Below are 288,358 nucleotides of genomic sequence, written 5' to 3' on the forward strand. Positions count from 1 at the left end.
TTATAAACAGGTAAACTACATGCTTTTTAACGTTTCTATTGTCTGTACTTTTTAGTTAGTTCATTGTTATTTGAATCCAGGCCGTGCGGCGAACCGGTTTTGTGTGAAACACCCTGTACGGTGTTTTGCCGACGTTGAATAACTATAATACAGGGTGTCGATAAGGTCCCACTATCATTTCAAAAAAGTCCTAACTTGCAAACTATTAGATATACAGCATTGTGGGTTTTTTTCTGTTATGCCATTCATCACTCGGAGAGGCGCTACAGCTGGATACATACACCGGAAGCCACCGCATGGTGCATGGGGGAGAGTATCTTGTACCACTGCTAGTCGCTTCCTTCCCTTTTCCACTAGCAAATAAAGCTATGGGAAAGCGACTGTCTAAATGCCTCCGTACGAGCCCCAGTTGTCTTATTTTGTCTTCGCTGTTCTTAAGGTGAAATTATTTTGGCGGCACGAGAATCGTTCTGCAGTCAACTTCAATGGCAGGTCTCTAAATTTTGTCAATAGTGTTCCACAAAATAAACGTCGCCTTCCCTCCAGGGATTCCCATTTGAGTTCAGAAGCACCTCCGCGAGTTGATTGAAGCTACCAATAACAAAAATTGCAGCTCGCCTCTGAATTGTTTCAATGTCTTCGTTCAATCTGATCTGATAGGGGTCCCAAACACTCGAGCAGTACTCAATAATGGGTCGTCGCACTAATGTTCCATACGCGGTCTCACTTATAGATGAGCTACACGTTCCTAAAATTCTCCTAATAAAACTAAGTTGACTATTAGCCTTCCCTGTTACCGTCTATAAGTGCTCTTTCTACTTCATATCGCCTTACAACGTTGCATCTAGATATTTATTTCGATATTTATGTGTCAAGTAGCGCACTACCAATGCTGTAGTCGAACATTACAGGATTGTTCTTCCTATTCATTTGCATTAACTTACATTTCTCTACATTTATAGCAAGCTACCCATTCATCACACCAACCAAAAATTTTGTCTGAGTCATGTTGTATCCTCCTGCAGTCACTCAACTACGACATCAAGGCCATTTTTAGTCCTTCCTATGTAGGGCTCAGCACTGCAGCATCAACATTGCAGCACTGCAGCGTGGGGACATGACCCACCCACCTTTCAGGAAATGTGTCATTCACAACATCTCGCACGTTCAAACTCCAGTGTAGGGCATGCACTATCATGCTGGAAAAAGGTGTACGGTTGCAGGATTTCAGTCTGTGGCAGTGGAAACTATTCGAGCACGTCCAGATAAATAATTGCCTTTATGGTTCAAATGGCTCTAAGCACTATGGGGCTTAACATCTGAGGTCATCAGTCCCCTAGACTTAGAACTACTTAAACCCTACTAACATAAGGACATCACACACACACACACACACACACACACACACACACACACACACACACACATGCCCGAGACAGAATTCGAACCTGTGACCGTAGCAGTAGCACGGTTCCGAAGTGAAGCGCCCAGAACCGCTCATCCACAGCGGCCGGCAGCCATTATGGTTTTCTCTGTCAAGAAAAATGGGTCTTTCACCCCATTGTGCATTATACCACATCAAATGTTAACCTTCCATTCTGTCATCTATACATCTACAGTACCATTGCCACAGATTTGGATTCTGTATACCACGTGACACACCGGCCGGGGTGGCCGAGCGGTTCTAGGCGCTACAGTCTGGAACCGCGTGGCCGCTACGGTCGCAGGTTCGAATCCTGCCTCGGGCGTGGACGTGTGTGACGTCCTTAGGTTAGTTAGGTTTAAGTAGTTCTAAGTTCTAGGGGACTGATGACCTCAGATGTTAAGTCCCATAGTGCTCAGAGCCATTTGAACCATTTTGAACCACGTGACACATTGCACCTTTACCTGGTCTGTTGTCATTCTGATGCTCTCCAAGTCAAATCTGCTAGAAAGTACGATGGAAAAATGTTTCAAGAGCTCCTAAACGTTTTGCAACAAACCACGACTGTGTGTTTAATACAAAGTGAGCCAGAAATTACGAACCCTGAATTCAAAACATTCAAATCTTTGTCAAGTACTTATAATATACACAGTCACAGAACAACGTATGCAAATGCAATATACGCTGATCAGCCAAAATGTTATGACCACCTACCTAATAGGCGGTACGTCCACCTTTGGCACTGATAATAGCGGTGACGCGTCGTGGCATGGAAGCAATGGGGCCTTGGTAGGTAGTTGCAGGGAATTTGCACCACATCTGGACATACAAGTCACCTAATTCCCGTAAATTCCGGATAGGGGGGAGATGAGCTCAGATGCTACGTTCTATCACATTCCAGAATGTGTTCGATCGGTTTCAGAACTGGCGAGCATGGGGGGGGGGGGGGGGGGGGCAACGAATCAATTGGAACTCGCCATTCTGTTCTTCGAACAACTTCATCACACTCCTAGCCTCGTACATGGGGCGTTATCTTCCTGAAAAATGCCACCGCCATCGGGAAACATGATCCTCATCAAGTGGTGCAGGTGGTCTGCAACCACTGTACGATGCCCCTTGGCCGTCATGATGCCCTGTACGAGCTCTACTGGACCCATGGATGCCCACATGAATGTTCCCCAGACCGTAATGGAGCCGCCGCCAGCTTCTCTCCGTACCACAGTAGAGGTATCAAGGAGCTGTTCGCCGGCCGGAGTGGCCGTGCGATTATAGGCGCTACAGTCTGGAACCGGGCGACCGCTACGGTCGCAGGTTCGAGTTCTGCCTCGGGCATGGATGTGTGTGACGTCATTAGGTTAGTTAGGTTTAAGTAGTTCTACATTCTGGGGGACTGATGACCTCAGAAGTTAAGTCGCATAGTGCTCAGAGACATGTGAACCATTTAGTCAAGGAGCTGTTCCCCTGTTTAACGGACCACTTCCTTGCTACTCATTTCCATTAACTTAACGGAGTCCGTTAACAAGTACAAACAGTGTTCGTACTTAGCTTTTACGACTATGGTTTCGTTATTGTCTTCATAGTATATATAGGGTGTTACAAAAAGGTATGGCCAAACTTTCAGGAAACATTCCTCGCACACAAAGGAAGAAAATATGTAATGTGGACATGTGTCCGGAAACTCTTACTTTCCATGTTAGAGCTCATTTTATTACTTCTCTTCAAATCACATTAATCATGGAATGGAAACACACAGCAACAGAACGTACCAGCGTGACTTCAAACACTTTGTTACGGGAAATGTTCAAAATGTCCTCCGTTAGCGAGGATACATGCATCCACCCTCCGTCGCATGGAATCCCTGATGCGCTGATGCAGCCCTGGAGAATGGCGTATTGTATCACAGCCGTCCACAATACGAGCACGAAGAGTATCTACGTTTGGTACCGGGGTTGCGTCGACAAGAGCTTTCAAATGCCCCCATAAATGAAAGTCAAGAGGGTTGAAGTCAGGAGAGCGTAGAGGCCATGGACTTTGTCCGCCTCTACCAATCCATCGGTCACCGAATCTGTTGTTGAGAAGCGTTCGAACACTTCGACTGAAATGTGCAAGAGCTCCATCGTGCATGAACCACATCTTGTGTCGTACTTGTAAAGGCACATGTTCTAGCAGCATAGGCAGAGTATCCCGTATGAAATTATGATAACGTGCTCCATTGAGCGTAGGTGGAAGAACATGGGGCCCAATCGAGACATCACCAACAATGCCTGCCCAAACGTTCACAGAAAATCTGTGTTGATAACGTGATTGCACAATTGCGTGCGGATTCTCGTCAGCCCACACATGTTGATTGTGAAAATTTACAATTTGATCACGTTGGAATGAAGCCTCATCCGTAAAGAGAACATTTGCACTGAAATGAGGATTGACACATTGTTGGATGAACCATTCGCAGAAGTGTACCCGTGGGGGCCAATCAGCTGCTGCTAGTGCCTGCACACGCTGTACATGGTACGGAAACAACTGGTTGTCCCGTAGCACTCTCCATACAGTGACGTGGTCAACGTTACCTTGTACAGCAGCAACTTCTCTGACGCTGACATTAGGGTTATCGTCAACTGCACGAAGAATTGCCTCGTCCATTGCAGGTGTCCTCGTCGTTCTAGGTCTTCCCCAGTCGCGAGTCATAGGCTGGAATGTTCCGTGCTCCCTAAGACGCCGATCAATTGCTTCGAACGTCATCCTGTCGGGACACCTTCGTTCTGGAAATCTGTCTCGATGCAAACGTACCGCGACACGGCTATTGCCCCGTGCTAATCCATACATCAAATGGGCATCTGCCAACTCCGCATTTGTAAACATTGCATTGACTGCAAAACCACGTTCGTGATGAACACTAACCTGTTGATGCTACGTTCTGATGTGCTTGATTCTAGTACTGTAGAGCAATGAGTCGCATGTCAACACAAACACCGAAGTCAATATTACCTTCCTTCAATTGGGCCAACTGGCGGTGAATCGAGGAAGTACAGTACATACTGATGAAACTAAAATGAGCTCTAACATGGAAATTAAGCGTTTCCGGACACATGTCCACATAACATCTTTATTTATGTGTGAGGAATGTTTCCTGAAAGTCTGGCCGTACCTTTTTGTAACACCCTGTATATTGGCTTCGTTGAGTCTAGGAGTGATTCCGCTGAGAGGTTCCCGTGGTTTTCTTTATGTTAGGATGAGACTAACTGGTATTTATGATAACATGTGGTATTTTGTCTTTTAGAGAAAAAGAATATATATATATTACTTTTATTACGGAGGAATGCACAGAAAAGGCTAGCTAATGTTTTCTGCATGCTGCAAGGTTACGCTAAATGGTGTAAACTATTATATGTGGTTCAATGGTCATAAGTTGTAGGCGCAATTGCCACATAAACAAGGTTGAAGTGTATGAAGATAAATATACGGAATCTGACAGCCTTCAAATCGGACATTGGACTATCGGTTGCTTCCAAACTATTTACTGTATCGGGTATTATTATACTAGTTTAGGTTTCTGTTATACCTGGAAGAAGACAGATTCGCGCCCTCCCATCGGCATGATGAAGAAGGTCTCGGGATTCACTAGACCATCCCACTGCATCAACGTCCAGCCCCGATGGTCACGTACCCATTTCAGTCATAGTTGCCGCACTCTCGTACTCTGACCACCTTTAAAGTCAGATGTTTGTTCCGCCACAGTTCGGCGCCTGCCCTGTTTTGCCAGTGTGTCCAGCCTGCGACGTCCGACATCTGTAAATAAGGGTTGCCGCCCAACCCCATGACGTCTGGACGTGTTTTCGCCTTGGTTTCGCCACGTGTTGAAGGCACTCACCACAGCACTCCTCGAACACCCGACAAGTCGTGCCGAGCCTCCGGGTCACCACAATCTGCCCTCGGTTAACTTCAGATAGACTGCGCGCCTTCCCTACTCTACACATGGACAGCTGATACCACATGCACCTTGTGTGTGCCTGCCTGACAGTCATTCCTCGCCAGGTGACGCTGCTATCGCCTGGACGGGTTCATATCGATAGTAGGTCGATGGTCATAATGCCCTGACTGATCAGTGTGTATTTCCTCATAAGAGATATTGCAAATGTCGTCTATATGCTGCAACAGACGCCTTAAACCGTTTCTTCGTGTTAACTGCTACTTTTTGGGTGTCGCTACACTTTTGCAGCATATGTTGTGCTTCAGTTGCTCAATTGTGTGAGGGATGGTGGTATAGACCTTATCGAGATAAATCTGGCGATCTAGGCGGCCAAAGGTCATGTGAAATGATGTGTCCCCCCAAAGAACTCAAGCAACATTGTCATTGGGCTATTGCGCCATCTTGCTGCAGCCAGAAGGGTCGTTTATCAGCTTATAACGTCACGAATTGCATGGCGATGTCCTACTAACGTTCAGCTATTACTGCTTCTGAGAAAAAACAAATATGCCTACGATTCTTCTCCGAGAAATTGCACACCAACTCCAACCTTTTATGAATGTAATGGGGTCTCATGGAAAGCATGAACTCCGTTAGCTGTTTACATAGCCACTTACATGAAACCATGCTTCATCAGAGAAGAAAACCTAGTCCAGCACCCAAACAGTGGCGTGAATAAAATACAAAATCCATTCACCTTAATGTAGCCTTTCTCAGGTTGTTGAAGCTTATGCACGACGCGAATGTGATACGGACCGAGTTTTAGCTTCTTTGTCGGTTTCCGAACACTCTCATAAGATATTCCAGTTTGGTGACACAGCCGGCCGGATTGGCCGTGCGGTTCTAGGCGCTGCAGTCTGGAACCGCGAGATCGCTACTGTCGCAGGTTCGAATGCTGCCTCGGGCATGGATGTGTGTGATGTCCTTAGGTTAGTTAGGTTTAACTAGTTCTAAGTTCTAGGGGACTGATGACCTCAGAAGTTGAGTCCCAAAGTGCTCAGAGCCATTTGAACCATTTTGGTGACACAGTTTTTATGTCGTCTTTCTCGGTGAGCGTAGCAAGGATGCGTGGATATTTTCCAATGAGGCATCATTTAACACCGAATGTCGGCCGGAAAGTTCACATTACCAGTTATTCTGAAAACTGACTGCGTGAAATCGCTTGTTTTAGGACAAGTTACCCTAAAGTCTTCCTCACCTTTTAAGAAAAATTGCAATTTGAAATAATTTTCAGGAACGAAAAATGCGTGTTTGTTCACCCACAGCTACCTCTACACTGACATCAAAAGAGCGGGAAACTGCTTGTATATCCCTGCTGTGCGTCTTCCCTAAGGTCATCCGTTGCCAACACAAATATTCCCTGCGGTAAGAACTAAATTTCCCACCACACTATTTTTTTTTAAATTTAAGATCGCATAAGTTCTGGCGTACCCTGTAGTTTTCGTCAATTTTTTTAAAGTAATAGCGGGACTTTATCGGGACCCTGTAACGTTCTCGCGGATGTACTGCTGGACAGTCGTGTCTTCTTGACACAATACTTCACTATCTAGTACTCCCTGGCGCATTTTTCTTATTAACTTACTCTATTCTTTGCTCATGACTGGTGAGTAAGCCACGCGGGATTAGCCGGAGCGCTTCAGTCTGGAACCGCGTGACCGCTGCGGTCGCAGGTTCGAATCCTGCCTCGGGCATGGATGTGTGTGATGTCCTTAGGTTAGTTAGGTTTAAGTAGTTCTAAGTTCTAGGGGACTGATGACCTCAGATGTTAAGTCCCATAGTGCTCAGAGCCATTTGAACCATTAGCCGAGCGGTCTTAGGCGCTGCAGTCATGGACTGTGCGGCTGGTCCCGGCGGAGGTTTGAGTCCTCCCTCGGGCATGGGTGTGTGTGTTTGTCCTTAGGATAATTTACGTTAAGTAGTGTGTAAGCTTAGGGACTCATGGCCTTAGTAGTTAAGTCCCATAAGATTTCATACACATTTGAACATTTTTGAACTGGTGGGAAGTCTATTGTAAGAATGTGTTCTTTTCAATCAAACACTCCAATTGGCCGGGAGTGGGTCACAGGAGCTTCGCAACTGGGAATTCATGAGAGGAGATTTTCTTTCGGCATTCACCTGATAACCAAGAGTAATGTCCCAAGATCCTTGGTCAGGACCAGGTGGTTTGCAACTATCGTAATTAATTCCTGGAACAACATTGTCCGTTTTCGCAAGAAAGTAAAACATTGCGTCGAGGGTGGGAAAGGTGGAACTAAGTGCCATGGAGCAAGCACCCCCTACCTTCCTCTCTGTCTTTAACGAGCCTGCACCACCGAATTCATTTGCTACTACAGGTGTGATCGTCTGCACTAACGGTAATCAACCGGGTCCTTACCGCCCACTAGTAGTCCAGGCATTCTGTGACGGCTTGATGTTAAATTAACGTAAAAATTATTATCTGAAAATAAAAAAATATTACCGTGTAGGAAATTAAATTTCAAACCGAGTTTCTTTCTCATGAAACTCGATCCAAGACGGCGAAAAAGCCACAAAAAAAACCGCAAAGTTGCAAATAATGTTGTTTCTTAAATAAGTAAAAAACTACAGCTCCGATCGAAAAATGTTAAATAAAAAAGTGGTAAGCTTAAAAATATCTATCGATTGCTTTTTCATAAATGTCAATTGCTCTCTTACTTTTCTAGACATTTCGAAAAACTGTTGAAAATCGAGTTCTCCATAACTCGTTACCATTCACGTTCCTGTACTTGCTGTTCAGTGTAAGCATAGACATTAACACTTAAACGTTTTGCTTAGTTAATAATATTAAATTTATGCTTATTACTGGTTTCTTTAACACTTACTTCATTATTTCAGTACATAATTACTTTTTGGTACAAAATTAAATAAATGCAACATATCAAAGATCGAAGCCATTTTCTTTTAAATTTCTGAAGAAATATCAGCAATTTCTTTCTTTGAATTTATTCTCATAAAATAAAAATTGAGATAGCTTGTTAAAAAAAAACACGCCCAAGTGGGGCAAAGTTATTTTTTGATCCTTACAATTAACATAATCGTAAAAATTAGCTGTAGCATGGCACCACAACTCTTTGCGAAGAAACTCGACCTAAAACCGTTAACGTAGGGCCATCCACTGAGAAGATCTAGTCAATTATTGAGAGCACATTTTTTTAAAGAATCTATATAGAATATCTCGAAGAATAATTACTATTTTTTTATTTTGCAAACAATTACTCTTTCGATTTACTGCGGGTTATACTTACGGTAAATAGCAAGTACGGAAACGTGAATGAAAACGAGTTATAGAGAATCCAATCCTTAATGGTTTGTCGATGTATCTCGAAACGTAAGAAAATGAACGATACTCATAAAGTAGCAATCGATAGATCTTTTTTAAGTCCTGCAAAGCTCTTATTTAACATTTTCCGGTCAGAGCTATAGTTTTTTACATCTCTGCGGATTTTATGGGTATGTTCGTCATCTTGGATCGAGTTTCATGAAAGAGAAACTCTACGTACAAATTAATTTTCCCTGACATCATTTATTTTTTGTTTTTCAGGTAACAATTTTTGCAATCGCTTCTCCACAACTGTTGGACCATAGTGGGCGTTACAGTTTTCATGGTGGGGGGTGGGCCGTAGGAGTTTCAAAAACATTTTCATTACATTTTCGTAAACCTTTGACATCATCTATTTGGTAAGTAATAATTATCATATGCTTTAACTTGCTGTAACTCTGCTTTATGAATTTTAAGAACTAAAGTTACTTCCATGCTCTACGAATCACTGTTTCTGTGGAATCGGTGGGTGGTTAGGAAATTTTACTGCTGACAGACGTGGACAGGTGAGTGGTAGGTAAAAAAGATTGGGAAGACCTGGTCTACACGATCACAGGGGAGGACAACAGGCGTGATGATACATTAAGGACAAAAGGGGATAACACAACTCTAGCGAAATAATAGCCGGCTGCAGACTATTTTAAACAGGTATAATTTGAAAATTGCGTCACTAATGAACTCACCGAAGAGTTTGCGAGAAATCCCGGGTGCAACGTAGTGATTATAGGACAACAGTGCTCTATCAGTCAATAAAAACTGTACATTTAAATTATTACAGAACATTTACAAAAGGAAACACTAAAACACGTAATAGAGAGCAGGCGAGGCAGATATTACATTTTACGCACTATAAGATGCGCTTTTACTTCGAAAAACTGCCTCCAAAATTCAGGTGCGTCTTATACTTGAAATTAATAAAAAATGTTCACTGTTTGATTTAAAATTCCAGTCCTAAAAATGGCCATGTATTCGATGCCTTGGGGAACGTATCTCTATCTGGCAACATTGGATTCAACTGGCAGCAGTAGTGCACCGATGCGACGAACATGAGCCGCGGGGATTCACACACTTGCTGAGAGTCTCCCTCCCGCTCCGCCATCACAAACGCATTGCAGTCTATGGTGCCAGTAAACTTGAATTGATTTGTGTTATCGGTGACAGTACACTATTTTTGTTAGTGGCTAGTTTCGTAATGGAAAAAAATAAAACATATTCATACTATGAATCGAAAGTAGTAGCACATGCAGAAGAACAGGAAACACATCAGCTGAGTGGCATTTCGGTCCTCCACTAACGGAAAAAACCATTCACGATTGGCGGCCTAGTAAAGAAGAACTGCAAAAAACGAGGAAGACTAAATGCACAAATAGATGACTGAATGCAAAATGGCCAAAACTGGAAGATGACATATTGAAACGGATTCACGGACACCGTCAAAATGGCACTGGACTTAATACAAAAATGACTCAAGCCAGCGCTACAGTGGAACTTTTGACAGACTTTAAGGGTTTAGTTGGTTGGTGCTACAGGTTCATGAAGCGTCACGCAAAACAAAATTTCCTCAGAAAATTCCACGAGAGTATGAAGAGAAATACGAGTGTCACTCCAAAAGAAATTCACACTGTTTTTTTTTAATTCATCTTTTGTTTTAAATGTTTGAAAGTTTTACAGTGTGTAGATACATCCTTTACGAACAATATTTTCATTTCTCCACCTAATTTCCATCCCTCTCAACTACCTTACACCATCTTGGAACCAGCGCCTGTATACCCGCATGGTAAAAGTCTGGACCAACCCGTTGGAGCCACTGTTTGGCAGCATGCACAAGGGAGACATCATCTTCAAACCTTGTTCAACGAAGAGAGTCTTTCAGTTTCCCAATGAGATAGTTCAAATGGCTCTGAGCACTATGGGACTTAACTTCTGAGGTCATCAGTCCCCTAGAACTTAGAACTACTTAAACCTAACTAATCTAAGGACATGACACACATCCATGCCCGAGGCAGGATTCGAACCTGCGACCGTAGCGGTCGCGCAGTTCCAGACTGTAGCGCCTAGAACCGCTCGGCCACTCCGGCGGCTCCCAAAGAGATAGTAGTCACATGGAGCCAGGTCAGGACTATAAGGCGGGTGTTTCAGTGTTGTCCATCCTAGTTTTGTGATCGCTTCCATGGTTTTTGGACTGACATGTGGCCGTGCATTGTCGTGTAACAGCAAAACATCCTGCTTTTGCCGATGTGGTCGAACACGACTCAGTCGAGCTTGAAGTTTCTTCAGTGTCGTCACATATGCATCAGAATTTATGGTGGTTCCACTTGGCATGATGTCCACGAGCAAGAGTCCTTCGGAATCGAAAAATAAGTAGCCATAACTGTTCCAGCAGAAGGTGTGGTTTTGAATTTTTTTTTTTCTTCTTGGGTGAATTTGCATGATGCCTCTTCGTCTCTGGTGAAAAATGATGGAGCCATGCTCATAACCTGTCACAATTCTTCCAAGAAATTCATCTCCACCATTCTCATACAGTTCCAAAAGCTCGCTGCATATCGTTTTTCTTGTTTCTTTTTGAGCCACTGTCAACATCGTGGGAACCCACCTGGCACAAACATTTTTTAACGCCAATACTTTCAGTATTCTGCAAACACTTCCTTCCCCTATCCCAACGTAGCGTGACAATTCGTTCACTGTGATGCGTCTGTCAGCAGTCACCAATTCGTTAACTCTCTGCACATTATCTGGAGTGTGTGCACTACGAGGCCTGCCGCTGCGAGGACAGTCCTCAATATTGCCGTGCCCGCTTTCTTCACGTAACCTGCTTGCCCACCGACTAACTGTACTGCGATCGACAGCAACATCTCCATACACCTTTTTCAACCTCTTGTGGATGTTTTCCACTGTCTCGTTTTCACAGCACAGGAATTCTATGACAACACGTTGCTTCTGACGAACGTCAAGTGTAGCAGCCATCGTGAAGACATGCTGTGACGGTGCCACTCACGGGAACAGGTTGAACTAAGTTTGAAAACAAGCGAGAAGGATGTATCTACACACTGTAAGACTTTCACACATGCAGAATGAAAACTGCATTTTTACAAAAACATTGTGCATTTCTTTTGGAGTGACCCTCGTATTATCTTTCCATCGCTATATTATCAAACGGCTAAAGAAAACCAGTGTGAAACTAAGCCATATAGCTAATGTGGACGAAACTCCTCTACATTTGATGGGCCGAGTAAGGGAACTGTTATCATGAAAGCTGTTGAAACTGTAACTATAAAAATAAGTGGACATGCAGAAATGCACTACACTGTTGTCCTTTCATGTTGTGCTGACGGTACTAAACTTAATCCAATGTTCACTTTCAAGCGCAAAACAGTGCCAAAACATTCTAAACCACCGCCAGGTGTTGTTGATCACGCACATGTTTAGGGTTGGATGGACAAGACTGGTATGAAATTATGGATTAACAGAGTGTGGGAGAGAAGCAAAGGTTTCTTTTTTGAAAAAAGAGTTCTCTTCTTGTGCTAGATCAGTTCAGAAGTCATTTGAAAAATTCTGTGAAAGAGAAACTGAGACACGGAAATACGAAGCTTGCTGTTATTCTGGAAGGCCTTACTTCACAACTGCAGTCTCTTGATGTCTCGATAAGTAAACCATTTCAAGTGTATATAAGAGAGGAATGGAACAAACGGATGATGGATGAAACCCAACACGAATTCACACCGAAGGGAGCTTCGAAACGACCTACAATCAAGCAAGTAGGTCAGTGGATAAACCAGTCGTGGTCTATAACGAGAGATGATATTATTGTTAAATCTTTCAAGAAGTGGGCATAAGTAAAGCTCTCGATGGCGGTGAAGACCATCTTATATATGAAGAGAACAACGCTGACGATGAAGAGGAAGAAGAAGAAGAAGGAAGTTCACAGACGATTTGCAGAGATTTTAAAGATCAGTTATTTTTAGTCTGGCTTTACAACCTAATAATAAAAATGGTAAGAATGTTACACTACTGGCCATTAAAATTGCTACACCACGAAGACGAGGGGCTACAGACGCGACGCGAAATTTAAACGACAGGAAGAAGACGCTGTGATATGCAAATGATTACCTTTTCAGAGCATTCACACAAGGTTGGCGCCGGTGGCGACACCTACAACGTGCTGACAGGAAAGTTTCCAACCGATTTCTCATATACAAACAGCAGTTGACTGGCGTTTCCTGGTGAAACGTTGTTGTGATGCCTCGTGTAAGGAGGAGAAATGCGTACCATCACGTTTCCGACTTTGATAAAGGTCGGATTGTAGCCTATCGCGATTGCGGTTTATCGTATCGCGACATCGCTGCTCGCGTTGGTCGAGATCCAATGACTGTTAGCAGAATATGGAATCGGTGGGTTCAGGAGGGTAATAAGGAACGCCGTACTGGATCCCAACGGCCTCGTATCACTAGCAGTCAAGATGAGGTACCTTATCCGCATGATTGTAACGGATCGTGCAGCCACGTCTCGATCCCTGAGTCAACAGATGGGGGCGTTTGTAAGACAACAACCATCTGCACGAACGACGTTTGCAGCAGCATCGACTGCCAGCTCGGAGACCATGGCTGCGGTTACCCCTGACGCTGCATCACAGACAGGAGCGCCTGCGATGGTGTACTCAATGACGAACCGGTGCACGAATGGCAAAACGTCATTTTTTCGGATGAATCCAGATTCTGTTTACAGCATCATGATGGTCGCATCCGTGTTTGGCGACATCGCGGTGAACGCACATTGGAAGCGTGTATTCGTCTTCGCCATACTGGCGTATCACTGGCGTGATGGTATGGGGTGCCATTGGTTACACGTCTCGGTCTTCTTTTGTTCCCATTGACGGCACTTGGAACAGTGGACGTTACTTTTCAGATGTGTTACTACCCGAGGCGCTACCCTTCATTCGATCCCTGCGAAACCCTACATTTCAGCAGGATAATGCACGACCGCATGTTACAGGTCATGTACAAGCCATTCTGGATACAGAAAATATTCGACTACTGCCCTGACCAGCAGGTTCTCCAGATCTCTCACTAACTGAAAAAGTCTGGTCAATGGTAGCCGAGCAACTGGCTCGTCACGATACGCCAGTCACTATTCTTGATGAACTGTGGTATCGTGTTGAAGCTGAATGGGCAGCTGTACCTGTACATGCCATCCAAGCTCCGTTTGACTCAATGTCCCGGCGTATCAAGGCCGTTATTACGGTCAGAGGTGGTTGTTCTAGGTACTGATTTCTCAGGATCTATGCACCCAAATTGCGTGAAAATGTAATCATATGTCAGTTCTAGTATAATATATTTGTCCAATGAATACCTGTTTATCATCTGCATTTCTTCCTGGTGTAGCAATTGTAATGGCCAGTAGTGTAGTACCACTTATTCTGCATGTTTTCTTGAAGCGAGTGAAAGGACCTGTAGATAGCACCTGCCACAATTACTATTTACCATGTGCCATCTTTAACAAATAAAAAATTAAATAATAATATTAATAATACTAATAATTTTGTAATAATAATAATATGATTGTAATAATAATTATTGTTTCGTTGTTTGGTTAAGTAAGTAATTGAGATATTAAAATTTACGCCGTGAATTTATCGAGCTTCGCACGTCCGAAGATGTACGTAACGTAGCCAGGGCTCATTATACTTTTTTTTTTTTTTTTGACAAAGTCTAATATCTGACCAATGGGAAGACTAAAACTACTAAAACAGAGAAAAGCATACAATTAAATAAAACATATATTCATTACAACATATACATTACTATATGAATGACACTTACGTAAAGTTATATGTAAATAATTGCAGATAATTCACAAATGAGAGCGACTTATTAATTCTGCGCCTCTTTTCTGCAAATAAATAACAATATGGCTAACTGTGGAGCCGCACAAAATATTACGCCCTTCTAGGACAACGAATGACATACGAGTGTGTAGATGCCTACTGGCTGCGACAAGAGAGCGGAGTTAATTCCTTTATTTTGCATTCTCTTGTCTTAAAAAATCGATACATATAATCTAAGTTAACTAAATTAAATATTGTCTGTGCACGAGTGCAAATGGTTCCTTAAACATCACACACGCAGACGTATTTACATGGTGAGTTTGTGCATCACAGGAAACAGCTGAAAATGGGATTGCCTTGGATCGCTGCAGGGGGTGCGGAAGTGCCAAGCCTCTTGGTACGTATCTGAAGGACAGAAAACAGGCATGCTCAAGGAGCTGAGCTGCTACGTATCACTCGCGCAAACACGTCTGTGTTATAAGAAATGCTCCAGTCGCCAAAAGTAGTAACTCCTTTATTGCAAACACATTGTTTACTTTCACATTCGGTAATATCTGTGTTCCGGCGTAACATCAAGCGAACGAAGAGAATATAAGCCCCGCTCCGCCTAGCCGCTGCCGCACTAAAGGACGAGCCGTCATCCAAACGCTTTAGCCGTGACTTATAAACTGTATTATTTGCTTGCATGGAAATTGTATATATTGAAGGACAATGATTATTACATGTCGCCATTTGCTTGCAACCCGTCTTTGTAAAAACGCAAAGTTAAGTGTTGTCAATTTAACTTACTGCAATAAACTCCATTAATAGCATTTGCTTGAATTGTTGTCTAGCTATCCGATATAACCAGCTTACTAGGCAGGATACGACACTCTGAGAGCATGAGTCAATCGTTTTTATGAATTTTTTTGCAAAATGGTATTTATGAATAAAACAAAACAGTCGTGTGGTTTTCTCGAACCCCTGTATTACTTTTGCGCACGTCGACTACAAATAATATTCGTAACAAAATAAACACGAAAAACAAACATAAAAATAATAAAGACAAAACAAATCGATGTCACTTTAATATTCGACCATCTATGAACAAAGAAAGCTACGGTACCGTAACAAAATACACTCTTATTATCCAATTCTGTGTCGTTTCACTGTCTTAAATATTTACATGGTCAATTTGGAATGAACATTAAGCCGTTCTTCCTCCACCTTTATGATTAACGATGATACTGTAAGACGAATGAGAGTCTCTTTGCAAATTTTTGCCTTAGCCGTATTTTTCTGCCCTGTGATCCCATAAATTTTCGGAAATATTGTAGAAGTTTTCAACAACGACCTTATAAACTTGTAACTGGCGCACTTTGATTCATGTACTTGTTGGATATTAACACAGATCTGACGCCCAGAATGTCGACATTTTTCTAAAATTATCAAGTACTATTCTTAATCATAGTGTCGACAACAAATAAAAAGATACATTAAGACATCTTCGTTACATTACACTGCGCTCTTCGTGCTTTACAAGGATCAGAAGATTTTTCTTTTTCATTTTTCGTATGGTACAACATGCTATAGCAGACATTAAATTTTCTTTCGTCCATAAATGCACATTCTCACTCCTTGGGCCCTTATAAAACTAACTTTTTTTGAAGTCCAGTCGTTCCTAATGGTTCACGTTCGTCATACAGAGCTTCTTTCTTGCTAATTGCCAGTTACAGCTTTGCTTAGCCAGCAGTCTTCAAAACAGTCTCCAAGCTGATTTCGTTGACACTCTCCTGCAAAAGCTCAGTTGCTATCTTGTGCATATTCTGGTATGGATTTTTCTGGTTAGTATTTTCCACACAGTCATCTCATCCATAATTTTGCAATAAAACCTTATTCCTTATTTTAACAGACACATAATTTTCAACATCCTTTTGTAACTTACTGTAGTAAATTATAATTTAATGGCTAGCAATTTGCAGACAGAATAGTAATGGTCAGAGAGCTACAATATCAATCATAACGAGATAAACAGCAACTATATAAACAATCTTAAGCCAATACCAAGATCACCAATAAAAACTAAAAATGTATAGCAAAAGGTACAGTATTTTGTTCTCAAGAAACAAGATAAAAATATTGTACAGAATATATAACAGTAGCAATTACGAAAATTTAAAAGTGCATCACTATATGTATATATATATGTGTGTGGTTGTGTGTGTGTGTGTGTGTGTGTGTGTGTGTGTGTGTGTGTGTATTTTCTTTTATACACTTTAACATATAAATAAATAATTGAAAGTGTTCTCAAGCTTTATGTACACCCCAAGCAGACAAACAACTAGATAAAAAATTATGTAAGTAGTGCTGACAATAAAGGCAGAGCTGCTGCTCTGTTATAAATACAAACCACATACCATCAAACTCACAGGAATACAGCAAAATATAGTTTATGATCAGCAAAAGAATTGAAACAGAATAGAAAAATGTCATCAGTTTCTTCAATGATCATTTTCTCACAGTAGGCCAAAACTAAGAGCAAAGAAATAATAAATGCAATAATACACAGAAAATGTTTATTAGGCCCTACATAAGAACTGTGATAATGTTGCCAGTGACAGAAGAAGAAATAATACAGATAACAGAAAACCTAAAACTAACAAAAACGTGTGTAATTGATAGAATACCATATATAGAAATTTAATACTGTATGCAGGGATTCAAGAGAACTGTTACACGACTGATCAACACATCTTTCCTGAAAGTAATTCTTTCAAATTGCTTTAGAAAGCATTGGTAAAATATATACATAAAAAGGGACACAAATACAATGGCTCTGAGCACTATGGGACTTAACATCTGTGGTCATCAGTCCCCAACACAAATACAAACTAGAAAATTATAGACCCATGGCTCTTCCACAAATTACATTAAAAATATTTAAATAAGCTTATGCACAGAGCCTCATTACATTACTGATGAAATATGGATTAATCAGCAAGAACCAGTCGGGCTCGAGAAAGATAAATGCACCATAGATGCAGTCATAGATCCCATTGAGAATGTCATAACTAATTTACGCTCTCGAAATAAATGCATTGTAGTGTTTATGGATCTAACAGAGGCATTTGACTGCATAGAACTCAAAGCTTTAGCAGAAATATTAGGAGTATATGGCATAAAAGGGAACACAAGACATCGGTTCCTTTCATACCTGACAAACAGGAGCCAATATACAAAAATTACAAAAATTACAGGAGAGAAAATGAGAGCTGAAGCGAGGATTCTACACTTCTCTGTCCCACAGAGATCCATTCTTGGCCCATTGCTTTTCATTTTATACACAAATCACATCCCAAACATTATTAATTATGCCAACAGGCAGATGACGCAACTCTACTGTTCAAGGATAAAGACACAGAAAACCCAGAAATCAGAGCCAATTTAGAAGTAAATAGTACTACCGAAACAATTACTGGACTATATTTGCACGATGTTAGTGACACAGGGCGTAAATTCCAACCTAAAAAGCCAATGCAATGAAGCTATCAGTATTTGCATAGATGAGTGCATAACAGAAAACTGAAAACACAGAAAATTCCTTGGAACAATAATCGATGAAAATGTGTCGTATTAATTAGTTAGAAAGTTTTGTTTGTTTGGAAGAGTGTTTAGCGTCTTGTTGACAACGAAACCATTAGAGACGGAGCACAAGCTCAGATTACGGAAGGATGGAGAAGGAAAACGGCCGTGTCCTTTCGAACATTCTCGAGAAACTGGAAATTTATATTCACACAAGGAAACATTCGCACGAAATTCTAAAGAAACACTCAGATTTTAAATATAAATACTGTCTAGAAAACTTTATTGACATAACAGAACGCGAAAAGATATAGTCAAATAGTAAACAAAACTTACACTGACTAGAGATAAAATTTAAAGCAAAATAAGAACAACGATAAGTAACGTCATCTCTGGTAAGCTGTATATACTTTGTAAACATGTAGTATTATAGCAAAAAAACCTGTCAGAATTGAACTGTTAAAATATCTGACAAAAACGTATTTTTACGTTTTATAACTACGAGAACTATTTTACTTACCGAGACATCACAGAAAGACTTTACTATATATGCGATATTGTCGTCACTTCCAACTAGACGTAAGTACCAGAGCAAAAGTCAACGCAAAATGGTCATAATTTATTTAGAGATAATCTTCTTAATGTTATCGCGCAGATCGTTTAATAATGGCAATAAGCCGAAACAGGTGGGTCGTGTCGAATATTAAAAAAAACATATTACCTTATTGTAGCTGGTTTGGAGCATTCATTTCGATAACGACTTATACTGACATACTAATACTATGCTGCGGGCCCAAGAGAACGTAAAACGTACAATGGTTTGCCATGTAAAATAATAGTTATTTACTCATTTTGACAGTTTTATAAATCCCTAAGGCATTCTTATTAGATCGCTGCTTTTATTCAGTTGCAGAATTCCTAGGCCATGTGAAGTACAGCAGACTTGAAGTAAGTATGAGCAAAAACTACTGTAGCTCATAAAGCAATATCTAATAGAATTAATTGATTGCACCACTACAATATATTTTGATTTAAACGTGCCATCTTAGGCTTACGCAGTGAACTTACTGGTAAAAAGAATGACTTCTTCCCATAATGTGTGTGTGGTTGCACGCCTTTTGTATCATGTATTTTAGTGAACAAAACCGTGTCATTATCCTATAGTGAGAACCAGTACTGTTTTTATTGTGACTCCTTTATCAGGTTATGGGCCGAGTAATCACTCAGTGACCACTTTTATGTGACTTAAATAAAATGGGATACCGGGTATAGTACTGATTTCAAAAAAGTGTATGAGAAAGAAGTTTTTGGATTATTTGCAACATATGCAAGTGAAAACGTAATCTTACAATGACGGAAAGTGACATTACAAGAATTACAAAGCTCAGATGCATCGATAACTGACCAGCCTGGAAATTTCTATTTCATATAACTTTAAGTACCGTGAGAGCTTGTGATATTTTCACAGACCAAACAATTAAACCAATGTGTAATGATGACATGAACACTGCAAATATATAAAAGTATTTGGATCACTTTTATAAAGAGTGTACAAATAAATACCTAATTTCATTGCACTCTAGTATTTTCTTCAATTACTTTAGTAAATCTTTACTTTCCTGTAACGACTTAAAAAGATTATGCTACACTTATGTATTCAAAATATGGATATATGTGCACCTTTTCAACAGCTATCCCCAAGGTCATCGACTTATAATAAAAAATATTGGAGGGACCCATACTGGAGGGTCTTGCTCTGGGAAATTTTCTAAATTTTAGATGAACGACAGTGAGTTTTAAAGTTTCTTTAAGCATTTTAGAGTCATATGATCAACATTAGAACCCCGAAAAGTGGATTCTCGATAATTCGAGACTCCGGGAAACTCGACAAGCCTGACACATTTTTTGGTTTTGAAAAAAGAAACAAAACATAAACATGCACGGTATTTTCGTAAAAAGCTAATTTAACTTACAGTAATAATCATTCTTATAGACTATTACAGAGCAGTGAATATATAGCTCTGAAAAGACTGAAATTATATTTAAATAAATCCTAAACTATCATTAAAAGAATAAAACATAAAATATTGCTGTCACACAGTAATAGCTATTTTAAGCTTACTTTGAATAAGGCTCAGAGTTCATTAAATAAAAACAGTATCTCAAAGTTAATGCTTTAATACAGTTAATAAACTTAATACGGTATGCCTAATACCTTCAGTCAAAAAGTATGTAAATAGTGGGTTTTAACTGGGTCTTACACCCTAAAGATATTTAAGTATTTGAAAATAACTAATATTTCGAAACTGGGAATTTAACATTATGTATGTATTTAATTCTCTATTTTATAAAGATTTTTAATATTGCTCTAAATGCCAATTTAGGGCTAGAGTGTCTTTAGAAAGGTGCAAATGTCAACCGTTTGAATATGAAGCCGTTGATGACTGGTCGGATATCAAATTCATCCAAAACATCTCGGTGAGCATGAAGAACAGCCAAGTTGTTCAACCGCTTCTGTCCCACTGTTGATCGGAGACATGACTTCCGATGTCTAAGGGCGCTAAATAACCGTTCTGCTGTTGCTGGCGTGATTGGAACTACTTGGAGTTCGCATAACATTTCTCCAACTGCAGGCTCTTCTGTAAAGTACTTTCTTACACCACACATGTTTTTTAAGACCAGTTGTTTGTTATTAGCGATATCGGCTAACATACTCAATTGTAAGCGCAGTCTCTCAATGTCTAGGATATTTTTGAAATACTCAGTTTTTTTACCTCTGTTTGATAAAAGTAAGCACTCTTCTTCACCTACAGTGACCTGTGCGAGTCCAGTTGAAACAAATCGCTCAGTAATGCAAGATAGCACCTTTTCACAAGCTTCAGTCGTGTCGTGTGACTAGGTCCTCCCGTCCGGTAGACCGTTCGCAGGGTGCAAGTCTTTCGATTTGACGCCACTTCGGCGACTTGCGCGTCGATGGGGTTAAATGATGATGATTAAGACAACACAACACCCAATCCCTCAGCGGAGAAAATCTCCGACCCAGCCGGGAATCGAACCAGGGCGCTTAGGACTGACATTCCGTCACGCTGACCACTAAGCTAACGGGGGTAGACACAAACTTCAGTGTAAATAGCTTTGTAGTATTCCTTTGGGGTTTTGAAAGAGTGCGGTGAGCTGGCTTCGTTGCTTTCATATGTCTTTGGTATATTTCGATTCCGAGGAAGCGAAGTATCATCAACTTGTGAAGGTTTTTCTTTTAAACATAACTCCCAAAAGTGTTCAAAACTATCATGCCTTCCATTCAATATACAAATCAAGCCCTCATTTTTTTTTCAGATCGGCAACACTTAAATGAGGGCATTTAATTTTTTCATTGGCATCCTCTACTGGGTTCATTGCTTGGCAATAAATACGTAAAAAGAAATATGTCTTGAATTGTAATATTGATTCAAGGTAGCCTGAAATTTGTAACCTGCCTCTGTTTTGTCCTCTGCAGAAAATGTTTCAAAAAACTCTAGAAGTTCTTCAAAGTTTTTCAATATTCTCAAGATAGTAGAAGCTCGCATAGTTCATCGAGTTGGGCAAAGGGGTCGTAGACCAACTTGGTCATTGGCGCTCTCAAAGCGTATACTTCTGAAAAGTCCCATCCTTTTGCTGGATTCCCTTATGGCGTTTATTAAGTCCTTGGCTAAAGCCATAATATCCCTCATAGACGTATGATGGCGGAGACTGTCTACAACTGCCAAGTCTAAACTGTGAGCAGTGCAGTACACATAATGTGCTTTTTGTTGTATATCCAAAAATAATTTTTTTGGTGCTTTGAACTTACCTTTCATATTCAAGGCACCATCATAGCACTGCCATCTTAAGTTATCCACTGGCAAATCAAGACGAGCAAAAACGTCTTTTAAAATACTAAACAGAGTTTGTGATTCAGTGTTTGGGGTCTCGTATAAGCCAATAAAGTCTTCGTTGATAATCAAGGAATCATCGACAGTCCGAATACAAAATGACACTTGTTCGTGAATCGAAGAATCACTTGTTTCGTCAACCATAATAGAAAAATGTTCATTCTTCTTGATTGAAGCCAATACCTTTCTCAACCCAGACTTTCCTAGTAGATCAATGGTTTTGAATATCATGGGACGTCCACTTATACCCCGAACGCCCTAACAAATCTTTAAACTCAGTTATGTCATTCTTTTGGAGTTCCAACAACTGAAAAAAAATTGAGTAGTCCTTGTCGGCATAGAAATTGCACAGTAGTAAAATTGTCTCAAGAGCTAAACGGCCTTTCTTCGTATCACCATCTATCTAACTATTCATTCAATTGGGAGTCCACACTTAGGTTAGTGATAGAATTTAGTTTCAGAACAACTTATTTATGCGTAAACGTATTTTTGTGAAGACGAAATTTTTCCAAAGCCTTTTTCCAGTTATAAAACCCTACGGAAGTAACAGTATCCTCTTTTCTTGAATAAAATTGTAATAGATTTTTGACATCTGCCTCTTTGCAAGTTTTGCAAAAGACTTTTTCGGTAGATGCTTCATATTCTAGCCATGTATATTTGATCAACCAAGACTTCTGAAATGATCTTCCTTAGCAGCTTATCGAGGCTTCGGCTGTGAACGGTTCTCGTCCGAAGACATCGAAGCAATTGACGACACAATAATAGCTGGAGGTTGACTTGCAGTATTGTATTTGGTAAAAAATTTATCCATTGCAAACTTAATTCACAATACAGTGAGAGACTAAAGTTAACGAATAAAATATGGTCATATAAAATAGTCCACTATACACTAAAGTCGGAACACTAAACACGTCTGCAGCATGCACCGAACGAAACTATCAGCACTGAATGACTGCGACAGCGGTGCGGGCTTTATATAGCCACGGCGTCGTAATGTCTCAAAGCATCAAGGCGACGCGAAGCGGAGGGTTCCAGGCGCTTCTGCTCCAGTCCTTTTGATGTTGCCGCGGCAACAGTGCTGGCCCGGCGGCGCCAGACTTTACCCGAAGGTTCGTGCACCGGGACAAATTCTAAGAGTGCCCGCAGCATTGTAACACTATCATGATTCACACCACTCGTTTTCAGTTAACCTGCTTACTGCCGTAATAATTATTTCTTTTAACTCATTACTGAATATATTTTAAAAGGTAACTATCGTCAAAGAAGGAAAATAAAAAATTCCAACATAATTTTGTGATTTTACAAAGCAAAATATAGCTAACAGTTTTCTTAAATTACTGGGGGGCGGTCGCCCTCCCCCCAAAAAAAACGAATTTTTGAGGGGGCTCGGTACCTGGTGGGCGTCACCCCACCTAATCTCCAAAGAGGGCAGATTATCCTGAGGCCAGTGTATCCAAATCTTCCACAAATGTCAATAATTGTGCCACGGTAGTCCATCAGTTTTCCCAGCGAACTTGTGGACCAACATTTTATCTTAAATTTTTCCTGAAAATCTTCCCACAATTTAAATTCCTCTGAATGAGCTGTTCCCCATTTCACTGCATCAGCTAATAAATGTCCTAGTGCAAAATCAATTTTTTTAGTATTATTCCATTTCTGAGGCATAGATCGAGAAAATACTCTTAAGAAATACGTTTGATCTACTTCTCCTCCCGGCTTAAAACTTTAGAAACTGCTTAGCACAACTAACACCATAACCTATTTGTAATTCTTCTAATAATTTTGGCGATAATCCTATGTTAGAGGTAGCTATTTTGCTTCTAAGTTCCTGTTTAGTGTGCAAAAATGGTTCAAATGTCTCTGAGCACTATGGGACTTAACATCTGAGGTCATCCGTCCCCTAGAACTTAAGAGCTACTTAAACCTAACTAACCCAAGGACATCACACACATCCATGCCCGAGGCAGGATTCGAACCTCCTACCGTAGCGGCCGCGCGGTTCCAGACTGAAGCGCCTAGAACCGCTCGGTCACACTGGCCGGCCTGTTTAGTGTCTTCTAAGTCTTACCATAATTTCTGTGATCGTATCGTCCACAGAATTAGAGATAGAGCTGTTGATATCTACTTTTTCGCGTACTTTTTACTCTACCATTTCTTCTAGATGCTTCCCCAAATCGTCTGAAGTATCTGCATTGCTAGAACATTTAATAACTTTTTTATTTAGTTCTAATATTTCTAACCTATCTAGAGTCTCTGAAGTTTGATTGCATATAGTTTCGTTACTCTCGAAGATGTTTTCTCTAACTGTATCATCTTATCGTTTATATTCTTAAACTGTATTTTCACTTCTTGTCTAACTATATCACAATGCTCGACTACTTTCGTTTCTAACTCCTTAGGTAAATTAGCTAAGGTTTCCTCTAAACTGGAAATTTTGTCTATTTTTGTGGCTAAATCGTCCAAATTTTTTATTATTTCGAGATTTCATCTAACTGCTCCATTTTATTAGACATCCCATCTAGTTTATTTGTTTTTCTTATTTAGCTTCTTTAACGCTTTAAGTTTATCTACAATTTCCTCTAAGACCGTACTAGTTGTGTTAGGCATATAATCAAAATTACCGTACAAGATAAAGCTGGTATCACACTAGAAACCTTCGTTGTTTATAAACGTCTTTAGACCATCACCCAAGGTTGTTCAACGTTATCCACAATCAATTATTTCACACAATTCACACTCAATTATTCCACACAATTATATGACACACAAATTCTGGAGACGTTACACTGAACAGTTCACCTAATTCGTCGCACTAGCTGCTGTAGCGCCCTGCCGATGTCGTCTTGTGTGTAGCTCAGTCTAGACAGCCGCTGTACACCCGCTGCCGTAGTTAACTGCACTGTCGCCGAGTGCGAAGCCATGAAGTGTTGGCATCGGAAGCCGTCACAGCACTCGTCGTCGTCGAAACCGCTCGCCGGAAATCTTGTCTGTAGTCGGCTTATTTTATCGTGATTTACGTGCCGAGAGGAAGAAATCGCCTCCTACGAAACCAAAGTGGAAAAAATTGAGCAATTAACTCAGAACCTGGTGGTCGTCACTCACGAGAACGTGCTCCAACACGCGAATAATATTCGTTGTTCACCTGGTTGCTATGGCCAACTGGCACTCCCTTTGTTAAAGATCGGGACAGTATAATTTGCCTGGGTTTAATTAACGTCACAATCCCTTCAATTTGTATAAGGTTGTCGTTTGTATCGGTACAAATGGCTCTGAGCACTACGGGACTCAACTGCTGTGGTCATCAATCCCCTAGAACTTCGAACTACTTAAACCTAACTAACCTAAGAACATCACACACATCCATGCCCGAGGCAGAATTCGAACCTGCGACCGTAGCAGTCCCGCGGTTCCGGACTGCAGCGCCTAGAACCGCACGACCACCGCGGCCAGCTGTATCGGTACAGCGTATATGCTTACGATAAAGTTCTTGATGGCTTGTTTACTTCCGTCTTACTAGGCAACGACGTACATCTTCCCGTTTTTCGTAAAATTTTAGTTTTAGTTTTTTGTTATAGCTCTCTTATTTTATTTTCTCTCGTCCTTGTTGTTGAAAATGGAATTAATCATTTCAGCTTCTGCTTTGGTACCTCGTCCTTAGGACGCCACATGACGTTTTTTTCTTGTTGCGGGTCGATTTTAAGTCATCGATACATTGCGTGATGCCAAGTCTTTACTCGTTCCTTGTAATAACGGTTACCTCTTTTTCCGAATTTCTCGGTCACCGTCTTATTTTCTTTTGATGTTGTGATCCTGCTGTATTATGCCACGTATTTGACCGCTGACTTCTTTTCCGGTTGCAGAGGGCGAGGGCTATAAGAGAATTTCTTCATTTAAACAACTCAATCTGTCGTAGCTTTCTATGATATGCCCCCATTTTTCTTTCTTATATTTGCACAAAAATTCCAATACACGTGGGCGCAGTAGATGCTCTTTACGCTACTACTAATTAAGTCACGTTCTTCACACGCACGTCTTTCATTAGTGTACTAAGAGGAAAGTGAGACTTGTTGCTATGATTTAAAGCAACATGTACCACTACAGAGTTGGCCGATTTCAACAGCGACTTACTGATATTATAATCGTAGGATACAACGTTTTTTTCGATTTGTAAAGTGCACAGTTTTACGTTCCTGGACATTTAAATCAAGTTGCCAATCTTTGCACTACTTTGAAATCTTATCGAGATCTGACTGCATATTTATGCAGCTTCTGTCAGATAGTACTGGTACTTCATTAGAGATACACAGCATCATCTGCAAACAGTCTGAGGTTATTATTAATACTGTCTGCAAGGTCTTTAATATACAACATGAGCAGCAAGGGTCCCAACAGAGGTCCCTAGAGCACATCTGAAGTTACTTCTATACATCTACATCTACATCTACATCTACATTGATACTCCGCAAGCCACCCAACGGTGTGTGGCGGAGGGCACTTTACGTGCCACTGTCATTACCTCCCTTTCCTGTTCCAGTCGCGTATGGTTCGCGGGAAGAACGACTGTCTGAAAGCCTCCGTGCGCGCTCTAATCTCTCTAATTTTACATTCGTGATCTCCTCGGGAAGTATAAGTAGGGGGAAGCAATATATTCGATACCTCATCCAGAAACGCACCCTCTCGAAACCTGGCGAGCAAGCTACACCGCGATGCAGAGCGCCTCTCTTGCAGAGTCTGCCACTTGAGTTTATTAAACATCTCCGTAACGCTATCACGGTTACCAAATAACCCAGTGACGAAACGCGCCGCTCTTCTTTGGATCTTCTCTATCTCCTCCGTCAACCCGACCTGGTACGGATCCCACACTGATGAGCAATACTCAAGTATAGGTCGAACGAGTGTTTTGTAAGCCACCTCCTTTGTTGATGGACTACATTTTCTAAGCACTCTCCCAATGAATCTCAACCTGGTACCCGCCTTACCAACAATTAGTTTTATATGATCATTCCACTTCAAATCGTTCCGTACGCATACTCCCAGATATTTTACAGAAGTAACTGCTACCAGTGTTTGTTCCGCTATCATATAATCATACAATAAAGGATCCTTCTTTCTATGTATTCGCAATACATTACATTTGTCTATGTTAAGGGTCAGTTGCCACTCCCTGCACCAAGTGCCTATCCGCTGCAGATCTTCCTGTATTTCGCTACAATTTTCTAATGCAGCAACTTCTCTGTATACTACAGCATCATCCGCGAAAAGCCGCATGGAACTTCCGACACTATCTACTAAGTCATTTATATATATTGTGAAAAGCAATGGTCCCATAACACTCCCCTGTGGCACGCCAGAGGTTACTTTAACGTCTGTAGACGTCTCTCCATTGATAACAACATGCTGTGTTCTGTTTGCTAAAAACTCTTCAATCCAGCCACACAGCTGGTCTGATATTCCGTAGGCTCTTACTTTGTTTATCAGGCGACAGTGCGGAACTGTATCGAACGCCTTCCGGAAGTCAAGAAAAATAGCATCTACCTGGGAGCCTGTATCTAATATTTTCTGGGTCTCATGAACAAATAAGGCGAGTTGGGTCTCACACGATCGCTGTTTCCGGAATCCATGTTGATTCCTACATAGTAGATTCTGGGTTTCCAGAAATGACATGATACGCGAGCAAAAAACATGTTCTAAAATTCTACAAGAGATCGACGTAAGAGATATAGGTCTATAGTTTTGCGCATCTGCTCGACGACCCTTCTTGAAGACTGGGACTATCTGTGCTCTTTTCCAATCATTTGGAACCCTCCGTTCCTCTAGAGACTTGCGGTACACGGCTGTTAGAAGGGGGGCTAGTTCTTTCGCGTACTCTGTGTAGAATCGAATTGGTATCCCGTCAGGTCCAGTGGACTTTCCTCTATTGAGTGATTCCAGTTGCTTTTCTATTCCTTGGACACTTATTTCGATGTCAGCCATTTTTTCGTTTGTGCGAGGATTTAGAGAAGGAACTGCAGTGCGGTCTTCCTCTGTGAAACAGCTTTGGAAAAAGGTGTTTAGTATTTCAGCTTTACGCGAGTCATCCTCTGTTTCAATGCCATCATCATCCCGTAGTGTCTGGATATGCTGTTTCGAGCCACTTACTGATTTAACGTAAGACCAGAACTTCCTAGGATTTTCTGTCAAGTCGGTACATAGAATTTTACTTTCGAATTCAATGAACGCTTCACGCATAGCCCTCCTTACACTAACTTTGACATCGTTTAGCTTCTGTTTGTCTGAGAGGTTTTGGCTGCGTTTAAACTTGGAGTGGAGCTCTCTTTGCTTTCGCAGTAGTTTCCTAACTTTGTTGTTGTACCACGGTGGGTTTTTCCCGTCCCTCACAGTTTTACTCGGCACGTACCTGTCTAAAACGCATTTTACGATTGCCTTGAACTTTTTCCATAAACACTCAACATTGTCAGTGTCGGAACAGAAATTTTCGTTTTGATCTGTTAGGTAGTCTGAAATCTGCCTTCTATTACTCTTGCTAAACAGATAAACCTTCCTCCCTTTTTTTATATTCCTATTAACTTCCATATTCAGGGATGCTGCAACGGCCTTATGATCACTGATTCCCTGCTCTGTACATACAGATTCGAAAAGTTCGGGTCTGTTTGTTATCAGTAGGTCCAATATGTTATCTCCACGAGTCGGTTCTCTGTTTAATTGCTCGAGGTAATTTTCGGATAGTGCACTCAGTATAATGTCACTCGATGCTCTGTCCCTACCACCCGTCCTAAACATCTGAGTGTCCCAGTCTATATCTGGTAAATTGAAATCTCCACCTAAGACTATAACATGCTGAGAAAATTTATGTGAAATGTATTCCAAATTTTCTCTCAGTTGTTCTGCCACTAATGCTGCTGAGTCGGGAGGTCGGTAAAAGGAGCCAATTATTAACCTAGTTCGGTTGTTTAGTGTAACCTCCACCCATAATAATTCACAGGAACTATCCACTTCTACTTCACTACAGGATAAACTACTACTAACAGCGATGAACACTCCACCACCGGTTGCATGCAATCTATCCTTTCTAAACACCGTCTGTACCTTTGTAAAAATTTCGGCAGAATTTATCTCTGGCTTAAGCCAGCTTTCTGTACCTATAACGATTTCAGCTTCGGTGCTTTCTATCAGCGCTTGAAGTTCCGGTACTTTACCAACGCAGCTTCGACAGTTGACAATTAGAATACCGATTGCTGCTTGTTCCCCGCATGTCCTGACTTTGCCCCGCACCCGTTGAGGCTGTTGCCCTTTCTGTACTTGCCCAAGGCCATCTAACCTAAAAAACCGCCCAGCCCACGCCACACAACCCCTGCTACCCGTGTAGCCGCTTGTTGCGTGTAGTGGACTCCTGACCTATCCAGCGGAACCCGAAACCCCACCACCCTATGGCGCAAGTCGAGGAATCTGCAGCCCACACGGTCGCAGAACCGTCTCAGCCTCTGATTCAGACCCTCCACTCGGCTCTGTACCAAAGGTCCGCAGTCAGTCCTGTCGACGATGCTGCAGATGGTGAGCTCTGCTTTCATCCCGGTAGCGAGACTAGCAGCCTTCACCAAATCAGATAGCCGCCGGAAGCCAGAGAGGATTTCCTCCGATCCATAGCGACACACATCATTGGTGCCGACATGAGCGACCACCTGCAGATGGGTGCACCCTGTACCCTTCATGGCATCCGGAAGGACCCTTTCCACATCTGGAATGACTCCCCCCGGTATGCACACGGAGTGCACATTGGTTTTCTTCCCCTCTCTTGCTGCCATTTCCCTAAGGGGCCCCATTACATCATGATGACTCTCCATCCAAGATAACAAGCTGCGTCCTCCCTACCTAAAAGTCACAAATTTCACCTCATACCCCGTATCATTGTAGATGTGATACTGAGTCAAACTCTTTCCGAAAGTCAAGAAATAATGCATCTACCTGACTGCCTTGATCCAAAGTCCTCAGTATGTCGTGTGAAAAAAGTGTGAGCTGGGTTTCACATGATGGATGTTTTCGGAAACCATGCTGGTTGGCATTCAGTTCATTCTGTTCAAGATATCTCATTATGTTTGAGCCCAAAATATGTTCTAAGAATCTACAAGTAACTAATGTCAAGGATACTGAATGGTAGTTTTGTGGATCACTTCTGCTACCCTTCTTGAAGATGGGTGTCACCTGTGCTTACATTCAAGAACTGGACACGGTGTTTTGTTCAAGGTATGTACGGTAGATTGTAGTTAGAAGGGGCTAAGTCAGCCGCAAATTCAATATAGCATCTGATAGGGATTCCATCAGGCCCTGGAGCTTTGTTCGATTTTAACAATTTCAGATGTTTCTCAAAACCACTGACACTAATACTTGTTTCATTCGACTTTTCAGTTGTACTAGGATTAAATTGAAGGAATTCTCCTAGGTTGTCCTTTGTCAAAGAACATTTCAGCTTCTGCTTTGGTACCTCTGCCTCATTCGCTAGGGACTGGATACTAACTTTGTTGACACTAAAAATCTTTACACGTTACCAGAACTTCTTTGAGTTCTGTGAAATGACAGTGTTACCAATGGGCTATAAGCATTTTCTGAATGTGTGTGAATCAATACATCCTGCTTAACAAACTCTATCAAATTTGACCTCGATATTGTTGATGGAAGATGACATAAGAGATGAGGTGGTGGGTCATTCCTGGCTGATAAACGACAGAAGAGCAACCACTTTTAACACTAGAAGGACTGCACCCATCATTTTAACAGGTATTCTACTTCTGTAGACTTATTTCTCCTAAATGGTTTCTTCTACTGGTTCCATGTTCTATGCTTTTCATAAATATTTTTTAGGTAGGCGCCTGCAAAGAATTTACCCATTAGGACCATTCTGAAAAGTGTCCCAAACATGTTCTACTACAAGGACCAAAGTCTGTCATTTTGACAGGTACCAAAATGTGACTAATAGCTTTCAGACATATCCAAAGCTATTGTTGTTTACCACCCTAATTTGATTATTGTCTTCTGCAGACCCATTGTCGATAAGCTTTGTTGCTCAAATGGCGCAGTTTGTGGTGTCCACATTTCAGTTGTTTCGTAATTGTGGTTCAAAGATGCGGTTTCTCTGATGAAGAAATTTTAAAATATTTGATGTCAGTGTCAGATGGTGAAGTCAAAGGAGAAGATCCTCATGATGTTTGTGAAGCTGATGAATTACAAGAAGATGACGCTGTAAGCGCTATTGATGGTGAGGAATATATCCCTCCCATCAATGAAATCAGACAGCAATGTGGCAACTACTGGACAAGAGCAAGCCAAGAAATTGCAAACCAATCTTGCTTTACCTATAGCAGATACGTTTGTATAGGCATTCTATTATTATTTTATATTTTATCGCAACTGATATTTCAGCAAGCATTATAAATGTTTTCTATTTTGCTGTATTACAATTTGAAATTCATTGTTTTTGTTACTGAATTTTTGTATTATATACTGTATGTTAAAGTACATCAAACAACAGTGTGTGTGCTAACCTCCAGCTAACAGCTCTAAAGGCGTTCATTGCAGAGTGAAAGGAAAAATTCAGATGGAAGGAAATCCTTCCATTGGGAGTAGTGAGGCAGCTAATGATGGAACAACATGGATTGTTACACCTACGAAAGCTGTTACTGGTAGACGTGCGCAGCAGAACATCTTGAAGGTAGCACCAGGACCTACAGGCTATGTGAAGAAGTTTGTCAGGAAAGGTATATAGTCTAGTGCATGGAGACTGCTAACTTATGACAGCATGCTTCAAAATATAAAGAAGTGTACAAAAAATAGAGCACACTAAGTACTGTGTGATGATGATTGGACCATTAGCGTCGATGCAATAGAAGCCGCAATATCACTTATGTATTGACGAGGCTTATACGTAGCAAAAACGTTTCCGTTGAAGCTGTTATGGTTGAATACATGGGGACCAACATTTTTCAGAACGCAATGAGCAGAAATAAGTTCACCAAAATTTTGCAGTTTATGCGATTTGACGAAGAGCGCCCATTCACATAGACTGTGTGGAATCCTTTCACTGCCAATTCCTTGTTGTGTTAGATTCTACGAGTCTGTGGATGAGCAACTATTTCCATTCACTAGATACTCTTTCATACAATACATCAGCAATAAACCAGACAAATTTGGAATAAAGTTTTGGCTTGCAGTTGATAAGAATTCTAAGTATCTGGTGAATGGGTTTCCTTACCTAGGCAAAAATGAGCAGTGATCCACAGGTGTTCCACTTGCAGAGCATGTTGTAACATGTCTCATGCAGCCCTTTGTTTCCGCAGGAAGAAACATAAACTGCGACGATTTTTTCACAACGAAATGCCTTGCAGAAAATTTGAAATGTAAGAGTAAAAGCATTGTAGGCACAGTGAAGAAATCTAGAAGGGAAATACCTCACTCAGCAAAATCTGCTGTAGCACCTTTGCACACAATTATTTGTGGATGGTGACAGCCTCGACGTGGCCCACTCCCCTAGTAGTGTTTGGATGTGATGATGAGAATGAATGGAGGAGCAGTTGAACGGAATGGACAGTGTCTTGAAAGGAGGATATAAGATGAACATCGACAAAAGCAAAATGAGGATAATGGAATGTATTTGAATTAAGTCGGGTGATGCTGAGGGAATTATATTAGGAAATGAGACACTTAAAGCAGTAAAGGAGTTTTGCTATTTGGGGAGCAAAATAACTGATGATGGTCAAAGTAGAGAATATATAAAATGTAGACTGGCAATGGCAAGGAAAGCATTTCTGAAGAAGAGAAATTTGTTAACATCGAGTATAGATTTAAGTGTCAGGAAGTCATTTCTGAAAGTATTTGTATGGAGTGTAGCCATGTATAGAAGTGAAACATGGACCATAAATAGTTTGGACAAGAAGAGAATAGAAGCTTTCAAAACGTGGTGCTACAGAAGAATGCTGAAGATTAGATGGGTAGATCACATATCTAATGAGGAATTATTGAATAGGATTGGGGAGAAGAAAAGTTTGTGGCACAACTTGACCAGAAGAAGGGATCGGTTGGTAGGACATGTTCTGAGGCATCAAGGGATCAGCAATTTAGTATTGGAGGGCAGCGTGGAGGGTAAAAATTGTAGAGGGAGACCAACAGATGAATACACTAAGCAGATTCAGAAGGATGTAGGCTGCAGTAAGTACTGGGAGATGAAGCAACTTGCACAGGATAGGGTAGCATGGAGAGCTGCATCAAACCAGTCTCAGGACTGAAGACCACAACAACAACAACAACGAGGAGAAGATGAACGAAACACGAAGCAATGTCACTCCCAAGGGATGGCCGGATGTACTCATACCTCCCGGCCCTGCCAGAAGCAGTACTCATAGGCTAGCAGAATGCAGTCCATCAAAAAACCAAAAATTAGGCATGTTCTAAGAATATGCCAAGCCAACATTGAAGGCTATAGCACAGCCAAAGTTGATATCCTCCCCAAAATTATGAAAGAAAATGAAGTAGACGTACTGGAACTTCAAGAAACACATACCGAAGAGAGTTCAACTTACTAACTTAAAGTGCAAGGATTTACCACAGTTGCCTCCAAAGGCCTTGAAAAGCACGGAAAAGAGCTATTGCTTAATACTACAGAGCTTCCCATGCCCACTGACTTTGCCATAGGGATGAAAGTAAATGACTCACGATAGTCAACGTGTACAATCCTCCAACCAAAAACTGGGCACCTTCTGTTCTTTCTGATGTAAGCCACACAGCAGTGTACATTGGGGATTTCAATTTTCACCATTTCAGAGGAAGTACCATTCCTGTGATGACCAAGGTCTCCCGCTAGCAGATTGGGCTCGTGTCAACAATATCCATCTCATATACGATGCTAAGGACAAGGTCCCATTTACGTCGAATGTGTGGAAAACTTCAACTTCACCAGATCTCTTGTTTTTTGATGACCAGTAACGATGGGATCCCAGTGCAAGCAAAGTGAACTGTTTTGACACACCTGCCAAAAAGCCCATACTCACCAGTCATTGTGGAGACTGACCTGCAGGTACCAGCCATAGACAGCCCACCAATCCCCCACTGGAACCTTAGTAAGGCACCATGGGACAAATTCCAATTTCACGTGGAAGAAACTGTGACCAGAATTCCTCCAATTCCGATAAACTATGAACGGTTTACTAAACTGCTTCTGTGAGCAGCCCAAGAAACTATCCCACATGGAGCTAGAAGAGAATACATACCAGGCTTTACCAAACAATGTGAATATCTTCTTCAGGAATACAACAACACTGCAGACAACATACTGCAGACTCACTCACCAAGCGTCTTGATGAAGAAAGAAGGAAACGTTGGCATTAATTAGTTGAGCAGCTTGACTTCACCCATTTCAGCCATAAAAGTTGGGGCCTTCTCAGAAAATTATGGGATGCTGTACATCACTGTGCCTAACAGATTGCTGTTAACCATAACAAAATAAGCTCAGTTATACTTGAAAACTCCAAGATCCACATCCCTACACAACAGAAGGACTTTAAAAAAACTCATGGCTGAAGCACTGAAGAACTGCACAGAACAGTCAGACATTGTGAGCACTGTCTCTGAAGAAGAGTTGATAACTGCAATAAATGACATCAAATCAAGGAAAGCAGCCAGACCTGATGGAATCCTACTGGGGTTTCTAAAGAATCTATGTCCAAGAGTACGCACATGACTGCAAATTTTTCTCTGCCATACTTGAGACTGGAAACATCCCAAACAAATGGAAGGAGCCAAAGATAATAGCTATCTTGAAGCCTGGAAAGGATGAGAGAGTTCCCAAGAGCTACAGGCCTATCTCTCTGCTGTGTGTGATGCACAAACTTCTCGAGAAAATTCACCTAAGGAGAGTGACCCACCTAATAGATGCAGTAATACCAGTGGAACAAGCTGGTTTCAGGTCAAAGAGGAGCTGCTGTGATCTAGTCCTGGCACTAACCATGCATATTGAATGTTGTTTTCAGAACAAGAAAAAGACCGGTGCTGTATTTATAAATCTCTCAGCTGCATATGACATAGTATGGCTTAAAGGATTACTGTATAAGCTTACTACAGTAGTCAAATGTAAGAAGTCATTAAAGCTCTTTTATAATATGCTATCCTCAAGGGAGTACAAAGGACATCTTCACGGAAAGACAAACAAAGCCCGAATCCTCAATAATGGGCTGTCACAAGGCTCTGTGCTAGTTCCTTTACTGTTTAATTTGTGCATCTCTGATATGCCGGAACTCAAATCACGGAAGTTTGCATATGCCGATGATCTGGCTATTTCATTGCAAGATGAGTCATTCGAACAATTGGAGTCAGGCCTAAATTCTGACTTGGTGCAGTTTCATAACTACTACAGGACCTGGCATCTGAACCTTAATTCGTCAAAAACAGTAAGCACAGTGATGCACCTGAATAACAAACAAGCAGACAGGAAGCTGCACTTGAATATAGCAGTTCAGAATATGTCTATGATAGAGCACCAAAATACTTGGGCGTTAAACTGGACCACAGCCTTACATTCAAAGAACACCTGCAGGATGTCAGCCAAAAACTCAGAGGCAGAGTCAATATCTTTCAGAAACTCGCAGGCTCTACCTGGGGAAGTAATGCTGCAACACTTCACATTTCCTCCTTGGCTCTAGTCTATAGCATTGCAGAATACTGTGTGCCTTATGGGCCAACAGTTCGCACATCAATGAAGTAGATGTTCTCCTAAATGACACCTTGCAAACAATAACTGGAACAGTGAGACCTACCGCAACACCATGGCTCTCTGTGCTGGCATACATTGAACCTCCCTCACTCCACAGACAACACCCACTCCAAAGAGAAATTGCTGCTGACACCACACACCCAATACACGCTGATCTGCATCGCCCAATATGATTTAAGTCACGAAATCCCTTCTGGACCCACTCATTGAACAGTCAGGGATGGCAGAATGGAAACACCTATGGCAACAAGCAAATGTTAACAGTGTACACTCATTAAGAACCCGGCTGATCATCTTCCTGGCCTCAACATCCATTGAAGAACCTGGATGGCGCTAAATAGAATGAGAACTGGTGTTGGATGGTGCAACGAGCTGATGACCAAGTGGGGCTACGTGGATGATCCTCACTGTGACTGTGGCAAAATACAGACAATGCAGCATGTAATCAAGTGTGAAATTCATGGTTTTCCGGACGGTTCACTAGAGGATCTGCATAGACTCACAGACTGGGCCATTTCTTGGTTTTGTTCAAATGGCTCTGAGCACTGTGGGACTTACCATCTATGGTCATCAGTCTCTTGGTTTTGTAATTTAAATGTTTCTGTGTACTTGTTAATTTTTTTTTCACAGATTACAATATGTATACACTATAGGTTTATAAGTACTGTAATACAGATAACTAAATTTATAATGAATAATATTTTGTTGCATTTGCATGTTAATTAAGTTTCCCATGCTGAATGTGTATAGTATTGTAAGGCATCTGGCATATCGAACACAAAATAAAAATAATATCTAACATGGCTATTCTTTATAAGTCAGGTGGCATGACTCTAACATGATATGAGGGGGAAAAAGAAGAACATGTGCTTATTTTGAGTTCAATGCATGACACAGTAACTATCAATGAACGCATCCTAAAAAGCTACCGGAGTCAGTGGCATACTATAATAACACCAAGTATGGTGTTGACGTAATTGATCAAACGGCTCAGCTTTACACTGTGAAGTATGGATGCCGCAGATGGCCCATGCACATTTTTTTCAATGTCTTGGAATTAGCAGCTATAAATGCTTGGGTACTCTTTAAGGAAGTAACAGAAGAAAAAGTAAGTAGACATCAATTTATATACAAATTGGCAGAAGAGTTGGCTTCAGCATATAAGGCCACAAGGGTACAAAATACATACCTGTGTGAGGTGTCATGAAGCAGCAGGTGGTTTTGAGTGAGTAAAAGCAGGGTTATAAATGTTTTCTGTAGAACATATTGTGCTTTTCAGATATTTGTATTAAAACACATGGTTTTCTTTTCTGTGGAAAGTTATCCATTCCACATTTTGTTACATAACGTTTTATAAATTATGGAGTGCAAACAACAGTCGTCCTTTCTTTTTTTTTTGCAGGTTTTATTTGGCAAATCCAGATTTTGGCTAGTGCCTAGCGATTTTCAATGTACTATTTTCTAGTCTCAGTGCATGTCAGTTCCCTGTTGTTTGGGCATAAGTCACAGGTCTTTGAATACTAGTAGTGTTCAAAGAACTGTGACTGACACCTAAACAACAGGGAACTGACATGCATTGAGACTAGAAAATAGTACATTGATAATGGCTAGGCGCTAAACGAAATCTGGATTTGCCAAATAACACCAAAAAAAAAGAAAAAAAGAAAGATGACTGATTGCTGCGCTCTATAATTTATAAATCAGATCACAGTCACTGAGTGCACCCACGTTCCTAAAGGCAAGTAACCTGACATAATGTTTTGATTACTTTTAGGTATAAAATGGAAATGTAATTCTACAGAAAAAAATGAAACTCTATCCTTGTCTGAAATAAATTGATGTATGTTAAAATGTGTTTACTTTTTCAAAAACAGCAAATGAAACTGTATCCGTCAAAATGATGGGTTGGTCCTTCTAGATTGATCAAAATCCCCAGTCCACCTAGTGCTAACCCATAACCTTGGACTTGAGGTATATCCTACCCCAGCCTCGCACACATACTCCACTAAAATTGCTTTATCCATCACCCAATAGAGCAGTGCATCCCATTACCTTTCTATAAGTTCATTGTTAACTGTTGTGAGTGATATCTATATTCTTGCAAGAGAGAAATGACAAATTATATTGCTATGATTATGGTCTAGGGTAGAATGTAAAACATATTCTGGGTCGGATCCCTATTTTAGAATTGTGTTTTTTTTCTTTTAAATGACTGTGGTTGATGCTGATTGGTGATCCAAAATTGGGTGACTGGGTATAGGATACTATAGGTGCAAAAGGAATTGAATTTAGTGACAATGCTCGTAACTGAGATCCAGGTTTGGTATGTGATTTTGCTTGTAATATAGAAAGTGAAGGTGATAACAGTGATGGTGCAGATGAGGGTCCACCAAAGAAAATGCTTTTTCTGTGAATGTAGAACATAATGCAGCAATTGAAAATAATGAATGTACACTGTATTACTATGGAAATAAGGATCATAAATGGTGTAAAAGTGAGTCAGAGACAAACATCTGAACAAGGAGACACAATATTATTATAGTACACATTTGCAAGGGACAGCTGGTACAGGGTAAAGGCTTTCTTCATATAGCACAAAGAAAGGTGCTTGGAAGTAATTTTCACAAATGAAATACTAGCACAGATAGTGGTGCATACCAACAGTAAGTTGTAACAAGTGAAAGGCAGAATAAAGCAGCCAAACCAGACTGAACATTGAGAACTAAACCTTGAAGAATTGAAAGCATATATATATGACTTTTATTCTTTTCACCTATGTTTAAATTCAGCGATCATAGTTTAGAGACAATATTTGGAACAGGTGACACAGGTTGGGAGATATTAAAGTGTACATTGTCCTAAAACTGTATAAGTGTAATTTTAGCTTGCCTTTGTTTTGATGATGCCAGTATTAGGGCTACAAGGAAACCATTTCCATGTCCCTAAAAGGAATAAATCTGTAATTTTGGTTTCCTCTATGCATCATGCAGCTCAAATATCAGAATACACAAAAAGTATTTTTTTTCATTTTTATAGTAGTACCAAGGGCAGAGTGTACAGCATATTCCACTAACTGCAGTACTCACAGATGGCCTCTTGCAGTTTTCTACTTCCTATTGATTTCTCTCATGAATTCATCAATAATTTATTTAGCCATTACTTCACATAAGAAGAAAGCTTGACCGGACTTCATTAAGTTGCTAGCAAAGCAGTTAACGGAATCACATCTTACTAGAAGGATGTTCAGTAACCATGTTCCATGGCAGATTTGAGTAAGTATATATGGTATGCTGAATAAAAGTCTTTCAGTGATACATCAGGAAGATTATGTAAAATATGTAAGATGTTCCAAGTGTCCTCATAGCAATGACAAGAAAAAAATCAGAATTGTCCTACACATACATGGAGACCATAGATATTATGTTTGTTAAAACTGCCTGAATTTGGTCTAAAAAATCTGGAACATTTTGTAACAATGGTGTTGTTATTTTGGTCAAATATTATTCTGTTTGTTCCTATTTTGCATCCAACAACCCCCCCCCCCCCACACACACACACATACACACACGACTGCCTTGATAACTTCAGTTCAGACACACAACATGGTCTGAGACTCTTGCAGGAATACGGGACTCGTTGCAAGCAAATAGGTAAATGGACAGTGGGTGTGCCTAGCATGTGACAAGGTGAGAATGTGGGTTGGAAGGGAATTGTGTCTGGATGGTGAAGGAGTTAAGGCAACTGCTCCCATTAAATTGGAGATCTGGATTAGAGTCCTGCTCTGGCACAAATTTTCAACTTCCACATCAAATAATTTTGATGTCTGACTGTGACTGGTGTCAGTCTTTCCCCTTGACATAGGATAATTGTATTGAATAATTTGTCAAATTTACAATATGCTAGAAAAGATTTCGACAGAGAGACACATTCAGTTTACAGAAGATAATAAAAGGTTATGTGAGACCACTCAAGAAGAACCTGAAGTCATTGAGGGTGGAATTCCTATTCAAAAAGGAATCCTGAATCAAGCAGGAGAGGGGGAAATTAAATCACTTGAAGAAAAATTAAATTCTGAAATCAACTGTACTAAATAGAATGTCAATATAGGTGGCATAGAATCCATGGTTGAAATAGGAAGAAGCCTATGAGACCAGGTGAAAATCAGTGAAGCATATTAGATATGCAAACATTAATATAAACTCTGCATGTGTGACACAGTGTTATGAACCTCTGTCTCTATCAAGATGTAATGTACTGTGACAACTCCGAAAATTGGGAACAGACTACGCAAAAAGAAATGCATCCATTCAATCTTAATTAAACTTGGATGCTAACTGAAGCTCCAAAAACTCAGGATACACTGAGAGTTATTGAGTATTCAAAGTGAAGAGGAAAACAGATGTAACTATAACATTTAAAGCCTGATTTGTTGTTAGAGGATTTTGAGAGAGGCTTTGCATGAAACTTTCAGTCCACCAGTAAGATCTGACTCCGTGAGAATAATCTCATCTGTCACACAATTCAAAACCATGGACATGAGAGAGTTTGATGTTAAAATTGCATTTTTAATACAGTAATGTCATTGGAAATGCAGTAATGTCATTGGCTACCCCCATGAACCATGGACCTTGCCGTTGGTGGGGAGGCTTGCGTGCCTCAGCGATACAGATGGCCATACCATAGGTGCAACCACAACGGAGGGGTATCTGTTGAGAGGCCAGACAAACGTGTGGTTCCTGAAGAGGGGCAGCAGCCTTTTCAGTAGTTGCAAGGGCAACAGTCTGGATGATTGACTTATCTGGCCCTGTAACACTAACCAAAATGGCCTTGCTGCTGTGGTACTGCGAACGGCTGAAAGCAAGGGGAAACTACAGCCGTAATTTTTCCTGAGGGCATGCGGCTTTACTGGATGGTTAATGATGATGGCGTCCTCTTGGGTAAAATATTCCGGAGATAAAATAGTCCCCCATTCGGATCTCTGGGTGGGGACTACTCAAGAGGATGCCGTTATCAGGAGAAAGAAAACTGGCATTCTACGGATCGGAGTGTGTAATGTCAGATCCCTTAATCGGGAAGGTAGGTTAGAAACTTTAAAAAGGGAAATGGATATGTTGAAGTTAGATATAGTGGGAATTAGTGAAGTTCGGTGGCAGGAGGAGCAAGACTTTTGGTCGGGTGAATACAAGGTTATAAATACAAAATCAAATAGGGGTAATGCAGGAGTAGGTTTAATAATGAATAAAAAAAATAGGAGTGCGGGTAAGCTACTGCAAACAGCATAGTGAACGCATTATTGTGGCCAAGATAGACATAAAGCCCATGCCTACTACAGTAGTACAAGTTTATATGCCCACTAGCTCTGCAGATGATGAAGAAATTGATGAAATGTATGATGAGATAAAAGAAATTATTCAGGTAGTGAAGGGAGACGAAAATTTACTAGTCATGGGTGACTGGAATTCGAGAGTAGGAAAAGGGAGAGAAGGAAACATAGTGGGTGAATATGGATTGGGGGAGAAAAATGAAACAGGAAGCCGTCTTGTAGAATTTTGCACAGAGCATAACTTAATCATAGCTAACACTTGGTTCAAGAATTATAAAAAAAGGTTGTATACATGGAAGAATCCTGGAGATACTAGAAGGTATCAGATAGATTATATAATGCTAAGATAGAGATTTAGGAACCAGGTTTTAAATTGTCAGACATTTCCAGGGGCAGATGTGGACTCTGACCACAATCTATTGGTTATGAACTGCAGATTAAAACTGAAGAAACTGCAAAAAGGTGGGAATCTAAGGAGATGGGACCTGGATAAACTGACTAAACCAGAGATTGTACAGAGTTTCAGGGAGAGGGTAAGGGAACAATTGACAAGAATGCGGTAAAGAAATACAGTAGAAGAAGAATGGGTAGCTCTGAGGGATGAAGTAGTGAAGGCAGCAGAGGATCAAGTAGGTAAAAAGACGAAGGCTAGTAGAAATCCTTGGGTAACAGAAGAAATATTGAATTTAATTGATGAAAGGAGAAAATATAAAAACAAAGTAAATGAAGCAGGCAAAAGGGAATACAAACGTCTCAAAAATGAGATCGACAGGAAGTGCAAAATGGCTAAGCAGGGATGGCTAGAGGACAAATGTAAGGATGTAGAGGCTTATCTCACTAGGGGTAAGATAGATACTGCCAACAGTAAAATCAAAGAGACCTTTGGAGAAAAGAGAGCTACTTGTATGAATATCAAGAGCTCAGATGGAAACCCAGTTCTAAGCAAAGAAGGGAAAGCAGAAAGGTGGAAGGAGTATATAGAGGGTCTATACAAGGGTGATGTACTTGAGGACAATATTATGGAAATGGAAGAGGATGTAGATGAAGATGAAAAATGGAGATACAATACTGCGTGAAGAGTTTGACAGAGCATTGAAAGACCTGAGTTGAAACAAGGCCCCAGGAGTAGACAACATTCCATTGGAACTACTGACGGCCTTGGGAGAGCCAGTCCTGACAAAACTCTACCATCTGGTGAGCAAGATGTATGAGACAGGCGAAATACCCTCAGACTTCAAGAAGAATATAATAATTCCAATCCCAAGGAAAGCAGGTGTTGACAGATGTGAAAATTACCGAACTATTAGTTTAATAAGTCACAGCTGCAAAATACTAATGTGAATTCTTTACAGACGAATGGAAAAACTGGTAGAAGCCGGCCTCGGCGAAGATCAGTTTGGATTCTGCAGAAATGTTGGAACATGTGAGGCAATACTGACCCTACGACTTAGCTTAGAAAATAGATTAAGGAAAGACAAACCTACATTTCTAGCATTTGTGGACTTAGAGAAAGCTTTTGCCAATGTTGACTGGAATACTCTCTTTCAAATTCTAAAGGTGGCAGGGGTAAAATACAGGGAGCGAGAGGCTATTTACAATTTGTACAGAAACCAGATGGCAGTTATAAGAGTCGAGGGGCATGAAAGGGAAGCAGCGGTTGGGTAGGGGGTGAGACAGGGTTATAGCCTGTCCCCGATGTTATTCAATCTGTATATTGAGCAAGCAGTAAAGGGAAAAAAAGAAAAATTTGGAGTAGGTATTAAAATCCATGGAGAAGAAATAAAAACATTGAGGTTCGCCGATGACATTGTAATTCTGTCAGAGACTGCAAAGGACTTGGAAGAGCAGTTGAATGTAATGGACAGTGTCTTGAAAGGAGGATATAAGGTGAACCTCAACAAAAGCAAAACGAGGATAATGGAATGTAGTCGAAGTAGAGAGGATATAAAATGTAGACTGTCAATGGCAAGGAAAGCGTTTCGGAAGAAGAGAAATTTGTTAACATCGAGTATAGATTTAAGTGTCAGGAAGTCATTTCTGAAAGTATTTGTATGGAGTGTAGCCATGTATGGAAGTGAAACATGGACCATAAATAGTTTGGACAAGAAGAGAATAGAAGCTTTCGAAATGTGGTGCTACAGAAGAATGCTGAAGATTAGATGTGTAGATCACAAACCTAATGAGGAGGTATTGAATGGAATTGGGGAGAAGAGGAGTTTGCGGCACAACCTGACAAGAAGAAGGGACCGGTTGGTAGGACATGTTCTGAGGCATCAAGGGATCACAAATTTAGCATTGGAGGGCAGCGTGGAGGGTAAAAATCGTAGAGGGAGACCAAGAGATGAATACACTAAGCAGATTCAGAAGGATGTAGGTTGCAGTAAGTACTGGGAGATGAAGAAGCTTGCACAGGATAGAGTAGCATGGAGAGCTGCATCAAACCAGTCTCAGGACTGAAGACAACAACAACAACAATGTCAATGGATAGATAAAAAAATCTATTCACCAAGAGGTGGAAGGAGACCACACACATAAAAGGTATTACATATGCAAGTTTTGGAACCTGTGGTTCCTTCTTCTGGTCGATGGGTTGTAGAGAAACAAGGAGTGGTGAAGGAAAGGGACTGGTGAGTTGCAGAAACATTACCCAGAAATCCGGGTCAGGGGAGATTTCTGGACAGGACAAGAAGGAAAGACTGGTTGCTGGGTACTGCACCAGGTGAGATTTGAAAACCTGAGAGCTTAAAGGTGAAGACAGGGTAATATGCAACACACAGATTACTTCTAAAACATTGTGAATGAGTAAATGAGAGCATAAAGCTAAGTGCATTGTTTGCATTAGAGGTGGGAAGAGGACAGCAAACAATAGAAAGATGTAGAAAACTAAAACAGAGTGAAGAAAGGAATAGTTACTGTGAAGAAATGCTGAGACCAAATAAATTAACATAAACTAAGGTCAGGTTGGTGGAAAAAGTCAAGGAAATGTTTTAGTGCCAGTTGCCACCTGCAGAGTTCAGAGAAACTGGTGTCTGGGGGAAGAATGCATAGTGAAACAGCACCAGTGTCACAACTGTCATGTTGCAGCGCATGCTCTGCAACAGGATATTTTGTGTTGCCAGCATACACCCTCTTCCAACACCTATTCATCCTAGCTGATAAATTGGCAGTAGTCATGTTGATGTAAAAGGCTGAACAGTTTTACATAACAGCTGGTCTATGACGTGTCATTCTACAGGTGGCTCTCCCTTTGACAGTATATGTTTGGCCATTTACAGGGCTGGTATAGGTGGAATAGGAGGGTGCATAAGGCAAGTCTTGCAGTGGGGTGGTGACAGGGGTAGGAGCCATAGGATAGGGAGATGGGTGCAGAAGGAGCATAGGGTCTGACAAGGATATTGTGGAGATTGGGAGAGTGACAAAAAGCTATTCTAGGTGCGGGCAAAATTTCAGACAGATTGGACCTCATTTCAGGGAATGGTTTTAGGAAGTCATGGCCTTGTCAAAGTAGCTGATTAATACATTCAAGACCAGGATAATACTGAATGACAAGTGGTGTACTCCATGTTGTTTTTTTGGAGAGAACAGCAGTAACAGGACTGGATGTGATGGCCCATGGAAATATGCTTTTGAACTAGGCTGGTGGGTAATTACTCCAGCAAAGGCTGAGGTGAAATGGTGGTGTATTGGTGAAACTGATACCAAACCTGAGAGCTTTGAGGATGGTATCAAAAAGGTATGCAAATTGAAGAAAAGTATATATGGACTCACACAAGCATCTTGACCACAGGTGACCTGCGGACCGGATCCAGCTTGCGATTTGTTTCAATCTGGCCCACAGATGAAATTCATGTGGGAGAGAGCGAGGTCCTTATCCAATTGTATTCTGCCCATGATGCAGTTTCAGATATGTTTGGCTCAGATCATATTTGCATCTTATGACACAGACAAGTGAAAGTCACTCCATGCACACACAGTGCCATTTTTACACTGCTAGATTTGAAGAATACTTGAATGACCTGCCTGTGGCCAAAATTCACAAAGTTACTTCTAACTGCTCGTCAACTAGGGTTGCCTATCTCATTCTGTATTTTGTTTATCTATTTTTGCTTGTCTCAACATTAAAAAATAATTGTGTCTCCTGTGGATGAATTAGAACACTGAAATCATTGAAACTGAATGTAATTTATAATGCATTATCTGCAGTCAGTTGCTTTACAGGTGTCTATTTTTCCACGATGACCTATCAAGATGCCAGGCATCCTGTTGTTTCTGTACTAACAGATTTGCAGAATTTGGCAATGGACATTTTTAAGACAGCTATTGTAAAAAAACTGCAAGTACAGAAACAAAGTTTATGATGCATAAATAAATGTAAACAGCTGAAATGGGGTGAACATAAATGAATATACTCTCAAAAACGTGTTTTGAGGCTAATTTGTTGACATAGAGTGTCGCCAAAGGGGTGCCATTTGTGTTGGTGCATTTGTCCATCACAGACACTACTTGCCTATGAGCCCTACTGTTGAGCCACACGATTAGGTGGCCCATGAACTTCTGTAAGTATGTGACTCCAGACCTCAGGTCACCAAAGTTTGCCTACGCCTCATCTAGACTACAGAATCAACAATTCATCAGTGGGCTAAACAAGTTTGGCTTGACAGCAACAGATCCAAGTCCCTATGTTTTTGTAAATGACAAGGGTGTACCATCCTAGCTATTCACGCTGATGATGGCCTAATTATATTGCAGTGTAGAGAAGTCATCAATCTGTTGCTGAATGATTTGCAGCAAAAATTTGGTGTAACTCAGTTTGTAGATAGAGTAGTTTCAAGAAGGCTCAATTTCCTAAATCAAGGGGCATATGTGGGGGCTACAGTGGATTGGTACAACATGGAGAATGCCAATGCTGTGGCAATACCTGCTGACCACGGTCAAGTGTACTATGAGCAGGGACTCTGTTCCAGTATTATCAATGCTTCATACCATCAAACTGTTGAAAGCTTGCTCTTTCTATCAGTGGAAACCAGACCTGATGTCACTTTTACACTGCACAGCATAGTCAGCACAAAAAAGAGAGAGAGAGAGAACCAAAAAAGACTCATTGGAATGCTGTGAAGAGAAGTACTTAAAAGGAACAGTCTTATAGCTCATATTATCCAAGAAGTTGGGATACTTATTTGTCTGTTTTTAGTGAACTCAGACCATGAAGGAAATGTTCTTCTTGAAAATAAACAACTCTTTTTAACTCATTGCAGCCACCATCACCTGGAACTCTCAGAGGCAGAAGGTGGCACACTTGTCAACAACAGAAGCAGAATATCTAGCTTCCTGTCAAGCTGCAAAAGAAATCATATGGATCCAGTCAATTTTGCTAAATATTATGAGGCTAAAAGAAATAACTAGCACCTTGTACATGAACTATAAAAATGCCATCCAGTTAATCAAGAACCCTAAGTGTCAAAAGTGAACAAAACATATGAATGTGAAGTATCATTTTATACAAAAAGAAATTCAGCTTGAGTATTTTCGACCTCGAACATGTCCGTTCAGCAAAAGCAGATATTCTCACCAAGCCACTCATTAAAAGCAACTTTTATAAAATAAGACAGCTAATTTCTGTTGTCAACCATGAAGATCATAGAGATTAAAGACAGTCAATGCATTACATATTTATTAATTGAAGTGGGAGTGCTGTAATAATCAGTTAAAATGTTTTGTTTTATTTGTTTCTTTGATAGTCATAAACAGTGTTGTACTTTTACATATGTATTTGCTGTACTTTCCAATCGTTTGTACCATCAGAGACTTATACAGTGAGCTTACTGATAAAAAGTTTGCCTTCTTCTTGTGATGTATGGCTGTGTGTGTTATATATTGTATTTTTTTGTACCCATTTAGTGTCATTATCCTACAGTGAGAATCGGTGGTGTTTTACTGTGACTTCTTTATCAAAATGTAATTTGAAGAAGCACATACAGTACATGTATAAGTGGAAAACTCAGCTCAGACCTAAATGTGCAGCACAAACTCAGCTAAATGAAAGACAAATATATTATGAAAATGATGTACTATGCATTGATCCACTGAATGTTAAGTTGTAGCATAGTTTTGTGGGGAGGCTCCTCCAAAACAGATATCAATAGAGTATTCAAATTACAAAAAAAAGAGCAATAAGAATGACAGCCAACTTAAATGGAGCGAATCATGTAAGCCAGCACTTAAAGCTCTTACAATACTAACACTATGCAACATATACAAGGGACATTCATAAATAATGCACAGGTTGGGATTACTGTGGATTGTTTAATACAAAAATAATGAAAATTACATCAGTTGTAGTTGGGAGCTTGAGGAAGATGTATATGTTTTTGTTTTATCGCTGTGTACTCTTAACATAAAATTGGTGAGAGCTAGAAATGGACTATTGAAACCACAGATCAGGCATCAAGACCAAACCTTTACACTGCAAAAACCCGACAGATATCCTTAGCGCATAAAGTGAAGTTTGTGGTGAATTTACAATGGACCATAGCAAAGTTTCACGTTGGGTTAATCATTTTCATGGTAGTTGTATGAATGCAGACAATAATCCAAGTTCTGGAAGGCCAAAAAAATCATCAGATGAACAAACTTTAAGACTAGCGACAAATGCTCCTGAAGAAGATTGCAGTGTGACCTGTGAGGAACTATCTGTGGGAATTCCCCCAACATCAGAATCCCATAGACTGACAAATCATTTGAAGAAGAGAAAAATTTCTGCAAGATGGGTCCTACACAGTTTGACTGCTAAAGAGAAGCAGAACCGTCTGGACATCACAACCTTGTCGCTTACAGAATATTGTCTCAATTGTGTGACTGGAGTCATGCTTTCCTGTCAAAGAGCATGGAAAGTCATTGAGTAAAACAGAAGTGATTTCTGGTGTTCCCCAAGGTAGTGTTATAGCCCTCTGCTGTTCCTTATCTATATAAATGATTTAGGAGGCAATATGAGCAGCCGTCTCAGGTTGTTTGCAGATGATGCTGTCATTTATCATGTAGTAAAGTCATTATAGGATTAAACCAAATTGCAAAAGATTTAGAAAAGATACTTCTGTGGTGTGAATATTGGCAATTAATTGACCCTAAATAATGAAAAGTGTGAAGTCATCCACATGAATGCTAAAAGTAATCCATTAAACTTCAGTTACATGATAAATCATTGAAATCTAAAGGCCATGAATTCTACTAAATACCTAGGAATTACAATTAAGAACAACTTAAACTGGAAAGAACACATAGAAAATGTTGTGGGGAAGGCAAACCAAAGACTGCATTGTACTGGCAGAACACGTAGATGATGCAACAGATCTGCTAAAGAGGCTGCCTGCACTATGCTTGTCCATTCTCTTTTAGAGTACTGCTGTGAGGTGTGGGATCCTTACCAGATAGGATTAATGAAGAACATCAACAAAGTTCAAGGAAGAGCAGCACATTTTGCATTATCGAGAAATAGGGGAGAGAGAATCACTGTCATGATAGACGTTTTGGGATTGACATCATTAAAACACAGGTATTTTTTGCTGTGGCAGAATCTTCTCATGAAGTTTCTATCATCAGTTTTCTCCTCCAAATGTGAAAATATTTTGTTGGTGCCAATCTACATAGGGAGAAATGACCGTCACAATAAAATAAGGAAAAACAGACCTTGCATGGAAAGATATACGTGTTCATTGTTGCTGTGCGCTGTTCAAAGTTGGAATAATAGAGAATTATTGTGAAGGTGGTTTGATGAACCCTCTGCTAGGGAGTTAAGTGTGATTTGCTGAGTATCCATGTAGATGTAGATGAAAGTCATTATAGGTAGGTCCAAATGCCCTAAAAACCTCCCTTTAATCTTGACAGAGATAAGCAATAAAAATATTTTCAAAAAGTATCTGAAAACTTTTTTGACAGAAAACAGTTTTATGTTAACTACAGTTTAAGACAAGCAGCAATGCAATCACTGTGAAAAAAGAAAGAGATGTAACTTACATGTACAAGTACATACAGTGTAAATCATCTTGTTGTTCTTGAATCTTTGTTCCACATCTACACGGTGTTGGGTGCTAGAGTTGGCATTGTTAGTTTAAGGAGTAGCCGGACAACCTTCTTTTTTGTGTATTTGTAACTTTAATTTTGAATAGAACAAGTGCAACAGCTACCTTTGCGGCTATGAAGTAAAAAGTGCACTGTTTTGCTTTCCGTGTTTGCTGTTTGTAGCTTATGTAACAGTGAAAAAAGATGGTTTTAGAAATATAAATGGAATAAAAGAAAAAACTGTAAAGTAATTGGAGCCAAAGAATCACATTGATAATGTAGTTTCAGGGACCGTAAGTATTAATGAGGAACTTAGTGAGGTATACAAACTTTCATTCACTGAGCATAATATAAAGTTAAAAAACAATCACAAAGATTTCGCTCAGAATAATAGCCTGCATTTTCTTCTGTGGAAACTTTGAAACTTTGTTATGCAGACACGATGAAAAGATGATTCAGTAAACCATGGTGATTCAGGCTTCAGGTACCACTTAGAAACCATCCAGTCTTCAAATGTGTTTCTAAGATTATTCAGATTGAGGTACTTGACTCCCAGCTACATATATACCATAAGGACATAAGGATGGAAATTATAAAGCTGTCACAGCTGATGACATAACAGGTGTTTTGGAATACATTCAAATGGTCCTCGATTCTATGATATGCGTTAAATGAAGAAATATTTCAGCATTTTTAGAATTCTTTGTTCCCAAAAATCAAACTGTGTATAGCACATTAAAGCAAATTTTAGAATAATTGGACATAATCCTTCAATTAAATGGACTGAAACTAATGGTTTAGACACTTGATGGTGCAAATGTCATGAAAGGCATAAGATCAGGACTTCAAGCAAAAATAAAAGTTATTTATAGTAGTGCATATTTCATTTGGTTTATGCACATCAACTTACACTGAGGTGACAAAGTCATGGGATAACGATATGCTCATACAGATGGTGATAGTATCATGTACACAAGGTATAAAAGGGCAGTGCATTGGAGGAGCTGTCGTTTGTACTCAGGCAATTCATGTGTAATGTTTTCCAATGTGATTATCGCGCATGATGGGAATTAACATACTTTGCATGTGAAATGGTAGTTGGAGCTAGACACATGAGACATTCCATTTCACAAATCATGAGGGAATTCAATATTCTGAGATCCACAGTGTTAAAGACTGTGCCAAGAAAACCACATTTCAGGCATTGCCTCTCATCACGGACAACACAGTGGCCAAAAGCCTTCACTTGATGAGTGAAATTAGTGGCCTTCGTGTACAGGTATCAATGCTAACAGATAAGCAACACTGTGTGAAATAAACACAGACATATGACAAATGTATCCATTAGGACAGAGTGGCAAAATCTGGCATTAATGAGCTATGGTAGTAGACAACTGATGCAAGTGCCTTTGCTAACAGAACATTGCCTGCAGCACCTCTCCTGGACTTGTAACCATATCAGTTGGACCCTAGATGACTGGGCTGGTCAGATGAGTCCCAATTTCAGTTAGTGACACAGGCCCCATGAACCCAAGTTGTCAACAAGGCACCATGCAAGCTGGTGATGCCTCCATAATGGTGTAAGCTGTTTTTATATGGAATGGACTGTGTCCTCTGATCCAACTGAAATGCTCAGTGACTGGAAATGGTTACGCTGAGCTAGTTAAATATCATTTGCAACCATTCATGGACTTCATGTTATGGGTGACAATGCGACCTCTCACCGGACCACAGTGGGTTTGAAGAATATTATGGACAATTCAAGAAAATTATTTGGCCACACAGATTGCTGACATGAATCCCATCAAACATTTATGGGACATAACAACAGGTCAGTTCAGGCACAAAATCCTGCATCGGCAACACTTTCGCAATTATGGATGGCTATAGAGGCAGCATGGGTCAGTATTTCTGCAGGGGACTTCCAGTGACTTGTTGAGTCCATGACAAGTCATGTTGCTGCACTACACTGGGCAAAAGAAGGGCCAACATGATATTAGGAGGTATTCTATGACTTTTGTCACCTCAGTGTAATTTAATAATGAGAAACACAGCAAGTATTACACAAAATGCAGCAATATTTTTCTCTCAAATTCTAGCTATTCCAACATTTTTCTTAAGATCACTGCAACATGTGTCCATTCTCGAGTAGCATATAGGCGTCTGCAGAAAATTTTTCAAGAGAAGGCAGGATTCCAAACTGCCATTTTTGATCAAACTAATTCAGTGAGTTTGAAAATGCACCATGTTCTAATCTCACAATAAGTAGACAAAAGTTATTGTATCTCAAAAGATTATAGTATGGCACTGTAAGCAGTCAGAATGTGAAATGTTTCCTTTTTTGACATCAGTATGCTGATTTTCAATTTAATTATAACCACCCGGTATATCTTTTTGTGTTATTAGTATGAATCTGGATGCCACCTTTTTTTATTTAACAATATGAAATTACATGCTACTATGATTATATTCAAGGCATCTGACGAGTAAGAAACAAATATTCACCAAAAAAACTTATTGGGTTTAAACTGAAATTAGAAACCTGAAAATGGGGAAAAAAGTCAGAATTGCTGGACAGCAACAAAATTAATATCCCTTGAAGTGACAAAGAGGATAAACTTTAAAAAAGGCGTATTTAATTTTGATCCCATCTATATCTACTTTGAGCAGTCTAGGGTTGCACCAAGGTAACCCTCGTCCCTCGAGTTTCTCACATTACTGTGCAGTTGCCAACTGGATGCAGAATTCATAGCTCTGTGACTGCATGAGGCACTGTGCAGCACTTATGGACTTTGAGAAGATCCTAATCCTGTAGAGTCCATTTTTTGACCTTGAAATTCCACATTTTCTTCCCTCTCTTCCAGCACAGAAAAGAGTATTTGATTTTATCGAATGACGTGTTTGTGTTTGTAGATTAAATATAAATGTATACACAGTGTAGCATACCTATGCTCTTACCATTGTACTACAATACATACCTCTGTCATTTAAAACAGAATATAGAATCAACAAGCCAACTTCAGTTTTCTTTGTTCACAGTCAAATGGTAAACTACTGTCACAATTCCACTGTGCAGAAAGGACACCCTTATGAGAGTCTGGAATGGATGACTTACACATATGTGGGTGCCATGTATATGATGTGTTGGAAACTGGCAGTTGAATCCTTTCCCAACCATGATAAGAGCTGGATGAAGAAATGATATAAAAAGATTGAAATAGTAATTTTGGCACTGTTCTGTAAAGGTTTAGATCCATCTTGACTGCAGAAAAGTTCCAGTACTGCAGTTGCACCAAAGAATCGGCATAATTTCCCATGAACAGAGTGACAACTAAGAAAACTCAAGATTTGTTGTTGTCGTTGTTTTTGTCTTCAGTCCAGAGACTGGTTTGATGCAGCTCTCCATGCTACTTTATCCTGTGCAAGCCTCTTCATCTCTGAGTAACTACAGCAACCTATGCCCTTCTGAATCTACATAGTGTATTCATCTCTTGGTCTCCCTCTACGATTTTTACTCTCCATGCTTCGTCCAATACTAAATTGGTTATCCCTTGATGCCTCAGAACGTGTCCTATCAACCGATTCCTTCTTCTACTCAAGCTGTGCCACAAATTACTCTTCTCCCGCATTCTTCTGTAGCAGCATGTCTCAAAAGCTTCTATTCTCTTCTTGTTTAAACTATCCATCATCCATGTTTCACTTCCATATATAGCTACAATCCGTACAGATACTTTCAGAAAGGACTTCCTGACACGTAAATCTATACTTGATATTAGCAAATTTCTCTTCTTTAGAAACCCTTTCCTTACCATAGCCAGTCTACATTTTATATCCTCTCTACTTCAACAATTATCAGTTATTTTGATTCCCAGATAGCAAGACTCATCTATTACTTCAAGTGTCTCATTTCCTAATCTAATTCCCTCATTGTCACCTGATTTAATTTGACTTCATTCCATTATCCTCATTTTGCTTTTGTTGGTGTTCATCTCATATCCTCCTTTTGAGACACAGCCCATTCCGTTTGACTGCTCTTCCAGGTCCTTTGCTGTCTCTGACAGAATTACAATGTCATCAGCAAACCTCAAAGTTTTTATTTCTTCTCCAAATTTTTCTTTTGATTCCTTTACTGCTTGCTCAATATACGGACTGAATAACACTGGAGATCACTGCTTCCCTTTTTTCCCTTCAACTCTTATAAGTGCCTTTTGGTTTCTGTACAAATTGTAAATAGCCTTTTGCTCCCTGTATTTTCCCCTGTCACCTTCAGAATTTGAAAGTGAGTATTCCAGTCAACACTACCAAATGCTTTCTCTAAGTCTACAAATGCTAGAAACATAGGTTTGCTTTTCCTTATCCTATCTTCTAAGATAAGTTGTAGGGTCAGTATTGCCTCACGTGTACCAACATTTCTACAGAATCCAAACTGATCTTTCCCGAGCTCTGCTTCTACCAGTTTTTCCATTTGTCTGTAAAGAATTCTTGTCAGTATTTTGCAACCATGACTTATTAAACTGATAGTTCTGTAATTTTCACGCCTGTAAGCACCTGCTTTCTTTGGGGTTGGAATTATCATATTTTTCTTAAAGTCTGAGGGTATATTGCCTCTCTCATACATCTTGCTCACCAAATGGAATGTTGTCTACTGACAGGGCCTTGTTTCGACAGGTCTTTCAGTGTTCTGTCAAATTCTTCATGCAGTATAATATCTTCCATTTCATCTTCATCTATGTCTTCTTCCATTTCCATAATACTGTCCTCAAATACATCACCCTTGTATAGACCCTTTATATACTCCGTCCACCTTTCAGCTTTCCCTTCTTTGCTTAGGACTGGTTTTCCATCTGAGCTCTTGGTATTCATACAGGTGGTTGTCTTTTCTCCAAAGGTCTCTTTAATTTTCCTGTAGGCAGCATCTATCTTACGCTAGTGATTAACGCTTCTACATCATTACATTTGTCCTCTAGTCCTCTAACCATCCCTCCTTACCCATTTTGCACTTCCTGTTGATCTCATTTTTTAGATGTTTGTATTCCTTTTCACCTGCTTCATTTACTGCATTTTTATATTTTCTCCTTTCATTACTTAAATTCAGTATCTCTTCTGTTACCCAAGGATTCCTACTAGCCCAAGTCTTTTTACCTACTTGATCCTCTGCCTCCTTCCCTATTTCACATCTCAAAGCTACCCATTCTTCATCTATTGTATTTCTTTCCCCTGCTCTTGTCAATCATTTCCTAATGCTCTCTCTGAAACTCTCAACAACCTTTGGTTATTTCAGTTTACCCAGGTCCCATCTTCTTAAATTCCTACCTTTTTGCAGTTTCTTCAGTTTTAATCTGCAGTTCATAACCAATAAATTGTGATCAGAGACCACATCTGCTCCTGAAAAGGTCTTACAATTTAAAATCTGGTTCCTAAATCTCTGCCTTACCATTATATTATCTATCTGAAACCTTCCAGTGTCTCCAGGCCTCTTCCACATATAAAACCTTTCATGATTCTTAAACCAAGTGTTAGCTATGATTAAGTTTTGTTCTGTTCAAAATTCTACTTGGCAGCTTCCTCCTTCATACTTTACCCCCAGTCCATAGTCACCTACTACTTTTCCTTCTCTTCCTTTTCCTACCATCAAATTCCAGTCCCACATGACTATTAAATTTTTGGCTCCCTTAACCATCTGAATAATTTCTTTTATCGCATCATACATTTCTTCAATCTCTTCATCATCTGTGGTACTAGTTGGCATAAAACTTGTACTACTGTGGTAGGTGTGGGCTTCCTGTCTGTCTTGGCTACAATAATGCATACATTTCGCTGTTCGTAGTAGCTTATCTGCATTCCTATTTTTTTATTCATTATTTAATCTACTCCTGCATTACCCATATTTGATTTTGTATTTATAACGCTGTATTCACTTGACCTGAAGTCTTGTTCCTCCTGCCACCGAACTACACTAATTTCCACTATATCTAACTTTAACTTACCCAAATGTGTTGGTGATGTTCAGTACCAAAGAAAGACCACCTGAAAAACTATCCACAGTGCTAGTCAACACTTAAGAAGTGGGGTCCCTCTCCCTATCCCTCACAAACACCAACCACAACAGCACCTTCAACAAACCCCCCTCATAGCCAACAAACCTTGCCTAGCCACCCTACTCAGTCTCCCAATCCCAGCACATACCCCACACAGACCAAATCTCAACTATAACCATGGTCAAATGCCACATACCACCAGTCCCAATTCAGTTCCAAAACTCTCATCCAGATCCCTCTCTCCTCCAGAGACATCAGTTCTATCAAAAGCTTTAACCTTTAGCCCCATGCCTAAATTCAACCGCACTGCCCTGGTTAAAGATCTCCTCTCATTCACCCGGAACCTCAACTGGAAATATCACTTCACCACCCAAAGACAGCCCCCAAATACTAGACCCAGTGTTGAAACCTGTCTAAAACAATTCTGACCGCCTTCTCAAAGGGATCCTCCTCTCCTCCCCCAAAACCATCCCTTGCAGACATTTCAGGAATTCCTCATATCCAGTGTTGCCTCCCAGTCCTTCTTGAAGAACATCCCAACAACCCCCAACATCACCCCAGCTGAATCCCGTGCCATTAAGGAGCTGAAAACAGACCCCTCTATTGTCATCCTCCCAGCGGATAAAGGCTCCACAACTGTGGTACTTGACCGTGTGGAGTATGTGGCAGAAGGACTGCGTCAACTCTCCGACACCTCAGCCTACAAAGCTGTTACCCAGGATCTCATTCCCTCCATCCAGACTGAGCTGCAGAAAATCCTAAAAATCCAAGGTCCCTCACAAGGCCTCACAATGGCTTCCATAGACCTACTCACTCCACCTGAGCCATGTACCCCTACCTTCTACCTATTACCCAAAATCCACAAAGAGAATCATCCTGGCTGTCCCATTGTGGCAGGCTTCAAAGCCCCAACAGAATGTATCTCAGCTCTGGTAGACCAACACCTCCAACCTATCACCCACAGACTCCCATCCTACATCAAAAACACAAACCACTTCCTAGAACCCCTCAAATCCACTCCCACTCCCCTGCCACCCGAAACCTTTCTTGTCACTATAGATGCTACATCCCTTTACACAAACATCCCTCATACCCATGGTCTCTCTGCCCTTGAACACTACCTCTCCCAATGCCCACCCGAAGATCTTCCAAAAACCTTGTTCCTTATCATACTCACCAACTTCATCCTCACCCATAATTACTTCACTTTTGAATTCCAGACCTACAAGCAAATCAGGGGAACAGCCATGGCAACCAGGATGGCTCCATCCTATGCCAACTGTTATGTCCTAGCCAGTAATGCCACCCGAGCCCGCTGCCAAAAGGTTGGCAGCATCAAAGTCCGGACGCCGTCCGCATAAGGAGCGCCAGCGAGACAGCAAATCGCCGCAAGTCTGCGCGCGCCACCGCTGGCTTCTGGGTTCTTAAGCGCTGGAGTCGCGAGCGCTAGGACAGTTCTGCATTCGCTGCTCAGTTGTGTACTCGCCACCGAATTGTGTACTTGCTAGTCAGTTGTGTGTTCATCGCAGCAGAGTTGTTGTTTGTCGTCAGCCGACGCTGACCTAGCCGCTCCGACTCGAGCTAGACAGATTTCTGTAGACACCGAGTTCCCTACTGTGTTTCTGTATCTTCATGAATAAAGATAAGTACCGACTTTTATTTAATCTGAGTGTTTTGGGCTTTCATCTTTCTGTTCACTGTTCCAGCGGACCGGTCGGCCCGCTATTAAAAGTGTGGCGGTGACTTCGTAAGCCATTTCTACAGCCAAGTGTTTGTCGCTACGAACACCGCCACAAAACTGGCGACGAGGACTTCCGAACTCGTGTGCAGGGCTGGTTCAACTTGTTCTTGTTATACTAATTATAGAGATAACATTTTGGGGGCTGGTTTAATTTGTGTTCACTATGTCTGCCGAATTACAACAGTTGATCTTGTTACAGAGTCAGCAAATACAAAGTCTGGTGGAAGCAATCGCCAAACAAGCGGCTAATCCTCCAACACAAAAGGAACAAGCACAGGCAGCACCACCGTTCCGGGCTTTTAATGAATCCAGAGAAGAATGGCGAGAATATTTCGCGCAGTTGCAGGCGCACATGTCAGTCTACAAAATCACAGGTACTGAGCGGCAGCTTTATTTAATTTCCACTGCAGGCGTGGAAGTCTATCGACTACTTTGTAAGTTGTTCCCGGAATCCCAGCCAGAAGCTTTAGACTATGACGTTGTTGTTAACAAGCTTGCTGAGTATTTCGAGTCGCGAGTTCATGTGGCAGCAGCCAGATTCAAGTTCTTCAGATTAAAGAAACTGCCACATCAATCTAATAAACAGTGGTTAACAGATTTACGGGGCCTCACCCGTCAGTGCCGATTTAATTGTGTGTGTGGAGCTTCCTACAGTGATGTCATGTTACGAGACGCTATTACTCAAAACATTGCAGATTCTCGTATTCGTGCTGCTATCTTAAAGTTGCCTGACCCGTCATTAGAGACTGTGATGAACATCATTGAAGCCCAAGATACTTTTGACTATGCTGAGTGTGAGTTAGATCAGCCATGTATTTCTCAAATTGCCTGTGCTAAGCAAGTTATGTCACGCCCGCGGCCCCACCGGCGCAGTCAGACTGTAAACACTAGCCGGCCGCGTCATGTTAAAAACATTCGTCAGCCACGTGTGCAAAATGATAAAGTTAAGTCTTGCCCTAAGTGTGTTCTTGCTCCTCCTCGTGAACGTTGCCCGTTACGAAACGCGGTTTGTCACTTTTGTCAAAGGACAGGACACATCCAGACTGTTTGTTTGCGTAAACGCAAGAACAATTCTAGTGCTGCCCAGCCCAAGGATATTCATGTTCTTCAAAGCCAGCCCGCCCAGAAGGTCGCGTTTAAAGACTCTTCCACGGTTCGTGTGGGTAATAAACTTGTTCGCAATAAGCCACCCACCCAGCCCTCTGCTATGCGACCCAAGCGTAATTCAAACGCTGTGAACAGTGATGTACAGACTGCAAGTGACGCGGGAGTTGTTGTTCCACCCGCCCAACCCACGAGTTGTAAGCAGCGAACACGCGCTAAACGCGCTGATTTTGTGTCTTCTGCCTCCACTGCACCGATCCAGAGACAGTGTAATAAACTATTTGTGAAGCTACGCATCCAGGATAAGACCTTCAATTTTCAATTAGACACTGGTGCGTCTGTGACTCTCATAAATAGTGCTACGTATGCGGCTATCGGCCGCCCTCAACTTTCAGCGGCGAAACATTCTTTGGCTACTTATAGTGGAGAACGAATTCCTGTGTTAGGTGTATGTAGCGTGCCAGCCACATTCCGTGGCAATACAAAAACAGTTTCATTCACAGTGCTCCGCGCTACAGACAGTGTAAACATTTTCGGATTAGACTGTTTTGACTTGTTTGGCCTGTCTATCCAAGACAATGTGTTGCAAATTGATTCTGTTGTTGTTCCTCAAGACAGCATAACCAAGTTGTGTAAACGATACAGTGACGTATTTAAAGACGAACTGGGTTGTGCTGCGAACTTTGCCGCTCATATTACGTTAAAAGATAATGCTCAGCCTCGATTTTGTCGTGCTCGTCCAGTGCCTCACGCCCTCCGGGCACCTGTAGAAGATGAACTTCGTCGTTGGCAAAACAACGGTGTTATTCAACCCGTTTCAGCGAGCCAGTGGGCTTCTCCCTTAGTTATTATAAAGAAACCGTCTGGCAAGTTACGTTTGTGTGCTGATTTTAAGTCGACAGTGAATCCTCAGACTGTCATTGATTCTTTTCCTTTGCCTAGACCGGACGAGCTGATGGATAAGTTAAGGGGAAGCTCGTTTCTTTTCCAAAATTGATCTCCGTGAAGCATATTTGCAATTGCCCCTCGACGAGCAATCACAACAGTATTTTGTCGTAAACACGTCGTTGGGGTTGTTCCGTTTTCTGCGTTTGCCTTTTGGTTGTGCGTCAGCTCCAGCTGTTTTTCAGCGTTTTTTGTCACAACTTCTGGCTAATGTGCCATCGTGTTGCAACTATTTAGACGATATTGTTGTGTCCGGTCGGACGCCTGCTGAACATTTCCGTAATTTGGAGTGTTTGTTTAAAGTGTTGTCTCAGGCAGGCCTACGTTGCAACATCGATAAATGTTCATTTTTCCTTACGGAGCTGGAGTATCTGGGACATGTTATTAATGCTCAAGGCATTCATCCCTCCCAGTCACATTTAGCAGCTATTCGTGATTTGCCCGCCCCTCGCAATCTGCATGAATTGCAAGCAGTTCTTGGCAAATTGACATATTATATTAGGTTTATACCTAATGCATCACAGATTGCTGCACCGTTGCATCGTCTCCGCCGTAAGAATGTTCCGTTTGTGTGGTCAGCTGATTGCCAATCAGCCTTTCAGCAGCTTAAAGAGGCTTTATTGAATGATCGTTGTCTGGTCCATTACGACCCTCACAGGCCTCTGGTGTTAGCTTGTGATGCCTCTTCTTTCGGCCTCGGTGCTGTGTTGTCTCACCGAGTCGGTAACACCGAACATCCTATTGCGTTCGCATCTAAATTGCTCAACAAAGCTCAGTGTAATTATAGCCAATTGGACAAGGAAGTGTTGGCTATTGTGTTCAGTGTCACAAAATCCCATCACTACCTCTATGGTAGACCCTTCTATTTAGTAACAGATCACAAGCCCCTGACGTCGCTGTTTCATCTGTCTAAACCAGTTCCTCAGCGGACAGCTCAGAGACTACAACGTTGGGCTCTTTTGTTATCACAATACCAGTATGAGATACTGTATCGCCCTACAGCTCAGCATGCAAACGCTGACGCGCTTTCTAGATTGCCGATTGCTGCGGATGATGTCTTCGATTCCTATGAAGACTCTTGCCATCAGATTGACGCCGATGAGCATCAATCCCTCCGGGATTTTCCGATTGATTATCGTCAGGTGGCACGTGAGACAGCTACGGATCCTCATCTGAGTTTACTATTATGTTTTGTTCAACGTGGTTGGCCGTCCAAGGCAAAGGACATATCGGATCCTGTGGTTCGTCGCTATTATCCGCAACGTCATCTGTTGTCTGTTTCGCACGGAGTTTTGCTGTTACGCACCGAGAATGACCAGCTTCATGTAGTGGTTCCCCAAGTGCTCCAATCCAAGGTCCTCGACTTGTTGCATCAAGGTCATTGGGGAGTGGTCCGTACCAAGCAGCTTGCCCGCCGTCATTGTACACGGATCTGCATTGATAAGCAGATTACGCAGATGTCTACAGATTGTTCGACGTGTGCCGAACACCAAGCTGCTCCGCCTCAACGCTATTTTGAGTGGGCACGCCCTGCCGGTCCCTGGCAGCGAGTGCATATTGATTTCGCTGGTCCATATTGGAATTCTCGTTGGCTCATCGTGATAGATGCATTTCGTAATTTTCCGTTTGTTGTGCCCATGCAGTCTACAACGTCTGCACAAACTATACAGGCGTTGACTTCAATTTTTTGTATTGAGGGTCTTCCAGAAGTTTTAGTGTCTGACAATGGTCCACAATTTACCTCTGCTGAATTTGAACGTTTTTGTTCTGCCAATGGCATTCGCCATGTTCTTACTCCGCCGTTCCACCCTCAATCGAATGATGCAGCGGAACGTTTTGTACGCACATTCAAGGATCATATGGACCACCTTCGTGCTACGCACTCTCATCAGCAGGCCCTCATCACGTTCCTGTCGTCGTACCGGACCACGCCACGCGACGGCCCTTCGCCTGCGGAGCTTCTCCACAGCCGTCGTCATCGCACCCTACTACGGTTGTTGCACCCCCCGGATCGACCCGCCGCTTCTGAGCATCGCACGCGTTTTCAGCGCAACGACGCCGTTTTTTTCAGAGTTTATCACGGTCGCCGTCGTTGGGAACGTGGTACCGTGATAAGTGTCCAGGGTCGCGGTGTTTATACTGTTCAAGGTGCTACTGGGGTGCACAGGAGGCATCAGAACCAGTTGCGCCGCGCTGGCCGCCCGGATTCTGCCGCTCGTTCTTTGTCCACAGATTTAGTCCGCGGCGGGTTCCAGCCGCGCCTTCCGACTTCGCTGCCGCCCCCAGGGCAGCAGCAGCAGCCGTCGCCGCTACCACGCCGACAGCCCGTCCCGTTGATGCCTCCCGCGCAGCTTCCTCCGGGAGCGCCCCAGCTGGTCGCTCCGGCGCCTGCGGTCCCTCTTCAGTCGCCGCCGCCTTCGGAGCTGATGGACGTCGACCCCTCAGCCGGGCCGCCTTCCCAAGCGGTGGCTGTGCAGCCTGTCCTGCAGCCGCTTTCCTTGGGCACCCCCAAGGAGTCTGACACCGCAGCGACTTGTCCGGCGCCCGCTCAGCAGCCGTCGACGCAGCGTCAGGAGACGCTGCCTCTCTTCGTGGGTCCCGACGCCCCGTCGCGTCCAGTACCAGAAGCTGCGCCCGTGGTCACAGGCGTGCACCCTGACCTCGGTTTTCAGTCGGTGTTTCCCGGGGCCCCGCGCAGCCAATGCTGGGGTGCGGACCGGGGACTGCCACCGACAACAGTCTCCGCCCCGGTCTCTTCTGCTACGCCTGCGGCCCGACCCCTCCCCCGCCGTCGACGCTCGCCACGTCATTATTCAACGACGGTGCGGCGATTTGGGGGGGAGGAGTGTTATGTCCTAGCCAGTAATGCCACCCGAGCCCGCTGCCAAAAGGTTGGCAGCATCAAAGTCCGGACGCCGTCCGCATAAGGAGCGCCAGCGAGACAGCAAATCGCCGCAAGTCTGCGCGCGCCACCGCTGGCTTCTGGGTTCTTAAGCGCTGGAGTCGCGAGCGCTAGGACAGTTCTGCATTCGCTGCTCAGTTGTGTACTCGCCACCGAATTGTGTACTTGCTAGTCAGTTGTGTGTTCATCGCAGCAGAGTTGTTGTTTGTCGTCAGCCGACGCTGACCTAGCCGCTCCGACTCGAGCTAGACAGATTTCTGTAGACACCGAGTTCCCTACTGTGTTTCTGTATCTTCATGAATAAAGATAAGTACCGACTTTTATTTAATCTGAGTGTTTTGGGCTTTCATCTTTCTGTTCACTGTTCCAGCGGACCGGTCGGCCCGCTATTAAAAGTGTGGCGGTGACTTCGTAAGCCATTTCTACAGCCAAGTGTTTGTCGCTACGAACACCGCCACAAAACCAACCTCTTCATGGGCCGCATGGAAGAGGCTTTCCTGAAGACCCAACAGCTGCTTCCCCTGGCCTGGTATAGGTCTATAGATGATATCTTTGTGATCTGGACTCATGGTGAAGAAACACTCCTTAATTTCCTCCATAACCTCAATTCCTTTTCAAATCTGAATTTCACCTGGTCCTTCTCCAAAACCCAAGCCACCTTCCTGGATGTTGACCTTCATCTTGTTGAAGCTCACATCCACACCTATGTTCACATCAAACCTGCAAACAAACCACAGTACCTTCACTTTGATAGCTGCCATCCATTCCACATCAAACGCTCCCTTCCCTACAGCCTAGGTATTCGTGGCAAACGTATCTGCCCCAGTGACAAATCCCTCAACAATTACACCAATAACCTGACCAGTGCTTTCCTCTCCCGCAACTATCCTGCAGACCTTGTCCACAAACAGATCTCCCGAGCAATACATTCCTCCCTGTCCAACAACAATGTTCCTACCTCCAAACCACACAGAAGCATCCCCCTTGTCACCCAATATTATCCTGGCCTCAAATACATCAACAAATTACTCCACCAGGGATAAGACTTTCTCAAGTCAAGCCCTGAAATGAGATCATCCCTGGACAATATTCTCCCCACACCACCCAGAGTTGCCTTTCGTCATCCCCCTAACCTCCGTAACATCCTTGTCAAACCCTACAATATTCCCAGACCACCTTCTCTACCCAGTGGTTCCTACCCTTGTAACCGACCCTGCTGCAAAACCTGCCCCATGCATCCTCCCACAGCCACCTACTCCAGCCTCACTACTGGTAAAACATACACAATTCAAGGCAGGGCCACATGTGAAACAACACGTCATTTATCAGCTGACATGCCTGCACTGCACAGCCTTTTACATTGGTATGATGACGACTAAACTGGCTGACCGCCTAGGAGATGTCCAATACCCAATAGCAGAGCATGCCCTCCAGCATAATTCTAGGGACCTAGGAACCTGCTACACTGTACGTGCCATTTGGCTTCTCCCACCCAACACCAGTCCTTCGGAACTGCGGAGATGGGAACTTGCACTCCAACACATCCTTTCATCCCGCCATCACCCTGGACTGAACCTACGTTAACCAACCTCACTCCCATTTACTCTTCAGTCTTCTCCCCTTTCCCTTTCCTCTTTAGCCATTCATACATCTTTTCATCCTATATAGTTGTGTTTATCTTTATACTATATACCTCTTTACTTCTGTATGCATCCTCTTTGGTTGGAAGCTGGCACAGTACTTACAGTAGAATATCTTTGGCTTCCCTCTGACACTCATGCCTCCATCTTTGCTACTCTCCATGTTTACCTTTCCCCTGTTGCTTCATAACCTGGGTTGTCAGTAACTGAATCCACTTTCCCTTCTTCCCCTTTTTTCCCCTCTCTCCACCCTGATGAAGGAACCAAGTTCCGAAAGCTAGGATAAAAAATTTTGTGTTCTGTTTTGTGTATGTATCGGCTGTACTGAGCTGAGGTAAGTACTGGCCAGCCCCTCTATCTCTTTGTAAATATTTTACCCAAGAGGACGTCATCATCATTTAATCACACAGTAAAGCTGCATGCTCTCGGGAAAAATTGTGGCTGTAGTTTCCCCTTGCTTTCAGCTGTTTGCAGTATCAGCACAGCAAGACTGTTTTGGTTGATGTTACAAGGCCAGATCAGTCAATCATCCAGACTATTACCCCTGCAACTACTGAAAAGGCTGCTGCCCCTCTTCAGGAACCACACATTTGTCTGGCCTCTCAATATACACCCCTCCATTGTGTTTGGACCTACAGTATGGCTATCTGTATCGCTGAGGCACACAAGCGTCCCCACCAACTGCAAGGTCCATGGTTGATGGAGAACTGAATATATAGTGAGAGACTGCTAAAGCTGCAATATTTCCCTTCATAGTCAGCAATGTTAAATCTGCCATTTAGTGGAGTCACAGTCAATGAATGCTAGAAATCTGAGAGAATTCAGTAATGAATGAAACATCTGTACCCTGATTACAGGAGGGAGCAAGTGGTCCCCCTCTCCCCTTTTGTGGATGCCAATGTGGACATCAGTATTCCACATCCATTCCTTACAAGGTGAAACTTCAACATTTGGACCATAAACAGAGTTCATGATTATTTGTAACCTCTAAAAACCACATTACTGAAATTCACTCAACATCAAGTACACATCAAACCATCTCAGAAGCAACAGGAATTTTAAAATACCTGAATGTTGATAGTTTCAGTTTCAATTAGAGGTTTTTCATCACATTATATCTAATGTTCAGATATGTTATAACAAAATGCAGTCTCAAGAAATTAATTTTTTGAAGTTGATGAATATATAACAAATTTCAAAACTGCTATTTTAATACCAAAAAATTCAAAGTACAGAGAGAATTCTTCAAAGACTATCAGGGCAGAAGTTAAGGAAGTGAGTGACTGTATGTGAGTTTGATAATCTTCCACCAGAGACTTAGAGGCTGCTAAATTGTTCAACAAAAATGCATCATTTGCTTTAAAGAATGAACATCCTCTGAGAACTGAAGCATATTCCTTGATTGACAAAGAAAAGCTTGAAACTGAACTAAATGTATTCTATTGTAAGTCTGATATTCATAAGTGTTGCAAATTCATTGAGCTGCTAAAACTTATCTTGAAAAGTACTCTTACAAAGGGGATGTTTTAGTAAAATAATGAACTGATAAAAATCCTCTTGACAGTTCCCATGACTACATTACAGGCAGAACGCTGCTTTTCAACATTGAAAAGAAAGTAAAAATTTTTAAGAAGTGCTGAGAATTCAGAAAAATGAAATGCGTTTGTGCTATTTTCAATTGAGAAAAATTTCCTCATTTGTTATCTCAAGATCAAGGACAAAATTGTTGATCTTTTTGTACAATTCAAAACAAGAAGAACAGATTTCTTTTTAAATGAATAGATCAAGTTTGAACTGTAACAATTTAGTAAGTAAAATGTTTGATTTTGTTCTTTTGGGATTTTATCAAGTTTCTGGATAAATATCCTTTTTATATATGTCCATTTACACAATTTTCTAGAGCACAGCCCCATTTTTTTTTTAGCTACGAGCCACCACTGCATGCAAGGGAGCAAATTTCTTCACTTCTTTTACTATGAGGTGTGTAAAGTTGAGGCCAAGCTTGTTGCTTTATCTGCCACTCCTCCATATGTTTTATCTTTTTTTGCTTTACTCTCAGCTCATATTTTGCTCTCAGTAGACTTCATACCATTCAACAAGTTCTACAATTCTTCCTCGCATTCACAGAAAATGGCAATACCACCAGCGTATCGTAGCACTTATATTCTTTCATCTTGGATTTTAATTCCACTTCTCAACACTTGTTTACTCTTGACAAATCCATGTTGTGAAGACCTACAGTGTAGTAAGTTTTTCAGTGAGTTTAAATGGTTGGTTGACAGATTATCTGAAGCACAGCAGAGAAAATTGTAATAAATCAAAATATCACCCTATGTCAAAGATCAAATTATACTCAGTATCTTTAATAATGTTTATAAATCATTGATGAATTTTGTTTTTCAGGCTCTTAAAGTGTCCTCACTATTGCCTTTTATCTTCTGTCCATCTTCATGGAAGAACACATTTCTTTGTTACTTGTAACTTCAGTAATAACAATGATGTTTGGTGACATGTCAATTCTGCGCCTTCGGCGCGACATCATTTGGATATTTGCATCTTCTTCAACTCGAATGCTGCAACCCAATTTTCTCACTATGAAGCCTGATTACTGTTTTTGTGTTATGCAACTCATTTGGGTGCATTATATTCCACATTATAACGGCGCACAGTTTCCAAGCTTTTTTTTCTCCCCAATAATGACACTGCACCTTGCAGTAAAATAGAACCCAAATGCAGTAAAGAAATTATCCTTGGTCGTGTAGGTGTTAGAATACTATTTAATAGCGAAATTCTAATTATTTATAATTTTTAATGTGGTCTTGCTGTGGTTGCTGTGAAGTATGACACTACCAATTAGCTTTTGGGTGATTTAAGTTCAATCATTTTATTAGATATTCATTCCTTTCTTCTTCAGGCATACATTTTGGCATCCATGACAGAACCTTATATAATTTTTAAATACACAATATGTAAACTTTATTGATATCATAACACCTTTACCATCTTTTTTCTTTTTGTTTCTTGTGTTATGGAAAATAATATTGTTGAGTACTGGAAGTTAACAATCAGTTATACCATGAGAGAAACCATGGAAAATATGAAAACACCACTGTAGATAAACCATAAAATGGATAATTGGAAGATGTACAAAAATTTTAAGCTATTGGACAACTGTTATCTATGCTACATCGTAAAAGAAGAGGTAAGGACCACATTGTCGATTGCCCTTGCCTGCACATAGTGTGAAGTCACTTATCATCTGTACTCACTCAAACCAAGATTTTGCTTAATAGAATGAAATTTAATAACTTTAATTCTGCCATGAACCATAGACCTTGCAAATGGTAGGGAGGCCTGCATGCCTCAGCGATACAGTTAGCTGTACTGTAGATGCGACCACAACAGGGGGGTATCTGTTGACAGGCCAGACAAACATATGATTCCTGAAGAGGGCAGCAGCCTTTTCAGTAGTTGCAGGGGCAGCAATCCAGATGATTGACTGATCAGGTCTTTTAACATCAACCAAAATGGCTGTGCTGTGGTGGTACAGCAAACAGCTAAAAGCAAGGGGAAACTACAGCGTAACTTTTCGTGAGGACATGCAGCTCTGCTTCATGGTTAAATGATGATGGCATCCTCTTGAGTAAAATATTCCAGAGGTAAAATAGTCCCCCGTTAAGATCTCCTGGCGGGAACTACACAAGAGGATGTTGTTATCAGGAGAAACAAAACTGATGCCCATGGATTGAAATGTGGAATGTCAGATTCCTTAATTTGGCTGGTAGGCTAGAACATTTATAAAGGGAAATGGATAAGTTAAAGTTAGATATAGTGGGCATTAATGGAGTTTGGTGGCAGGAGGAATACGACATCCAGTTGGGTGAATACAGGATTATAAATACAAAGTTAAATGGGGGTAATGCAGGTGTAGGTTTAATAATGAATAAGAAAATAGGAATGCAGATAAACTACTATGAACAGCATAGTGCATGCATTGTTGTTGCCAAGATAGACATGAAGCCCACACCCATCACAGTACTAAAAGTTTACATGCTAACTAGCTTCGCAGATGATGATGAGATTGAAGATATGGATGATGAGATACAAGAAATTATTCAGATAGTTGAGTGAGATGAAAATTTAATAGTGATGGGAAACTGGAATCTGACTGTGGGAGAAGGAAGAGAAGGAAAAAAGGAGGTGAATATGGACTGGGGAAAAGGAATAAGAGAAGAAGCTGCCCGGTAGAACTTTGCACGGAGCTTAAACTAATACTTGGTTAAGAATCATGAAAGAAGGATATATATGTGGAAGAGACCTGGAGACACTGGAAGGTTTCAGATTGATTCTACAATGATAAGACAAAAATATCAGTACCTATTTTAAATTGCAAGACATTTCCAGGGGCAGATATGAACTCTGACCACAATTTATTGGTTATTAACCGCAGATTAAAACTGAAGACATTGCAAAAAAGTAGTTAATTAAGGAGGTGGGACCCGGATAAACTGAAAGGACCAGAGGTTGTTGAGAGTTTCTGAGGGAGCATTAGGGAATGATTAACAATGTCAGAGGAAAAGAATACAGTAGAAGATGGTTGGGTAGCTTTGAGAGATGAACTAGTGAAGGCAGCAGAGGATCAAATATTTAAAAAGACGAGGCCTAGTAGAAATTATTGTGTAACTCTAGAGATACTGAATTCAACTGATGAAAGGACAAAATATAAAAGTGAAAGAAAAACGGAATACAAACGTCTAAACACACACACACACACAAAAGAATACATAGTTTGGACATGCGTGAGTCAATGGTACATTGCCATGTTCCAACCATTCTATGAGCAGGACACCAGTCCTGATTGTTGCTGTAAATGTCATTATGGAAATAAACTATGTATTCAAAACAAATTAAACTTGCCCAGCAGACACACTCACATCATGCATGTTGCAGACATTAATTGCAAAAGTGATTTCAAATTTAATGAATTTGTTCATCACAAGCTTTAGTAGTTTAATTCACCATGGAATGGACAATGAGTAATACTTTATAAATGAAACATGACAAAAAGTTCCCCCCCCCCCCCCACCTCTCTCCATGCAGAACATGGATCCACCTAATATATTAAAATTATACCTTCCACTTTACATTTAACATAAAAAATTTTACTTGTGTTCTAACGAGTTTATTTCAGTAGAACCTGTATAGGTCTATCATTGCATAGTGGTAATTCAAATGAACCACTATTTCATGTAACCTGGTAATGTTGTACAGTCTGAGGTAACCCTGTTTTGTTTGTTTTGTTATTCTTTAGGGGCACAAAAACAACTGGGGTCATTAGCACCTAAGTCAAAACAATAGAACACAAAGAGGAGTTAAAAAACGACTATACATCAGCCCCAATTGACATAATAGCAGACAGCTAAAAGCAGGCACATGGAAAAATGGCTAAAAAGGACACCATACAGAAATAGAGCTCCAAAACTAAAAATTAAATGGCTGTCATCATATTGCTTTCGCGGATAAAAAGTAAAACGCGGTCAACAGCCCACAAGTCATTTGCTAAAACAGCCGATAACTCAGATGGCAAACCCAAACAGGAACGTAAAAGGTTAAAAAATGGACATTTCATCAGGAAGTGGCGGACAGTTAGAACTTGGGCGCAAAGTGTACAAAGTGGTGGGGTAGCACTGCTTGGCAAATGACGATGGCTAAAATGGCAGTGCCCAATACACAGCCAAGTTAAAATAACCTCCTCCCAGCAGGAGGGCCAGTAGGAGGCCATCCAAATCACTGGGAGAGGCTTAATAAGCCAGAGCTTATTCCGGTGAAGGGAGGACCATTGGCAATGCCAAAGGGACACCACCTCCTGACAGATGGCAACACAGAGATCAGCAGAGGGAACATAGGTACGTGGGCTGATGTACTAGGACTGCAGCTTTGGTAGCAGCGCCAGAAGCCTCATTTCCTGGCAGATTGACATGACCAGGGACCCACAGAAACATAACACTGGTTCCACCAAGAGTGAGCGGTTGATAGTTTTCCTGGACCCACTGCTCTAAAGGATGGGCAGTGTACAGCACACATAAAATTTGAAGGGCACAGAGTTAGTCTGAGCAGAGGACACAATTGAAAAGGCTATTTCGCTGGAAGTACTCCGTGGCCTGATACAAGGCAAAGAGCTTGGCTGTAAAGACTGAGGAGTGTGCCACTGAGGTAACCTTGATATGGAAGAAGAACTGAGCAGATACCTCCTGCCTACTGTTCCAAAGACCTTTCTGTCAAGAACCAGATCATTAAGATGGGTCCTACCACAGACAATGACATCACCTGAGCCTTATCCTAGGGCTCACCACACTTGGTCATTGCCGAGGTACCACAACATTCCACTTCTACAGTACAGTATCTCATGAAATGTAATGCCCATTGTCTGAGAAACACAAAAAAGCAACAATAACCTTCCTTTTATTGTGAGTGCTTGTGCATTATACCATCATAAAACTATGTTGCCCGGATTAACAGTTGAAAATTAAGTATGGCACTTGTTTTGATCTTAAATTGTGTAAGACATTTGTAATAGACAAAGACAAATTGCAAAAACACAAACAACTAAAGTGCAGTACATTAAATTGTGTTAATAATTGTCAATCGTGTATTTTGACAACTTGTCTTCCCAAAGAACTGTAATTATCAACTTTCATTATGTGAAGCATACCACATAATTTCATTCTGGCATATAAAATCAATTCTGTTATTTGCACAGTGAAAGTCTGAAGCCCCATCACTGTCTTCTTAGACTTTCTGTCAACTATGCCCAGATGTGGAGGGGGGCTAATGTTTATCTAAATAGCACTGAGCTCAGTCAAAATTCCAGCTGTTCACATTAAGCCATGACACCTAATGTTCTATTGCCAAAATGCTAGACGATATGTAATGATTATCTTGTATAACAAAATGTCACAGTGAGAGTTGCATTAACTGTATGAAACTATTAGCAAAACTTCCAGACACTTGCAACCACATATTTGACTGAATGTAATTATGTAATTACTATGGCTATATACTGACAACATGTCTGAAGAACTTCATTGAATAACGTAGTTGAATGGCTCTTCCAGTATTTGTAACAAGCATTATCTTAACCATTCAAGTCGGCATTGTAATAAAATACCTCCCTATGTCAAAGGTCAAATTATACTCTGTATCTCTACTAACATTTTGCAACTGTTGATGAATTTCATTCTTCATGTTTCAAAATAACTGAGATACTAAAAGTCTCTTCACTATTGCCTTTTTTCTTCCATCTGTCTGCAGGTAAGGACACATTTCTTTGTTACTTGTAACTTTAGTAACCAAGAGATGAATACACTAAGCAGATTCAGAAGGATGTAAGTTGCAGTAGGTACTGAGAGATGAAGAAGCTTGCACAGGATAGAGTAGCATGGAGAGCTGCATCAAACCAGTCTCAGGACTGAAGACCACAGCAACAACAACAACAACAACAACAAACTTTAGTAATAATAATAATATTTATATTCACTTATGCCTTTATTTAGTAGACATTTGCTTAAAATCCCTTTACTAATGATGGATACAAAATTTGTTTATGTTTTAGCTATTTAACTTCTTTGGGAAGTGATTGGTTCAGTGACATGATGATTTTGCACCATGATATGCATATTTGCGTTTTCTATGTGTTGAACCTTGCAATCTAATTTTCTCTTTACAAATTCCAATTACTGTTTTTGTGCTCGTTTGGGTACATTGTATTCTGTACCATCACAGTCTGCCATCACCAAGCTTTTCTGCTACCCAATGATGACTCTGCATCTGACAGTAAAAGAAAACCCAAAACATGCAGGTAAAGCAGCCATCGTTTGCCAAGTTGGAGTTATAATACTATTCAATATGGAAATTTTAATTATTCATGATTTTAACGTGCTCACCCTGTGGTCATTGAGATGTATCCCACTTCCCAACAATTAGCTTTCGGAAGATTTAAATTCAATCATTTTATTACACATTCATTCCTTACTTTTTTCATGGAATACATTATAAAATTCTCCAAATGTACATTCCATTAATGGTGTCCCATCTAGTATTTTCCCTATGTAGTTATACAAATATTACAGACTGATTCTGTAATAGTCACATAGGGTGATGCACCTTGTCTCATTCTGTTGTGTTGCAACACAACATTATTAGCATCTGAAAGCTTCTAATAACACGCTATTTGCACAACTGATTGCCAAAAACATCCATTCTGAACATTCACTTCCAACGATTTTCAGTGTTTTCTAGTCTGCTTTTGGGTAACCAGATTATTTTGAACAGAGCTTCTGAGTAAATACAGTTACAGAACAACAACAGAAAACCAACATACTGCATTTGGATTCAACTATAGGGATGCAAGAATATTAAAACATCAGTACAGTATCACCTAGATGGATGCAAGTTGTGCAATTTGTAAAAGTCCACTTAGCAACTGGGCTTTTGTAACAGCAGAAGTAAACTGAGAGGCTCTGAGTATGTGGGGTTTGAGTGTTTGCTAATTTTCCCAACAAAGGGTGGTATTTGGTTTGAAAACTTAGCTATTAGTTTGCATTTCCTTCCACCATATTATTCCTCATTCTTTTGGTCACAAAAGGTCACAAAAATTCTACAAGTCCTTGGTAGGTTCCCAGACGTAAGTGGCACAATTTGTCTACATGTGTGTCATGCAGTTCCTGTCAGTTACGGTCGATTGATTTACCTGCATGGAGCTGGCTCATAACAGTGTCCCAACTGTGTTCCATTGGGTTTCGATCAGGAGAATATGGTGACCAGTATGTCAATGTGAGTTCACTATAATGCTCCTCAAACCACTGTAGCATTATTCTGGACTTGTGACATGGACTGTTATCCTGCTGGAATATGCCATCATTGTCAGGGAAGACATCAAGCATAAACAGATGCAAGTGCTCCACGATAATTTCAGGCGAATGTTCCCCATAGCAAACAGTGTCCCCACCAACGTGCTTTCATGGCACAGTGCATGTTTTGAGCAGCCTTTCACTTGGGTGACAGCATATCTGGACATGGACTTTGACCTAGTGTAACAACAAATGTGATTCATCGAACCAGGTGACAAGGTTCCATTGATCCATGGTCCTATCTCGATAATCCTGTGCCCAATGTATCGTAATCTACAATGTTTGTTGGATGAACATGAGAATACATAGGGGGCCATCTGATGCAGAGCCCCATATTCAACAATGTACACTGCTAAACATTTGCACCTGAACCAACAAAGAACTTTATTGTAATATCTGCCACAGATTTCCACCTATCCTGTTTTACAAAGCAGGCTAGCCTTCAATCTCTATGTTCTTTAATGAGGGACGACATACAACACTTGGTCGCCTTTCGTGATATGACCATTCTGCAACCATTTTCCATATACGCTCACAGCAGCAGCATTGAACATCTGACAAGCTTTGCCATTTCTGAGGTGCTCATCGCAGGTGCTGGGTCATAACAATGGTCCCCTGTCACAGTCACATTTGTTAGTGCTTTTCCCCATTTGAGGCCCATATCATCACTAGAATGATTCCCCATTCATCTTTGCTCCATTTATATATTTCCAGATTTCAATAATTTCATGCAATGAAGGTCCGAACATAATTTGCACAGGGGATGGTGCAACAGCCAGTGACAACTCGGGGTAGCTACTCAAACTTGGAAAACAAATTCACCAAGAATTCCAGCTGTGAGGAGGAACATGGTGTCAAGAAGTTCCTAATAAATAATTAATGGTGTGTGGAGGGAGGGGGGGGGGGGGGGGGCAGCATACCGCAGTAATGACTTTTCTACCCTCTCAGTTGAACAATATACCAGCCATAAGCGGTAGTTTAACCACAGTTTTGAAACATCAATAATTTATATGGAATAATATTCTTATAATTAACACAATTTAAGATACTAAGTATTTTAAAATTTGTGAATTATAAAATTCAATTTCAGTGTTAGGTCAGAAACACAGAATTCCCTGAGGTTTTATGAAATTCTCTGAGGTTTCCCCTTTTTCAGGTGGTATGTAATTCCCTGAGAATTCCAGGTTTTCAACCTGCAATTTGTCTTTAAGCACTAACTACAGTAATTTAAATGTATATGTAATGATCAACTCCTTGTCTGCCATAACATCAAATGTTAACAATATAATGCACTGGTTATTTAAATTTTTATGATAAAGGAGACTACTGTGTAACAGAATTGTAACAAAGGAGCCTGCCAGCTCAGAGATAATCTGCATGAATACCATTGGGAAAATATTCACAAAGCAGACAATGTAGATTTAAACATGTTGTAATGTCGTGGTGGTCTTCCATCAGAAAACTGGTTTGACGCAGCTTTCCATACTACTGTATCATGTACAAACTTCTTCATCTCCAAATAACTACTGCAACCAACATCCTTTTGTATCTGCTTACTGTATTCGTTTCTTGGTCTCCCTCTACTAATTCTACCCCCACACTTCCCTCCATCAACCGATCCCTTCTTCTAGACAGGTGGTGCCACAAATTTCTTTACTCGCCAGATCTATTCAGTACCTCCTCATTTGTTATGTGATCTACCCATTTAATATTCAACATTCTTCTATAGCAACACACTTCAAAAACTTCTAACATGTTCTTGCCTTAACTGTTTATCATCCATGTTTCACTTCCTTACATGGCTACACTCCATACAAATACTTTCAGAAAAGGCTTCCTGACACTTAAATCTATATACGATGTTAACAAACTTCTCTTCTTCAGAAATGTTTTTCTGGCCATCGCAAGTCTACATTTTATATTCTCTCTACTTCGGCCATCATCAGTTATTTTACTTCCCAAATAGCAAAACTCATCTACTGCTTTAAGTACTTACTAATGTAATTCCTTCAGCATCACCTGATTTAATTCTACTGCACTCCATTATCCTTGTTTCGCTTTTGTTGATGTTCATCTTAAATCCTCTTTCAAGACTCTGTCCATTCCACTCAATTGCTCTTCCAAGTCCTTTGCTATCTCTAACAGAATTACAATGTCATCGGCGAACCTCAAAGTTTTTATTTTGTCTCCAAATTTTTCTTTTGTTTCCTTTACCACTTGCTCAATGTACAGGTTGAATAGCATCAGAGACAGGCTACAACCGCATGTCACTCACTTCTCAACCATTGCTTCTCTTTCATTCCAGTAGGAATCTCCAAAAACAAATCAGAGGAGAATTAAACATTGAAAGGGCCAATGGACAGATAACAACTGGAATCAGAGTAACTTATGCTAACCCTACATAATTCAGAAGATGGACTATCCAAGATTTAGAGGTAAACTACCAAGTATCATTGGTAAATTAAACATAGAATGCATGAGAATAAAACATAAAGCAAACTATATCTTGAGCCATACAGTACCCCATATTAAAAAAATAGAAGAGTGAGAAATCATACAGAATTTACTGTTATTATTTCTAGCAGAAATTAATGACCACAAAAGTTAATGATAATTTTTTACCAGTGACAGCAAATATGGGACCAATAACTATCAATCAAATGCAGATGCATTTGATTTCCCCTGACAGCCACTGAATAAAGTCACTGAGAGACATTAGTTTTGAAAAAAAAAAATGCATTTTGTGAGATTACTAAAACTATTAGTCACTGAGTCAAACCACACACCAAGAGCGATCAAGGCACCCAACGGAAGATATCTGGAATACGAAGCAGGTAGTCGTAATGTTTTAGTTCACCAATGTATGCCTGTTAACTTGTGTTCACAAACTTCATCCATTCATTCTCGCAACTGCATTTTGTATTACAATATACCCTTGCAATCCACTATAGTTACAAATCTTGTTAAAGAAAGCAGCAAATATTAAAGGTTTTACACTACTGGCCATTAAAATTGCTACACCACGAAGATGACGTGCTACAGAAGCGAAATTTAACCGACAGGAAGAAGATGATGTGATAGGCAAATGATTAGCTTTTCAGAGCATTCACACAAGCTTGGCGCCGGTGGAGACACCTACAACGTGCTGACATGAGGAAAGTTTCCAACCGATTTCTCATACACAAACAGCAGTTGACCGGTGTTGCCTGGTGAAATGTTGTTGTGATGCCTCGTGTAAGGAGGAGAAATGCGTACCATCATGTTTTTGACTTTGATAAAGGTCAGATTGTAGCCTATCGCAATTGCAGTTTATCGTATCGTATCATCGCGTCGGTCAAGATCCAATGACTGTTAGCAGAATATGGAATCTGTGGGTTCAGAAGGGTAATACGGAACGCCGTGCTGGATCCCAATGGCCTCGTATCACTAGCAGTCGAGATGACACGCATCTTATCCGCATGGCTGTAACGGATCGTGCAGCCACGTCTCGATCCGAGTCAACAGATGGGGACATTTGCAAGACAACAACCATCTGCACGAACAGTTTGACGATGTTTGCAGCAGCATGGACTATCAGCTCGGAGACCATTGCTGCGGTTACCCTTGACGTTGCATCACAGATGGGAGCGCCTACAATGGTGTACTCAACGACGAACCCGGGTGCATGAATGGCAAAACGTCATTTTTTCCTATGAATTCAGGTTCTGTTTACAGCTTCATGATGGTCGCATCCGTGTTTGGTGACATCGTGGTGAACGCACATTGGAAATGTATATTCGTCGTCGCCATACTGGCGTATCACCCGGCGTGATGGTATGGGGTGCCATTGGTTACATGTCTCGGTCACCTCTTGTTCGCATTGACGGCACTTTGAACAGTGGATGTTACATTTCAGATGTGTTACGACCTGTGGCTCTACCCTTCATTCGATCCCTGCGAAACTGTACATTTCAGCAGGATAATGCACGAGCGCATGTTGCAGGTCCTGTACGGGCCTTTCTGGATACAGAAAATGTTTGACTGCTGCCCTGGCCAGCACATTCTCCAGATCTCTCACCAATTGAAAACGTCTGGTCAATGGTGGCCGAGCAACTGGATTGTCACAATACACCAGTCACTACTCTTAATGAACTATGGTATTGTGTTGAAGCTGCATGGGCAGCTGTACCTGTGTACACCATCCAAGCTGTGTTTGACTCAATGCCCAGGCGTATCAAGGCCGTTGTTACGGCCAGAGGTGGTTGTTCTGGGTGCTGATTTCTCAGGATCTATGCACCCAAATTGCATGAAAAAGTAATTACATGTCAGTTCTAGTATAATATATTTGTCCAATGAATACCCGTTTACCATCTGCATTTCTTCTTGGTGTAGCAATTTTAATGGCCAGTAGAGTATAATCTGTGATATCAGATTATCCGCAGATGTCTTGGTACACGTTTTCCTGCAAATAAATAATTTCAAGATTATCATTTTGGCACAAATGAAACTACAAATCTGGAAAATGAGAGTTGAAATGGTATAAACCATTGAAATAACTGTAGTGTCAGATACTTCTTGTAGCCATTTTAACACCTCTTCAGTGGCTCAAGTTTATTAACCAGTGTCATCAAATATTTGTATTAATTAGAAATTTTCTTTGGTTCTCACTCTAACTCTTATATTTAAGACTGGTCATATTTTTTTGAATTAATTTAACTGTCACAACAATTAACTTCGCAGTTTTGTCATTTATGTGTAGATTTTTATTGAGTTTTGCTGTTGTTTACAATTTATCTTTATTTACATTTTCATTGATTTTACTATGTTCCCTAAATTACTTTAATGGGACTATAGTGGTGCCATGGCTGAAAACGTAGGGGGTTACAATAGGATAGTAACAATTAAGTGTTTTGTGGGGCTGTATATCTGGCTGTATAGTTCTTCAGCTTCTCTCATGTACATGACAAACTTTTGCGCAGATCGAGGAATCAGAGGAAATAGATATAAGTGTCCTCCCAGTAGATCTAGAGGATGAAGAATTTCAACTGAGGTCAGCTGACAGAAGAAATTAAAGCATTAAATATGGATCCAAATAATCACCTATCAATAGTTGCAAGGACATTTTAAAGACTGGCCATTCTTAAAGAAACAGTGTCATGGGCACCCCAGGTAAATTAGAGGGTAAGATTGGAATGGATTGGATTTTTGGGTCATCAGTCACCCCATCCTGGGAGTATGAAACTAATAAAAACAATTTGAAAGGAAATGACATGGACAGCCAAATCAATTCTTAATATTTTCACCAAATGATAAATTGCTTGTGTGGGAAAATGTTCTTGAACAGGCCACAGTCACAAGTATAAATACAAAAATAGATATGTCACTTTAGTTTCGCAAAGACATAAATCAACATGGTGCATACTGGGTTTGTTTCACAGCCAGGACCCTGATGTCACACAAATGGGTTTGTGGCAGCAGAATTTCATTTCTGTAGTGTCGTCCAACGTGTGAGGTCGTAGGTTACAGTTGGTACCTCACAACAGAGCCACAAGCTGAGGACAATTGCTGCCAGATGCAGCCACAAATGAGAGACCTTAGCGAAGGCAAGTCTTCAAGAAGTTCTTTATGCCGCTGGATGTCTACTTGCATCAGAGAGCAGCTCCACTGACCCCACTCCATGACAGCCAACTATGAGAGCAGCATCATCACAGCTCAGATCTGGTAGCACTTGTATAGTTAGTCAGAACTGCGTACCAAAGTTTATAGTTAAACGTACATTAATATGTGACATACATTCAGTACTAGTCAGTGTTATAAACAGTTATTCTTGTGCTCTGTGGACGTGGACTGCATCCAAGTTAAGTATTCTATATTAAAGTCTTAAAGTCAGTCAATACTTTATGGGCACTTTAGTACCCATTCGTCTTTCTCCTGAGGTAAATCTAGGCTTGCTATGAAGACACAACAGTTTCAGTATTTACTGAATATTGCTTTTACTATTTTATGGAATTAAGTTGTTGGTGACAACCAGATCTACAGCAAAGCCTGTTTGGCTGATAGAAGCAAACCAAGCCAATGCCACTGATACAAATTTGCACATTTGGCAACGTTAAAGTACTGTATTTGGATTTATACTTCAGCACTATGAAACATGCATCTTAGTTGATACCCCACATTAAGCACCTTTAAAATTGGATCATTTTGGTATAAAGTAGGCCGCTACAGTTCAAAAGCCCACTTGCAGGCAGCAGTTGGCAAATGGGTGAAGTAGCATACAGAACAATACTGCTGTGACCTCATTGCCTGGAGGCAGGAATCACCAAATGGTGCACAGAAGGCATGCCATAGGGCCACCTGGCAGGTACATACACTAGCTGCGCCTGCCCATAAGCAAGGGTTTCAACTCTCTGAGACTGCAGACATGCGTGCAAGTTGTGTTTACGTGTGTGTGTGTGTGTGTGTGTGTGTGTGTGTGTGTGTGTGTGTGTGTGCTGCTGACACAGACCATAATGGCCAAAAGCTTTAATTGTGTGAATCTTTTTGTAATGCCTATCACGGCTCAGCATCTTCGCTATATAGTAAGTAGCAACTTTCCTTCTCTGGTATTGTTACATTCCATCCTGGATTTTCCATTCTTTGATTTTTGCCCATAAGCAAGCTGACACATACTTCCCAGCTCCCATGTCACATGGGGCAATGCTGGAACAGCTGATTCTGAAAACTTAGGAAATGTGAGTTCGGCAGATACATCTTATCACCCGAAATCATACCTAAGGCACAGTTGTTTGGACGGATGAATCCTCGAAAAAGTCAAGATCTAGTTTCAACAATAAATATCAGTCACCAATATTAATAAACTAATGTCTTCAGATTTACATTTTTTCAAGGGAATGTGGAAAATGACAAAGTTCACTATATTTAGTAAAGGCCACATATTTCGTGTCATGCTGTAAACACTGATGACTTTGCATTGTTTGGCACAGTACTGTTTATGCTAAATTTCTTGTTCTTTTTCTGGGTCATAGGAGAAGGACAGAAAGGAGGCAGAGAGGGGGACTGCAGCAGGAAGATACGTTGCAAAAGCTCCTAGCTATAGCTATGCACCATTCATGTGACCACGAAGTAGTTGTGAGCCCTCTGGGGGGATTATTGGTAGTGTGTGGTTCATCATAGTAAAAATAAACAACAATTACTTTGTTCATAATGCTTTTATTCATACAAAATGAATTACATTGCACACAAAGACAAAAGGAACAGCCACTCAGAGGTGGGCCACACCTCACAGACAGCAACTAAAAAGATGAAAAAGGGAGCCAGATTACCAATACAGGGGTTAGGGAATGAAACTGTGGACACAAAAATTACATTTATTGAGGTTTTGAAGCAATACGAAAAGTGTGGTCCAACAACGAGTAAGGTGTGGACATTTCTCATGAACATGTGGATGGTCATATTGAATCTTTGCTAGTGATACGGGACATACAGACATACTGTTCAAATGATAGCTTACAACTTCACAGATTAGAAGATTATTTTCAACTGAGACTTTAAGAAGGGAGATGGGAGTGTCACTATTACGCATAGTGAAACTCCCTTGCAGACAAATATATTTTGTATAAATAATTCATAAATTTCAAACACCTTATAGAGAAAAAAAAAGATATGGCAACACTTACTACTATACAACAAAATATTAGAGGATTAAAATCTCGAAGTACAACTCTGTTTCAATGAATTAGAAATTATTGGGCTGTTGCTGACAGTACAACATGTGAACAAAGGAATACAGAGGGGTACATGTGCGACAGAATAAATCAGTACCCCATCATGTAAAAAATGGGAGAGGCTATGTATGTGTGAAGTAACCACAAATTCAAAACTATATGTATGACTATTCCAAATGTGAGGTACAGATGCCTACTAACACGTACCTAATAAATACAGTTTACAGAGTTCCTCTATGAAACTTTCAGAAGTTTCTACAAAGATCTGAAACACAATTGTGTTTCCTGTCAGACAAACAAGTAGCAAAATAGAGGGTGATTCCATGATGATGTTACAAATTTTCAGGGATGATGGAGAAAGGTAGAATCCACACAGGTTACGGTGGCTGATGTGCAGTAATCAATTTTCGTGCAAAGTGCCGAGTGAGTTCATTCGTTTGTTTGGAAGGGGAGGATGACAGTGTATGCCATCTTTTGCCCAGTCAGCAATAACAAAATCAAGGTGCACACAAGCAGTCTTTCTCATATGATTTCACAGAAACTATCTGGTAAAAAAAAAAATCATTTTTGTAGTACTTATAGCTTTATGTGTCAGGCTCATGATGATGTGCCCATCATTTTGTTAATGGTCATAGTTATTGTGATATTCACATGGAATAAAAACACTGCAAGAAATTCGAAAAAGTCTGGAGTGAAAAATAGGGGTAGCTATGTTTTTGCATTTGGTGCCTATTGCATAATATGTTGCTGCATATGAAATTTAGCTGACATATTGAATTTTTCTTTAGACTTGCATGCAGCTCTCTATCTGTGACCAATCTCAAGGAAATTAATGTGACGTAGCACACTCATTTGCGATCGCCCCATGCCAACAACAAAGCCTGGGCAACATATCCACAACATTCCTCATATTTCAGTAACAGTTGAGATATCAAAATGAGATTTTGGCAAATGATAGCATGCAAAGAGGAGAGTATTTAACTATGTCATTATTATGCAAAACTTCATTATTGACTGTGTTATTCCACTCACTACAGACCTTTTCCATGAATTTTCAAGGGATATCAACTTTGTGAAACAAGAAATGTTGTGGGTTTTGGAACAACATAAGTGAAGACACTACATGCTTATTTTGTACTGAGGATGTGCTTTTTCTTAAGTCACTGACCTTAATTTTCCTCAGTTCCTCACTTAATATACAACAGAATTCTCTCACAACTGTGTCTGCACAATATTTTAGTGAGATGACACTGTGTAAACACTGCTGTGTTTTGACAAAAGAAGCAACCATTAACATGGCAAGAAGAGAAATGTAGGTTTTATTCATGACGCTTCTCTGAAAGTTAACAAATGTTTAACAAGGCAGGCAAAAATAAATTGCTACATTTTCAGCATAATTCTTTTTAGACACTAACCAAAGCAGAGGAGACAGATCTTTCTCAATGGTCAACACGTAAGTGTGGGCATGGAGGTGCTCCACTTAAAATTTACAAAAAATAGGAGCATAGGCTTTGGTTTAGAATGGCACTTCACCTCCAGCACCTGCCCGTAACCCTCACCACTACCAGTCTCCCATGCATGCCCTGCCAACTGCGCAGCTAACGGCCACTTTATTCTGCACAAACTCTACATGTATCAGTTTGGAGTTTCGTACCCTGGCCCAGAAATGACCAAGTCTGAAGTTATAAGTGAAATCATTCTCATATATCTGAAGCAGAATACAAGTACTGGTATTACTGTTGCTAAGATTGTCGGGTAGGCAACTTTCAAAATTAGTAGTATAGACCAAAACGAGATAAAAAGTCTAGTAAACAAGGGCTCTAAAATGGATACCTTAAGTGCTATGAGCACTTGTTCACCTTCACCACTGTGAAACATCTCTTCTGCAGAAGTAGTGTTAGAGCTTAAAGTACAAATTTTAAGATTCCACATTCACTACAAATTTATTCTTGTTTTGGTTCATACTACCACCTGTGAAAATTGCCTACTATACAATCTTAGTGACAACAGTACCAGTACTTATATTCCACTCTCAGCTCATCAGAATGATTTTCACAACACTTTTTGACTCTTTCATTTCCAGACCAGCATTCCTCACTTCAGTTTCAGACATTTAGGCTTTTCCATCATCCCTAAAAGTTTGTTACATCATCATGGAACCACCCTGTATAATTTGATCTCAACGGTATTTTGGAGGATCAGGCAAGAAACATGTAAATATTACTTAACAAACATATATCTGAATGTGCCATTATCTTTAATAACAGTTTTGAACATTTCGATATACCAGTAAGTTAAACATTCAGTCTGTTTGGAATATGAATGAAAATATTAATTTACAAGCTGACAATTTGAAAGCTACAGTAGCAACTAAAATATAACGGTAATGATAAATTTTACGTAAATTCATTACAACTAGGCAGACACACAAATTGGGAACTAGGCACCCAGAAAATTTGCTTCAAAATTCCTGGAGAGAGTATGTGTGTGTGTGTGTGTGTGTGTGTGTGTGTGTGTGTGTGTGTGTGTGTGTGTGTGTAGGGGGGCGGGGGGTAAGGGGTTCAGTTAATTTTCTAACACAGATTCATTGTTATGGAAACATTAATTTAAATGCTAATTAAGAAAATACTCTGCCTGACAAAAGAAGTGAAGCATCCAGAGAGAGAAGAGGAAATGAAATTAAACTTCACAAGATGAGAGGGCATGTGATGGTATTTCAGTGATTACAAAATCAAGTCAAATTTACAAAGAACTTGGCAGTATAAGCCCATTTATCAGAATGATGATGCACCTTCTCTGGACCGGATGCACGCACTGCTTCAGTTGGGAAGGGTCTGAAAGCCATTGTACTCTCTCCTGAGGCAAATTGGCCCACAACTGTTGTAACTGGTTTTTGATATCCTGGACTCTAGCATTAGGATTAAGCTTACATCCGAACTGGTCCCACACATGTTCTATCGGGGACAGATGTGGGTATCTTGATGGTCACTGTAATACCTCAACATCACGCAGACAGTTCATCTCTGTGAATGCCACATGTGGACAAGCAATGTTCACTTGAAAAATGGCACCACAATACTTTCACATAAGAGGTTACACCGGACACATGATGTACTGCTGTGCTGTCAGAGTACCCTCAATTACTACCATCTGTGATCTGAAGCCATACCCCACAGTTTGCCACACCATTATGCCGGAAGTATCACTACTGTGCCTCTCCAAAACATTAGAATTGGAGTTCTCCCAAAGTCGCTGCCATACTCACTGACAGTGATCATCTGGGGTAATGTGCTGATTTGGCAGTGTGCTGCAGCGATTTGAACTCCAGCCACATTGGCTCTTAGCACGTTACACTGGTGGTGCCACTTTGCACCAGTGCTGGTGTGCTGTGACATGTGGATTGAGGTGAGGTGTCTTGCTTGGCCTGCTTGTGAAGAGTGCAGCTCTGGCTAGTGGAGACGCATATTGCCTGTGCTGATTCACGATGGTAGTGTGCACATTGTGGACTCTGATTTCGGAGTCACATGGGGCCCCGTTGATGTAAATGACTGTTCACCAGCGTTGGGTAGTTCTGACAGCTTGTTGCAGAATCGGGTCTACTCTATAGCAGGCATTATGTTAATACAAGTGGTGACCAACAATGATAGTTGGTTGCAGAACTTGTGCTTGCTGTCTCATGAGTATTCCATTATAAAAAGTGTTCGCCAAATTTGTGTGGTTGGTGGTGGCTCAATATTATGGGATGTGGTCAGCCAACATGGTTCCGGTATTTTTGGTTTGTAGTATCGAATGGTGCGGAGCTTACTGGAAGTACTGGCTGCTGGTATTTGGGGTGATATTTGTTGCTTCCTGGTGCATGTAAGACATGAGGTTATTGTTTGTTGAGTCGTTGGGGCTGCCTTTCGATCACCTACTTGGTTATTGGTGGATGTGGTTAGTTTGTTGGCTTAAAAGTGTTTGGTGGTTATTGTTCAGACTTCACATAATTTTGTATGTTGGTATTTTGCACTCCCGAGCAATTGACGATGCAGATGGGAAATTGAATTCTGCTCCTGCATGTGTGTTTTCCTATTAATGCATTGTTTCTAGTTGGGAGACGGAAGTTTGTTGGGTTTGTGAAATAATGGTGTAGTCCATGAATGAATTATGATTGTTGGTTTAATACCCTGTTCTGTCAGTGACACTTTTGGTCTTGCTTAATTATGGCAAGAAACGGGTTGCCTTCCTCATATGAGGAGGACTCTACTCGGCCAGACAGTCAAATGACAGCAAGTGAAGTCAAAAGGACAGAGGTATTTTAAGTGGCTAGGTCATTGATGTTGCAACAGACTGATGGTTGAATCCGAGCGCCCCATGTAAGATTAAGTTGTCCTTGGTTGTATTGGGTGATGGTGTGACCTATGACAATACAGAATCTGAGCGAGCTTCCAGAGGCACAGTCAGTTTATTAATATTGTTGTTTGATATTGTATTACTTGAATGATTTTGAAACCAGTTGCTGTCTGAGTGCCTAGCGATACTGTTGTGTAAATTGTGCCATGGTGTCTGTTGGAGTTGGGTTGTTTGGGGGAAGAGACCAAACAGCGAGGTCATCGGTCTCATCGGATTAGGGAAGGATGGGGAAGGAAGTCGGCTGTGCCCTTTTGAAGGAACCATCCCAGCATTTACCTCAAGCATTTAGGGAAATCATGGAAAACCTAAACCAGGATGGCCGGATGTGGGATTGAACCATCACCCTCCTGAATGTGGGTCTAGTGTCCTAACCACTGCGCCACCTCGCTTGGCCATGGTGTCTGTGTTTCCTTGTCAATGACTGAGGAAAACAAGACGTAGTTATCTCAGTTGGCAGTAGAGCACAGAAGGGTTTTTCTGTACTCAACCATAACTGCACAAGTGGAACGCAGCAGTTGAATGCTGCTGTTGTATGATCTGCCAACACATGATAATGGTTTTCACCGCCTTGTCTGGCATGGTTCTTAGTGGTGGATTAGCAGTAAGTGATGAATTAGTCTTGTTCTGCACATAGGAAAGTTATCACTTTAAGCATAGGCTAACACATGTTTAGGCTACTGCCCACCTAGTGACAAGGGGCTAAATCCTGCCAATTACTAAGATCTAAATTAACCCACACCTACTGGCGGGAGAAATAAAGGGTTAGTCCCATATTTGTAAATTATAAGACCCAAGTCAACTTAATGCCTTACTTGAAGTGATATTATGGTTATTGAGACTAAGCAGTTGTAAGAGGACGGTAGTTTGGGTATAGTGAAATCAAAGGCCACTAGACTGGCAGCTTTAGAAGTTTAGAAAGAACAAGTATTGCCTGCAGGGGGAGCAACTATTAAAACTTAAGTTTTTGAATTCAGCCACAAATGACTCTTGCAAAATACTAGGAGCAACTTGTGGCTGTTTCAAAAACTTAGCCTTAGAAGTTACTGTCACTAACTTAAGGTTTGCTGGTATATGTTCTGTGTAACCGTCTTAAAAATCTTACATGTGTTGTGTGCATCAACCATGTGAAATGTGATGTCATAGTATAGTTAAGTCTGGTATTTTGGTGTTCACTTACTGTAAGACTTTTTCGAACAAGGCATTACTGAAGTTTAAGAGGGTTTTATAATCAGTATTAAAAGAACCCTATTTTTAGTATTATAAATGTCAAAATTATCTAGTTTTAGCTTTTGCCAGAGATTTATAATATTAAATAGCTTCGAGTTATAGAGTTTGCTTGAGTTACTGTTTATTCATTCCATTTGGTTATTTGACGTTTTTATGGTTGTATTGCTTTAAAAGAGCAGATCTGATGGCTGGGTGCACAAATTGAAGGTTCATGATCAGTTTTTTTTCAGGTTTCTGTTACAGAGCAATGTCCTGACCCCAACTGCTTCCCACATAGGGACCCTCCAAAAACAAGCTGCTTCTGCCATCACCATCATGTGCCCCAGCAGTGCGAAGCTACGGTGCCTGGTGTTTTGTCTCCTTCATCAACATATCACTGGGCCTAGATGGCTCGGAGTTCTGTGGAATTGGTATTTTGAAAGCGTAAGTATGAAGGAGCAAGGTTAATAAAAGAAACTTTAATCAGCTCGACCTACCCTCAATTAAAAAACCCAGTGCTCCACTCCCAAATTTCCTTGGAATTAAATGGTGACCCAGAAGTGCAGAACTGTGATTAACTGCTGAACACAATGAGACACCATTCTTTAGCAGTAGAAGCTTCCCAGTCCCAGTACCACTCAAAATGCAGCTGTGTGTTTAGGTATTAATTGCAGCCTATGCATGCGATGATAATTCCCTAGTTCCACTGCTGCTAGTCTCCAGACCATGGTGCTAGATGACACAATGTTGCAAGGAGTCTATCACTTGTTCTTGGATAGGTGTGGTGTTATCTATACAAATGTATGCTATAGGTTTGCAACTTTCAACTGACAAAGTGAAATAGCCTACCAAAAGAACATTGCTACAAATTCCAAAACATCCTTTTATATGGCAGGATAACGTTCTCCCAAATAACAATTTCACACGTAATCTGTTAAAAAAAGATCTCCGTCAGTGGGTTTCAAATTCGGGACCTTTAGAATGACAATCTGACACTCTACCAACTCACTTTTAATTACCATTTACGCATTTTCTACTAGACAACAGCACACATAACTAACTAAACTGGTGGTTTGGTTGATACTCTACCGACACACAATGCTTGGTATCGATCTGAGTGTCTGACATCTGGACGTTCAGGTGACAGTGCACAATATGGTATCCTACCTCATGGTCAGACATGGTCACCTGGAGCCTTCACGATGAGTATGACTGCCCTCATGTTCTCTTGCAGTCCAACAACACGCCACTGTCACATTTGGATATTGCACAATTTGAATAGCCAGCCAAATGGAGACTTACAATGATGCTTCCAATAAATCCCGTCATGTACTAATAGTTCCATCTCAAACGAGTATGTGGCATCTTCATGTCCTTCACAGAGACCAACTCAACATCGGGCACTGTTCGCGCCTCTTATATAACATACCATGGCTGGCAACACCACTAAACATGAACACTAAAGCACTTAGGTAGCTGTTCTACCTGTCAAAAAAACTTCAACTCTAATCATCCTTGTCAATGCCATTTGCATGTACAAATTTACACTTACATCCAACTATGTCTTTTGGGTGCTTCACTTTTTTTGTCAGGCTGCACATGTTTCTCAAAACGAAATATCTAACATTAAAGACTCAACAGACAACTTAAAATGCACCAGCTACCTGCAGGATAAAACTTGAGCTGACATCATGTAATTACATTAATCAAAAAGTCAAATTGTGGCGGATCCATATATGGAAGGAGCTTTCTTTATTGGAGAACATCATTTCAAATTAAAGTGTATTAAAATCTTTATTTTAGAGATAAGAAAAATATATTAAAAACTATAAATCAACACTTTTTCACAGGTTACAGACATATTTTATTCACAGGATATCATTTGAAACACTTAATCTGTCTTCCTCATCAATATAACAACCAAACAATACACATCATTGCAACATTCTACTCATTAGTCATTTTTGAAATACATCATTGCACTATGTGCTCAGTGATGGAATGTTTTTTTAATTAAAAGTTTACAGGTACAATGTAACAGTATCATTGGTACAAACATTTCTTTAACCACAGAAAATGTGGTTCAACTTCTTAAATGCATGAATGTAAAATAAAATCCTCTCTCATCCCCTCTCAACCATATACACAATACATATTTAAAAAAGCAGACCAAAGCAAATGAGTATTTACCAGCAACTGATTTATCCAACTATCTCAAACGCAACACTGCTTCTAATATGTATTTAACACACATTCAGTTAAGATACTGAGTGACAAAGATATGGCACAACAGTTCAACAATGAAAAAACAACCCATGGAGAAAAGTGACACTTCGCATCACTGTTCCAAAAGAATCATTTGGTGGTAACTTCTCCCCATACAAGATTGTAAGGAGTGTCACCACAGATGGTTATCTGGTGTTAATGAACACGGGTTGTCATTGCATTTTCCAGGTATTTGCTCTGAAGTACTTAACATCCTTCTTTACAGCACAAGTCCAGAGTTGCTTTTTTCCCTTTCTTTTGTATTGCTAGCATTAATATTGTTAATCACTCATTAGGAAGAAATTTGGAATCTGATGAAATTCTGAACACAATTCTGCTTCAGCCATCCCATCATCTTCACTATACACTGTATTACCAAAGCCATGCAGATAACACAGGCACTTTAGAAATTCTGTTTACCCATTAGATAGAAAAGAAACTTTAACTCTTAATAATTAATTCATATAAGTATTTCTTTGTAAAGCAAACACTGAAATGCAAGTTAATATACTCACATTGTTTTCAAACAAATAACTATAGTGGAAACAAGACATGAATCACTATTTTCAGTATTGATTTCTAACACATTAATACAGAAAATGCAATACCAATTTTGCACTTCTGCTATGGAGCTAAGGTTTTGCTACCTCATAATTCATATCTTAATTTATACGAAGTGAAATGGCACAGTAGTTTAGAAACTAACCTCTTATTAGAAATGAAAATGTTCAGATTAATTAGCCACTTGAAATAATGCACAGTTTCTATGTTTTACTTAATTTTTTCCCAGCAAACACACCATGATAGTTCCATGAGCAAATCACCAGTTGCTAACTTCCACACACCTTCCCAAATGAGTTAGTTAAATGCTGACCATCACGCTGACAAATGTCAAAATATCTTGGCCGAAAGCTTATGTGCTTGCTAGTATTTTTGTGGTGACTGTCTGCAAGTCAACATCACTATGCAATGAGTAGAAGTCTACTCTTTTCATAATATAATCTTTATCCTGGTCTGAACTTAGGTCAGAGAATTACTTCTGGATTTACTTGCAATAAATGTGGAACATTACAAGCAGTAACATTCCTTTTAATGAAAGAATTTTTTCTGTTATTCTCATACACTCCTCCTACAGTAGCTTATCTTCAGTGGAGTTAATTAAATATTTCTAATGACTATGAAAAATATAATTTTGATATTCTCTTGATATTAATATACAATACCAAAATAATGTTGTATATATTGCACACCATAGAAATAGAAAGCGATGACTAGCTTTCAGTTACTGCCCATAGTTAAGCCACAACTAATTCATTTGTAAACCACATGAGGTACACAGCAATTGAAACACTCACACTGAACAATTAGTTAATGGTAAAATAAGATTCTGAATGGTTTATTTATGTCACTTCATTTATCACTAAAAAAAAAAAAAAAGCTTAATGTTCATATAGTATGGAAAACTCTGGCAGAATGTAAATAACTTAGCAGTAAAGGTAACAACTCACAGCATAGTAGAGGCACTGAGTCATCTAAAGCACTTAAACAAGGTTGAAAAATTCACATCAAGTATTCAGTCTGGTTTATGTTTATGTGCGTGTTGACAACTCAAGTTCAATGCTTGAAATAATCCCAATAAATGGAAGACAAGGTACCCAGAAGAGGGAGGGACAACTGTGATCAGAAAAAGTGATAACTCTCTAATCTCTCTCACCGACAGTTACATATCCTCTTTATGGTCTTTGTTCTCCAAGGTCTCATATATTAACACTAATCAACACAGTTGCACATGAAGGTGCTGGGCAAGTAAACCGAAGGGCCCTCTACGCTGTTACTGTAGCAAGTAATTTAAAATTCTTTGAAATGATAAAAAACTAACAGAATATCATTTAAACAAAACACAGAAAACACATGGTAACTGTAATTACCTACTAGTCACTTATTCGTCCACAGTATTCCATAAATCTAATCAAAGGGAAGCCTTCAACAATATGAAATGAGTGAATGTTTATATTGTTAACAAGGAGCAGCTGCCAAACTTTTTTATTTTGTATACAGTCACAAACCTGCATTAAAGACAGCCAAGCAAATAGGGTGATTTTTTGGGATTTACATCATCACACACACACACACACACACACACACACACACACACACACACACACACGGAGCCACAGAACTGGAAGTGCAGGCTGGTCAGACACCAGGTGGATGGATAGCCGTGTGTGGGAAGGAGCTAAATAGCTGTAAGATATTAATACACAAAGTGGGCCTTGTGTATTCTAACAGCAGAGCCATTGACACGGACTAATTAAGAATAATAGGAGGGCAGCACCTCTGGTTAGAGAGCATGGGACGAGAGGGAGAAAGAGAGAGGGCCTTTTGGTGGGACGGACCTACGTCATGAGCAGCAGCAGCCAAGGCGAACGATGGGGTCGGCACAGCCACGCAGGTAGCAGCCAACACATCACAGATCATGGGCACTTGGGCAGTGCACATGCATCAGGTTACTCAGAGGATGCAGTGTATGACCATACTGACAGGCATCTCTACCCCTCCACCCAGGCTCTGAAGAATGCTTAACAATAATGCACAAATACCATCAATAATGTGGCAAGCAGCCCTTAACACTAAGTCATGCCAAGCACGTACAGGGAAAAGAGTAACAAAAGTTGGCAGCAGGACACACCAAGCAGATAGTGTTGGCAACAAGTCTTAGAGAAGTTTTAGAGAAGTTGTTGGCAGCAGTTGCAGGCAGGCAGCTGGTTGGATCTAATCACAGTTCATCACAGAGCTAGTCACCATATCAGATGTGCATTTAGGCAGTGGCAAACTACAAGAAGCTGTGGCAACTATCACCATAAGTAGGAGTTTCGCCCCACAACAGCAGAGTCCGAAGGGAGTGCTGGCGGGTGCAGGGTAACTCAGGGCTACAACAGCACACAGTGCAGATCTACCATGCACAGAGGTGCCCGAGCAGCCTGCACTTCACAGGTTTGAAACCAAGGGTCAGGGTTCAGCAGCAGCAGCAGACTTAGCAGAAGCAGCTGTAGCAGCAGCAGCCAAGGCGAACGACGGGGTCGGCACAGCCAAGCAGGTAGCGGCCAACACATCACAGATCATGGGCACTTGGGCAGTGCACATGCATCAGGTTACTCAGAGCAGCTCGACTCGTCTCGATACACTACAAGAAAAGTGGGTCATATTTAGTTGACATTGTTACAGCGTACTGTCCTGAATTTTAAAGTGTTACAATAGTTAAGTTTGGTAAGATAGCTCCTGTAGAAGCATCTTTATCTACCAGTGCTGTTAGATTGTCAGTTAAGATGGCTTTATGTACTACTTCCAAGGTATTAGAGCGGAATACATGAGACCTTAGGGACTACCTTAAGGACTTCATAGAGAACATAAATGCCACTTTTGAATTAGTCAAGCCAGAGGAACACAAAACCTTGCTGAAATTCATTAAAGCAAAAATAATTGGTGAGGCAAGGTCAAGACTGCGAACACGTGAAAGAACGGGTACATGGGAGAAAGAAAGTGTGTTCTGGAAGAAAGTTACCCGTCTAAACTGACAATGGACTACTACCGTTGCAAAGTGTTCTGAGCTAGGGAAGGGCAAGGAGAGCTAATTTTGTTGTGGGCAAATAGAATCAATCACATGCAGAGGGATTTTAGAGAAGCTGTAACTAGGCTTACAAATCAAGAGAATGTTAAAGGTGCCATAGAGTTGATGGACTTCTTGGGAAGAACTGGTTATATTCAGGACCTAAGTAACGGTAACAAACAATAGTAGGAAGCAGAAAATACAAAACTGGATTGGCAGCAGCAATGGAGTTAGATCTCCAAGAGGAAAGTATGATATTGTCAATGAAAGAAAACGGAAGGCCCCGAGGATAAAGTTTAATTGTGGAATGGACACAGTGAAGGTCTCAAAACAAGTTAAAGATTTAGAATGTTTTACATGTGGCTTGCAAGGACACAATGTGAGTAAATGCAGAACGAATAATCCAGAAGGCAGGTTCTGAGTCATGACAGGTAAAGAGTTCACTAACCAGGGTGACACCAATGCAGAAAGTTGAGCAAGACAGAGGAAATTGACTCCTATAGATGTCAGCAAATTTAGGGGAAATAATAAGGAAACCTACGGAGATTTATGCGAATGGAGATGTCTGCGAAGTAGCCTACTAGGTAATTGTGGCATCCCATCTATAAGGTAAAAAAATGTGAATTGTTTCAAGTGCAAGTGATTGGTGCATTATGCCAAGGGCTGCCCATGAAGTCATGTAGCATGCATAGAGAAAGAGCACAGTGTCAACACCAGGTAAAATGGGGAAGGCACGGGGAAACTAAGGAATGCCAAAGCCGTGCAGTTGGGCTCTATGGCTTTAAATAAACCCAAAGTTATGGTGATACACTGTGCAGCAAAAAATGATATTTTAGTGTTATATTGTGTAGGGTTAAGGAAGGAATTAAAATTGTAAGTAGACACAGGAGCACAGTTCTGTCTTTGGTATAGAATGACTATTACTGTAAACTGTCCAGAAAAAACAAAACAGAAAGGTTTGATCTGAAAGGTGTCATCAGCAAAGCAGTGGCAGTGAGAACAATACACATGCTGTGAAAATACACTCAAATGTGGATGGTGTTGAAAAAGTCGGGCGTAAGTTCCATGTGTATGGGTATCAGAATTAGACATACCATATGATGGGGTGATATGAAGAGACTTTCCCAACAGAGCATAAGGTCAAGTTACATTATGCAGAAAAGTCTTAAAACTGGAAGGACAACATATACCCTTGGTAGCAGAAGAGAAACCAAAAGCTTATGGGTTTGAAGGGGATCAAGAATTCAACAGGGCAATAGGGTTCTGACAGAAGAAAAAAAGTAATGCTGTTGAGAGTGGAAGGCAAGGTACCATGAGGAAGTGAAAGGGAAATAATTATCCTGAGACAGGAGATTGCACATAGTGTGCTTGTGCCTGAATCATTAGTGAGAGTTTGAAACGGCAAACGCATAGAGAATGCCTTGAAATTCAATTGAAGAATGTCAGGTTACTGACAGTGGAATAGAGCAATTAGAAAGAGTACACCAAGTAAAAGGCAGCACGGAAGCCACAAACAAAACAAAGTTGTGTTAGCGCTTTACAAAAACAGCTGAGAGTTTATCATTTAAAAGAGAGAGGAAAGAATGCATCACTGTTGGTGTGCACTGAGTACGAAGATGTATACCATCCACCAGGTGACAAATTGTCATACACCTATTGATAGCACTGGATCATGCAGGGAAGGTAGTGAATGCTAGACCATACCGGATCCCCAGAGCACTAAAAGAAGCTTTAAATGAGCAAATGCTGAAAGCTGACTTAACTGTCAAAGCGAAGAGTAGCTGGTATGCGCCATTATTATTAGTACCGAAAAAGACAGATTCCAGTGGCCAACAGAAGCGCAGAATCATAGTGGATTAAGCGATATTATTGTAGGCGGTGTGTAGCAAAGTACTTCTCGATGCTTTATTTTGCAGGCAGATACCATCGAATATTGACAGACGAGGACAGAGAGAAAACTGTGTTCAGTTCAAATTATCAGTATTATGAATATAAGATAATGCTGATACTGAAAGGAACCCCAGGATGCTTCCAGTGACATGTGAGTTCAGTTTTGGCAGAGTTGCAAGGAGCTTAATGTTTTGTTTATTTAGACAGTCTACAGATGAAACCTGCAGGGGCATAATGAGAAGCTTCAGGAAATCTTTGATAGGCTGTGAGAACATAGCCTGAAGTTGCAACCAGATAAAAGTGAGAAGAAAGGAAGTGATCTTCATAGGCCACTGTATTACGGAAAAAGGAATCTCACGGAACATGGCAAAAGTGGAAAAAACAAAGTTATTTCCACAGTCAAGAACGACAAAAGAATTGAAAAGGTTCTTAGGATTAATAAGGTACTACTGGCAGTTCACTGTACACATCAGCAAAATTGAAAAACCACTCCGTGAGTTATTAAAGAAAGGAGTGGAGTACAACTGGAGTTAACAACAAAATAATGCGGTCAAAGAACTGAAGGAGGAATTGATAAATCCTCCACAACTTCAGTACCCAGACTTCACAAAACTGTTTTTTCCACCACTGATGTTAGCAGCACAGGCTTGGGGACAGTTTTGTCACAAGGAAAGCAAGCTGGTGACCACTTGTCCACTGCATACGCATCCAGATCATTGAACAAGGTGGAACTAAATTGTAGCACTATGGAGAAAGAATTGCTGGCTATAATACATGAACTGAAACAGTTCTGACTGTACATATAGTGAGGAAAATTTACAGTGGTAACCAACAATAAGCTATTAAAGTGGATATTTAATGTAAAGGATCCGAGTTCGCGACTGCTGAAGTAGAGACTGAAGCTCAAAAAATATGATTATTTGGTAATATACAAACCAGGAAGGTTACCCTAATGTGTATGCTCTGAGGAGAATAATGCCCAGAAAGCTGAAGACACTAACGTGAAACAGAAGGTAGACACAGTGAAAATCCCTGTAGTGAAAGCAAGTGGAGAAAGCGACCCGTGAATGTGTGAAGGGTGCAGGTAACTCTAGAAATACGAAAGCATACAGATAGCGAAAAGGGAATCAGTCTACAAGATGAGAACAACATATTAAAAGAGATGCACGATAACCCCTTGGGAGGGCACCAAGGAATGCATAGGATATTAGAAAGAATAACAGCTTACAAGCAGTGGTGCAGAATGAAGCGTGACATTGAGGATTAGATAGAAAGGAGTCCGCCCTGTCAAAGAAATAGGCGCACACAAGCAAAAACAAGAATGCCTTTAGAAATTACTGATACAGCTGAGACAGTGTTTGAAAAATGTTCAATGGACATGGCAAGCCCTATGGACATATAAAGTACAGTAACAGGTATACGTTTACATTTCAAGATGATTTAAGTAAATTTACTGTAGCAGTTCCAAATGAAAGGCAAGACACAGATGCTGCCGCTGAAGCATTTGAGGGGCTCAGGCGTAAAGCATGGCAACTGACATTTTAGCCAAAAATGACTTACACCACTTATCATGTAGTATCTTGCTTGTTGAAATAAATAGATGAGTTAGTTTCCAAAAATTCTTCACAGATGGCAGCAGAATACAGCTTGTTTTTTTCCTGGTAAGTTGTGACATCTGCATGTATAACATAACTGTGAGAAAATGGCTACGGTCAGGAAGTTGAAGTTTGGAGGCATGAAGAATGGACAATTTTGCGATGTTAGAAAAGCTATTAAACGATGATTTTGAGGGTGATGACAATGATAAAGATCTAGACTACCACAAGACAGACTATGAAAGTAATGTCAGCAGTAATAATGAAGAAAGTAAAGTAAGTATTTACACTAACCTCATATTTTCCTTTTCATGTAAACAACAGTATCTACTGTAGTTAAGATGTTATACATGCTATGGATAAATGCAGATGTTATTTGTTGTAGTTACCATGTTATACATGCTATGGATTAATACAGAGAACTACAACTGTGTTATAAAATTCTCCTGTGCACATATTTGTGAGCATATTATGTTTTAAACCATGTAGCTTGCTTGTTTAGGTAATGTAATGTATCTACAAAATAATTTTCAGTGTATTTTTGATTAAGATTTGTTAATAAGAACTGTAGTAGAATTAAAATTGTAAATGAATTTCAGTGTGTTTTTCGAAGAAAATCTTTTTGTATTTAAATGACATTAGGCCTACGGATTTCTTTCTTTTTTTCTTTTAGAATAATGCAGATCCTAAGAAAGGCGAACAGAGTCACGGAAGAAAAAGGAAGAGGTGTATGAGCCAACAATGAAAATGCCAAGAAGCTCGCAATAGAGGTTTGCCTTATCTTCAGAAATGAGGGACAGGGAATGAGAGTCACAGCTGCAAGCCTGGTCCTAACTGTAACTGCAAAAAAAGGTTTTCAGTTATTCAATGAGGGAGAGAGAATGGCTATCTATCAGAAGTTTTGGACTAGGGGAAATTATGATTTTCAGAATGCCTACCTTCATGGTTGCATACAAGCAACCAAAACAAAGAGAACAACAAAGAAAACTGACAATCCATCAAGACAGAGCACAATTATAAGGTATTCTGTGATGTCATCTAGTGTAAAGCACATTGAAGTTTGTGAGACTGCGCTCTTTAATATTCGTGGACTGCAAGAAGTAGGGGCATTTAGAACACTTAACATCCAAAATAAAGGAATGTTGTAAAACCCCTTCAGGAGACGGAAGGTGAGAACACCAGCATCATTCCAAAAAGTATTTGAGTGCAGATAGTGAATTTGTCAACACTTTCATAAATAGACTGCCAACGAATACCAGTCATTACAAAAGAGTTGATAGTCCAAATAGGAAATTCATAAGCAAGGAGTACACAATAGAAATCTGTTATGATCAATACAAAGAAGAATGTGAACAACAACAAAAATTGCCTGTATCCAGTGATAAATTTTGATGGATTTTTGTAGGAGAGCACAACATAGCCTTTGAAAATCCTAAATCAGACATTTACAGAATATGCGATTGACTAAATATTAAAATAGAAAATGCAAAAAAGGAGAAAGACCAAAACTTATCAAAATCCTTATCTGCTGAACTTGAGTTACATCAGCGCAAAGCAAAAGCAGGACAGGATGTTATTACGCTAGCTACAAAAAAGTCAGAGAAAGATAAAGGTATTTACGACATTACGACTGACTTGCAGCAGGCCCTACCAACTCCCAAACTTTCAACTGGTCCTGCTTTCTACAAAAAGAAACTCTTCTTTTACAGTCATGGTGTCCATTCTTGTCCAGAAAAAACAAGGATATGTCTATGTGTGAGACGAAGGAAATGCAGGTAGAGGAGCTGATGAGATTGGCAGTTATTTCCTGAAGCACTTTGATGGACATGACATTCAGGGAGACAAGTTGATAGCCATACCTGACATCTGTGGAGGCCAAAACAAAAACTGGACCATTGTTACAGTATGGTCGAAACTTATAGCAGAAGGTAGATTCAAAATTGTCACATTTTCTATTCTGCAAATAAGGCATTCAATGTTGCCTTCCGATTGTGACTTCGACTTTGTTGAGAAATACATGTGGAATCACTGCCAGTGTGTATTCTCGCGAGTGGATACAGGTATTGAAGAAGTGTCCAAAGAAGAAACCTATGATTGTGTACTGTGCGACCACAGGTGATTTTGTGAAGATTTCAAACTTTCGCAACAGCTTCAATCAGGCTTATAAAACAGGTTCTGGCGAAAAGTTCGGAATTAGAAATGTTGTGAAGATGGATTTGTCAAGGCAGGAACACGAAAAAAATGGACGTATGTAATTCATACCATGGTGAAATGGATACTGTATCACTAAAGCGAAGAGTTCGTCCAGTACAGCTCCTCGAAGGCTTCAAATGTCCTCTACTATTTCTACACAGAGGTCCAAAACCAACTGACACTACCAAACTGAATGATGTTCTATCTTGTTTACCTTACATACCAGAAGTACATCATGCTTATTGCAAGACATTAAAAACAGCTGAGCAATCCAAGGCAAATGATGAGAGCAGTGACAGTGAAATCTGAATACCACTATTAGTGTTTTCAGTTATTAAAACTGTTAAATTTAATTACATTATGTCATTAATATGTTGGTTTAAATTATTATCAACTAACTTCATAATGTCTGATTCTCCTGTGGGAAACGAAAATTTTTTAATGCAAAGAATAACATGTTATCTACATTTTACATTCACGAATAACATGACATCTACCATATAATGTGTGTCAATGTGTTATGTATTGCTTCTTTTTTCGAATAAAGAAATTTATTTCCATTTTGTAAACCTTACCAGTGCATTCCTTAATGTTCAAATACTTAGTTAAAACTTGAAGAAAAGATATAACATAATAAAATGTGTTGTTATATTTTTGTGGAACTTCATATTCTAATATCTCTAAAATGCCAGTTACCACGTTTCACACCTGAGCCCCTCATTCGTGGAACATATTATACTCAAGATATAAAATTCCATCTGTTCTTTTAACAGGGGAAGGTTTGAAATTCTAAAGACATTCCCCCCCCCCCCCCCCCCCCCTAAGAGAAGTGCGTAAATTGTTAAACGTGAAGCATATACAACCTTCAGCTTAACATGCCAAATCTAATATTGCTTTGGGAAGAAGCCATCAAACACTAGCCAAATACTAAATCACTTCATAACAGGTAATCAAATTTCACAGGACAAATGGGTACCATATGCAGTCTTTGTGTTTAATACTACACCGCACAGCAGCACAGGGCACACACCATCCAAATTACCATGTAGGAAGGAAACTAATATACCAGGAGACTGCAACAAGACTCAGCACAGGTAAGTTACGAGGGCAGTTCAATAAGTAATGCAACACATTTTTTTTCTCGGCCAATTTTGGTTGAAAAAACCGGAAATTTCTTGTGGAATATTTTCAAACATTCCCGCTTCGTCTCGTATAGTTTCATTGACTTCCGACAGGTGGCAGCGCTGTACGGAGCTGTTAAAATGGTGTCTGTAACAGATGTGCGTTACAAACAACGGGCAGTGATCGAGTTTCTTTTGGCGGAAAACCAGGGCATCTCAGATAATCATAGGCGCTTGCAGAATGTCTACGGTGATCTGGCAGTGGACAAAAGCACGGTGAGTCATTGGGCAAAGCGTGTGTCATCATCGCCGCAAGGTCAAGCAAGACTGTCTGATCTCCCGCGTGCGGGCCAGCCGTGCACAGCTGTGACTCCTGCAAAGGCGGAGCGTGCGAACACACTCGTTCGAGATGATCGACGGATCACCATCAAACAACTCAGTGCTCAACTTGACATCTCTGTTGGTAGTGCTGTCACAATTGTTCACCAGTTGGGATATTCAAAGGTTTGTTCCCGCTGGGTCCCTCGTTGTCTAACCGAACACCATAAAGAGCAAAGGAGAACCATCTGTGCAGAATTGCTTGCTCGTCATGTGGCTGAGGGTGACAATTTCTTGTCAAAGATTGTTACAGGCGATGAAACATGGGTTCATCACTTCGAACCTGAAACAAAACGGCAATCAATGGAGTGGCGCCACACCCACTCCCCTACCAAGAAAAAGTTTAAAGCCATACCCTCAGCCGGTAAAGTCATGGTTACAGTCTTCTGGGACGCTGAAGGGGTTGTTTTGTTCGATGTCCTTCCCCATGGTCAAACGATCAACTCTGAAGTGTATTGTGCTACTCTTCAGAAATTGAAGAAACGACTTCAGCGTGTTCGTAGGCACAAAAATCTGAACGAACTTCTCCTTCTTCATGACAACGCAAGACCTCACACAAGTCTTCACACCCGAGAGGAGCTCACAAAACTTCAGTGGACTGTTCTTCCTCATGCACCCTACAGCCCCGATCTCGCACCATCGGATTTCCATGTTTGGCCCAATGAAGGACGCAATCCGTGGGAGGCACTACGCGGATGATGATAAAGTTATTGATGCAGTACGACGTTGGCTCCGACATCGGCCAGTGGAATGGTACCGTGCAGGCATACAGGCCCTCATTTCAAGGTGGCGTAAGGCCGTAGCATTGAATGGAGATTACGTTGAAAAATAGTGTTGTGTAGCTAAAAGATTGGGGAATAACCTGGTGTATTTCAATGCTGAATAAAACAACCCCTGTTTCAGAAAAAAAGTGTGTTGCATTACTTATTGAACTGCCCTCATACTAATATAAATCTTAAGTCGACATGCTAAAAGTGAGAACACAGGAAGCATACACAATTGCACTGGTATGGAAATGTACGAGAAGAAGCAAAATTTGGAAGGTAGCGAAGTAGGTGACAGGTTGTTGCTCTATGATGGGCATGGTAAATCTAGAAGGTTATATTCACAATGGCGAGGTCCATTTGAAGTATTGAAAGCTGAAAGCACTAATTAAAAGAAATAAGGAAACAAAATTTACTTGCCAATAGACTGAAACAATTCTTTTAAATTTCAGGTATGCTAATCTGATGGAAAATATTCCAACTTCTCATAATGGTAGCAACATACACACAATTGACATCAGCACACCTGCCACATGACTTTCAAGTTATGTAGTTTCCACCAACTTCAGCATTACACTATGATAACTTAGGTTGGTTGGTTTGGGGAAGGAGACCAGACAGCGTGGTCATCGGTCTCATCGGATTAGGGAAGGATTTGGAAGGAAGTCGGCCGTGCCCTTTCAGAGGAACCATCCCGGCATTTGCCTGGAGTGATTTAGGGAAATCACGGAAAACCTAAATCAGGATGGCCGGACGCGGGATTGAACCGTCGTCCTCCCGAATGCGAGTCCAGTGTCTAACCACTGCGCCACACCGCTCGGTTGATAACTTAGAACAAGTCTACATATACCGTACCACATGGAGAACTGTGATGTATGTAAACCTGGACTCTAAAGCAGAGCAATTTCAAAAAGTCTGAACGATACGTAATGCAGCAGTACAAAGGTGCAGAGAGACATACTACAACAACTGAATGTAGGATTAATAGTGTGTCTGTTATTAGATCAACAGGTAACACATGATGAAGAAAAAATTACAAGTCTGCACCAATTAGTACAACAGCTGACAAAGCATGAGAGATTAAGAAAAAGAGGAGTCTCAGGCCAGGTAAGTAAAATACTTTTTGGCAGACTAGATGAAGCAGATGCAGCATACAACAAGGAACATATAAATACCATGGAAATGGAAGGACCTCCAAGGTTGATGAAAAAATGTGGCAGTGGTGAGGACCACATTGTCTGGAGTAAATAGAATTGTTTATGCTTTAGAAGCAAATGAGCATGTCCCAAAGATGGGTGGAAACAGTGGAGTGTTTCATGAAAACACAGACATAGGGTTTAAGAGGGTAGCTCCATTCATAACCGTAACAGAACAGTTATTGCAGCTGTCGGTGATATTTGGCCAGATATAGGAGGAATATGAGCAAATGAACGCAATTGCAAATGCACAAAAGAGGATACTGCAGCCTCATGTAATGAATCCTGTACAGATTGTGAAATATTTAAGTTTGATATGTGATGAACTAAAAGACATTAAGTTTTCTGTTCCTCTTGCTGAATAATCTGGTTATTTACTATTAAGAATAACTGAGTTAAATGGTTTTCATTCGGTTGTATATTAGGATATGTAATCAATATCTTATTTACTGATAACTATGCTTTTAATTTGTACAGAGTACTTCCATTATCTACAGAAATTCCTCAAATGAAGGAAAATACGTTTAGAGTTCTTGCTGACAGAAGAGTCCAAACAGCAATATGTGAAACTTTCAATGGAGCAGTTGAACTGTAAAGAAGAGAGAAAAAAAAATAAGATGACTGTGTAGACAGTTCTTCACATTAATATCAATATTTGACCCAGAAGAGTGTGAAGCAAAATTATTGCAACCAATAAGAGAAATCCTAGAAGATTCCTTGACAAAACAGTCCCACTGAATCAAAGCACTGGACACATCTGAACAGTAATGAATGGTTATACTTAGCTGCAAAGGAGTTTTATGTGAGAAAGAAGCATCTAAGGACCTAGTAATGGAAGATACTGGTAAAATAATTTTTTATAGTAAGTGCAAAGATTACGGAATGAGATTATTCATACAGATAATGTGATTCTCAGTTAAAACCACAAAGAACGACATAATACCACAAATCAGTTTAGAATCAGACTGCTGAATTGTAAATGAAGGGAAGGAATATATTTCTGTGTTAAGATTAGACTTATCATTAGACACTGACCACATTAGTTATAGTAATGTGTTGTTGTAAGCATTGAAAATTTTGTAAGAAGTATCCCAGAAGTATATGGAAATACTTTGATGATCTTGATTGTTGTGGGAAAATACATGTATGAACCACTATTTTAAATCAACGTCCCGAGATCAGTATAGCTCAGAGACCCCTCAACTGAGAGATTGAAATAGTTATTTACGAAAGGAGTGCTAATGAATGAGTCAATAGCCTTTAGAGATAAATGCTAAGATCAAAAGAACTTTGTAAACTACATCAGTAAAATGTAATTGTTGTCACTGAAGGAAAAGTATATGAAATCAACATACTTTTTACAATGTGGAATAACTGAATGTAATGCATGAAATGAAATATTAATATCAATGTATAAAATGTGTTTCAATGTAATAGAAGAAACTTAAATAAAATTAGTGTAACAAAATCAATGAATGTAAAAATCTTTAATGTAGCTATGCCAAAGGCAAATAATGGCCATTTCTGTGACAGGGGAGATGTTATATCCATAAGGAAAGTCAAATCTGAAGTACAATGTATAATACCAAATTAAGCACAATGTTAGTAGCAGTGGTAACCTATTAACTCTCGGGATGTAGCATGAGGAGCCACAGATCCAGAAGCAAGCTCATGAGACACCAGGCAGATGGACAGCTGTGCATAGTAACGAGCAAAAGAGCTGTAAGATATCAACACACAAAGAGGGCCTTGTGTATTCTGACAACAGAGCCATTGGCACAGACTAATTAAAGACAATAGGAGGACAGCATTTCTAGTTAGAGAGAGAGTGTGGGATGAAAGAGAGTGGGCCATCTGGTGGGACTGCACTAAATCATGATAAGCCAATGAAGGCTTAGGACACAGTGTATGACCATACTGAGAGAGTCATCTCTACCCCTCCATCCAGTCTCTGAAGAATGCTGAACAATAATGCACAAATACAGCCCATAATGTGGCAACCAGTGCTTCACACTAAGGCATGCCAAGCAAGTGCAGGGAAGAGACTAACAAAATTTGGGAGCAGGATGCTCCAAGCATATAGTGTGGCGAGCTGTCTCTGAGCAGCTTTAGAAAAGTTGTTGGCAGGAGCTGCAGGCAGGCATGCAGGCATCTAGGTGGATTTAGTGAGAGTCCACTGCAGAGTTAGCAACTGGATCACATGCACAGTTAGGCAGCAGCCAAAGGACTGTATTTTGTGGTGTGGGTTTCCTTAAAGCAGAAGGAATGGTGTTAGTCAGTCACCATCTCTGTATCAGACTTGACCATTTTGTGGACACGTCTTATCTAGAGCAACTGGGTTGATTTGCTTAAATTTAAATAAATCTCAAATTGCTGAATGTTCTGAAGAGTTAAATTCAATTAACTCCAGCCTTTTACCTATCACAAAGGAGACTGCAACATCTTAGCCAGGTCGAAGTCTCCCTCACACTATGGCCAACCAGATGAGTCTTTTGTTACAAACCGTGTCACTCAATCACAGGCAAAAACCCACATTTGGGACATGACAACAGGCACTTTGCTTTGTTTAAAACTGTATAAAATGTATAGATGAAGAAATCAATATGAAAATTAAAATTCATTATATAACATCTCATTGTAAATACAAATAAAATATATAAATCTTTGTAAAATGTTTAAATTACTCTAATGGAGGAAAATCTTTTGCAGAATGAATCTGTAATGAGTTACAGTCTCTCAGTTCTTCATGTGGACTGGAAGATTCCGAAACACTGTGTGTTGGCACTGATCCCAAGCTACACATTGGTTTGATATAATCTGATAACATAATTTGTTTTGGATGTGAATTGTGTTTTCTAAGAGAACTCCACGAAAGATTTTCCTTTGGAGTGGTAAAATTGGTTGGTGAGGATGGCAAACTACACCAATACTCTTTTGTCCTTTTAGTTCCCGACTTAAACTGCGCACCTAAGGCCTTACGTGACGAATCTTGCTTTTTCTGATAACTCTGTTTCCACCTTGAAGTGTCTCTCTCCTCACATAAGAAATCTGGTGAGGCTGACAATCCTGGCAAATCAAAAATGTTTGAAGCTGCAATAGATTTGACTTTACTGTTTTGTCTAGACATCTGAGATGTGTAGGAGTTGACTGCATGTACAGGCGAACTCGGTGAGCCACCAGAATACATGGATACAGGACTGTAATTGGGGACTTTCAGTTTTCGAATATCCGACCAATTAATGCACTGCTTCTGAGACTCCCTGTAAGACTGTCCCTGATCACATATCTCCACAGATTCTACCTCCATCTTCTGTGAAGCCACATCTGGCATTGCCAGTTTGTCTTCAGTGACAGAGTGAGAAAATCCATTAACAAACTCAGTTTTTAAAAGTTTTGCACCTGGTGGACATTTATCACTGGGAATGACATCCTCTGCAAAACAGCCAGTTCCTCTTTCATGGCAAGTGATGGGAAGATCAGTCTGCAACAACAAATTAATTTCAAGAAATCAAACTTAAACAGCTGTTGACACTATCATCTACTTAATACTTGCCCTCAAGACAATCATTTCCAATGTCTAAAGAAACATACAAGGCAGCGCATAAAAAATGGGCACATGACAGCAACAGAATGAAATATGTTATTAATAGTTGGATACACAATTTCTTATAAGTTAGATAGTCTCACACATATGTCATCATCTTGGTTTACAATTATTGTCAAATGTCTAATACTATTGTGTGATTAAAATAACTTGCGACTTGACAGTGTAGGGGACACAGTCAATTAGTCAGGTAACTACAGTGACAAACTAGCTTTCCCTACCAAGTCACCAAAAGGTGGGCAGGTATAGTACACCATGCTGCGAGTGAACAGTAGCATGTGGTGCTGATCATTTGCTTCCAGGTTTTCTCAGCTCTCATACGCAATTATAATGTACTCGAGTACTGAAGTATCCTGTGTTCGTCAGCTGTTGTTGTGAACTAATCATTTTGTAATAATGTTGTTTTTGTAGCTATTTCATACATTTGAACACAAGGATCACCTGAAACATCTGCATCTACATCTACACGATTACTCTGCTAGTCACAATAAAGTGCCTGGCAGAGCATTCAATGAACCATTGTCAAGCTGTCTGTCTACCATTCCACTCTCTTATGGCACATGGGAAAAACGAGCACTTAAATTTTTCTGTGCGAGCCCTGATTTCTCTTATTTTATTGTGATGACAATTTCTCCCTATGTAGGCGAGTCCCAACAGAATGTTTTCAAAATCAGAGAAGAAAACTGGTGATTGAAATTTCATGAGAAGATCCCGTCGCAACAAAAAACACCTTTGTTTTAATGATTGCCAATCCAATTCATGTATCATGTCTGTGGCACTATCTCTCCTATTCTGCGATAATACAAAATGAGCTGCCCTTCTTTTAACTTTTTCAATGCCATCCGTCAGTCCCACCTGATGCATATCCCACACTGCACGGCAGTACTGCAGAACAGGGCAGACAAGTGTGGTGTAAGCAGTCTCTTTAATAGATTTGTTGCACCTTCTAAGTGTTCTGCAATGAATCACAGTCTTCGGTTTGCTCTACCCACAACATTATCTATGTGATCGTTCCAATTTAGGTTATTTGTAATTGTAATCCCTAAGTATTTAGTCTAATTTACAGCCTTCAAGTTTGTGTGAACTATTGTGTAATCGAAATTTAGCAGATTTCTTTTAGTACTCATGTGAGTAACTTCACACTTTTCTTTATTCAGGGTAAATTGCCACTTTTCGCACCATATTTATATCTTATCTAAATCATTTTGCAAGTCGTTTTGATCATCTGATGACTTTACAAGACGGTAAATGACAGCATCGTCTGCAAACAATCTATGTGGGCTACTCAGATAGTCTCATACATCATTAATATAGATATGGAACAACAGAGGGCCTATAACACTTCCTTGGGGAACGCCGGATATTACTTTTGTTTTGCTCGATGCCCTTCCGTCTATTACTATGAATTGTGACCTTTCTGATAGAAAATCACAAATCCAGTCGCACAACTGAGGTGATATTCCACAGACACGCAGCTTGGATAGAAGACGCTTTTGAGGACTGGTGTCCAAAGCCTTCTGGAAATCTAAAAATATGGAATCAATTTGACATCATTACTTCATGATTATAAAGAGCTAGTTGTGTTTCACAAGAATGATATTTTCTGAATCCGTGCTGACTATGCGTCAATAAATCATTTTCTCCAAGGTAATTCATAACGTCTGAACACAGTATATGTTCCAAATCCCTAATGCAAATTGACATTAGTGATATGGGCCTGTAGTTCAGCAGATTACTCCTGTTTCCCTTTTTGGATGTTGGTGTGACTTGAGCAATTTCCCAGTCTTTAAATATGGATCTCTCTGTGAGCGAGCATTTGTAAATAACTTAAATATGGAGCTATTGTATCAGCATACTCTGGAAGGAACCTGAGTGATATACAACCTGGGCAGGAGGTTTTACCTTTATTAAGTGATTTAAGCTGCTTTGCTACACCGAGGATATCTACTTCTGTGTTTCTCATTTTGGCAGTTGTTCTTGATTGGAATTCAGGAATATTTACTTCATCTTCTTTGGTGAAGGCATTTCAGAAAACCGTGTTAAATAACTCTGCTTTAGTGGCACAGTCATCAGTGACTTCACCGTTGTTATCACGCAGTGGAGGTACTGATTGCGTCTTGCCACTTGTGTGCTTTAGGTATGACCAGACTCTCTTTGGGTTTTCTGCCAGATTCCGAGACAGAGTTTCGCTGTGGAAATTATTATAAGCATCTCGCACTCAAGTATGCGCTGTCTTTCGAACTTCAGCAAAACTTTGCCAATCTTGGGGATTTTGCGTTCTTTTAAATTTGGCATTCAGCCTAGCAGCAACTGCCTTGTGGTCGCTAATCCCTGTATCCATCATGATACTCCCTATTTGTCCAGGATTATTTGTTGCTAAGAGGTCAAGTATGCTTTAGCAACCATTTATGTTTCAATTGGGCTCATGAACTAATTGTTCAAAATAATTTTCTGAGAAAGCATTCAGTACAATTTCAGATAAGGTTTATGCCTGCCACCAGCTTAAACATATAATTTTCCCAACATATCGAGAGTAGATTACGGTCACCACCGACTATAACTATTTGAAATGAGACTCAAGTTTTCTTTCAACTGTTGAGCAACTATATCTTCTGAGTCAGGGGGTTGATAAAACGATCCAATTAATAGTTCAGTCCGATTGTCAGATATAACCTCTACCCATATATTTCGCAGGAACTATCTACTGCAATTTCACTACAAGGTAAACTACTTCTGACAGCAATACTCCCCCCGCCAACTGTATTTAACCTATCCTTTCTGAACACTATTAGGTCATTTGAAAAAATTTCGGCTGAGCTTATTTCTGTACCAGTAACTATTTTAGCTTCAGTGCTTTCTATTAGGGCTTGGAGCTCTGGTTCTTTTCCAACACAGGTACGACAATTTACAACTACAACACTGATAATTTCTACAACTACCTTACTATGTTTTACCTGCCCCCTTTTAGATGGATGCCCTTTCTGTGGTTTCCTGAGACCCTTCAAGCCAAAAAAATGCCCAGTCCCTTCCACACAGGCCCCACTACCTGTGTAGCCACTTCCTGTGTGTAGTGAGATGCAGTCATCCAAGAATACGGTCACCTGCTTCAAGAGTATTGAGGATGGAAAGTGGAATTACAATCTATGACCAAAGCTGTGAATTTGTGAGCAGTGTGTGCAAGTACTTTTAACTGGGATGTAATATTTGTGGACTCATTCTAGATGTTAAATAAGTGGAGGACAGAACAGGCCTGAACATTTATTGTCTATGATACTGAGAACTAAAGAAAATGGGAAGGAAGTAGGTTGGGAAAAGTTGGCAAGAAAAGTAGTTATGACAGATGAGTAACCAAGATGGATGCATTCCATCAGTATACAATACACAGACAAGTAGACGGTTACCATCAATGCCAGGAATACCCTACTTCAACAAAATTCTTTTCAGGTTGAAAGAAACTGTGTTTGGTTTCTGTCATGAGAGGCTTTCATCTCTGACATCTATTATCAAAAGAAGCGACAGTGTCTCAGAGATGTCAGTATTTGTATGTCATTAGATACATTTTGTTTGGAGACACTGATTTGCTAAGACATGGGTCAATGTATGTCACACATTAACAAAAACCTAGGCGAATCACACAGTACAAGTAATAACACAAGCACCAAAAGGTAAGTTTTACTGGATAATCATCCTTCACATTGTCTCAGTTCATAGCTTCATACTTAACTGCTTGTTGCTGTTTACTTCCATGAAGCAAAGCAACTATCATGAGGAACTGAGCACCATTGTTCTCACAGAATGGTTTGCTAATTTTCTGCTAAAAGCACATGCAGCCCGAAAAAAGTATGATCCACAGATTTCAGCTGTATTTTTAATATTATGCATCTAGCAACTAACAACCAAACCCAAAAAAGTTGACTAACATTAAGCGTTCTAAGAGTGTAATTTTCTTGCTCAGTGACAAACATATTTACAGAGACAGTACTATTTTAATATGTGCTTAATTTTAATTGTCATCACTGAATTTGGCCACGAGTTAAGTGAACTTAGCCCCTTACCTCAGAAGCAGAAGAGAACCCACTGCGGGATTAGAGAATGTGAGGGAGTAATGTTTCATTGTATGTCTTCCGGTACTGACAACTGACGAGTGTGTATGACTCTACCTATCAGCTGCTACAGTACAAATTTTGACCCATAAGTAACATGGATTTGTGTGCGCACATTACAGAAATGTGCATCTTTAAATGTGGTACATGTTTGTGAAAGGAATATGAAATTAAATTAAGGCTGTTGTAATACAAGACAGAATGTAGAAAAACACACATTCTAAACATTTAGTGAACATTTATGATCATGTCTCATATTACATAACGCATTTAAATATGAACTACAGTCACTGTTATTAATCAATCATCCACCCACATACGCAAAACAATACTTCATCGAGCAATTACAGTGTCATCTTTGATATCCCTGAGGTGCAACAACTTGAAACAGAGATCAGTTGACATGAAGTGTTCCAAGTGAAGCTGCCTTTTAACAATCAGTAACACACTAATTTATGTCAGTTACCAACTAATAACAAGATCAGTACATACAGGGCTTGAGGTGCCACCCTACAACGTCAGTACTGGCTCCTGAACAAAAACGTTTGACAATCACTGAAGTAGGGCCAGGCTTCCTCCATACCATACCCACTTCCACCCGATATAACATCATCTATGCACCCAGGTAAAAATAATGTGGCCAAAAACAATAAAAAAAAATTTCTCTTACGGAATTCAGGCTAAGAAGCTACTGCAAAAGTGTCGTAGGCCTGGTCCTTGTATGGTTGCTGGAAAAATAGATCAAACAGATGTTGTAGGAAAGTTCTTGTAGAATATAAATATTTTTGGATTAAAGGAGAGAACTCACAGAAATCCACATGTGTTCTCAACAGGTACACACAAAAGAAATAACGAATAATGCTTACTAGCTTTTGGAATTATCCTTTGATGAACTGCAACCCCCCCCCCCCCCCACACACACACACACACACGCGAGAGCGCGCACACACGCGGGTGCGGGCGCGCACGTACCTACATGGTGAATGAATGCTACAATAATGGCAGGTGGTGGACTGGTTGTGGTGGGTAGGGTGGGTAAAGAAAGAGTTGGCTAATGGCTCGGACGGAGGCATGCAGATTGCTGGCTGGGATTTAGGAGGGAGAAGTGGTGAGTGTATAGACTTTCATGACTATAGCAGCCAATGAGAAGCAGTACATGTTCAAGGCAGCATGGGAGATGTGAATTAGAAGAGGGTGACAGGACATGAAGGGGAAACAATTGGGTGGAGGGTGTGGAGACAGTGGGTCATCTGAGATTGAGGCCAGGACAACTACAGAAGCAGATGATGTGTTGTAAGGCTAACACCCATCTGCATAGTTCAGAGAATCTGGTGGTGGAGGGAAGGATCCAGATGGCTCAAGCTGTGAAACAGCCATTGATTGTGTTCAGCTCCATGATGTGACAATAGTTTGGTGTTGGCCATTCATTCTGGTGGGCAGTTGGCTTATAGCGATACCATGTGAAAGGCTGTGCAGTGTTTGCAGCAGAGTTGGTGTATGATTCAACTGCCTTAAAAGGTGGCCCAGCCTCTGATGGGGTAGGTTGCACCTTGGTCTGTCTCAGGAATGTGATCCCTGTAACAAGGATTTGGGTGTGAGAGTGGCATAAGAATGGATTAGGATGTTGTGTAGGTTGGTGGGCAAATGAATGCCAGTTTAGGAGGGATGGGAACAATCTTGGGTAGGATGACCCTTGTTTCAGGGCAGAATGAGAGATGAAGCCCTGGCAAAGGATATAGTAGCTGTTTCTTGGGGTTGAAGGGAGGATCGGGGTGTGTGAGGAATGGCACAAGGAATCTGACTGGGGACTAGGTTTCTTTTGGGGGAGTTCTTGTCACCGCAGACACATTGTCCATAGGTAGCTAGGCTGAATGGAAGGCACTTCATTGACATCTTCATATCTGGACTCAGGCCCAAGGCCCTATCCACATTCCTTTAAAACCTCTACACATTTTCTCCCATCCACTTCACTTCACCTGGTTCTCCTCTAAAGTACACATCACCTTCTTGGACATTGACTTCCATCTTTCTGAAGGCTCCATCCACACCTCCGTCCACATTGAACTCACCAATCACCAACAGCACATGCATTTTGGACAGCTGCCACCTCTTCCACACACACACACACACACACACACACACACACACACACACACACACACAAAACACCCTCTCCCACACAACCTATCCACCTGTGGACTATATATCTGCAGTGACGAGAAATACCTTGTTAGTATGCTGAGGGTCTAACAAAGGCCTTCAAAGACAGGCAATACAACCCAAACCTAGTCCACAAACAAATTTCTTATGCCATATTTTCACATAAATCTAATCCTCCCACCATCCCCCAGAATCAGCTAGAAAGGAGCACCCCACTCTTCGCTCAATATCACCCTGGACTGGAACAACTGAACCATAGCCTTCACCAGGATTTTGATTATCTCTCATTCTGCCCTGAAATGGAGGGCCTCCCACTGAACATTCTTCTCACCCCTCCTAAAATTGTGTCTCATCACCCACCCAACAACATCACATCGTAGTCCATCCCTATGCCACTCCCACTCCCAACCTCTTGTCACACGATTATAATCCTTGTGGCATATCAAGGTGCAAGACCCTGACCAATTCACCACCTATTCCAGTCCTGTCAAACGACTATCCTATCCCACCAGAGGCTCAGCCACCTGTGAAAGCAGTCGTATCATATACTAACTCTGTTGCAAACACTGTGCAGCCTTTTACACTGGTATGACTACCAACCAACTGGCCAACAGGATGAACGGCCACAGTTAAGCTGTTAAGAACAAAACTGACATCTGGGTGCACAACTTGCAGTTTAACACAACATGTTCAATTTCAATGGCTGTTTTACAGCCCGAGCCACCTGGATCCTTGCCTCTGAACTACACAGAAGTGACTTATCCTTACAACACATCCTCTGCTCCCATAGTCAACCTGGTCTCAATCTCAGATGGTCCACTACCCCTACACCTTTCACCCCACATTTTCCATTATGTCTGTCCTATTGCCCCTCCAAATTCACATCCCCACATTGCCTTCGGCATGTGCTACTTCCTGCCAGCTGCTACAATCATACAAGTCCGTATACCAATCATGCCTCCTTCCTTCCCACATTCCCTGCTGGCAAGATGGCTGCATCCCTCCAAGCTGTTAGCCTCACCCTCAGGCCCTCTCCTTGCCTCCTGCCTTCCTCTCTCTCTACCCAGACCACCCAACACTATCTCCACAACTAGTCCACCTGCCATTAAGACTAGCTGGCACTATATAGTGTGTGTAGACCTCCGAAAGCTAGCAAGTTTTCTTCCTTTTGTGTCTTCCTATAGACAACTCAACGCATCTGCTTTTGAGTGAGTGGTCTTCTTTAATCAGTAAGATCAAATAGAAGACCATTTCTGTCAACTCTTGCACTAGTTTAAGATCTGATGAAACGGACAGACATTCTTCGACTTCCATTGCACCGATTATACCATAGTTGCAATTTTTTCTGAAGTATTCATTGATGTTATTGCCCTGTTCGTCACAGTCATTTGTTTATTACTTAACAATGTTTCTCTGATGGCCAGCTAATGATCATGCATCAAAAGTGAGTGACACACATGCTGGCAAAAATGTGCCCCTTTGCTTGCTCTACTCAGACCTGCCAAAAGTCTCAAGTTATTTTAATTGCAGAATAAGACTCTACTTAATGTCACTAATTGCACTTTTATTTATGAAATGAAATCTGCCAAACTTAGATTCCAATGATAATTAACTAATTATGCTAGAAATCTAACTTGCACATACTTAGAAAGGTACTTAAGTTTACATGTTTGTTTAATATCAAGTTCATAAACATATGTTTTATCTCTCAAAGTTTTCAATAGGTAAAATCATTATATTTCAAAGCCACCTGGCTAATTCTTGCAGTTCTGTACCAGCAAATTTTTCCTTGCCTGTGAGGGCTCACCACCAGCAAACAATAAAGTTACAAAGATCTTAACAGAAGAAGACATTTTCCACTTTAGCTTCTTAGCACTAAAAGAATTAAAAATACAGTGAATTTTGGTATTGTTGGGCAACCTTTCAAAATGGCATGTTGAAGCTGTTCCATGACAAATATTTGAGTGAATTACTAAATTATTCTAGTAATTTCATGTACTACCCTTACTAAACTTCACTGGACCCTATCATATTTGGGCAGGTTGGCTGCCAAGCGGTGTAAGTCATAAAAATTGAAAAATGGCCAAACACCACTTAAGACAGGTAGATATTTGTATCTGAGAAGTGGCACAAATCCTAGTTCCACTGTTCACTACTACACAGCACAAAGAGAACGAAATGTTATTACACTAAACAAAACTACTACGCACCTCGGTAATCAGGTGGTTTATGTTCAACTGCTTATAGCAGTCAAGCCACTACCACTACCTGATAACACTAATTACTTGTGTGCTCCACGATCTGCTGTGTGCAAACATTCATGAAATTACAATGAAATGAGTACCCTTAGCTGCATATAGGCGTTGATATAAGTCAACGGGGACAGTACATATATAAAAAAACATTCATACTATCAAATTTGTAAAGTGAAGACAAAAGTAACACGGCCTGTGTGTTAAAGACTGTTTTATTTATTTATTTATTGTTCCGTGGGACTAAATTAAGGAGAAGTCTCCTTGGTCATGGAACGAGTCAATACATGAAATTATAACATGATATTAGAAACAGATAAAATGAAATATAAAAATACATATTCAGGTGACAAGTCGTAAGTTTAAATAAAGAAAATCAACAATGTAACACTGGAATTTGCTTAATTTTTTAGCTCTTCCAGGAGCTCCTCGACAGAATAGAAGGAGTGAGCCATTAGGAAACTCTTTAGTTTAGACTTAAAAGAGTTTAGGCTACTGCTAAGATTTTTGAGTTCTTGTGGTAGCTTATTGAAAATGGATGCAGCAGAATACTGCACTCCCTTTCCGCACAAGAGTCAAGGAAGTGCATTCCACATGCAGATTGGATTTCTGCCCAGTATTAACTGAGTGAAAGCTGCTAACTCTTGGGAATAGGCTAATATTGCTAACAACAAACGACATTAAAGAAAATATATACTGTGAGGGCAATGTCAGAATTCCCAGACTATTGAATGGGGGTCGACAAGAGGTTCTCGAACTTACAACACATATAGCTCGAACAGCCCGTTTTTGAGCCAAAAATACCCTTTTTGAATCAGAAGAATTACCCCAAAAAATAATACCATACGGCATAAGCGTATGAAAATATGCTAAGTAGACTACTTTTCGTGTTGAAGTGTCACTTATTTCAGATACTGTTCTAATGGTAAATAAAGCAGCATTTAGTTTATGAACAAGATACTGGACATGGGCTTTCCACAACAGCTTACTATCTATCCGAACGCCTAGGAACTTGAACTGTTCCGTCTCGCTTATAATATGCCCATTCTGTCTGATCAAAATATCAGTTCTTGTTGAATTGTGAGTTAGAAACTGTAAAAACTGAGTCTTACTGTGATTTAGCATCAAATTATTTTCCACAAGCCATGAACTTATTTCATGAACTACATTATTTGATACTGTTTCAATATTACACACAAGATACTTCACTACCAAGCTGGTGTCATCAGCAAACAGAAATATTTTTGAATCACCTGTTATACTAGAAGGCATATCATTTATATAAATAAGAAACAGCAGTGGCCCCAGCGCCGACCCTTGGGGAACGTCCCACTTAACAGTGCCCCATTGGGACTGAACATCACTACCACTCTCAATATTGCGGAGAATTACCTTCTGCTTTCTGTTCTTAAAGTAAGAGGCGAACCAATTGTAAGCTACTCCCCTTACTCCATAATGGTCCAACTTCTGCAGTAATATTTTGTGGTCAACACAGTCAAAAGCATTCGTTAAATCAAAGAAAACACCTAGTGTTCGCAACCTTTTATTTAATCCATCCAAAACCTCACAGAGAAAAGAGAATATAGCATTTTCAGTTGTTAAACCATTTCTAAAACCAAACTGAACATTTGACAGCAAATTATGTGAATTTAAATGCTCCAGTAACCTTGTATATACAACCTTCTCGATAACTTTAGCAAACACCGATGGCATAGAAATAGGTCTATAATTGTCAATATTATCCCTGTCTCCCTTTTTATACAGTGGCTTCACTCCCGAGTACTTTAATTGGTCAGGAAACCGACCACTCCTAAAGGAAAAGTTACAGATATGGCTAAGTACTGGGCTAACATACATAGAACAATACTTCAGTATTCTGCTAGATACCCCGTCATATCCATGAGAGTTCTTGGTCTTAAGTGATTTAATTATTACTCAATCTCCCTCTTGTCAGTATCATGGAGGAGCATTTCAGGTAACAGTCTCGGAACACTTTTTTCTAAGAGCGCTATATGATTCCCTGCTGGGACTAGGTTTCTATTTAGTTCACCTGCTATATTCAGAAAGTGATTATTAAATACTGTACATATATGCGACTTATCAGTAACATGAACATTCCCACTACTCACTGATTCTATATCCTCGACCTGTCTCTGCAGACCAGCCACTTCCTTTACGACTGACCATATGGTTTTAATTTTATCCTGAGACTAAGCTATTCTATCTGCATACCACATACTTTTTGCCTTCCTAAGAACATTTTTAAGCACCTTACAATACTGTTTGTAATGGGCTGCTGCATTTAGATTCTGACTGTTTCTAACGTTTTGATATAATTGCCACTTTGCTCTACAAGATATTTTTATCCCTCTAGTCAGCCACCCAGGCTGCCTGTTTGTGCTAGTACCAATATGGATGTGACTGCTGCAGTTCTCCAGTCCAAAAAGGTAAGTAAATATGATGAACATCAATATATTGCAAAAAGGTTGTGAAACAGTGGCAAATCTTACAAGGGTCATTCAGGTAGACTCATGTTGCCTAAAAGGATGCTTTCAGTTAAAACATTTCAACACTATATTTATACATTGTGATTGAAAGTTTACATTTAAAAGTTATTGCCGTGCCACAATTTATTCAAGAAATATTATGGGTTTACAGCGAGCTGCAAACTTTAAATTTACTCTCCAGAAAAAGTCGACTTTAGGACATACTCCGCTTGGCAGCCAACCTGCCCATCCCATCAATAAGCACATGGTGTGGATGTTGCTTCTTCCTGTACTTGTGTTTTATAAAAATGCAGATTACCTACATTCCCCTCTTCAAGCTATCAATGGTACCTGAGCATAGTGGGTCAATAACACAGAATAACTGTTTATTAGACATCTTAGCATGTATCTTGCAATAATACAATATCTGTGTAGGACGATTGTTGCTTAGCAAATAGAAGATTTGCTAAATGGAAAAAAAAGCCTGTAAATGAGAAGGATAAATCAGTTTAAAAGATATAAAATGGAATACGTTCCAAAGAAAAAGCTAGAATGGAGCACAAACAAGACAGATGAAGTGAAAGGCTGGTGTTGAGACAGGATTGGGGGGTTGGAATGCAGTGGGAACAGTTGTGCGAGTCTCCAAAGTTAGTAACCCATTCCTGGTTTCAGAATTACATAATGGCTGGGTTCAAAACATCATCCATCAGCAAATGCCCAAATAAATGAATGTCTGGAACTGTACAAAACACACTGCTTACACTGAAGAGTGCCTACATTTTTCCCATCATTTCGTTTTTCAAATAACCACAGAACTGCTCATAAATGACAAACTGAATTTCTGCCTCACTAAAAGTTTTGAAATGCTGATAGGGGGTCACTACCAATTTCAGGTATGAAAGGAACCAAAATCCTACTCTAAATTTATACATTCAGTACTCCAGTATGGTATCACTGTTTTGCAAGACATGCCTAGTTTGTACAAGACAATAAAAAACATGATGATACACATATTTTTGTATGTTTGTATCATGCAACCATACCCTATTCCATACTCATCAGAGAAGCACTGTAGCATCTTTTGGGGCAGTTATCCAAAGAGCTCCAACATTATTATCCTGAAATCAGTGCCATGTTTGGTCACCAATTTTTAAATAGAAGTTAACAAATCTGTCATTACTACAGAGAGCTGGCACATTTCCTACTTTTGAGTCAGACAAGTTAACAGAAACTACACGAAATGCATTGAAGGTGTCAAGACATGGGGGCTACAGATTGCAGAAGGCACGGTATAAGGTCAAGTGGCCTGCACTATTTCTCATTCATTGGTTTATTTGTGGACTATGATAAGCCATTTATGACACCAAAACTAAACAAAACTGGAAGGAACATCTGGAATGAATGGGAGAAATAAAGATTCCAAAGATGGCCTTACTATAGCAACCCAAAGGAAAAAAGAACATAGGACGGACAGTTAAAAGACCGGACTGAAGCGAGAACAGGTTTCTAGGCCTAAACTGTTACAGACAGAAGAAGAAGAAGACTGACCTCTTAGTACTGACTCCTCTTATGCAGAATATACAAAGGATCTCCAATATTAACTATCTTAAGTTTCTTCCACATACATACCATTTCTGGTTCGTCAGACAGCTGCAAAATTTTCCTGCGGGCTAGGCTATTCAGTAGAGCATTACGGCTAGGTTTCAGCTTTGGAGGATGCACAAAAAGTCTTGGTTGTGAATGCTTTGCACCAGGTAATACTAATTCAGTATTCGAAGCCTGAAGCTGTGAAGATGCTGATTTATTTAATGCCAAGGTTGTATGCTCTTTGTCAGAGAGAATTAATTTGTTGCTTGCTTCTTCCAGCAAATCTTCAACACCAGTATCGCAAGAAATACCATTCAATTGTTCTTGGCTGTGGCCTGAAAAATAACAAAAATGAAACATAAGCGATTGGATGTGGCAGGGAGACAGGGATCAACTAGAGTAGGCAACTTGAGCCACACGGGGAATTTTCAGTAGATATTTAGCACCAAAAAGAAAACACACACACAAAGCAAAATCTGCCGGAAGCAAAACCATACGAGCTAAAACTTTTTCTAAACAGCTCATTAAAGAAAGTAAGAACACAAATTGAAAAACAACAACACATTTTGCTGTTCTATTTAATAAAATTGTCTTCTTATTATGCTGGTTTTTAAAATAATTAGTCATTCAGGGAAGGTTAACTTGCTTTTTTAAATTATTTAATACTTTAATTCTTAAAATGGTTTCAAGGAAAACAAGTGAAGTTAAATAGCTAGCTTTAACTTTTTGAAATAAGTACTCCATGCTACACACTGTGGTAAAATTAATTGGTCTCTCTGTTTTTATCTAGAGGATTTCCTTTAACCTCATCTGTAAATAATTTATATCTTTATGTTGTTCATGGAAATACATCTCGCAAGCCACAGGGTGCATAACAATGCCGTGAAGAAAGATATTTTTTCAGTGTATATGGATGCTGCTAATGGAGCACCCCAAGGCTTTTTATTAGACCCTTTATTCAAAATTTTTGTAACAGATACAGTGCACTATTTGTCAGTGGCAAATGCAGTGTCTGAAATAGTCTTATTACAAGGAACTGCAAAGCTGGTTTACTGCACAAGATTTACACTACAGCATAAGAAGTGGGAAGATAGTTGAGGGATCAATACCTGACAATGTGTGGCGGAGGGTACCCCGAGTACCTCTATCGGTTCTCCCTTCTATTCCAGTCTCTTATTGTTCGTGGAAAGAAGGATTGTCGGTATGCTTCTGTGTGGGCTCTAATCTCTCTGATTTTATCCTCATGGTCTCTTTGCGAGATATACGTAGGAGGGAGCAATATACTGCTTGACTCTTCGGTGAAGGTATGTTCTCGAAACTTTAACAAAAGCCCGTACCGAGCTACTGAGCGTCTCTCCTGTAGAGTCTTCCACTGGAGTTTATCTATCATCTCCGTAACGCTTTCGCGATTACTAAATGATCCTGTAACAAAGCGCGCTGCTCTCCGTTGGATCTTCTCTATCTCTTCTATCAACCCTATCTGGTACGGATCCCACACTGCTGAGCATATTCAAGCAGTGGGCGAACAAGCGTACTGTAACCTACTTCCTTTGTTTTCGGATTGCATTTCCTTAGGATTCTTCCAATGACTCTCAGTCTGGCATCTGCTTTACCGATGATCAACTTTATATTATCAATACATGTTAAATCATTCCTAATGCGTACTCCCAGATAATTTATGGAATTAACTGCTTCCAGTTGCTGACCTGCTATTTTGTAGCTAAATGAAAAGGGATCTATCTTTCTATGTATTCGCAGCACATTACACTTGTCCACATTGAGATTCAATTGCCATTCCCTGCACCATGCGTCAATTCGCTGCAGATCCTCCTGCATTTCAGTACAATTTTCCATTGTTACAACCTCTCGATACACCACAGCATCATCTGCAAAAAGCCTCAGTGAACTTCCGATGTCATCCACAAGGTCATTTATGTATATTGTGAATAGCAACGGTCCTATGACACTCCCCTGCGGCACACCTGAAATCTCTCTTACTTCGGGAGACTTCTCTCTCCATTGAGAATGACATGCTGCGTTCTGTTATCTAGGAACTCTTCAATCCAATCACACAATTGGTCTGATAATCCATATGCTCTCACTTTGTTCATTAAACGACTGTGGGGAATTGTATCGAACGCCTTGCGGAAGTCAAGAAACACGGCATCTACCTGTGAACCCGTGTCTATGGCCCTCTGAGTCTCGTGGACGAATAGCGCGAGCTGGGTTTCACACGACCGTCTTTTTCGAAACCCATGCTGATTCCTACAGAGTAGATTTCTAGTCTCCAGAAAAGTCATTATACTCTAACATAATACGTGTTCCGAAATTCTACAACTGATCGACGTTAGAGATATAGGTCTATAGTTCTGCACATCTGTTCGACGTCCCTTCTTGAAAACGGGGATGACCTGTGCCCTTTTCCAATCCTTTGGAACGCTATGCTCTTCTAGAGACCTACGGTACACCGCTGCAAGAAGGGGAGGGGCAAGTTCCTTCGCGTACTCTGTGTAAAATCGAACTGGTATCCCATCAAGTCCAGCGGCCTTTCCTCTTTTGAGCAATTTTAATTGTTTCTCTATCCCTCTGTCGTCTATTTCAATATCTACCATTTTGTCATTTGTACGACAATCTAGAGAAGGAACTACAGTGCAGTCTTCCTTTGTGAAACAGCTTTGGAAAAAGACATTTAGTATTTCGGCCTTTAGTCTGTCATCCTCTGTTTCAGTACCATTTTGGTCACAGAGTGTCTGGACATTTTGTTTTGATCCACCTACCGCTTTGACATAAGCCCAAAATTTCATAGGATTTTCTGCCAAGTCAGTACATAGAACTTTACTTTCGAATTCACTGAACGCCTCTCGCATAGCCCTCCTCACACTACATTTCGCTTCGCGTAATTTTTGTTTGTCTGCAAGGCTTTGGCTATGTTTATGTTTGCTGTGAAGTTCCTTTTGCTTCCGCAGCAGTTTTCTAACTCGGTTGTTGTGCCACGGTGGCTCTTTTCCATCTCTTACGATCTTGCTTGGCACATACTCGTCTAACGCATATTGTACGATGGTTTTGCACTTTGTCCACTGATCCTCAACACTATCTGTACTTGAGACAAAACTTTTGTGTTGAGCCGTCAGGTACTCTGTAATCTGCTGTTTGTCACTTTTGCTAAACACAAAAATCAGAGACATAACAAAAGCCGTAAGTATTATACTGCTATAATTACAAGTCTATGGCATTATCACACATCTTACTAAAATCAATGAACATAGGTTAGATGATTTTTCACAGTGGTAAAAGTACATGAAGTACTGAAAAAATAATAAGCAAATGCTACATTTAAGAGTTTTTTGGGGTTGCTGGAATAGTGGAACAGTATTATGTGCATACTATTCAGATATCAAAAGGCTTGTATGATTTGGTTTGATGTTCAGGGGCCGCACAGTTTTAAGAAAACAATCATTTATACTTCAGAAATAAGCGAACAGGATAACGAATGGTGTTAAGAATACAAAACAATGAGTGACCATATTTACAGAATTTAAAATCATGTCTCTTTGAGATTTATATGTATATCAAAGTTTGCTTACAGGAAGTGCACAGGCAATTTTCAGCATTAAGCACCCAAGTTCCTAACTACAAAAAGAGGAATGGAAATGATTTCCATTATGACATGAGTAGCTATCTGCATCTACAAGATTACAATGCCATTCATATGTAAGTGCTTGGCAGAATATTTCTCTACTGCTCCACCCAGAATAGCATATGGAAAAAATAAACATTTTCATCTTTTGATGCAAGCTCAAATTTTCCATATTTTATCACAATAATCATTTTTTCCATTGTAGGTAGGCATCTTCAAAATACTTTTGTATTTGGAACAGAAAGCTGGTGATTGGATTTTCATGAAAACATCTCAATGCAACAAAAAATGCCTTTGTTTTAATGACTGCCACTCCAACTCACATATCATACAAAGTCTGATCATAGATTTAATGTACAGGGACTTGTCAACACTGTAATTACAATTCAAATGTATTACAGGAACAATATATAACAACAGCATTAATATTAAAAAAAAACTACTACAGTCATTTATTTGAAATAAAACTGCTAAGCTTAATTAACAATCATTTGCTTTTTTGCCCAGACTTTCACATCATCATTCAGAAACTATTATAGGGAATAATAGCATTTCTACGCTAACAACTTTCATAGCTTTTGTTTCAGTTGCCCTAGCTTCAGGCTGTGGATTTGTTTATTTTTTAGAATATTGTAACCATGTATTCTGGGATTTGTGCATATAGCTGGGAAGCATGAAATTTCCCATGTTCCTAGTGCTGTATTGATGTTTAAAATTATTGTCTATGAATAACTTAGGGTTACTGTATACAAAAATTATCAGTTCATAAATGGACAAACAGAGGGCACTTAATACAGTAGAGCCATAGTAATTCTAGCTACTTGGGACTGAGGCTGCCTCGAATTACAAAAAAAATCTGAAAATATGGTAACATCATTAAATCAAATTATGAATAAATGGTTAATAAGCACAATAATTATGAAAAATAACTAAAAAGCCAATATTGAGCATATCTGTGTTATATGTACATATATGTTGCAAAACTATAAGTTACACTTTAAAGAAATTGTCCACAGTCTTGTTTCAAAATAGAACTTAGTTTTCTAGCAGCAATGTTGTGTCTTCTTCTATGAGGCATGATGTCAGTTGGAGTAGCTTCCACTTGCCACTCGATATAATGCAATGCCACATCTAGTGCTGCCAAATCCTTGATTTAAGTGATCACTGGTACAAATTCTTCAGGAAATTCCTTGTCATAGCTGTCTTCAGCAGGTTCAGTAACCATTTCAACAACTGCAAGATCTGTAACTTGTAACTGTTCATCACTGTTCGTACATTCTCAAATATCACTCGCATTCACATTTTTACACCCAGCAAGCTTTTCATCAGTTCTGCCAATTGTAGGTCATCTTCATCTGTAGTGTAGGTATCCATTTCATTCCATAAAATCTGGTTCCAAGACATTTTAGCGCCTCCGCCTTTATTTCAGACCATAAATCAGCTATCCAGTAAACTACATCTTTTATCGTCATCTTTTTTTAGAAATTCTTTGATGATTCCTTCATCTTCTGTTTGTAGAAGCATCTGAAGCAAAAAACGATGACTCCTCTTTTTTCAAGCATTGTAAAATGCCTTAGTCCTATTTGTCCTCATCATAGTGTGAACCAGCATTGTCAAGCATTAAGATTACTTTGGAAAGCAGGCACTTTTTCTAAAATCCACTTCTTAGAAATATTTTTGTCCATCCAAGCAGATTTTTGGAGAACATATGTAACAGGCAGTGCAGAAGCAGTGATATTTTTTAATGCTGTATGCTTAGCAGACTTCCCAGTTACCAACACCTTCAGTTTATGGTATCCACTTGCATTCGATGCAGCATGAACTATTAACCTCTCTTTATATTTTTTGTAGCCCAGGGCAGCCTTTTCTCCTTGTGAGGCTATAGTTTTAGAAGGAAGCATTTAATAACTTAGCCATTACAGTTGATCAGCAGTGAGACTTTCTTCTTGTATAATTTTTATTAATTTCTCACCAACTGTGTAACAGTTTGAGAAGCTGCAGAAAGTTCTTCACTGCAAATTTCAAGCTGCCTTATGCCATATTGCTTCTTCCACCTATCCCATCATCCTGAACTTTTAGTGAAATGGTCCTCACCTTCCTTAAACTCATTCCTAAAAACTACTGCTGTTTCTTGTAAAATAGGCCCTAAAAATGGATTTCCTTCTTGTAACAATATTATGAGAAGGAAAGTGGCTAGTCACCATATAGCTGAGATGCTGAGTTGCAGATAGGCACAACAAAAAGACAATTATAGCTTTCAGCCATTAAGGCCTTCTTCAACAATATATTCTCACAATATTGTTACATTCCATACTAGATTTTTCATTGTTTGATTTCCTTTTTGTCTTTGTTAAGTAAACCAAACAAAGGTTTACTCGATTTTTTCATACTCCGATTTCTCAATTGACTTTCAGTTCAAATGACGAAACGGAACAATTGTCTGACAAAAATTTCAATTTGGTCTCTGTTTCTATGTCAGTCTCCAACTGTCACTTCACCAACTCCACACTCAGCAGGTAGTTTTTTTAATGTTTCTCAATGTTTTTCATTTGTCTGGCCTTCTGAAAGGCTCCAGTTTCACATTCAACAGAACAAATTTTCTCTTACTCCTACCACTCATTGTAATGTATGAATTAAAACATTAAGAAAACACACAGTTACATACAATGAAGAAGCAAAGAAACAGGAACACCTGCCTAATATCATGCAGGTCCCCCGTGAGCACGCAAAAGTGCCGTAAAATGACATGGCACGGACTCCACTAATGTCGGAAGTAGTGCTGGAGGGAACTGACTCCATGAATCCTGCAGGGCTGACCATAAATCCATAAAAGTACGAGGCGGTGGAGATTTCTTCTGTATAGCATGTTGCAAGACATCCCAGATACAGTCAATAATGTTCATGTCTGGGGAGTTTGGTGGCCAGCGGAAGTGTTTAAACTCTGTGGAGTTTTACTGGAGCCACTCTGTAGCAATTTTGGATGTCTGGGGTGTCACATTGTCCTGCTGGAATTGCCCAATGCACAATGGACATGAATGGATGCAGGTGATCAACAGGATGCTTATGCATGTGTCACCTGTCAGTCATATCTGAATGCATCAGGAGTCCCATATCACGCCAAATGCAAATGACCCACACCATTATAGGACCTCCACCAGCTTGAACAGTCCCCTGCTGACAGACAGGGTCCACGGATTCATGAGGTTATCTCCATAACCGTACACATCCATTTGCTTGATACAATATGAAATGAGACTCATCCGACCAGGCAACGTGTTTCTAGTCATCAACAGCCCAATGTCAATGTTGACAGGCCCAGGCAAGGCGTAAAGCTTTGTGTCGTACAGTAATCAAGGCTACACGAGTGGACCTTCGGCTCCAAAATCACCGTATCGATGATGTTTCGTTGAATGGTTCACACACTGACCCTTGTTGATGGCCTAGCATTGAAATCTGCAGCAATCTGCGGAAGGGTTACACTTCTGTCACAGTGAACAATTCTCTTCAGTCGTCATTCATCCCGTTCTTGCAGGATCTTTTTCTGGCTGCAGCAATGTCGGAGATTTGATGTTTCACCAGATACTCACAGTACACTCGTGAAAGGATCATACAGGAAAATCCCCCCCTTCGTTGCTACCTTGGAGATGATGTGTCCCCTTGATCATGTACCGACTATAACACCATGTTCAATATCACTTAAATCTTGATAACCTGCCATTGTAGCGGCAGTAACCAATCTACCAACTGCACCAGACACTTTTGGTCTCATATAGACATTGCCGACCACAACACGGTATTCTGTCTGTTTACATATTGCTGTGTTTGAATATGCATGCCTATACCAGTTTCTTTGGTGCTTCAGTGTATGTACAGTACACTGTGCATACATACAACACTCTAAAATTAACGTGACACAGGTAGCTCACTACAGTACACATGTTACTACACAACCAACTACAGCAGATACAACAATGGTCAGCCAATGTTGTAAAATGTGTACTCTACTAAATGACCACTGTTGCTGAGTAGACACAACGATAGGGGTAACAATAAGGATGATATGTACTGTACAACAGATTGTCAGGCAGTCCCAGCTAGTTAACGGTTGATAAAGAAAGAGCAAGCACACTTCTCAAAGCCTAATGGTATCGTCAAACGGGGCGATTACGGACACTGGGGCGGATTCGGACAGTATGGCTTATTTGCTCTTTGCTACTACATAGAAACAAAGAGTTACTTACTTTAACATCTGTGCGCCAGTTATTTTAAGTGCAAGATTGCATTTATCACTTTCCACAACTTTTATTTTGCATCAATTGTTTCCCTAGGTGAATAATTGACGAACAGTCTCAGTGTTAAAAATCCATGCATTATCGTAAAGTGGAAACTTTCTATTGTTGCGCCAAGCGGGAAGTTATTGTAACCATAATTGTCGACGCGCTCAGTAGCTAACAGCATTGAGAAAATTTCTGTACAAGTTTGTAGAGTTTCTCGTATAAGGTTATAAAATAACAACGGTTTTTGTAAAACTGTGTACTGTGTGGGGTGATTTCAGACAATGCCAAGAACGTATAAGAGAAGGAGAGGTGTAATTGTGACCCGGAACTTTTAGATAAAGCTGTTCGTGATATTCAGAGTGGTAAATTCTCGTACAGGAAAGCATGTGATTTGTATGGTATACCTAAATCAACCCTACAAAATAAAGAGCAGGAAGCACATCTGAAAAAAAAATGGGAGGACAGCCAGTGCTAAATAAAGAAGATGAAGAAGAAGAAGAAGAAGAAGAAGAAGAAGAAGAAGAAATGTTGAAGCAAGGTATCTTGAGGGCTGCACATTTGGGATTTCCCTTCACTAAACTGGATATTAGGTATTTAGTTAAAGGCTACCTTGATGAATCTGGCCGAAAAGAGAAGAAATTTCGTAATAATTTGCCAGGAGAAGAATGGGTGCATTTATTCCTCAAACAACAGTCAGAAGATCTTTCCGTTCACTGAAGCGAAAATACTAAACAAGCACGTGCAGAAGTGAACAAAGAGACTGTTTATTTAAATTCTTGCAAAATAAAAACTTATTTGTAATATATAAAATTCATTATATCATTATATATTGCTTATTCGTAACATAGGGCTACCTTAAAATGTGTAAAATGTCACCAAAATCAAATAAAAAGCATGTAGGAAAAAAAAAGAAAAAGAAAAAAGGGGGGGGGGGCAGTAACTGTCTGAATACGCCCTCTATATACTGTAACTTCGGACAGAGATTTAAAAAACACCCATGTCCGAAATCACCCCAATCCACGGGGTGCCTTCGGACACTTTATTTAAGGGGCTCCGGAAAGGCTCAAAATCATGAAAAGTTAAATTTTTACTTTTTTGCGTTTTCTGAATCTGCAGACTATTTCCTTTTAATAGATATATAATTTATTCAATTCTGAAGACTACAACTATTTTTAAATTTTTTTTGAAATGTGTTCTACATGGGCGTGACCCACTGTGGCGCTGTTAAACTGCTGTCAAATGGTGTTATTATTAACGTCTGTGTTCATCAGGTACATTTTAGTGATGTGAGATAAAGTATGTGTTGTGGCTAACCTGTGATGGTTCAATATATATCGCTGGTGTGATTGTCGATTGTTTAATGTTTATTTACTCTGTCGTTATCTCGAAAATATTCGTAATTAATTCTGTTTCTTGAGTCTCTGTTTTGTTGAAGTATAATAATGAGTAAAAGTAAAGTTATTAGAAATCCTCTGAAGGCTTTTAAGAAAAGGAGAAATGTTGGAAAGCCAAAGGTATGTGTTATTACTGTAAACAATAAAGACGATAACCAAGTGAGTGAACCTAACCTCTCAAGTACACCTGCCCATAGCAGTCAAAGTGGGAAAGAAAATACTTCACAGAAGAAGCTTGGTTCGATGAGTGAAAACTATGAATGTTTTATGGGCGAATCGGATGTGAATGAAATATTTGATATGTCGGTTCTCAAAGGAATTTTTTCAAACTGTGTAAGATGTATTCATTGTAGTGAAGTTGGTCTGGAACTCTCCATAATAAAGCACGTAGGACTTGCTAGTGAAATACAACTGAAATGTGATAAGTGTTCACACATGACCACCGTTTGGAACAGTGTTGCAGTAACTGCAACTGAAGAAAATGGTAGCAAAATCTACGAACACAACAACGAGCGATGCTTGCTTTAGACAAGGAACGCCTTCGGGCTGCAGACAGGGCTGTAAAGAGTCTATAAATACAAGCAAGAGTAAACAGGAGGAGGAACAAGAGGAAGCTGGAGGAGGAGTTTGCAGAGGATGAAGATAATCCATCCTATGGACCTGGAATGCACTAAAAAGTTAATCCAATCTTTGTCGCTCGATTCCCAAAACTTTTATTTTCTCATACTAATTACATGTTTTCTGAGGATCTTCCAAACATATTTGTTTCAAACTTTCAGTAAATGTTACACAGTACCTTCTGCATAATTGAACACAGCCTTTTTCCAAAAAACTGTATATTTTTGAATATATAAACAAAAAATTGCAAAAAAATGTTGTGAATTTTCATTACAATTGAAAAAAAATCATCTTTAATAACTGAACTAAAATTTTGTAAAATCCCTGTGTTAAGTTGTAGCCCATATTCCAATAAATAATCTGTAAAAAGTTCAACTTCCTACCTCAAATACTTTGTGAGGAAAGACGTAATTTATAAGCGTTATTTTAACATTGCAAGTATAGGGCGTTCCGGAGCCCCTTAACTGCCTCCGGTAAATATACCTACACATACACTTTCTGGATTTGGGATATTTTATTCGTCACACATATACCCTACCACTTCCATAACAATCAATTTAATCTAACAATATATACAAAAGTTACACTCAAAATAACAACAAAACCGTTCGATATCACCCCGTTTGACAGTACCTGTCCATCTGTAATAGGAATGCATTAACACTCTGAGGCAAAGGTTATTTCTGTGTATTATGAACTAAAACCCCCACACGGGACAATTTTAACTGTACTGTATACAGAAAATTGAAAGAAATTTCAAAATGTAGTACAATCAAAAGTGCGTAAAATGTACATGAGCACAATGTATGAAAATGGTTTTTTACTCCAATTTTATGTAAAATTTTAATTTTCTTAGGACCAGTTCAAATTACATGGAACTTTGAAATACCAGGTCTCTACTATATTTTTAAATTTATAAGCAGTGGGTGAAACAATTCCTTTGGTTTTGCATAAACCATATTTTTAATAATTGATTTTTGTAATTTTAATATTCTAATCATTTTGCTTCCGTTAACCCTATAAAACCTTATAAAAGACTCAAAATAGCTGTGATAAACTACTTTTCCCATCTCCATGCTAGTTGAAAATGATAGATTCTTCAACACAAGGGTCAACTGTTTAATTTATTTGCTAAGTACTTTATATGTAAATAACAGGATAAAATTGGGTCCAGATGCATTCCTAAAACTTTAACACACCCCACTTCTTTCAGTTCTTGGGTCCTATGATTAATGTGGGTTTCATTTACCTTTGAGTTTTTAGTTTTGAGCTGCAATAAATGTGTTTTTACAATATTCATTTTCTGTCCACTGAGTTGGAATCAGTTTTCTAAACTATCTAGTAGATTTGTGACTTGTTTTCAACAAGGGCAGAAGTGTCATTCGCAAATAAGACTGAGTGTGAACTTACGTTAAGGTGTAAGTTGTTTATATAGAAATAAAATTGGAACTTGAATCAAACCTTGTGAAATACCTTGAGAAATAAACATACATCCAGAAAATAAATTTGCCTGGCTCGATGATATAACTACCTTTCGTGTTCTGTTTGAGATATGACTTAAACCACTTTGAAGCACAACCCCCAATTCAGTATCTTCTCATTTTATACAGGGGCAAGTGATTCTTTACACAGTCAAATATTTTTATGAGGTTGCAGAATAATCCCGTAACTTTTCTCGACACGTCTACAGTGGAACTGATTTCTTTCACAAACTCATTAATGACATCTATTGTGCTTTTTACCTTTATGAAAGCCATATTGATTATCTGAATTGATGTTGCTTTTTCACTATTTTTTTTTAAATTTGCATTACCACCACTTTTCAAATATTTCTGAAAATATTGGATAATAGAAATTGGACGGTAGTTGCCCACATCTTCTCTTGAGCCTTTTTTAAGCAAAGGTTCTACCTCTGTATACTTTAGAGCATCTGTAAAGCGGTCTTCTTCAAGTAACTTATTAATTATTGAGCAAAAGGGCTGAGCTATTATCCTGGCAGCTGCTTTAAAGACTTTGCTAAATATGTCATTTCAAACAACATAATTTTTATTTTTTAGACGTAACACAGTTTCCACTACATCTTAAGGATGAAATTGTCTCAAATTTGTTGAAGCATTTTTCTGCCTTCTGGTCTAAATGTACTTTTTCCATATAAGCATTGACATCTACGTCTGATTTTGCTACATTCATAAAAAGTTTATTGAATGATTCTGACATTTGAGTAGAACTTGTTACAATTTTATTATTATCTTCACTGTCAGTTCTAATTCCCTGTGCTGATTTTACAACAGGCCACACTGCCTTTGATTTGTGTCCGTGAGCCAAGATGTAATTATTGTTAAGCATTAATCTTGCTGTTTCCATTACCCTTTTAAATATGCTTTTATATCGTTTGACATGATTAATGAAAATAAGGTATTTGTTGCACTTCATTTCCTTGTGAAGTTGCCTTCTTTCCCCACTGGAAGTTTTTATTCGAGAAGTCAGCCAATTCAGCTTATTTGACACTTCTGTGTGGCATATTCTAAGAGGAAATATTTCCTTAAATACATGTAAAAAAAATTTAAAAGTGTGTTAAAAAGCACAAAGATTGGAATATCTTGAACTTGCCACCCCATCTGTTCTAATTTAGAGCAGAACAATTTTAAATTTTTAAAAGTAAAATGTCTTTTACAGTATGTTTTTCTAGTGTCTGGTGCATTTGCATTAGTTATTTCAATAAATAAAGCACAGTCGTCTGAAAAGTCCTAAGTCTACATATAGCTTCCTCACATCATCAAATTTATAATTAGATAAATATTATCAATGTATTTGCTCTTGTGACTTCCATGAAATTTACCTTGAAACCAAATTTTTGGATTAACTCCATAAACTTAATTGAGCCACTGGTTTCATTTGATAAATTTATATTAAATCAGCAGCTATTAAAACCCTTTTTTCTCATTGTTGACTTTCTGTAAAAGATCCATTAACTTTGGTAAAAGTAATTTTGTTACCTCTACATCTTGGATTCTGTGTATTGATATAATAACAATATTACATTTTCCTGATGCAATTGAGCAGCTTTTAAATACACTTTAATTAAGAAAATTTAAATCATCTTACACTGTATACTCTACTAAATTATTTACAAGTATGCATGAGCCTCCTTGGGTTCTATTGGTTCTACTAAAACTTGAGGCTATATTTCACTCTTTCATTATGATTGGTTGTACCTACGCCATTTATCTTCAAGTATGTTTGGGAACTGGCACAGTCTTGAATAAAAACATTTATCCCCTGTTTCCCAATAATACAAAATATATTGCCCTTCTTTGAACTTTTCTGATGGCTTCTGTCAATCCTATTTGGTAAAGATCCTATGACACACTTCAGAATTGGACAGACAAGAATATTGTAGGTAGCCTCTATAATAGATCTGTTGCACCTTCTATGTGTACAGCCAATAAAATACAGTCTTTGGTTCACCTTCCCTGCATCATGATCTATGTAAATGTTCCTATTTAAGTCATGTGTAACTGCAATCCCTAGGAATTTAGTCATATCAACACCCCTTAAATTTGTGCTATTTATCACGTAGCTGAAATTTAATGGAATTCTTTTAGTACTCACGAGGGTGATCTCATTTTTTTATTGTTTAGAATCAACTGCCACTTTTTACAGCATAAGATATCTTGTCTAAATCATTTTGCAATTATGTAACTGTGGTATCAACGTTCGATACCACACTTGTTAGGGGTTGCAGTTATCGATCGCGGTCCGTACTAGTATCACTGGACCCGTGAGTCTAGAGTAGCGCTGCTACACGGCTTGCAACAAGTCTCTAGCGTGCACTCAGCCACTCTTGCTCGGGACGTCAAGTGGGAAAGTAATATAGCCTTCAGCTGATAGGAAGCAACCTCTAACAAGGCACTTAGTTAAAGTATGGCCTATGTGATGCCTCTATAGCTCTCTGTTTGTAATTATATTTCTCCTGACTATGAAGACTCCTGTACCACCAGTTACGTACTATATATTATTTTTTACCAAGAACTTCTAATTATTTTAGTCATTGTAGACCCAGATCATGCAGCCAACTCCTTATCGACTTCCCTGACGAACCTGCTGTATATGCAAAGAAGAGATTTGTATGTTTCTATTTAGCATTGGCCACCAGTCATTCACATTGGCGATGATTCGTTCATCATCATCATAAGAATAACAATAACAATAACTGAAATTCCCAGGATGGAAAAATATGTACAAATGCCTATAGAGGACTGGTGCTTGGCACACTTTTTCTAGAAATGTGTACACGCATTCACACAAACAACCCTGCAGATACCCAAACGTACACACCTGTGGTACCAGCAAGACTCACTTTCCAATTGGTTTTGGTTTTCTGATGACTTTAATAGGCAGTAAATGACAGCAGCATCATGTGCAAACAATCTACGAGTGCTGCTCAGGTTGTCTCCTAAATCATTTATGTAGACAGTGCCTGCAAAGTAACTAGGTACAGAAAAAAGGAAATAAATTCTACATTTAGAACTGTAATTTACTGAAATTAGTACCATGCATACACTGTTATACAGGTATAAGAATGTGTATGCATACTTTAAACTTCAATGTAGGTGCCTATGACAGCGATCAATCATTTCAAACGGCCGCGAATGGAATTCCCAGTCCTCTGGAGAAAATCACATGGGGTATTGGTGATAAGGTCCCAAACCTGTGCTTCCAATTCTTCCATTGTGCAAAGTTTCATCTGTTACACATCACATTTACCCCAGCCCCATAAAAGGTAGTCGCATATGGAGTCAGGTCTCAACTTCTTGCAGGCCACTCTTGAGGTCCACATCTTCCAAGCCAATGTTTTTGGAAATTCTCACCCATACACAACATTTGCAAAGTGAGGTGGTGTGTCATCTTATATAAAAATAATGTCTTCAGTGTTATCCGATACAGATATTGTGGGCCAAATACAATTTTCAAACATCTGCAGGTAACATGCTGCATTCACTGTTTTGTGCAGGATAAACCATTTGATAAAGCTTGTGGCAGTCCTTCCACACCATATGGTCACTTTTGTGCAAGGATGCATCTTCTCCATCATAACACCACAATTCTGTTCTGGCCAATAAAGGCAATTGTGTCTGTTGATAAAAGCTTCCACACAGAATACAGCCTCATTACTCCAGAGGATATTATTAAACAATTGGTGCCAATATTCGTGCCAATCCAAAATTGACTCCCATTCTGCAACCACAGTTTGTTGCATGTGATGACTTTTCCTCATTCATAATTCAATTCTTTATGCAAGATCTGACACACTGAATAGCTTTTTAAGTCCTGTTTCATGTGTCCCCTTGTCAATACAACCAAAATCTCTCTATTTTCTGTCAGATTTTGAAACAGAGTTTTGTTGTGGAAGCTATTAAAAGCTTCTCACATTTAATTCCGTGCTAAACTTCAAGCTTCTGTAAAACATCGCCAACCTCTGATATTTCACGTTCTTTTAAATCTAGCACACTTTTCCCATCTGTTATCAACTAATTTGTTATAAATCTCTCAGCTGCTATCAATAGCATTTCCTTCTACTTAAGCCACATCTGGTCTACTCTCATGAAGTTTGTTTAAAAGGAAGAGATATTGTCTCTTAGAAAGGCAACAGTTCAAGTCTCCTTTATTAAATAGGTATATTTTTAGTTGCTTTGGACATTATGGTACTCAGTTTCAATACAAGAATCTTGAGGTTACTAATCCCTGTATCCATCATGGTGCTCCCTATTTGCTCAGGATTTTTTATGCTAAGAGGTCAAGTATGTTATCGCAACTTTTTACACTTTAGGTGGATTTCTGGACTAACTGTCAAAATAATTATCAGGGAAAGCATTTGGTATAATTTTTGACTGTTTTATGCCTACCGCCAACCTTAAATATGCATTTTTATCAATGTATCAAGCACAGATTCAAATCAACACCAGCTAAAACTATAGGAGTGGGGTACATCTTAGAAGTGAAGCTCGAGTTTTCTTTGAACCTTTCAGCAACTATATCATCTGGGAGGGAGGTTGGTAAAAATAATCTATTAATTTATTCTGGCTGCCAAGCAAAAGCTCTACCCATACTAGCTCACAACAACTATCTACGTCACTTTCACTAGAATGTAGTACTTCTAATAGCAACAAACACACCACCACCAATCATATTTAATCTATCCTTTCTGAACATCATTAAGCCCTTGATAAAAATTTCAGCTGAACTTACCTTCAACTTTAGGCCACTTTCAGTATTTTTAACAATTCGAGTGTCAGTGTTTTCTATTAGTGCCTAGAGCTCTGGATCTTTCCCAATACCACCACAACAACAATGTGTAACTGTAGTACTGATGGTCCCTAGGTCTACTTTCATCCTGTGCTTGACCTGCACTCAGACTGACTGTTCTTTCCCGAGACCCTCTAACCTAAGAAACTGGCTTGTCCACTCCACATAGTCCCTGCTACCCACGCAGCCACCTTCTGTGGGCAATGGAATGGTTTCCCCAGTCTGCACTCTGAGTGCACCCTGCAATTCTTCCCCTTTGGCAGCCTTATTTCTAAGTGACTCCATGACATAACCAGATCTCCCACCTACAAATAACCCCACCCTCTGTGAATACCCAGACCCTGCAGGCCGAAAGGTGTCCTCCAAAACAGGGCAAATGACTGCAGCTGGCTCACGACCCTTATCAGCTGCTGATAACACCTGAAGTGTGTTTCTTATACAAACTAGAGAGGTCTTTCATTCACACCCTCATCTTTCAATGCCTGACACACCCTGAAAAGACCTCCCACTTTAAACAAGTGAAGGGTCAACCTCAATATGAGCAGTAACCAGGACATCCACAGTAGTGGACCAATCACGGGACACATGGGACATGATGGATGTGTCTTTGGTCCCCACGTTCAGCACCTCACAGTTATAACCATTGACAACAGGCACAAGCTGTGTGACTGAATCCAGCAACACCTGAAGTTGTGAGTGAAGGGTCACAAACTCACCTTGCATCTGAAGACAGTGTTCGCAGCCCCCATCCATATTAAAGACAGTGGACAACTACGTTACATAAGCACATAAGGAAGTCACAAAAGCATTAGAGAAATCTAAATAAGTAACCCACTTGTGTTCATGTGCTCATAACATGAACACACAAGTGATCTACTGGCCTGGTGCTGCTAGCACAGGACAGGATGCTGTGTCGGCTTTTAAACTGATGTTCGGTGTATTTTCTGCAGAAATAAAATTTATTGAAGAAAGAACTGAAAGTACATTAATACCTTTCAGTTTCTTCAGCATTAAGTATCCACACACAAACTGGACTGTTACTTCTTGGAAAGGTTATTTCCTAGTTAACCATGTTGTATGTAATAATTTTCCCTGCTGTTCCCCCCCCCCCCCCCCCCCCCAGTACAATTGTGTACACACTAATCAGCTGAACTGTGCTTTATGAGGTGACAATAATGATAATGTGACATCATTGGAGTGGTGCGGCTGTGTGCGCAGAGGGGGCAAGAATGGTGAGCGTGAGTGTGGGAGTGAGACATCCATAACTAAGAGGTCAGACTCAGATTGCGAGGGGGGACATGACACTTCCATGAGCACCAGAGGGGGGGGAGGGGGGGGGGAGGTTGTCCTGGGACTTACGTTTCTTCTTCCTCTCCTTCATAGGTTAAGGAGGGTAGGACATGGAGGGAGAGCAGGCTTCTGCAAGATCTGGAATGCAAAGAGATCAGCCGACCTTGGGGTGCACAGACTGTATGTCCTGGGGCAGAGCTGTGGCAGCAGGTCTCTGACCTGAAAGATGCCAGGGAGAGGGGTCTCAAGAAGGAGACCCACCACTGGTGGGTGCCAAAGGAGGAGGACACTTCTTTGGCCATGGAGTGGGAGTGGCACCGGTAGAGGAGATCATGGGAACTGCAGGGGATGAGAAGAGGAGAGGGGGACAGGATTTTTGTAAGGTAGAGCAAAGACGAGGAAAGGAATTAACAGAGGGAAAAGTGGAAGTCATCAACACAGGGCGAAGTCTGTCATATTTCTGACAAGCCTCAGTTTAAGATAAATGATCAAGGGTTTTATACTCAAGCACCTCGTGGGTGGCTGGACATACGGCTTCATGTCACACCAATAACACACAACCTTAACTTTCTCTGGGAAGCTATCTCCTTCAAAAACCAGAATAAAGGCACCGGTATTGGTGCCATTGTCCTTAAAACCTTTCTGCACATGCCAAACAAAATGAACATCCCATCATTCCAGATCCTCATTAGTTTGAAGGATGAGGTTCCTATGAAAAATGACTCCCTGAACCATATTCAAGGACCGACGATGTGTAACGGACACAGGGATGTCGCTAAGATGATCACAAGCATGAAGAGCTGCAGATTTGGCAGCAGTAGTAGTTCTGATCAACGGGGAACCGGAAAGCATCTTACAGAGAAAGTTCACTTCATCGAACTACTATTTGATATTTCCCACAATAAATAACAGCTTTTTGGTGGAGAATGTGTCCCCAGCCATCCTAGTGGGGAAAGTGTTTCACTCCAAGCCAGCGAGCCTGGCCCTCCTCCCAGGGTGCAGCCAGGGAAGGGAAGGCAGCAGGGTCATAAGAAGCAGAATTCAATGACCCATTACCAACTGAAGAGACGGCCTTAGAAGAACAGTCAGATTTCCAGAGCTTGGTACGATTCATACACAAGGTATCTGCACTCATACCACTCTCCCCCCCCCCTCCCCACCCCCCTCCCAGGGTGCCAACCAGCCACAGCAAGGGCCACCTGATACTGAGTCCATTGCTCAGATTTCCAATGCTCCAGAATGACAAGCATACACCTAGGCATGCATGGTGAGGCAACAGCTTAGGTATTAGACGTTGTGATCCCTGTTTGTCATGGGGCTCAGCCAGATGGATACACACCAGCCCCAACTCATGGACTGGCTACGATTGCTGGTGAACTAGTGGGGCAGATGGGGTGCTATGGTGGGGAAGGAGGGGCGGAAGGAAGGGGGAGGGGAATCTACACTGTAGACACTACGGAGGGAGTCGGGGGGGGGGAGGGGGGTGAATCTACACCGTAGACACTACAGAGGGAGTCGGGGGAGGGGGGGGGGGGATCTACACTGTAGACACTACAGAGGGGGTCGGGGGGGGTGAATCTACACCGTAGACACTACGGAGGGGATCGGGGTGAATCTACACCGCAGACACTACGGAGGGAGTCGGGGTGAATCTACACCGTAGACAATAAAGTTCTTCCCCAAACAGCTCACACTATGGAGATAAAATTTAAAAGTGGAGGTCAAATCACAAAGGGGAACCAAAAATGTCAAAAAGGATGGATGTAAAAGAAAAAGCGAGGGGAACATAAGTGTAAGGAATACAGGAAACCAGCTGGACTGCCAGGTTGACATAAGTAAGAACACCGTGAGAGGGAAAGGAGGGGGCAGTGGGGAAGGAGCAAGGATGGGGAAGGAGGGGTATGGGGAAGGAAACGCAGCTCAAGAAGAAAGAATGGGCTGCAACAGCTCCTGAACCTGCGGGTGCCAAGCATGAATTCACAAAAGAACCGTGAGCCCACTGGGAAAACTGCGGGGAAAACATTGCACTGTGTCTGACCCACACCAAGCTGTCAACAGCAAGAGTTCTAAAGCTTGAAGAGCTAAACCAAGCAACACCATACACAAGCCAGAAATATCAACAGCGCACTTAATATGACACGACAGCAAACCGAGAAAGATGCAACCATCTAAGTGCGGCAGAATAACAGCAGGTCAGTCTTCAACAGCTGCTTTAACTTTGTGCTTCAGAAACCAGAGGCTCTCTCCAATACACACAGCATGGGCACACACTGTTGGCGGCCACGGTATCGGGTTCGCTGGCTGCTTGCACTATTGGTTCCATGTCCTTCATTGCCAAGACAGATTATCAGCAGTCACAGATACAAAATCCCTCTCTGCTTCAATTTCTATGTAAGGGCTAAAGTTCCCAGGTCTATGTTTTTAATGTCTGGGGAGGGGGGAGAGGATGCAGGAAACACAGCCAGCAGTTCCATCCAGACGCCAGTCTCCACAGGTGTGGCTGCTGGATACAAGTGTGGCTCAAAATACATCTGTTCTTCACTGTTTTGAATGAGACACTGAGGTGGCATTGGAAGGAGTGGCTCAACCACCATAGCTCACTCTCCCCAAGCTGCGGAGCATGAACGCTGACATGACCATAAGTAATCATCACGGTGCGGGGGTGGAGAGTCCCACTGCCTTATATGCTGAGGGGAAATACAGACGTCATCAATACAGGTTGAAGGCCGTGTACTTGGCTTGTGAAGTGGCTGGCTATGCTCATGTCACTTGGTTCCTGTGTTTTATGCACATATTGCCTCTGAGCACAACGTCAGAAAGTTGCCAACTCCAGTGTTGTTTTATCTCCCATTCTGTCCACCCCAGTTGATGCCCAAATGTGCAGACCCAAACCAGCACATACTTCCAGAAACAGGGTGTGAAATGTGAATGTTGGGGGCAGGGGGTAGATGGTAGGTTGTGAGAGATCCAACAACATAGGGGGCTATTGTCCGTACAGGAGCTCTGCCAGACATTGCCCATTTACTGGGGCAGTGCAGTACATGGCTGAGAAGTGCAACAGAGCCTCATCTACCAGCACAGTTTATACTGTATTCCTCATTTGTGTCTTAAATGTTCTGACCATCTGCTCCACTTCTGAGCTGGATGCAGGATGCAAGAGAGGGGTGGTCAGGTGCTGGATGCCATTCCGGTGACATTGTCTGAAATTCTGATACCATAAACTGGAGACCATTATCAGAGACCAGTGCAACTGGTGCCTCTTGCATTACAAATATAGTCTTGAGTGCCATGATGGTGGACCTCACTGTTGTACAGGACATCCGTGCTGTATAGCAGAAGTTGGACAGGGTATGCAGCAGTATGGCCCATATTTTCCCAAGAAAAGGGCTGGTGAAATCCACATGTACTATGTCCCACAGTTCAGATGGTTGAGGCCACAGCAAAAACTTCTAGGAAGGGGCCACTTAGTTCTTTGAACAGGCATGACACTGACTCATTACATGTTTGATATGGGTGCTTAATGCAGGCCAATATACAAGTCATTGAACTAAAGATTTCATGATAGAAATCTCCCGTAAGAAGAATGCAACTACTGAAGGATTTGCAGATGGCATGAAGGCGGAACTACTATGTGGCACTTGTCACCCTCTGCTGTAGGCAACAACTCTCCTTGATGTACAATGGGTCACTCTTTCACACTGAAATAAGTTCAAAAACTGGGATGGGCATTCTTAGACAGGCATGCAGGCCATTCCGACTGAACCGCTGCAACAATGGGTCATGACTTGTGGCAGCCACTGCTACTTTTCTTGCTGTGATGGGAAGGTCTTGCAGTGTTGTGCCTAGTGCACTTTCAACCTCAAAACAAAATGATTCCTCCTTGTCAAACTCCATATTCGGACCCATGGGCAACCTGGACAATGTCTCGGCATTCACATGCTATGTGGTGGGCCAAAATTGAATATTATAAAAAGAATTACTAATAAATAATGCCCAACACTGTAGTCTCTGAGCCACCTCATCATGGAGCCCAGCCTTACAATTAAACAGCAATACCAACCATTCATGATCACTGGCCAAGTGAAATTTGGAGCCATACAGGAAAATAAGAAACTTTTTAACACCATAGATTATGGCCAATTCATCATTCTCTCTCTAGGAGTAATTCTACTGGGCAGATGAGAAAGTCTTAGATGCAAAAGTAACTGGTTGTTCTGACCCATCTGGGTAGCTGTGGACAGTATGGCACCAATCACATTCTGCAATGCGTCAGCAGCCAGTATTACGCTTTTCTTTGGATAGAAGGTACCATGGCAAGCAGCAATACATAACAATGTTTCAGTTGCAAAAGAGCTTGCTGACAAGTGCCTGACTAAACAAATTTCATGTCTTTGTTACACAGCTGACAGTGGTTGAGACAGCTCCGATGGATCTGGTATGAATTTGTTATAACAATTTACCTTGCTAAGGAATAACTGCAGCTCCTTCAAGTTCCAAGGGAGAGGCAACTGATCAATTGTTGCAATGTGGTCATCAAGTGGTAATGCCCTTCTTACTTATGATGTAACCTAAATACCTGAAACTGGATGAAAAAAAACTTACACTTTACCAACTTACAATGTAGACCACTGTTCTACAGCGCCTGAAACACTGCCTGCAAAGTTTTGCAAATGTTCTTCCCTGGTGTCACCAGTTACAATTGCATCATCCAGATAAGTTGCACTTTTCAGGATATGGTGAACACACTATACAATAAAATGCTGAAAAATTCCTGGGACTGATGCAACACCAAAAGGTAAACTGGTAAACTTAGATGTCAAACGGTATATTAATAGTGAGCAACTGCTGTGACTCAGCATCGAGGGGCAATTGCAGATAGGTTTCTCGCAAATCAATCTTCAAGATATAGTGTCCATCAGTCAAGCTCACCAATAACTTCTCAGTGTGAGGGGGTTAGATAAACTTCACCTCACTGAGTACTAATTGTGGATTTAAAATCTCCACACAACCAAATCACACCACAAACAATGATACCCACTAACTTTATGCTAAGGTGAGATAAGCCTTAATTCCTGCAATCTGTCTAATTTAGCTTTAACTACATATCTCGTAGCATATGGCAAAGGATGAGTACGACAAAACTTAGGGGTCACAGACAATTTCAATAGAACGTGGGCCAGATAATGCTTTGCTTTACCCAATGTTGGCTGAAACACTTGTTTATGTACTGCAAAAGTGACTCAAGTTTTTGAAAAGGAATAACTGGAGATGCTAAATTAATGTGATCAACCATTTGGAAATCAAATGCCATAAAATCATCCAATCCACAAATATTTTACACCAAGGTACAATCGATCACTAATAATATTAGTTCATGCTCGACATTTTTAAATTTTGCTGCCACAACCAGCAGACCCCACGACAACTCATTTGCAACTACAGGAAACCATTGTTCAGGTAACTGCTCGCAACAGGGGGCTACACAGCCATGATACATATCTAAATAGATTAATGAGGCCACAGCCCCAGTATCAAGCTGAAACTACCTGATAAATCTTAAAACAAAAAACTGCACCCATTAACAGATATGTGAGCATGGCACAGAAAGCGCAATAGTAAACAACTGGTCAACATTGCGAACAGTATGCCACGTAGCACAGACAGCAGCAATGTGGCCCCAGCAAACAAACTTTATTTAAATGTGGACACTTCTGCCACTTTTCTGTGTAGGGCAACTGGAGAAGCCCTAAAATCTAAGGAACTACCCAATGCCGAGGGAGGATGGCCATAACTGCCTGCTGTACCAGACCAGGAATTGCGACAGCCATTGTGCTGTTTGCATGTAGGACGGTCCAATCGCCAATAATGGAATCCGCGTAAGATACATCACACTGACTATGATCAAACAAACGAGCTCTAGGCAAACCCTGTAACTCAACCCTGCTATCCATTCCACATATGACTCATCAACCCACTTTCATCACTGATTTAACTTAAGGTGTGCTGCCACATCATCAGACTCGGGCACAAAATGTGTAGTGAACATCATACATGTCTCTCCAAATTTCAAAGAAGCCAGTTCCACGCATGAACAAAGCTTTTACACCAAATTAACAGGAAGGAGCTAGGAGAAAGGAGTAGTGTACTCATATCCACTAGGTCAGCAACTTTCCTTACCTTGCAGTATAGCAAGAAATGGCAGAAGGGGGGAGAGGGGGTAGTGGCGATGTGGCCTAAAGCACCTGATGTCGTGGTTGCTTTTAAGACACCGACACTTGCTGAAACTCAGCATGTTGTTGCTGTAGTTGCTACTGCCATAATTCCATAAACCACTCATCCATGATGATTCAACCTGACCGAGGCGAACACGAGACTGACTCATAGCCATTTTGCCAATTCATTCCCGGGTTTTGGAAGTATGAATTTGTAAAGTGGGAGTAAAACACCACACTGTGTCTGAGCCGTACACAGTTGTCAGCAGTGAGAGTTCAAATGTCTGAACAGCTAACCCAAGCAAAACCGTACACAGGCCACAAACGTCAACAGCACACTGCATGTAACGAGCACAAACTGGGAAGGACATCTCCCTAAATAAACAAATGTTTAAGTGTGGCAGACTGTCAGTAGGTCAGGCTTCTAAGTTAGCAAACACACAAGTGATCTGAGTCAGTGGCCTCAGAAACTAGACGCTCTCTACAATACACACAGCATGGGTGCACCCTGTCAACAGCCACTGTAACCAGTTTACTGGCTACCAGCACTGTTGGCTATGCATCCTTCATCGCCATGACATTATTGGCAGATGCAGATACCTAACTTTCCAAGCCTACCTAACTTTTCCATCCAACTATCTGCTGTTACGCATACTGTATTGCTCTGTGCAGTCATACTTCCTGTCTCCTCCTCCTCCTGCGCTCTCTCTCTCTCTCTCTCTCTCTCTCTCTCTCTCTCTCTCTCTCTCTCTCTCTCTCTCTCTCACACACACACACACACACACACACACAGACACAAGCAGACATTTGTAAAGGCAAAGAGTTTGGGCAGAGATGTCAGTCGAGGCGGAAGTAAAGAGGCAAAGATGTTGTTGAAAGACAGGTGAGGTGTGAGTGGCGGCAACTTGAAATTAGCGGAGGTTGAGGCCTGGCAGATAACGAGAAGAGAGGATATACTGAAGGGCAAGTTCCCATCTCCGGAGTTCTGACAGGTTGGTGTTAGTGGGAAGTATCCAGATAACCCGGACGGTGTAACACTGTGCTAAGATGTGCTGGCCGTGCACCAAGGCATGTTTAGCCACAGGGTGATCCTCATTACCAACAAACACTGTCTGCCTGTGTCCATTCATGCGAATGGACAGTTTGTTGCTGGTCATTCCCAGATAGAAAGGCAGGTCAGTTGGAAAATCACGTGGGTGCTTTCACACGTGGCTCTGCCTTTGATCGTGTACACCTTCCGGGTTACAGGACTGGAGTAGGTGGTGGTGGGAGGGTGCATGGGACAGGTTTTACACCGGGGGCGGTCACAAGGGTAGGAGCCAGAGGGTAGGGAAGGTGGTTTGGGGATTTCATAGGGATGAACTAAGAGGTTATGAAGGGAGAGGGCATATGCCTCTGTACCTCTGCCTCGACTGACATCTCTGCCGAAACTTTTTGCCTTTACAAATGTCTGCTTGTGTCTGTGTATGTGCGGTTGGATATGGTTTTTTTTTTTTTTTTTTTTTTTTAGGGCGCAAAACTGCTATGGTCATTAGCGCCCGGTCCGTGACTTAGGAAACAGTAAAAAACCGAAAATGGAAACCAGCAGCAATGGGAACGAAAGTCATAAGATTGGAGAAACTAAAAGCAGAAGGAAGGCTTAAAAATCCACTACAGAAAGGGGTTGGTTGCCTCCAAAAAAAGCTTCAAATGACTGACGTCATTTCACTGGCACTAATAAACTTGAGAACGCGGTCGGCTGAGCGCGTGTCATCTGCTAAAGTCGTCGATATATCAGGCGATAGCTGTAGACGGGAGCGTAACGGATTAAAATAGGGGCACTCAATTAAAAGGTGTCTTACCGTCCACAGCTGAGAGCAGTGGGGACAGAATGGGGGAGGATCGCCACTTAAAAGATGTCGATGGCTAAAAAGACAGTGCCCTACCCGGAGTCTAGTTAAAATTACCTCCTCCCGACGACGCGTTTGGGAGGAAGAGGTCCAAGCACAAGGAAGAGCTTTCCCATCCCGCAATTTATTATGGGGAAATGTCGACCAATGCGCGTGCCATAAATGAACAACACGACGACATAAAACGCTCCGTAGATCGGTGAAGGGAATCGATTGAATAGCTGGCCAAAGAAGAGAGACTGCAGTCTTGGCTGCAATATCGGCCGCCTCATTTCCACAGATACCAACGTGTCCCGGCAGCCAGAGGAACGCCACCGAAACGCCTCCCACGTGGAGCAAGCGCAGACAGTCCTGAATCCGGTGGACCAGAGGGTGCACAGGATAAAGAGCTTGGAGACTGAGGAGAGAGCTGAGAGAATCTGAGCAGATAACGTATTGTATCCGCTGATGGCGGCGGATGTAGTGGACAGCCTGGAGAACAGCGTAAAGCTCCGCAGTATAAACTGAACACTGGTCGGGAAGCCGAAAGTGATTTGGGGTGTCACCAACAATATAGGCACTCCCTACACCTAACGATGTTTTCGAGCCGTCGGTGTAAATAAATGTGGCGTCCGTCATTTGTGCACATAGAGCAGCAAATGCCCGACGATAAACAAGTGAAGGGGTACCATCCTTGGGAAATCGACAAAGGTCACGGAGCAGGCAGATCCGGGGACAGAGCCAAGGCGGTGCTGTAACCCAAGTTGTCAAGATGGTTTTAGGAAAGTGGAAGGAAAGAGAATGGAGCAGCTGACGGAAGCGGACTCCCGGTGGTAGTAGGGAGGAGGGGCAGCCTGCATACCCTACATCAAAGGAGGCGTCGAAAAAAATGTCATGGGCTGGATTAGCAGGCATGGAAGACAGATGGCTAGCATAACGACTCAGAAGGACTGCTCGCCGATTGGACAGCGGAGGTTCAGCAGTCTCAGCATAAAGGCTTTCCACAGGGCTGGTGTAAAAAGCTCCAGACACTAAACGTAATCCACTGTGGTGGATAGAGTCGAAACGCCGAAGAATAGACGGCCGAGCAGAGGAGTAGACTATGCTTCCAAAGTCCAATTTCGAGCGCACTAAGGCGCGATAGAGGCGGAGAAGGACCACTCTGTCCGCTCCCCAGGAGGTACCATTCAGGACACGGAGGGTGTTGAGGGATCGCAAACAGCGAGCCGAAAGATAGGAAACATGGGAGGACCAGCACAGTTTTCTGTCAAACATAACACCCAAGAATTTAGCGACGTCTGAAAACGGAAGGTTGACAGGACCTAGATGTAAGGAGGGCAGAAGAAACTCCTTACGTCGCCAAAAATTAACACAAACGGTCTTACTGGGAGAAAAACGGAAGCCGGTTTCGATGCTCCAAGAGTGGAGGCGATTGAGACATCCTTGAAGACGTCGTTCAAGAAGGCTGGTCCATTGAGAGCTGTAGTAGATCGTAAAATCGTCCACAAAGAGGGAGCCCGAGAAGTCAGGAAGGAGACAATCCATAATTGGATTTATGGCAATAGCAAACAGTACAACACTCAGCACGGAGCCCTGGGGTACCCCATTTTCTTGGGAGAAAGTACGGGAGAGAGTAGTGTTCACCCGCACCCTAAATGTGCGCTCTGCCATAAATTCGCGAAGAAAAAGGGGCAGCCGACCTCGAAAGCCCCAAGAGAACAGTGTGCGGAGGATGCCTGTCCTCCAACAGGTATCGTATGCTCTCTCCAGATCAAAAAATATTGCTACTGTTTGGCGTTTCCGGAGAAAATTGTTCATGATATAAGTGGAGAGAGCAACAAGATGGTCAACTGCAGAACAATGCTTTCGGAATCCGCATTGGGCAGGTGTTAAAAGACTGCGGGATTCCAGCCACCACGCTAAATGGTAATTCACCATACGCTCCAAAACCTTACAGACACTACTCGTGAGAGAAATGGGGCGATAGCTAGAGGGGAGATGTTTGTCCTTTCCAGGTTTCGGAACAGGAACGACGATAGCTTCCTGCCATCGTCTGGGAAAAGTACTGTCGGTCCAAATTCGATTATAGGAGGTAACGCAGACTATGGGTTGATAAATGCAGCAACATTTGGACGTGGATACCATCCGGTCCTGGGGCGGAGGAGCGAGAAGAAGAGAGTGCATGTTGGAGTTCCCACATGGAGAAAACAATATTGTAGCTTTCGCGATTTTGAGAGGAGAAAGCAAGAGGTCGCACTTCCGCTGCACGTTTCTTCGGGAGAAACGCTGGCGGGTAATTTGAAGAGCTCGAAATCTCAGCAAAGTGCTGACCCAACGAGTTAGAAATTGCGACGGGGTCCACTAATGTATCATGCGCGACAGTGAGCCCAGAGACCGGGGAGAAACTAGGCGCGGCTGAGAACCGTCGAAGCCGACTCCAAACTTCCGAGGAGGGAGTGAAGGTGTTAAATGAGTTAATAAAGAATTTCCAGCTTGCCTTCTTGCTATCGCGGATGACACGACGGCATCGCGCACGGAACTGCTTATAGCGGATACAGTTGGCCAAAGTAGGATGGTGGCGGAAAACGCGGAGAGCACGTCGCCGCTCACGTAGTGCATCACGGCGTGCCTCGTTCCACCAAGGAACTGGGGGGCACCGGGGCAATTCGGAGGTGCGTGGTATTGAACGTTCCGCAGCTGTAAGAATAACGTCGGTAATATGTGTGACCTCATCGTCGACGCTGGGAAAGTGACGGTTATCGAATGTCGCTAGAGACGAAAAAAGTGTCCAATCAGCTTGGGCAAACTTCCAGCGTCGCGGGTGCATATATGGCAGTTGAGACTGCAGTCTAAGGACACATGGAAAGTGGTCACTCGAGTGTGTATCATCAAGGGCGAACCATTCGAAGCGCCGAGCTAGCGGAGCAGTGCCAACCGCAAGGTCCAAATGAGATAAATTTGTCGTGGAGGCAGACAAAAATGTAGGGACCCCAGTGATGAGGCAAACTAGATCCGCTTGGTGGAAGACGTCTAGCAATAGTGAGCCACGTGGACAAGGATGTGGAGATCCCCAAAGCGGGTGGTGGGCATTGAAGTCCCCAACCAGCAAATAGGGGGGGTGGAAGCTGACCAAGAAGATTAAGCAGATCAGCTCGTGCCATTGGTGTGGGCGATGGAATGTATACAGTACAAAGAGAGAACGTGTATCCGGAAAGGGAAAGACGGACGGCGACAGCTTGGAAGGAAGTGTTTAAGTGGATTGGGTGATAATGGAGAGTATCATGGAGAAGAATCGTGAGTCCTCCATGTGCTGGAGTGCCTTCAACAGAGGGGAGATCATATCGGACGGACTGAAAATGAGGGAGAACAAAGCGGTCATGGGGACGCAGCTTTGTTTCCTGAAGACAGAAGATGACCGGCGAGTAGGATCGTAAGAGGAACAACAATTCATCCCGATTGGCTCGAATACCGTGGATATTCCAGTGGATAATGGACATAGGGTGAACAGAAAATGGAGGAATGTGACCAAGGTTGCTGTCAACTCAACGACTGCTCAGAGCTTGAGACCGACAGCATGGAATGGCATTAAGCTGAAGGCAGAAGATCCTGATCCATAGGTTGTTCAGGAGCAGCTCCTGCCACCAGCGATCGGCCGGTTGATCGGCCGCCAGCAGTGCGCCTCGGCGACACAGAAGACGGCCGAGGGCAATTTCCGCCAGGTGGTGCCGTAGATGGGACACGCCTTGGCAGAGAAGGAGAGGAACTGGGTTTCTTTGTAGCCTTCTTGGAAGTATGATGTTTAGATGAAGGAGGAACCGATGGTTGGGAGGTTGCGGTACGTAAAAACTCTTCACGAGTATGCTCTTTTGTCGAAGTCTTGGTGTCTGACTTTTGGGCTCGAGATTTAGCAGAACCCGACGAAGGGTGAGCCAGAGAGTGGGCAGGCGAAAGTGGTGAGGTTGAACGGGCGATCTTTGCGCTGGCCGATCTGACGACCGTGGCACTAAAGGTGAGGTCGCAAGTCTGTGTGGCCGCCTCCATTTTTGGCCGAGGAGAAGCAAGGGCAGTGCTGTATTTTCCTGTCTGAGGCACGGTGGGCTGTTGACTGGCGAATAATTTTCGAGCAGCAAAGGTCGACACCTTTTCCTTCACTCTGATTTCCTGGATGAGGTTTTTGTACTTAAAAATGGGGCAATCTCGAGAGGAAGCAGCGTGGTCACCCATACAGTTGATGCAGCGAGGGGATGGAGGTGGACAAGCACCCTCATGGGCATCCTTGCCACACGTAACACATTTGGCCGGATTGGAACAGGACTGGCTGGTGTGATTGAACCGCTGACACCGATAGCAACGCGTAGGGTTTGGGACGTAAGGGCGAATGGAAATTATCTCATAGCCTGCTTTGATTTTCGATGGGAGTTGAACTTTGTCAAATGTCAAGAAGACAGTGCGGGTTGGAATGATGTTCGTGTCAACCGTTTTCATAACTCTATGAACAGCCGTTACGCCCTGGTCAGACAGGTAGTGCTGAATTTCTTCGTCAGACAATCCATCGAGGGAGCGTGTATAAACGACTCCACGCGAGGAATTTAAAGTACGGTGCGGTTCCACCCGGACAGGGAAGGTGTGTAGAGGTGAAGTACGCAGCAATTTTTGTGGCTGGAGGGCACTGACTGTTTCTAACAACAGGGTGCCATTCCGTAATCTGGAACCAGACTTCACAGGACCTGCAATTGTGTCGACACCTTTCTGAATAATGAAAGGGTTGACCGTGGAGAAGTCGTGACCTTCGTCAGACCGAGAAACAACAAGGAACTGTGGCAACGATGGAAGAACTGTCTGTGGCTGAGACTCAGTGAACTTACGCTTGTGAGCAGACATAGTTGAAGGTGAGGAAACCATTGCGGAAGTATCCCCCATGATTACCGGCGTCTCCGATGGTGCGCTCCTGCCTTGTGGGGGCCCTCTCTGAGGGCACTCCCGCCTTAGGTGATTGTTCACACCTCCCGACAAACGGACGGAGGGACCAATCGGCACTTTCGGAAGGTATCAGCTCGGGTAATCACCCCTCCCTGGGCCTGGCAGTTACCAGGTGGTACGTACGTGTCCTACCTGTCTACCGGGGGCGGGGAATTACGCGTTACCCCATCACCAGCTACGCGTGGAAGTGTGTGGGTCGGCCTTCAGACACGCACAGGGAGGAAAAAGAGAAAGGGAAAGGAAAGAAGAGGGGTCTCAAATGCTGCAGCAGAGAAAAGGGCAAAGAGAAGAGGGAAGGAAAAGAGAAGGACAGAGGAAGGACGAAGACTTGCAAGTGTAGAAAGCAAGGAATTTGTAACAGTTTCGAGCTTCCGTCTCCGGACGTAGGCACAAACCATACTCCCAGAGGGGGAGAAAGGGAAGGAAAGAGCCAGAGGTGGGGGGGGGGGCCAAGATGGGGGACGGGGAAGGATGCGGAAAGGGAGGGTATGCAGCCCGGAAAGGAAGGAGGGCCAGATTAGCTCGGGGTCCCGTGCTCGCTACGCACGTATCCACAAAAGAGTTGTGGACCCCCTGGGAGGGGATATGGGTGTGTGTGCGCGAGTGTATACCTGTCCTTTTTTCCCCCTAAGGTAAGTCTTTCCGCTCCTGGGATTGGAATGACTCCTTACCCTCTCCCTTAAAACCCACATCCTTTCGTCTTTCCCTCTCCTTCCCTCTTTCCTGACGAAGCAACCGTTGGTTGCGAAAGCTTGAATTTTGTGTGTATGTTTGTGTTTGTTTGTGTGTCTATCGGCCTGCCAGCACTTTTGTTTGGTAAGTCTCATCATCTTTGTTTTAGATATATTATAAACTAAAATGATGTGACTTACCAAACGAAAGCACTGGCAGGTCGATAGACACACAAACAAACGCAAACATACACACAAAATTCTAGCTTTCGCAACCAACAGTTGCTTCGTCAGGAAAGAGGGAAGGAGAAGGAAAGACGAAAGGATGTGGGTTTTAAGGGAGAGGGTAAGGAGTCATTCCAATCCCGGGAGCGGAAAGACTTACCTTAGGGGGAAAAAAGGATGGGTATACATTCGCACACACACACATATCCATCCACACATATACAGACACAAGCAGACATATCCTACACATCAACTTAGCCAATGAACACACCCGCCAACTCCTATCCTTAATAAAAGTCCTTAATCTTTCCTCTCCCACATCCACACCGGCTGTTCAGAGCATCCTCCTACAGGCCAACTGCAAATTAGAACAGCATGCCACCCTCCACCTCAAAAAACTATCCAATCTCCTGGTTTCCCACCTCCGGAAAGGCAACTCACTCACCCTTCACAACCTTTCCAGCAAATCTCAACCTCCTCTCATTGCACACAAACCCAGTCTCTCCCATCTACTCAATCTCCCACTTCCAGCTCCACTCCCTCCAAAACCTCAAAATTCCAATCAACACAATCTGGAACCACAACACCCTAATTCAGTAGTTAACCTTTCCTCCAAACCTCTCTCCCAATCCGAAACCTCTGTCCTATCCAAAGGCCTCACCTTCAGCCCCACTCCCAGATTCAACCAAACAGCCCTTGTCAAAGATTTACTGTCCTACACTCGTACTCTCTGCTGGAAATATCACTTTGCCACGAAGAAAAATGATCCTAATCCTACTCCTAATGATCCAAATCCCCAGGACACTATCCAAATTGAACCCTGCCTGGAACACTTCCGTCCTCCGTCGCAGCGGGACCCACCTCCTCTTCCTCAAAATCACCCTCTCCAAACCTTCGAGGAATTTCTGACTTCCAGCCTTGTATCTCAATCCTTCTTAAAAAACCTTAATCCTACTCCCAACATCACCACTGCTGAAGCCCAGGCTATCCGTGATCTGAAGGCTGACCGATCCATCTTCATTCTTCCGGCGGACAAGGGTTCCACGACCGTGGTACTTGATCGTCGGGAGTATGTGGCTGAGGGACTGCGTCAGCTTTCAGACAACACCACATACAAAGTTTGCCAAGTTAATCCCATTCCCGATGTCCAGGCGGAGCTTCAAGGAATCCTTAGAACGTTAGGCCCCTGCAAAACCTTTCACCTGACTCCATCAACCTCCTGACCCCACCGACACCCCGCACCCCTACCTTCTACCTTCTTCCTAAGATTCACAAACCCAATCATCCCGGCCGCCCCATTGTAGCTGGATACCAAGCCCCCCACGAACCATGGACCTTGCCGTTGGTGGGGAGGCTTGCGTGCCTGAGCGATACAGATAGCCGTACCATAGGTGCAACCACAACGGAGGGGTATCTGTTGAGAGGCCAGACAAACGTGTGGTTCCTGAAGAGGGGCAGCAGCCTTTTCGGTAGTTGCAGGGGCAACAGTCTGGATGATTGACTGATCTGGCCTTGTAACAATAACCAAAACGGCCTTGCTGTGCTGGTACTGCGAACGGCTGAAAGCAAGGGGAAACTACAGCCGTAATTTTTCCCAAGGGCATGCAGCTTTACTGTATGATTAAATGACGATGGCGTCCTCTTGGGTAAAATATTCCGGAGGTAAAATAGTCCCCCATTCGGATCTCCGGGCGGGAACTACTCAAGAGGATGTCGTTATCAGGAGAAAGAAAACTGGCGTTCTACGGATCGGAGCGTGGAATGTCAGATCCCTTAATCGGGCAGGTAGGTTAGAAAATTTAAAAAGGGAAATGGATAGGTTGAAGTTAGATATAGTGAGAATTAGTGAAGTTTGGTGGCAGGAGGAACAAGACTTCTGGTCAGGTGACTACAGGGTTATAAACACAAAATCAAATAGGGGTAATGCCGGAGTAGGTTTAATAATGAATAGGAAAATAGGAATGCGGGTAAGCTACTACAAACAGCATAGTGAACGCATTATTGTGGCCAAGATAGACACGAAGCCCACACCTACTACAGTAGTACAAGTTTATATGCCAACTAGCTCTGCAGGTGATGAAGAAATTGAAGAAATGTATGCTGAAATAAAAGAAATTATTCAGATTGTGAAGGGAGACGAAAATTTAATAGTCATGGGTGACTGGAATTCGAGTGTAGGAAAAGGGAGAGAAGGAAACATAGTAGGTGAATATGGATTGGGGCTAAGAAATGAAAGAGGAAGCCGCCTGGTAGAATTTTGCACAGAGCACAACATAATCATAGCTAACACTTGGTTTAAGAATCATGAAAGAAGGTTGTATACATGGAAGAACCCTGGAGATACTAAAAGGTATCAGATAGATTATATAATGGTAAGACAGAGATTTAGGAACCAGGTTTTAAATTGTAAGACATTTCCAGGGGCAGATGTGGACTCTGACCACAATCTATTGGTTATGACCTGTAGATTAAAACTGAAGAAACTGCAAAAAGGTGGGAATTTAAGGAGATGGGACCTGGATAAACTGAAAGAACCAGAGGTTGTACAGAGTTTCAGAGAGAGCATAAGGGAACAATTGACAGGAATGGGGGAAAGAAATACAGTAGAAGAAGAATGGGTAGCTTTGAGGGATGAAGTAGCGAAGGCAGCAGAGGATCAAGTAGGTAAAAAGACGAGGGCTAGTAGAAATCCTTGGATAACAGAAGATATATTGAATTTAATTGATGAAAGGAGAAAATATAAAAATGCAGTAAATGAAGCAGGCAAAAAGGAATACAAACGTCTCAAAAATGAGATCGACAGGAAGTGCAAAATGGCTAAGCAGGGATGGCTAGAGGACAAATGTAAGGATGTAGAGGCCTATCTCACTAGGGGTAAGATAGACACCGCTTACAGGAAAATTAAAGAGACCTTTGGAGATAAGAGAACGACTTGTATGAATATCAAGAACTCAGATGGAAACCCAGTTCTAAGCAAAGAAGGGAAAGCAGAAAGGTGGAAGGAGTATATAGAGGGTATATACAAGGGCGATGTACTTGAGGACAATATTATGGAAATGGAAGAGGATGTAGATGAAGATGAAATGGGAGATATGATACTGCGTGAAGAGTTTGACAGTGCACTGAAAGACCCGAGTCGAAACAAGGCCCCCGGAGTAGACAACATTCCATTGGAACTACTGACGGCCTTGGGAGAGCCAGTCCTGACAAAACTCTACCATCTGGTGAGCAAGATGTATGAAACAGGTGAAATACCCTCAGACTTCAAGAAGAATATAATAATTCCAATCCCAAAGAAAGCAGGTGTTGACAGATGTGAAAATTACCGAACTATTAGTTTAATAAGTCACAGCTGCAAAATACTAACACGAATTCTTTACAGACGAATGGAAAAACTAGTAGAAGCCAACCTCGGGGAAGATCAGTTTCGATTCCATAGAAACACTGGAACACGCGAGGCAATACTGACCTTACGACTTATCTTAGAAGAAAGATTAAGGAAAGGCAAACCTACGTTTCTAGCATTTGTAGACTTAGAGAAAGCTTTTGACAATGTTGACTGGAATACTCTCTTTCAAATTCTAAAGGTGGCAGGGGTAAAATACAGGGAGCAAAAGGCTATTTACAATTTGTAAAGGAACCAGATGGCAGTTATAAGAGTCGAAGGACATGAAAGGGAAGCAGTGGTTGGGAAGGGAGTAATACAAGGTTGTAGCCTCTCCCCGATGTTGTTCAATCTGTATATTGAGCAAGCAGTAAAGGAAACAAAAGAAAAATTCGGAGTAGGTATTAAAATTCATGGAGAAGAACTAAAAAGTTTGAGGTTCGCCGACGATATTGTAATTCTGTCAGAGACAGCAAAGGACTTGGAAGAGCAGTTGAATGGAATGGACAGTGTCTTGAAAAAAGGATATAAGATGAACATCAACAGAAGCAAAACACAGATAATGGAATGTAGTCTAATTAAGTCAGGTGATGCTGAGGGAATCAGATTAGGAAATGAGACACTTAAAGTAGTAAAGGAGTTTTGCTATTTGGGGAGCAAAATAACTGATGATGGTAGAAGTAGAGAGGATATAAAATGTAGACTGGCAATGGCAAGAAAAGCGTTTCTGAAGAAGAGAAATTTGTTAACATCGAGTATAGATTTAAGTGTCAGGAAGTCATTTCTGAAAGTATTTGTATGGAGTGTAGCCATGTATGGAAGTGAAACATGGACGATAAATAGTTTGGACAAGAAGAGAATAGAAGCTTTCGAAATGTGGTGCTACAGAAGAATGCTGAAGATTAGATGGGTAGATCACATAACTAATGAGGAAGTATTGAATAGGATTGGGGAGAAGAGAAGTTTGTGGCACAACTTGACCAGAAGAAGGGATCGGTTGGTAGGACATGTTCCGAGGCATCAAGGGATCACCAATTTAGTATTGGAGGGCAGCATGGAGGGTAAAAATCGTAGAGGGAGACTAAGAGATGAATACACTAAGCAGATTCAGAAGGATGTAGGTTGCAGTAGGTACTGGGAGATGAAAAAGCTTGCACAGGATAGAGTAGCATGGAGAGCTGCATCAAACCAGTCTCAGGACTGAAGACCACAACAACAACAACAACAACAACACCAAGCCCCCACAGAACGTATCTCTGCCTACGTAGATCAACACCTTCAACCCATTACATGGAGACTCCCATCCTTCATCAAAGACACCAACCACTTTCTCGAACGCCTGGAATCCTTACCCAATCTGTTACCCCCGGAAACCATCCTTGTAACCATTGATGCCACTTCCTTATACACAAATATTCCGCACGTCCAGGGCCTCGCTGCGATGGAGCATTTCCTTTCACGCCGATCACCTGCCACCCTACCTAAAACCTCTTTCCTCATTACCTTAGCCAGCTTCATCCTGACCCACAACTTCTTCACTTTTGAAGGCCAGACATACCAACAATTAAAGGGAACAGCCATGGGTACCAGGATGGCCCCCTCCTACGCCAAACTATTCATGGGTCGCTTAGAGAAAGCCTTCTTGGTTACCCACGCCTGCCAACCCAAAGTTTGGTACAGATTTATTGATGACATCTTCATCTTCATGATCTGGACTCACAGTGAAGAAGAACTCCAGAATTTCCTCTCCAACCTCAACTCCTTTGGTTCCATCAGATTCACCTGGTCCTACTCCAAATCCCATGCCACTTTCCTTGACGTTGACCTCCACCTGTCCTATGGCCACCTTCACACGTCCGTCCACATCAAACCCACCAACAAGCAACAGTACCTCCATTATGACAGCTGCCACCCATTCCACATCAAACGGTCCCTTCCCTACAGCCTAGGTCTTCGTGGCAAATGAATCTGCTCCAGTCCGGAATCCCTGAACCATTACACCAACAACCTGACAACAGCTTTCGCATCCCATAACTACCCTCCCGACCTGGTACAGAAGCAAATAACCAGAGCCACTTCCTCATCCCCTCAAACCCAGAACCTCCCACAGAAGAACCGCAAAAGTGTCCCACTTGTGACAGGATACTTTCCGGGACTGGATCAGACTCTGAATGTGGCTCTCCAGCAGGGATACGACTTCCTCAAATCCTGCCCTGAAATGAGATCCATCCTTCATGAAATCCTCCCCACTCCACCAAGAGTGTCTTTCCGCCGTCCACCTACCCTTCGTAACCTGGTAGTTCATCCCTATGAAATCCCCAAACCACTTTCCCTACCCTCTGGCTCCTACCCTTGTAACCGCCCCCGGTGTAAAACCTGTCCCATGCACCCTCCCACCACCACCTACTCCAGTCCTGTAACCCGGAAGGTGTACACGATCAAAGGCAGAGCCACGTGTGAAAGCACCCACGTGATTTACCAGCTAACCTGCCTACACTGTGATGCATTCTATGTGGGAATGACCAGCAACAAACTGTCCATTCACATGAATGGACACAGGCAGACAGTGTTTGTTGGTAATGAGGATCACCCTGTGGCTAAACATGCCTTGGTGCACAGCCAGCACATCTTGGCACAGTGTTACACCGTCCGGGTTATCTGGATACTTCCCACCAACACCAACCTATCCGAACTCCGGAGATGGGAACTTGCTCTTCAATATATCCTCTCTTCCCGTTACCCACAAGGCCTCAATCTCTGCCAATTTCAAGTTGCCGCCACTCATACCTCACCAGTCATTCAACAACATCTTTGCCTCTGCACTTCCGCCTCGACTGACATCTCTGCCCAAACTCTTTGTCTTTAAATATGTCTGCTTGTGCCTGTATATGTGTGGATGGATATGTGTGGATGGATATGTGTGGATGGATACGTGTGGATGGATACGTGTGGATGGATACGTGTGGATGGATACGTGTGGATGGATACGTGTGGATGGATACGTGTGGATGGATACGTGTGGATGGATACGTGTGGATGGATACGTGTGGATGGATACGTGTGGATGGATACGTGTGGATGGATATGTGTGTGTGTGCGCGAATGTATACCCGTCCTTTTTTCCCCCTAAGGTTAGTCTTTCCGCTCCCGGGATTGGAATGACTCCTTACCCTCTCCCTCAAAACCTGCATCCTTTCGTCTTTCCCTCTCCTTCCCTCTTTCCTGACGAAGCAACCGTTGGCTGCGCACGAAAGCTAGAATTTTGTGTGTATGTTTGTGTTTGTTTGTGTGTCTATCGACCTGCCAGCGCTTTCGTTTGGTAAGTCAGATCATTTTTGTTTTTAGACATCCACCTCTAGCTGGATACAAGCTGTCCTGCATGATATACTCATTTCTGTTACACGTAAACCAATATTTCTGGTTTTTTAAATACAATGTCTTAATCTGTCATTTCCCTATAAGTTTTTTTAACAACATACCATCATTTCTGAAATATTTTGATACCTGTATCGTGCTCTTGCTGATCTGGAGATTGCTTGACCCCCACCTTTCCCTCCCCTGAGGGTGAAAACTGTGCAGATTCTCCACCATTCACCAACAATCCTGTTAGTCTCTCAATTGACTCCCTTTGTCTTTGTGTACGAGGTGCATTCAAGTTCTAAGGCCTCCGATTTTTTTTTCTAATTAACTACTCACCCGAAATCGATGAAACTGGCGTTACTTCTCGACGTAATCGCCCTGCAGACATACACATTTTTCACAACGCTCACGCCATGATTCCATGGCAGCAGCGAAGGCTTCTTTAGGAGTCTGTTTTGACCACTGGAAAATCGCTGAGGCAATAGCAGCACGGCTGGTGAATGTGCGGCCATGGAGAGTGTCTTTCATTGTTGGAAAAAGCCCAAAGTCACTAGGAACCACGTCAGGTGAGTGGGGAGCATGAGGAATCACTTCAAAGTTGTTATCACAAAGAAATTGTTGTGTAACGTTAGCTCGATGTACGGGTGCGTTGTCTTGGTGAAACAGCACACGCGCAGCCCTTCCCGGACGTTTTTGTTGCAGTGCAGGAAGGAATTTGTTCTTCAAAACATTTTTGTAGGATGTACCTGTTACTGTAGTGCCCTTTGGAACGCAATGGGTAAGGATTACGCCCTCGCTGTCCCAGAACATGGACACCATCATTTTTTCAGCACTGGCGGTTACCCGAAATTTTTTTGGTGGCGGTGAATCTGTGTGCTTCCATTGAGCTGACTGGTACTTTGTTTCTGGATTGAAAAATGGCATCCACGTCTCATCCATTGTCACAACCGACGAAAAGAAAGTCCCATTCATGCTGTCGTTGCGCGTCAACATTGCTTGGCAACATGCCAAATGGGCAGCCATGTGGTCATTCGTCAGCATTCGTGGCACCCACCTGGATGACACTTTTTGCATTTTCGGGTCGTCATGCGTGATTGTGTGCACAGAACCCACAGAAATGCCAACTCTGGAGGCGATCTGTTCAACAGTCATTCAGCGATCCTCCAAAACAATTCTCTCCACTTTCTCGATCATGTCATCAGACCGGCTTGTGCGAGCCCGAGGTTGTTTCGGTTTGTTGTCACATGATGCTCTACCTTCATTAAATTGTCGCACCCACGAACGCACTTTCGACACATCCATAACTCCATCACCACATGTCTCCTTCAACTGTCGATGAATTTCAATTGGTTTCACACCACACAAATTCAGAAAACGAATGATTGCACGCTGTTCAAGTAAGGAAAACGTCGCCATTTTAAGTATTTAAAACAGTTCTCATTCTCGCCGCTGGCGGTAAAATTCCATCTGCCATACGGTGCTGCCATCTCTGGGACGTATTGACAATGAACACGGCCTCATTTTAAAACAATGCGCATGTTTCTATCTCTTTCCAGTCCGGAGAAAAAAAAATCGGAGGCCTTAGAACTTGAATGCACCTCGTACCATGTCTTGTAGGTAGCTTTCAATGCAATTCCAGCAAAATTTTCCATTGCATTTTTTTTGCATCTCCTTCATTCTCATGTAGTAATGTTGTATCACTGGTAAAGGTTAGAAAATCTGCAGTGGTCTTATGCTTCATTTTGTATCTAATTGGCACAGCTTCAATAGCCATGGCTTTGCTCATCTGCTTACTCTGTTTGAACCCTTCATCCAGCATCAAGCCGATCGTAATTGTTCAGAAACCATTTCCTTTGCAAACTCTTGTTTTTATTTTAAAGCTTTCCTACACTGAGCTTTGGTAGTTGTCTAACAGTCGTGACCCTTACTAAGTCATGTGTTATGGTGTCTGTGCCTTTGTCACAAAGAACACTAATTAATGTACAATGTAAGAGTAATGTATAATGTATGAACACTGAGTGATTTATTTCAAGGGTTTAATCTTTATATAGATAAGACAGCCTATTCAATTCAACAGTTCCTTCATTTACACACAAACTCTTACTCTCTTCACATTCATCCTCAGTCAATACATTGAATACACCTACTTTTGTACAGAAAACACTGTAACTATCTTTGCAACATACCAAGCATTGTCCAGTTATCGAGCAGAACAAAAAGCATACCATGCTTCATATGTACAGTAAAATTTGGGATACAAATTTCAGAAGCTTCTTTATAATTTGCAATGGTTCAGTTTCACATTTCTGGTGACATGATTTTAAATACTGATCATTTACGTTTAAATTGAGTTTCAGTATACTAAATATCAACTACTACAAGAAAAAGTGTTTAAACTTACACTCTGTTTGTCCAAACTCCTCCTCTATCAATTCATTAGAGTAGCCACGTCCACAAATCTGTGGATATAAAAACCAATTTTTCTTAGCTACAATGAATTCTGAACTGAAAGCAATGAGACATTAAATTTTTCCATGTATGAGAAGTTAAATTCAGCATATTTTATTACATTATCTTTATCTTAATACAATTACTGCAACATAAATAAAAGCAGGGGAAAAAAATCTTTATTCTCAAACTGTCAACTGACAAATAAGCACAACAGGAAAAGTAAAAATACAATTAACTTAAGACTTCTGTGGGTCTTTGTTCGTGTTACCTATAGCTTCAGAAATGGTAACTGCAGATAGCTTGGTAAAAATTTATCTCTGTTGCTGTGACAGCAGTTTTTCCACCTCTTTCTTGTGAATTTTAAACAACAGTTATCTCTCCATCTTCAGGCCACGAGTGGCCTACCGGAACCATCCGACCGCCGTGTCATCCTCAGAGGAGGATCCAGACAGGAGGGGCGTGGGGTCAGCACACCGCTCTCCTGGTCGTTATGATGGTATTCTTGACCGAAGCCACTACTATTTGGTCGAGTAGCTCCTCAACTGGCATCACAAGGCTGAGTGCACCCCGAAAAATGGCAACAGCGCATGGCGGCCTGGATGGTCACCCATCCAAGTGTCGACCACGCCCGACAGCGCTTAACTTCAGTGATCTCATGGTAACCAGTGTATCCACTGTGACAAGGCCATTGCCAAACAACAGTTATAGTCTGTATAATAGTATATAGTGTATAATAGTGTACTCATAAATTTCATTTAAAAATTGAACTGTGCAAATACCAAGAAAAACTACAACTTTTTCGAACGGAGTGGCTTCTGCTGTCTCTGGAGCATGTTCACAAGAATAAGTGCACTTTTATTGTCCTGTGTTTTGAGATATCTGAGTATTCCATTGCAGGTTACTGTAGCCTCTTCACTTGAAGAAACTTGCTCCTGTCTTGTCTTTTTAGTCTAAGAGGGGCAGATCTGGTAATGAAAGGCTATGGCAGCACTCTCAGCATTCATGTTCGCAAACAGCATCTGCTGCTCTGTAGATTGATGCACTGTCACCATGCAAAACAAAGTGATTTGAGAAATTAATGTGTAATGTATCGGTTGCCAGTAAGCGCGCTTCTAACAACAGACTTGTTCCCATTTCATAATGCTTTTACTTGAAGTATTAGATTAAGGCTTTTTGTGAGCAATTTTTTACCTGTACCATCTATGTTTTTTGCCCAATGGTGTTTTAGGAAAATCTAAATCAGGCGTGGCCAAGATGGTCTGCAAGCTACTTCCCTCCAGTTACTGCTTCCCCCTGAACTCAACTCTCGCGGTGAAGACACGGCCTCGCCGCAGACTATGGTTTGCTTGTTTATCAGCAACTGAGTGTGGCAGCATCTTTTTCACAATTTCCTTAACAAACAGGCTCTTGCACCTTCAATCGCTGTTCAGCTTTACATTTTGTTCATCCACTTGGTCTCACTGTTGTTCCGATTTCCTCTCCTTAATACTGCACTATTGCTCAGGTTGTCCTTTAGGTTATTACTATAGTTATTATTTTTGTTTGAGACTAGTTATTACTGTGGCTATTTTTCTATTATGATTATCAAGAATGTTGAAAAGAAAGAATACTAGAAACTATGTTTTCAATGAGGAGTGGAAGATTATATACTTCTTTGTACGCAACTCCAAAAAAAAAACCCAAGAACTAATATGTAAAGCAAAAAATCAAAATAAAAAAACCTTAAATCAAAACAAAGATAGTAATCTTGCTCAACAGCTGTCTTCACTCCATAAACAACACATGGACATTACTCTCATGACGAACACTGCACTTTAGTAGATAAGTGAAAGAAAGAGATACACGAATTGCCTGAAAGATCGAGTCTTAAAGAAAATAGTTTAACTGCATCACATGCGGTGCCCTTACAATTAGTAAAAGCTCAAAAATGCTTCAGTAACAGCATACTCATGATAGAATGTGGAATAGAAATGGCGAAAGCATCTGGTTATGATGATGCAGCTGAGCACTTTAAAACAGTTGCTTTGTCATGTAACACAGTAAAAGACTGAGTTCTTGATATGGGGCATTGCATAAAAAAATCTAGATAATTTAGTGCAAACTGTTAGCATTATTCTTTGTTATGGACAAGAGAAATGATCCAACAGATCTCAGCCCACTACTATTTTTTATTCATCAAATAATACACGACTCTTCTGTACATGAAGAGTTACTCACTTTATTTCCATTGCTCAGAACAACAGGTTTGCATATTCTCAACACAGTCACAAACTGTATTGAACAAAATGGCAGTTTTAAAAAGTACTCTGGAATCTGCACTGATGGTGCACAACCTATTGTTGGTGGCGAAAGTAGTTTCTTTGATCACTTAAGAAAAAATGGAATAAATTGTTTAACTTTTCAGTGCATTATACATCAGAAAGCACTATGTGGGAATAGTGTCAGAATGCAGTTGGCAATGAAAGATGTGACAAAATTACAAATGTAATATGAGGAGGAAACCCATCACTGCCTCATCAAAAATTTATACAAATTTTGGAAGAACTGACAATGAATACAGATATAAATGCCTTCATTCCGAAATTCATTGGTTGAGTGCATCGAAATGCTTAGCTCATTTTCTTGCACTTAGTAGAGAGCTTTTCAGGTTTTCAAATGTAGTAGTAAAATTGCATACTACAGAATTTGGAAATAAACTGAAGTATTCACTTTTTTTTTTATCAGAACTAGTATTTAAACAGATTTTACTGATCATTTAAATAATTTTAATTTATGTGTGCAAGGAAAGGAACTTACTACTTCTGATATGTTTATGGATATTGGTGGATTCCAGTGTAAACTTATGTTGCAATATAAGAACTTAATATGGAAAGTTTGTGTCATTTCACAAGTTTCTGTGAAATGAAACAAGAATACACAGAACTAAAATTTTCAGGATTTACTTCCACTACTGATGAAGTCTCCAATGAGAGAGTCATTTTCAGGATTTTAAATCTCTGGAACTGGTTATCATTTTCTTTAACAATACAATGAAAATTAATCTACAAAGTGTTAACGTGTTCTTCAAGAAATAGTATACAATTTACAAAATGATCCACTCACTCATACTATCCAAAACAGAGATGCATCAAGTTATGAGGTCATGCCATAAGGTCAGTATCCAAAACTCGCAGACTTTGCTCTTAAAATAAAATCTTTTTTCACGTCAATACATTTGTTCAAGTATATTTTGTTCAATGAAGTACATTACATCTGCTCAGCATAATGCAGTGACCAATGAGCCATTGAAACATCAGCTTTGTTTTGCTACAATGAAAACTGAAATACCGGTAGATATTTCAGAACTTGTAAAGATAAAGTTAAATAAATCTAAACTAAATATTTAAATATCACATTAATGTAAGTACAAGAATTTGAGATAAATAACCAAATAAAAACTAAAGTTTTAGCAATCTACTAACATTTACATACTGGGATTAGGCAGGCACCAAGTGATTAGTCGTCGTTGAGACTGGCCAGTAAGGCTGTGGTGGAGCCGTGACAGACAGCAGGATACAAATCAAGTTGGAGGGGAAACACTCACTGGAAAAGAATGTCTTGTGAGCCATGCTTTGCCAGGCCTGATCTTCTTAATGAGATAGTCCGCCCCATCCCTTCTTCTCAATTCACAACATATTTCAACTATTGTCCTGGAAGAAGAATGTTCTTCAACAGATATACATCTAAGAAAAACTTTACACAGGAGACACAACAAACTTTGTGTCCTTGGAATAGATCAGTTCTAATTCAGGCTCCAGATAATAACCAACTTTTTCTGGGAGCTCATTTCCTTCAAAGGCTAAGATGAAAGTACTTGTATCTCTGATTATTCTGGGACATTTTTGTCCATGCTGGGCAAAATTTCACCTCGCCATTCGAGATTGGTTCGTAGTTCCTCATCTGTCTGTAGTGTATGGCCTCTGTGGAAAATTAACTCCTTGTACCACATTCAAAGTTTTATGTGGGGCAGCAGTCACTGGTATGTCACCCAGTAGTTCTCATGCCTGAAGTCAACTTCTCCAAATCTGACTTCTCTGTATTCCATACAAAATAATGGTTTTGTTGCCGTAAAAGTATCTCCATCTGTTCACGTACACACCAGGTATTTAGTAAACTGCTTCGCTCCCAGTTGTCTGGTTTGTCCCTCTCCCCCCGTGGGGTAGGCAAGGTAGGAAAAGCAGTGTAATTGTAAATGTCTGCATTGAAATATCTAGACCTGTCTGTTGAGAGGGCTGAATCAGAATGGGCACATTGTGTCAATACGACACATTTCATGTTCAGAGCGTCCATCCTCATGTCATCTACTTTGATCAAGGGTTATCCCCACAGCCACCTCCCAGCCAGAGCAAAGATCAACTGGTATGACAGCTATTGCCAGGAGTCCTGATGCTTCTAACATCTGGTTGCAAATGAGTTAATGTGTTGAGTATTTGATGTTAACCAAGTAAGCAAGAAAACATTTCGAAAATGTTTTAAATTATGTATAAAGCTTGTTGGAAGTCACTAAACGCTCTCATTCTCAAATACTGGACGAATATAGCCTGGGTAACTGTGCACTGTAAGTTACGCTGCCTCAGTGCATGTAAACAGTTTCTAACTGTAATAGTAGTCTTACAGTGTTAAACTTTGAACACAAGGTGATACTTCTTAATAAGCAGGTTATGATAGCACTCAAAATTTTTAAATTCAGTCAATAATTATACAAGATGCTCAAAATCCAATTTCCATTGCCTCTGGAAGCTGTTAGACAAAGCAACCTACAACTGGGACTGGGAACCTCATTAGAAATTTAGTAATATAAATAGCTGCTGTTTATCTTCTTCAGGCAGCATAATATTTTCATGATTACAATAGAGTTTTACAAAGTAAACAGGCAACAACATGTCACAATAGGGGACCGTTTACAGTATACTACTATTACTCATGCAGGTTGACAAAGCTGCTACTTGCCATGTGGCTAACAAAAATTTTCAATCCTTGAATCTACATATTCTTGTAATTTGTGAAACAAGAGACTAATGAGTACGTGTCTAATCTTCTTTTGAACTGGCTGAGATTGTAAATTCACTACTTTGTGTCAGATGGGTGATCATTGAATAACATTGCAGTACAGTATGCAACTCCCCTTTGAACCCCAGTAGAAGAATTCTAAATCAGTACCACGTCTTGCATTATGCTTGCACAAGTCACAGTTAAGCCAAAATGAGTTCTAATCACAGGAACAAACACCATTAAGGAACCCATTGAGAAGCAAGCACATGAAAATCAAGATCTTTAAAAAGATGCCTGGAACACTTACAAGTAATTCTTCTGTTGAATAAATAATTTATTCACTTTTAGTGACTCCTGCAAAATTACATAAGGAAATACAGTGAAAAAATTTAAAATATGCCACTTATGTTGTCTTTCAATCAACATTATGAGGTACACTTCTAAGACTATCTGTGTGTTGACTCCCATTTTAACTTGTTACCAATGGATCCCATGGAATTTTACACACACTGTTTCAGTTAGCATGTGAGCATTAACATCTATTTCTGGTGACAAAGTTATTTTTACTTTCTTTAAATTGTGTAATATGAGTATTTATGAGATTAATCTTTCACTGTTTGCTGTTGACCAGCCATAAGCAATCTCAATTATGATCAGAACTGTGTCTCATAAGGCTGACTTTGAACTCCTGATCAGTAAACATAACAATTTTTGACCTGCACTTCAAAGTCATTGGTAGACCACTCGTGCAGGCTAAGAACAAGATTTGACTAAGTGCCGATCCTTGTGGGACCCCACTTCTTTTGTTTCCAACTCCAAGGACATTTTATTTCTCGTGATACTCTGACAATTTGACACTCTGCTTTTTGTTATGAAAGTAAGACTCCAACCAAGCAAGAGAGTTGTCATAAATGTGATAACATTTTAGTTTGCCTCTCTGTCCACACGATCCAAGGGTTTGGCAAGGCCACAATATACGAATTGCCTGATAAATTTGGTTTCGGCTGAGGGATTACATTTTTTAATCTAGTATCTGTTGGTGATACACACCGTGTCCGCAGAAGCAAATCTAATATATCTGTTTTTGATTGTTTATTAGTGGGTGTAATGTTTTCTGCTACTGTGAGGAAGTAATCACAGTTCCCACCACGGCTTTTTTCTAAGAACTCAATTTCATTTGAATTGCTATTTTCATTTAATAATGTTCCCAATTTTTATTTATGCTTTGAGTGTTTCATTTACTGATCATAGTGTGTATGCTTCACATTTCTAAAACATACTATATGATTTTACAGTGCTGGTGATTATGGTGTCACAGTTCTTTACGATAGCTTGTCCTCAATTATTCATTTGTTCTTAGTATAAAATACTTGAATTGTATGAGCCGTTCATCTTTGTCCTTCCTCCAGTTAAATTTTACCTCTGTGCTACATGAATACGTTTAAGTTGAATTTAATATGCATTTCACTCTCATTTGTTAATGGCTGCCTGCTTTGGTCAGACATTCTCTTTCTCAAATAACTGATGATTGATTCCATGCAAGAACCTTGGTGCCCCTTTCAACTGGAAGCTGATCGAAAATATTTTTTACTGTAAAGTTCTTGAAAGCAATAATGGGTGCTATATCATAAAGGTTTTTTTTTTTTTTTTTTTTTTTTTTTTTTTTTTTTGGGGGGGGGGGGGGGGGAGTCTCTTGTTCCTTTTTGATACATACCTTCTAATTGTAAAAAACAATTCTTTTGCCCCTGTGTGTCAGAAGACACAGTTTTTGCAAATACATCGTCACTTGCCACACAGATAGTATAGCACTTTGAGATGTATTTAAGTTACGCATCCGCACATTATAAAAAACTATTAATGTCGGGCTGACAGGTGACTGTTTACTTTCAGTTCCTTCATGCTAGTAAAGCAGACACAAGTGTACATTATTTTCCGTTAACAAATGGAAAATGAAGACACAGTACTTGCTACAATTACAAGGTTGCCTCAAAAGTGAATGATGGCTGTGTTGGTCCACACTGGGTCTTAAACAGGTTACATAATCTATTCTTTCGTCCAACCTGCTCTGGCCCCTATTGGCTTGGAGTCACTGGACCGTCAGATACTTTCTAAGGACACATTCAGCTTAGGAAATTGAAGTAAACAACATGTCTACACTAGGCAATCAATGAATTTATCAAGCAAAAGTAATAATTATGCATATGTGATGTTCTTTCTGAAAATTTATCCAAAATCCACATAGTGTGCACAATATTAAATAAAAAGAAGTGGTGAAAGAGTAAAAATGAATTGTTCCCAAGAAGGATCACAAGTGAACTAGTTCCCAAAAATGAACGAGTTTGCAAACCTTTAGTTCACTCTCTCAGACTCCAATTCTGGTATAAATTTTGTACACAGCTTGCTGTAAAGGTTTAATTTTTCGCGTTCGTATTTTGTGTAAGATATAAAACACTTAAAAAAATATAATAAAGATTTACCTCTCTCAGCTGCAAATAAAGGTCTCTATCTCTTTCCCATGTTGTTTCATCTTGCATCTTACTGGGTTGTTGTTCTTCCAGACAACTCTGTGGCACTGGGATTTTAGGTGGTGGTGAAAACTGCAAATTAAATTGACAAGTTACTTAATTTCATTTACATAAGTAGGGCTGTGGAATGAACTACAGTCCTTTTTCCCTCCCATGCATTTACTTTCACCAAGATTTATTGTTCTCAATTAGCAGATTGACAAATGCTTCCAGCAAAAATACATGTTCTTCTGAAAAAATATATTATTATTCTATGTTCACCAAAAGTCATGTTAAATCAATTACATGAGGGAACTGAGAGCAAAGAATTTACACACACACACACACACACACACACACACACACACACACACACACACACACACACACACACACACACACACACACCACAGTATTATACAAAAAATCTAGCACACATTTCTCCCCCTCCTGGAATTCACAGGTTATGAAATCGCATCCAGGAAAGTCATGTCATATAACTGTGACAGCATGCAAGAAAACAAGCTATATCATCACTTGATGTAAAGACTAGCAACTGACTTTCAACATAACTGAACTGCAAATTCAACAACAAAATTGCTCCTTGGGGTATTCAGTCCTGCCACAATTGCTTTCCTCGCAACTGGACAAATTAAATAATGCTCCATCACACAGCATCAGGTCACGAAGTGTCCAAAGCAGGTCCCTGTATAAACATTACAACCCTTCTTCTGAAAAGTGCTACTGGGGAGTGGGGATTAATGAGGGTGGGCAGGCAGGGAGGGTGTATGTTAAAGAGTCAATGCACAGAAAAACTCACATTCTACATGGACTGACCGAAATAGTAACATGATGGACTGCTACAAGTCTGCATAGTTTCAGTCTACCTCAATATTCCGTGGCATATTGGCAATTTTTAAACTCCCTACAAACTTTTTATCCAGATGTACTTCATTCTCACACAAAAAGATTAAATTACAGTTGAAAATACCGCCATAGGAGCACAATATTATTTGATCTTGGCCATTATTAATGCCAGAGTAAAACAACACAAATCATCAAATACACTGCATGTAGTCACATGCCTGGTCAACAGTTGCTGTCATGTAAATTCAAATCACTGTGCCACAACTGCACCCACCCAAATAGCCTAACGTGTTAATCTCTGCTTCTGAGCCAGGGAAATGCATTGGCCCCAGATGAGTGGATTAACAATACATAGCCTAATGCATTAAATCTCCGCTTCCGGGTCAGGGAAATGCACTGGCCCTGGACCAATGTTGCTTGGTGGATGTGGTTTTTAGGCTGTTTCCATGCACCCCACTAAGTGAATATGGGGCTGGTACCCAAGTCCCATCTCAGTTACACAACTCACGAACATTTAGTAAACTTTCATTCACTTTCACACAAATAACACTTCTCTGAGGCAGCTGGGATACACAGATTCTGACCCAGGAAGTAATGGGGTGGTAACAGGAAAGGTATCTGGCCAACCCTCAAATTAACCATGTGACATCCATTAATAACCATGCTGCCCCTGTGCCAATGCAGAACAAGAATACATGAAAATTTGAATGTACCACAACAGTATGGAATAACACACTGGCTAACAATTTTTGAGACATTAAGTGGAATGATCACACAGACAAAGTCAAGGGTAAAGTAGGTGGGAGATTTAAATTCACTTGCAAGAGCCTGCAGTGTTGCCACAAGTTTCCCCAATTGAAATTCTCTGATCTTTCCCTGATTTCCAGACATGTTTTATCATTTTTCCCTGACAAATTTTGAGAGTGATTGATTGAGTGATTAATTGAGAGGGTTTATGGGGCCAAACAGTGAGATCATCAGTCCTGTGATTCCTAAGTTACTTACAGAAGAGAGAGGGTCAACTAAAAGTGGATGGATCCAGTCAGGGAAGTCAAACTCACACAGTAAAAGGCATAAAAGGTTACAACCAATCTAAAAACTGGAAATAAAAGTGATCTTTCCATAGGGGAATTGTCATGAGGTCCCAGACTGAGAAAATGTGAAGAATGGCACCAACCACAATGACCCTGCCTCTGTTCAGGAGTAAAGAAAAATCTTACATCTGGAAATAACTACTTTCACAGAGGAAACCGAGGACCAGTTCAACCATCCGTTTTTTTTTTTTTTTTTTTTTTTTGTGGTTTTAGGGCGCACAACTTCAATGGTCATTAGCGCCCTGACTACTCTAAGAACGCACCGCGAGGCACAAGTTGACCACAACAACTAAAAGGGAAAACACGATAAAAGACAGACTGACAGGCATAGGATTAAAAAACAGCATCATCAAATGTCCTTAGCGAGGTGTGCCAAATTGATAAAACGAAGAACACGAGCAGCTGCTCGTGGGTCATCCGCTAAAATGGCATCGAAAGTATTTGGCAGGTTAAGATCGAGGCGCAGTGTGTTAAGATCTGGACAGGACATTAAAATGTGTCTAACCGTCAGCAAGTGCCCACATGGGCAGAACGGCGCCGGCGCAGCCGTCAGCAGATGGCGATGGCTGAACCGGCAGTGTCCAATTCTTAACCGGGCTAAAACGACCTCCTCCCGCCGAGAAGGGCGTGAGGAGGACGTCCAAGCCACGGGAAGAGGTTTTAAGGCCCGAAGCTTGTTGTCGGTAAGTGCAGCCCAATCGGCATGCCACAGAGATAAGATGCGCCGACAAATCACCCTGCTAAAATCGGACGAAGGGACGCAACAAGAAGCTGTTCGAGGCTGGAGGACCGCAGCCTTGGCCGCAGCATCTGCAGCTTCGTTCCCAGGGATACCGACATGGCCCGGAACCCACATAAAGCTAACTGGAGAACCGACGTCCACCAGCTGCTGAAGAGAGCGTTGGATCCGGTGCACGAAAGGGTGAACCGGGTACGGATCACTGAGGCTCTGGATGGCGCTCAGGGAATCGGAGCAGATGACATAAGCAGAATGTCGCTGGCGGCAGATGTAAAGAACAGCCTGGTAGAGGGCAAAGAGCTCAGCTGTGAAGACCGAACAATGGCCATGGAGCCGGTATTTGAAACTTTGTGCCTCGACAATAAAGGAACACCCGACCCCGTCATTGGTCTTAGAGCCATCTGTATAAATGAAAGTCATGTCGATGAACTTCGAACGAAGTTCCAAAAAACGGGAGTGGTAGACCGAACCGGGGGTGACCTCTTTTGGGAGCGAGCTGAGGTCAAGGTGAACGCGGACCTGAGCCTGGAGCCAAGGTGGCGTGCGGCTCTCGCCCACTCGAAAGGTTGCAGGGAGGGAAAAAGTAAGGTGTTGAAGGAGGCGACGAAAGCGAACTCCAGGGGGTAGCAGGGCAGAGACATACAACCCGTATTGACGGTCAAGAGAGTCGTCAAAAAAGGAACGATAAGCCGGATGGTCGGGCATTGACAGTAGCCGACAGGCATACCGACAAAGCAGTATATCGCGCCGGTAGGTGAGTGGCAATTCGCCAGCGTCAGCATGAAGACTCTCTACGGGACTGGTATAAAATGCTCCGATCGCAAGTCGTAAACCCCGATGTTGTATGGAGTTGAGGCGGCGTAAGATGGATGGCCGTGCAGAGGAGTATACGAAGCTCCCATAATCCAGCTTGGAGCGGACGATCGACCGATATAGACGAAGTAGGACGGTTCGATCCGCTCCCCACGACAGACCACTGAGAACACGGAGGACATTTAAAGAACGGGTACAACGGGCGGCCAAATATGACACATGTGGAGACCAGCTAAGTTTCCTGTCAAATGTAAGGCCTAAAAATTTGGTTGTCTCCACGATTGGGAGAGCAACGGGACCGAGTCGTAAGGACGGTGGGAGAAACTCTTCGTATCGCCAGAAGTTAATACAGACCGTCTTCTCGGCAGAAAAACGGAAGCCATTGGCGACACTCCAGGAGTAAAGACGGTCAAGAGAACGCTGAAGACAGCGCTCCAGGACACGTGTACACTGCGCGCTGCAATAAATGGTAAAATCGTCCACGAAAAGGGAGCCTGATACATCAGCTGGGAGGCAATCCATTATTGGATTGATCGCGATGGCGAAGAGAGCGACGCTCAAAACTGAGCCCTGTGGCACCCCATTCTCCTGGCGAAAGGTGTCGGACAGGACAGAACCCACACGTACCCTGAACTGTCGATCCATTAAAAAGGAACGAATAAAAAGAGGGAGGCGACCGCGAAGGCCCCATGTATGCATGGTGCGGAGAATGCCCGCCTTCCAACAGGTGTCGTAAGCCTTCTCCAAATCAAAGAACACAGCCGCGGTCGGGCGCTTCCGCAAGAAGTTATTCATAATGAAGGTCGGCAAGGTAACCAGATGGTCAACAGCAGAGCGGCGCCTACGAAATCCACATTGTACATTGGTAAGTAGGCGTCGAGACTCGAGCAGCCAAACCAATCGAGAGTTAACCATTCGCTCCATCACTTTACAGACACAGCTGGTAAGCGAGATAGGTCGATAACTGGAAGGCAAGTGCTTGTCCTTCCCCGGCTTAGGAATCGGGACAACAATAGACTCGCGCCAGCATGCGGGAACATGTCCCTCAATCCAGATGCTATTGTATGTACGAAGAAGAAAACCTTTACCCGCAGGAGAAAGGTTCTTCAGCATCTGAATATGAATAGAATCTGGCCCTGGAGCAGAGGACCGTGATCGGCCAAGTGCGTTTTCGAGTTCCCGCATGGTGAATGGGACATTATAACTTTCACAATTCGAGGAGCGGAAGTTAGGTGGCCTAGCCTCCTCTGCCTGTTTGCGGGGGAGGAAGGCAGGGTGGTAATGAGCGGAGCTCGAAACCTCTGCGAAAAAGCGGCCGAAGGCATTGGAGACAGCCTCAGGGGCCACAAGGACGTCATTCGCGACCGTCAAGCCAGAAACTGGTGAGTGGACCTTAGTGCCAGATAGCCGGCGCAGGCTACCCCAGACAACAGAAGAAGGAGTAAAACTGTTGAAGGTGCTTGTGAAAGCAGCCCAGCTGGCTTTCTTGCTTTCTTTGATAATACGACGACACTGAGCACGCAATCGTTTATAATTGATACAATTCGCCACTGTAGGGTGGCGTTTAAAAGTGCGTAAAGCACGTCGACGAGCACGTAAAGCGTCTCTACATGCTGCGGTCCACCAGGGGACCGGTACGCGACGTGGAGAAGAAGGAGGGTGAGGGATGGAATATTCAGCAGCAGCGAGAATGACTTCCGTGAGGTGTGCGACCTGACGATCGCAGCTTGTAAAGGTTTGATCCTGAAAGGTCGCCCTGGAAGAGAAGAGCCCCCAGTCTGCCTTGGAGATGGTCCAATTAGAGAAGCACGGAGAGGGGGTATGCTGCAAGAGATGGATAACACACGGAAAGTGGTCGCTCGAATATGTATCAGAAAGTGCATACCACTCAAACCGGCGTGCAAGTTGGGGAGTACATATAGAGAGGTCTAAATGGGAATAGGTGTGAGATGTGTCCGAAAGAAAAGTAGGGGCGCCAGTATTGAGGCAGACAAGATCGAGCTGGTTGAAAAGGTCTGCGAACAAGGAGCCCCTCGGGAAGGATGCTGGAGAGCCCCAAAGGGGATGGTGGGCATTGAAGTCTCCAGTTAACAAAAATGGTGCAGGTAGCTGAGCAATAAGTTGCATCACGTCTGCCCTGGTAACGGCAGATGACGATGGAGTGTAAACGGTACAAAAGGAAAACGTAAAAGTGGGGAGAGTAATGCGGATGGCAACTGCCTGCAGGCCGGTGTGCAACGTGATGGGATCATAGTAAATATCATCCCGGACCAGCAACATAACCCCTCCATGAGCTGGGATACCTACCACAGGGGGTAGGTCAAAACGCACAGAGGTGTAGTGTGCCAAGGCAATTTGATCGCATGGGCGTAGCTTCGTTTCCTGGAGGGCTACGACAAGCGGACGGTGCAAGCGGAGCAGCAACTTCAAGTCTTCTCGGTTGGAGCGAATGCTGCGAATATTCCAGTGAATAAGTGCCATCGTAAGAAAAGAAAGATGAGAGAAGTGGTCACCTCGAAGGCCGCTTAGGGCCTGGCTTCGAGCGAGCACTGCCGCCGCAATCAGTAGGCGGACAGTCATCGTCCATTGGGTCTATAGGGTCATCGGCCATCTCGGGAGGATGGCCGGGAGGGGGAGCTTCCTCCGCCAGTGAACAGCCAGATGTACGGCGACCAGCGGTGCGGCCAGGCGAAATGGATGACGGCCTGGGGCGGCAGCCGCTGGGTGGCGCAAGAGAAGAAATGCGCCATGGCGGGGAAGGAGAACTGTGCTTCCTATGCGCCTTTTTGGAAGGACGTGTAGTGGAAGTACAGGTCGAAGGCTGGGAGGTCGAGGTACGGAGGAAGTCTGCACGGGATGGTTCCTTCTTGAAGGCCCGTGCATCTGACTTCGGTGTCTTCGTCTTAGCAGAAGCTGAGGAAGGTGCTCGTGTCTGTGGGGTGATGGGAGGAAGAGGAGACGTCGACCGCGCGAGCTTAGCACTGGCCGAACGGACGACCGTGGTGCTGAAGGTCAGATCGCATGTCTGGGTTGCTACCTCCCGGGTAGTCCGAGGAGAGGCGAGGACAGTACTGTATTTCCCCGCTGGGAGCAGCGTGGGCTTCCTACTAGCCAATAGCTTGCGAGCAGCCGAGGTGGACACTTTCTCTTTGACCCGAATTTCCTGAATACAGCGTTCTTCCTTATAGACAGGACAGTCGCGGGAGGATGCGGCATGGTCACCCTGACAGTTCACACAACGAGGAGACGGAGGTGGACAGTCACCCTCATGGGCATCCCTGCCACAGGTGACACATTTAGCCGCATTGGAACAAGACTGTCGAGTGTGATTGAAACGCTGACAATGGTAGCAGCGCGTAGGTGTCGGGATATAGGGGCGAACAGAAATAACCTCGTAGCCCGCCTTGATGCGCGATGGCAGCTTAACACTATCGAAGGTCAAGAAAATTGTCCGGGTCAGTACAAGGTCATTGTTGACCTTTTTCATGACCCTATGGACAGCCGTCACGCCCTGCTCAGCGAGGAATGATTGAAGCTCCTCGTCAGTCAATCCATCGAGGGAGCTAGTATAGACTACACCACGAGACGAATTCAAAGTTCGGTGGGCCTCCACCCGGACAGGGAACGTGTACAGGAGGGTGGCCCGAAGCAGTTTTTGTGCCTGAAAGGCACTCTCAGTTTCTAGTAATAAGGTGCCGTTACGCAACCTGGTACAGGATTTGACTGATCCGGCTATGGCATCTACGCCCTTCTGAATAACGAAAGGGTTGACAGAGGAAAAATCCTTTCCGTCCTCAGATCGAGAAACTACGAGGAACTGTGGGGCAGGCGGTAGTACTTTTGTCACTGTTGGCTGGTCACGTTTCCGTTTTTGGGTCGAAGTCGAAGGAGATGGAGATGGAGTAGAATCCATTGCGGAGGAATCCCCCATGATTGCCAGCGTCTCCGATGGCGCGCTCCTTCCTTGTGGGGACCCTCTCAGAGGGCACTCCCGCCTTAGGTGAATGTTTACACCTCAGGTCACACCTCCCGAGAAACAGACGGAGGGACCAATCGGCATGGTCAGAAGGTATCAGCTCAGGCAATCACCCCTCCCCGGGCCTGGCCTTTACCAGGGGGTACGCGCGTGCCTTACATGTCTACCCAGGGCGGGGACTTACGCGTTACCCCGTCACCGGCTACGCGTGCGAACGCGTGGGTCGGCCTTCAGGCACGCACAGGGAGGAAGGAAGAAGAGGAAAAAGAAGAGAGAGAGGGAGAAAGAGGACAGACTGTCTCAAACGCCGAGGCGGAGACCAGAGAAGGCAAGGAGAAGAAGGCAATGAGAAAGCAAGGGGAAGAAGGCAATGAGAAGGCAAGGAGAAGAAGTCAATGAGAAGGCAAGGAGAAAAAGGCAATGAGAAGGCAAGGAGAAAAAGGCAATGAGAAGGCAAGGAGAAAAAGGCAATGAGAAGGCAAGGAGAAAAAGGCAATGAGAAGGCAAGGAGAAGGCAAGGGAAAGAGTAAGGAAGACAGTGAGGTGGAGAAGAGCAAAGAAAGGAACCAACAAAAGGAAGGAAGAAACGAGAAGTAAAAAACCAAAAGGACCACGATGATAGGTCGTGGAACCGTCCGTCTCCGGACGCAGGCGCTAACTACCCCAGTGAGGGGGATGGACTCCTTTTAGTCGCCTCTTACGACAGGCAGGAATACCGCGGGCCTATTCTAATCCCCGGACCCGCAGGGGGGTCAACCATCCGTGAATTGTCTGCTGGTATTAAAATTACGGAAGACTACACATAGCACAGAGGGGACATTCTACCAATATGTGGGATATCATCAGTCCGACTCCACAACCATATTGTGGCAGTGGTTCGTTACACAGGAGAACACAATGGGTGAGCCTGGTATGACCAGTGTGTAGATGGCTTAAAGCAGTGGACTCCTAAGAGGAGCGGAAGTAAGAGCATCAATGCACAGCAGTCTCCTTGATTGTGCGGAGTTTATTACTGAGAGCAGTAGTGCACCAAATGTCATACCACTTTCGAACAAAGAGAGATTTGACTTACATCTGCATATCCGCAGCTGGAGTCACAAAAGGGAATAGAGCGTGAGTATCAGCTTATCTACCCAAACAGTCAGCCCGTTCATATCCTGGGATAACCTCATGACTTTGGACTCAGAGAAAGAAACTGAGCAGGCAGCACAGCCAAGAAAGGAGAGAAAGAAGACGAGAGTAGCAGCCTGCTCAATGAGTCGGTACATACAGAATGTACATAAAGTCCGGAAACACTTTCAATTATTTATTGCACAAGAACAAAACATTGCACAGATATCATATGTCATTTTGAAGTGAAACCCTGAAAGTCCCCCCCCCCCCCCTCCCCCTTGTATACCGCCTCAGCGCAGTTTGGTAATTTGGTGATGGTCAGTGCTAGTCGTAAACACGTAGAGTTCAGATGCGGAGCAAGCTTTCTGTGTGTTGGAGTTTGACAAAAACAAGTGTGCTACAGCTGTTCAATGGATGTTTAGAACTAAGTACGGTAAGAAGCCACCAAGAAAGGCATTTACCACTGGCACAACAAATTTGTTACGACGGATTGCTTGTGCCCAGCAAAGAGAAGCGGATGTCCCAGTGTGCATGAAGTGAATGTGGAGCCTGTACGAGAGACATTCATAAGGAGTCCAAAGAAATTGGTGCATCGTGCATTCCGTGAACTCAAAATGGCTCCAATGACAGTGTCGAAAGTCCTGTGACAGAAGCTGTCTACGAAACCATTCGAATTGGAGCTAGTGCAGAAGCTCAATGACGATAAAGACAAGCATTTTGAGTTTTGTTCTCAGTTACAACAAATGAATGAGGATGGGTATGGCATTGTTGATTGCTTAATTTTTAGTGTCGATGCCACTAATGGGAAGTGAACAGGCATAATTGTTGAATCTGGGGTCCAAAGCATCCACACGAATGCACTGAATCTGAGCATGATTCCCCAAAGGTAAATGTTTTTTGTGCGTTGTCACATCGAAAACTGTATGGGCTATTCTTCTTCGCCGAGAACCCTGTCACTGGAAATTCCTACTTGGACGTGTTGCAGCAATGGCTGATGCCTCAAATGCAATTGGACTCCCCGTTCATCTTTCAACAGGATGTGGCTCCACCCTATTTTCGTTGTGAAGTTCGTGGGTACCTGAACACAGAGCTGCCGCATCGATGGATCAGCTGTGCTACAGAAGGGGACAGCTGTTTCATGAAATGGCCTACCTGATCACCAGATCTCACTCCGTGTGATTTTTTTCTGTGGGGACACATTAAAGATCTGGTGCATGTACCGCCTCTACCATGTGATGTAGCAGGGCTCTGGGAGAGAATATGGAAAGCGACTGCCACAATCGACAATGTACACACTGTGTGGAGGATTGCCTGAGTAACAAAATGGGGGCCGTGGTAACAGCTGGCAGCTCTGCTGTAAACACACTACATGATTCCGGCAGTACATTGTGTTCTAAGCCAGTAGGAGATGTGAAAGCATATCTCCCTTTATCTATCGTCTTAGAACCATCAGTGTAGATGGTAGCTGTGGTGTCACCGCCAGACACCACACTTGCTAGGTGGTAGCCTTTAAATCGGCCGCGGTCCGTTAGTATATGTCGGACCCGCGTGTTGCCACTATCAGTGATTGCAGACCGAGCGCCGCAACGCGGCAGGTCTAGAGACACTTCCTGGACACTTCTGGAACAGGTCAGTCCTAATCCGTGGTCTAGGCACCATCCAAGGGTGGGGGGAGGGGGGGGGGGCTCTGAGAGGAAATACATGGAGCACATTTCAGTGAATGGAGATGGAGATCCTGACAGGAGGAAGTACGATGCATTCCAACCGGCAATTCCACTCGTGCGCCGTGATCAGGAGGGAGACGTCCCTTGCTTGCAAAGAGGACACGGTACATGGGATGGTCAGGGAGTCTGTGAATGGTGATTGCATAAGAAACCAGGAGTTGGCTTCATCATATTTGTTGAGGGGGAATCCCAACTTCTGGGAGGAGACTTAAGGGGACCAGTGTGAAAGGCACCAATAGCCAGACACACCCACAATGGTGAACAGGATCAGTATTTTCAGAACAGAAAGAGCCACTGAGCCATAATCTAGTATGGGTATGGCCAGAGCACTGTGAAGATGGAGAAGAGTAGCATGGTCTGCAGCCCAAGATGTGTGGGCCAGGAGGTGGAGAGCATTAAGCTTCCGCATGCATGGAGTCTTCAGGCAGCGCATATGGAGCAGCCACATCAGCTTTTTTTTTAAAAAGGGGGGGGGGGGGGGGGGAGGGGGGGCAAGAAATGGGACTGTGCAGTAACATCTAGGAACTGGTCACCTAAATTTCTGGACCAGGGTGTAGTATGAAATGACAAAAATGAATAACCCACATTTTGGAGGGAGAAAATTGGAAGACTTGGGAGACAGCCCACACAGTACACAGAGGTCTGTTGGGTGGCCTACAGCACACAGAGGTCTGTTGGGTGGCCCCTCGGAGCCGGCACTCAGCAGATGGTAATGAGTGGGAGGTGCACCAGATGCAAAAATCATTGACATACAATGCTGGGGTAACCTGAGGGCCAACCGAGATTACAAGCCCATTCATGGCTATGAGGAAGAGTGTAACACTTAATACAGAACCCTGTGGGATACCATTTTCCTGAATCCGAGGTGTGAGTGAAGTGCCAACTGGAACCCAGAAGAGCCGGTGGGATGAAAAAAAATCACAGATAAAAATTGGAAGGGGGGCGTGAGAGCCCCGCTCACAGAGGATAACCAAAATGCAATGGTGCCAAGCCATGTCATATGCCTTATGTAGGACAAAGAAGACCATGACAAGGTGCCAACAGTTAGTAAAAGCCAGTCAGATTGCAGTTTCGAATATGAGTAAATGGTCAGTTTGAGATTGTCCTCCCCCTAAGCCACCTGATACGAAGACAAAAGGCCTCGAAATTCAAGTAGCCAACAAAATCAGAAGCTAACCATCCTCTCCAGCAGTTTATAAAGTACGATCGTCATGCTAACTGGGCAGTAGCTGTTTAGAGGTGTTGGGTTCTTCCCAAGTTTAAGGACAGGGATAATTAAACTGTCTTGCCACTGTGGGGGGAAGGTACCCCTGAGCCAAATGTGGTTGAAGACCATTAGTAGATACTGCCTCTGTGTAATGTCCAACTGTTGGATCATCTGGTTGTGGATGGAATCTGGGCCTGGAGCCATGTCATGTGAAGAGGTAAGAGCCTGCGAGAATTCCCATTCAGTGAACGGTCCATTAAAGGGCTCAGCTTGGTGAGGGTTGAAACAGAAGGTGGGTCTGTTCAACTCCGTGTTTCTGCCAGAGAAAGGTGGCAGGATGGGAACAGAATGCCGATGCTGTCGCAAAGTGCGTTCTGCAAGGACCAATGGTAGTCAGAGCACCTTGGAGGACAAGCCCCTGGACAGTTGACTGTCAACCGGAAGGCTACAGAGCTTGAACCAAACCTGCAATGAGGAGCCATACGTTCCCAAGGAAGAAACATAGTACTCCAATCATTCAGTTTTTTCCCTGCTTAATAAGGTAATGAGCCTTAGCGTGGAGATGCTTAAAAGCGTGGAGATTGGTCTGTGAAGGGTGTCATTTAAATTGCCGCAGTGCCCGAACAGTCCTGGACAGCAACTGCTACGTCCTCGGTCCACCATGGTACTGGTCGATGACGGGGGGGATCTGTGGATAGGGGGACAGCAGTGCCAGCAGCATTAAGAATAGTGACAGAAATACCCTGTGCGACCACATCAATGGAGTCTGAGAGAGAGGTGTCTAAGTGCACAGCAGACGTATATAAAGGCCAGCTGACCCTGCGGAATGCCCAATGAGGGGGCCTGTCTGCCTGGTGGCGGCAGGGGAATAACAGTACCTCTGGAAAGTGGTCACTGTCACAAAGATCATCACAGGGCAACCAATGTAGCCAAGCCATGAGAGCAGGGGAGGAAATGGTGAGATCGAAAGCAGTACAGGTTCCATGAGCAGCACTGACGTGGGTAGGGCAACTGTCATTGAGGAGGCCCAAATCAAAGTCCGTAGTAAGTTGATCAAGTAGAAGAGCCCTACCCAATGAAGTGGCACTCCCGCACAGCGGGTGGTGCATGTTGAAGTCCCCCAGGAGGAGATATGGGGGGCGGGAGTTGCTGTATTAAAGGAGACAGTTCAACGTAAGGAAGTGGCTACCTGGAGGGAGATAGACATTGCAAACAGTGACTGCCACAGTCATCTACACTCTAACTGCTGTCGCTTCCAGGCTGGTATGAAGGGAGATCCAGTCACTAAAGACATCGGTGCGAACCAAAGCGCAGACCTCTCCACACACTATCTCGGGGCCTGCACAGTTCTGACAATGCTCAATAACAAGAAACTTGAAACAGTGGACATTACTAAAGTGAGTTTCTTGAGGAGCAAGACAGAACAAAGAGCAGGTGGAAACAAGGCATTGCATTTCTGGGAGGTGGCAATAACATCCTTTTCAATTCCACTGGATTATCATGTGGTGAGAGTCCAGGTGAGACATAATGAAGCCAAGGGAAGGTCAAGTCACTTGGTCAGTGGTCTTCACCAATGAGGATTGGGTGACATCATACAAACTGGGTCTGATTCAGGATGAGGTGGAGGGGTGAAGCCCTCCAGGAAGCCAGGGAAGCCTCATCTTTTGGCTTGTGCTGCTTCTTGTTCTTCCTCAGAGGGAGGGAGGAGGCATTATCAGCAAGGGAACAGGTGGCAGTGATGTCAGGATCAGACAGAGAGTGAGCAGCTTTGGGGCCCTCAGAACACAGGTCTCTCCTACGGCCCAAGCGTGCAAGCTTCCTGTCCTGAGAATGCCGGGAAGGGGTGTTCCAAGATGGAGCCCCATCCCTAGCACGAGCCACAGAAGAGAATGTTTTCCCTGGCCAAGGAGGAGAAGCAGTTCCTGGAGGGGAAGGGATGGGAGCTGCCAAGGGTGAGGAAACAGAAAAGGGGGGGGGGGGGGGGGGGGGGAAGGGGGAAGAGTGAGGAGGGGAAATCGTAACTGAGGTAGAGGAGAGATTTACAGGGCGAAGTCTGTAAAATTTCTTCTGGGCTTCAAAGTAGCTGAGACAGTCAAGGGTCTTTATTTCCGGAATTTTTTTTTCCTTCATGTACACTGGACACTCCAGTGAGTGAGGAGAATGGAGACCAGAGCAGTTTACACAGTTAGGTGGTTGGGTGCAAGGGCTCAGTGAAGAGGGCGACCACAATCGCCACAGATGGGATGGCATGGCATTGTATCGTGAGGGCATGTGACCGAACTTGAGACAATGACAGCAACACATGGGAGGTGGAATGTACAGTTTCACATCATGTCTGTACGCCATTATCTTGACCATCTCAAGCAGGGTATCACCCTCAAATGCCATGATGAAAGTGCCAGTGTCTATACTATGATCCTCAGGGCCTTTCTGGACATGCTGGACGAAATGAACGCCATGTTGTTCCAGATTAGCTGTAAGGTCATCATTGAACTCGATGAGAAGGTTTCTGCGGAAAATTACATCCTGTGTCATACTGAGTGATTTGTTAGAATAAATAGCCATGGGGGGTCTCCTAAATGCTCGCAGGCACAGAGGGAGGCTGGCTGACTGGCAGAAGTTGTCTTTATAAGGAGAGAGACAGAGCTCATCTTGTTTAATGACTCATCTTCACCAAACTTGTCCTCAGTACATACCACAGAGAAAAGAGGTTTACTGGTGGCAAAAGTCTCCCTGTCAGTTCTCGTACAGACCAGGAACCGTGGAAAGGGTCTTGCCCCTAGCCGGCATGTCTGGCCCTCCTCCAAGGGTGTATCGAAGGAGCGTAAGGCTGGAAAGGCAGAAACAGGAACTGAGACAGAACTACATTAAGAAAGAGACACAGCCATAGTAGTACCGCCAGAGAGATTAACATATTTCATAAGCCAAATGTCCACTCTGGTACCACCCACTCCGAACAGGGGCTTGCCTTGTGGGCAGCACCCAGTCACAGCAATGGCAGCTGGGCAGGATGGTCATTGCCAGGGGTTCAGATGCCCTGAAAAGATGGGCAACCACTCATTGGCTTGCATATGGCATTCACAGCACAGGTACCAGCAGTGTTATCTGTGATCCCTGTGGCAACAGGGGGCTCAGCCAGATGGCTACATAACAGCCCCACCACATGGACTGGCTACTGAGTTGGTGACCTAGCCAGGAGGCAAAAGGGCTTTGGCAGAAAGGGAGGGGAAGGGGAAAAGGGGGAAGAGGGAGAGGAATCCACACCAAAGATGCTGGTGAGGGAGTTCTCAACTGGCTCGCACTACAGATTTCAAATTTAGAAACTGAGTTCAAACGCCTGGGAGGGGGCACAAAAAAAAGAAAAGCCAAAAAGGAGGAGGAAAAGCAGCCAACCAAAACCGCAAGACAAAGCAAAGTCATGAGGATAGCCAGCCCAACACAAAGAAGAACGCCAAAAGAAGGAATGTAAGGGGCAAAGGAAAAGGGAAGGAGAAGGAAGGGGAAGGGAAAGTAGCCCAGAAAATAATAATAATAATAATAATAATAAAGGCTGCAATAGCTCAGAGACCCATGCGCATCACACTAGTACTCACCAAAGAGCTGTTGGCCCACTGGGGAGACAAACTTTGTGATCACAAGGGTAAGTAATAACATAAGTTGACAAAAAAATGTAAGTACTTCTGTATTTCTAAACATGTGAGCACAAATCTTAAATACTAATGTCAACATATTTGCAATGAACTGGTTTTAGATGGAGAAAACAAGTCAAATGTTATATATGTTACATTAAGACCACAGATGTTATTTTATTTCAATAAAACAAAACACATTTGGCGACAAAGATATGTATTTCATTGTAATTGCAAGACAGATTTAATATCTTCAATGATTTCGGAAATAACTTCAGAAAAAAGTAGACCTGTTAGAAGAAGTCGATTAGGCAGGGAAGAGTTATGTAAACCAACACTATAGGCAACTGCAAATAAAATGTTTGTTCTATTATGTTTGTTATTGTTGATTATTGCCTACTGTCTTATGACTATTATTTTACAGGTATTGTGTGGTTTTTCTTTCACGAAATATGTGAGTACATAGTGCACAAACTGCCAGTGACTGCCACTATTTTCTTCCTCTTATCAGCCATACTTCCTAATATATAAACTACTTTCAAATGCAATGGAATAAATAAAATGTCTATAAAATGCCACACTGTACTATGTTCTTGGGGTGATACAGTCGCAATTCCTGAAATCCATTGCATGTGGCCTCTGGGCTACTGAGGAGCACCACAGTCCTGAGTCCATGGATAAACCATGAAAATCAGCCTCATTACACCACACACAAACAGGCCTGGCCTGTGGGCAGATCGGTGAGACTAGATCCAACAGGCAGGGCGTGCACATTAGTGGGAAATGATGGGCTTCAGAAATGGCCTGCGGTTTTGGCCCATCATGGAAGTCCACTGATGTGGTCACCTATTTACACATGTCACAGACACCATGTTGATGAAATGAGACTGCAGTGATCAATCCATGCAACACACAACTTGTGTGAATCCTCTGAAAATCAATACTAATGATGACAAGTAGCAACTCACCATAAAGATGATCACTGAGCTGCAGACAGGCACATAGAAAACACACACACACACACACACACACACACACACACACACAACTAATTTTTTGGCAATAGCCTTTGTCAGGAAACAAAAGCACATACACATTCACACAATCATTCCGACACAACTCGTGCACACACGACAGCTGTCTCTGGCCACTGCATCAACAGCCTCTGAGAATCAGATCCAAAACAAACCTCTCATCACACCTCCCTGCCTCTCGTCGGCAGCTGCTAGGCTAGCAGCAAGAAGTGGTGACAGCACTGGCTGAAAGCTGAGGGGAGTGGCAGAAAGGGGAGAAGCAATAAGAATGAGGGAGTTGGGAAGCAGCTCACGTACTCAGCTGCACCCAGCCAGCGACAATGCACGACATCTCAGTAAACAAACCATTTCATCTATTGAGAGAAAAACGAGATTTTTCCAGTGTTTTTTTCCAATTTCCCTGATTTGCCTGATACACTTGAAATTCCATGATTTCCAGAACTTGTTGTAACCCTGGCCTGGGAAAATGCAGTCAGTCAACAAAGAAAACTGGTTATAAAACACTCACTCGACCCATTATAGAATATAGCTCAAGTCAGTGGGACCCGTAGCAAATAGAACAGGGGAACAGGAGCAAATAGAACAGGGGGTACAGGGGAAGAAGAAGGATAGCACAAATGGTCTCAGATTTGTTTGACTCAAAGGACAGTATGCTGATGAACTTTAAATGTCAGATTCTAAGACAGATTAACTATCCCACAAAGACCAACTTACAGAGTTCTAAGAAACATTATTGAGTGACCAGTCTAGGAGTATCCTACAAGCTCTAAGTAAGACTAACCACAGTATACAGAGGCATTACATCACTACAGGTATACATCACCATAGGTTACTACAGAAACAGCTGCCTTCAAAAATTGGTATGTCAGTAGATGAACGACTGAATAGTAAGATACAATCTGCTAGCCTTTAAGAATGGCTCCATCAATAAGTGTGGCAATTATGACATCATACAAACATACATATTTCATCTATCAAAGCATCCCAAGCAGTAATACTGGGATTTTGGTTAAGATATTATTTACACCCTCAAACACATTACTAACTCGAAAATAACAGCCCATAGGAAATTCACTGAGAGTAAGTACAATTACAGAATGTAAGATTTATATATCAGAAGTTGCTCTGATACATTCGTTGGTTTTGCCAACTCGCAAACATACCACAACCTTCAAACCACACCTAGATCTCCGGATATGGTAGTGGTGAGATTGACAACAACATTAATTTCTGAAAAACAGGTTACTGTGATGACATTTTCTTCAGACACTAATAATCTAAGACTCATGTCTGACCTGACCTAGACCTGAGGCTAGATACAAATTAGTGTCACCTCAGCCTTCATTTAGTGTCTAAGATGCCAATGCAAAATAACTGCTCATAATCCCTAAGTTACAAATAAGATCAGAATGTCATGGAAAATTAAGATAAGAGTATTCTTAACATCAAGGGAAACTACTGATTGTTGGGATAAATCACACTACAATTTGTTATATACTAATTAACATAATCAAAACATTGAAGTGTACACACTTCCAGGAAAAAAGTGTGTTCACTTAGCCACAAGATTACCTAGAACTATTTGAAACATAGAAAAAAAGAGAGACAAGAAGAGCAAATGAAGCAAAAGAGGAAACTAATTTAAAAGGTGAATAGGGAGCTTATTTCAGTTAGTCCAAAAATTGTGGATCCTAAAAACAACATTTTTCTGTCACCAAGCCTAGCAGATAATTCAGATTACAACAAAGCTCCATACATAGTGTAGAGTTTCTAAACAATAGCGTAGGAAAAGACAGACTGCTACTTACAGTAAAGATGACATGTTAAGTTGCAAGCAAGCACAATTAAAAGACTTTTACACATAAGGTTTCAGCCACAGCCTTTGTCAGAAAAAGAAAGAGACACACAATACAGATCATTCATTCACACAAGCAAATACATGTCATGCACACATGACTGCCAACTCCGGCAACTCAAGACCAGAATGTTAACTATCACATGGAAAATGCCAACTGGTGCAGCATCAGGAGGCTATAATAGGGCAGGGAGGTGGGGAAAACTGGGAGAAAAAGTAGAGGAGTAGGTAAGGCCAGGTGTGTGCAATGGCAGAAGGCAGCAAACAAAGAGGATCGGAGACGAGGCTGATGAGGAGTGAAAGTACAGAGGGGATGGAAATTGTTTGGTGGTGGGTGTGGGAATGGTGTATTACCCTAGTTTGAGGCCAGGATAATTACAGGAACAGGGATATACCATAAACATAACTCCCATCCACAGTTTGAAAAGCTGTGGGTGGTGGTGGTGAGGCTCCAGATGGCTTGGGTAGTGGAGCACCCATTGAAATCAAGCATGTTATGTTCAGCTGCATGTTGTGCCACAGGGTGGTCTACTTTGCTCTTGGTGGTGGCTGTTCATCCTGGTGAACAGCTGGTTGGTAATCATATCAATATAAAAATCTGTGCAATGACTGAAGCAGAGCTGGTAAATAACTAGGCTGCTTTCACAGGTGACCCAGCCCCTGATGAGGTAGGATAAATCAGTGACAAGACTGGAATAGGAAGAGCTGGGTGGCTGGATTGTACAGGTCTTGCATCTGGGTCTTCCACAAGATATGATCTTGTGGCAAGAGGTTGGGAGTGGCATAGGAATGGACTAGGATGTTATGGAGGAGGTCGGGTGGCTGATGGAACACCACTTCAGGAGGGGGTGAGAAGGAGCTCAGGTAAGATGTCCTTCATTTCAGGGCATGATGATACACAACCAAAGCCCTGGCAAAGGATGTGGTTCAGCTGTTCCAGTCTGGGGTGGTATTGGGTGAGGAAGGGGACACTTGGAGGTGCAGATGGAGTTATCAGAGAGGAGGCGGTCTATGTCTATGGATGTGACACGTTCAGTTGAGAAGGACCTGGTGAAGTGGATGGGAGAGAAAGTGTTGAGATTGTAAAAGAACGAAGATAAGGGTGTCTAGGGTCTGAACCCAATGACATCGTCTATGAACCTGAACCAGAGTGATCCCTTCCCAGAAGTCCGACACAACCTCTAATCTTCACTTAAAGCCTTAGACCCTCCCCACAACGTCTCCCCTGAATCCATTTCCCTCCTCATCCCCATGGCATCCCATACACCCACCTTCTCTACACTCCACAAAATCCTCAAATTAAACAATCTTGAACTTCCCCTTGTAGCTGGTTATTATGTCCCCACTGAAAGAATTTTGGCCCTCAATGACTAACACCTCCAATCAATTGTCCATAATCAAGCCTCCCACATTAAAGATAGCAACCACTTCCTTCACTGACTCTATACCATCCCTGCCCCTTTACCTCCTGGATCCCTATCGTCATTGTTGAAGCCAGTTCCCTATACACAAACATCCCTCATGCTCATGGTCTACCGAATGGTAGTTTTCAATAGTGTCCTTCAGACTCCAAACGCACTACCTCACGTGTCATTCACCTCACTAACTTTATCCTAACCCACGACTACTTGTCCTTTGAAAGGAATACACGGAAACAAGTCCACAACACAGCCAGTGGCACCCACACAGCACCCTCCTATGCCAACTTGTTTACGGGCCATTTAGAGGAGGCCTTACGAGCCTCCCAGAACACCAAATCCCTTGTGTGGTTCAGATTCACTGATGATATAATCATGATATGGATTCAGGGCCAAGACACCTTATCTTCATTCCTTCACAACCTAAACACCTTCTCTCAGAGCCACTTCACCAGGTCCTCAACTCTACCAGGATAAACAGCCATTGCCAAACTGCAGACAAGAGCGAAGTAGACCACCCTGTGGCATAACATGCAGCTGAACATAATATGCCTGATTTCAATGGCTGCTTCTCTACTCAAGCCATCTGGATCCTCTCCTCAACCACCAGCTTTTCTGAACTTCACAGATGGGTGTTACCCTTACAACACATCTCCACTCCTATAATTATCATGATCTCAACTTATGGTAACATAATACCCCTACACTCACCAACCAACAGGTTCCACCCCACTACGTCCTACCACCTCCTCTCCAATCTCATCTCCACCCTCTTTGGCTGCTGCCCTTTGCCACTGCACCTGCCCATCTTTCCCTCCCCCTCTCCTTTTGCTTCCAGTTTTCCCCACTTCCCTGCAACACAACCCTGACACTGTGCCTTTTTTTTGTTATGGTTCTAGGGTGCAAAACAGCTACGGTCATTAGCGCCCGGTGTGTGGCTGAGGAAAAGGTAAAAAGACCATATCACAGCAATGGGAGCGAAACTCAAAAGGTGGGGAAACTAAAAAACAGAAGCAAAGCTTAGAAAACCACTGTAGAAGGGGGGGGGGGGGGGTTTGTTTGTCCCCAAAAAGAGCTTCAAATGACTGACGTCATCTCACTGACACTAATAAACTCGAGAACGCAATCGGCTGAGCGCATGTCATCTGCTAAAATGGACGATATATCAGGCAACAGCTGTAGATGGGCGCATAACGGAGTAAAATAGGGGCACTCAAGCCAAAGGTGTCTCACTGTCCACGGTTGAGAGCAGTGGGGACAAAGCGGGCGAGGATCACCAATTAAAAGATGTCGATGGCTAAAAATGCAGTGCCCTATCCGGAGTCTAGTTAAAATTACCTCCTCCAGACGACGAGTGTGGGAGGAAGAGGTCCAAGCTCAAGGAAGAGCTTTCATGTCCCGCAATTTATTATTGGGAACTGCAGACCAATGTGCATGCCATAAAAGAGCAACACGACGACATAAAACACTCGGTAGATTGGCGAAGGGAACCACGCAAACAGCAGGCTGAAGGAGAGAGACTGCAGCCTTGGCCGTTATATTGGCCGCCTCGTTTCCATGGATACCACCGTGTCCAGGGATTCAGAGGAATGCCACAGAGACACCCCCCCAAATGGAACAAGTGGGGGCAGTCCTGAATCCTATGGACCATAGGGTGGACAGGGTAGAGAGCTTGGAGACTGAGGAGAGAGCTGAGCGAATCTGAGCATATAATATACCGTATCTGCTGATGGTGACAGATGTATTGGACAGCCTGGAGAACAGCGTAAAGCTCCGCAGTAAAAACCGAACACTGGTCAGGAAGCCAAAATCAATTAGGAGTGTCGCCAACAATATAGGTACTCCCAACACCAAATGATGTTTTTGAGCCGTCAGTGTAAATAACTGTGGCATCCTTCATTTGTGCGCATAGGGCAGCAAATGCCCGACGATAAACGAGAGAAGGGGTACCATCCTTGGGAAACTGACAAAGGTCATGGAGCAGGCAGAAAGTTTTAGGAAACAGAACGTAGCAGTTGACGGAAGCGGACTCCCAGTGGTAGCAGAGAGGAAGGGTGGCCTGCATGCCCTAAATCCAGGAAGGCGTCGAAAAAAAGGTCATGGGCCGGATTAGCAGGCATGGAAGACAGATGGCTAGCATAGCGACTCAGAAGGACAGTTCGCCAATTGGACAGCAGAGATTCAGCAGTCTCAGCATAAAGGCTTTCCACAGGACTGGTGTAAAAAATTACAGATGCTAAACACAATCCACAGTGGTGGACAGAGTCATGACGCCGAAGAGGAGAGGAGTAAACTATGCTTCCATAGTCCAATTTCGAGCGCACCAAGATGCGATAGAGGCGGAGAAGGACCACTCGGTCCGCTCCCCAAGAGGTACCATTCAGGGCACAGAGGGTGTTGAGGGATCCCAGACAGTGAGCCAAAAGATAGGAAATGTGGGAGGACCAGCACAGTTTTCTGTCAAACATAACACCCAAGAATTTAGTGACGTCCGTGAATGGAAGGTTGACAGGGCCTAGATGTAGGGAAGGCGGAAGAAACTCCATACTATGCCAAAAATTGACACAAACGGTCTTACTGGGAGAAAAGTGGAAGCCGGTTTTGATGCTCCAAGAGTGGAGGCGATCGAGACGTCTTTGAAGACAACGTTCAAGAAGGTTGGTCTGTTGAGAGCTGTAGTAGATAGCAAAATCGTCCACAAAGAGGGAGCCCGAGACATCGGGAAGGAGACAATCCATAATCAGATTTATGGCAATGGCAAACAGTACAACACTTAGCACGGAGCCCTGGTGTACCCCATTTTCTTGGGAGAAAGTACGGGAGAGAGTCGTGTTCACCCGCACTTTAAATGTGCGCTCTGCCATAAATTAATGAAAAAAAGGGGCAGCCAACCTCGAAAACCCCAAGAGAACAGTGTGCGGAGGATGCCTGTCCTCCAACAGGTATTGTAAGCTCTCTCCAGATCAAAAAATATTGCTACTGTTTGGCGTTTCCTCAGAAAATTGTTGATGATATAAGTAGAGAGAGAAATAAGATGGTCAATTGCAGAACGATGCTTTCGGAAACAGCATTGGGCAGGTGTTAAAAGGCTTCGGGACTCCAGCCACTAGGATAAACAGCAATTCACCATACACTCCAAAACCTTACATACACTACTTGAGAGAGAAATGGGGTGATAGCTAGATGGGAGATGTTTGTCCTTTCCAGGTTTCAGAACAGGAACGACGATAGCTTCCCGCCATCTTCTGGGAAAAGTACTGTCCATCCAAATTCGATTATAAAGGCAAAGGAGGTAGTGCAGACTATGGTATGGTAAATGCAACAACATTTGGATGTGGATACCATCCGGTCTTGGGGTGGAAGAGCGAGAAGAAGAGAGTATGTGTTGGAGTTCCCGCATGGAGAAAACAGTTATTATAGCTTTCGCTATTTGAAGAGGAGAAAGCAAGAGGTCGCATTACTGCTGCACGTTTCTTCGGGAGAAAGGCTGACACGTAATTTGAAGAGCTCGACATCTCAGCAAAGTGTTGACCCAATGAGTTCAAAATTGCGACGGTGTCCACTAAGGTATCAATGAGCCCAGAGATCGGGGGAAAAACCAGGTGCGCCAGATAACTGTCGAATTCGACTCCGAACTTCAGAGGAGGGAGTGAAGGCGTTAAAAGAGCAAGTAAAGAAGTCCCAGCTTGTCTTCTTGCTATCGCGGATGACATGACTGCATCATGCACATAACTGCTTACAGCGGATACAGTTGGCCAAAGTAGGATGGTGGCAGAAAACGCGAAGAGTGCGTCACTGCTCGCATACTGCATAACGGCACTCCTCGTTCCACCAAGGATCTGGGGGGCGCCGGGGCAAATCAGAGGTGCGAGGTATTGAACATTCCGCAGCTGTAAGAATAACTTCTGTAATATGAGTGACCTGATCATCAACGCTAGGAAAGTGACGGTCATCGAATGTCGCTAGAGACAAAAAGAGTGTCCAATTGGCTTGGGAAAACTTCCAGCATCTCGGGGAAATGGTCACTTGTGTGTGTGTCAGCAAGAGCGACCCACTCAAAGCACCGAGCTAGCTGAACAGTACCAACCGAAAGGTCCAAATGAGAGAAATTTGTCATGGAGGCAGACAAAAATGTAGTATGCCCAGTGTTGAGGCAAACTAGATCCACTTGGTGGAAGATATCAATCAATAGGGAGCCTTGCGGACAAGGACATGGAGATCCCCAAAGCAGGTGGTGGGCATTGAAGTCCCCAACCAGCAAATAGGGGGGCGGAAGCTGACCAAGAGATGAAGGAGATCAGCGCTTGCCATCATTGTGGACGATTGAATGTATACAGTACAAAGAGAGAAGGTGTATCCAGAAAGGTAATGACGGACAGCAACAGCTTGGAAGGAACTGTTTAAGGGGATTGGGTGATAATGGACAGTATAGTGGAGAAGAATCATGAGTCCTCCATGTGCTGGAGTGCCATCAACAGAGGGGAGATAAACCAGAGTGAATGAAAATGAGGGAATACAAAACGATTGTGGTGATGCAGGTTTGTTTCTTGAAGACAGAAGACGACCGGCGAGTAGGATCGTAAGAGGATTGACAATTCACCCCGATTGGCTCTAATGCTGCAGATATTCCAATGGTTAATGGACATGGGGTGGACAGAAAAGGGAAGAACCTTAACACTGTTGCTCTCAACGACTGCTGAGAGCTGGTGGCCGACAGTGTGGAATGGCATTCAGCCGAAGATCCTGATCCATAGGTTGTTCGGGAGCAGCTCCTGCCATCAGCAATCGGCTGGTTGATCGGCCACCAGCAGTGCGCCTTGGTGACACGGAAGATGGCTGAGGGCGGTTACTGCCAGGTGGCGCTGTAGATGAGACACACTGTGGCGGAGAAGGAGAGGAACTGGGTTTCTTATGAGCCTTCTTGGAAACAGGACGTTGAGATGAGGGAGAAATTGATGGTTGTGAAGTCGGGGTACGTAAAAAATCTTTGCGAGTAGGGTCTTTTTTGGAAGTCCGGGTGTCTGATTTTGGGGCAATTGCGATTTAGCAGAAGCCGATGAAGGGTGAGCCGCAGAGTGAGCAGGTGATAGTGGGGAGGCTGAACGGGCGATCTTTGCACTGGCCAATCTAACGAACCTGGCACTAAAGGTGATATCACAAGTCTGCATGGCTGCCTCCTTAGTAGGCGGAGGAGATGTAAGGACAGTGCTATATTTTTCTGTGGGAGGCACAGTGGGCTTTCGACTGGCGAATAACAAGCAGCAAATGTCGACACCTTTTCCTTCACTCTGATTTCCTTAATAAGCCATTCATCTTTGAAAATCTCTAGAGGAAGCAGCGTGGTCATAGTTGATGCAATGAGGGGATGGAGGTGGTCAAGCACCCTCATGGGCATCCTTGCCACACGTAACGCATTTGACCGGATTGGAACACAACTGGCTGGTATGATTGAACCGCTGACACCGATAGCAAAGTGTAGGGTTGGGGATGTAAGGGCGAACTGAAATTATCTCATAGCCCGCTTTTATGTTCAATGGAAGTTGAACTGTGTCAAACGTCAAGAAGATAGTACAAGTTGGAACCAAGTCCTTGTCAACACTTTTCATGACTTGATGAACAGCCGTTACGTCCTGGTCAGACAGGTATTTTGAATTTCCTCAACGGACAATCTGTCGAGGGAGCTTGTATAAACCACCCCACGTGATGAATCTAAAGTGCGGTGCGCTTCCAGCCGGACAGGGAAGGTGTGTAGCAGTGAAGTTCGCAGCAATTTTTGTGCCTGGAGGGCACTGACTGTTTCTAACAACAAGTTGCCATTTCGTAATCAGGAACAAGACTTTACAGGACCTGCAACTGTGTCAACACCTTTCTGAATAATGAAAGAGTTGACTGTGGAGAAGTTTTGGCCTTCGTCCGACCGAGAAACAACAAGGAACTGTGGCACTGATGGAAGAATTGTCTGTGGCTGAGACTCATTTAACTTTCGCTTGTGAGCAGACGTAGTAGATGATGAGGAAACCATTGCGGAAGTATCCCCCATGATTACCGGCGTCTCCGATGGCGTGCTCCTTCCTTGTGGGGGCCCTCTCTGAGGGCACTCCCGCCTTAGGTGATTGTTCACACCTCCCGATAAACGGACGAAGGGACCAATCGGCACTTTCAGAAGGTACCACCTCAGGTAATCACCTCTCCCTGGGACTGGCCGTTACCAGGGGGTAACCTGTCTACCTGGAGCGGGGAATTACGCGTTACCCCGCCACTGGCTACGCGCAGGAAAGCGTGGGTCGGCCTTCAGACACGCACAGGGAGGAAAAACAAGAAAGGGAGGAACAAAGAAAAGGAAAGAAGAGAGGTCTCAAAAGCCGCAGTGGAGAAGATGGTAAAGAGAAGAGGACAAAGGAAGGACAGAGACTTTCCAGCATAGAAAGTAAAGAAGAGAGACTGTCTTACAGTAACAAGTGTCCGTCTCTAGACGTAGGCACAAAACATACTTCCAGAGGACGAGAAGGGGAAGGGACGAGGCGGAGGTGAGGGTGGGGGGGGAGGATAGGGGATGGGGAAGGAAGTGGAAAAGGAACGTACGCAGACCGGAAAGGAAAGAGGGCTGCACTAGCTCGGGGTCCCGTGCTCGCCACGCACATATCCACAAAAGAGTTGTGGAGCCCCTGGGGGCACCACTGTGCCTGTTGGCATTCTAGTTCCTGCACGCTCTCCCAGACAGCACTTCTCTCTTTCCCCACCAAAACACTGCTATCCCTTCCCCTTCGCTGCTGCTCCTACAAATTGCAGCTTGCATTCCATTCTGGACCCAGCTGCTGGAGATAATGATCATGTGTGCACGAGATGAGCTTGCTTGTGTGAATGAATGATGTATGTTTCTCTTTGATGAACAATGTGAGGAAGCTGAAGAGAAGGTTACAAAATTATGCAGCAAATGGCTACAAGCAAACAGGAATCCTCAAATATAATTTACTTATCAGCACACGCAAAAGCAAGTTCATACAACAAGCTATACAAAAAAGAAACATTACCCAAATCAGACTTAATCTATTAAAAATCAGTATAATAGCATTCAGAAAATGTATGGCACAGTTCACAAAATTAAAGGGTGTTTTGATTACAAATCTCAGGTGATTAAGGATAAGGATGGCAATATGGTTTTTGAAACATGCAGAATTTTATCAACAGGCAATGAATATTTTGACAATCTACTGAATTATTCTGATCCAAATCACCAATTACAAATTCCACCAGCAGCCCTAACGAAGACCAGATTCCAGCATTGACATATGAAGTAGTGCTCGGAAGTATCAGAAACATCAAAAATGAAAAGGCATCCGAGAGTGACGAAATTCCAGCTGAGATACTAAAACATGAAGAAGTGAAGTATAGATGTTTGTTTCACCCAGTACAGCTAATCTGGAAAAAAGAGAATTTACAAACACAAAGGAAAGAACCATTAATATTCCTAAAAAATACGAAAGGAGATAGGGGAAGACTTCAGAAACCCTAAGGGAAAATCATTACCTAACATAGCATTTAAAATTTTATCCTGCTTATTGCTAAACTGCTTGAAAACACATGCAGGAAATATAAACAGGGATTATCAAAATGGCTTTACACAGTCAACACATTTGTACAACTCAATTCACAGGCAAAGCCTGCGGAATGTAGTGATGCACTTGGGATTTCCAATTAAACTTGTAAACCTCTGCAAAATATGCATTGATGATAATATAAGTATGGTTTTGCTAAATGGAATAAAATCTGACCACTTTAATAATAAAACTGCACTAAGACAGATGCTCTGTCCCCTTCTGTCTGTAACGTTCATTGGAGAGTTTTTAAAAAACTATTACCTGCTAGGATCCCCCCACAGAAATAAAGTGAAGGTTTTGGCATATGCAGATGATACAGAAAAAGAGAAATGGAGATTAGATTGTTATTTGTGGAGCTTTTAGAAGAAGCTTCCAAGTTTGCCCTAAAGACAAACAAAAAAGAAAACAAAATACATGACAGTTAAAAGATGTAGAGATGAACAAGACCACCAATCACACTAATAATTAGAAAGCATAAACTCAAACATGTTGTACAGTTCAAATTTCCACAAGCAATGATACACGAACAACATCAGAAACAATTAGAAGTGAAAATGATACTACAAAATGCTAACAGGCCTACTGTTCTACTTAAAAACTTATAATGTCTAGACTACTGACAAGTAAAACTAAAACAGAGCTATATAACACAATCATCAGACCAATCCTAGCCTATGGAGCAGAAACAGAGTTTAACAAAAAGAGAACACCAATTACACCAGTATTTGAAAACAAAAAGTACAAGAAAATCTTTGGTCCTTGTTATGATGATGGACTGCAAAGCTCAAAAAGACAACGCACACATTATCACAACAAGCAACAACAATGAGAATAATAAATTCTAGAAGACTTCAGTGGGCAGGGCATCTGATCAGAATGAAATAGAATCAAGCAGTTTCAAGAATATTCATGGAGAAATCATTTTGTAAGAGACCAAAGCAGAGACCCAGGAATACATGGGAAAATGAAATTAAAACAATATATGACAGGTTGGGCATAAATACTTGGCAGGATGTAGCACAAGATAGAAGCATTTTGAGGCAAAATGTGAAGTAAGCAAATAAGCTTCAAGTGCTTTAGAAGCCACGAAAAGGAAGAATAAAAGTCAGCATTAGCACTTATCACAAATTGCCACAACATCGGATATGTTCACAAAAACAAGTATGGTAAGTTTTTTGAGACCAAAGGCAGTTCACAGCCGGACTGGGAAAAGTCACACCTCTGAATTAAAAGGCACAATAGCTTAGATAGATTTGCATGAACAAGATTACAGCTAAGTGTCATTTTAAAAATAAGAACATCAATCCTGTTATAAGAATTATATCCAGTGTGCTTTGCAGAACATCCCACAGCTACCACGTCGAAAACTAGGTATTGTGATAATTCCCTCAAGATATAAATATTAACCAATCCTTTTTGTTATCAATATTTTTTCTCGAAAATTTACGGTTTTCATACTAGGTCCAAAAACAATGTCTATGATGGGTTTAATGTTAGTACGGATAGGAATCTGATGAATACATAGGTGTCCAACTTATCACCAAATCACGCTTAACGTCTTGTGCCTAAAAAGAGTTAAAAAGCAAAAAAATAATAATTTCATTTGGCAATTCTTACTCCATTGAAGATAACTTTCCCTTTGGAGTTATTCGAAACGCACCCACAAACGTTTCAGTTGCCTTTAGATAGTTCATAGTTAGCATATATTATCGTTCAAGTACACATTGAATGTTACACACAGAATGTCAACCTAGCGCAATACAGTTGGTAATTTTGCTGCACGCGCGATATAATACCTGAGCAACCCTCGTTTTTCTTCCATTTCGATCTTCCTTGATTATCAGCTTTCCTCTACCAAAGGCGTTCAAAGAAGGATACGTTACATTACTTCTTCCAAGTCCTGACAGTCTATCGAGGTCCCTGAAGACGTCAAATTCGTTTGTCCAGGTAGACATTTCCTCACACAAAAGCTTCGAAACGTTGTGCTATTTTGTTGACAGTATTCGCATGCAACTGCATGAAAAACACAACATTTATGTCGTCACAAATAAAGCCCACAGTTGCGCAAAACACACAAGCAGACGATGTCATGCAACAAAACCGTCTGCGGTCTGCGCATGTTCTAGCTTGAATCCAGCTGCGCCACTATCGTCGAACTATCGATACTTTTGATAGACAGCCGAATGTAAATCGATTATTCCATGATTTTTTTCTAAATTGTATTTGGGCTTTAGGAGCTGCTGCACCATTGTACAATAGAATAATCAAATTCCACGAGAAAATGCGGCATTATCAAAGCATGTTAAGATGGTTTTTACAGACGATGTATAAAGCAAATTTCACAGTGGAGTCAACGGAACTGAAGTCAGGACATCACAGAGTGTATTCATAATGGACGTCATTTCACCACAGTCTAGCATAAAATGTTAGACTGTGAGTTCATGTCGTCATTTCATGTCACATCATGTGATCGGATTCGCCATTTCACAGCATAGGAGAATATTTTGACGTCACGTGACCCAACTTTCAGTCGACGTGACGTTGTCCACAGTGCGAATTGAATTACGCCCATTGCCGAACGGTGAAAATGAGGTCATGGCATACCATACGTGACATAAAAAGTCGCAGTATAGTGTCGGGATTGAGAAGCTAAAGGCCAATTCACTCTGGCCGTCACGTCCACGTTTACATCTGCATCTAAACTCTATGGACCACTCTGAAATGCCCACTGCACCAATTATTTGAGCTGTTTATCGTTCCACTCACTTATGGAGTGCAGGAAGAATGATTGTTTAAATGCATCTGTGCATTAGGTAATTAATCTAACCTTGTCCTCACGATCCCGACGGAAGCAATAAGTATGGGATTGTATTATATTCCTAGAGTCAACATTAACAGACGAATCTTGAAAAAAAATCATAACAGGGCATGGCATCTTTGCTCCAGATGCCAAAACCTATTTACTTCGAGTAAACTATTAACACAGCATCTGCTGGGTTCCTCTATGCAGTACCCAGTACACGTAGAGATGTTCATAAGATGAATAAGGTCTTAAAGCTCAAGAATTTTCGGCGCAAGGTGTTTGAGTGCCTTCCTCCTGAGGTGGGCTGTGAAGGTGACCCCACTACCTCATAAAATGACACCTTCCTCAGCAATGTATCAAGCTGAAACTTCCTGGCAGATTAAAACTGTGTGCCGGACCGAGACTCGAACTTGGGACCTTTGCCTTTTGCGAGCAAGTACTCTACCATCTGAGCCACGACTCACGCCCCGTCCTCACAGCTTTATTTGCGTCAGTACTTCGTCTCCTACCTTCCAAACTTCACAGAAGCTCTCCTGCGAAAATTGCAGAACTAGCACACCTGGAAGAAAGGATATTGCAGCGACATGGCTTTGCCACAGCCTGGGGGATGTTTCTAGAATGAAATTTTCATTCTGCAGTGGAGTGTGCACTGATATGAAACTTCCTGGCAGATCAAAACTGTGTGCCGGACCGAGACGTGAACTCGGGACCTTTACCTTTCAAGGGCACACTGTTTTAATCTGCCAGGAAGTTTCATACCAGCGCACTCCACTGCAGAGTGGAAATTTCATTCTGGAAACATCCCCCAGGCTGTGGCAAAGCCACGTCTCCGCAATATCCTTTCTTCCAGGAGTGCTAGTTTTGCAAGTTCCCCAGGAGAGGTTCTGTGAAATTTTGAAGGAAGAAGACGAGGTATTGGCGGAAGTAAAGCTTGAGTTGTGTTTGGGTAGATCAGAAGGTAGAGCACTTGCTTATTTGAGGACATTTTGAGGACATTTGCGAACGATTCTGGAGCGCATCCGTGGAAACATACTCTCTGGATCCTGAATTCTACTACACCATACCAGGGATTCCTTGGGATACTATGCCCAAACCCACATTTGTCAACATTGAAATCCTAACCAATGTCGATACACTGCTGTTTTTCGAGCGAGTGATTTGCGAGGAACTTTGACAGTATGCCCATAAGTATGTCATGACAGATGACCCATAAATGGCTTGTTTGCTGGGCTTGGATTTCCCTTTGCTCATCATTCTCTGTTGTTTTGAAAGATGAAGGCCTTATGAGAAGTAATTACATCGATCGCATTTCTTTTTTCACTCGGACTGTGCAAGGAATACCGTCATGAAACACACATCACTCGTAATTCCACACAGTTAAAAATCTATCGATCGCGAAGCATGCACCGCCCGCCGTCCCATGTCCACTGTACCACACAGGACGCTATTGCACATGCTCCCAGGAGTCGGGATGCACTGGCGGCCCCTGCGAAGTGACGACACGGCACTCAGCTGCCGAGCCACGCACAGGTGTCAGTCCGCGTCCCGAAAGCATGAGGCGGCAGCATCCCTTTCTTACATGACACCTGAGAAATTCCTGTCGAAATACGTGTTCACCTAGGCACTGTTGCTAGCGCGATGACACATGTCCTTTGTACCTGTGGTCTGGCGAGATGTTCGCATAACAGATCACCCTCAGTGAACTCTTCCAAAGCGCCCCTGCGCTGACGCCATGACCCACTGCCAGACAGACGATTACAGGGGCGCGAGCTATTGCTCCCAGGCCGCTGCCCACGACAGCCAGCAGGTGATAATCGCGTCTGTTTGCAGGTATACACTTAAAGAGTTCTTCGAGTGTTATACTGACATGAAATGTCTATGTAAATAAGACCCAAGTCACCCTCTGGGCCTCGCATGCGTGTTTACCGTTGCTGGCGCAATACCTCTTTACCTGTGGATACTGACGTCACAGGTCGCACTATAGAAATCTATTCCAAAGTTTCCCAGAATAGCGCAGGGTGTATTGTTCCTAGCGATCCTAACACGGCATGTGAGCTGCGTCTAGCCGTGCACGCGTGTTTACTTGCCTAGCGCGGCTGACACATCGCCGTGAAATGTTTGGGTAGCATCTTACCATCTGAAAGGTTCTCAATGTTATACGGACGTCACGTGGCTATGTAAGTAACAGCCAAGTCGACCTCTAGGAAAATGTCGCAGAAATAGTTAACGATCGCTTTTGTAGGAGCTTTCGTGATGTCTCAGTTTGCCTGCATGGAAATTCTTGTCCTAACAGGACCTGTTTACGAAAATAGCCCGAATAACACCGAATGCATCTTGCTGATAATCCTAATGGGACAACCCATCTCTCACTGCATTTACCTGTCAAACTTCTGCTGCTGCCAGTGTGGGAGCACTGTCCGCCTTTTTTTCTGCAGATGAGACTTTCAGTGGCAATTAAACCCTGCAAAAGTGGTCTACAGATGGTCAAATACATCCGACATACTCACCGTGCCGCAGTGAGCGCCAACGGAGGAAACTGCCGCCGTAAACACGGCCCATGACCGCAGCCACAGAAGTGCATGTCAGCCAGAGAGAGGCCAGCCAGTCGTGGACTAGCGCCCACCCCAGGAGGATCTAAGTGGTAGGAGTCCAAACGCTATCAATACTCCCAGTGCAAACACTCGTCATATTGGATCTCTCAAATTTCTGCAGAGTAGACACACGACACACACGGTCCCGCAGACAACCCAATGCAAACTGGGTATTATTTCACTATTCATCCACCCAGTGGGAGCCGCAAGCCAAACCGTCATAAGCCGGAAGCTTTCTCGGACTCTCTGAACTGGTCTACAAAGATGGGCAAGCCCAATCTCGGAACAGAGGCGGATGCTGAGATGCTGTTTCCTGTCCTGACCTGCTTGACTGCTGCTACACTTTCTACGGCCTTCCCCAGACTCACATGTATATTGGGAACCAGCCACATATATATCAGTGTAACTACAATTAAATAGGATTGCTGCCGCAGTCTGACATCGAGCAACGTACTGGAAATGTCTCTTCTTGACGGCCATGGTTCTGGAACGAATCTCAATATCTCTAGTGCACATAATTGGCCATGTATAAAAACTCTTTCTTTCGCCTTACAGCTATCGATGTGCTTTATCTATACCTCCCTCACCATAGGACACACAGTAATTTTCTCTGTACATATGGGAACATAAGCGACAGTAACTTTACACCGCAACTTATACACACTTCAGGCAAACAGTGCAGCTATCGTTTATACGTGTACAGCATTCAAAAAAATTATGACATGTCCACATTCACACCAGCTACATGTTTCAGTTCTTTTCAGTTCTAGTAAATTATTTGAAGTTAAGTTTTCCAGTCAGCTCTTCAGGAAGGTACTGCATCCTGTCAAAACACTCTCAAACAAGTGTTATAAAGCACAGACGTCCTTCACTATGTGATAATAAACAACACCCCTTGGTCAAAAGGGTTGGAAAGATATCTCTGATACAGGTTGGTGTACTGTAATCAATATCATTGTCGATTATGCGACAAGGAAAACGCGAGGATAGGCTTAATGTGTGCCAACAAGGGGATGTTTTTTTACAACCATATTGCCCGTCATGTTTGCAAACTACAGCAGGTACAGTTGAGCCCTTGCACTACTATATTGTGCAGCCATTTACGAAATGAATCTCTCACGCCTTACGTTCTGATATATTCCTCAATGCGTTCAAATTACAATTCACCACATTAAGTGTATCCTTCCCTTACGACTAGACATATGTAATTTTCTTTTTTGCGTGAATAGTAGGTTGATTACGTTCCATAAAAGTCTGGTGACATGTCGGAACATAAGCCACAGTCCCTTTACATAGTTCTTCTACATACGTAGATGTTGTCAGTCATTTCACGTTATTGATATTAGATTGTGCAGTCATCATAAGGGTCAGAGTTGGGCAGTTGATTAGTAATTTTACTTAGGAAATGTAAACATTGTAATATAAAGGTTTTTTTATCTACAATAAATATATACGCAGGAACAACGTTTATCATTTAGTAGGATTAGTTGCCTTCATCATTCATTTTATGTTTAGATTGTAATTTATAGAATTAAGAGATCCTAAGATCTGCTTCAGGTGGTAATCAGACATGGCCAACTCTTCATTTTAGCGTTTATTATTTTCCGTTGCACACATTCATTTTACACTCGCTTGGAGTAGCATCTTGGAATATATCTACACACCATGTGTGTCTTGTAAATATAATAGCTTTTAAGTTTTTCACCTGCCACTAGCCATCCAAATCAGAATAGTTTTTAAGTGTATAATATCTATATAGCTCACAGTCCATCAGAATTGTTATTGTAAGAAACCTTTGCTATTGGAGACTGTTGAAATCAGTTTCTAAGCGTGCACAGTCTGTCAGAATTATTGTAAAAACTATGCTAATGGGTCTGTGGAATTAAATTGTATTAAAGAAAGTACCTCCTCATTAGTTTTTAGTGTAGATTTATAAAAAAAAATTCCGGCCATTGTTTAGTGTTGTAGGTTGTAGCGTGTAAGTTAAAAGTATTTCTGCATTGGAATAGCAGAGTCAATTCAAACCTCAAGAATACTATATTGTACCTAAAAAAACTGCATTGTACCTCAATAATTATATTGTACCTCAAGAATTATATTGTATTTGTGTGAACTGAATAAACCAAAAAAAAAAAATTCTTCACCATACGTCTTTGTTGTTGTTATTTACAAAAAGCCCCTTCCCCTATTGCATTTTGGATGTATATGTATAGAAAAGCTGTCCAGGTGACAAATGACATTAGTTTTTCTGAAGATGAGTGCTATTCAGGAGATGAATTTTAACATGGAAGATAACAAAATATATGGAATGGTTACATGGAACTACGCCTACCGTGCAGCACAAATTCGTTTATGGGAGCAGGAGGCACGTGATCGCGTCCGCTTCCAAAGATGTATAGCAGACATGTCTAAAATTATATCTCCGGTGCTTGAAGAAAACCACAGATATAGCATGTGGCTAAAACTGTACACTGTCAAAGTGGGAATAAGGTGGGAAAAAAAGAACTCGGAGGTTGTGAGGCAAAAATTCATTTATTTCTCAGCCAACTAAAAAAGTAGTTTTATGTTTTCATAAGCAGACACAGAAACACTATTTTCACATATCTTCTTCTTCTTGAGTCGATGGAGAGAAGGACACCCGTAGAATTCCAGGTCTTGAACAGCAGCTAATTTAAAGATTCGATGCATCCATGAGATTTTCTCCTTCCTCTTCACATAGATGCTGTCATCCATGTAGTCGAATAATTGAAGCACGTCACCATATCTTTATAGCGTATGCTGGGATCATCCCAGTGAATTCCATGGTAGAAATGTGGTAACCACTTTGCACTCTTCTGTGTCTTAGCACACTTCACATACTTCAACGACCTCGGTGATACAATGTTTGCTTAGAATGTCTCTAGCATTTCTGCATCTTCTTTGTACACCATATCTTTAAATGTTATCTGTCAGCGCTCATCATTATAGAAACCACGAAGTAAAGAAATAAGTCATTAAAAAAGTAATAGCATTTTACTTGGCTACAGAACAGACATTATTATTATTGATGTATTCAGCTGTGCACCCAATACAATATATCTTAACTGATGGTGGCTCATCAGTGTGGCATCACGCATTCGAGACGTAAGTAGTGGAACAAAGCAGGGCCACCCCACTCTCCATCCATTGTTGCCAGATGTTTCAAACAACGACACTGGGTCACAGGGAGCGTCTCTTGCGACTTACAGTATAGTTTGTGGGATACCGTCATCCTCCTACAGTATAGATGATGAGTCTTTAAATTGGTCTGTGCAGTGGATCAATAACCGTATATTTAATAGGATCGTCACGCATTACCGTTTCTGGCCTGGTCCTGCTTGCTTGCTTGCTTTTCTACACCCATCTCCAGACTCTGGAATTGCAAGAACACATTAATTTTCGCATGGTTGCCATAATATTATATCATTTTCGCTGTACTTCTCGATATCAGGCAGTATCCTACCAATAGCTCGCGCAACACAATTCCGAAGATATAGACCCGAAATTATTTCTGCGCAAACCATAAACATTAGCGAGGTGGAGTGTGCTATAAACTACTGAGTAACTAGAAACTTATCCCATCTGCGAATACCTTTATATGAGAACTCGAAAAAAATAGATGAAACTGATATTTCCACAAGCGAATACCGATATCGGTGATGTAACAGATTCCAAATCATTCCTATAATTTACAAAGTCAACTAAGGTGTTTCTCATGTCTAGAGAGAACCAGAAAACGTGTCTTCCACACATATTTCACCTGCTAAATGCACACACCACAACCGATGTTCCCTCAACTAAATAAAGGCGCGAAATGCGTAGAAGCAGCCAACCGGACAATTTACATGGAAGGGAATAACGGTCCAGCGCAAACACACGTCCTTATTGAAACTTCTCAAAAATTTCCGCGCAATCACGAAAGCTATCCAACACGTACTAAGTATCAGTTCGCTATACGGCTGTCTAGAGGACAACACGGTTAAGTCAGCTACATTCCTGCTCTCCAACAGGCCTCTGCAATCAGACAGCTCCTACAGTTAATGTGAAATGTGAATCATTCCCACCACAGGTCAATGGCGCTGCACGCCAAGCATGCATAGACAGAATCGTCCTAGGAAAAAAACTAGCCTCAAATATATTTTATCCCTGTACTGACAGCTAAATTTTACAACAGCAGTCTGTAACAAATCCGATTTATTTATCTCGACCCGATCCGGATCTGAATAGCAGCCCAAATAAATATTAATTAATGTGACCATGTACCTAATGGGGCTGGCAATCGGATTTGACTGCTACGGAGTTGTTACATTCCTTTTTGTCCTTCTCAAATGCTGTAATAATGAAATGTCTAGTGACAAGAAGAACGCCAACACAGCTTCATTAATCAAGAACCTATATTCGTCTCTAAACCACAAGAAAAAGGAGACAGTCACTGCCTTCGTCATACATATTTAATAACGGCTAATCTCAGCACAGGCTTCCTCGCTATTCATTATTGTCACACGCAAATTCAATCACTGCAATCCAACACTGCAATCCAAATGATGCCTGCGCGGTAGACGCGAAACCACAAATATCGGCACAGAAATATCACTGATCACTCTCGTAATTATACTTTTTACTTTCCCGTATTATTCTAACACAAAGGGGTTAAACCGCGGCGATGGCCACTCCCTTTGTCGGTAAAGCCTTGCATTACAGCAACAGGCCTCCACACGGCTCGGCCCGCAACCTGGGAACTGACTCAACTCTACACTCGCTCTCGCAACACGACACTATCGATTGTTTGCCCTATCGACCTGTGCCGAGTGCAAACTTATAGTAAGGGCCTACGGACCCCTTACAAGTCTCAGTGGAACGACATTCCACAATGAGCGAAGTATCGGAAATACACCCTGCTGTTGGCTGTGGCTCTGGAAACAGAAATATTGGTACCATTCTTATGACTTGATGTACTCCTCCCTTTGCTATCACAGTACTCCACGTCAAATCCATACCTTCCTTACGACTGGACATAGTCATTTCCTTTGCACATGTTGGAACACAAACACATACTTTATAAGCCTGATGCTCTAGGCAAACCTATCACACACCCCCTACTACTAACCGATTGCTGGCGATACGAAATAATACTGACCTAAAATCAACCATGGGTAGACATGTCTCATAAGTTTTTCTTGCGAATGCTACCACCGTGTCTTAGAAAGAGAGGCGTAATCGTCTTACAAACTGTTATACGTTAAAAAAACACAACCATATTACCATCACAAGTGGTCTTGGTTCTACAGGTGCACACAAGTGTTCATGTTAAAAGCTATACTGGCTTTATAAATCCACGTATGGCATTACCTATGAATGATGTAGTTTTTCCAGACAAATACCGTGACACTGTATATTATCGCATCAGCAGTGCGGTTACGCGTCGCTGACAGTGCACCCTCGAGATAAAATTACCGGATTTTGAAACTGATTCCTCTAAGGAGCATGGTATGAAACCGGTATTTGCAACTTCCCCACGCCGCCGACACTAGATATTTCTCTAGTATTTGTAATGCATTGTGTCTCGATGCCATGTCAGAGGTTCTGCGATATATCCACTGAGTTATAGGCGACAATTGATTGAGAAGGATCACAAATAGTAATAGATGGTGTGATGACTGAGGTCGTAAGAAATGTACACTAGCTTTTCAGGCCTCTAATGCTACGCTTTCAGTAGAAATTATGTCTATGATCTGGAATCTAGTCTTTCCATTCAACCACACACCTGCGCTGGAGCCTATGGAGAAGTCCTTTAATTATTACAGCCACTAGTGAATCATATTTCTGGCACTCTCAAATCTCGAAATGAGCCACCTTTCTCGAACCTATCTGCTACAGTAAAATTCCAACATGGTTTTAGGTAGCCTCTATACATCTTGCAACTACCCCTCAGACTCTGGACTAGCGTCCCTGCAGCTTTGTGCATGTGATTGTTCCAATGTAATTCAGAACTGAGCAGAAGTTGGAGAAAGCTATATCTACCACCTTCTGCAACCCGTATAGAAACAGGAGAAGCTGAACTACTGCAACAGAACTATGTTTTGACCAGTCGACAGAAACAAAGCCTGTTCCTGCAGCACAAGGTAGTAAAAAAGACAGTACGGGAATTGGAGGAAGGATGTGGATTTTGCTACTGCATTGTGGTGCTTCTCCAAATTACAAGCCGGTACTACAGAACCACATCCCTCGGGGCCCATTCACGTCTATCACCCCAACATTCTATCATCATTATTCTGTTCCATCCACCAGAGAAAAATTATGAACTATAAATCTCCACTAACTTCATCACATAGACAATTCGATAAGATTTTTACCGCATCTCTCTCCTCCCATATATCGAAAACAAATACCGCATGCATACTGGCTTCGAGCACATATGACGATCCAAGTAAATATACAGGTATTGATCCACTGCACAGACCAGTTCTAAATTTTCATCACCTATACTGTAGGAGGATGACCGTGTCCCACAGACTATACTGTAAGTCGCAAGAGACGCTCCCTGTGACCTTGTGTTGTTGTTTGAAACATTGTTTTCTTTCTGCATTAACACGCTTTGTACACTATCATACATTTTGTTTTACTGCCACGACTTCAAGGTCTGTGTCAGGTTCTAAACTGACATTAACACGTTCTGATCCATTGCCTCTCTCAGAAAACTAGACATCACATGGTTTAAATCATGTTGTTACTGCGTCTACCATAACACGCCACACACACTCTGGATGATTTTAAATAAAAGACAGTTACAACATAAGGGAACTGGAAGAGTTTGGCGGCGTTGTAGAGAGTTTCCAAACTGCTGTCCGAAGGTGACTGATGACCTCTACATTTAAACTCATCTGTCACGGTGATGGAACAGCTGATGGCTCTGCATTCTGTTTCGACTGATTCCTCATATTGTAGTCATGTACGCGATCACTATTTTGGTGCTATCCATCCCCCAGAAGGTGTTGTCCCTCCGGCAAAATTCTTTCTCTATTTCAAACAAGCGATTTCATTATGTGGTAACCAACAGCACACATGTGGACAGATGGACTGGAAAAGACGCCCCTGATGAACTGAAATAATAATAATTACAGATGATTGTGTGAACAATTTTACCAATTTTACAGTAATTTCAACACCGACCAATGATGTGGCAGCGTGTTTCTCAATTTGAATGGTACAATAGTTAATGGGATGGTGTGTTTCAGTGGGTAACATGGAGCAGAACAGCAGGTGAAGTGCCGAACACTAATAATTTGTATGTAAAATGCAGTACAATAGTTTAAGAGGGTGGGTTACAAAGAAGAATACGCCAGAAATGGCGTTCAAGTCATGTGAAATTCGAAAAGTGTACCATAAAACGGTGGGAGGACATTACTAATTGCTTAATTTGGTATCAAATTCGGTACAATAGTTTAAGTAAATGGGGGTGACATGGAAAACCACTAAACAGAACAATAAGTTAAGTGCCAACAAAGGGCCACACATTAGGAGAAGGCACCCAGAGTACAGCACCGAACATTAGGTTATGCAACATGTTTGCTCCATATAATTTCGTCTTCTACATGTTTCCAAACAGCAGAGAATGATGAGCAACAGAAATCCAACCCCCACAAACTTATGTATTTATAAATAAACAATATATCCATGAATTTCCTGTTATGAGACCCTTCCTCTCCACCACCAGACGACCATCTTGGATTATGTCACGGAAGGGATGACATCACCCTCTGGTGGCGGTACTGTGTACTAGGCCCCAACTGAGACCACCATCGTGGACTATGTCATGGAACTGTTGACAGTGCCCTCTGATGGCAATACTGTGTACTCTGGACCTCGTGGTGAACACACTGGATGGAGGTACTAATTGTTAAAATAAAGACTGAAAATAAGGACTTATTACCAGCACAGTTAGAGTCCTCTTCCCACCATTTACTAGGAAGAGGTGGCGTCGGATGACTTAGGTTAGGGGAAGTAGCCTAAGTGCTCTTTCTTTCCCGCCATTTTCTTAGGTTAGTAGGAATAGCCCAAGTGGCCTTTCTTTACTGCCAAAATGCAAATTACCCTCCAATCCCTAGGAAGAGGTGGCAGTCGGATGACTTAGGTTAGTAAAGGTAGCCCAATTGACCTATCTTCCCCGAATTTTCTTAGGTTAGTAGAGGAAGCCATGGTGTGTTGCATTATCCTGATGGAATTTGAATTTCCACCTTTTTCTGAGGGAAAGGAGGGGAGGGGGGGTTAGGATAGCCCAATTGACCTATCTTCCCACCAAAATCAGCCATCTTGGACGACGTCACGGCCGCCATATTGGATGACATTGTGTGCTGTTCCGTCACGGCCGTCATATTGGATGACATCATGTGCTGCTCCCAAGTCTACAGGCTGCCATTTTGGATGACACAATCGCCGTCTTCTATACCCGGGCCACTGAAACATGTCACTTCAAGGACACTCCACAAGCGCCATAGATTTGGTAGTATAACTCACAAACAAGTGAAGAATGGGAGGCGCCACGTCTTCTGAACCAATAACATCACCGAACAAAAGCTGGTTCCAGCGTCGACGCTACCACGTTGACGGCTTCTGTGTAAACATAGTATGTTAGTGAGGGAATGCCTGCTGTTGTGTTGTGTTACCACCTCGACTACAGTTTTTGTTTGTTAAACAATGTCACCAAAACGAAGTCGTTCACCAAGCAACAATCCGTTGCGCCGTGGAGTGCCATTAAATAGTCAGGCTTTGGAATTGCTATGGAGGATGCATGTGTTTTACAAGCAAAAAAAAAAAAAGAATTTGTTTCTGCTCTTGGGCATGCGTTGATTCCTGCCAATAAAGTTTTAAAGCGTACTTCTAAAACTCGCACAGGATAGAGTAGCATGGAGAGCAGCATCAAACCAGTCTGCGGACTGAAGACCACAACAACAACAACTCTAAAACTCTAGGATTCAGTGAAAGAACAGTTATAAGGAAAGGGGTGCTACTTCAAGACTTACAAGACAGTGAAGTAAACAGTGTGGAAGAAAGCCCCTGTGGAAGAAACAGTGTGTTTTTAAGTACTCCGGGCAAGAAAAAAAAGCATCCTCATCCTGTTACAGATATTGATTCTTTCCAATCCGATGCAATTCGTTGGCACATATACGGATACTATAAAAGGAAAGAATACCCCACAATAGTGAGTTCCTAATTTCTTTAAAAGAAAGTGGACTTTTCTTGGAGGGGAAAACGTCCCTTAAGACAATATTAAAAAGTATGGGCTTCCGTTTTAAATAGTTAGATGGACGAAAACCGTTACTAGAAAAAGCTCATGACGTTGCAGCTCGTACCATTTTCTTACATAAAATTGTAGGAAAGGACATACACTCAGTCATATGGTTAGACGAAACCTAGGTCAATGCTGAAGAATCAGTTGAGAAATGGTGGACAGATGATACTCCGAATAGCAGCAGTCATCAGCCAACAGGAAGGGTATCCCGACTAATTGTGGCCCATGTAGGATCTTCAAACGGCTTTGTACCTGTAGGACTTTCAGTTTTTCTATCGAAAAAAACTGGTGACTATCCTGAGGATATGGACCACCCACGGTATCTACAGTGGTATAAAAATGTGTTGCTCCAGTTTAGTATTCTGACAGTTTTTGTGATGAACAATGCATCGTACCATTCCATGATTTTAGATAAAACTGCCACCACTAGTGACCGTAAAGAAACTATGGTGCAGTGGTTGCGGGCGAGAGACATTGATTGCTGCAGACATGAGAATGACAAAGCAGCTGTTATACCTGCTCGTGAAACAAAATAAGCCTGTGACACCTAAATAAATTGCAGATGAAACTGCAAGCAAACAGAGTCACTTGGTAATTAGGCTACTGCCTTATCACTGCCATTTTAATCCAACTGAATTGGTTCAAATGGCTCTGAGCACTATGGGACTTAACTGCTGAGGTCATCAGTCCCCTAGAACTTAGAACTACTTAAACCTAACTAACCTAAGGACATCACACACATCCATGCCCGAGGAAGGATTCGAACCTGCGACCGTAGCGGTCACGCGGTTCCAAACTGACGCGCTTAGAACCGCACGGCCACACCGGCCGGCCCAACTGAATTGGTTTGGAGTGAAGTCAAGGTGTACATTAGAAGTAACAACAAGACTTTTGCTAAAACAGAAGTGGAAAGACTGCTACGTGAAGGTCTTGCTATTGTAGACGCTACCTCATGGAGAAAAAAAGTAGACCCTGTTGCTAAACTAATAAGAGAAGCAAAGACTATAAATGACATAATAAATGAAAACGAACAATTAATAATTACTCTTAATGATGATGATGATGATGACGAAGACAACGGTTTTGGCGCCGATTCCGAAGATAGTGAACGAGAACCGGATGGAACTGCGCCATTGACATCGTAAATTGGTGAATGTAAATGTACACAGAATTAATTCTTTTTCTCTCTGCAATCGGGTAAGCTATGCAAGGTTTGCTTTATTTGTTTCTATGAGTGTGGATTGCATGTTATTTGGTATGCATAGATTTACATTATCATACGACATTTTGGATGCAGCTATTACTGTAACAATAAAATTAACTATTCAGCTGCTGTAATTGTTCTGGAAGAGCTGTGGTTTTACAAACCTAATTTGGAAGAATTAATTGAACAGTTTAGACAGGCATATAGAGAGTTTGCATTTATGCCGAATGGTATAAGGTGCGCTCAGCGTTATTTCGACTTTCGCCAGGGTAGATACAGACCTCTATGGTACCCATATTAGAGCCTCAATAGTTATCACAGAGTCCTTCTCAGACACACAGCCGTAGGCCATCCTAGAAAATGGCCTCACGGTCAGTGAGGTCTCCTATGCAGGGTAACGCCAAATATGGACGGGCTGTCCCGTTAGTGTTGTAACGGCGACCGGAACGGTCGCGGGGTTGAAGTGACAGAAAGCGTGGCGGTACCCGCGGAGAGGCCCCTGAAAAAGCAAAGGACGGGAGACCTATGTTCTCAGTCGTTTAAAAATGACTGGGAACTGCAATTCTTTTTTGTAGCCGTTGGTGAAAACTCACAGTGTTTGCTATGCCGCCGAATAATAGGCGTCCAGCGTAAGTTTTCAATTAAAAGACACTAACATACATATCACAAAGACGAGTGTAGTGTACTCAAGAGTGAAGAACGGCAAGCAAAATTAAATGTCCTTAAGAAAGTGCATGAGACACATCAACTCGATTATCATTTCTCATGACCAGTGATAAGCGAGTTTGGATTTATTCCTTTCATAATTAAAATTTATTGTTTACTAACTGTGCATTAGTGCCTCATTCTGCTCCATGTTACATTATTATCAGGAAAGTTGGTCATTAAACCGATTGTTCCAATGTATACTTACATTTAGGGTTTTTTTTAATGTGTGAAGGGCTACGCTCAGCTGAAGTCGGTAAAACGTAACATTCATCTAATTGTCGGTTATTATGCAGATTTCAGACGCAGCTGATGAAAGATGTAGCAATAATTGTATTGAAATAACAGGTGATCATCGAGAGGTCTGCGGTTATCACTCTGTTCAGAGGTCAGTGAGACAGAAATTATGTGGGTGGAACTGCGGGCACCAAGAATTAGTTATAGGAAACCTTGCATTACTTTAATGTTATTTGAAATCATGAATAAGGTTCGTTGGAAGTCGCTAAGTGCTCTCTTTCTTAAATACTAGATCAAAAAAATTACTCGTATTTACGTGCCGTCAGTCAAGCTGCCTTAATAAAAACCCACGGTTGTTAACTGTATTACTTGTCTTACAGGGTTAAACTGTTAACATAAAACTAGACGTCTCAATGAGTAGACTGTGACAGCATTTTAAATGTTTAATACGCGAAATACCTTCCCGTGATTGGCTTGCAAGCTGTGGAAAGAGCACTAGAATGCGCCGGTACAGAGTATCCCAGCAAGTGGATAAAGAGACATCTGTGGGTAGAAACATGCACTACATGAACGCTGACGGCGTGCGCTCTGTGACCCGGAAGTTGCACATGTGCAGGAGCACCGCACGCGTGCAGAATTTCTGGCCGGCCCTACTGTAGCGCCTAGAACCGCTCGGCCACCCCGGCCGGCCGCATAATCGACAATGATGTTGATTACAGTACACCAACCCGTATCGGAGATATCTTTCCAACCCCTTCGACCAAGGGGTGTTGTTGATTATCACATACTGCCGGACGCCTGTGCTTTATAACACTTGTTTGAGAGTGTCCTGCCAGGATGCAGCACCTTCCGGAAGCGCTGACTGAAAACTTAAACGTCAAATAATTTCCTAGAACTGCAGAGAAGTGAGACACGTAGCTGGTGTGACTGTGGGCATGCCATAATTTTTTCGGGTGCTGTACTGTACACATTTAAACGACAGCTGCACTGTTTATCTGAAGTGCGTATAAGTTGCAGTGTAAAGTTACTGAGGCTTATGTTCCATCATGTACAGAGAAAATTACTGTGTGTCCTATCGTGAGGTAGGTATAGATTCAGCACATCGACAGCTGTAAGCGGAATAAAAGATTTTTATTTACGTGGCAAATTATGTACACTATAGATATTAAGATTCGTTCCAGAACCTCGGCTGCCAAGAGGAGACATTTCCAGTACATTGCTCGATGTCGTACTGCAGCAGCAGCCTCATTTAATTGTAGTTACACTGGTAAATAAGCGCCTGGTTCCCAATATTCTTGTGAGTCTGGAGAGGTTTTAGGAAGCGAAGCAGCAAGCAAGCAGGTTGGGGCCGGAGACAGCATCTCAGCGGACGCCTCTGTTCCGAGATTGGGCTTGCCCATCTTTGTAGACCAGTTCAAAGAATCCGAGAAAGGTTCCAGCTTATGACGATTTGGGTCACAGCTCCCGCTGGATGGGTGAATAGTGAACTAATACTCAGTTTGCATTGGGTTGCCTTCGGGACCGCGTGTGTCTCGTGTCTACTCTGCGGAAATTTGAAAGATTCAATATGATGGGTGTTTGCACTGGGAGTATTGGTAGCGTTCGAAGTCCTACCACTTAGATACTCCTGGGGTGGGCGCTAGTCCACGGCTGGCTGGCCACTCTCTGGCTGACATGCACTTCTGTGGCTGTGGTCATGGGCCGTGTTTATGGCGGCAGTTTCCACCATTGGCGCTGCACTGCGGCACGGTGAGTATGTCGGATGTATTTGACCATCTGTAGACCACTTTTGGCAGGGTTTAATTGTCAGTGCAATATGGCGATCTGTACAAAACTGTTTTTTGCTACTGAAAGTCTCATCTGCAGAAAAAAGAGGCGGACAGTGCTCCCACACTGGCAGCAGCAGAAGTTTGACAGGTTAATTCAGTGAGAGATGGACTGTCCCATTCGGATCGTCAGGAAGATGTATTCGGTGTTATTCGGGCTATTTTCGTAAACAGGTCCTGTTAGTATAAGAATTTCAATGCAGGCAAGCTGAGACATCACAAAAGTTTCTACAAAAGCTACGGTTAACTATTTCTGCAGCACTTTACACATTCTGGGCAGGGACTGATAAGTAATGGACGGGCTGTCCCGTTAGTGTTGTAACGGCGACCGGAACGGTCGCGGGGTTGAAGTGACAGAAAGCGTGGCGGTACCCGCGGAGAGGCCCCTGAAAAAACAACACAATGGGAGATGACGGACACGACCAACGAAGGACAAAATGAACAACAAGATCGAAACAACGGAGTCACAAGAATTCCTAACAACTATGTCCACTCGTATACAGAACAAGAAAGTAAATCAGCTGTCTAAGGCGAGGCGATGTGTCCAGAGACGTACGCAAGGTTAGACTGGCTGAGCTTTTTTTTTTTTTTTTCTTTATTGATTTTCAATTCACCCCGAAGGGGGCGGGCCGGCAGCAGCTTACTACGCTGCTCTACAGCCTACATACTTTTTTTAAATAAAGGAAGAAGAAAGAAACAAGGAAAAACAGGCGATAAAATGGCGATTTAAAGTATAAAATGGCGTAAAATTGCGGACAGTTAAAACAGAAAGCAAAAGGGGTTGGCAATGTAGATAAAAGACACAGGAATCAGACAAGTAACATAGTAGACACACAATTAAAAAACATGGTGACAGTCTGGTTTCTGTTCCCAAGAGATAAAAGGCACACCCAGCGACAGTATGATGGCCGTTCGCAACAAGTCCCAAAAAACACAACAAGGAACACTCACTGTAAAACACGCACTGTAGAACACTCACTGTAGAGCACTGCACGAAAGTGGCAGCACAAAGACGACACTCCCGAGCCAAAGGCAGATGGAGGGGGGGGGGGGGGCGGACCTGCAGGAGCGGGAAAAACAAGGAGGGAGGAGAGGAAGAAGAAAAAAAAGAAAAAAACGAAAAGGGGGGGGACCAAGGAGGGAGAGGACTAATAAAGATGGGAGAAGGACACACGCGAGAGGGAATGAGAGGAGGCAGAGGAGGGAAATGTAAAAGGACGTGGGGGAGAGAAGGGGCAAAGAGAGGGGAGGTGGGGAAGAAAGAGGATGGAAGGGGGGGGAGAGGGAGCCTGGGAAAAGGACAGAGGAAAGGAGGGGGAGTGAGGATCAGAGTTGATAGGAGGGATAAATGGAGGGAGAGAGGGCATCATCCGGGAGGAGGAGTTGATGGAAGCCACCTTGGGAAAGGAGATGTAGGGTGTAGAGATGGAGCGTAGGGGGGACACAACGGTGAAGACGGGGCAGGGGGCGGGGATCGGAGAGGAGAGGAGCAACCAGGGGGTGAGGGGGTTCAAGCCGGCGAGAGGTGTAGAGGATGCGGATATGTTCGAGGAATAGGAGCAGATGGGGGAAAGGAATGAGATCATAGAGGATCCGCGTGGGGGACGGGAGGTGTATATGGAAGGCGAGGCGGAGTGCATGACGCTCAAGGATCTGGAGGGACTTATAGAATTTGGGGGGGGGGGGGCAGATATCCAGGCAGGACTGGCATAACAGAGGAGCTGGCTGAGCGAGAGGCACGCGCTTAAATACTCTATCGGGGGCGCCGCTATTGGCCGCTGGAACCACGTGTTCCATTGTGGCGCCCTCACACTAAATGCAGGCCAGGAGGCGCCCACCGCCACAGCTTACGCCGCGATGGTGCAAAGACCTCTAGGCGTCTTCGACGTCAATGACGTCTGGTGGGGATTCAAATTCCGCGGCGCGCAGTATCAGAATTAGGATCGCGAGGAAGAATGCAATCGGGGTTATTCTGGGCTATTTTCAACGAACAGATCCTGTTTTGCACCAAGATTACCACGCAGACAAGCTGAGACATCATGAAAGCTCCTACACATGCGATCGTTAATTATTTCTGTGACACATTACAGTTTCCGAGAGGTCGACTTGGCGCTTATTTACATAGCCATGTGACGTCTGTATAACATTGAGAACCTTTTAGATGGTGAGTCGATACCTGAACATTTCTTGGCAATGGCTCAAAATGGCTCTGAGCACTATGGGACTTAACTTCTAAGGTCATCAGTCCCCTAGAACTTAGAACTACTTAAACCTAACTAACCTAAGGACATCACATACATCCATGCCCGAGGCAGGATTCGAACCTGCGACCGTTGAGGTCGCGCGGTTCCAGACCGTAGCGCCTAGAACCGCTCGGCCACCCCGGCCGGCTCTTGGCAATGCATCAGCCACAATGAGTGGATAAACGCATTTGGACGGTTAGACACAGCTCGCTAGGATCGCTAGGAACAATGCACCCAGTGCTACTCTGGAAAGCATTGGAAGAGATTTCTATAGTGCGACCTGTCTTGCGCCAGCAACGGTAAACACGTTCGTGCGGTCCAGAGGGTGATTTGGCTCTTATTTACATAGACATTTGATGTCAGTATAACACTCGAAGAACTCTACTGTAAACCCGAAAATAGATCCGACTTTCACCTGCTGGCTGCCACTGGCAGTGGCCTGGGAGCAATTGCTCGCGCCCCTGTATTCTTTTGTCGGTGTCGGCGTGTGCGCACATTGGAACAGTTTGGTGAGGGTGATACACCATGCGAACATCTCGCTGGACACCATGTACAAAGAATATGTGTCATCATGCCTGCAACAGTGCCTAGGTGAACATGTATTTCGACAGGAATTTCTCAGGTGTCAAGTATGAAAGAGATGCCACCGCCTCATGCTTCTGGGATCAGAACTGACACCTGTGCACGGCTTGGCAGCTGACAGCTGCAGGGGCTGCCGGTGCATCCCGACTCCTGGGAGCATGTGCGGTAGCGTCTTGTATGGTCCAGTGGACAGGGGCAGTGGGTGGTGCGTACTTCGCGATCGAAAGATTTTTAACTGTGTGTAATTATGTGTGATGAGTGTTTCATGATGTATTCCTTGCGCAATCAGAATAAAAAAAGAAATGTGCTCGATGTATTTACTTCTCATAACACCTGCATCTATCCAAACAGCATAGAATGATGAGCAAGAGAAATCCTAGCCCAGCAAACTGATTTTTTTTTTACAAAAAACAATATACCCTCGAATTTGCCCATGTGAGATCCTTCCTCTCCACCATAGATCCGCCAATTTGCAAGTAGAGGAGGGGTCGGAGAGAGGGGAGGGTGCGAGCGGGGTGGGAAGGGGGTGGCGGGGGTGTTGATCGATTTCCTGAAAAATTCTTTAAATAAATAGACAAACTGCCTTGAATCCCCTAAATTGTTTAAATAAACAATATTCCACACACTGTCTAAATTGTTTAAACAATATTCCGTAGATGGCAATCGATTTCCGGACAAATTCTTTAACTAAATAACTAAACAATATTCCATACATTGTCTAAATTGTTTAAATAATGTTCCATAGCCGGCCGAAGTGGCCGTGCGGTTAAAGGCGCTGCAGTCTGGAACCGCAAGACCGCTACGGTCGCAGGTTCGAATCCTGCCTCGGGCATGGATGTTTGTGATGTCCTTAGGTTAGTTAGGTTTAACTAGTTCTAAGTTCTAGGGGACTAATGACCTCAGCAGTTGAGTCCCATAGCGCTCAGAGCCATTTGAACCATTTGTTCCATACACTACAATTGAATTCCCTCCAAATGACCGACCAACTGAGTTCTTTTCTCGCCAATTTCCAGGAGGTAGGGTGAGAGAGGAGAGGGTTTTCCAGTGGCGAAGAGGTTAATTAATTGATCAGTTTAATGAAGTAGTCAATCAAATTGATAAGAGTGAGAGGGGCTATTCCAATAACTCAGACCTGAAAGTGTACCTGTAGCAGTGAGGGGGGAGGTTTCCTGAGGGGCAGGGCAGGGGGGAGGGGGAGAGGTTGGGGGAACAACAGGTTAAGGACCTGTCAATCAAAGGAGAACATTAGGTTAATGACATATCTATCAAAGGAGAACAATAGGTTTGCCCCTGAGTGCATACCTGTCACTGATGCAGACAACCCACACTAGCAAAATGCACTCATACGAAGTTTGTCCCCCCAACTTACTTAGTCAGTGTTTTTGACGTATCTGTCATTTGGAGAACATACGTGTAAGAGGTCGATGAATGTTGCAACCACAGAAGAAAAAATTGAAATGATCCTGATTTATGGAGAATGTAGTAGAGACGTTGAATCTGCTGTTGCCTTGTATGCTGAGCGTTTTCCAGAGATAGCTTGCTCTCGTTCGTTCTTTTAAAATGTTGTGAACGACTTTATGTCTGACAGCAGCGTACAGAACAGCAAAAGGAAACGAAACTAACGTGTTACAGGAGAACCTAATGAAATAGCTCTACTAGCGGCAGTGCATCACAACCCACGGATAAGCGCCCAGCAAAAACAGTGCGATTCTAGTACGTCCAGAGGTAGTATTACCACAATGCTGCATTATCATAATTATCATCCATACCACGTGTCACTGCATCAAGAACTTTATGGCGCCGATTTCCATAATTCCCCCAGTTCTTTGTCGAGTTACTACTTTTCGATGAGTCTGCATTGACAACCCATGGTAGCTTTAACCAGCACAACAACCATTACTGGAGTGTAGACAATACCCACTGGTTACGGCAAGTTGACCATCAACGTCTTTGGTCAGTCAACATAGGGTGTGGCATCATGAGGAACAAATTCATTGGTCCATATCTTATGGCCAGCACGTTGAATGGACGCAAATATCGAACGTTTTTGGAACAGGAACTACCAGTACCACTGGAGGATGTTGCTCTGGATGTTCGATAACGTATGTGGTTTCAGCATGACGATTGCCCAGCGCATTACACAACAGAAGCACGGAAGGTATTAGACAGTGTTCACACTGGTCGGTGGATCGGCACAGTTGACCCTATTAATTGGCCAGATAGGTCACCGCATTTGACGTCGCAGGCTTTCTTTCTGTGGGGATAAATAAAAAGATAAGGTGTACCAACAAGTGCCAACAGGCCGTCAAGGCGTGGTCAACGGCATTAGAAACGTCTGGGTTGACGTTCTCGCAGACAAGCTTCTGTCCTGTGTACAGTCATTTAAAAACCGGATCACTAAGAGTACTGAAGTTGGCGGTACTAAGTTTGAACACTTACTGTAATTGGAAAAGTAGAGTAACGTTCGCCTCGAGCCACGTGTGCAGTTCCCTGTTCGATATGACGGAGGAATACAACGTTGCGAATGGGGTTGCCAATTAGAAGTTATGAAATACTGGGTTGTCCTGCGCTCGCAGCGTGGAGGTGGGGTCCCAAGTGCCACTGAGTATTCAAGTGCCATTGTGTACACGTCATAAATTACGATTGTGAACCGATTTCTAGTCCTCGGATTACAACGCCATCTGTGGCGAAACGAAGAAAATGCTTCAGACAAAACGTATGTAGATTTTGCCGTAGAAGCGTAATCTGCAATAAAAAATGGGGGTTCCCATCGAAGATTTCGAAGTTGCCCCCTGCCACCCACGCACGGGGTGGGGTGGCGGATCGAATATGCTCTGAGACAAGCAAATTGGAATCATAACTTTTTTTGATCCGGTGTGTAGTTTTAGGCATATTTCAATGTCTTAAGTTAAAATGAACGTCATGTATACTCGCATCAGAGTCGCGCTACGTTGCATATACACTACCGCAACGCCCTCAGATACGAACTTTTTGATCGTACCTTATATTATTTTCAAACTCTCTACTTTTTTATTGTTCACTGGCATAACTAAAGTTGAACAAAATATGTAATGAAAACTTCATTTTTGGGTTGTTTGTGTAAAGAATAACCAAAGACCAGCATTCAGCTAAATAGATGAGGGAAACCACCCAAAAACACACTCGAATTGGCCAATAGAACTGACTTAACTGCCTAGGACTGACTCAAGATGGCCCTTGTCTCCCAAGTTTGATAAGTTCTGTTATTCTGCAGCCATGCCAAATGAGCTGCACAATTCACAACTATATAGCTGCAGGTTTCACTGTTTTGCACTCCATAGATTCTAGCAGATGCCTAACTTCAGGAGCGGACATCTATTTCTACCCCGAAATTTCACAAGTTTTTTCTCTTTTGAACCGCAGACAGTGACTTTTTCTCATTCTGACAGTTGCATTTGCAGCCACACAGAAAGCACACAAGAGCGAACATATACACAGTTCTAAGTGTCGGTACTCTTCAAGGTCTACTAGCAGCGCTCGGACGTATAAAACAGAATATCTCACCTAGCCTGACACATCTTGTACGTGTGTGGAGAAAAGATGAACTGCTGTTTCGATTAAGTTACGTAGCTGGCAGAAGGTGTGTATCCGTGTGGGAATGGTCAAATGGTGGCAAATGCCTGTCAGTATTACGTCACAGCCCTGTTTAGGTTGCGCTGGTGAGGGGGGAGTTTTCTGGAGGTCGATAAGGTTAACACCAGTCATGACTGCAGCACTGCACTGAAATTGGAGCTGAGGCACAACTCCTCTCCAGAAAAGCCTAACAGACAAGCAGACCTAAGTTATATAGTGACTGATAATGCCACCAGTATTATTTGTAGCGCTTCATAATGCTAAAATGCGATTTAGCAGACCACAGACAATTGATTCTTGACATCAGTGAGAAATCTATAAAAAATTAAAAGTCCGTGCCCCAGACTCCAGCAGCTGGAGACAGGTACTCCCTCTTCCAACCCCCACCCACCTCCCCCACTCTCCCTCCCCCTGCCCCGCAACCCGCACACTCTGGTCCCTTGCATATCCCTTTAGACCCGTATTATACTGTAAAAGATCTGTTATAAATGTCCTTTTGGCGGTCTACTGGGTATGATTATATACAAGATTTCTATTATCAAAGATCGTTGATGAAAGTTAGAGCAAGGTCCTAGTTTTTGTAAAAGTTCGCCATTGTATACTTGGCGCCTTGTTTGTTTCTAGTCCCTTGCTTACCTTATAGAATGACGTCGAGGTGTATAGGATGTGTGGCTATCACCAAAGCGATCGTTGCACAGCGTGAAGAATACGAAATTCTTCGTAACAAAAAGCACGCTGACCACAAAAGCCACAATAAGCGGTTAGAATCTTACAAGGAAATAGCTGCAGCGATCAGTTGCATTCGAAATGGAGGCAGTGTGGATATACAAGGAAGAAATTAAATGGTCTAAGTCGTCAGCAGTTGGTGGAAATGTTGAAAGTCAGTTCACACAACTGTGAATTAATTATTAATACATTTACTTTACGAAGAGACAACACATTGCTCACACACATTCACGTGTCAAGAGCTATGCGAGTGCAAAAGATATTTTTAAAACTTTTGTACCCAAATGGTTCAAATGGCTCTGAGGACTATGGGACTTAACATCTGAGGTCATCAGTCCCCTAGAACTCAGAACTACTTAAACCTAACTAACCTAAGGACATCACACACATCCATGCCCGAGACAGGATTCGAACCTGCGACCGTAGCGGTCGCGCGGTTCCAGACTGAAGTGCCTAGAACCGCTCGGCCACCCCGGCCGGCTTTGGTACCCATTAACGAGTTTCCTTGACAGAACTGCAAACGCCGATGATGGGTGTTATAAAACTGACATTGTGCATTTTATTGCTTATAGAATGAGACAGCAGAGAATGATAACAGTTCATTAAATACGCCATCAGGTTCTTCAAGAATACGTGACGCTGTGCATTTTATTGATTATAGGATGAGACAGCAGAGAATGATAACAGTTCATTAAATACGCCATCAGATCCTTCAGGAATACCGTCACGTGTTTCATATACGCCAAAGTGGAAGAAAATGGCAACTATTAACTCTCTTAGATGATGTGTAAATCCATATGTTGTTAATAGACAGAAAATAAGTGAAATAAATATATTTATTAGTTATTCGAAGTATGTTGTGCTTCATAATTCCTCCGTGGTTTATGTATTGTTTCACATGTCTGTAGAAAAATGCGTTAAATAGAACACTGCGGGATGCGAGTACTGTATCGCAGATTAGAATAGCTCTCGCCTATTGCTTAACGTAACCACGAGATCTTTAACAGAAATGGCATTCCCTAAATGAGTATCTTACTTGCAGATGTGAGGACCTACTTTTATCAGGACAAATTAAAATGTTTGTTTATCTGTTCTCAAATAATTTTCGTAGCTCTTTGTGTCCTGGCACTGCAGCTCAAGCAGCAAATTCTGGTGAAGACTTCGAACTTCTCGCTATACACGGTTTCACCCACAGTCGTTTCCGTTCTCTTTCACTTCAAATAATGCGCTCGCCACCAACATTATATTAAATGCTCCTGCACAGGCGATTAACTGATCGACTTCCAATCCCGAGCAACCACGACGGAAAATTTTACGACAGTAGAGTTGTTCAAGTAGCTTTGTCACACAAGTTCGACAAAATATTTGACAAAGATCCTTGTCAAAGATCTTTGACAGTGTAATATGGGTCTTAGCAACGAGAGGAGGGGCCTTCCTACAGACCTGCATGCTGCCCAAGGCATATCAAGTAGAATACGCTGAGACAGCCGCGTCAGTGGACACACAAGGCGTGCTTTGTGGACTCAGCTGGTCTGGCGGGCTCTGGTAACGTGCCGTCAGCAGGCCACTCGACTTCTCTGTAAGCGCTCCAGTTGCCGCTTCTCAATGAGGTGACAAAAGTCATGGGACAGCGATATGGACAAATACAGATGCTGGTAGTATCGCGTACACTAGTATAAAAAGGCTGTGCACTGGCGGGCCCGTCATTTGTGCTTAGGTGATTCGTGTGGAAATTCTTCCGATGTGATTATGACCGCACGACGGGAATTAACAGGTTTTGAACGCCGAATGGTACTTGGAGCTAGACGCATCTACATCTACATCCATACTGTCGGTGTGTGGCGGAGGGTACCTTGAGTACCTCTATCGGTTCTCCCTTCTAGTCCAGTCTCGTATTGTTCGTGGAAAGAAAGATTGTCGGTATGCCTCTATGCGGACTCTAATCTCTCTGATTTTATTCTCATGATCTCTTCGCGAGATATACGTAGGAGGGAGCAATATACTGCTTGTCTTCTCGGTGAAGGTATGTTCTCGAAACTTCAACAAAAGCCCGTACCGAGCTACTGAGCGTCTCTCCTGCAGAGTCTTCCACTGGAGTTTATCTATCATCTCCGTAACGCTTTCGCGATTACTAAGTGATCCTGTAACGAAGCGCGCTGCTCTCCGTTGGATCTTCTCTATCTCTTCTATCAACCGTATCTGGTACGGACCCCACACAGGTGAGCAGTATTCAAGCAGTGGGCGAATAAGTGTACTGTAACCTACTTCCTTTGTTTTCGGACTGCATTTCCTTTGGATTCTTCCAATGAATCTGAGTCTGGCATCTGCTTTACCGACTCACTCCTATTGCCTACTCCCAGATAATTTATGGAATTAACTGCTTCCAGTTGCTGACCTGGTATATTGTAGCTAAATGATAAAGGATCTTTCTTTGTATGTATTCGCAGCACATTACACTTGTCTACACTGAGATTCAATTGCCATTCCCTGCACCATGCGGCAATTCGTTGCAGATCCTCCTGCATTTCAGTACAATTTTCCATTGTTAGAACCTCTCGATATACTACAGCATCATCCGCAAAAAGCCTAAGTGAACTTCCGATGTTATCCACAAGGTCATTTATATACAGGGTGGTCCATTGATTGTGACCGGGCCAAATATCTCACGAAATAAGCGTCAAACGAAAAAACTGCAAAGAACGATACTTGTCTAGCTTGAAGGGGGAATCCAGGTGGCGCTATGTTGGCTCGCTAGATGGCGCTGCCATAGGTCAAACGGATATCAACTGCGTTTTTTAAAAATAGAAACCCCCGATTTTTATTACATATTCGTGTAGTACGTAAAGAAATATGAATGTTTTAGTTGGACCACCTTTTTCGCTTTGTGATAGATGGCGCTGTAATAGTCACAAACGTAGAAGTACGTGGTATCACGTAACATTCCGCCAGTGCGGACGGTATTTGCTTCGTGATACATTACCCGTGTTGAAATGGACCGTTTACTAATTGCGGAAAATGTCGATATCGTGTTGATGTATGGCTGTTGTGATAAAAATGTCCAACGGGCGCGTGCTATGTATGCTGCTCGGTATCCTGGACGACATCATCCAAGTGTCCGGACTGGATACCATTCTTTCCTCTTCATCCAAAAGATAAATTCCATTTTAAGCATCTCGTCAGCTGCTAAATCTATAAGTGTTTCTTTCGTCATCGTTGTCAGATCAGCCAGTTGTACTGAAATGTCTAAAAAAGGATTTAGTATCCATCTACCATTGTCAGCGTCAGAGTTCAGCTCTGGAAAGTAACTTAACAGTTTCTATTCCAAATTATTCAAGCTCTGTATCGTCCAAGGAATGTGAGAACTTAGTACCACCGACTGCTTTACTGGAATTGTTTCGACAATCGTCTGAATACAAGGGAAAGACTCATGTAAAAACGTTGACCACAAACTAAGTTCTGCGAGGAATCCTTTGATTTTATCCTTAGCTGTTGTAATGTTTTCTTCTTTCCCTTGGAGGCTCTTGTTTAAAATATTTAGGTGGTTAAAAAGATCTGCGAGAAATGCTAATTTTAATAGCCAAACAGGGCCACAAAAATATTTCGCATATCCAGATTTAGAATATTGTAATTCAATTTAGAATCTTGTAATTCAATTCACCTTTTAGTTCGTATCAATACCTTTCCTTTGGAAAGCCACCTGACCTCTGTGTGATACAGGAGACTTTGATGGAGCGAACCCATGTCTTCACAAATGACCATAAGTAGTCGAGTTTGCAAGGCTTTACCTTTAATAGAGTTTACAGCTTTGATCACCTCTTTAAGCACATCATTTAAATCAGAAGTTAAAATCGTGGCTGCCACGGCTTGTCAATGAAGAAAACAGTGTGTCCACGAAAAATCTGGCATTATTGATTTTAATTTCGCGTTGCATGATTTCTCTGTAAGTATAGTATCAATAGAAAGAAAATTAAATAGGTTGGCTTTGAAATCGCTGACATACTTTAATTATGGTTCTGGGGGTCGCCAGAACAGGTTTCTTGGAAAGGTGTCGCGTATTCAAAAAGGTTGAAAAACACTGGTCTAGTCGAACTAATTGCGCTTGGTAAATACATGCGAGCAGTGCGTGCGCTAGATTTGTATACACGCAATATGCACCTTTATAAGAAAATACATTCCATAATTTTATATATGCAAGTTTTCCCACATTAGGCGTATGTACATAGATGTTTAATTTTACGCGTTTCGTGCAAAGTGTATTAAGTAAATAAATTTATATTGTACACAATTAACAAAATGGTGATACATTACATTTGTTTACAACAGTGAGTTTATACCAGTAAGGGAAATAAAATCAGTCAATGTAGATTTTATTAAGTACACATTTAATAAAATAAAATTTTAATCAATATAAAAGTGCATTACTGTATAATCTCATTAGCGCGAAATCGCTAAAGTCGAACTCATTGTTAACGCGAAAAAAATTGTTCCAGACATGAATACATTAGTCCTAATAGTAAATTTTAACGGTTAACACGAATTTAAGTCCCAAAAGTAATTCAGTTTCATTTTAACAAAAACTCCCAATGTTACAATAATTTTTTTTCCGAAATGAATGGAAGAAATGTGACTAGAACTAACTACCCATTGTTGACTCGTTTCTAGCCGCGATTATCAGCGTGTAGGGTACATTTAACCAAAGATCATAAAAGTGAGTTTTACAGATATTTACGCTTTGTCACGCGTAATGAAAACAAAACACGAGCTGATACCTCCAATAGCAAAAAAACAGTTCCTTCCAAAAACTGGCCCGACAGAAAATTCGATATAAATAACGACGATAATCGAATTTTTCGACTAGGATTGTTTAATTTATGGATTGTAGGTTAGATGAAAATGTCTGGATCACCGATTTAAATTTCGGGATTGTATGTTCGATATGTAGACGATGTGTAGACTTTGCTGGTTACATATTCCCGAAGACCATTGATTTCGTCTTAGAGTAGGGTGACCAAATTACTTTCGGTGAAAACCGGGACACATTCACCCAGGTGCCAATGGTCACCTCAAAAATGGTTCAAATGGCTCTGAGCACTATGGGACTTAACATCTATGGTCATCAGTCCCTTAGAACTTAGAATTACTTAAACCTAACTAACCTAAGGACATCACACAACACCCAGCCACCACGAGGCAGAGAAAATCCCTGACCCCGCCGGGAATCGAACCCGGGAACACGGGCGTGGGAAGCGAGAACGCTACCACACGACCACGAGATGCGGGCAATGATCACCTCATTCCACATGTACGCAGGATTTTTAATTTTAAATATTAATGTTTTGTTGATACATTTCGTTAACCCGATTATTATAACTAATAAGAGGATACAAAAGACTGATTTAATCTAGATTATCTGTATAATTAATGACATTTAATAAACGTATACAGTAATAAAGAAATGTATTGCGATTTTACAAAATTTTACAGCCATTCAACTTTTAATCAATTAATATTAACATGAGCTTTAATATTACTGAGCACTTGTAGATGGAATTGACTGTCCTTGGAGAAAAGGATATTTTTCACTGCCTCCAGCCTTCTTGATCATGTCTCTGTTCTTTGAGACACAATGATAAAACTCGGCACAATCCATTTTGTAGTTGTACAGGATCTGCAGGATTGCTTCAAGAGAGTCCACCTCCATTATGTTTCTTTCATCAGTCCACTGGATATTCATGAACGAAAATATTCTTTCCACATTGGCATTATGGGCTGGGATTGCAAATAAATACCTTGCAATTATTACCAACTCAGAGTAATGCTGAAGATAGTCACAGCTTTTAAAAAAACTAACCCACTTCTCATGACATTCCAATGGGGTTCTTTTTTCATCATTCCGCTTGTGAAGACTTTCTTCAACAAAATTTGTCAGTATGCCGAAGTGATCAAAGAGAATGGACTCATCGATTTCAATCTCTTTACTCTTCAAATAAGAAACTGTCTCTTCAACACTTTCCCACTTTGGCACTCTCTTCAGTAACATCTAATCAAACACCGGCGATGAGGGTAAATATGAGGCGCTCCACTTGTTCAGATATTCTACACAAGTGTCATAAAACTTGTCAACTCCTTCTCTAAAACTCCTTTCCGCTGCTTCTGATACTTCTGCTCTTTTAAGGACAGATTTAACATTAAAAGAAATGAACTGCTGTTCTCTCCTCTTAGTAACAGTTTCCAGAGTATTTTTCAAGGCACCATTTACCTCTATTACACTTTTCGTGTTTTCCTCAATTTCCTTTATCCCATGTTGCAAAGTGCTAAGGTAACTGTGAATGAACCATAAGTAGGCTACACTTAAGGGTTACTGAAAAACTGAACCAATATTTTGGGGGCTTTGTCTTCATTTAGGAAAAAATCTTTTAACGGCTCAAACAGGCGGATTACTCTTCCAACTGCTGGAGACAGTGATTACCAGCGAGTTTTCGAGTGACACATTACATTCATATATTCAGTTCCCACATAATCACAGAACTCCTTAAGCCTCTCTGTTCTAAGAGTATGTATGTAAAAGTGTGAGTATACCTTCATGGCGATAGTTTCAACATAACAGCTTAAACTGTCAGCAGATGTCTGCACGCTATTGTGTAAAACATGTGCAGGGCACCCTATGCCTTCAATGTTTTCATGCAATGTTGCCTTTAATTTGGTAAATACGTTGCATTTGCCTTGTCTTTTTAAACCACCAAAGTTTGTGTTGGTGTTGTCTCCACAAAATGTCACACATTTATTTTTCTCAAGATCAAACATTTCGATAGTATTCATACAAAATCTTGAAATTTCGTCATATGTTTCATTAGGTAGGGATCTCACCTTCAAAAGTTTGGTCTGAATTCCTTGATTAATATCGAAAAACTGAACAAAAAACGGAAATATTTTAGTGGCCTTATGATTGCTCGCATCAGTGGATATCCCGTAGAAAGAAGACTTTTCGATGTATTCAAGGCTTTCCTTTACACTCTGGGGAGCAATAACTCCTTTCACTAAGGCTGACACTTTAGTTCTTGCTGAACTACACTTTTTTGCAATGGAAGAATCATCAAACATAATGCTGTTAAGCTTATTAGTACAACCACTAGATCTATAAGTTTGGTGATGTTTTACCGTGTGGTAGGCTAGTGTAAGCTCGGCTGCTCGAACTTTCGTCTCATTCACTTGACTGATGTTTCCCAAAATAATTTTGTAGAGTTTTACTGCAGCTCGGTGCACTGTATCTGTTAATGTGTTTCTTTGACCTGATGTGATCAACTATGTCGGAACGTCCACCATGACTTATACTAATAGAACGGTTACATACGGAACACTCTGCTTCGTAATCAAAACGACCTTTCTTAACGAAATTCCATCCCTTGGAATAGCAGTCACTGAACTTGCAGGCACGTTTCGGCATTGCGTTTCACAGTATTGCAGCAATAATACCACTAATATGAGAAGAAACTATTGCAGTTTGTCTTTCAAAACATCACTACTACACCGTTCTGACAATGAGTGTGTGAGTAAGTGGCGCGACAATCGGACGGTTTCAAAGCTCTGTTACAATAATACAACTTACTACTTGTTGGCCAAAGTATCGCTCAAAGTAAATTATTGCCTGTGTGTATCAATATTGATACTGTGATTACTAGTATGGGACAATGGAGGTTTTAGACAAATAAGCTAAAATATATTAATTTCTTGTGTTGTATTTCCTTTAATATAGCGAAATCCCAAAAATTTGAGAAAGTTTCACGAAATATATTGAAAAACTGAATTCCGGGACTTTTGAGCGTCCCGAAACAAATTTTCGGGACACCGGAACACAGGGATGAAAACCGGGACAATCCCAGTTTTCCGGGACGTTTGGTCACCCTATCTTAGAGTGCTACAAATATTTGTTTCTAATCTTGATGCGCCTTGGAAAACATCAAAGGTCAATATGCTCACCTAGTATTATTTATTACAATATTCATTTGCCACGAATGGAGAGTATGAAAAAATAGGTCACCAAAGAAAAGAAATGCACGTTTTATTTCAAAAAAGAACAGGAACACTACAGTACACGTACATATTTGACACTTCGTAAAAGTGTAAAACGAACATAAATATCTCTCGATGTACACCAGACTCACAGAGGATTACAAATGGCAAGAGCACAAATACAGAGGTCAGTTACGCACATTGGAGTTTTGCAGTTATTGCAAATTGATATTCGTGTGGAACTGTTACGTTCGCCGGTCCCTGCACAGCGGTGAATTCTATTTTACATTACGTTTTTAAAGTAAGTGTACTACTTTCAGTCTTTGGTGCGGACTTGGTCTACTCGGTTCCAAAAAAAAATCTTCCTTCGGAGATGCCGAAATGCCTTTCCGGTGGTATTCCGGAAATATGAAATTTTTATTACTATATAAGAATATGGAATGATTTGTCCAAATGTAGACGGCAGGATTACGATGGATCAAATGTTATGTCGGGTATGTATGGAAGATTAGAAGCCCTTATAAAAGAACATGCCCCAAATGCCGATTATATTCATTGTGTGGCACATGTATTAAATTTAATTTTAAATAATGTTGCAAAACGTGTTCCTGAAGTGTCAATTTTTTCGATAATTTGGAAAATATATACTTGTTTTGGCAGTAGTGTAAAGCATTGGTACCGCGCGGGGTAGCCGCGCGGTCTGGGGGTCTTGTCACGTTTCGCGCGGCTCCCCCCGTCGGAGGTTCGAGTCCTCCCTCGGGCATGGGTGGTGTGTGCCCTTAGTGTAAGTTAGTTTAAGTTAGATGAAGTAGTGTGGAAGCTTAGGGACTGATGACCTCAGCAGCCTGGTCCCATAAGATCTTAAAACGAATTTTCAAAATAAAACATTGGGCAATGCTGAGTAACGATAAATTTTTATAATATAAAATTACCCTTCAGAAGGTATACTCTACTAGTTGGATTTCAAGACACGACATTTTATTAGCTATAAAGAAAAATTATTCAATAATAATGAAAACTTTGTACCAGAAAATTTAATTTCTACTAAAAAAGACGAACGTGGCAATGTAAAAATATTATTTATATTTTAGAGAACTACAATCTTATAGTGTTTGTCACCTTTTTTAATTCATTATTTGAAATCACTGAAACTCAGAAATTCCATTCCATTAAGGAACTCATGGAATGATTACTGATTCAATTCAGTAGCCTTGCATGCTGTTTACCGGAGGTAATAACAACATGTTTCCTAATTTTGACACTTTCTGTAACAACTGCAACAGCTGAAGGAAGTTTTTCGAAGTTAAAGTTGATTAAAAACTTCTACAAGCCTAGAACGGCTTTTAGACTTCTCAGTGCTGTCTATAGAGGCAGAACATCTTGAAAAACTAAAAAAAAATGTACCGAAAAAGACGAGAAAAGTATATATTTGAACTGTTTCGTTAATATGGCTCCTAGGAACATTAATTGTGAATAATTACTTACCTATGTAACCTATACTTAATCAATAAATGTTTATATTATTCAAAATGAGATTTTTCTGTTTATTTTGAGAAAAATCTTTACCCTGCTTTTGAGCTTCGCCACAATCGGATTAAAGGGCCCCGTGACAAATTTTGATACAGGACTCGTCTAAGACAAGCCAGGCCACTGGGTTACATTGCCTCCTGCTACGTTCCTTCCTGTTGGCTTCCAGTGGAAATTGGAATACACTCTACTACAAAATCTGAAATGACAACTGTGAGAGTGCGTGAAAATCAAAAATAAGTGAATATAGGTTGCTGTTGTGTCATACGGTGAAGTCTAGTAATTTGCGGCGTGAGCAGTGAGAATCTTCCTTTCATGAAACATTGTATGCCGCAGTGTTTTTGATATATGGCTGCGTCTGAAACAAAACTAGGGAGGCGTCGGATTGGTCGAGGACCCCTATGGTTTCTCGTGACTGATTGAGCCCGTGCCTCGTGTCTGAGACTGAGGTTTAGAAATGAATGGATTTATATTACTTAGTGAGCGTTATTTTATTGCGCTTATGTAGGATAATTCGGCATTTTCTTTTGATATGCTTTTGCCTTGTGATAGTCATTTAGCGAATTTTGGTTGTTAAGTAGTTGGGGATGATACCTACATATATGTTTCGACTTAGTAAGTGGGATAAAGTGATGGTACTTGTGAAAAATTTTTCGTATTTTTAATAATGTGCACTGATCGAACTTTCCTGGCATTTGTATCAGATGCTAACGACCATAGTTCCAACTCACAAAGTAGCTAATAGAAGTACTGTTTTGTATATTTTAAGTTTAGTATTCACATATGATCTATCATTGTCGAGACCCTTTGTTGCATATCTAGCTCATATGTCAGTCTCTTGTCAAAAACGAAACTTGATGTTGTTTTCAATCTAGATAGTACAAAAAGACAAATATAATAATACACAGCCAAATAGCGGTTTACTGTTCTTTTTTAAAAAGTTACAAAACGTTTACTTCAAGGACATCCCCGAGCGAGGCGCCCTGTTGTAAGTGGGATAAAGTGATGGTTCTTGTGAAAAAATTTTCGGATTTTTATTATGTGAGGAATTTTTCAGTGTTTGATTCTGCACATAAATGTTAGGCAGGCAACGAGACGCATTTAACGCTAACCGCATAAGACTATCGTGCACTGATCGAACTTTCCTGGCATTTGTATCAGATGCTAACGACCATAGTTCCGGATTCAGTGGTTTCAAGCGAGATCTCATTGGGGGGCCGGGTTGAGGTCTGTTGTGTTTTCTGATGAAATCTGGATCTGTCTCCCTGTCAGTGATGGCGGCCGTGTGTTGGTTAGGAGGAGGCCAGTTGAGGGCCTGCAACCAACCTGTCTGTATGATAGGCACACCGGACCTACACCTGGAGTTATGGTCTGGGGGTGCGATTTCGTATATCAGCAGGAGCACTCTCGTGGTTATCCCACGCACCCTGACTGCAAATTTTTGGGTCTCCTGGTGATTCGACTTGTTTGTGTTACCATTCACGAACAGCATCCCATGGGGTATTTTCCAACAGGATAACGCTCGCCCACAGACATGCTTTACAGAGTGTCGACATGTTGCCTTGGCCTGCTCGATCACCAGATCTATCTCCAATTGAGCACTTATGGGACATCATCGGAGGACAACTTAAGCATCATCCACAGACAGTATCAACTGCCCCTGTGTTGACCGACCAAGTGCAGCAGGCATTGAACTCCATCCCACAAACTGACATCCAGCATCTATACAACACTATTCACACTCGTTTGCATGCGTACATTAAACAATATGGCGGTTACACTGGTTTTAATGTACCAGCATTTCATATTTGCATTGGCTTCTCGCGCGCTTGCATGAACCTGTGATCTTACAATGTTTATCACTTAAATATGTTCCCTAGACAAATGCATTCCCGTAATTTTATTACTTTACATTAATTATTTTTTCGTGTTGCGATTTTTTCCCGGCCAGTGTACTTATGGAGATCTTCCATAAATTATCTCAAATCTGGATCAGCTGGGGATTTTTCTGTAAGTTCTTTGCGATAAATATGAGATTTTTATTGCAGAGGACAGTATCATCAGCGGATATTGATAGGTGACTGGAGCTGTCTGGAGATGTCATTCGTGTGCCCTGAATATAGAATTGGGCACATTACAGAACTTTGTGGCACAGCAGCATCTGTAGGAGGTTGTTGTCTGCACCAGGTACTCATACATAGAAATATCTTTTTCTTAAAAGGCATCCCCAGATATTGAGAATGTGCTTAGGGCAGCCTTGATACTGAATTCTGGAGATAAGACCTTTATGCTAAACCCGATCAAACGCCTTCTGTATATCCAGTAAAGACGACTTCCGTGCCGTGCTTAATGTTTCTTGCGAAGTGAATTTGCTCAGAGGCGCATGGCTTGGTGAACGATGTGCTCGCTCCTTAACTAAACCTGTATGAGAACATTACTGTCTCCATCTCCCCCCCCCCCCCCCCCTTCCAGCGTTTAAAGCACTGCCACTAAATGCAGAGGAATACGTATCGTTCGTTCGAGTAAATGAATCGTGGCCGCTCACAACCGTTTTCAAATTATTTCTACTGCGCATTGGCACCTTCGTGATTGTTTTGATCGTCCCAGATCGCTTGCGTCGCTCGAGTGTTCTGTTACTTGGCCACCTGTAGTGCTGGTTGACAACTCAACGCTTTCTTCAACGCTGTGGTGGATTTCGTCGTTGCTGCATTTCGAATCAACATTATCTAGCCACAACTGGAGTTACGCAATTATAATTTGCGTGCTAAGAATTTACCGTATCATGTTTAGTGGGACTGATTCATAAAAGATCTGCCAAAATCACGTTTTTGGCGCAACATGACGTAAAAGTAGGGAAATGCCACGGTGATGTATAATTATGTTACCTTCAACCTACCTCTGTTTACAGTTCCAAGTAAGGCTACTTTTAAAGTTGTAAAGCCTTATCCCATGCTTGCAAGTGTGTAATAGTCGTTAATAGCTACAGAAAGCACATACATCTAGGGCACTCTTTTACTAGATCTGGACAATGTTCAGAAATGCATTTCCCCCGTATTATTATTTCTTTTTACTTCTCCCAGTCATTTTCAGAAAAGGTACGCGCATATTATTGCACACAACACGTGTACTAAGACATGGCAGATGTCATGACAGATATATTTCATTTGGTGTGATTAGTAACTTCGTTTGTATACGAGTACATGGGGAAACAAGATTTTAGCGTAATTACGTAAAAATCAACAATCTGTTAATGCAGTTTGAAATTCCTTCTCTCTGTGCCCATAACCCCCCCCCCCCCCCCACCACACACACACATACATACACACATACGCGCGCTTGTGGTAGCAAATGAGTGTCCTTCTGCCTACACACCTGCAAGAACACATGGCCACAAGAACTCCCGCGAGTCTGTTGAAATACGTATAACGAAAGTTCACTGGAGATGGATATTTATACCCGAAATTTAGATTTGTTAGAATAATAAAGACTAATAGGATTGCGACTGACTATGTGTTCCTCTTCTTCCCAAGAAAATAAAAACATTAACAGAGTCTGATACTGTATGCACTACTGGCCATTAAAATTGCTCCACCACGATGATGACGTGCTACAGAGGCGAAATTTAACCGACAGGAAGAAGATACTGTGATATGCAAATGATAGCTTTTCAGAGTATTCACACAAGGTTGGCGCCGGTGGCGACACCTACAACGTTCTGACATGAGGAAAGTTTCCAACCGATTTCTCATACACAAATAGCAGTTGACCGGCGTTGCCTGGTGATACGTTGTTGTGATGCCTCGTGTAAGGAGAAGAAATGCGTACCATCACGTTACCGACTTTGATAAAGGTCGGATTGTAGCCTATCGCGATTGCGGTTTATCCTATCGCGACATTGCTGCTCGCGACTGTTAGCAGAATGTGGAATCAGTGGTTTCAGGGGGGTAATACGGAAAATCGTACTGGATCCCAACGGCCTCGTATCACTAGCAGTCGAGATGACAGCCATCTTATCCGCATGGCTGTAACGGATCGTGCAGCCACGTCTCGATCCCTGAGTCAACAGATGGGGACTTTTGCAAGACAACCATCTGCACGAACAGTTCGACGACGTTTGCAGCAGCAGCATGGACTATCAGCTCGGAGACCATGGTTGCAGTTACCCTTGACGCTGTATCACAGACAAAAAAAATGGCTCTGAGCACTCTGGGACTTAACATCTATGGTCATCAGTCCCCTAGAACTTAGAACTACTTAAATCTAACCAACCTAAGGACATCACACAACAGCCAGTCATCACGCATCACAGACAGGAGCGCCTGTGGTGGTGTACTCAACGACGAAACTGGGTGCACGAATGGCAAAACGTCATTTTTTCAGATGAATCCAGATTCTGTTTACAGCATCGTGATGATCGCATCCGTGTTTGACGACATCGCGGTGAACGCACATTGGAAGCGTGTATTCGTCACCGCCATACTGGTGTATCACCCAACGTGATGGTATGGGGTGCCACTGGTAACACGTGTTGGTCACCTCTTGTTCGCATTGACGGCACTTTGAACAGTGGACATTACATTTCAGATGTGTTACGACCTGTGGCTCTATCCTTTATTCGATCCCTGCGAAACCCTACATTTCAGCAGGATAGTGCACGACCGCATGTTGCAGGTCCTGTACGGGCCTTTCTGGTTACAGAAAATGTTCGACTGCTGCTCTGGCCAGCACATTCTCGAGATCTCCCACCAACTGAAAATGTCTAGTCAATGGTGGCCGAGCAACTGGCTCGTCACAATACCCCAGTCACTAATCTTGATGAGCTTTGGTATCGTAGTGAAGCTCCATGGGCAGCTGTAGCTGTACTCGCCATCCAAGCTCTGTTTGACTCAATGCCCAGGCGTATCAAGGCCGTTATTACGGCCAGAGGTGGTTGTTCTGGGTACTGATTTTTCAGGTTCTATGCACCCAGATTGCGTGAAAATGTAATCACATGTCAGTTCTAGTATAATATATTTGTCCAATGAATACCCGTTTATCATCTACATTTCTTCTTGGTGTAATGTTTTTAATGGCCAGTAGTGTATGTTTTACAGGTATTTGCGCTTTGTGGCGTGTAAGAAAAACAAGATACGAGCTGATACCTCCAATATAAAAAAAAAATAGTTCCTTGCGAGAACTGGCCCGATGGAAAATTCGTTATAAATAACGAAGATAATCGAATTTTTCGAGTAAGATCGATGAATTTATGGATTGTAGGTTAGACGGAAACGTCTGAATCAGCGATATAAAGTCCAGGATGCTATGTTCGATGTGTTGACTTTGCTGGTTACATATTTCCCAAGACCACTGATTTCATCATAGAGTGCTTCAAATATTTATTTCTAATCTTGATGCGCCTTGAAAAACACCATAGGTCAATATGCTCACATAGTATTGTTTATTACGGTATTCATTTGCCACGAGTGGAAAGTATGAAAAACTAGGTCACCAGACAAAAGAAATGCACATTTTATATCAAAAAAGAACAGGAACACTACAGTACACGTACGTATTTGACATATTGCAAAAGTGTAACATGAACGAACAGAAATATCTCTCGATATACACCAAACTCACAGAGGATTACAAATACCCGTTTATCATCTGCATTTGTTCTTGGTGTAGCAATTTTAATGGCCTGTAGTGTACATTAAAGAAATTCACTGTCATAGATTTTGTGTGATTGCTTATACTCATATCTTTTATGCTTGCATTTGCTAACGTCATATTTCTTTGAGCTTACATGTGAATAAAGATACATTTTAAAAACAAATATCAAGCAAAAAGGCTTTGAGATTCTCGCTAAACAAGGAAAAGACAGTATATTCTATTCTTGTTAATTTGATGTACATTTGAATTCCTTGCTGAAAAGGGCTATTTTTGTAAAGGTAAAGGTTTCTGTTGTACGAACGTGGAGAATTATTGCACATCTTCTAGTTTCCTATGGACATTAATTTTACTGTTATTATTTCCAACGGACTTAGATGTTCTCTCTGTGTCAGATGTAGAAGCAACACAGGTGTGCCCCAGGGAAGTGTGTTGGGACCTTTGCTGTTCACATTGTATTTTACTGACATTGCAGGCAATATTAATAGCAAAATCAGGCTTTTTGCAGATGGTGAAGTTATCTATAATGAAGCTGCTTAAATAGCCAGTCAGATATTGATAAGATTTCAAGGTGGTGCAGACATTGGCAACTTACTCTAAATGTTCAGAAATGTAAAATTTTACGCTTCACAAAACGAAAAAACGTAGTATCCTATGACTACAATATCAATGAGTCACTATTGTAATGGGCCAACTCATGCAAATACCTGGTTTAGCACTTTTTAGGGATATGAAATGGAATGATCACATAGGTTCAGTCGTGGGTAAAGCAGATGGTAGACTTCGCTTTATTGTTAGAATACTGGGTAAGTGCAGTCAGTCTGCAAAGGAGATTGCTTACAAATAACTCGAGCGACCGGTTCTAGAATATTGCTCAAGTGTGTGGAACTCCTTCCAGACAGTACGAACAGGAGATACTGGACGTATGCAGAGAAGGGCAGCACGAATGGTCACAGGGTTGTTTAATCTGTGGGAGAGTGTCACGGAGATACTGAAAGGAACTGAACTGGAAGATTCTTAAAGATAAACGTAAACTATCCCGAGAAAGTCTGTTAACAAAGTTTCAAGAAACGCTTTATATGATGACTCTAGGAATATAGTACAACCGCCTACGTATCGCTCACATAGGAGTCTTGAGGATAAGAAAAGAATAATAGCTGTTCGCACAGAGGCATTCAATCAATCATTTTTCCCGCGTTCCAAACGCAAATGGATCAGGAAAAAACCCTAATAACTGGTGCAACGGGTCTCTGCCATGTACCTCTCGGTGGTTTACAGAGTATAGATGCAGATGTGAAATACACGAATATTGGAAGAGAGGTCTCCTACATAAATCTGTTGGCTTAGTACTGATCATTGCCCTCGTGGTTCTTTCCTAAGCGAGTGATTATCTTGGTAAAACACTATATGCTGCCAGTCCATTACATACCTAAGAATGACGTTCTGTAAATTTAAGACGTAAACGACTCTAATTAAGAAATAACGTGAGGCCTGGAGGAGGTAACAATGTCGAAATATGTCTTGTGAACGCAATGTTTTATTCTACTATACTGACCATTTTCAGCTGTACAGTCACTTTCAATTGTATCTACGTTCGCATATGTGGTACCAGTAACAGATCGTATATTATGTCATACAAGAAACGAAACATGAGAGGATATAACAATACTAGAATTTCGAAAACCACACTCTAAACCATACCAGTAATCAATGTTACACTCCGCATACATTGGGCCAAATTCAAGAGAAGTAGGCGTACCTGCTATTATGAGTTTCGTTGTTATTTTCGACACGCCAGTACTCCTAGAATATTCTCTCGTGATTCGTTATTTACTACGGCATTATACATATTCTGTCAGTGCTCTTACCCTCCGTTACTCGCGCAAAAATTCGTGACATCGTCACTCGTGCGGATGACTGGTGTCATCCACAAAGCAGGTGGTCTATTTGTACACTTCGAACGGTCCTTAGACTGGTTTTATGAGTTTTTATTAAATCTAAATACAATACATTTAATATTTGTACACAGTATAATATATTCTAACCTTTGAAACAGTTTGACCATTCGAAGAACAATATCTTCAGCTGAATTACTGACATTACATGGTCCCTCTTGTTTCTTACCGACGTACGGCTTTAAATTCAAAGTGTAAGCCGTTTTTACATCAACCAAACCAAACACTTTTAACCCATACTTTGCTGGTTTGTTATGAATATATTGCCTGAACGGGTAGTTTCATCTAAATGCCAAAAGCTCAAACGGATATTATCAAACCTCCGACATCTCAAGAGAAACCTGAATCGGTTTTCTCTTATGCATGAATAACATGATTCAAATCTGTTTCCCTTTGAGTTATCCCACAATTTTGATATACTCTTCCTAGAACATCTCAAAGATCCACATAGATATAACAAACCAATGACAGCTCTGAACTCTATTGCATATGTTTCTTTAGCGTCCTTTTCCCTAGAAAAGTTACCACGAAGTTAATTAATGTGTACATTACTGCATGTTGCGATAATGCTTATTATGTTTTCATCCAAGATCAAGTTCAAAATTTCTGTTTCTGTCTTTTTTATACGAGCCTGTTTTTTGGTCCAGGCAAATACGTAATAAAATTACATCATCTGTTTCTAACACTGGTAGGATATCTATTTTTCCTCCGTTTAGTTATTCCATCTTTCCCTAAAAAAATGCATCCTCTTGAGATACTTCTTCCTGTGATTCATATTCATCATTTTCTGACACTTCTTGTTCTGTTCCTAAATCATGTCCGCTTTCATGAACAAAATCCTCAGTCTCTGAGTCAGCGCTATCACTGTGAGCATCTTCATCACTCAGCTCATTGAACCATTTCAGCCATACATTAAAATCTCTACTAAACTCTGTCCGAGTTTTATTGCCTTTGACATTTCTTCCACAATTTAAAAATAAAGAGAATGCTAGGTAACTGCGAAGGTACTGCAACCAGTTTCAATACGTCTAAATTTACGCACATGAGAGATCGATTAAATCTAGGAAAGCAATAAAGTAATACAGACTTACTTTGTTTCAGATTGTGGCAGCAGAGCTCGCGCGGATGACAAGTGTCCTCTAGACTATAACAATGTTTCATAAACAATGTATCTTTCGTAACTGAAAGACAACAATGATTAGAGCTAACAGCCGGAGAGTTAACAGAAAGGTACTGAAAATGGCGCGAACTCAATCCGGCCCTGCCAGACAAAATTGAGCGGGAAAGCCATGAGGAAGACGAGGGGTTCACGAGGGATGAAAATGGGGTACTTGAAATTGAAAGAACAGTTGAAACGAGACAACAGTGTGGAATGAAAAGTTTTGTTTCAAATTGTCAGCCCTAGCGGAAGAGAATAGGTCCATTTTTGCTGATAAATGCAATCAAGCATGGGGAAAAATCAGATTTTTAAAAGCACATTTAATTTCTCAAACAACTTCAAAGTTCTGCAAGACAATTTGTGCTTGCTTTCCTAATATAGTAGGAATCAAAACAGAGAATTAAAATAAGTTACTTCAACAAGTAGCGTTTCTTCAGTCTAACGTGACGTGTATGTATTTAAATTCACTCAACAGCTGTCACGTAAGTGCGATCTGTTTTCGCCTGACGTGAGAGCTGCCTCACTGAATAGTACATTTAGCTTTGCGACCTTTGCTCTTTGGAGTCACAGGAATAAATTTCTGTGATGAGTCGAAACTAGCTGTGGCCGTTCATTGGTCGTGGCTCGAACAGCTTTCGGCTAGTTATAACCCACTGGAACTGGAAGAATGTCTCTCCCGAACGCAATCGCGTGATCATGACGCCTATGATCGTTATTCAGACGAACCTATGACCTCAATATACGAGAGCTGTTCAATAGAGAATGATGATAATTTTTTATGGTCATAATTTCTCTCACTAAAATTTAATCTTATGATATTCTGTTAGCTTAATGTGCAACAAACATGCCGTAGTAGTTTCATTGTTGGAACTCCTGGTACTCTCCTGTGAGAGGCAGGCAAGGTCAGACATGTTCAGTATCGCCTACCGCTGTAATTGAGGTAACAGGCGAGGAACAATATGCGGCTTTGAAATTCTGCTTTCGTCTCTACAAATCTTCCGCTAAGGCCTATGCAATGTTACAGGAGGCCTATGGAGAGTCTGTTCTTCCCTACAGCACAGCTGGAAGGTGGGTTAAAATGTTTAAAGAGGGGAGACAATCAATTTCAAAGGACGGTGGTCCCAGTGCTCCAGTTACTGCCCTTACGGAAGAAAACATCAACACTGCTGCTGTCATTGTTAGAGAAGATCGACTAATTACCTTAAGATCACGTTCTGAAATACTGAACATTTCATTGGGTGCCACCCACACGTTGGTGGAAGATGGGTTCCAAGATTGTTGATTCCCGAACAAAAGGACATCTGCGTGCAGGTATGCATGCAGCTAAAGTTGATGTTAGAGGAAGATCCGGAGTTTCCTTCAAATGCAATCACTGCTGTGAAACTTCCTGGCAGATTAAAACTGTGTGCCCGACCGGTTGGGCACACAGTTTTAATCTGCCAGGAAGTTTCATATCAGCGCACACTCCGCTGCAGAGTGCAAATCTCATTCTGGAAACATCCCCCAGGCTGTGGCTAAGCCATGTCTCCGCAATATCCTTTCTTTCAGGAGTGCTAGTTCTGCAAGGTTCGCAGGAGAGTTTCTGCAAAGTTTGGAAGGTAGGAGACGAGGTACTGGCAGGAGTAAAGCTGTGAGTACCGGCCGTGAGTCGTGCTTCGGTAGCTCAGTTGGTAGAGCACTTGCCCGCGAAAGGCAAAGGTCCCGAGTTCGAGTCTCGGTCGGGCACACAGTTTTAATCTGGCAGGAAGTTTCACATCAGCGCACACTCCGCTGCAGAGTGAAGATCTCATTCTGGAAACTGCTGATGAAATTTGCCTCCATCATTTTGATCCTGAGAGCAAACAGCAAAGCTCAGTGTGCAAATATCCTTCATCACCAACCCCCAAAAAAGCAAAAGTGCTTGCTTCTGCTGGGAAAGTAATGGTCATCTCATTCTTTGATATGCATGGAATAGTTTATCAGCATGTTGTACCTGCACACACATCAGTAACTGGACAATACTACAGAGACGTCCTGAAAACATTGCACGTTCATATCAGGCGCAAAAGACCACATTTCCGTGAAGCAGGCTGGATGCTCCACTACTATAATGCGCGGCCGCTTATTGCCAATGTTGTTGCTGAAATCTTGCAAAAATCACCGTGAAGTGCAGCCTTCACCGTCCCTGTAGTCCGGATTTAGCCCCATGTGACTTTTTTCTATTCCCTAACATGAAGAAACGCCTTCGTGGGAGGCATTATCAACCATCAGAAGCAGTAGTGAAGGCTCATTATCAAACGTCACAAGCAGTAGTGAAGGCTGCAGAGGTGATTTTGAAGGGCCCCTCGAAAAATTGTTTACAGCATGTATTTGAAGACTGGCAGAAACGCTGGGGCAAGTGCATCGCATTCATGGGAGACTATTTTGAGAAGGACCATCAAAATTATGAGGATGAGTAAAGGTATGTTGTCAAAAAAAATTATGATCATTCTTTATTGAACAGTCCTCATATAATGCATGCTTGGCCCTGTATTGCTACCCAAAGCCTTGGAAGAAGACTAGAATCATAAAGCTGTCTCAGTTAAACAAAGACTCCGTTCCCCAGAACTACATGCCGATCTCACAACTGTGCTTTCTGGGGCATACTGGAAGAACTTCCGGAATTCTTAAAAGGCATTAACGTGTCCGGGATAGGGAAGACCCCATCCGGTGGCCACCGACTGCCCGGCCGGAAACGCTCCAGAGGATTTCAGGAAGGCTGGCGCTAAGCTGGTGAAAGCCGCAGACCATCTGACAAGGGAGAAATAGCCTGCCACCTTCTTGCTTTTGTCGTCGTCTTCAGTCCGAAAAGTGTTCTGATGCAGCAGCTCTCCACACTAGTGCATCGTATGAAAACCTCTTTATCTTTGAATAATTATTACAACTTACAGTTATTTGAATCTGTTTACTGGAATTATCCCTTGGTCTCCTGTAATCATCCCTTGGTCTCCCTCTATAACTTGTATCCTCATCATCAAACTGACGATTCCTTGATGCCTTAGGGAGGGTCCCATCAACCGATCCCCTTCTTTTGGAAAATTGTGCTGTAAACTTCTTTCTTCCCCAAACTGATTCAGTACCTCCTCATTAGTTACTTGAATACCGATCTAATCCTCAGCATTCTTCTGTAAAACCGCACTTCAAAATCTTCTATTCTCTTCTTGTTTGAATTTCTTATCATCCACATTTCACTTCCACCCGAGGACAAACACTTTCACAACAGACTTCTTAACACTTAAATTTACATTAGATATTGACGAATTACTCTTTTCCGGAAATATTTTTCTCATGCATGCCATTCTATACCGTCACCCTCTCCACTTCGGACATTATTAGTTAGTTTGCTGCCCAAATAGCAAAACTCAGCTACTACTTTTAGTGCCTCACTTCATAAACTAACTGTATCTGCACCAACTGATTTAACTCGACTACATTTAATTACCCTTGTCCTACTTTTGTTGCTGTACATCTTATGAACTTTTCAATACAATATACATTCCATTCAACTGCTCTCTCAAGTCCTCTGATTTCTCTGACAGAATTACAATCATCTACAGACCTTGAAGTTCTTATTTCTTCTCCTCGGATTTCAGTTCCACTTCCAAATTATGATATCCTTCACTGTTTGCTCAACGTACAGATTGAATAACATACGCCGGCCGGAGTGGTCGAGCGGTTCTAGGCGCTACAGTCTGGAACTGCGCGACCGCTACCGTCGCAGGTTCGAATCCTGCCTCGGGCATGGATGTGTATGATGTCCTTAGGTTAGTTAGGTTTAAGTGGTTCTAAGTTCTAGGGAACTGATGACCTCAGAAGTTAAGTCCCATAGTGCTCAGAGCCATTTGAATACATACAGGACAGGGTACAACCCTGTCACACTCCCTTCTCAAGCACTGCTTCCCTTTCATGTCCTTCGACTCGTATAACAACAGTCTGCTTTCACAAACAGTCGTAATAAACTTTCCCTCCCTACATTATACCCCTAATACCTTTAGAATCTCAAAGAGTCGATTTCTACCAGTTTTTCCATTCTTCTGTAAATAATTCGCGTGAGTATTTTGCAACCCTGACTTATTAAACTGGCAATTCGGTAATATTCACAGCTGTCAGTATCTGCCTTCGAACTTTGGAATTAGAATTTTTGCCGTCTTCTTGAAGTCTGAGGGTATTTCAGGACTGTCTCATAATTTTGCACGCTGGGTGGAATAGTTTTGTTACTGTATATTCTCCCAAGGATCCAAACAATTCTGATGGATTGTCATCTACAACAGGTGGCATGTTATGGCTTAGGTCTTTCACTGCTGTGTCAAATTCTTCTCACGGCGTCATACCTGCCATCTTATCTCCAGCTACTTCTTCCGCCCCTTCTATAATCTTTCCTTCAAGTGTATTTCACTTTTATAGATCTTGTATACATTCTTTCCACCTTTTCTTTCTTTGCTTGATACTGGATTGCCATGTGAGCTCTTGATACACAACCAGCTGCTTCTCCTTCCTGAAATCAGCTACTGCAGCGCACCCAAACGTACTGCCACTGCCTTTACATGGCTATAAATCTTCCCAAAGATGAAATTCGAATGTATAAACCTATATTTACCTTTCGTATTTACATGTTACCACTGAATAAACTTTGATAGTTCGATCAAATGTCTGTTTCTCGAGCGTCAGTTTGTTTTTCGCTAATGTGTCTTTAATCAACTCTCCAATTACGTCTGCCTTATAAGTCAGGCTATCAGTACTTTCAAAATAGTTTTAATACAGTGCACTGTTTCATTATAGACTTCACTGAGCTCGTAAGAAGGAGGAGGAGATAAATGTACACGAAGAAATGTATAAAAATCTTATCCACGCAATTAATGTCTTATCTTCAGCCAGTGATAGCGCATGTATGCCTTTGTCACTAAGAGAAGGAGTCGGATAGCAGTTTAGAAATTAGCCAGCTATGCAGAATGTAGAGTTGTTGCCAATCAGTTCAATTTTTTCTATGTAACAAACATATAAATTACGAACCTCTTTCCAGCTAATGAAGAGAAACAGGTTTCTCATTCATTTTCTTCACTACACATAAAATTGCTTCATCCACATAAACCAATATTTTTGAAAGCAAGTTTCTAAAACAGTTGAGCGTTTCGTGGGAGTGAGTATCGATTGTAGAATAGAAAATCCAGCAGTTAGAACCGCATTTCCAGAACCCATATTGAAATATTGAGAAAGTGGTTTAGGAACGCGACCGCGAAAGGTCTAGTAGCAAATCACAGAGCTACATTTAGCATTTGTAGATTTAGGGAAATGTTGACTGGAATACACTCTTTGAAATTCAAACTGTGGTAGGCATAAAACACTGGGAGCGCAAGTTTATCCACAACTTAGGGAGAGTGAGATTGTTTACAACTTGCACAGAAGTCAGACTACCGTTGGATGGATCGAAGAGAGACAGTAATTGGGTAGGGAATGAGATGATAGTAAATAAAACCAAGGAGAAATTTGGAAAAAAGAATTAAAGCCTTCTAATTCTGTCAGAGACGGAAAAGGAGTTCAGGGATCAGGTGGAGAGAATAAGGGGCTATAAACTGAACATCAGTAAAAGTAAAATACAGGTAATCGTGTTAGCTGAATGAAATGAGGTGATGCTGAGGGAATTATAGTACGACGTGAGACAGTAAAAGTAACATAGATGTTTTGCTATTTGAGCAGGTAAGTAACTGACCGTGGAAGAAGTAAACATAACATAAAATGCAGTCTGGCAATAGCATGGAAAGCTTTTCTGATAAGGAGAAATTTTGTATTAATATCGAATACAAATTCAAGTGTTAGGAAGGCTTTTGTGAAAGCATTGCAATGTAGCGTTGTATGGAAGTGCGACGTGGCCGATAAAAGAGAAGCTTGTGGAACGTGGTGTTATAGAAGAATGCTTATGACCAGTTGTATACTCATAGATCGAATAACTTACAAGGAGGTACTGAATTGAGAAGGGGAGTAAAAACCTTTGTGGCACAGCTTGACTAAAGGAAGTACAATGGAATAGTCAATCTAATAATGGAGGGAAATGTTGTTTACCACGGCTTTACTACAGAAGTCAAATTAAAGTCGTATCTGCGTCCAGCATCTGAGAGTGCCAGAACATGAGTGCCAACACATAGACAGTGTGGATTCCTCGGAACCTCGAGCGACAGGACCTGTGCCAATCAATCAGGAGCTGTCCTCTATGCTCGCCCCACTCGTTATTTGACCAGCTTTTCTATGTAAACGAGTATTTTCTAAATACAAAAACATCCCCTATTGGCATGTATGGAAAATTGGTCTTATCTAGATGTTCTGAACTAAGCAAAATCCGTGAATAGTGTTACAGTATTTTTTTCATAAGATAATATTGCTGTATACATGACTTACTTAAATGTTTTAAAAAGTTGTTTCGTCTGATTTAGTTTTGCAAATCATCTGTATATGAATAAAAACCACCTAACTCAGTATGAATATCCATCAAGAACAAATCAGTAAGTGACACGTGAATCGAATTTCTATAGAAATTATTTCCGGAGTTTGAAATGTTCCGCTGTACTGCAAGCGTTATTTCAAGTGTAATTGTTTCATAGCGTGATACAGATACGCGTTTTGAGCTGTTGATAAATCACCAAACGGGTGGAGATATGCGTCGTAATCTGAAGTGTTAACAGACAAGCGATAACGTAGTGGTTAAAAGTGAGACACTGATACTTGTGATTTTCTGCAATTTCATACTTAGAACACATGAGTTTCGCGACCAAGAAACTGGAGCTATAGCGATGCCTGTCGCAGCTGAAGAAAAAGCTATTATAGTGTAAAATGGATAGAATGGTGTCCTAATGCGCCTTCTCGTTTGTCTGTTGGAGCTCTGGAACGCCAAAAATTTGAACGTGCCTGGTAAATCTAAGGATGAAAGTTTCTCCGATACACGTTGATACATCCAGTTTATCTGAAAAGAGTTCTCTTGTTACAAGAATAAACAAATTTCATCTGTTACGAGGAGCTCGGCCCTTGGTTGTGGCATATACATAATCATTAACATACACAACCATTACCACAGCTTAAGGGAGATAGGGCATTGTCTCTACCGACCACTTGGGTAATTTTTGCCTGGCGCATCCGCGCTGTGGGTATGGGCATTCTCCACATCAGTAGGCCGGTGTGAAAGGATGGCTAAGTTACGGGCGAGGACCTTAACGGCACCATTGGCAGAGGAGACCTTCGGAATGGTGGAGATGGCGGATGAGGCAATCTACCCTTCCTAGGGATAATTAGAATCGGACACCACTGCTCTGAGGAGAGCAGGGATCTTCAAAGGCCAAGGGAGTAAACCCTGAAAGAAAAACTCCACGTGTGTTAGGCGTGGCAAGTCAGCAGCTGAGCAAATACATACTGCTTTCAAACCTAAAACAAGCCACCGTTGGAAGAATGATCAGATGTGGACGAGCAAAGACAGAAATGGAAAGCTGACCTGGAACAGAAGAAGATGGCGAGCTATTGTACACCACTCTCGGGAAACTGGTGTTAGAAAATGATGATGAGGAGGAGGAGGAGGAGCTAGACCGGACATCGGATTTTTGACGATCACTCTTTCTCTCGCCTGGTTCGTAGTCGAAATAATGAACGGCCGTCTGTGTCAGACTCTAATTATTTTTCTTTAGTGAAGATATTTAAATGTCGTGTGGCTAAGGCCTCCCGTCGGGTAGACCGTTCGCCTGGTGCAGGTCTTTCGATTTGACGCCACTTCGGCGACCTGCGCGTCGATGGGGATGAAATGATGATGATTAGGACAACACAACACCCAGTCCCTGAGAGGAGAAAATCTCCGATTCAGCCGGGAATCGAACCCGGGCCCTTAGGATTGACATTCCGACGCCCTTTGAATTTCGTTATTGATCCATTCACTCAGTTTTTTTTATTACAGAGGGCAGATAACCCTCTGACCGAACACGCTGAGCTACCGTGCCGGCGTCACTCAGCTACCGGGGGCATTGACTGCAGGATACTCTCTGAAATTCTAAAGCTATTAGATATAAAACACAAGGAGCGAAAGGTTAACTACAATGTGTGCAGAATCTAAACAGCATATATAAGAAACGAAGGATATGAGACGGAGACAACAGTTGAAAACGAGTGTGACAGAGCAACATCAGACCCGGATCCGAAGAGGAAGGGTGGGGCTATCATGGGGGCATAACCTCCCTCGCCTCCCCACCAAAGAACATTTTGCTATAAGTGATAATATATTTACGTATATCAGTTCTCAGATTTCTCAGCCTACTGTTGCAGAATAACATAAGTGTCAAGAACTTGGCAAGTAATTCGAAAAAATATTTATACACTCCTGGAAATTGAAATAAGAACACCGCGAATTCATTGGCCCAGGAAGGGGAAACTTTATTGACACATTCCTGGGGTCAGATACATCACATGATCACACTGACAGAACCACAGGCACATAGACACAGACAACAGAGCATGCACAATGTCGGCACTAGTACAGTGTATATCCACCTTTCGCAGCAATGCAGTCTGCTATTCTCCCATGGAGACGATCGTAGAGATGCTGGATGTAGTCCTGTGGAACGGCTTGCCATGCCATTTCCACCTGGCGCCTCAGTTGGACCAGCGTTCGTGCTGGACGTGCAGACCGCGTGAGACGACGCTTCATCCAGTCCCAAACATGCTCAATGGGGGACAGATCCGGAGATCTTGCTGGCCAGGGTAGTTGACTTACACCTTCTAGAGCACGTTGGGTGGCACGGGATACATGCAGACGTGCATTGTCCTGTTGGAACAGCAAGTTCCCTTGCCGGTCTAGGAATGGTAGAACGATGGGTTCGATGACGGTTTGGATGTACCGTGCACTATTCAGTGTCCCCTCGACGATCACCAGTGGTGTACGGCCAGTGTAGGAGATCGCTCCCCACACCATGATGCCGGGTGTTGGCCCTGTGTGCCTCGGTCGTATGCAGTCCTGATTGTGGCGCTCACCTGCACGGCGCCAAACACGCATACGACCGTCATTGGCACCAAGGCAGAAGCGACTCTCATCGCTGAAGACGACACGTCTCCATTCGTCCCTCCATTCACGCCTGTCGCGACACCACTGGAGGCGGGCTGCACGATGTTGGGGCGTGAGCGGAAGACGGCCTAACGGTGTGCGGGACCGTAGCCCAGCTTCATGGAGACGGTTGCGAATGGTCCTCGCCGATACCCCAGGAGCAACAGTGTCCCTAATTTGCTGGGAAGTGGCGGTGCGGTCCCCTACGGCACTGCGTAGGATCCTACGGTCTTGGCGTGCATCCGTGCGTCGCTGCGGTCCGGTCCCAGGTCGGCGGGCACGTGCACCTTCCGCCGACCACTGGCGACAACATCGATGTACTGTGGAGACCTCACGCCCCACGTGTTGAGCAATTCGGCGGTACGTCCACCCGGCCTCCCGCATGCCCACTATACGCCCTCGCTCAAAGTCCGTCAACTGCACATACGGTTCACGTCCACGCTGTCGCGGCATGCTACCAGTGTTAAAGACTGCGATGGAGCTCCGTATGCCACGGCAAACTGGCTGACACTGACGGCGGCGGTGCACAAATGCTGCGCAGCTAGCGCCATTCGACGGCCAACACCGCGGTTCCTGGTGTGTCCGCTGTGCCGTGCGTGTGATCATTGCTTGTACAGCCCTCTCGCAGTGTCCGGAGCAAGTATGGTGGGTCTGACACACCGGTGTCAATGTGTTCTTTTTTCCATTTCCAGGAGTGTATGTATTCTGATTCCCTTGGGTTTAATCATAGAAAGTCAACGGAACGTATGAAAAAAAGTTTGTGACTGTCTTCATTGCACATATTTCTAAAGTTATGACTGGTTTCGGATCCACTGAACCATCTTCAGATGTGAGTATGTAGGTTACAAGAGTAATCCGTCAATTCTGTAAGCAATGTGCTACATCGTAGAAAAATATTGTGCGTATTTTAAACTATTCTAACTCTTTTCCAACTGAAATAATTCCAAGTTCCACTCCTCTTTTTACAGGGTGATCACTCCTCAACGAAATTGCCCGACAGGATCTTTTTGCACCATCGGCAGCCAGTCGACGGGAGCGCTGATCCTTGTATTTCCCCTCCGCTGTGAAGCCTTTGTTTGCGACGGTAGTACATGTTCGACATGCGCAGCATGAAATATATTGAGTGAAAAGGTTTCATGTGAAATGGCGAAACCTAATATTCTATTCGTCAAAGAGTATTCATGTATGATTAACACGCGCGTACAGAAACACCACGCAATAAGGAATTTCCTTATGTTCGCGTTCCTAATCGGAGTATGATTCATCGGTCGATAAATAAATTTCGTGAAATGGATAGTGTTCTTGACAGAAAACAGACAACCGCGTACAATACTCACAGAAGAAACACTGAATAACACTGAGCGTAACCTGGAAAGATCTCCTAGAAAATCAGTTTGACGTCTTCCTCAGAAAATGGGAATTCCCTATGACTCCCTTCAAATGGATGTAAAGTTACTGAAGTTACAGCCTTATAAAATAACTGAAGCGCAAGAACTTTCGCCGGGTGACCCTGCGAAAAGGTTGTGGTTTTCAGAATGAGATTTTCACTCTGCAGCGGAGTGTGCGCTGATATGAAACTTCCTGGCAGATTAAAACTGTGTGCCCGACCGAGACTCGAACTCGGGACCTTTGCCTTTCGCGGGCAAGTGCTCTACCTTTCTTTCAGGAGTGCTAGTTCTGCAAGGTTCGCGGAGAGCTTCTGTTAAGTTTGGAAGGTAGGAGACGAGTTACTGGCAGAAGTAAAGGTGTGAGTACCGGGTGTGAGTCGTGCTTCGGTAGCTCAGTTGGTAGAGCACTTGCCCGCGAAAGGCAAAGGTCCCGCGTTCGAGTCTCGGTCGGGCACACAGTTTTAATCTGCCAGGAAGTTTCAGGTTGTGGTTTTGTGAATGGACTTTGAACAGGGTGTGTGAAGGAGAAAGTGACCCTCACCTAACTTCCTTATCGAATGAATCAATGGTTCCACCTAAGTTATTGGAGTTCTGAAAAACCTAACGTACTACACGAGGCACCTCTACATGATCAAAAAGTAGGAGTGTGGTGCGCTATTAGCGCTGAGAGAATAATGGGCCCTGTTATTTTCCAGGAACTATTAACAATGAAAGATACAAGGGGCGTTCAATTAGTAATGCAACCCTTTTTTCTCGGCTAATTTCAACTGAAAAAATACAGAATTTGATGTGGGACATCGTGGAACATTCCCACTTCAGCCCCTATAGTTTCATGACGTTACGACAGGTGACGGCACTATACGCAGCTTTCAAAATGGCGTATGTAACGGAAATGCGTTACATACAGAGATTTCAACGGATTTCTTTTGGCGGAAAAACCAGAGCATCGCAGTTATTCATAGCCGCTTGCAGAATGTCCACGGAGACATGGAAGTGAACAAAAGCACAGTGAGTCGTTGTGCGAGGCGTCTGTCATTATAGCATCAAGGCCGCGCAATCCTGTCCGATCTCTCGCTTGCCGGCCGGCCGCACACAACTGTGACTCCTGCAATGTTGGAAAGTCCGGACACTCTAAGTCGAGGTGATCGACAGATCACGAGCAAACAACAAAAGACAATTAAGAGCATCTGTTTGACCCAATGAAGAATGCACTCCACAAGATGCAGTGTATGGGTGATGGGGAGGTTACGTATGTAGCAAGACGTTGACTCTGACGTTGACTGTTAGAGTGGTACCATATGGACCTGCAGGCCCTCCTAGTAAGATGGTTCAAGGCTGTCGCATTGAATGGCAATCATGTTGAAAGATAGAGTTTTGTATCCAAAGGAATGGAGAATAATGTGATATACTGGAATCCTAAATAAAACTAACCTGTTTTCGGGAAAAAAAATGTGTTGCATTACTTACTGAGCGTCCATCGTATGTGAAATACTTTGAGGAACTTATATCATTTTAAGTACCAATAAGCTAACTGTTTCAACAAGCCTTTCAATGTAACAGTAGGGAGCAGTGGGAAAAAACAGTTCCACACCGTACGGGGGACATTGTTTGTTTCACCACTGGGTCGAAATCAGACCAAGGTTGGTTCAAATGGCTCTGAGCACTATGGGACTCAACTGCTGTGGTCATCAGTCCCCTAGAACTTAGAACTACTTAAACCTAACTAACCTAAAGACATCACACACATCCATGCCCGAGGCAGGATTCGAACCTGCGACCGTCGCAGTCGCACGGTTCCGGACTGCGCGCCTAGAACCGCGAGACCACCGCGGCCGGCAATCAGACCAAGGCGTTGGTGCAGGGGTGTATGGGGTTCAGTCAAGACTGGAGGGCATCATCTCTCAAGGAAAACTGGCCTCTGTATTCCAAGCTGAAACTACTGCAATCAGGGCAGGTGTGGAGGAGAGTATGTAGGTGCTACAATGACCGTAGCATCTACATCTGTTCAGATAGCCAGGCAGCCCTGAAATCACTGGCAGCTCCTACAATAAGATCTAAGCGTGTTGCAGAATCCCACAGGGCTCTGTTGGAGCTAGAGGGAAGCAATAGGGTAAACCTAGTGTGGGTCCTAGCCACTCAGGGATCTGTGGCAATGAACAAGCCGGGATGGGGGCAACGACTCCATTTATTGGACCGTAACCTGTCCTAACAATCCCGAGGCTATGATCAAACTATAATTACGGAACTGGTTCAGGAAACAGCACGTAGAATATTGGACCAAGGTCCATAAACAAAAACATGGTAAGGTAATGATGCGCAAGCCATGTTTTAAAAGAAGCTCTGTAGTCCTTGGATTGAACAGGGAAGAGATCAAACTCATGACTGGACTGATGACCGGCCATGGGAATTTCAAAAAACACCTACACACAGTGGGTATGACGGAAGAAGACCCTAAATGTAGGATCTGTGATGAGGGTGAAGAAACTGCATCACACCTAATCTTCTAATGCATGGCATTGGAGAGCAAAAGATACAGAATCTTCAGGACAACTAGACCTGAAGAAACTGTGTCAAACAAAAAACTGGTAAAGGGACTGCTTGCACTATTTAAGGGCATTGGTTGGCTTTACTAGACACAGAGAGCGATGCCGCACAATAAACTTAGTTTCTGTGCGGGTAGTGGCGGATTAGGCCTAAGCTGTTTTAGCTTCCCTGCCAAAATCAAATCCAATCAAATCAAACAAATAAGCTAACAGATACTACAGTTATTCTTTTAGAGCAGGAAATCTATAAATGCTAGTTTTTTGGTGTATACCGATAGAGAATTTCATAATACATTTCATATAGTTTTGTCAACAATACTGCAGTTATAAGCTTTTTCCTCTCCCACAGGCCGCAAAAAACCTATTTTCACCACGAACTGTCACCTTTCTATAACTTACCATGTCGTGCCAAAGTGTGACAACCTTAAGCATAGGTATCAACTGAAAATAGCATTATCTCCACGACTTTTTGTTTGGAATAGAAGCAGGTGATTGATAACAATGCTACGTGCATGCGCTTAAATGAAAGCACATTTCCAACGCATCAATTCCTAATAGGATTGAAGGAACTTCCCATATGTGATTTATTCAGTGAAGAAAAGGCCTTGAACCATGTACCATTTTATGCACCATGCACTGATGAAGGCAAGTGTTCCCCTTCCAACATTGGCTGCAGCCTTGCCAGCAACGCGAAGTGTGAACTAGAATTAAATATGACCGTCAACTACTTAAATATGAGCGATCTATCTAGAGATACTTTGCACATGATGGGTAGATAGTATGTATGATGACATGCTCCATTCTTTTTCAAAAAAATTATGATACAATTAATTTTGCGTAGTTGCAGGTACTGTCAGGTTTCAGTATTTTACAGGTCATGTTAGGACATAACATTTGTAGAATTTACATGAAGTACTAACATCACAATAAAACACATGCTCTCAAATATACTGAAGGAAAAAATCGCAACACCAAAAAATAATTACTGTCGAATGATGACATGTCGGGAATACATTTGTGTAAGAAAGGTATTTAAATAATTAACACTGCAACATCACAGATTAATGTAAGCGTAAGATAAGCCATTCCAAATGTGAAATGCTGGTAGATTAATGACACGTGTTTCGGCCAGAACGTTGAATGCAAGCATACAAACGTGCATTTATATGTTGTACAGGTGCCAGATGTCATTTTGTGGAATGGAGTTCAATGCCTGTTGCACTTGGTCGGTCAAGAAAGGGTCCGTTAGCCGGCCGAAGTGGCCGTGCGGGTAAAGGAGCTGCAGTCTGGAACCGCAAGACCGCTACGGTCGCAGGTTCGAATCCTGCCTCGGGCATGGATGTTTGCGATGTCCTTAGGTTAGTTAGGTTTAACTAGTTCTAAGTTCTAGGGGACTAATGACCTCAGAAGTTGAGTCCCATAATGCTCAGAGCCATTTGAACCAAAGGGTCCGTTAATGCTGTTTGTGAGTGACGCTGGAGTTGTAGTCCGATGACATCCCATATGTGCTCGATTGGAGGCAGATCTAGTGATCGAGTATGCCAAGGCAACATGTCGACACTCTGTAGAACATTTTGGGTTACAACAGCGGTATATGGGCGAGCGTTATCCTTTTGGGAAGCATCCCCTAGAACGCTATTCATGAATGGCAGCACAACAGGTCGAATCACCAGATTAACGATCCTTGAAGTAACACATTTGTGAAAGTTCGTTGTGCGACTGTGCTGCCAATTTCTACTCAAATTGCTGCTGCAGATGCAGTACGATGCGCCAGACCCATATGCTGAACACGGTGGTCTTACTCTTCCCTCTCGGCAGCACCACGTGGCCGTCCGGAAAAAAAAACATCAAATCACCACGTCCAACCTCATAACAAACTAACGCTCGTAACCGTTATAGATTGTATTTAAAGCAAACCTGATTTGCATCCTGATATTGGCGCTCCTAGCACCACTCTTACGCGACTGGCATGTAATGTGAATAGACATCATCTTTCAGACACAGAAACATGGCTACTAACTTTCGTTTATGTGGCACAGCTCCTTCTTGGTGTTGTGATTTTTTTCCATCAGTGTATGGACAATATGCAGTGACAGTTGGATGAAGCGAGGTGCGTTGTTTTTGCCACCAAACAAAGGAACAGGAAGTGATGCAGAAGTAACAAAACCTTCATTTTTCATGGAATCACACTTGTTCAGATCTTTAATTTTTTGTAAATGACGATGAACTAAGTGTGTAGCAGAACAGCCACTAAGAATGATGCTGCATATATGGGATAGACGACTGTATTTCGATGGTCAAATTCAATAAAGAAAAGAAAATAAACGATAAACGTTTGATGAATGGTAGCAGGAACAGGCTTACAGCTGCCACCATTGCAACGTAATCCTAAGACTTCGATAGCGGCAATGGACTGTTTACAAATGAGCACGTGTCCACTTTTGTCATTGTTTACCAGAAGGACAGTGTGAAAAATTTGGAGGAGAGTTATTAGTAGAACAGCTTGTGTTGTAGTAATAACCGGCGAATCTTCAATATTTTATGGTGATTAACAAAATATTCGCCGTTTAATACATCCATACGTATAAAAATTAAATACAAATATGTCATTTACTTAGGTATGATAAATTAAATTAGAACTACCTGACTAAAGACGGGCTCACACCTAACTGCGTACTTTACGAGCATGCATAATCAAGCACTTTGTGCAAGCATGCTTGACCACGTCTTGGGGAATTTTGCGACTATTCGCGCTGCATTACACCCGATACATTTTCAACCATGCAAATTTGTGCAAGCATACCAATCAGCCAGTATTGCAAAACCAAAAAAGTAGACGAATCGGAAACAATTACTACAAAAGGTTTTACTGTTTTTATGCCTTGATTTGTGGTCTAATATGGCTGTCCTAGATTTTTCCCCCCGGCAGTGTCGTGATTAAGTGGTATGGGGTGAGGGATAAAGGGACTCATTGCACTATTTAAGGACATTGGCCCCAAATGAGACACTTTTTTTTGTTTTACTGTTGTATCTCGTAAACACAATATCGAAAGCATGGTCCTCCTCAAGAAAAATGGGAAATTATTCCTCAAGAGGACAGCATTAATCAGGAGCGTACCTGAATGATGCATGCCGTGATTAGTGGAAGAGGAGGTAATGTATGCTTTTGACGATGCGAAAAGAGGTGTGTGAAATGAAGGGTAGGAGAAAAAAAAAAGAAAAAAAAAACAGAGGTGCCTTACCTTCATGAGCGTCCTCAAAATTTGCTTGAAGTGTGAGTACATCTCTGACTTAATTTGTTTATATTCGTCTTTTTTTTCATTTTTAGACACTTACGTGGGACTGTATCATACTATTTTGTCACGAAATAGTAGATTAGTGTAATAAAAGTGACTGGAATTTAAACTAAAACATTTTTCGTGTTGGTCGATATGTATTGTCAACGTGGTGACATGGGAAGCAACAGCGTTCCAACAAACATGAATCACCAAACTATCCGTTTGCGAGATATTTCCTCAAGTGTGACTTTGAGCAACTAGTGACTTCATTAAGAATAACTGCACTAGTCATCGGTATATTTAAAATGTAAACTCTCCATCTAATTGGGCTCACGCATGATGTATCCGTGGCCCGTGGTTGGCGAATGGGGTAGATACACGATGGTGCAACGGCATATTTTTCTGCGTATCTAAGACAACATGTAATGCGCTAATATGGTCCAAGACGGACAGGTTGAGCAGGGCTGTCTTGCCTACTAACATCATTTGGCCTCAAAGTGAAGTGTGTAGAATTCATGTTGATACAGTAGAAGAACTCGAGCAGCATATTGTACAGTAGTGCCAAATTGCCAAGATGATTCGGGGCTATTTCCAAGAATTCGTAAGCCACTGCAGAGACAATTGCAGTATTACATCCAATGAGAAGAGGACATGTGTAACATCTCCATTAGTAGGTACGAGAGTAGAGGAAACTGTAACGTACTGAACCAGTATTTTATTTTTTTGTTAAGGTAAACCATCGGTGGAATTTGAGACCAATTAGGCGACTTAATCGAAATGGTTACAGTAAAATATATTTCTAATAACAAGATTCCCATTAAAATTAATTTATGGTTGACACTTCTAGCGTTGGAGCTGGTTTTCTCCAATCAGAGTGCTCATTGTCACACTCGAACGGTTCACCGTTGCCAAACTGCCACAACAATTAGTCCTTCCAATTCCTTGTCCGGTTTTCTATCTCGATGTGTTGTATCCCGAATCCTGGATCTGGCCCTTTTATTTCGTATTTCATCACACATGATAACCACACCAAACACAACATACACACACAACGATGCTAACAAAATACACACGTTTCATTAATAGCACTGAGCAAACACTATTGGATCCTTCTACACACGAATCATCAAATGCAACGAATGTGTTTTCATTTGTAAAATTAAGCAAAAGACTCTGATTATAATTTTTATTCAATTAACTGGTTTAAATGTTATTATTTATATCTGATACCTTGCCGCGTCATTTTCATCATCGTATTGAGTTTTTTATTTACTCTTGTTTTTCTTCCTATCATTCTGTTTTCGTTTGGAATCGACATGTGTCACCAAAATCTGCAGCCAACTGCCAAGTTGGACTCCTAGCAGTTAGTAACGAGACAGCTCGTGTGGCCAGGGTGAAGACAGTTTCTGGTAACCAGTGATAGTGAGAATTTACAGTTTGCTTTTAGCACTGAAACTGAAATCTTTTTGTCTTGATTTTGTTCGTAGAGATTAGCTTTAATCGTCGTGAACAAAGCGGTAGCGATTTTAGATCTACCGTAGTTTTTTGACTGCTGTTTTCTCGGATACACTGCACATCGCGAGGTTGCGGTTAGGTTAGAACAAGAGTTTAAATTCAGGGCTACAAGACCCGTCGTCTGACGCATTTCAGTCATTGGTCGCTTAAAAGCAGTTGTCGGCAGGGCATCTCGCATTTCCGACAAACCTCGCGGCGGTCATTCCAATATCGCTTCGAGCAACACATTAACAGCATTTCTGAAGTGACCCACCGCTTTTGTGTGTCACCTCGAACCGAGCGGTAGCCGTTCTAGCAACACCGTGGCACCAAGTGACACACCTCAACTATAAAGTAATTTTAATCGGACTATAGGCCAATATATCATACTGAAGTCGCTGGCGGCTAGTAACCATACATCCACAATTATTTCCCAGATGGCACTGCGGACCCATATTTTACAGTACGGTTTTGCTTATGTTGCAGTATATTTTCACACGTGTCAGTTTTCGCTGTTAATTATGATACACCTTATCTCTGTCTATAACCAGTCACATAATTTTCTTAATTTACGTTTTTTGTACTTGCATGAGCAATGTATCACGCGTTTCGTGCTGTCGCCCATGATCTAGTTCAAATGGCTCTGAGGACTATGAGACTTAACTGCTGAGGTCATCAGTCCCCTAGAACTTAGAACTACTTAAACCTAACTAACCTAAGGACATCACACATATCCATGCCCGACGCAGGATTCGAACTTGCGACCGTAGCGGTCGCGCGGTTCCAGAGTGTAGCGCCGAGAACCGCGCGGCCACCCCGGCCGGTCATGATCTAGTACCTTCTTGTGTTTACATGCAATACAAACCACATTTACACACTCCAAAATAAAATAAAATCTCTCCTAAGTTGATCATATTGTAGCAGTCTGATTGTTGCTGCTGTGGTCTACCTTTTGTTTATCACCGGCTGTTTATCATTTTACGGTAGATAATGCCGTAAAATAGTACCCTGTATGAGGCCGAAATGAGTAGTAAAATGTTCATACATTTACTAAAATCACGTGGAAGAAATTATCTGACTGGTTGCCGTTGTAGATACATACACTCATGTCCAGAAAAAACAGAACACCTTGAACGACTAGAGATAGGACGTTCATATTCACAGGACATGTACATTAGTATGTTCTGCAGAAATGATTAGCATTTCAGTCACCTCGGTTCAGTATGTATCCTGTTACCTAATAGGCATAGGGTCCGCCATGGGCAGTGATAACGTGGTCCATACGTGATGGCATCGATGCGTATAAGGCACGAATGGCGTCCTGTAGTATAGCCATCCACGCTGCATTCAAAAGTTCATCTGTGGTGGTTGGCATTGGGTCACAGCGATGCTACCTGTCGCTTCATCACATCCCACACATTTTCTATTGCCGACAGGTCTGGTGATCTGGCGGGCCAGGAGAAAAGGCTGACATCCTGTGACACCAAGAAGTCATGCGTTCGTGCAACAACATGAGGTCGTGCATTGTCTTGCTGAAAAATGGCGTCTGGGGTGTGGTGCAGAAAGGGTATAGCTATGGGTCACAGGATGTCATTCATGTAGGTAACACTGGCCACAGTGGCCTGGTCACGCACTAACTTTAATTTGTGGTTGTACCCAATTGGCGCTGTATGCTTTGTGCGAATGCAGTTACTGTGATGGCGCTACGCCGGTCTACGGCGACCCGAAATGTGGCCATCATTTTCAAACAAACAGAACCTGAATTCGTCCGAAAACACTATCTGATGCCATTCCTGTCCCCTGAGACGTCATTCCACACATCGCTGCCGTGTAGCATGTTGCTGCACATTCGTCACAGGTGGGCGGAGGAGTGGGTGCCGCGCAAAACGTAAATCATGCCGTAATAAACGACCTGTACGACGTGTTCCAGTGTTGCGTCAGAGCCGAGGAGGACACAGATCTGTCCTGAAATGCCATTCGGAAAGCTGTCGATCTTTTCTGGGAGTGGTCTAGGTGGTGCGACCCGAGCCATCTCGTCGTGTTCTGCACACACCCGTTGCATGCATAAACACTTCGCCCCACACAAGCAACAATTTCCCGAATGGACTGTCTCACATTCTCTCATGCCAATAAAGTGCCCTCTTTCAATCTCACTAATATGACTAATTGCGAGCCATCCTGCACGATTAGCCGAGCGGTCTAAGGGGCTGCAGTCGTGGACTGTGCGGCTGGTCCCGGCGGAGGTTCGAGTCCTCCCTCGGGTATGGGTGTGTGTGTGTCTGTCCCTAGGATAATTTAGGTTAAGTAGTGTGTAAGCTTAGGGACTGATGACCTTAGCAATTAAGTCCCATAAGATTCACATACATTTTTGAACATCCTGCACGCCTGCTCAAGTCACAGTGGTCCACCCACGCTTTACAGCGACAACGAGGGCCGCAGGCACAATTTATCGGTACGTGGTGTTGCACCGCGATTTCGATGTTGACCATGAACTCGCGGGCCGACATGATTCGAATGCTAATAATTTCTGCAGAACATATTAATGTACCTGACCTGTGAATAAGAGCGTCCTATCTCTAATCGTTCAAGGTGTTCTGCTGTTTCTGAACATGAGTGTAGTTCCATTTACTTCAGTCACTGATAAACAAGAGCCTGCCGTTGTGGCCGAGCGGTTCTAGGCGCTTCAGTCCGGAACCGCGCTGCTGCTGCGGTCGCAGGTTCGAATCCCGCCTCGGGCATGGATGTGTGTGACGTCCTTAGGTTAGTGTGATGTCCTTAGGTTAGTTAGGTTTAAGTAGTCCTAAGTTCTAGGGGACGGATGACCTCAGCAGTTAAATCCCATAGTGCTCAGAGCCATTATAACCATTTGAACTGATAAACAAGAACCAATACGGCTCACAGAGTCAAACGAACCCGCGACGAAACGACCAGTTTTTTTTCCTTAATCTTCTCCATTTCTTCTGTCAATTAAACCTGATAAGGGGCCCAGGCTGCCGAACAGTTCTGGAGAATTGTTCAAAGGCGGGTTGATGAAGAATTGTTCAAATGAATGTTGTCGAAGTACTATTCAAAGGAGAGTTGTCTAAGATACCTCTTTCATGTGCGAATTGCACATCCTTAGGGTTCTTCTAATAAATCTGCGACTGGCATCTGTCTTACGCTAGGGCTAGATTTACGGAATTTTTTTTTTTTTTGTTTTTTTTTTCCTTTATTGAATTTCAATTCCCCCCGAAGGGGGCGGGCTGGCAGCAGCTTAGGACGCCGCTCTGCAGCCTACAGGTTTTCTGACAAAGAGCAGGAGAATAAATAATAATAAAAAACAGGCGATAAAATCGGGGACTCATTGAGTAACAAGGTGAAAAGAAAATGGGGAAATGAAAACAAACAACAGAGGGATGATGAAGCGAATAAAAATACATACGGAGCAGACAGGGGAAACAATAGACAATTAAAAAAAACACGGCGACAGTCTGGATTCTGTTCGCAAAGTATATAAAACGCACACCCAGCGACAGCATGGTTTCTGTTCGCAACACAACACTGAATAGGCACTAGAACACAGCACGAAAAAGTCGGCAAAGGTGACACCACAGTCGAGAGCAGGTGGGGGGAAACTGAACAGGAGATGGGAAAACAAAAAGGGGGGGAAAGGAGAGTAAAAGCGAAGGGGGGGGGGGAACCGGGAAAGGAGCTGATGGAGGATGAGGACCCATAAGAGGGGTGGGGGGCAGACGCGACAGGGAGGGGGGTAGGCAGAGGAGGGGAAGACAAAAGGACTGGGGGGGAGAAGGGAGGTAGGGAGAGGTGTAGTTGGGAGGAAACAGGACGGAAGGGGGGGAAGAGGGAGCCCAGGGAAAGGACAGAGGAAAGGAGGGGGAGGGAGGATCAGAGTTGATAGGAAGGATAAATGGAGGGAGAGAGGGCATCATCCGGGAGGGGGAGTTGACGGAAGCCACCTTGGGAAAGGAGATGGAGGGTGTAGAGATGGAGGGTAGGGGGGACACAACGGTGAAGACGGGGCAGGGGGCGAGGATGGGAGAGGAGAGGAGCAACCAGGGGGTGAGGGGGTTCAAGACGGCGGGAGGTGTAGAGGATGCGGATATGTTCGAGGAAGAGGAGCAGATGGGGGAAAGGAATGAGATCATAGAGGAGCCGCGTGGGGGACGGGAGGCGGATACGGAAGGCGAGGCGGAGTGCATGACGCTCAAGGATCTGGAGGGACTGATAGAATTTAGGGGGGGCAGATATCCAGGCAGGACTGGCATAACAGAGGATGGGACGGATTAAGGATTTGTAGGTGTGGAGGATGGTAGAGGGGTGCAACCCCCATGTCCGGCCAGAGAGGAGTTTGAGGAGGCGGAGGCGGTTGTGGGCTTTGGATTGGATGGATCGGAGATGAGGGATCCAGGTGAGGTGACGGTCAATGGTGAGGCCAAGGTAGGTGAGGGTGGGGGTGAGACGGACAGGACGTGCGCAGACAGTAAGGGAGAAATCCAGGAGCCGGAAGGAGCGAGTGGTACGACCTACGATGATTGCCTGGGTCTTGGAAGGATTGAGTTTCAGGAGCCATTGGTTACACCATGCAGCAAAAAGGTCAAGGTGATTTTGGAGAAGGCGTTGGGACCGTTGGAGGGTAGGAGCGAGGGCGAGGAATGCGGTGTCATCAGCATATTGCAAGAGGTGCAGTGGTACGGAATTTGGTGGTCCCATCCTTAAATCGCGCCGGATAGAAACTCGAAGGATGGGACTGATTGCCCACCGTGTAGTCAAACGATATCGTATTCTTTTCTCTATTTCCCTTCGGTTACATTACATTTACAAACACTGATGAGACTGAGCTGCCAATTGTGGATCACGCCCTGATCATCATAACTCTCATTTTTATTTACAGTGTAGGGGATTACGGGCTGGGTCGCAGCCGTTTCGTGCGACGTACGCGAGCGCGATCTGGCGCTATCTTGGAATGCTGACGAATTGCGGTGTCAGTATTAAGTTGCCACACACGCAGTTCGCAGCAGTCGAGTCGCGTAGCTTGCTGTCTGTTATCAATGTGCGTGGTTTCGACGCGGAATTCATGCTGTTTTCGGCTCACAGTAGGGTCTTGACAAATCTGTATTAAATCGTGATAGGACGTCAGACACTGCTAGGACGGGTTGGCGTAGCGAGCGCGTTATTTTACTGCTGTTATGGAAATAAATTAGTGATTGCAAATAACTCTGTGTACGCGTATTTCTGTACCTCATGGGCGCAATGCCTGCTTAATCCTGGCAGATACCAAGGGAGGCCCTCTGCCGCGGACACAAAAACCCTTAACCGCCTTAAAGCAGTGTGGGTGTTGTCAGAGACAGGTGATATAAAAAAAAACTAGCATATTTCGATTAATTTCAGCCCGTGACGTCATACGGGATCATTTTTGTGGTATCTCATCTAGTCAAGCTAAAGTTTTCCTAGTCTAAAGGCATGTAATATAAATTATAACTCAAGGACGTCTTGTAGCAACTGGCGATGCTGGCTACGGCTTCCCAGCATAGTTACTTTCAATGAAATTTGTCATTAATAATCATCTTGAAGCTGAACGCTCTTATTTCCGCATTTGCTTACATATACCAGGTGATCAAAAAGTCAGTATAAATTTGAAAACTTAATAAACCACGGAATAATGTAGACAGAGAGGTAAAAATTGACACACGTGCTTGGAATGACATGGGGTTTTATTAGAACCAAAAGAAAACTAAGTTCACAAAACGTCCGACAGATGGCGCTGGACAGCAAAACGTCAGTGACTGCGCATGACAATCGTGTATAAAAGGAGCTGTAATGAGAGAGAGAATCAGATGCGCCAGCAGTCGCAGCATCTTGACGTTACCTGAAAAGGCGCTTTTAATGGAGCTGTATTATCAGAATGGGGAATGTGCTAGTTCAGCGCTACGATCCTATCGTCATAGGAAGGGGATTCGACGGCTAAAACTCCGCTGACAAATGCAGCTGTGGCGAGAATGATTTCGAAGTTCGAAGCCACGGGTTGTTTAGATCATAGACCCTGTAGTGGCCGACCGAGCATAAGGCGTAATGCTGCTGAGACAGTTCAGGAAGAAATGGAGACTGTAGGGGGGTCGTCTATGCACGGAGAAGTCAGCGCTCGTGCAGTCGCACGTCGCACCGACATTCCATACACTATTGTTTGGTTGGCACTGAGGCGTACCCTCCGAGGCTATCCGTACAAAATCCATAGGCATCATGAACTGTTACCTGGCGATTTAGTGAAGTGGAGGGCATTTGCAGTGCAGGCGTTTCAAAAGATAGCGGGAGATGACGATTGGTTGAGTAACGCGTTGTGGACCGACGAAGCTCATTTCACGCTCCGAGGGTCTGTCAACGCCCTCAACTGCAGAATTTGGGCTACCGAAAATCCTAGAACTGTCGTGGAAACTCCATTGCACGATGAGAAAGTCACGGAATGGGTTGGATTTACCACATCTACCGTTATCGGGCCTTTTTTCTTCGAGGAAATCCGTGATTCTGGTTTTGTAACTGCTACCGTGACGGGTGAGAGGTACGCCGATATGTTACAGAATCGCATCATCCCCAGCCTGGCTGATAAACACCTGCTGGAACGTACGATGTTTATGCAGGATGGCGCTCCACTCCATATTGCTAGACGCGTGAAAGATCTTTTGCGCGCGTCGTTAGGTGATGATCGTGTGCTCAGCCGTCACTTTCGTCACGCTTGGCCTCCCAGGTCCCCAGACCTCAGTCCGTGCGGTTATTGGCTTTGGGGTTAGCTGAAGTCGCAAGTGTATCGTGATGGACCGACATCTCTAGGGATGCTGGAAGACAACATCCGACGCCAATCCCTCACCATAACTCTGGACATGCTTTACAGTGCTGTTCACAACATTATTCCTCGACTACAGCTATTGTTGAGGAATGATGGTGGACATGTTGAGCATTTCCTGTAAAGAACATAATCTTTGCTTTGTCTTACTTTTTTATGCTAATTATTGCTATTCTGATCAGATGAAGCGCCATCTGTCGGACATTTTTTGAACTTTTGTATTGTTTTAGTTCTAATAAAACCCCATGTCGTTCCAAGCATGTGTGTCAATTTGTACCTCTATATCTACGTTATTCCGTGATTCATTCAGTTTTCAAATTTATACTGACTTTTTGATCACCCGATAAATTTGTTTTTGGGCCAGGTCCGACTTCAGTAAAAAACAATTTTTTCTTGTCTCCCATTAACCACGCATGTTTCGCTTAAGTTTCAGCATCATCAGTACTTTTTATTTTCTTTCTATTACACAGGAAAAATGCTGTTTATTACTTGTACACTCGTAAATTTACAAATTTGAAAAACAGACATAGTTTTGCCTATGTACCTTGTTACCACATTCTGCGGTATTCCTCGTTTTCTGTTTTGCATTACGGTTGATAACACAATAAAGAGAAAACTAACAGCAGCCAATACAAACACGAACAAAAACAACATATTTGAAATTAACGAACTGACTTGCCAGTACCCTAAATCAGTTTATATAGGACAGACAAACAGAAACTGTAATAGTAGATGGACAAAACACAGAAGAGCATTGAAAAGCAACAGCTGTCATTCTACATTTGCTGAACATCTTCTGGAAATGAAATAAAGCCCAAAAGACATCAAGACCGACTTGAAAATTCTCAAGTGCAGCAACTGCCAGCCCCCCCCCCCCTTCCCCTCTCAAAAAATTAATAATTGACGCAAACTACCAAATACAAAAAGCAATAGTAGAAGATAAAAAATAATAAATTACTACACAGCTCTCTGCAACCGAACTCTGTTCTCTGCCCTGAAAGAACTGAGACAACACCAACCCAAAAAAAAACATACAAAAACACACACACACACAAAACACACACACACACAATCTTCCACATACACTCCTGGAAATGGAAAAAAGAACACATTGACACCGATGTGTCAGACCCACCATACTTTCTCCGGACACTGCGAGAGGGCTGTACAAGCAATGATCACACGCACGGCACAGCGGACACACCAGGAACCGCGGTGTTGGCCGTCGAATGGCGCTAGCTGCGCAGCATTTGTGCACCGCCGCCGTCAGTGTCAGCCAGTTTGCCGTGGCATACGGAGCTCCATCGCAGTCTTTTAACACTGTTAGCATGCCGCGACAGCGTGGACGTGAACCGTATGTGCAGTTGACGGACTTTAAGCGAGGGCGTATAGTGGGCATGCGGGAGGCCGGGTGGACGTACCGCCGAATTGCTCAACACGTGGGGCGTGAGGTCTCCACAGTACATCGATGTTGTCGCCAGTGGTCGGCGGAAGGTGCACGTGCCCGTCGACCTGGGACCGGACCGCAGCGACGCACGGATGCACGCCAAGACCGTAGGATCCTACGCAGTGCCGTAGGGGACCGCACCGCCACTTCCCAGCAAATTAGGGACACTGTTGCTCCTGGGGTATCAGCGAGGACCATTCGCAACCGTCTCCATGAAGCTGGGCTACGGTCCCGCACACCGTTAGGCCGTCTTCCGCTCACGCCCCAGCATCATGCAGCCCGCCTCCAGTGGTGTCGCGACAGGCGTGAATGGAGGGACGAATGGAGACGTGTCGTCTTCAGCGATGAGAGTCGCTTCTGCCTTGGTGCCAATGATGGTCGTATGCGTGTTTGGCGCCGTGCAGGTGAGCGCCACAATCAGGACTGCATACGACCGAGGCACACAGGGCCAACACCCGGCATCATGGTGTGGGGAGCGATCTCCTACACTGGCCGTACACCACTGGTGATCGTCGTGGGGACACTGAATAGTGCACGGTACATCCAAACCGTCATCGAACCCATCGTTCTACCATTCCTAGACCGGCAAGGGAACTTGCTGTTCCAACAGGACAATGCACGTCCGCATGTATCCCGTGCCACCCAACGTGCTCTAGAAGGTGTAAGTCAACTACCCTGGCCAGCAAGATCTCCGGATCTGTCCCCCATTGAGCATGTTTGGGACTGGATGAAGCGTCGTCTCACGCGGTCTGCACGTCCAGCACGAACGCTGGTCCAACTGAGGCGCCAGGTGGAAATGGCATGGCAAGCCGTTCCACAGGACTACATCCAGCATCTCTACGATCGTCTCCATGGGAGAATAGCAGCCTGCATTGCTGCGAAAGGTGGATATACACTGTACTAGTGCCGACATTGTGCATGCTCTGTTGCCTGTGTCTATGTGCCTGTGGTTCTGTCAGTGTGATCATGTGATGTATCTGACCCCGGGAATGTGTCAATAAAGTTTCCCCTTCCTGGGACAATGAATTCACGGTGTTCTTATTTCAATTTCCAGGAGTGTAGAATTAATTAATGTTAGGCTTAACCACAACATTCTCAGTCGTAAAATTTTGAGGTACATAATTTTTCTACGATAAGTTTTATGTGTTTGCAGATGACACACTGTGAAAGGAAAGCAATGTAATCCAAAACATAAAAGGTGCTGAAACTTCTGAGAAACACGTCTTGATAACAGAAGTAAAGAAGAAATTGTGTTTTGCTCTAGGTGGTCCCCAGGCCCTTCAAAAACGAATTTACGTCATAAATAATTTGACTCTTTTTTAAACCAACAGCTTAGTTCATTGAATCAACACTAAAGATAAGCATAATTTTCACGAAGTTGTAAAATCACTTACTTTGTCTAGAAAGGCGTCCATTGTTCAGGAACAGATATTTTCAATAACTCGCCAGCAACCATAAAACGTTTAACTACTAATAAAGTTCAGTTTAAGACGAGTCGATAGGATGTATTGGTGGTCAGCTTCGAGTCTGTCGATGAATTTATTAGCCTAACCGACAGATGTGTGTATGTTATGAATAATATCATATACTTCAAATGTTAAGTGAAATCTGACTTCTGCACATCTTCAGTGCAGCAGTAAGATCAATAGAGGTGTAAACTGATTTTATCAACAACAACTTTATAATTATCGTATACATCTCACTGTATGGTACATTTACATGTTTTGTGAGAATGTGATTACTACCTCTCAAATGAAAACATGTTTATGATTTTTTTGTACTTATTCCACACCCATGAGAACCATATCACTTTGGATCTGACGAAGGGACATTAGCAGTTTCTCCTTTTGTAAATATGTATTATCTGTTCTTCTTTCTGGACATGTTCTACATCACTGAGGGACTTCTCAATGTGGATCTGTGGAAGACCAAGTAAGCCACATTGAATCAAATTTAATCTAATCTCTGCATTTCTTGGCAATTTTCTAACGTTGCCACATCCCTCACACAACCGTGTCGTTTGTGGCTAACCTTGTCTGCTAGATAATTTATGTACGTCGTGACCTCTAATTGTCCTTTTACATTAACTTGAGTTTCAGATTTTCCATATTCTTTACGAATTTCTTGAGATTTCCCTTGGAATTCCAGGTTTGCCGGCCACATTGCACTATTACAGGTTACAGGTTGTCACCAGCAAACTAGTTTTGACTTGTACCATTTATACAAGGTTAAACTGGCTACTCTTTTACCACTTGCTTTGTTGCTGCCATTTTTATGAAAAAGTTTCGCACTTTCCACAATATACTCACGAACCATTTTCACAATGTTAACGTGGAATTTTACTTACCTCTGCTGCGCCAATATGCCCCTCCTGGATGCAATGCGCCATCCTCCTAATATCAGTGCACACTGGTTAAAACTCAGACTACTTCACTTAAAACCGTAGACATACGATAATGGAAAATTTAACAATGGCGCTCCGCCGCCTTTCTGCGATGTTCTTGCTCAATTCCTCGATAAGTTGACTACACACGCTTAAGCAGTGCCGGATTAAACAAGCGCTGGGTCCATAGCAAGGGGCCCTTGGTTTGTTTAGATCATATGGTTTAGGATATCAAATATGAGAAGATTGTTACAAATAAACGTTTCTCGATTTAATTTCGGCTAATTTAATAATAATGCAAGTTAGATCAATGTCTCTGAGCAAATTGTATTCAGTGTTCATTATACTGAGGTCATTTAGACTTTTCTGTCTCACCGTATTTTTTAATTCATCTTCAATGCGCTTTAACGTTCGAAAAGAACGTTCTTCACTGCAGTTGGTGAACATTAAAGATAAGTAAATGCGTAAGGCTATTTCTAAATTTGGAAAACACGATCCTAATGAATTTTCCATTAAAAATTTGTAAATTTGTAGTCCCAAAGCTTCGTTCCTTTTCTATCAATGGCAGCAGCTCAGCGAATTGTACCAGTTCGCCGCCTAGCGATTCTTCTAAATCATCTGGATAAGCAATTCACGAAATTAGGAGTTCTTTTCAAGATCTCTTCTGCTGTAAGAGATTTAAAGTCCCGTAATATTCGTAAAACATTAGTCAGGTGATAATATTAGCTTGAGAATGTGGGCCATACAGTGAAAGTATGCAGTAAAAACCTGACTATACTCTTGCGCACTGGTTGTACGTCACTTGCTCTGTCACACTCAGGACTTAATTTCGGCCGGAACGCGTTCCGGCACCTCACAGAAACCCCTTCTTTTTTTTTTTTTCGTTAACAGTTCAGCACCGGAGATTTGAAATAGCCACGTGTATTAAATCACCCAGAGACCCTTTTTTCGTTAACAGTTAAGCACCGGAGATTTGAAATAGTACACGAGAATTAAATCACAACGTAAATATAATTTGCCGCTGCGCCAGCACAAGTGAACATGACAATGGGTCGCCAACGTGATGTGACGGGCAGGAGGTACTGTGTGTGTGTGTGTGTGTGTGTGTGTGTGTGTGTGTGTGTGTGTGTGTGTGTGTATACGCACGTACAGTATACCCAAGATAAGTTGAGTATCATTCCAAAGTTGTGATCGGTACATATCGCCTTTTATTTACGACTGCCAACAACCTCAGCGATGTAGTAGCAAGGCGACGTCTCATGTTATGTGTGTCAATGAGAAATAAATAACGTAAGACGTGTTTGAATGTGAACGTCTGTATAATGTACATTCACGAAATCATTTTATTCCGTATCGTAATTTATGTCATAGCTACTAATCAAATGTGCGTATGGAGCACGCATGACTAAAAGTTGGCAGCCTTTCGAGCCGATACATCCCTTTGTCCACGGCACTCTTGACCTTTCAATCTTTACCTGCCCGTGCCCTTGTTAGAACATGGTTGACGCTATACAGTAGAGGCGAGCTCCCACAGGAGGCGAATTTGAACTCCCAATGCACAACTGAGGTGTATATGTTTGGCCCGTAAGTATGTCTGTCTGTCTGCCCCAACATAGTTCTCAAACGAAAGTTCCAGTTTTGAAGCAGTTTTTTTATTTGAAAGCTGGTTTAATCGTGGCGGTTCTTAGCTATATTTCTGAAAGTCTGTTCAGCCGTTTACATTTCATCAGTGTTATGAAGTAAAAATGTTTTCCGCCAGTGTGCTCTCTTGAAATATTACGTAGACCATAAGAACTACATCACGTTATGTAGTACCAGATTTTAGAGCTCAAAAAGATGTACGTAAATACACTCCTGGAAATGGAAAAAAAACACATTGACACCGGTGTGTCAGACCCACCATACTTGCTCCGGACACTGCGAGAGGGCTGTACAAGCAATGATCACACGCACGGCACAGCGGACACACCAGGAACCGCGGTGTTGGCCGTCGAATGGCGCTAGCTGCGCAGCATTTGTGCACCGCCGCCGTCAGTGTCAGCCAGTTTGCCGTGGCATACGGAGCTCCATCGCAGTCTTTTAACACTGTTAGCATGCCGCGACAGCGTGGACGTGAACCGTATGTGCAGTTGACGGACTTTAAGCGAGGGCGTATAGTGGGCATGCGGGAGGCCGGGTGGACGTACCGCCGAATTGCTCAACACGTGGGGCGTGAGGTCTCCGCAGTACATCGATGTTGTCGCCAGTGGTCGGCGGAAGGTGCACGTGCCCGTCGACCTGGGACCGGACCGCAGCGACGCACGGATGCACGCCAAGACCGTAGGATCCTACGCAGTGCCGTAGGGGACCGCCCGGCCCCTTCCCAGCAAATTAGGGACACTGTTGCTCCTGGGGTATCGGCGAGGACCATTCGCAACCGTCTCCATGAAGCTGGGCTACGGTCCCGCACACCGTTAGGCCGTCTTCCGCTCACGCCCCAACATCGTGCAGCCCGCCTCCAGTGGTGTCGCGACAGGCGTGAATGGAGGGACGAATGGAGACGTGTCGTCTTCAGCGATGAGAGTCGCTTCTGCCTTGGTGCCAATGATGGTCGTATGCGTGTTTGGCGCCGTGCAGGTGAGCGCCACAATCAGGACTGCATACGACCGAGGCACACAGGGCCAACACCCGGCATCATGGTGTGGGGAGCGATCTCCTACACTGGCCGTACACCACTGGTGATCGTCGTGGGGACACTGAATAGTGCACGGTACATCCAAACCGTCATCGAACCCATCGTTCTACCATTCCTAGACCGGCAAGGGAACTTGCTGTTCCAACAGGACAATGCACGTCCGCATGTATCCCGTGCCACCCAACGTGCTCTAGAAGGTGTAAGTCAACTACCCTGGCCAGCAAGATCTCCGGATCTGTCCCCCATTGAGCATGTTTGGGACTGGATGAAGCGTCGTCTCACGCGGTCTGCACGTCCAGCACGAACGCTGGTCCAACTGAGGCGCCAGGTGGAAATGGCATGGCAAGCCGTTCCACAGGACTACATCCAGCATCTCTACGATCGTCTCCATGGGAGAATAGCAGCCTGCATTGCTGCGAAAGGTGGATATACACTGTACTAGTGCCGACATTGTGCATGCTCTGTTGCCTGTGTCTATGTGCCTGTGGTTCTGTCAGTGTGATCATGTGATGTATCTGACCCCGGGAATGTGTCAATAAAGTTTCCCCTTCCTGGGACAATGAATTCACGGTGTTCTTATTTCAATTTCCAGGAGTGTAAAAGATTACGGTTGAACGATAATGATGATTTTTGTCTTCTGAAGTCGCCTGTTTCAGCATCTATAAAGCAGAAAAAGTGTGATTGTGACTCAACTGTGAAAGACAAACATATGCTCTCGCCGACTTTTTGTGTTTCTTTTTGAGGTCTACAATTCATTTCTAAATCAAATGATTTTGCTCTAATAGTTTAAGCAGCGTACTGGCAGAGAGCGCGACGGTAGCCCACTTTCTTGCGACTTGGCTTACAATTATAGCCACAGCTTATTTCTTGTGCTACCTAAAGTAGATAAATATATACTAATAGATAGTTAATGAATATATCTGTGAGTTAAAGAAAGAAACATGTAAATCGCATAAGTGATTCTCGAGTTATAATTGCCTATCTGTGTGCCTCTTTGTGAATTCAGTCTCTGTAGTCCACGATTCAGACAGGTCGTGTCTATGGCTTTTTCAATTTGAATCAACTTACCTTGTTAGCCATCGCTGCCTCACAGAGAAGCCAACAAACAATCCAACATTCATATTCAACAATATTACTCACTCACTCTATGTACGTCAGTCGCTTGCAGTTCAGTTGTTGTTCTGCTCAGAACCGACAGCATTGTATCGGTTTGTTCGTAGTATTTATTTACACATTGTGACTGTGTGTGGACACGAGAGTTTAACAGTTATGTATACCTCTACAAAAATTGGTGACTTCTTTAAACCTAAAAGACAAAAAGTTAGTGAGAACATTGAAAACCGCAGTTTCCATGTGGAATCGACGACTTCAACTGTGGCTGGAAAAGAAGAAGCAAACAACAAAGCAGACGATCCTTCTCCTACGTCGTCGTCGCTAAATGAAAATTTCTGTAAGTTGGTGGATGTGGATACGGACAAAACATCTATAGACAGGATAAGTGTAATGATGATGAAAAGCCAGATTGTTGGTCTATCGAACAATGTACAGATTATGAAGATAAAAACCCATAGTTAATTATTAAAAAAAAAGCTAGGTTGCAAAATTTGTAGAAATGTATCTACACTAGATGCTGAAAGAACGAAAGGGTTACAATTGAGTGAGCAATGGATTTTAGGAACTCTAAGCTCATATGGAACAAATAAAAAAGATCAACTAACGTCTCTTAGGAAAAAACTATTTGATCACCGCAAATCTCAAGCTCACGGTTTAGCGAACAAAATCCAGACTAACGCAGAAAAACATCACATTCAGAACCCAGTTGCTTCCACGGTAAAGGAACAACAAGTTGTTACTGAGAGTGTATTTCGCACAGCTTATAAGCAAGCAAAGTTAAATTGACCGTTTTATGAGCTTGAGACAGAAATTGATCTCCACATTAAAAATGGTTTGGAGATGGAATGAATACTACAGTCAAATGTTGCTTGCTCTAATATAGTGCTTCGTATTTCTGACCAGATGACATCGGATCTAATAAATAATTCAATAAAGACTGACTCCAAATTTTTACTTCTTTTGGATGAAGCCACTTCTCTTTCAAACAAAAACGCTTTGATTGTATACTTTAGAACCTTGTTAAAAGGAATGGAAAACCCCATGACAATTTTTTGAGCTAAATGACACAACAGCATCTGGTATCTTGAAAGAACTTTTAAAGCAGTTAGAATCACTAGGTCTACGCTATGACTTTTTGAAAGACCATTTAATCGCTTTGACTTGCGATGTAGCTTCTGTCATGTTAGGAAAAAAGTCTGGCCCCGCAAAGCAGGTGATGGAGATGTTTCCAAACTTATTCATCAGGCATTGTTGAATCATCGTTTAGAACTCGCCGTGCACGACACGATAGAAGAAGTGGCGGGAATTAATCACTTCAAAATATTCATGGATAAAGTTAGAAATATCTTCAACTGCTCTCCGAAAAACAGCAGGGAGCTGGCAGTTGTTGCTAAAGGTTTGGAGCAAGAAATTTTAAAAATCGGTCGTGTGCTTGACACTCGTTGGGTGGCCTCCAGTTTATTCACATTAAAAGCTGTATGGAAAGATCACAGGGATCTGTACAATCATTTTTTAGAAGCATCAAAGGACACGAAACGGGACTCAAAACAACGGTCTACTTACAAAGGGCTTTCTAATACATTGTCATCTACATCTTTTGTCTCCAACCTAACTGTAATGTATGATGCCTTAGAAGAGTTAGCCGATCTATCCCTAAAGCTTCAAATATCAAGTGTGTTCAAGCTCACAACGACATTACACTTTTAGTAAAAGTGTTTTAAAAGTTGGGTTGATGCAATGGGACAACATGCAAATGTAGCTAACATTGCACTGGAAAATATGAACTTTCAATGTGTCGAACTTTTCTAAGGTTTCTAATAAACAGTTTTATCGCAGCTTGGCAAATAATTTGTCTTACAGGCTGTTATCAATAATGAATGCATCTGAAAGCTACGATGTTGTTATGAATGACATGAAGGTCATTCACCCCAAATTCTGACCTAAAAATATATCGATCACTTACGGAGAAAATGAGATTTTTCGAATGTGTGAGAGATTTAAGATTAATAGCCCTCGTGAAATAATAAAGGACTTCAGGGAGTACAAACAGGCTCTGAAACCAGTACTAAGCGGAGAAACGCCAACTACTCTTGTAGAGCCACCAATGTTCAAAATATTCTTATCAGTACTAAACAGCATTGCAGTATCGAGTGCGGAGTGTGAACGTGGCTTTTCTGCAATGAACTTAATTATGACACCACTGAGATCTTCACTCTACCTCAGCACTGTTTGTAGTTTTTTACGCATTAGACTTCTGGGACCACCTGTAGCTAGATATGAACCTGGGCGTCATGTAAAGTCTTGGCTGGCGAAGGGATATCATTCTACGTTTCTTACACAGTCAAAAGCACGAAGTGATAAATTGTATAATAAAGACAATATTGTATTATGCAAATGTTTTTCTTAATCCATCTCAAACTGTTTGTGATTGATTGAGTTTGAAATAATTTCGCAATGCTTACTTTTTCTTCCTTTGTTCGAGCCACTGAGTATGAACTTAGTTAAAACTATGAGCTCAGCTAAAATTCAATACGTCCTAAAAAAGTACTTTTTAACAATAAATATACAACGTATGTTCTGTATAAATTGACTGGTCATATGCCACTGACTTCTGTCAGAATAACAGATGTTTGTCATTTTAAGTTAATATGCTATGTTAAAAGTGTAATAGAATTTAAAGGGAAGTATTTAAACAAAGTTGTATACCCTTCGGTCAAAGATATATACTGCATGTTGACAGGACTTGTTATTTTATGAGTGAAGGGAAATTAAATTCATGTTTCAGATTACAATATTGTAATCGCAAAATTAGCGCTGAATACGATTTATTATTAATGTGATATTCTTGATTTGGAATCATTTTTAATTTTATCATAAATGAGTTAATCATAAATAAGTTAACAGGTCGATACTCAGTCCGACCGATTCAGTTTATTGGTCATTAGCGTTTTAATTGTGGAACAGCAAATCGAGCCAAAAATCTACTGAGATGCGGTATTCTTAAAGTTCTGAATTTGTGCTTGAAACAGTGTAACATCTTCGTGTAGCCCACTGAAGTAAAATTGTTTAAATAATGGTTTAATGTACAAACCAATTATTTTACATACACAGTATGTTATTGGAAATGAAAAAGTAATTTTAACAGAGCTATAATGGATCTCAAGAAGCTTTGATATTTCTGTAAAATATTCGCCCAAGATGGATGATTGTTATAAGTGCGACCTTGATTGAAATGGTCGACTTCGCTGTGAAGCTGAGTTTAATTCAAGTGCATGTTTATTTTTGTAATAATTCTCTCCCAATGCCAAATGCGTTGATTGCATTTCCTACAAGATGTATTCTACGTGTAAAACGTTTTTCGGTCAGATTGCAGCAAATGTGTCAACATTTATCATAACAGGTCCCTTTTGATTGTTTGTGGTTTAATAAACAAATATTCAGTTTGCAGCGGCTACTCATGAAATATGTTTTTCTCAGTTAAAAGACAGTATGGGCTTAAAGCAAAGAACAAATCTGTCGTCTCTATGACGAGTTTATCATTTTATGATTATTATAACGTAATGTATAGCGTCACAGAATTTCCCAGTTTAATGGTTAGTTCTGAATAAAATTGGTTATTTTTTATCAGATCTCTCTTTAATTGCTGTTGCTGACAACAAAATCCCACGATCCTTGAATTTTCATAATTCTTTTCCAGCAATTAATTTCTGTATATATTTGAGTAAATTATTTTTGTGTGAATCTCTGCTATAGACAGAGAACGCATTTCTTTGGTTATGCTCACTGCGGGAAGAAAGATATTGAAATATTTACATTGCATGGCATTTTCCACAATTATTGTTTTCGTTTGGAAACAATACCCGTTGGTGCGTATTTTATGGTCAGCCATATTGTAACTTAAAAGGTTCAAATGGCTCAGAGCACTATGGGACTTAACATCTGAGTCCCCTAGAACTTAGAACCACTTAAACCTAACAAAACTAAGGACATCACACACAGCCATGCCCGAGGCAGGATTCGAACCTGCGACCGTAGCGGTCACGCGGGTCCAGACCGAAGCGCCTAGAATAGGGTGACCAAACGTCCTGGAAAACCGGGATTGCCAGGTTTTCATCCCTGTTTTCCGGTGTCCCGAAAATTTGTTTCGGGACGCTCAAAAGTCCCGGAATTCAGTTTTTAAATACGTTTCGTGAAACTTTCTCAAATTTATGGAATTTCGCTATATTAAAGGAAATACAACACAAGAAATTAATATATTTTAGCTTATTTGTCTAAAACCTCCATTGTCCCATACTAGTAATCAAGTATCAGTATTGATACACTCAGGCAATAATTTACTTTGAGCGGTACTTGGCCAACAAGTAGTAAGTTGTATTATTGTTACAGAGCTATGAAACCGTCCGACTGTCGCGCCACTTACTCACACAGTCATTGTCAGAACAGTGTAGTAGTTGATGTTTTGTCAAACTGCAATAGTTTTTTCTCATATTAGTGGTATTATTGCTGCAGTACTGTGAAACGCAATGCCGAAACGTGCCTGCAAGTTCAGTGACTGTTATTCCAAGGGATGAAATTTCATTAAGAAAGGTCGTTTTGATTACGAAGCAGAGTGTTCCGTATGTAACTGTTCGATTAGTATAAGTCATGGTGGACGTTCCGACATTGTTGATCACATCAGGTCAAAGAAACACATCAACAGATACAGTGCACCGAGCTGCAGTAAAACTCTACAAAATTATTTTGTGAAACATCAGTCAAGTGAATGAGACAAAAGTTCGAGCAACTGAGCTTACACTAGCCTACCACACGGAAAAACATCACCAAACTTATAGATCTAGTTATTGTACTAATAAGCTTAACAGCATTATGTTTGATGATTCTTCCATTGCAAAAAAGTTTAGTTCAGCAAGAGCTGAAGTGTCAGTCTTAGTGAAAGGAATTATTGCTCCCCAGAGTGTAAAGGAAAGCCTTGAATACATCAAAAAGTCCACTGATGCCAGCAATCATAAGGCCACTAAAATATTTCCGTTTGTTGTTCAGTTTTTCGATATTAATCAGGGAATTCAGACCAAACTTTTGAAGGTGAGTTCCCTACCTAATGAAGCATCTGATGAAATTTCAAGATTTTGTATGAATACTATCGAAATGTTTGATCTTGAGAAAAATAAATGTGTGAAATTTTGTGGAGACAACACCAACACAAACTTTGGTGGTTTAAAGAGACAAGGCAAATGCAATGTATTTACCAAGTTAAAGGCAACATTGCATGAAAACATTGAAGGCATAGGGTGCCCTGCACATGATTTACACAATAGCGTGCAGACGTCTGCTGACAGTTTAAGCTGTGATGCTGAAACTATCGTCATGAAGGTATACTCATACTTTTACATATATACTGTTAGAACAGAGAGGCTTAAGGAGTTCTGTGATTATGTGCGAACTGAATATATGAATGTAATGTGTCACTCGAAAACTCGCTGATAATCACTGTGTCCAGCAGTTGAAAGAGTAACCCGCCTGTTTGAACCGTTAAAAGATTTTTTCCTAAATGAAGACAAAGCCCCCAAAATATTGGTCCAGTTTTTCAGTAACCCTTTAAGTGAAACCTACTTATGGTTCATTCACAGTCAGCTCAGCACTTTGCAGCATGGGATAAAGGAAATTGAGGGAAGCACGAAAAGTGTACTAGAGGTAAATAATGTTTTGAAAAATACTCTGGAAACTGTTACTAAGAGGAGAGAACAGCAGTTCATTTCTTTTAATGTTAAATCTGTCCATAAAAGAGCAGAAGTATCAGAAGCAGCGGAAAGCAGTTTTAGAGAAGAAGTGAACAAGTTTTATGACACTTGTGTAGAATATCTCAGGAAGTGGAGCGCTTCATATTTACCCTCATCACCGGTGTTTGATTGGATGCTACTGAAGAGAGTGCCAAAATGGGAAAGTGTTGAAGAGACAGTTTCTTATTTGAAGAGTAAAGAGATTGAAATCGATGATTCCATTCTCTTTGATCAGTTCGGCATACTGACAAATTTTGCTGAAGGAAGTCTTCACAAGTGGAATGACGAAAAAAAAAACCACCATTGGAATGTCATGAGAAGTGGGTGAGTTTTTTTAAAAGCTGTGACTGTCTTCAGCATTACTCTGAGTTGGTAATAATTGCAAGGTATTTATTTGCAATCCCAGCCCATAATGCCAATGTGGAAAGAATATTTTCGTTCATAAATATCCAGTGGACTGATGAAAGAAACAGAATGGAGGTGGACTGTCTTGAAGCAATCCTGCAGACCCTGTACAACTACAAAGTGGATTGTGCCGAGTTTTATCACTGTGTCTCCAAGAACAAAGACATGATCAAGAAGGCTGGAGGCAGTGAAAAATACCCTTTTCTCCAAGGACAGTCAATTCCATCTACAAGTGCTCAGGAACATTAAAGCTCATGTTAATATGAATTGATTAAAAGTTGAATGGCTGTAAAATTTTGTAAAATCGTAATACATTTCTTTATTACTGTATACGTTCATTAAATGTCATTAATTATACAGGTAATCTAGATTATATCAATCTTTTGTATCCTCTTATTAGTTATAATAATTGAATTAACAAAATGTATCGACAAAACATCAATATTTAAAATTAAGAAACCTGGGTACATGTGGAATGAAGTGTCCATTGGCACCCGGGTGAATGTGTTCCGGTATTCACCGAAAATAATTTGGTCACTCTAGCCTAGAAGCGCTCGGTCACTACGGGCGGCCTATTGTAACTTAACTGCATTACAATTTTGTTATAGAAGTAATTTTATTTAAACTAATTTCTGTGGGGTCATAATAGCTAGACAGTACCGACGATAGTTGAATACAATGTTTTGGCGTCGCGCAGCGTCACAACGGCAGTTAGGCCTACATTCCGTATAGATTCAGAATTAATTTCCAAATTACAATGCTTAACAAGTTTCACTGGCATTTTCTAGCGCGCTCCATGTTTTAGTTTGATTACAGAGAAGTAATCAGTAGATGCAGAAAGAAAAAGACGAAACTGACTTTCTGAGGCAAGTGCAGAAGGCCTCTCCACACGACACCTGCGAGAAGCGGTTCTCTGCGCGCCCGAGCATTCAAAAGACGCGGATCAGCATGCAACCACTGGCAACGTGTGCCGCTGTTCCTGTGAGCGGTTTTCATGCCGCCGCGACCAGCTTTGATGCTGCCGCCATTGTTACTACTATGCTGAAGTTATGTGCCGATTGTTCATATGCGGAGACGCGCTGCTTGGCCCGGTCAGCTGCGACACGGAGTTGTGTCAAGGCCGCCAAAAATTACAAACAATAGTGGTTTTTCAGTTCAATTTTTACGCGTAGAATCTCATGTTAATTAAATGGTAAAGACGTTTCTCCTTGGCTAGTAACATAGAAACTACTTAATTATTTTACGAGTGTAAAAGTAAGTCATAGATATTTTTTATTCTATTAGTTACATTTTACATTTAGAAGCGAATTTATTTATTACTCGTATAAATAAAACTTGTGATTTCGTTTTCACCCACTATAGTGAAAGTTTCAAACGACAAAATCTGACTGAAGAACATTACATATAGTCTTTCCCCATGGCAGTGTAACTTGATGTGGGGAGGAGAGGAGAGGAGAGGAGGAAAATTGCGGCAGGGTGAGGAGGGGGAGGGGGGAATGTTTTATCTTTACCTTGCATTGTTATCAACTCAGGCGCGACGCAACGATAAGCTGCTATGGTACAAAACGCACACGGAATTAACGTTTCGTGAAGACGTGGGAAATCGGAATTGTACGAGACTCAGATGGAGCACGAATATCTACATCGTCATAACCGCTAAATGCCTTGTTGATTAATACTGAACACACGTTCATAGAGCAGCTACAAAGCAACTCTTCGAATGTTGCGGCTGGCAGCAATTGAAAACATGGTCTCATAGTCACGAAGACAACCGTGTTGTGCCAATACATATGAAGCAAAACTATGGAGCAAAGTGACACTGGTACGGCGGCAGGCGGTGGCAGCTGTTGTTTATATTAGAACCTTGTGGTGTTATGTTTTTGATTATAAGATATTATGGTTTATAAATCTGTATTTCAGAACAGTATTTTCTAGAAAATTATTTCTCATGGTAAGTCTTCTCACAAGTCTCTCTCTGTGGCCGGCGGAGGGGGAGGGGGGGGGGGGACTAAGTGGTAGTAGGGGACGCGTTCCTGCACCTAAAAGTTTAGAAATTAAGTACTGGCCACACTGCAGCCATTGTAAGCCCAAGCGCGAAGTGCATACGTAATCTCGACTTACCGGCTACCCACGAGCTTCCGTGCGGCAGTTCCTGGATTTGAATGGAAAGACACTCAACTTAAAACGGTTGAATGTAAAATAGCGAGAGCTAGTAAGGACATGCCTGGCTAAAATGCAAATGGAAGTGTATGGGCTTATCTTTGCGCTCTTATTTATATGCTTCAGTTTCGTTGCAGATATCATAGACAACTTTCCAAATGAAGATGCAAATAATGGACTGTCGTTCGACGCACAAGCTCCAATGGTGGTAAGGACAATGGACGCTAAAATGAGGAAGTTCTTAAGTGATAATGAAGACTGTTCTGAAGACCTAAAATCGTAAGTAATAGTTCGAGATGATGGCGAAGGAGCATGTGAAATGGTCTGTCACTGTTTGGAAGACTAAAAAAAAGAGTATTTTCCAGGGCCGTTAAGGAGATTTTTTAATTATTATAACAGAAACGACGTTTACATTAACAGTAAATTGGGTAGAAAGCGATGTACGCGTGCGCAAAAGTTTTCAAAGGTCAACATAATCGATCTACATAAATTTAATATCGTATGCTACGGTAACATGACGGCACACGACGTTAACATATTGATCAATGGGACGTTATAGCCAATTTTCAAAAATAATCTGTTAGATGGGTGTACGTATTCAGTAAGAGTTCTTTTGTAGTGCGAAAGGTAACCCATCTTACTACAACAAAACAAAAAAGTGTCGCTACGAAACAGTCGTATTTACTGTGTTTGTAGAATTTTTCAACGACACCCTAGCTGCTATGCCCATGTAAATTTCCAAAAAAAAAAAAAGAAATGGTTCAAATGGCTCTGAGCACTATGGGACTTAACTTCTGAGGTAATCAGTCCCCTAGAACTAAGAACGACTTAAACCTAACTAAACTAAGGACATCACACACATCTATGCCAGAGGCAGATTCGAACCTGTAGCGCCTAGACTGCAGCGCCTAGAACCGCTCGGCCACCCCGGCCGGCTGTGAGTTTTCGATAGACAAAATATATGTAAGCGTATTTTCATTTTATAAATCACGTATGATTGTCCTCCTATCAAAAAGGGACGAAAGACGACACACTCGTCCAGTCTGTGCAGCAGTAATACTATAAAAAGCTACATAACATGCCAGTGGGATCTGCAGATCGACACTTGCTGTCGCCTCTGTTTCTACTTTTAAAAGAAGTGACATGCATGCTAGAGGCACGAGATGACCAAAGTTTGTTTTATGGGAATCATATTTTAGCAGGTAGTTCATTCTATAGACAAGGAAAAAATGTTCGAATATGTGTGAAATCTTATGGGACTTAACTGCTAAGGTCATCAGTCCCTAAGCTTACACACTACTTAACCTAAATTATCCTAAGGACAAACACACACACCCATGCCCGACGGAGGACTCGAACCTCCGCCGGGACCAGCCGCACAATCCATGACTGCAGCGCCTGAGACCGCTCGGCTAATACCGCGCGGCATAGACAAGGAATATTGACGGATGTCGCGAGGAGACGTGTTTTCTAAAACCATGCAAGATTACAGTAGATTAGTTTTCATTCCGTACTAGTTTCAGGTCACAAAACCTTGTCAATGAATGAAGAACATGGAACTAAGGAGTCTGCCATTTCCGGACTGACCATAAAATCAGGTGGAAGAAGATTGCCTAGTGGTTTAGAGTTGTCACAAGTCTGACTTCCATTGCGGGGAGGAACTGTCTGAGATAAGACCGGACTTGTTTCTGTTGTCGGAGAAATTAGAATGATTGAAAAAACACATTAATAAACAGTCTTTGCTAAAAATTTACTAAATGGTGACAGTTGTGTGCGCAGTTTCGCTCAACGGATGTTAAAAAAAGGCCAGTGCCACGTACACTTAATCACTCTCCTGTACACGTTTTTTTCATCCACTTCCTGCAAAACAGTTTTGAGACTGTTCACTAACTTTATTAGTCTGTAACTGGTGCCAGATACATCTTTGGTTTCTACATTTTTATACGTGTATTTTTGAATGCCCTTGGCTTCTTAGATTTGTCAATAACAAACAAGGGGAGCTTGTGGGTACCATCTGCATTGCTACAAGTAATGACTGTTCATCTTTCTTTTATAAGTTTCATTCCTACCACGGTTTCATTTGAAGCTGCGAGCGTTTTTGTTGGCAACATTTTGAAGTTCAGCCCTGTCTCTACGATATTATACACTTGGCAGGGTAACAGTTCATTTTCTTCTACAATTTCTTGAAACTCCTTAGCAGCTGCGCCATTGATAGACAGTTTTTCACCGGAAATAGAAACGAAACGGACACCATGACGAGTTTTCCAACGATCAATCCAGCCTTCACTGGCCGCAAATTTACATTCGGCTTCCAGTTTTTTGTGCAAAACTATCGCTTTTTCTTTGAGAATTGGCCCGTATATTGCAGTTCCTTTCCTTCTTTCTTGACAAAACCTCATCCACAATGCGTTATCAAGCAGTTCAAGTTTAGGCTTTTTTAATGTTTCTCGATTCTTCAGAGTGTCTTCACCATCAATCGGAACTGTATAGGATAGTTTCAGTAGTTGCAAGGGCAACAGTCTGGATGATTGACTGATCTGGCCTTGTAACACTAACCAAAACGGCCTTGCTGTGCTGGTACTGCGAACGGCAGAAAGCAAGGGGAAACTACGGCCGTAATTTTTCCCGAGGGCATGCAGCTTTACTGTATGGTTAAATGATGATGGCGTCCTCTTGGGTAAAACATTCCGGAGGTAAAATAGTCCCCCATTCGGATCTCCGGGCGGGGACTACTCAAGAGGATGTCGTTATCAGAAGAAAGAAAACTGGCGTTCTACGGATCGGAGCGTGGAATGTCAGATCCCTTAATCAGGCAGGTAGGTTAGAAAATTTAAAAAGGGAAATGGATAAGTTAAAGTTAGATATAGTGGGAATTAGTGAAGTTCGGTGGCAGGAGGAACAAGACTTCTGGTCAGGTGACTACAGGGTTATAAACGCAAAATCAAATAGGGGTAATACAGGAGTAGGTTTAATAGTGAATAAAAAAATCGGAATGCGGGTAAGCTACTACAAACAGCATAGTGAACGCATTATTGTGGCAAAGATAGATACGAAGCCCACGCCTACTACAGTAGTACAAATTTATATGCCAACTAGCTCTGCAGATGACGAAGAAATTGAAGAAATGTATGATGAAATAAAAGAAATTATTCAGATAGTGAAGGGTGACGAAAATTTAATAGTCATGGGTGACTGGAATTCGGTAGTAGGAAAACGGAGAGAAGGAAATGTAGTAGGTGAATATGGATTGGGGCTAAGAAATGAAAGAGGAAGCCGCCTGGTAGAATTTTGCACAGAGCATAAGTTAATCATAGCTAACACTTGGTTCAAGAACCATAAAAGAAGGTTGTATACATGGAAGAATCCTGGAGATACTAAAAGGTATCAGATAGATTATATAATGGTAAGACAGAGATTTAAGAACCAGGTTTTAAATTGTAAGACATTTCCAGGGGCAGATGTGGACTCTGACCACAATCTATTAGGTATGATCTGTAGATTAAAACCGAAGAAACTGCAAAAAGGTGGGAATTTAAGGAGATGGGACCTGGATAAACTGACTAAACCAGAGGTTGTACAGAGTTTCAGGGAGAGCGTAAGGACACAATTGACAAGAATGGGGGAAAGAAATACAGTAGAAGAAGAATGGGTAGCTCTGAGAGATGAAGTAGTGAAGGCAGCAGAGGATCAAGTAGGTAAAAAGACGAGGGCTAGTAGAAATCCTTGGGTAACAGAAGATATATTGAATTTAATTGATGAAAGGAGAAAATATAAAAATGCAGTAAATGAAGCAGGCAAAAAGGAATACAAACGTTTCAAAAATGAGATCGACAGGAAGTGCAAAATTGCTAAGCAGGGATGGCTAGAGGACAAATGTAAGGATGTAGAAGCGAGTGTCACTAGGGGTAAGATAGATACTGCCTACAGGAAAATTAAAGAGACCTTTGGAGATAAGAGAACCACTTGCATGAATATCAAGAGCTCAGATGGAAACCCAGTTCTAAGCAAAGAAGGGAAAGCAGAAAGGTGGAAGGAGTATATAGAGGGTCTATACAAGGGCGATGTACTTGAGGACAATATTATGGAAATGGAAGAGGATGTAGATGAAGATGAAATGGGAGATACGATACTGCGTGAAGAATTTGACAGAGCACTGAAAGGCCTGAGTCGAAACAAGGCCCTGGGAGTAGACAACATTCCATTAGAATTACTGATGGCCTTGGGAGAGCCAGTCCTGACAGAACTCTACCATCTGGTGAGCAAGATGTATGAGACAGGCGAAATACTCTCAGACTTCAAGAAGAATTATAATAATTCCGATGCTAAAGAAAGCAGATGTTGACAGATGTGAAAATTACCGACCTATCAGTTTAATAAGTCACAGCTGCAAAATACTAACGCAAATACTTTACAGACGAATGGAAAAACTAGTAGAAGCCGACCTCGTGGAAGATCAGTTTGGATTCCGTAGAAATGTTGGAACACGTGAGGCAATACTGACCCTACGACTTACCTTAGAAGTTAGATTAAGGAAGGGCAAACCTACGTTTCTAGCATTTGTAGACTTAGAGAAAGCTTTTGACAATGTTGACTGGAATACTCTCTTTCAAATTCCGAAGGTGGCAGGGATAAAATACAGGGGAGCGAAAGGCTATTTACAATTTGTACAGAAACCAGATGTCGGTTATAAGGGTCGAGGGGTATGAAAAGGAAGCAGTGGTTGGGAAGGGAGTGAGGCAGGGTCGTAACCTCTCCCCGGTGTTGTTCAATCTGTATATTGAACAAGCAGTAAAGCAAACAAAAGAAAAATTCGGAGTAGGTATTAAAATTCATGGAGAAGAAATAAAAACTTTGAGGTTCGCCGATGACATTGTAATTCTGTCAGAGACAGCAAAGGACTTGGAAGAGCAGTTGAATGGAATGGACAGTGTCTTGAAAGGAGGATATAAGATGAACATCAACAAAAGCAAAACAAGGATAATGGAATGTAGCCTAATTAAGTCGGGTGATGCTGAGGGAATTAGATTAGGAAATGAGGCACTTAAAGTAATAAAGGAGTTATGCTATTTGGGGGGCAAAATAACTGATGATTGTCGAAGTAGAGAGGATATAAAATGTAGGCTGGCAATGGCAAGGAAAGCGTTTCTCAAGAAGAGAAACTTGTTAACATCCAGTATTGATTTAAGTGTCAGGAAGTCATTTCTGAAGGTATTCGTATGGAGTGTAGCCATGTATGGAAGTGAAACATGGACGATAAATAGTTTGGACAAGAAGAGAATAGAAGCTTTCGAAATGTGGTGCTACAGAAGAATGCTGAAGATTAGATGGGTAGATCACATAACTAATGAGGAGGTATTGAAGAGGATTGGGGAGAAGAGAAGTTTGTGGCACAACTTGACTAGAAGACGGGATCGGTTGATAGGACATGTTTTGAGGCATCAAGGGATCACAAATTTAGCATTGGAGGGTAGCGTGGAGGGTAAAAATGGTAGAGGGAGACCAAGAGATGAGTACACTAAGCAGATTCAGAGGGATGTAGGTTGCAGTAGGTACTGGGAGATGAAGAAGCTTGCACGGCATAGAGTAGCATGGAGAGCTGCATCAAACCAGTCTCAGGACTGAAGGCCACAACAACAACAAAAATGTCTTGAGTAGCTAGATGGACGTCACTCCGTATCACCATCCCTTGAACAATTGTCAGAGATACCATTAACCCTGCAGTGGTCGGGTGGATTACGTATGTAATCCACATGTGGAAATTCAAATAAATCTGGAATTCCAGAAGCGGCGGTGCTTCGAGCTTCTGTGTAGTTTAAAATGGATTGTTGGCGGACCCTCTCAGTGTTGTGCGAGCGCCGGTCACGTGTGGTTGCCCCACAGGACCTGGTCAAAGTCGGCGGTCTACCACTGTAGTCCGCGCGACCTGTTACGTAAGTATTTTTGTAAAACAGTTTTCTTTTATTCGTCCACTTTTTCCACTTATTTGTAGGAAAACGTCTTCCATCTATTCGTTATTGTTTTAAAATGTAAAAATATTTGAAACAATTGTAGAATTTCATTGAATTTTAGGTAAATTGTGGATCAGATGCAAGGAGCTCGAATTCTGGCTTGTCTGAAGGAGACTGATGGGAAAGATATTCCCGACTCAAGTTTTAACGATGAAGATGACGATCAGGAAGAGTAGGACCATAAGTCTGAGTATGAGCAAGAGGGAGAAGTACCAGGTGAGGCAACTGAGAACAGCCCTGAATTTTCATGTGATGAACCATCCCGGAGAAGCAGAGGGGTTGATTTTTATACTGGTATAGATGACACAATCTGATCAAAGACTCCTCTCAATATAGGAAGAACTAGAGCTCATAACATAGTATATGTTCCTCCTGATCCTAAAGGAACCGCACGACTGAAAACTACTATCGAAGATTGCATGTCCCTTTTTTTGGATGGTATCATCATTTATCTCATAACGAAATACACTAACATAAAAATAGACCACATGATGAATAATTTTTCTAGTGAGAGAGGTGTTAAACATACAGATCCAACTGAAATAATGGGACTTATTGGGATTCTGTTGATGCTAATAGTAAACTGCAGGAGCGTCTATAGAAAGGTCTCAGAACTGCTCTCATTAATAAACGGTCATAACGCCCATATACACTCCTGGAAATGGAAAAAAGAACACATTGACACCGGTGTGTCAGACCCACCATACTTGCTCCGGACACTGCGAGAGGGCTGTACAAGCAATGATCACACGCACGGCACAGCGGACACACCAGGAACCGCGGTGTTGGCCGTCGAATGGCGCTAGCTGCGCAGCATTTGTGCACCGCCGCCGTCAGTGTCAGCCAGTTTGCCGTGGCATACGGAGCTCCATCGCAGTCTTTAACACTGGTAGCATGCCGCGACAGCGTGGACGTGAACCGTATGTGCAGTTGACGGACTTTGAGCGAGGGCGTATAGTGGGCATGCGGGAGGCCGGGTGGACGTACCGCCGAATTGCTCAACACGTGGGGCGTGAGGTCTCCACAGTACATCGATGTTGTCGCCAGTGGTCGGCGGAAGGTGCACGTGCCCGTCGACCTGGGACCGGACCGCAGCGACGCACGGATGCACGCCAAGACCGTAGGATCCTACGCAGTGCCGTAGGGGACCGCACCGCCACTTCCCAGCAAATTAGGGACACTGTTGCTCCTGGGGTATCGGCGAGGACCATTCGCAACCGTCTCCATGAAGCTGGGCTACGGCCCCGCGCCTCCAGTGGTGTCGCGACAGGCGTGAATGGAGGGACGAATGGAGACGTGTCGTCTTCAGCGATGAGAGTCGCTTCTGCCTTGGTGCCAATGATGGTCGTATGCGTGTTTGGCGCCGTGCAGGTGAGCGCCACAATCAGGACTGCATACGTCCGAGGCACACAGGGCCAACACCCGGCATCATGGTGTGGGGAGCGATCTCCTACACTGGCCGTACACCACTGGTGATCGTCGAGGGGACACTGAATAGTGCACGGTACATCCAAACCGTCATCGAACCCATCGTTCTACCATTCCTAGACCGGCAAGGGAACTTGCTGTTCCAACAGGACAATGCACGTCCGCATGTATCCCGTGCCACCCAACGTGCTCTAGAAGGTGTAAGTCAACTACCCTGGCCAGCAAGATCTCCGGATCTGTCCCCCATTGAGCTTGTTTGGGACTGGATGAAGCGTCGTCTCACGCGGTCTGCACGTCCAGCACGAACGCTGGTCCAACTGAGGCGCCAGGTGGAAATGGCATGGCAAGCCGTTCCACAGGACTACATCCAGCATCTCTACGATCGTCTCCATGGGAGAATAGCAGCCTGCATTGCTGCGAAAGGTGGATATACACTGTACTAGTGCCGACATTGTGCATGCTCTGTTGCCTGTGTCTATGTGCCTGTGGTTCTGTCAGTGTGATCATGTGATGTATCTGACCCCAGGAATGTGTCAATAAAGTTTCCCCTTCCTGGGACAATGAATTCACGGTGTTCTTATTTCAATTTCCAGGAGTGTAGTACTAGGGACAGAAAGTTGGCTGAAACCAGACGTAAACAGTAATGAAATCCTAAACTCAGATTGGAATGTATACCGCAAAGACAGGCTGGACAGTGAAGGGGGAGGCGTGTTTATAGCGATAAGAAGAGCAATAGTATCGAAGGAAATTGACGGATATTCGAAATGTGAAATAATTTGGTTGAAGGTCACGGTTAAAGCAGGGTCAGACATGGTAATTGGATGTCTCTATAGGCCCCCTGGCTCAGCAGCTGTTGTGGCAGAGCACCTGAAGGAAAATTTAGAAAATATTTCGAGTAGATTTCCTCACATGTTATAGTTCTGGGTGGAGATTTTAATTTGCCGGATATAGACTGGGAGACTCAACGTTCATAACGGGTGGCAGGGACAAAGAATCCAGTGAAATTTTTTAAGTGCATTATCTGAAAACTACCTTGAGCTGTTAAACAGAGAAACGACTCGTGGCGATAACATATTAGACCTTCTGGTGACAAACAGACCCGAACTATTTGAAACAGTTAACGTAGAACAGGGAATCAGCGATCATAAAGCGGTTACTGCATCGATGATTTCAGCCGTAAATAGAAATAGTAAAAAAGGTAGGAAGATTTTTCTGTTTAGCAAAAGTGACAAAAAGCAGATTACAGAGTACCTGACGGCTCAACATAAAAGTTTTGTCTCAAGTACAGATAGTGTTGAGGATCAGTGGACAAAGCTCAAAACCACCGTACAATATGCGTTAGATGAGTATGTGCCAAGCAAGATCGTAAGAGATGGAAAAGAGCCACCGTGGTACAACAACCGAGTTAGAAAACTTCTGCGGAAGCAAAGGGAACTTCACAGCAAACATAAACATAGCCAAAGCCTTACAGACAAACAAAAATTACACGAAGCGAAATGTAGTGTGAGGAGGGCTATGCGAGAGGCGTTCAATGAATTCGAAAGTAAAGTTCTATGTACTGACTTGGCAGAAAATCCTAAGAAATTTTGGTCTTATGTCAAAGCGGTAGGTGGATCAAAACAAAATGTCCAGACACTCTGTGACCAAAATGGTACTGAAACAAAGGATGACAGACTAAAGGCCGAAATACTAAATGTCTTTTTCCAAAGCTGTTTCACAGAGGAAGACTGCACTGTAGTTCCTTCTCTAGATTGTCGCACAGATGACAAAATGGTAGATATCGAAATAGATGACAGAGGGATAGAGAAACAATTAAAATCGCTCAAAAGAGGAAAGGCCGCTGGGCCTGATGGGATACCAGTTCGATTTTACACAGAGTACGCGAAGGAACTTGCCCCCTTTCTTGCAGCGGTGTGCCGTAGGTCTCTAGAAGAGCGTAGCGTTCCAAAGGATTGGAAAAGGGCACAGGTCATCCCCGTTTTCAAGAAGGGACGTCCACCAGATGTGCAGAACTATAGACCTGTATCTCTAACGTCGATCAGTTGTAGAATTTTGGAACACGTATTATGTTCGAGTATAATGACTTTTCTGGAGACTAGAAATCTACTCTGTAGGAATCAATATGGGTTTCGAAAAAGACGGTCATGTGAAACCCAGCTCGCGCTATTCGTCCACGAGACTCAGAGGGCCATAGACACGGGTTCACAGGTAGATGCCGTGTTTCTTGAGTTCCGCAAGGCGTTCGATACAGTTCCCCACAGTCGTTTAATGAACAAAGTAAGAGCATATGGACTATCAGACCAATTGTGTGATTGTATTGAAGAGTTCCTAGATAACAGAACGCAGCATGTCATTCTCAATGGAGAAGTAAGAGTGATTTCAGGTATGCCGCAGGGGAGTGTCATAGGATCGTTGCTATTCACAATATACATAAATGACCTTGTGGATGACATCGGAAGTTCACTGAGGCTTTTTGCAGATGATGCTGTGGTGTATCGAGAGGTTGTAACAATGGAAAATTGTACTGAAATGCAGGAGGATCTGCAGCGAATTGACGCATGGTGCAGGGAATGGCAATTGAATCTCAATGTAGACAAGTGTAATGTGCTGCGAATACATAGAAAGATAGATCCCTTTTCATTTAGCTACAAAATAGTAGGTCAGTAACTGGAAGCAGTTAATTCCATAAATTATCTGGGAGTACGCATTAGGAGTGATTTAAAATGGAATGATCGTATAAAGCTGATCGTCGGTAAAGCAGATGCCAGACTGAGATTCATTGGAAGAATCCTAAAGAAATGCAATCCGAAAACAAAGGAAGTAAGTTACAGTACGCTTGTTCGCCCACTGTTTGAATACTGCTCAGCAGTGTGGGATCCGTACCAGATAAGGTTGATAGAAGAGATAGAGAAGATCCAACGGAGAGCAGCGCGCTTCGTTACAGGATCATTTAGTAATAGCGAAAGCGTTACGGAGATGATAGATAAACTCCAGTGGAAGACTGCAGGAGAGACGCTCAGTAGCTCGGTACGGGCTTTTGTTGAAGTTTCGAGAACATACTTTCACTGAGGAGTCAAGCAGTATATTGTTCCCTCCTACGTACATCTCGCGAAGAGACCATGAGGATAAAATCAGAGCCGGCCGCGGTGGCCGTGCGGTTCTAGGCGCTTCAGTCCGGAACCGCGAGACTGCTACGGTCGCAAGTTCGAATCCTGCCTCGGGCATGGATGTGTGTGATGTCCTTAGGTTAGTTAGGTTTAAGTAGTTCTAAGTTCTAGGGGACTGATGACCTCAGAAATTAAGTCCCATAGTGCTCAGAGCCATTTGAACCATTTGATAAAATCAGACAGATTAGAGCCCACTCAGAAGCATACCGACAATCCCTCTTTCCACGAACAATACGAGACTGGAATAGAAGGGAGAACCGATTGCGGTACTCAGGGTATCCTCCGCCACACACCGTCAGGTGGCTTGCGGAGTATGGATGTAGATGTAGATGTAGAGCCAAATGTTTGACCACATAAAAATACTGGAATTGATGCAATTTATTTGACTATGTCTGAGCAAAGATTTAAAGCTCTCATCAGGACTTTGCGATTTGATGATATTAATGATCATGAAGTGTGTGCAAAAATTGACAAACTGCCCCAATATGTGAAATATTTGCCGGCCGTTGTGGCCGAGCGGTTCTAGGCGCTTCAGTGTGGAACCGCGCGACCGCTACGTCGCAGGTTCGAATCCTGCCTCGGACATGGAAGTGTGTTATGTCCTTAGGTTAGTTAGGTATGAGTAGTTCTAAGTTCTAGGGGACTGTTGACCTCAGATGTTAAGTCCCATAGTGCTCTGAGCCATTTTTTGTGAAATATTTGATCTGTTCCTTACAAACTTTCAACAGTACTTTGTTCCGAGTGCTGAAATGACTTTGGATGAACAACTTTTGGCATTCAGGGGATGCTCTCCGTTTAGGCAGTACAATCCCAGCAGGCCCACAAAATATGGAGT

General features: G+C 42.2%; 1 protein-coding gene and 1 pseudogene across 1 annotated transcript; one reads left to right on the forward strand and one right to left on the reverse strand.

Moving 5' to 3' along the window:
• Nucleotides 1–31,183: 31,183 nt before the first annotated feature.
• Nucleotides 31,184–65,300, forward strand: LOC124788587 (annotated as a pseudogene).
• Nucleotides 65,301–87,571: 22,271 nt separating this feature from the next.
• On the reverse strand, nt 87,572–194,314 carry LOC124789711. The gene is made up of 6 exons (XM_047257162.1): nt 194,002–194,314; nt 165,112–165,231; nt 157,554–157,611; nt 116,972–117,264; nt 104,137–104,218; nt 87,572–91,177 (listed from the first exon to the last, which is right to left on the reverse strand). Exons 1-6 carry the CDS (start codon nt 194,158–194,160, stop codon nt 91,146–91,148), a joined length of 744 nt encoding a protein of 247 aa, XP_047113118.1. The 5' UTR covers nt 194,161–194,314; the 3' UTR covers nt 87,572–91,145.
• Nucleotides 194,315–288,358: the final 94,044 nt, after the last annotated feature.

The sequence above is a fragment of the Schistocerca piceifrons genome, chromosome 3 (assembly GCF_021461385.2).
Source record: "Schistocerca piceifrons isolate TAMUIC-IGC-003096 chromosome 3, iqSchPice1.1, whole genome shotgun sequence".
In the NCBI taxonomy this organism is placed as follows: domain Eukaryota; kingdom Metazoa; phylum Arthropoda; class Insecta; order Orthoptera; family Acrididae; genus Schistocerca; species Schistocerca piceifrons.

What these genes read in the sequence shown, in the direction of transcription:
- LOC124789711 (XM_047257162.1), bottom strand. Translation starts at nt 194,160, where the DNA reads ATGTCTACCTGGACAAACGAATTTGACGTCTTCAGGGACCTCGATAGA. An exon ending in GGAGTTTGGACAAACAGAGT is followed by an intron (nt 117,265 to 157,553) that starts GTAAGTTTAAAC and finishes GTTATTTTTCAG; the next exon opens with GCCACAGCCAAGAACAATTG. An exon ending in TGTCTGACGAACCAGAAATG is followed by an intron (nt 104,219 to 116,971) that starts GTATGTATGTGG and finishes TTGTTGTTGCAG; the next exon opens with ACTGATCTTCCCATCACTTG.